This window comes from Moschus berezovskii, chromosome 10 (genome assembly GCF_049115385.1).
Source record: "Moschus berezovskii isolate FMDL1 chromosome 10, NW_MosBer_1.0, whole genome shotgun sequence".
Taxonomy (NCBI): Eukaryota; Metazoa; Chordata; class Mammalia; order Artiodactyla; family Moschidae; genus Moschus; species Moschus berezovskii.
In genome coordinates, this window is record NC_142469.1 from 62,980,042 (window position 1) to 63,268,399 (window position 288,358).

The window sequence follows — 288,358 nt, forward strand, 5'->3', positions numbered from 1 at the left end:
TTGATTCTGCTCCGCGAAAGCTGCGATTGCTAAAAGCCAAGCGCCTACAGCAGCACGCACCTCGGCTGCCATCCACGTCCTCCTCGGAGCATCCAGAGCCAGCCGAGAGCTCAGAACCTGGAGGGAATCCTGGATCCGCAACCTGACTCCGCTTGCCGCCGATTGGCCCGCGCCCCTAACCCAACCCCCAAGGTTGGGGCGGCCGTTTCTGTGGGACCCGCCCCTAAGCCCTGGGAATCGCCGCCTGGGAGGCCGGCTACGCCTGCCACTCAACCCGAGTGGCGGAGGCTCTCGACTCGGAGCCCCGCCCCCTCCCCCCTAATTGATATTATTGGAGTGTGGAGCAAGCGGCCGGTCTGCAGTCGGAGACTTGCAGGCAGCAAACACAGTGTGAACGAAAGGAGGGGGGAAAATTTTTAAAAAGCTAAACGTGGAGCAGCCAGTCGGAGATCGAGAAGGGGAATCAATGCGTGGAGCGCAATAAAAAATAAAAAGCCCATATACTTCGGAGCAAACAGCATTTAAAAAGCTACGGCTCAACTGAAACCTAAGATAAAACCTGCTCATGCACCATGGTTTTGCAAACTCGACACCCTTCATGGATTATTTTATGCTACATCTGGCTGCTCCACTTGGCACACACCGGAGAAGCGCAGGCTGCAAAGGAAGGTAAGGTGATTGGAAAGCAAAGTTTGTTCTGACTTATTTATTTAGCTGTCTACCTGCAAGAGCCGGCTGGTCCGCGGGGCTGCCGGCCGCGCCTCCGGCGCCCGGCGACCCTCCTCCGCCGGCTCCCCTCCCCCTCACCGCTCCGGCCGCTCCAGGCTGGCCGGTGGCTAGCGGGGCTCTCTGAGTAGTCTGCAGCCCCGCGCCCAGGGCTATTCGCCCGACGAGAGTGGGATTTCTGGCGCAGACTGTCCAGAGGGCGTGAGCATCAAAGGAAGGTGGGGGGGGGCGGGGGTTCGGGGGTGTGGGAACCGCGGATGAGCTCGTTCTCCCGGACCCGGGGCAGGTCAGATCTCTTCCTCTAGCCCTCTGCTCTTCCTCCTCTCGCCGTTCGTCTCACTGGGAGTAAGCTGTGGCCAGAGTTGGTCGGAGACCGGGAAGTGCAGCCTTTAGAACCCTGGCCAGCCCGCCGGCGAGCGGCTGGAGCCTTCCCTGAGGGGCCGTGACTTGTGTGAGCTCCGAACGCTCGGGTTACTAATGAAGTGCTCACTGCGTCGGAGGAGCAGGCGCGGGCCTGCGGTTGGCGCTCGGACGCCGGCGCGGAACAATAACGCCACGGAGGTGAAGCAGCGGACGGCGCGCTCCCCTCGCCCCGCCGGCCGGAGACATCTCCATTCAGCGCGCGCGGCGCAGGTCCCGGCGGGCGCGGGGACAGTGGCAGCCCAGAGGGCTCAGCCCGGCCAGGGGCGGGCGGTGGGAGTCGGGGGCAAGAGAAGGGGGACAAGGGGAGGGCTGGGACTGTGCAATTGATAAAAAGATGCCGCCTGGGCGACCATAAGTCCTCAAACATCTGCCCCCACAGTTCTGCAGTTAGGGAATACGAGTGATCGAACCTGGCCAAAGACATGGACCCCAGGGGCTAGTTCTGGTTCATGAAAACAAGATTCTTTGGGGCAGCTAGATACGTCTGTATATGGCTTTTCCCTCTCGTCTTCTCCTTTGAACCATTGACAGAAGGTAAAAATACCTTTCGGTGCCTGTAGTTGGAGCTGGGGAAAAATAAATCCTGTCAATGGAAACGTCTTCTGAGCAGTGTCACAATCTACCCACCCCCCTCCGTATCGTGCAGGCTGTACGTCTAAAGCTGATTTCCCGATATTGAAAAGCAGAATACTAATAATTGCGTGTCCCTGAAGTGTGGAGGTGGAGGAATCTGTTACCAGATACAGGTCTTGGGGTCGGGAGTTGATAGGCATCGGTACTTGCTTCATCTATGTCTGAAAACTTCCTGATCTAGTGCTGCTTTTTACGATTCTCTTCATGGGGCCTTCTTCGGTCACTCAAACCTCTCCCCCCACCCCCGCAACCAAACGCCAAGACCTACTCTTTGATCCAGCCTGACCTTCTGACCCCAGTTTCCACATCTGCAACCTGTGTTGATGCTGAACCCATTCAGAGCAAACCTTAACTTCCAGCTGTCGGTTTCGCTCTTGCAGATGAACACACATCTGCTAGAAACACACAGCCATACACACCAAAACCCACATTTCTACTCGCGTGACATCAGAGAATAGGGACATTGAATCCGGCAAACTTATATTGATTGCTTCGGAATCTCGGGACCCGAGGAAAAGTTTGCACCGCCGGGGCGAAACCCCGCGCCAAGAGCTAGCGCAGACCGGGGCTGGAGTTTGAGCTATAAATAACTGCATCACTAGGGGGAGAGGTTCCTGCAGTCAGAATGGCTTGCTCGCCCGCGTTTTTCTTCTGGGTGCGAAATACGTGGAGAGGATTCTGATTCTAGGAGGCCGAATTCTTTGCATGCAGAAGTGAGCTGTTTAAAAGGTGGGCGGGGGTGGCGAAGGCGCTCCGCTTCTAGGTGGCGACTCACCCGGCGTGTCGCGGCGGTCAAGGGCTGCCGTTCTGGGAGCGAGCGAGCCCCGAGGTGACGCCGGGGCTCCCAGGGGCCAGCGCCAGGAAGCGCCAAGAGCAGGTGCCTAGCTCTCTGGAGCGGATGGGAATGATTAGAGAAAGATGAGGGACCTCCTTTCTCCACTTTTCCAGCACATGTTCTCTCGGGGAGGTCGGTTCCCGCTACTGGGAGCGCGCATAAAAGTCAGTCTAACGCTTGGAGGCGAAGTGCAGCCGCTGTTTCCTCTCCATTAACGCCGCTGCCGCGGCCCCCTCTGAGGAGACGCTTCCCGATAGCCTCTCTCCTCCTCCCGGCTCCCTCTGGAGCTAGGGCGCCACCAGTTCCCCGGAGCGCCCAGGTCTGGCGGAGGCGTAATGGATGCTCCGCGCGGCTGGCGCGCCCGTATGGCAGCCCCCGCCCCGCCCCGCCGACGGCCCCGCCCCGGCTCTCGCGCTGCCCGCGCGGCCGGGTGCCGGCTCCACCGGCGCGCCCGGCATCTCGCTCCTCACCCGCACCCCCCGCATCCCCAACCCCAGCCCGCGCGGCGAGGGCTCGGAGTCCCGGAACCGCGGACCGCGTGCCGCGGTCCCCACTGACCGCCAGGCTACGCCTCCGCGGGCGGGAAGACCGGCTGGTGCTCCGAGCGGGAAGGCAAAAGCGCGCAGTTACCGGCTGGTCCAGAGAGCAGACAGCGGAAAGGAGACTGGCTGAATCTTTACGAGCTAGTTAAATGCTCAGGGGCCGGTTTCCCTTTTGTTTTTATTTGTTCATTTGTTTCACTCTGTTTGCCATCACCGCCCCACCTGGGTCCCTGGCTCTCACCCCAGGCTGTGCCGAGAGGTAACGGAAAAGCAGTAAATCATCACTGTGCTTATTTCACCTTCAAAAATGACCCAAGAAAGTCTCCTGGGTTTGAAAATCACTTGTCACTACGAAAGACGGAAATAATAATAAAATAAATAATCTCTAAAGAAAAGTACATGGAACCCACATTGTTTGTACATGTTGAGGACAAAAGCAAAATAAACTTGAAAAATCATTTCCTATAAATTAAGTAGTTCAAGCATTTATTGATGTTCCTAGTTCGAAGTACAACTTAGTATTTTTAAAGTGTGGCTTTTACAATTATTATTTGAAAGGGTGCGTGCTATCATGGTCTCCCTGAGAGACTTAAGTATAAAACATTTTGGGAAAAAAGTATTTGTGTATCTATTTTTAGTTACAGGGAATAACCTTGACTAGTGTGAAGGGGTTGAACACATTATCAACTGTTTCTCTCTTTTCTTAGAGTAAAAATTTTCATTACCTTTAACACCACAGTGTTTTACTCTATTAATAGTTATTGAAAAGTTTATTTAAGCGTGTATTTAAGTTCAAATTTTAACATTTTGTTGAGGTTGATGGCAAGCATATTTACATGCCTGAAAATATATTCACCATTATTTCTGGACAGATTGATTCATTTGTTAAAATGCTATGGAATCATGGAAATATTTTTGAAGAATACAAACTTATAACTCTGAAACTAGTTTGAGCAAAGAGAGAATCCTTTAGGAGATTAATTGTCCTAAAAAGCAGTAAAATATATCAAATTGGAAATATGGTATATGTTAATGTGTGACATTTGAATGTATTATCTTACATTATATTGTATTGTAAATGCATCAGGAGCATTTATTACATTTATATAAATATTAATTGCATTTACTTATGGTGGCGTAAAAGCAGAATACAACTGTTTTTAAAAGTCAAGTCTAAGTTTGAATATCCCATTTTGAGAATTAGCTAATGCTTTGAAATATTTATAAATTTAAAAAGTAGAAATATTAAAAACAGATGTTTGAATAACCCAGAAATGTATCTTGTAAGTGATAGGCAATTTATTTTTCTCATAATAACACTGCTTAATATGATTTTTAATTATATTCATTTTGGCTTAAGAGAAGACATTGTGTGTGGAAAGTTAAAAAAAATAAACTCCAATTCTCAAAAGGTACTAGGAAATACTTTTTGAAGAATAGTACAAGTCAGTGACTGAGGAGTAATATGGAATTATGCTTTATTATGTTAATGCTATTTTATTTGACAAAGTTTAGAGCACTCAGTGGTTTACAAAATTCTTTATAATATACAATTACTACAGAATCAGTATGCATCACATATCATTTTTTTACTTTTGCTTTCATGCTTTTGAGTTTTTAATTAATTTTAATATTTCAATTAAAAAAATGTAAGTTGGTTTTTCAATATCTTTCTTCCCTTAAGAAAGTGGAATATTTTTGTCAGGTGGGTCTATATTTCATCATTCTCTAATGTAAATAACTTTATATATTTTAAATCATAAAGTGATAATTGTTTTAAAAATTAGGTTGACTTTAATAACTTTTACAAACATATTTTCACTTTTCATCTAACATTTAGAAATGCAACTTTATTTTTCAGTACTACTGCTGGATTCTAAAGCACAACAAACAGAGTTGGAATGGATTTCCTCTCCACCCAATGGGGTAAGTGCTTCTCCTCCTAAAATACCAACCTTTATTTTTTAAAGTAAGAAATAAAACCTCTTTCCCTTCTCCAGTGGAGTTATTCAGATTCTTCACATTTATTTTCACATATTTTGTTCAATATTTTGTTCGGTTTATAATGAGACATTGAATTCTTGGAGTAGAGATGGTATACTTAGAAACTCTGAAAAATGGATTTAAAGAAAAAACCTCTTTAACCCTAATCTTTTGAGTTCTGTGAGTGGGACCATATGTCAGTTTCCAGGCTATAAATGTTAATTAATTACAGAGAATATGCCTTTCATTAACTCAAACCTCTTTAGTTACTTTATACTTCTTTAGTATAATCACCAGGTAGGTTGTGTGTAGTTCTTTAAAAACAGTAAGTAATCTGTTTTCCTCTTTTGAAAAACGTTTTAGCATTATTCAAAATATACTTGAAAGGATAACTAATATGCTCAACATTATAACATAAAATTTGCTATGAAATATGATTTGGATTCTCCAAAATTTGTACTATGTGCTACCTGTTCTTATTAATCAGAAGTGATGGCAGAGCAAGCACATATCAGAGTAAAAATCTGTTACAATAAATGAGTGAAAGCTGTCCAATAAAATTTTATGAAAATATATAAATAGATTCTAAAATAATTCTGTTAAGTTTCATGTATCCAGAAAGATACATTACTTACTTAAATTTAGTTCAATGTCAATGTCTTTGGGTATTATTTTAATTGTGAAAGAGGGTACGTATTTCATCCCTTACTAAGTAAAAAGGCTCCAAGAAAGGGAATTGTAACCCCCATTGTTACTTAAGTTAATCTTTGGTACAATGAAAAGTTTGGAGTCAAAGAGCATTAAGTATAGTGAGGATATAAAAAGTTTGCAAAGAATGAAAGTCTGAAAGAGATTTTTGAGTATAAGAACATCATGAAATGGACATGTCATAAGCTGGAAGTTAGTTTAAAAATGTAACATGTGAACAATGCAAATCCGTTTAAAGTAGATTAGGTTTTTAAAATGAATATTTGAGATGCTTAAGATCATATTACAGTTATCTGTATTGGTCAGAAAGAACTATGAAAAAATGACAAGTATTTTACAGATTAAAAAGTAGGCTGAGTTTGAAGTATGAATGTCATACTTAACCTTGAAAGTTGAATGGTTTCCGTGAGTAAAATAATACACATTGTAAAAAGAAATTCACAAAAAAATGGAGCACCTTTCTTGCCAATGATAGATGTGGCCCATTTTCCACCCTTCATCAGTTAAAACAGAGATAGAGGATGGTTTTATCTCGTAAGGAGAAGTAAACTGATATATGTTTCTAATATTTCATCCATGCAATCCATAAAATGATAAACCATGACTTTCTGTGTTATCTTGGACTGAAATGGACATTTTATCAGTGCAAAGTATCTTGAGTGAACTTGACCCTACATATCTTACGAATCAGCAGATAATATTAGACAATGATGATTGACAGTATATTCCATGTATAAAATGGGTTGGCTTCAGTTCAGTTCAGTCTCCGCGACCCCATGAATCACAGCATGCCAGGCCTCCCTGTCCATCACCAACTCCCGGAGTTCACTCAAATTCATGTCCACAGAGTCGGTGATTCCATCCAGCCATCTCATTCTCTGTCATCCTGGTTAAATATCTAACTGGAAATAAAATGTTATTAAGATATAAGTGTCTAGAAATAACTTTATAAGCATACTATAAAAGCACACTAGCCAAACTAAGACTTCTTTCCCAGTGTAGAAATCACTGCAGTTTCTTAGAAAGTAAGATAATAAACCTAAAGTTGCATTAAATGCATTAATTTTGTCTCAATCCATCTTAAAGTTTCCCTTCAGGAGTCAATTTTTAAGTAAGCATTAAAAGTTAACTGAGTTTCGTTGGTAGTAAAATTGATTTTTCATACATTGAACAAAATAATATAATTGTTCTTAGAGCTAGAAAAGAGTTCTTCAGATGTATTCCCTCCTAATAATTAGCCTTGGCTTCTTCTAACTAGGGAATTTTTAAAAAGAGCACATTTATCCTTGGAGCTTTTCACTTTTTGGTAGATGCTATTACTAGTTTCACTTCTTTTAATAATTTCAACCTAATTAAGAGGCTAAAATCTGCTCATCCAAATGGATGAATTTGGTTATATTTGGCTAAGAGCCATTCAAAAAGATTATAAGCAGCTAACTAAAATGGAAAACTATGCACTCCATTAACTAGTCACGAACTTAAGTTGTGTTGAGTAAAAACCTGAACATGATAATGGGCTGTTTGCTACATTTGAGGACTTTTGATGGTGTGTATAATAAAATTGTAGCAAATATATGTCATCACAAGAAATTTCTGAATTTCAGGGTATTGCAACTTTGTCTTGTTAGTTTTCTCAGAGCTACTTTTAAAAGTAGATATTAGTATTTTACAGAATATTTAAGGAAATTGATGTTTCTGATCAAGTTTTACAAATAAAACTCATTACCACATGCTTATTTTTTTCCCATTTGCTTTTGTTGAAGCAGTAGTTTAAATATTGCATGCTATGTGACTTTCGATTAGAAGACTAACAGAATTTTATATTTGGCATTTCCTATTAGGGAAATGAATACAAGTAGGTGACAATTTCACTATTAAGGTATCATAAATACAAAGTTGGAAATTTTGTAATAATGGTAAGAAAGGACATAAACAACAATTGCCTTAGGCTTTTAGGTGAAATGAATTTATTAACCAATGAGCAATATAAATAATATTTAGAAAGGTTTAATAATCTTTAAATTGTTATAAATTCGACTGAGCTTATTATTCTCCTTTTTTGTGAAAATAAATGAGTTTGCTGTAGTATATATTATATCACATATGAATGGGCATTTTTAAACATCTGATATTTTTCCTGTCAGAAAGCTTATTACCTAAATGTGATTCAATGTGCTGGTTTGCCATGGACATTTTATTGTCTGTTGAATCATACTTTTATAACTATTTATAGTTATGTGGCATTATGGACAATATTATATGCAACACTGCAATAAATAAATAGCTCTATAAAACGTTACTCCTTTATATCTCATTTTGTAAAGATTGTGAAAGATTCCCCATTATGAATATCAACATGTTGTGAAATGCTCTTGCATTTCAAAGTACTCTTAGCATTTTCTTCCCTGTGTTTTTAGGTACTCTCTTAATTTAAATATAACATCAACACTTAAAATGTCAACGGAGTGATCAGAAATTCTGCCATGTAGCTGTATGTATATGCATTAAATGATAATTTAAGTCATTTTGTTATGTGCTTTAGTCTATAAAAATCATAAGCTCAGTGGAGTCGTTGGCATAAGCAAACACGTGAAAAGCAACACTAATACACCAGCACACAGATACTAAGCAAAATGAAAGATTTATTGTATGCATAAACAATATAAGCAACCTAAATGATGCTCTGCCACCAGGATGAAGCTGAACAGAGAGTCATTCTAAAGGTTACATTGTTTGCCACCGTAAGAGTTCACCTCACTCTTTCAAAGATGCATTTGTGCCACACTAAAGAGTCCTCAGGCACTTGCAAAACCCTAATGTTATTATTTGATGAATGACTGATGACCTTTTCTAAATTTTACAGTGGGAAGAAATTAGTGGTTTGGACGAGAACTATACCCCAATCCGAACATACCAGGTTTGCCAGGTCATGGAGCCCAACCAAAACAACTGGCTGCGGACTAACTGGATTTCGAAAGGCAATGCACAAAGGATTTTTGTAGAATTGAAATTCACCCTGAGGGATTGTAACAGTCTTCCTGGAGTCCTGGGAACTTGCAAGGAAACCTTTAATTTGTACTATTATGAAACAGACTACGACACTGGCAGGAATATAAGAGAAAATCTCTATGTCAAAATAGACACCATTGCTGCAGATGAAAGTTTTACCCAAGGTGACCTTGGTGAAAGAAAGATGAAGCTTAACACTGAGGTGAGAGAGATTGGACCTTTGTCCAAAAAGGGATTCTATCTTGCCTTTCAGGATGTAGGGGCTTGCATAGCTTTGGTTTCGGTCAAAGTGTACTACAAGAAGTGCTGGTCCATTATTGAGAACTTAGCTATCTTTCCAGATACAGTGACTGGTTCAGAATTTTCCTCTTTAGTCGAGGTCCGAGGGACATGTGTCAGCAGTGCAGAGGAAGAAGCAGAAAACTCTCCCAGGATGCACTGCAGCGCAGAAGGAGAATGGTTAGTGCCCATTGGAAAATGTATCTGCAAAGCAGGCTTCCAGCAGAAAGGGGACACTTGTGAACGTAAGTAATGTGTGCTATTAAAATTTCTCTTTGCACTTTTTTCTGTTTCAGTGTCAAAGATTTCAAGTAATAATGATTATTTGAACAGGTGAGTCAGCTTGTATCAGCAGTCTGATTTGGTGGATTTTAAGCAAAGTCACTATTGAACTTCTTGATGATGCCACAGTGATTTCTGCACTAAGTGTGCAATAGGTATTACAGTAAATATTGATGATAATCGTATTTCTTACTAAGATTTAACTAACCCTGTGCTTGACATGGAAGACAACAGTTGTACTTTGGGCTATGAGATTTAAGAAAGAAGACTGGGCAGAGTGAGGTAACATTAATCAGGATTGAATGATGTGTGATTCCTCTTGTTTTGAAACGCATATTGTCTGGACTCATGGGTAGGAGGAAAAGGGCATTAAGGGGGCTGCTAACAAGAGTTCTTCTAACAGAGAAGATACATACAAATAGAGTTACAAACTTAGAATTATTTTTTATAAGTACTAAAACTTCTATGCAAAAATCATCAGATTTCACTTGCTAAATCTCTGAGGTTGCTTCTGCCAAAGCTGTATTTCTTTCCTGGACTAAACAATAAAAGGAGTGTTCCTCTGATAAGTCAAGTTTTAGGTAGACTGCATTTTTGTGGAAGTGGGCCAAAGTAGTTTTAGTTATCAGAATATATCAGCTGGACATTTTCTGTTTTGAAATAATAATAGCATATGAATTTGTGAACCTTTCCTTTTGTCTAATAAAACTGAATTTTCTCTTACATAGCTTTATGTAGTCATAATAATTGGCCAGTGTTTTTCTATTTAAAACTATGTCCAGTGATATTCAGAATTAATAGATATTTTTCTGTTTGTGAATATCCTGAAAATATAATCAGGTTATATTAATTATGTCTCTAATTTATAAATTAGAAAACATAATACATTACCCAAAATAACTTTTATATACTCTTTGTACCCCTAAGGCAGCTGTATAATTTTAATATTCGTACTTCCCAGGTAATTTAGAGGGAATTGTAGTGAAAAATAGTTATTGTAACTAAATGTTTTTTGCTAATTTACCACGTGCAGATACTCTTCCGTGTGCTTTACACAAAAGAGTTCATTTAATGAGATAGATAACATTATCACCTCTATTTTACAGAAAAAATAAAAATGAGACTGTCACGGTTAAAAGACTGCTTGCAATTACTTTAGTAAGTAATTGTCCTAGCTTAGATTCAAACTCAGAATGTTCTGATTCCAGAGCCTAGACTTTTAGCGACAGTATTGCTCTGGCTTCCATCAGAAAGGAAGAAGAATCATAGCAAGTATTACTGTTTCATTGCTGAACTTAAATGCCTTGGTTCTAGTAGTTTGATATGTAAATCAAATTACTTTCCTATAAAATTCTCATTTTCGTAGAATGTTTCAAGAAATTAGCAAATATTTAGATCTGTGCTGTCTAGGAAGCTAGCCGGTGGCCACATGTGAATATGAGGTTCTAAAAAATGATGATTCTAAGTTAAGATATACTGTAAGTATGACTTACACTCTGAATTTCAAAGATTTGGTACAAAAAAAAAGATGTGGCAAACATCAGTAATATTTCATGTTACTTTGATGTTGAAAAACTCATACATTAGAAATGTTGGGTTAAATACAATATAACTTTAAAAGTATTTCAATTGTTTCCTTTTACTCTTTTTTAATGTGGCTACTAAAAATGTAAAAATTGCATATGTGGCTTGTGTTATATTTCTACTCAATGCATTATTTAGATGGAATAACTGAGTAAATATATTTTTTCTGTCCTGATTGAAGTGTTAAATACTTCATGTGAATGGTCGCTAGCATATAAAATGCCTCTGACCCAGCACTCAATTATCATTCCTGCCATAGCTGACATTGTAAAGTGAGCTCTGAGCTAAACAGAGATGATGTATTCCCATCCCCTAGACCAGTTTAGCAGCCTCCTTGGCCATTCCGTGAAGGAGTCAAACCTGTCTACCCACTGTCATCTTTCCCTTTCCCTCTCTAGTAGTATTTCTTATTGAGTAGAACATCCTGCAGGTTCATATGTATGGAAATCAAAAACTGATGGAGATTTATCACTACTAATAGGCAGAATGCTATTCCACTGGGTAAGTATAGAAATATTCTTAGTGAATTCATCAATTCAATGAAATGGAATGTTCTTATTGACTTGAGATTAACAACAGGTACTTGAAAATGATGGAGGATTCAACAATAACTATTATAAGAACATTTTAATGACACACTGTTACACTTCAGCTGTGAAAGCAGCCGGTTTCAGTAGTATGCAGATTTTGATTGATGTGAAATTGGAATTTAAAATGTTTGCACAATTAAAAATGGAACACATAAAAATTCATATAAAAGCACACAATTAAATTTGTCTAGAAAGAAACTGGGAAATAACATTAAAGATCTTTTAAGGTTTAAAGAATTTTAAAGCAAATTATATTCTTTTTTGTTTTATTTTGTGTAATTTAACTCAAATGATATCTACATTTACTTGTTAAGAAAATCAACCAGGAACTGTTTGACTTCTGTACTTCTAAGTATAGAATTTTAGTATGAAAAGCAGTCTTTAAATGCAGTGAAGAGATGTATTTACCGTGAAGTCTCCGGTTTCTTCAAAATGATGAAAATCATCTCATTAAATGTGGTACTATTAAGATTATTTACATTCATTTATTTTGATTTCAAGAATTGGAACCACATTTGAGTACCAAATTGTCGCCTGCAAACTGTGCCAAGGTGCTTAAAAATAAAGTAAAATTAGTTCACTGTCATCTGCATTTATTCTGCATTGGAATAGGTGAAATTAGGTATTAGTAGTGAGAGTTCATTAAAGACATGTGATTCAAGGACTCAAGATGCCTACTTATGGCTCAACCGAAAGAGGATGTGTGCACTGTTTTAATTGTCTACCACGTAACTTTCTTAATTTTTAACCTTAGTGTTGTTGACAAAGGAATTAAATACCTTATACTTAACCATGGCACTATGTTCATTTGCAAAAACATTTCCCTCCTTGGCATAATTCCAACGCATTGCTGTGAGAGTACTTGCCTCTGGAATCAATCCAGGCCTGCCTTTTTAAGTATTTCTCCTGTTTCCTTTCAGTGATCCTGTTAAGAGTTTGAAAACAAATTTCAGCCCATATTGAGGAAAACTAAAGAGTTTGGGAGAGATGGTAGTGAGTCCCTAGCCAAATAACAGTAGTTAGTCACTTAAAGGCAAGTTTATCTGGGCATTTTCTAGAATGGCAGCCTATTGTGATGTGTGTTAAAAGTGTAGTTTGAAATATGGACAATTATGAAAACTGATCACAGTTTTCATCAGTTGATGTAAAAGCTTTTATTTCTTTGTGATTTTGGAAAACATAATTCAATTTTGAAAACCACGTTTCTCAAATCTACTAATATATGGAGAACTTCTAATATTTTTATGCAGTATTTTTATGAAAATATCTTTACACTCATTTAAAAATATAATTCTAGATAGCATGTTATCAAAAAGTCCTTTTGAAAATATTTAGCATATCAGTTCCATCACAACTTCTATGTAAACTAGCCAGTATATTTAGATGGAAGTATATTAATTTAAAAAATGAGAGCAGATTTTATTTTACATATACAAATATTTCTTGAAGACTAGTAAAATTGTATTCTGAAACATAGCTTGAAATTTTTAGAAGTTTTCTACAATTTTATTTCATTAAAAAGTATTCTCAAAGTGTGGAACTTGTTATTATAACTTGAATTTGTATAAGTAATTTGCAGCTCACACTGAAAAATCATGGTCATTTTTCTCATTTAATCCTTATCACACTGCTAAGAGGTAGAAAGTATTTTTTTTCTCTTTCAATTTAGGAAGAAACTGAAGTTTAGGGATATTAATAAATAACAAAATTGGCTGAGAATCCAGGATCCTGTTTATCAAGTCTTTTTTATCCCCTACTACATCACAACGCTTCCTAAAATTTATACCGAACTTCAACCAATGAATTTTAGTTACTGAAGAAGTAATGAAATTTTATTCTAGGTAGGGTGACCATAAACCTAGTCTTCTGAAATAATTGTTTTACTTTATACACTGTGTCTTTTTTCTTTTAAAAATGTTATGATTTGGATAATAAAATATATGGTCAACCTAACTGTAAAAAATCCAAGGATGTGATGCAGTTTACATGCACATACATTGGAACATAGAGATGTGAGCTACTTGCATTATTTATATTGCGTAATTTTAATTTCCTGAATTAAAATGAAGATTTAATAATTTTTTGATGATTTCATATAAAGGAGAATTCAAATAATCATAGGTTTTCTAGTTTTTATTATAAAGGATTTCTCTAAGAGTTGCTTCTTAATATTTTCTATATATCATTATTTTACTAACTTATAACTTATGGACATAGAACAAATGTTATATGTTACTTCAAGAATTAAAATTTCATTAATTAAAACACATTCAATTTAATGGCATTAATAATAGTTAAAATCTGGTTGTTGATTTTAAAAGCTGTGTTTTTCCATAGAAAAGTTGCACTTTGTACCATTACTTTGACATTTACATTTGACAGTAAGAAATATCTCTTTATGATTTATAATATTTATAGTATATAAAAAGAAATATAAGGTACACTACAGAGTTAATAGCTCAGATGCTGGAGTCATAGCTTTTAAATTCTGGCTCAACATCATACCAGGTGCAAAAACTAGGACAATCTTCTAAGCTTTAGTTTCCTTAAGTATAAAATGGTGCTAATAAAAATAGTACCTGTTTCCATAGAATTCTTGCCAGAAGTGAATGAAATAATGCGTGTAGAAACCCTAAGAATAGTATCTGGGACATAGCAAATAATCAGTGAATGCTTGCTGTTGTCTCATTATTAATAATGCAACAAGGAGTTGTCTAAGTAAAGACTTTATCCGTTCAGTCGCTCAGTCGTGTCCGACTCTTTGCGACCCGTGGACTGTAGCCTACCAGGCTTCTCCGTCCCTGGGATTCTTCAGGCAAGAATACTGGAGTGGGTTACCATTTCCTTCTCCAGGGGAATCTTCCCGACCCAGGGATCGAACCCGGGTCTCCCGCATTGGCGGCAGACCCTTTAAACCTCTGAGCCACCAGGAAAGCCCAAAGACTTTATGGCACTGGGTAAATGAACATAAGTTTCCAAAGACACAGATAGTTAAATATCCTTTAGGTCAGTAATCTCATTCCTGGTCATTTGCTGAGGAAGATATATCAATGGAAGGAAAGAACTTTTTATATAACCTTTTTTCCCACCAGCCTTGTTTATAATTTAAAATATTAAAAATAATCTAATTGTCCAAAGTTAAGTGCATCATCTTGATTGAACTTAAAGTATCAGCAGTGTGATGTAGGAATTTTAAGTCATTTATTAATAATTTTAAATGTAAAACAAAGAAAAATATGTTGTATATACTTATATTTATAATTATGAAAAATACACATATGGAAAAGAATAGATAAGAACATAAATAACACAGTGAATGTGTCAGACTGGTGAAATGGTGGGTGATCTTTTTTCTCTGTGTTTTTAAAGTATCTAAGATTAAAATTTTTTAGCAATGTAACCTGGTAGCTTATTCAAACACAACTTGAAATGTATCTCCAAAATATGGGTTTTTAAATTAAGTTAACATCTGTATAAAATCGCTCAGGCAATAGAACAGTGGTAAATGGCAGGTGTAGTTTAAATGATTTAAAAGAGGGGAGATTCACCAAAAGGCATTCAGTAAATACAGGTCATAGATTTTGTTGGTTTTTAAATTATAAAAAGATGGCAAGAGCTGTTTTAAGTGTTTGTTTTTATTAATTCATTTAGACTTATAGAGAGGCATTCCTAACTCAATCTGGTGGGTAGGTACTTTTGTTACCTAGTTTAAAGGATAAAAACATACTTAGAAGTATCTAAAATGTAAAAGTTATACATTCTGTACATTAACTAAGATTTACATAAATGATATGTATACACATTTTTATGTAAGAAAACCAGAGCACAGAGAGGGGTGGGTTAATTACCTAAAATCACACAGCACATAGATTGGCCAACTGCCATTTAATCAAGGTAATCTGACTCCAGAATCCCTGCCCATAACTAATACAGTGTGTCACATTTTTATAGATGAGCATTAATCTATCAGAAAAAAATTTTTTAAAGATAAGATTTCTTTCAGGATGTCTTAAAAGGTGATATAAATTTTCTTCAATTTATAATAATTTCAAAATACTTGTATCTCTGTCTTTCCCAAGCATTTTAAATATTTCATCTGCTTTGCCATTTTCTATTCCAGTTCTTCTTTTATGGAATGGTAAGAATGTGCTTTGTAAAATGTGACAAAGACATTGTTACAGTATTACTCAGAAAGCTTCAGGTTTCTAATAACCAATAAAAATTCCCCATTTTTTTATAGTGGCATTTTATTCTTTTCTAACTTTCAGTTGCATAATTTATCATCCTTGAGAGCCCTGTTCCATCTGCTTGATACTGGTCTCTTGTCCTACCTGAAGACATCTGTAGATGTTTTTATGATGCCCTATCACTTAACATTTGGTCCCCAGTAAACAGAAATGCAAACAAACCATCATAACCTCTCACAATTACCTGTTGTATCTTAATCTCACATATCCCCGGCTTCTTCAGCAACCTCTCTTCCAAATTCTGATGTTAGACACTGGCTGTACTTCCCTGGTTTTTACCTTGCCTTTTTTCTACCCCACAGTGCCACCTACCCTATATCAGACTGTTGAAATTATGCCTTTCCTTACAATTTCAAATTAAATGACACTTATACCTTGTTAGATGATCCTACTTTGTAGATTCCTACAAGTGCTTTGCCCTTTCCCTCTGGAGATCATCATATATGGTCTGATTTTTATCATTGTAATTTCCTTTTACAAATTTTACCTATATTTCACAGTAGCTGGCACAGTTCATTGCACCACCCAGATTTTCCAGTAAATATTTATCATATTTCTTAAAGACTGAGAAATTTGGTAAATATGCTACCTACTCCAAAGGCAAATATATTCTTATTTCATTTTGCTCATAGCATATAGCAAGTTGACATGCTGAGGATAAGCAAACAGGAACAGGAACCTGCTCCAGACATGAGGAATTTATTTCTATGAGGATAATGTAACTACTTATATGTATTCATTGTCATATTGCTATTTTCTATTTGTCCATTGTCTTTATGTTTTTAACTTCTCCATCTTCCTCTTTTAATGAAAGGAAAGCCATTTCTCCCTTTTTACTAACATACTATCTATATCTTAAGAAAAGAGACTGATAGATTTTCCAAAATAAGAAGATCTTGAAGTTTATCTTACATGGCAAAGTGGCGTTTATTTTAAGATTATATTGGTTTTCTTCCAAATTATATATTGTAAATATTATCTTGATTTGTAAAAGAAATGAAAAATAATGCAAAGAAACAAAACACAAGAAGTCAATTCCTAAACTAACATTGCACTCTATATATTGGAAGTTAACATACATTCAGTTTCATGTCCAAATGTATTTCTGCTATTTGAGTTATAACTATATTATAATTTTTGTGTTCGTCTTAAAATTATTAATTTTCAGAACCTTGTAGTACTTTTTTAAAAGGCTTTTTGAATAGGTAATTTGCAAGATCTGGAACAAGTGCCATCCATGTGTGCTCCAGTCCCAAAATATTACTTTTCCCAGGAGCAACTACTGTTAATCAGTTTCTTCTGTCCTTTGCAGAAATATTTGCTCATAATTTCTTTAAAAATATGGAGAAGGATCATTGTGATACTTAATAAGAATCATAGTACAATTTACTTATAGAGCACTGTAGACTTCATTTAAAATTATAGTTTTTTACTCATCTCTAGTCATCTTTGTATGTACCCACAGTTCACTGAAATGATAACTATTCAAAAAATAAAGGACAGAGAGAAAGAAGATCAGATGAAAGTGAGGAAAATTAATCAAAGAGGAAAGAAATATGAAATTAATATATGCAATTTAACTTCATATGATTTAGAAGCTCAGTATATGATATCAGATGATTTCTAATTATCCTATCTTTTTACACCCCTTTATATTTCTAGTGGAAGTTTAAATTGGCATCAGTTTCTAGAAGCTAATGTTAAATTTAAATCATCAATACCTTAAAATGTTGCAATTAGTTTGGTTTTTTTTATTGAACCTTGAGTTGTTTTCTATAATTAACACTAATCTACAATAGATTTTATTCATAATAATATTATGTATAATATAGTTATTTTGTGCAAATAATGCTATTATTTTAATGGGATAGATTTAGCCCAGCCATATATTTACTATTTTTCTTTATGAGCATAAAAATCTGATGCAGGATTCAGAGAGGAAAACTTCAGACAATCCTTTTGTCCAAATTTTCCTCAGAGTTAATTTATCTTATCATATGCAAAATATCACACAAATTCATTTTTATGAAAGCATGTCTTCACTAGGACAGTCACTTATGTGACTAATACTAATACTTGTTAATTCATATAGGAATAATATGTGGGAAGTAGAAGAGTACATTCACATGTAATATGAGGATTGGCAACAAATCCAGTAACAAAAACAATCCACCCTTAAATTTAGGTCAGATTAATGAGATAAAGTCGTTAGTTTTTGTTTTCTGCCTATATTGTCAGCCTCATTAAAAGTTTAGAATCTGTGTGTTTTTGTTTAGTTGCCAAGGTGTGTCCAGCTCTTTTGTGGGATTTCCGAGGCAAGAATACTGGAGTGGGTTGCCTTTTCCTTCTTCACAGATCTTCCTGAACCTGTGATCAAACTCACAGCTCCTGCATCGGCAGGCAGATTCCTTACCACTGAGCCAACAGGGAAGTCCAAGTCTGTGTGTACACATGATATATATTAATCTGGAATAATAGCATTTCACAGGAACCCAGAATAATATATTAATTGAAATAAGTTTACAATATTCTTCTTAACTTTTGTGGTCTTATTAAGAAGTAAGGAAGGTCTATTATTTAGTGTTCTTTGTTTAGTCTAGGGTCAATCAGTGACATAGAAAACAGGGGAAAATGCACTTTGGGGCATTATAGTTTGAAAATTTTTAATGGTTCCGTTTTATGTATTATATATTTTGAATTTTTTAATTTAGTTCATTCATTTAAATTATTTACTGTTGATAATTATCTCTTGCTTCCAATATATTAGAAAATGAAGAGGCTTTGAAAGGACCATAACTGTGGTTTATTTTTTGTTTCATGTGTCATCTAGTTAACATCTCATTTAACCTCTTAACTCTGCTGGTGTCAGCCTCAGACCTGCACTGAAGCTATTAACTCTGAAATAGCCTTTCAAAGAAAACCTAGATCCAAGGAAGGGTATTAACATTGCAGTGCTTTTATTAATAAAATACAATATTGATCACATAATTTACGTATCTTATCTTTGTTACTTATCAGAGTTGCTTAACAATTTGTCATGTTACTATTACCTGTTATACTTTTTAAGAAGATTGTTCTTTTAAAAGAGAAATTAAGGGTGGGCGTGTAAAGATGTGAATATCACTAGATATAATAAAAGTTTTTTTCTGAGAAAAATAAATTGATTATTAATAAATTCACTACATTAATCTTTGTTTTCCAATGATATATATAAGCATATATATGTTTATTTTAATAATAGTTTATTATTTTAGCTAAACAGTTCCCATATAGACAATGACACTTAATGGTATTAACTTACCTAAATGATATTAATTAATGACCTTAATTTAAACTAGTAGGTGATCTAAGTAAACTTGATTTCAAAAAATGTTTCTTTATATCTTCTGTTTTTAAAAGGTGAAATAAAGTATACTACATAGTGTTCTTATTTTAGTTGACATTTTGCTGTAAAGTAGTTTTATCCTTGAAGAGAGATGTGAGATATGTATCTTACCCACTCAAATGTATAAATTCTTTATCACACAAATGTTCTGTGGACATTCTTGTGCTCCTTGAGGGTATAATCTCCTCCAAGACAATTAGAATCACAAATTCTTGAAAGCTGAGTGTACCTTAAAGATTTATCAAAGATAAATTGAAGTTTTTTTTTTTTTTTGAGAGGATTGTAATAAATGGGACAACTAAAAACCTCACTTATAGTTTTAACAGTTTATTTATGACAGGTCTCAAGGTAAAATCAGAAGTTAACTGTTTCCAGTCTTCTTTCCAATTCAATATCACAAACACACAATACATATATACATATACACACATAGACAGAAACATTGCCCACCTCGTCCCCTACCATGAAGAAAACATGCAAGTGAACATATTAGAACAAAAAAAATAAGATTATTGTTCTCTTTGACCCATTTTTAGATTTCTGAATTGCCGTGCACTAATCTCTTAATTTATAAGTACTGAATAGTTAAGATTCTTTTCTTCGTGGAAATCTCAGATGACAAAGTAGCTGAATACTCATATAGTCTATTCTTGGATTACTGCATATTTTAAAAAGAAAAAACAAAGTAAAGAAAAGCTACCTCAGTAATGTCTTTAAATTTTGCTTCACAAAGCAATTTATAAACAAATTTTTGCTTCTTTATTTTCAAGTAGATTGTATTTCCTCTACTGTGAGTGAAAATAAATTTCACTTTTTTTTAAACTTACTTAATTCATAGTATTAAGTAAGTATTTTACCAGATTTACCAAATCTGGTAGTATTTTACAAGATCCTAAGAAGGAGGATTTTTGCAATTAATGTGTTTCATATATTGTGACTGTTGTGGGTAAATATGTTTTAAAATGAGAACAGCGAATACCTCTTACATTACCAGAAATCTAGAATTTGGGATGCAGCAGAAACTCTGCTGTATAACTTTGTGGTTTCTATCTAGATTTCCCTCTGAGAAATCTATAGACTTTAGCCGCTCAGTCTTTTCAAGGACAGGGGACAGTCAGGCTTCATGAAAATCTGTTTCTTAAACTGACCTCTAAAATTAACACATGCTAACCTTAGACATTCGGCTTGTGATATGAAGCTAGGAAAACATGTGGCTCCAGGTTTAGTATACAGAGACAGTATTTTAGTTTGCAAAGAAAACCTGACAGGAAAAATTTAAATTTGCTTTTTCGACCATGTTTCTTGCTGTGTCTAATGTTTATTCTGCACAAACATTATGTACTTGAGCACTGTGTGTTTCAAGGCAGAACGTAATGGTTTGTTCATTTTACCCCTTTGTAAATCTTTCCCATAAGAAGACTTGCTACTTACTTCAGATTCAGAGAGCTCTTCATTAATTTTCAAGATTATTCACCAGGTCATCATCACTGTATGTGTAGTCACTCTTCTTTCTAATATTCTTCAGTCATCATTCAAGGTGGCAAAGTGAATGTTCTTTCCCATTCCAGCTCCCTCTGATTTCCCTTTTATTTTCCCTGCATCTTTTCCTATAGTGGCATAGACTTTGAAAATAGCTTTTCATTTACCATTCAGAAAGTTCTATAGTCTTCTTGGGTTTAAAACTTTTTATAAAGTAGTGAAAGTACATCTTTCTTCCCTCTGTGTTTTTATTGATGAGATATAATATAACTTGAAACATTTTGTCATTTTACCTTTCTAACATGACAGTGATTCTATATATTATAATTCAGCATTATTCATATTAATAGTCAATAAATAAAAAAAATTAGACCTTAATCATAACTATTGCTCATTTTCATTGCAAAGTTTTGGTCTTATGATGGCATATCTTTCTGTTTTGAGCTATTATCCATCCTTTCACATTTCTGGTTGAATTCTTAAGTAGGTGTAACAGGAAATCTAGTTTTTATCTCTTCCATCATTGATAATGTTAATTCTTTGTAAACATATATAAAATTAAGCTTCTACTATTGATCAGAGAAAGAAGTTTTATAATGGAAAGGTAAAGTGGTAAATTAAAAATTAAAACCACAAATCACAGTGTGTGGCATAATTTGTCTTCTAACTTTTTTTTTTTGAACTAAGAAAATAAACCACACTTTGGATCAATGTTGAAGGTTATTGTCCCTTTTGTAGCGTTTAGACTGTATCTAACTCTAGAATTACCGCTGTCAGTACCACAAAGGAACAGTCAAGATTTGTGTATGAATGCCTAGTCAGTTAAAAGTTCTCAACCCTGATATTTTAAAAAAGTTTAACAGTGACTGTTATGGTATGCTTGAATCTAAGAAAGAGAGATGGAGACACTGACAAAGAAGTATGTAGTAATAATCTAGTTTTCCTGCCACGATGGCAGATTAAGAGTAAATAACAGAAGAGGTGCAGTGTTAGGATACTGCCACAACTTCTTCTGATCTTTAGTTTTTTAAGGATCTTCTGTCTTATATACTCTATTACAGAGACAACAAACTACGTGTTAGGTCTGTAAAAGACAGCATACACATTCAGGAGGCTGTGAATGCAGCTCACTTAAGCTCATATGATACAAGCTAAGACAAGGTTGATTTCTTGAAAAGCAAAACACTAATGTATACCAGAGACCACATTCAGTTCAGTTCAGTTGCTCAGTCATGTCCGACTCTTTGCGACCCCATGAATCACAGCACGCCAGGCCTCCCTGTCCATCACCAACTCCCGGAGTTCACGCAAACTCATGTCCATCGAGTCGGTGATGCCATCCAGCCATCTCATTCTCTGTTGTCCCCTTCTCCTCCTGCCCCCAATCCCTCCCATCATCAGACTCTTTTCCAGTGAGTCAACTCTTCGCATGAGGTCACATTCAGTTCAGTTCAGTTCAGTCGCTCAGTCGTGTCCGACTCTCCGCGACCCCGTGAATCACAGCACGCCAGGCCTCCCTGTCCATCACCAACTCCCGGAGTTCACTCAAACTCATGTCCACAGAGTCGGTGATGCCATCCAGCCATCTCATTCTCCGTCGTCCCCTTCTCCTCCCGCCCTCAACCTTTCCCAGCATCAGAGTCTTTTCCAGTGAGTCAACTCGTCGCATGAGGTGGCCAAAGTATTGCAGTTTCAGCTTTAGCATCAGTCCCTCCAATGAACATCCAGGACTGATCTCCTCTAGAATGGACTGGTTGGATCTCCTTGCAGTATAAGGGACTCTCAAGAGTCTTCTCCAACACCACAGTTCAAAAGCATCGATTCTTGTCACATTAAGCACATCTTTTATTGCAGCTACTTTTTAAAAACCATTTCCTAATACATGATTAAAAAAAAAAAACGCAAACAAATGCAAAAACCAAGTCTGCTTTTGCATATTGGCTAATCTACACTGAAAATAATATACATTTTATTCATGTAAACCTAAGGGGCATGGTTATTTATTATTCATTAATGTCAACAGATAACTGACTGTCACTTGGAGTCAGAGTGGAATCTGATAGAATGCTGACATTGATTGATAGACATGATCCTGAGAATCTGTATGGACAGACTTTTTAGATAAGTTCAACATAAAACCCGGATTGGATATGAGGCATCTTTTTTTTTTTTTTTATTTTTTTAAAGCGTATCCAGGACTCATTTGATTATCAAGATTAGTTCTAGATTTTTAGCACCACAAATATAAATAAGACTACTAACTGATTTGATTTTAAAAATAATTCAGGCTGCTGGTGCTTCTTCTGGCTCACGTTTTGGAGCAAGAATTTTAATTTTGTTCATGCCATCTTATAGAAAGAAAAACCAATAAAATGAATTTAAAAAATTGATAGCTGTTTTGTACATGCATACCTGAAATAATTGAAATTCTTTGGGGGAGATACTGTTTACTTAAGAGAGTAAAAATTAAGAGTCAGTGAGGTACCATATATAAAATAAAAGAGAACTGTGTTCTTAAATTTCTCCTTGAATGCCTAATCAGCACTGTACATTTTAAAATGAACTCCTCTCCCTAATAAGTACAATTCCTTTAGAGATAGTTGTTAATATATTTAGAACAAAATGTTTGGCTGCAAAGATTTTTAAGTGATGATTGTTTTTAATCATAATTTATTTTCTCAACTTGAGTGAAAGCACTAGCATTAAAAATAATACGCAGAATTAATGATTTTATTTCAAACTGCAGGAAAATCATCATATTGTATTTTGTCTGCAACTTAATAAAAGGATTAATAAGTTAAAATTGGGACATCCTTATCTTTATTTTTGTGAAATTTATTTTAATTTTTAGTTCCTTTTTTTAGTGCTGAGATTGATGTATTATATATATATATATTTACTAGCTAACTCTGCAATTCCAGATATGCAAATATATTAAACTATATTTTGCATGGAATAAATAATGTTGATAGTTATGTATAATAATATTTTGGAGTCTCTGAGTTATAAATACATACATAATCAAAATAGTTATTTTTTGTAAAATGTGTTGCATGCAAATCTCTTTGTAAGAACTTGTCATCATTTTATCATATGTGTTTTGAACATTTGAATTCGAATTTAGATAATTTCTTTCAAATTATTCAAATATCAATAACAAATCTCCAACATATTAAAATAGCTCACAGTCAGGATCTCAAAGAAACATGTAATTTATTACATAGTATAGCATCTTTGTTAGGCATTAAATATTTTTATGTATTTTTTAGTCAGAGAAGGCCATATTTCACAGTGTCAACCACTGGTAGAGGTCACAATAGACTTCTGAAAATTATGTAGAATATTTTCAGGTACATTTGTTCTAAAATATGATTGTCAAAACTGCTTATATAAAATGACTGGGAAGCCTTTTTTTTCCTACTGACTTAATAGTTCTTTGTAACATATATTACATACTTGTTAGTCATCAAAATGACAAAAGATTTTGATTTTCCATTTAGATATATACTAAGATTATCTAAGGGTTAATTTCTACAGACAAATGCCATATCAGTTTCATTAAAATTACTTTGGGAAATGGAGATAAATAGTTCAGCACTTTCTGTGCTGACATGATGTTTGCCTGTCCAATTGCATCCTTTCCAATAGACAGCAGAGATGGAATTACAAAAAAAGACATCTGTGCCAAGGTTTAGCTAGCCAAAAAGGGCAAGCTCTTGTGTTTAAAAGGTAGAGAATCCAATCGATGAAAATGTCTGGACCTGTTAGCACCAATAAAGCTGAAGGCCACTGGGAAGCTCAGAGAGGGTCTTTTGTTGTAGAGCTAGAAAGAGACCCAAACTATGACAGTTTAGGGGAGCAGGGTCAGCAAGGAAGATCATCCATCTTCTGCAGTGGCAGCTCTCTGTCAGATTCTAACCCTGTTCTGTACAGGAACTAAGCCTCTACTGTTGACACCAACCAATTCTCAGCCAAGTGTAAATGAAGCTAATATTCACTGACCTTATGCATAGCAAATGAAGCTCTGTGTGTCACTTAAGAAATAATGTTATCTGACACTTCAAAAAGTGAGTGATGGACAGTGTGTATATGTGTTTTTGTGTGTATGTATGTCTGTCTGTTTTTGTGGATCAACAGATATATATTACTTAAGCACTCTATATTTTTAATTGATTTTCACAATAGCCACAGATTTACCATATTGACACTGATTTACCTTTTGTTTTATTTTCACTTACATGTCATGAAATTTTACATGCAGGGATTCACTGTGTTGCAGAACAAAGTCTTATTTGACTTCCTTTAGATTCTGATACAGTACCTAGTCACAGAAAGAGAAGACTCAGTTTCTCTCATAAAAAAATTTTCAAAGAGATTGAGTTACTAGTTCACATTCTAAACATGATAAATTAGAATATATGTCTTTGTGATTATGAAAAATGTATTGGTCTCATTATAGAATAGGAAGAGAGAATGACTGTTTTGTTTATTATTTTAAAGCATTGTCTAAAACCTCTTTTGAGTTAGTAATGCCTGTTACAATCTAATAGTCTTTCTTAGTCTCTAAATCAAGATATTCATATACTATGCTTACTAAGGATTATATGTTAAACTGCATTTTGTCAACTTTTCATTCTCCAAGGTTTTTCATGGTACTTAAAAAAGATGCTCACAAAAGTGAGTATTAAAGTATACTGGCGGTCATAAATATCCATTACATCAACAATACTGTGTAGCCGGTGTCCTTTGTAAGTAAAACAGTACCACTAAAAAAAATTGAAAAAATAGCCATACTAAATATAAAGCAAAAATTCTAAAGAATGTGAGGAATGCAAAGATTTAAGGGAAAGATGAGTTAAAGCATGGGGTTGAATTTTCAGAGTTCCATGGAAGGTGATTTATCTGACATGGTGGATTTCATGAGACTCACCAGGACGGATCTGCATCTAATTGACATCAATCATTTTTTAACTGAAAATAAACAGTTGTAAAATATTTGGGATCTGTGTATAGATTTTTGTTCACCTCATCAGTCTTGTTTATTTGTACTTATTAAATGAGTGAACATGTTTCTTCCTACCAAACTTAAAAAGACAGCATCTGATCCATAAGATTTTTTTTTTCTTTTTTGACAAGTAACTAAAATCAGATGAGATCAAACACAAAGTTTTCTCCTGGCAGTGTTCCTGAATCTAATCACATAAAGACACTAAACATGTTTAGTCAATTCTTATTTCTTTTCCCTCACATTTCTGTGAATCTAAGCACCCTTCTAAGAAAAATGATGCTCAAAAACCAGAGAGAAATTATCCATGTTGATAGTAACTTCACTGAATAAGGACAACTCTTTGTCTGTCATCTGCTGTTTATCTTCTACAGGATTATTAGAATTGCATGTTTATGAATTATATGTGATAGGATCTGCACATACGGTTAGTAAATTAGGTCAGTGAATCAATTATTTTCAGAGCAGTTCTCTGACAAAGAATAGCTTCATAAGCTTTGCTGTTAGTGGTATTAGGGGCTGGGAGGGTGAGTTAGGGGTTAGAGTTAGGGTTAGAGAAAGGGAGTGAACTAAATTGAGCTGATTTGCATATATTTTGAATTGCATTTGTTTGTACAAAGGGTCTTTAAGATAAATACATGCACATTTACTCCAGAATTGACAGGAGCCTACTATTCTGGATATAAATTTGTTGATAGCAATCTATAGAAATTTGTGAAAAGTTCTCTGCAGTACAGATATAATTTTGTTTAGACTTTTTAGATTATTTTGTCATAGATTTTGTTCATCTCTTCAGAAATGTCATTTGAAGGGTTTTCATAATAGAAGGAAATAAGGGCAAACTTGTTAAAAGGAAGTATATTTTGCTTAATGGAATCACGAGTTAATGGATTTAGCCAGGTGTTTGAATCTACATTGAAAAGACCAATTGTACTTTATGATTTGCAGAAGTCAGATTAGATTAGTAACACTGAAATTTAGAAACCAAAGTGTCATTTTGTGCTACAAAGTAAGTCTCAGCTCTTTTGCCCTGAGAGTTTACAAAGTTCCACTCAGTTCCATCCTGCTAGCTCAGTAGAGGTTTTTTTACATGTGGGTCAGTGTATTATGGTATCACAAAGACGTCCGGTAACTTTCCAAAATGATTCCTTGTTGAATCATGTGAACTCGTGGTGGTATCATATCACAGGACTGCTAGGCTTCTTCTCACAGCCATTGTTTAAACTTGGAGACATTGAAAGTACCTAAACATTTTTCATATACAAATTTAACAGTCACTGATGGAGCTATATCATTCAGCATTATACTATGTAGCAAATTCACATATTACAATACTGATTTATATTTCAGATGTTTAGGATCCAAAGAATGCCTGAAATAATTGTGATTCCTGGTTTCTGGTCAGAAAGCTGTAATAACTGACTGTTGTGGTTTGAGAAAAGATGCCATAGAGGGTTATTAAAAATGCCTAAATAAATCATGCTACTTTAATATGAATTATAATTTGCTAGAGCAGATCTTAAGATGAGTTTCAAAGATCTTTGCATTCAATCAAACTGTAGAATCAAAGAAACCTTTTCCAGAGTTGCTTATAGCCATTGTTATATATTAGTATTAAATGAAATGAGATATTTTGTCCAACTAGAACTGGTTTCATGATTTTCTCTGAAGTAAGGATTGCCATAATTCATTTAATAAGTATTTTTACTTAAATTTTAAAGTAACTCCCAAGAAAATTTTTGTTTCTTTTCATTTTCAAAGAAAAATTGAAACATATTTGAAGTAAATTAGTTCTTAATTTTACATTTTATGCTTTAAGACTTTACCTGGGAAATATATTATTGTTTTAAAAATAATAAATGGTACTGTATTGTGTAAAAGACAGGCTTGACATGCTTATGTTTTTAAATACAAACGAAATTGGTCTAGATTCAAAACCCCCTCTCCTCCGAAGTTAGTCTTTTCCATGGTATTGATTTTATGTGTTAAGATATCTTAATCATTACTTTTTTATCTTCAAGGAACAATTTATGGAGTAATCAGGTAAATGGATAGTATTCAGTTTCAAATACTATTTATTTTTTCTATTCAAAAAGTGAGGGAAAAAATGGGACTGGTAATTTGTAGTATAATAGGTTGGAGACTCATCAGGTGAATAGTGACATCTCTAACTTAGAGCTATGGAAGTTGTTTTTTCCTTTGTGTCAATCTGGAGGGAAAAATAAACCGGCAGTTCCAATACCTGGTCTGACATTTCCCATCTTTTCTTGTGGAGGCAGCTGGGCAAAGGCACACACGGTGACTGAAAAGGTAACTATCCCTTTGAGGGCATGGTTGATTTTACTTCTGATTCTTACGGTGCTGTAAGGGTCAAGGATTTCTCGAGAAGCTTGACCTATGTTTGCTGTCAGGAAAAGTGGGTGATTTTCACTCTCTATACCTGCAAGTCTCTGAAGTTATGTGTAGATTGGAGTTTATTCTGCACTGCTTTGTCAGCATAGCTGTGGCTTTTTTTGACAGTTGTAAAAGAATCCTGAGATGGAAGGAACTGAGTGTAAAAATTGCTTTCTTTTGTAGAGCAGGAGACTCCTATATAATTTATAGAAATTTAGATTGTACTATATACCTTTAACAAAATTTTACAGTATGCCGTTTTATAGTTAAGAAAATTCTGTTTAATTCTGACTGATATGCTCCAAAGTACAAATATTATAATGAGTTGAAATCCAACTACAATTTAGTTCTTTGGTTTTTTTTGTTTTAGATTTTCTGTCTCCTGAACCATGAAGAGTTTAAATTTTATTCTGTTTTTAGGTAGCTGAAAGATGAATGAATAAGTGATAGGTTAAAAAAATAGATTGTTTTATTCTGTTGTCCTTATCTTTTAGCTAGTTAACTAAATAATCAATCATCTTCTTCTTCCTCCACTTCTCCCATCCTGCTTTCCCATTTCCTTCTGTTATTTATTTGTAATCGTTAATATACTATAAGTAGTTTATAATGACATAAATATATTCATAAATATACTGATAGATTTCCCAGATCAATAGGCCTTGCAGTAAATCCTCTAATGTACATCTTTTCCTTTGTGACTGAGAAATTATTACTTGAGTTTTTCCCTATTCCTGCTATTTCCCTATTCATGCTACTTCCTTTAGGCCCTCTTCTGACCTTTTCTACCAAGACATGAACGTTATCATAGAAGGTCAAGGTGCTATACTTTTATCTTAGCAACACAATATAATTATGCTGCACTATCTAAGTAGTCTAGAATGTTTTCTGATTTTGTTTTCCTCCATTATCAGTTTTCTGTTTCTGTTTATTTCTTGGACAATGATATCATATTGGTAGTTTATTGAGTGAAGATGACGCTGAAGATTTCATTCACATTTTTATACCTGTAATGACCTTTCTTGCTCTTAAAGTAGAGTTGCTTATTTCTGCATCTCTTTGAATGCATGAAGGGCTAGTGTGCAGCATAAAATTCCAGAGGGATTGATTTCATTAGAATATACTCACATGGTACTAATAACCTGCCTACCAGTGCAGGAGACATAGGAGACACAGGCTTGATCCCTGGGAGGGGAAGATCCCCTGGAGGAGTGCATGGCAAACCACTGGAGTATTCTTGTGTGGACAATCCCCATGGACAGAGGAGACTAGTGGGCTACAGTGCACAGGGTTGGAAAGAGTCAGACACAACTGAAGCAACTGATCATGCACACAACTTCAAGGCTGCAAGGACTAGTAGGCTATATTTAAATATGTATTGACAATTTAGATTATTGCTGCAATTCAATGCATTTTTATTGAGGGAAAATTATGAAACTGACAGGAATATAATAGAAAGGGGAGTTAAGGATTCTTCAGTGCTGCATGGAGAGGAGAAGATCAAACAAAACAAAAATATTGGCCTTAACAGGAATTCACTGGAAAAAGGACTGCTGGAGAAAAATGTTTGCAATATAAAACCAATTCAGTTGAGTTCAATAAATATTTCTTGGATGCTTTTCACTTATAGATAACTATGATAAGCTTATAGAGATAAACTTACATGAGTTTATAGACTGCCAAAAACACTCAATATTCACCAGATGATGGAGTAAAAGGACGTGTGCTCATCTTCTCCTGTGAGAACTCCATAATTGCAACTAACCTTTGAAAAACCATTAACAGGAAAATGTTGGATCCCACCAAAAAGATACCCCACATCCAAGGGCAAAGAAGAAACTCCAACAAGATGGTAGGAGGGGAAAATCACATTTAGAATCAAACCCCATACACATCAGAGATGCTCAGAGGACTCGGAGATGCACAAAATCTTATGTGTACCAGGACCCCACAAGAGACTGAGCGAGACCTGTCTTTGAGTGAGTGTCTCTTGTGGAGGTGCGGGTCACCTGTGGCCTGCCATGGGGGACAGAGGCTCTGGGTGCAGCAGACCTGGGAAGCATGGCATGTGAGCCCTACCATAGAGCCACTGAACAAACATCCCACAAGCTGGAGAACAATTATACAAAAGAAGTTCCTGCACTGTTATGAAAGTTCTAGGGACCACAACAGATTTCCCAACCCAGGGATTTGGCAAAGGGACTGAGCACCCCCCAGGGAATTTGACTTTGAAGGCCAGTGGGTTTTGATTACAGCACTTCCAAGGACTGGGGAAACAGACACTTGGAGGGCACAAGCAAAACTTTGTGCACACCAGGACCCAGAAGAACCACAAAAGACTGAGCCAGACTTGCCTGTGAGTGTCCAAGAGTCTCTAGCAGAGGCATGGGTGGACAGTGGCCAGCCATGGAGTCAGGGGCATTGAATACAACAGTGCTGGCATAAGTCCTTTTGAAGGAGATTGTAATTACCACCATTAACCCTACCATAGTTTGGCTTCAGGCAAAACTACAGGGAGGGAACACCACCCCACCCATCAACCGAAAATTGGAGTAAAGATGTACTGAGCAGGCCTCTGAGGAGGCCTTACAAGTAGCTGAGAAAAGAAGAGAAGCTAAAGGCAAAGGAGAAAAGGAAAGATATACCCATTTGAATGCAGAGTTCCAAAGAATAGCAACGAGAGATAAGAAAGCCTTCCTCAGTGATCAATGAAAACAGAGGAAAACAATAGAATGGGAAAGACTAGAGATCTCTTCTAGAAAATTAGAGATACCAAGGGAACATTTCAGGCCAAGATGGGCACAATAAAGGACAGAAATGGTATGGACCTAACAGAAGCAGAAGATATTGAGAAGAGGTGGCAAGAATACACAGAAGAACTGTACAAAAAACATCTTCACGACCCAAATAATCATGTTGGTGTGATCACTCACCTAGAGCCAGACGTCCTAGAGTGTGAAGACAAGTGGGTCTTAGGAAGCATCACTACACAGTGTAGGTGATGGAATTTCAGCTGAGTTATTTCAAATCCTGAAAGATGATGCTGTTAAAGTACTGCACTCAATATGCCAACAAATTTGGAAAATTCAGCAGTGGTCACAGGACTGGAAAAGGTCAGTTTTCATTCCAATCCCAAAGAAAGGCAATGTCAAACAATGCTCAAACTACTGCACAATTGCACTCATCTCACATGCTAGCAAAGTAATGCTCAAAATTCTCCAAGTCAGGTTTCAACAGTACATGAACCATGAACTTCCAGATGTTCAAGCTGGTTTTAGAAAAGGCAGAGGAACCAGAGATCAAATTGCCAACATCCGTTGGATCATGGAAAGAGCAAGAGAATATTAGAAAAACATCTACTTCTGCATTATTGATTATGCCAAAGCCTTTGACTGTGTGTATCACAACAAACTGTGGAAAATTCATGAAAAGATGGGAATACCAGACTTCATTATCTGCCTCCTGAGAAATCATAAGCAGGTCAAGAAACAATAGTTAGAACTGGACATGTACCAACAGACTGGTTCCAAATTGGCAAAGGAGTACGTCAAGGCTGTATATTTTCACCCTGTTTATTTAACTTATATGCAGAGTGCATCATGCAAAATGCTGGGCTGGATGAAGCACAAGCTGGAATTCAGATTGCCAGGAGAAATATCAATGACCTCAGATATGCAGATGACACCACCCTTATGGCAGAAAGTGAAGAAGAACTAAAGAGTCACTTGATGAAAGTAAAAGGGAGAGTAAGAAAGCTGGCTTACAACTCAACCTTCATAAAATGAAGATCTTGGCATCTGGGCCAATCACTTCATGGCAAATTGATGGGGAAATAATGGAAACAGTGAGAGACTATTATTCTGGGCTCCAAAATCCCTGCAGATGATAACTGCAGCCATGAAATTAAAAGATGCTTGCTCCTTGGAAGAAAAGTTATGACCAACATTAGACAACATATTAAAAAGCAGAGACATTACTTTGCTGAAAAAGATCCATCTAGTCAAAGCTATGGTTTTTCCAGTAGTCATGTATGGATGTGAGAGTTGGACTATAAAGAAAGCTGAGTGCAGAAGAATTCATGCTTTTGAACTGTGGTGTTGGAAAAACTCTTGAGAGTCCCTTGGATTTCAAGTATAGCCAACCAGTCAATCTTAAAGGAAATCAGTCCTGAACATTCTTTGGAAGGACTCATGCTGAAGCTGAAACTCCAATACTTTGAGCACCTGATGTGAAGAACTGACTCCTTGGAAAAGACCCTGATGCTGGGAAAGATTGATGGCAGGAGGAGAAGGGGACAACAGAGGTTGAGATGGTTGAATGGCATCACCGACTTGATAGACATGAGTTTGATCATGCTCTGGGAGTTGATGACAGACAGGGAAGCCTGGTGTGCTGCAGTCCATGGGATCATAAAGAGTAGGACAGGACTGAGCAACTGAACTGAATTGTACTGAGCATGGCCCCGCCCCCATAGCCAGTCCCTCCCATAAGGAAGCTTCCATAAGCCTCTAATCCTTATCCATCAGAGGGCAGACAGAATGGAAATCACAGAAATTACAGAAAACTAGCCAAACTGATCACTTTGGTATCATCTTTGTCTAACTCCATGAAGCTATGAGCCATGCTGTGTAGGGCCACCCAAGATGGATGGGTAATGATGGAAAGTTCTGAAAAAACGTGGTCCACTGGAGATGGGAATGGCAAATCACTTCAGTATTCTTGCCTTGAGAACTGCGTGGACAGGATTAAAAGGCAAAAAGATATGACACTGAAAGATGAACTCCCTAGGTCAGTAGGTGCTCAATATGCTACTGGAGAAGAGTGGAGAAATAGCTCCAGAAAGAATGAAGAAGCGGAGCCAAAAAAGAAAGCAGTCAGTTGTGTATGTGTCTGGTGATGAAAGTAAGGTACAATGGTGTAAAAAACAATATTGCATACGAACCTGGAATGTCAGGTCCATGAATCAAGGTAAATTTAAAATGGTTAAACAGGAGATGGCAAGAATGACCATCGACATTTTGGAATCAGTGAACTACAATGGACTGGAATGGGCAACTTTTGTTCAATGACTGTTATATATATGTATGTATACACACACACACACACACACATATACACACACACACACTACACTACTGTGGAGTCCTTTGGAAGAAATGGAGTAGCCCCCATTCATTTGGTCAACAAAAGATTCCAAAATGCAGTACTGAGTGCAATCTGCAAATGCCGTTTTGAGATCAGAGAAATCATAGAAAAATCTCTGTTTGTTTCCAAGGCAAGCCATTCAGTATCACGATACTAATGCTGAAGAAGCTGAATTTGTATTGTTCTACAATGACCTACAATACCTTGTAGAACTAACACCAGAAAAGATGTCTTTTTCATCATGGGGAATGGAATGCAGAAGTAGGAAGTCAAAAGGTATCTGGAATAGCAGGCAAGTTTGGCCTTGGAGTACAAAATGAAACAGGGCAAAAGCTAACAGGGTTTTGCCGAGAGAATGCACTGGTCATAGCAAACACTCTCTTCCAACAAGAGATGTCTCTACTCATGTACATCACCAAATGGTCAATACTTAAATCAGGTTGACTGTATTTGCAACTGAAGTTGGAGAAGCTCTGTACAGTCAGCAAAATCAAAACCAGGAGATAATTGTGGCTCAGATCATGACCTCCTTATTGCAAAATTCAGACTTAAGTTGAACAAGGTAGGGAAAACCACTATTCCATTCAATTATGACCTAAATCAAACCCCTTACGATTATACAATGGAAGTGACAAATATGTTCAAGGGATTAGATTTGATAGACAGAGTGCCTAAAGAACTATGGTTTGTAACATTGTGTAGGAGGCGGTGATCAAAACCATCTCCAAGAAAAAGAAATGCAAAAAGGCAAAATGAGTGTCTGAGGAGGCCTTACAAATAGCTGAGAAAAGAAGAAAAGCAAAAGGCAAAGGAGAAAAGGAAAGATATATTCATCTGAAAATGCAGAGTTCCAAAGAATAGTAAGGAGAGGTAAGAAAGCCTTCCAAAGTTATTTCAAGTTAAAAATTTTGGTAGGTATATAAAGTAGTCAATACGGTTTATTTTTCACTGTATCAAATCATGTCACATTTTCCTCTTATTTGTGATGCTGTTTGATGACTTGTTTCAGGTTATATATTTCAGATCCTTCTGTTGTAATAGACTGTCTTCTCTTTGAAATTAATCAGTCATCTATGCAGGGCTACTTGGAGACGATATAATTTTCTAATTCCTTGACAATATTTCACCCATGTTTTATCATTCATTGATAATGTCACACAGAATCACTTATTACATTGGTAGTTGTAAAATGTCAATTACATAACTTTTTATTTCTTTTATGTTCAGTAGTTTGTTTTATTCCATAAGAAAGAGTTTTACCTCCTTTGGCCCAAATTTTATTTTTTTGAATAATGCTATGAGCTCATAGAGTCTAATAAAATACTTCTTTAAAGAGAGTATCTACTTAAAGAAGAATGAGTTCTATTAAATGAAAAAAGAAATTTATTATTAATAGTATTTAATTTAATGACTGTTCATAATTTTTAGGATTTAAATTCTACCCATGTCTTCCAGTTTTTATTCTATTATTTTTTACATATTTTCCCTCAGAAGAGAAGTTTAATGCATCTTTATTGCTGTGCATCCTTTGTGACAGAATGAATAAATATTTTATTTTCAGAGACTTTTTGAGACATCTTTCAGATTGGCAGCATAACCCTATGAAAGTAATTAAATAATGCTTAAAAATATCCCTTCTATACTAAAGATACACAGAGATGCCTGTCCAGAAACCTACACCAATTATCTGTATAAATGGGCAAGTTACTTAATCTCTTTAAGACCTTGGTCTCTAACATTTAAAGAGGGAAATGCTATCTATTTCCAGAGGTTGTGTGTGTAGACCAAATGATCTAATAAACAGAAAACACTTGCACAAGGAAAGTGGACAATAAATCTGCATAAAAATGAGGTGATTCTTGTAAAGCATTTAGTACACTAACACATGATGAGCAGCCCATAGATGTTTAGCTGCAATTGCTATTATTCTAAGAATTGCTCTCTGTGTTTCTGTTTTGGTTAATGTGCCTGAGAATGATTGAGGAGTCTTATTGATTCTACCTCTGTAAAATCTCTCCAATCGACGCTCGTCCATCCTAATGCCACTATCTTAGTTTAAGTCTTTTCATGTCTAACTCAGAGAATATCAGTAACCTTTTGTTTGTATTTGCTCTTACTCCCCTTCTGTATTTTCTACTCACCCTCAAGAGCTTTTTAAAAATGCAGATTCAGTCATTTCAAAACTTTCTTCAAAATGTATGATTACTTCACATAGTTTCCAAGTTGTTTTAAACATCCTATTCAGAATCCATTTAACTTACCTGTGCATATCTGTTTACCCATTGCTTGCTTCCCTGGTGGCTCAGTGGGTAAAGCGTCTGCCTGCCATGTGGGAGACCTGGGTGCGATCCTCCGGTCGGAAAGTTCCCCTGGAGAAGGAAACCCACTCAAGTACTCTTGCCTGGAAAATTCCATGGATGGAGCAGCCTGGTAAGCTGCAATCCATGGGATTGCCAAGAATCACACACGACTGAGCAACTTCACTACTATACTGAATAATTTGAGGTATCCTAAATACTTCTTCTGATTTTCATATATTGTAATTTTCTACCTAGATGGCCATCTCTTTTTGAAAACTTTTCTAATCTTCTTCCACTCTCCTCTCTTCCTCCTTCTTCACAAGTGCATAGCCATACTGGTCAGGCAGGCATTCAATGTGCATCAGCTTGCTGCATGCACCTCATGGGATTATAGGTTACTACAAAGCAATGGCTTTTCCTTATGTTCTTCACAACTAGCACCCTACCTAAAGAATCAAACATATAATGATTGTTTAGTTAATTTGTTTTTGTATAGCAGGACATAAAGATTACATATCATACCCAATATTCAGTTGTGCCAACAAGTAATTTTGGTGATGATAATTATGATGATAAGAGAGATTCTCTTCCTAGACAAACAAAGAATTTTGACTCTTAAAAGGGAAATGGCAACCTTAAAGATCCAAGAATAGGAGATAAAAACTACTATGAAATATCCTTTAAGATGTCATGCATGCATGCAAAGTCTCTTCAGTTGTGTCCGACTCTTTTTGACCCCATGGACTGTAGCCCACCAGGTTCCTCTGTCCATCCGATTCTCCAGGCAAGAATACTGGAGTGGATTGCCATGCCCTCCTCCAGGGTAGTTTCCTGACCGAGGTATGTAACCCATGTCTCTTATGTCTCCTGTATTGGCAGGCAGGTTCTTTACCACTGAGCCAGCAGGGAAGCCCTTTAAGATGTCAAATAGAGGCTTCCCTGGTGGCTCAGAGGTTAAAGTGTCTGCCTCCAATGCGGGAGACCCGGGTTCGATCCCTGGGTCGGGAATATCCCCTGGAGAGGGAAATGGTAACCCACTCCAGTATTCTTGCCTGGAGAATCCCATGGACGGAGAAGCCTGGTAGGCTACAGTCCACGGGGTCGCAAAGAGTCGGACACGACTGAGTGACTGAACGGAACGGAACGGAGAGTCTCAAATCATATCATTGAATTATAAAGTTTATATGGGGAAGTGTTCACAGTATTAGGTTAAGAACGGAGGAACCTGGTGGGCTACAGTCTACAGGTTCACAAAGAGTTGGAGACAACTGAGCGACTTCACTTTCACTTTCAAGAGTAGTATGCAGAGTAGTATTTACAATATCATTTTTAGGAGAAACTGGAAAAGTATACATAAAGTTGCTAACATGGATCATCTGTGACCAGTGGGGATATAGGCTATATTTGGTTTTCTTTGAATTAGTCTATGTTCTCTTCCTTGATCATGTGTTCCTTTGCATGGATGTGTGCACAATATGTATGTATGTGTCTGTATATGCATCTACTGGGGGCTTCCCAGGTGGCTCAGTGGGTAAAGAATAATCCACCTGTAGTACAGAAGACACAGGAGATGTGGGTTCAGTCCCTGGGTCAGGAAGCTTCCCTGGAGGAGGGCATGACAACTCACTCCAGTATCCTTGCCTGGAGAATTCCATGGACAGAGGAGCCTGGTGGCCTACAGTCCATAGGGTCACAAAGAATTGGATACAACTGAAACCACCAAACATGCACACACACATTTATCAATCTATCTCACCTTTCTATGTGTAATTTTACAAAGAAAAAAAAGGAACATGGGAGCTGCAGATGACAAAATTAACTCATCCTTGCTTTAATTTTTACTCTTAGCATTTGCGGTCCAAATACTTCTCTTTTTTTTTTATTGCTGTTTGATATTATGGGGTACCATTCTGGTTAATAAGTGGATTTCTCTGGTAGCTCAGTTGGTAAAGAATCTCCCTGCAATGCAGGGGACCCCGGTTTGATTCCTGGGTCAGGAAGATTCCCCTGGAGAAGGGAAAGGCTACCCTCTCCAGGCCTAGAGAATTCCATGGACTGTATGGTCCATAGGGTTGCAAAGAGTTGAGCATGACTGAGTGACGTTCACTTTTTTCTTTATTTTCAAGAATATTTTAGTATTAAAGAATTCCCCAAATTTTAGTTGGGGAGCTAAGATCTCACAAGCCACATGGAAAGGAAAAAAAGTAAAGTAAAATAAAATAGATTATGTAAACCAATTTAGTAAATGAACCTAGTTGGGGAGCTAAGATCTCACAAGCCACATAGAAAGGAAAAAAGGTAAAATAAAATAGATTATGTAAACCAATTTAGTAAATGAACCACTGTTAAGTGTATATGGAAAATAAACTTTTGAGGATTTAAAAAGTTATGGTCTTTAACTTTTATGATTTCTTTCTGATTACTAGATGACGCAGAGAAGGAGATTATTTAAGCACACTTTATGTATCTCTTCCTTTCTCTCTCACACACACACAAACATATATGTATATATGTACACATATATTTTAGTCTTATCAATTACCAGCCTTTGAGCTGTAACTGTTACTAAGAAGGTATTATATATTTGCAGTCATTTGCATTGTTCTGTGGCATTGAATATCACTTATAGAATAAGCTGCAAATGGGTAGTATCAGTTCTAGTAGATTTTATTTATTAATTCCCCAAAAGTAAATGTGTCTTTTTGTGTGAGGAAGAAATTGGTATATAATTGCAATTTAATTACAAAAAATGAAACCAAATTAGTTATAAACTTAAGTGCTAAAAGGAAGTAAATACCCAGTAACAATCACCTTCAATAACATATTGAATCTTGCTATGTTCTGTATACTATACATATAGTTCTATTTGTACTGCAACTGATTTTTGATTGTCTGATATGGCATAGTCAAATCTCTGGGTTTCTTAGTTTGAATGAAACTACAGTTTTTAATTCTCATGCTATTCAGTATGTCTGTTTTAAAGTCTCCACATTAATTTTCATATTAGATTACAGACAATATTTTAGGGTGATAAATCTTCTGGGAATCATTTATGATAACAGTATAATTTGTAAGAGTGTTTTAAAGATGTATGTAAACTTGTGGTCTCTAGATCTGCATAGCCTTATATCATTTTGGCTAGATCAACCTTCTCTACTCAGACATTTAAGAATAAGATATCTTGTCGGAAGCCCAATGTTAGAAGCTTCTGAGACACCAGGAAACTTGTGATTAGTAGATGGAAAGTGGATGGAAAAAGCTGCCCACAACTTTTGTTTTCCTGCCACAAAAACTGTTGCCTAGCTCAAAACTTGCATCAGGAATACTTCTGCCCCTGCTGACAGCTTCCTCCCAAATTATCTCCCTACCACTGTTTGAAAAAATAAACCAGACAAACAAAGCAAAAAACTGTACTGAGAATCTATTCTGTACATTGTAGGTAAACTTTCTGTTTTCATCAAAATATATTCAAATAAATAGCAATAATAAAAGTCAGAAAATGGTAAATTGTATATAAATTCTAATTAAGGGTGGAAAGAAATTTCAACTAGAGGAAAAAATTAAGGCTTTTAGGAGATGGTATGTATATTGAAAGTGTTAGTCAGTTGTGTCCAACTCTTTGCTACCTCATGGACTGTAGCCTGCAGTCTTCTCAGCCCATGGAATTCTCTAGGGAAAATACTGGAATGGGTTGCCATTTCCTTCTCCAGGGGATCTTGCTGACCTAGGGATCGAACCAGGTCTCCTGCACTGCAGGCAGATTCTTTACCATCTCAGCCACAAGGGAACAGATGGATGTGAAATCATATAAAGACACTTCCAGGCCTGGTGAGAATGATGAACAAAGATGGTGTATGTATGAAGTTACAGGTCATATTTGTTGATCAGGTTACTGGGGTGAGTGTGAAAAGGAATATAGTGAGAGAGTTAGGAAAATAGAAGATAAGTTGTATTGGGTCTCGAGGGGCTTTCTATGTTGTAGTAAGGAAATTGTACTTTTGTAGTAATGAGGAAACCATCACAGATCTGTTCAGTTCAGTTCAGTTCAGTACAGTCGCTCAGTCGTGTCCGACTCTTTGCGATCTGTTAAGTAGGGTATATAATCAAAAGTTGTGCTGTAGTGATAACTTGAAGGGAGGATGAAGACTGGGTAAGAGATGAGAGAAACTGAAAGTAACACTTATTTGAGTGACTAGAAAAAAATCTCTGAAGGAACACCCTGTTACTGAAAATGGGAAAGGAGAGGTGTGTTGGGACACATGAAAGACAAAACTAATGCTCAGAAAAATAGCAAGCTGTTAAAGGTAACATATGACATTAGAGTTTTGAGCTTATCTTTTATTACTATCCTGTTTAAGTCCACTTAGCTTCAGTCTACCTTTATTTGTCAATATTTTCTAAACATAGTCCTTCATTTTTGGTTTCACTGTTTTCTGTCATGCTTGTTTCAGATTTCTGATACTCCTTTTCCTCCATTCCACAGAAAACATGCATATAGTGTATGCCATTCAAAAACTCAAATATAACTACCCCCAGCAGCCCTCTGTGATTTTCATGGTCTAAATAAATCTATTGTCTCCTGAAATCCCAGATATTTTATTTCTGTATTTTATGAAAAATATTTTATTGTCTAAGATAACACATTTCACTGGTATACAGCAAGAACTTTGGAGTCAAATTCTTATTCTACTACTTCACTAGTCTTGACTTTGTGCAAATTACTTAATCTCACATAATGTTTCCTAATCATAAATTATGGGTTCATGGTCGAATCCATGGAATCCAAGTGATATCTGATATTTTTATTAATAATATATTGTATGCTGTATATATATTACTGAATGACATCCCAGGAACAAAATAAGTGTTTAGTAAGTTTAGTTTGGAGAAGATCTATACAATCACAAAACAAAACCAGCAGCTGACTGTGGCTCAGACCATGAACTCCTTATTGCCAAATTCAGACTGAAATTGAAGAAAGTGGAGAAAACCACTAGACCATTCAGGTATGACCTAAATCAAATCCCTTATGACTATACAGTGGAAGTCAGAAACAGATTTAAGGGACTAGATCTGCTAGAGTGCCTGATAAACTATGGATGGAGGTTCATGACATTGTACAGGAGACAGGAATCAAGACCATCCCCAAGAAAAAGAAATGCAATAAAGCAAAATGGCTATCTGAGGAGACCTTACAAGTAGCTGTGAAAAGAAGGGAAGTGAAAAGCAAAGGAGAAAAGGAAAGATATACCCATTTGAATGCAGAGTTCCAAAGAATAGCAAGGAGAGATAAGAAAGCCTTCCTCAACGAACAATGCAAAGAAATAGAGGAAAACAATAGAATGGGAAAGACTAGAAATATCTTCAAGAAAATTAGAGATACCAAGGGAATATTTCATGCAAAGATGGGCTCAATAAAGGACAGAAATGGTATGGACCTAACAGAAGCAGAAGATATTAAGAAGAGGTGGCAAGAATAAATAGAAGAACTGTACAAAGAAGATCTTCACAACTCAGATAATCATGATGGTGTGATCATTCACCTAGAGCCAGAAATCCTGGAATATGAAGTCAAGTGGGCCTTAGGAAGCATCACTACCAATAAAGCTAATGGAGGTGATGGAATTCCAGTTGAACTATTTCAAATCCAGAAAGATGATGCTGTGAAAGTGTTGCACTCAATATGCCACCAAATTTGGAAAACTCAGCAGTGGCCACAAGACTGGAAAAGGTCAGTTTTCATTCCAATCCCAAAGAAAGGCAATGCCAAAGAATGCTCAAACTACCACACAATTGCACACATCTCACATACTAGTAAAGTAATGCTCAAAATTCTCCAAGCCAGGCTTCAGTAATACGTGAACCGTGAACTTCCAGATGTTCAAGCAGGTTTAGAAAAGGCAGAGGAACCAGAGATCAAATTGCCAACATCCACTGGATCATTGAAAAAGCAAGAGAGTTCTAGAAAAGCATCTATTTCTGCTTTATTCACTATGCCAAATCCTTTGACTGTGTGGATCACAATAAACTGGAAAATTCTGAAAGAGATGGGAATACCAGACCACCTGACCTGCCTCCTGAGAAATCTGTACGCAGGTCAGGAAGCAACAGTTAGAACTGGACATGGAACAACAGACTGGTTCCAAATAGGAAAAGGAGTACGTCAAGACTGTATATTGTCACCCTGCTTATTTAACTTCTATGCAGAGTACATCATGAGAAACACTGGGCTGGAGGAAGCACAAGCTGGAATCAAGATTGCCAGGAGAAATATCAATTACCTCAGATATGCAGATGACACCACCCTTATAGCAGAAATTGAAGAAGAACTAAAGAGCCTCTTGATGAAAGTGAAAGAGGAGAGTGAAAAAGTTGGCTTAAAGCTCAACATTCAGAAAACTCAGATCATGGCATCCTGTCCCATCACTTCATGGCAAATAGATGGGGAAAGAGTGTAAACAGTGGCTGACTTCATTTTTATGGGCTCCAAAATCATTGTGGATGCTGATTGCAGCCATGAAATTAAAAGACGCCTACTCCTTGGAAGGAAAGTTATGACCAACCTAGATAACATATTAAAAAACAGAGACATTACTTTGCCAACCAAGGGCCATCTAGTCAAGGCTATGGTTTTTCCAGTGGTCATGTATGGATGTGGGAGTTGGACTATAAAGAAAGCTGATCGCCAAAGAATTGATGCTTTTGAACTGTGGTGTTGGAGAGGACCCTTGAGAGTCCCTTGGACTGCAAGGCTATCCAACCAGTTCATCCTAAAGGAGATCAGTCCTGGGTGTTCATTGGAAGGACTGATGTTGAAGCTGAAACTCCAATACTTTGGGCACCTGATATGTAGAGCTGACTCATTTGAAAAGACCTTGATGATGGGAAAGATTGAAGGCAGTAGGAGAAGGGGACGACAGAGGATGAAATGGTTGGATGGCATCACCGACTCAATGGCCATGGGTTTGGGTGGACTCTGGGAGTTAGTGATGGACAGGAAGGCCTGGCGTGCTGTGGTTCATATGGTTGCAAACAGTCGGACACGACTGAGCTACTGAACTGAACTGAACTTTGGTTTAGCTATAGATGGTGTGTGAATTGATGGGAACTGCCTAAAAGGTTTAAGGCATTGGGGGATAAGTCTCTTCATCAAATGTTGGACCAATCAGATTGAGCACTCTTAATGTGAGGCTCTTAAAATCAGATAAAGACTTTGATTAAGTGCAATGGACAAAGAAGCAAAGGATAGTTTCCAATGCCCAGTTTTGCTAAAATCTCCTCCTTGGTTAAGACTTAGCTACTGAATAACAGCAACAACATCTTTGTTCAGGTCAGAAAACCTGGTAATACGGGCTTCTCCTTTAAAATGAATGTGGCTGTAGATGGTAGTTGCATACAGTGTTAAGGATACCCCATACACATAACTTGAATAAGCTAAGACCTTGTCAGAGATATTTGTGAAAATGGTAGTAGTTGTAGCAGAAGGTGGGAAGACAAGTTAGATTAAATCTAGCTGGCAGAGTTTCTTAGGACGAATCATATAGGGGTAAGTAGCGTCGCAGTCTATCATCTAGATAGTGGTGAGGGCAAAAACCAAATTCAAATGAGCCAATACATGAATGGTCAAGTGAGAAAATGGTGCTTGTCAGGAAGAAAAGAAAACCAAGACAAAGAAAATGGTGCTTGTCAGGAAGAAAAGAAAACCAGGAAAACAAAGACATCCTGTTAGCAGGATGGACAAAAGTTTATCTATTTAGTTATTTGGATGGTCCACATAAAAGGGGTTCTTATTCTCTGTTGGAGAGTTAATGATGGCAGACAAAAGCTTTAAGGAGTTGGTATTAAAGATTTTTTTATCCAAAGTTTCCTAAACTATTTTGATAGACTGTGCAAAGTTGACTTTAAGATAAATCCTTTTTATGTAGTAATAATTCTTAGTAATATTTGGAGCAGCATTTCCAAATGCAGTGGAAGATTATCTATAGTCCTTGAAGGAGAAGGGCAGAGAACGAAGAAAGGAAGGAGATTCAAAGCTGAGATCAAAGTGGGAAATTTCCAAGTTTGTGACTGGGAAATAAAAAACATTTGATTGATGATGATAACTTAAGCATGACTGTGCTTGTTGACAGATGGAGAGATTCTATAAGTTTATCTCTCCAAGAGATGGAGCAGAATTGGGAAGAGAGGATCACAGGGTATAAGAAAAGAAGGACAGAGGCGAGGGTGTGGTGCGATGTGGTATGGGTGGGGGAGGGATGCAGAACTCTGTCTTGGAATTCCAGAATGTAATTATCTTTTCTCCTGACTTATTAGCCCATTGGTTCTAATGACCTTTGATATAAAGTTTCTAAGCTTCTTAATTTGTGATTTAACTTGTGATTAATTTAATTGGTAATTAATTTGCTAATGTTTGTTAACCAGTTGTTAGAATTCCTAAATACATGTGTTAATTATCACAATACCAAAGGAAGCTGCTTTGTTTGTCCATTAAATCAAACTGAAAGGTCCTACCTTTTAAGGACATATTTTGCAATAAAAAGGATTTTCTAAAATAGAAATCTTTAGTTTGTTTCAGAGAAAGTAGAAAACCTTATGATCTTTTAAAGACATGTTACATCTGATCTCACTTGTGTTCGCCACCACTTCAGTTCTTGATTTGTGAAAATGAGATATGTATCACTTACCTATCTAATAACTTAATGTAATAATTTACTTTTATTGCTTATTTTCCTTTTCACTGAAAATTTATTACCTTAGAATTTTCTCAGTTTGTAATTGTATTCAAGGACAGTTGTGCATGAAGCACTGTAAGGAGATGAATTTGTAAATAAAAAATATGATCCTTTGAAATGAATATACTCATGAGTAAAACACTAAATCATCCAGAAAAAAAAATGGCTATGTTATTTTGCTGAAAAGGATTTCATTATATTTAACAGAATACCATGAAAAATATTCAGGAGGCAATGCTTAATGTTAACTGAAACACATGAAAAGCAAATGGAAACAAGGCAGTCACCTTCTGCAGAGCTTTTAATAGTTAACTGAAAAATTAAGGACCACCTGCTATGTTGAATTTTATAAGTATGAATGATGCAGCAGTATTTGCCAATACATTCATGAATAAGTGAAAAAAGAGGGGTTTTATATAGTAACACAAACCTTCAAATGGAGTTAATAAAAGACAGGGTTTTTCTTTACTGGGTGGAAAGTTATCTGCTATATAGAAAAAGGCCTACTGAATGAAACATTTGTCCTCAAATTCCTTTTAATCTGCTGTGAGGTTCTGCCTGTTACCTCACTTGGAATAATGTGCCAATTTTGTAAGGATAAAGAGAATTTTATCCTTTTTTCGTTCCTTTAGCTTCTTGATGCAGCATTTCCTTGAATTTCACAGTACCTGCCTGTTTTTAGCAGCTCTAATTTCAGACTATCACTTTCCTGGGCTAAAGTGTAAAAACTGATATTCTCATCCCCTTGATGGAGAATATTCAAGAAATGCAATCCCAGTGAGAATGCTGCTTACTAATGGATATTTCTTTCTCCAGGCATCTTAAAAAATTCTGTTTCTGTTTCAACTCTTTAATACCCCCAGTTCTCTGCAGAGCTGGATTAAAATGTCTGGTGTCCGTGGAAGAATGTTTTTGTGGTAGCAACTGCTTTTGTATTATATATTGTAAGTGGTTATTGTTCACAGCTCACACCTTAATGGTTTGAGTTAAAGGTTGGTTTTTTTTTTTTTTTTTTGCTCCTACCAAAATATTTGCTTTGTCCTGTGACAGTTTGGAACTGAAGTGCAAGGTATGCAAAGGTAAAATAGGGTTTGATTAGTTTGGCATTGAAGCTTGGCTTTTCAAAGTTAATTGGGTATTGTTCCTATAGATTGAAAAGATTTAAGTGGAAATAATTATAGATTTGTAAAATGTTATTGGAGATTGAAATCTGTTTGGTAACTATGGCAAGGTATTCAGGTTCTTAGCATGAAAAAAGATACTTTAGTGTGCAGGAATGTTAAACAGCAACAAAAGCTTTTACAGTTTTCAATTCAGTTTTAAGCAAGTTGTTACTGTGAAATATATTGATTCTAACTTCTAAAAATATTGGAATAATTTACAAACTTTCCAGATTTCAGAACCTTGATGTACGTCTAGGTTATTTAGTTATTTTATTTGTATGTGAAAGTGAATTTTACTGAGGAGCTCATCACTGTAATTTTAGGAACTCTTAGAAAATCCATTTTCCTTTGTTGTTATCTCATTCTAGTGATTAAGGTGACACTCATTCTGTTGTTAGTATTAATAGCTCCTTTTTCACTCTTGAAAAGGCCCTGGTTTGGAGGATAAATTATATAGTCACCTTCCATATAAAGTGTTTAGCTTCATCCTTTTCACACATTTTATGTTTTTCTAAAATAAAATTCTTAGTGCCTACTATATCCAAAATAAAATTTATATATGTGTACCTGGTAGTTATATCCACTAAGAAAAGTAATTATAATGCCCTAACATTAAGTTATTAAATTATGACTCAAGTCTTCATATTTCATGATATAAACTGACTAATTATAGGTTTTGGAGTCAAATTTAGAGCTGAAAATGTGGAGCATCTTATAGGATTACTTATGAAATGCAACTAAATGGAAGGAAAAATTGTTTTGGAGAAAGAAGCAGTTCAAGTGTAATTTTTTTGCTTCTCTGCAATCAATGTGTGTTTGGAGTGAACTTGCATGAGGGTAAATTTGATTTTTGTAATTCATTAAATATTTCTGCTCTGATCATGCTACCTAACCCATGTGAAACATAAGTTTACTCTCAGTTCAGTTCAGTTCAGTTCAGTCGCTCAATCGTGTCCAACTCTTTGCGACCCCATTAAATTACAGCACACCAGGCCTCCCTGTCCATCACCAACTCCCGGAGTTCACTCAAACTCATGTCCATCGAGGCGGTGATGCCATCCAGCCATCTCATTCTCTGTCGTCTCTGTCTCCTCCCGCCCCCAATCCCTCCCAGCATCAGAGTCTTTTCCAGTGAGTCAACTCGTCGCATGAGGTGGCCAGAGTATTGGAGTTTCAGCTTTAGCATCAGTCCCTCCAATGAACACCCAGGATTGATCTCCTCTAGAATGGACTGGTTGGATCTCCTTGCAATCCAAGGGACTCTCAAGAGTCTTATCCAGCACCACAGTTCAAAAGCATCAATTCCTTGGCGATCAGCTTTCTTTACAGTCCAACTCTCACATCCATACATGACCACGGGAAAAACCATAGCCTTGACTAGACGGACCTTGGTTGGCAAAGTCTCTGGATAATGATAATAGATCTCTTCTTCCCATATTATTCATATTAATATAAATGTTCATTTATTATTTTATTCATCTTGTTATAGCAATATAATAAGAGTTTTTGCTCTTATTTTCATTTATATGTATAATGGTTAATGAATATGCATATACACAAATTAAATGATTAGAAAATTTTACTTGACAGTAATCGTATGCCAGAATGAGTAGTATATACCAAGCAGCAGAGAACTTTGACAGAAATCTAGATCAGGAAAAACGCTCTACTAGAAACAGAACTGGATTCAGAAACTGATGGCTGCGTTTTAAGCCCACTTTTACTCTTTGGTAATATTATAAATTAGGATGTTACTATATTGCTTAATCTCTCTGAACTTTTACTTGCATCTCCTGTCCTGTGAAGGAGATTTGCTTGCCTACTTATATGATGGCGTGAGGACCCTCTTACTTATTCTAAATCAAACTGCATTTTAATTTCCAATATTTTAATATTAAATCTGCTGGCATGAGCTAGGTAATTGGAAAGTGTAAATGTAGAGACTGGGGAATATCTGGTGAAAAAAATCTCCTGATGCTAACTTCCAAGTATCTACTGAATGTCCAAGTCTCTATGAGCAAACTCACGTATCTTCTTCCTGGCCATCCTTTTCACCTGTATTACTGCAGCAGTCGTTTCTCTGTTCTCTTTTTCTGTACCCTCTAAATCCACTGTAGCCAGAGTGATCTTTCTAAGTGCAGGCCTTAGCAGAACACTCTTCTTAAAATCCTTCAGTGGCTTTATATTCCTCTTAGAATAAAATAATAATTATTATTAACTCCTGCCCCTGCTTCTTTTTTCCAGTTTCATCACCTGCTTCCACTTGTATTCTACATTTTAGCCCTTTGACATTCCGTCATTGCCTCAAACATACCATCATCCTTTTCCTTTCTGCTCTTTCTTTCTTTTGAAGAATTTCTTTCCACTCTCCTCTGAATATTTCTTCCTGATTCTGCAGGTTTCAGTTATAACAGAAGAGCTGTCATTTAGCTTTGTTCTTACAGCAATACTCTTTCTGAACACATCATACTTTATGATAATTTGTTTAATTATTGGTCTGCTGGACAAGAGCTCTGTGAGGGGAGGGATTTGTCTGGCTTTCTTCCCACAATGCCTGCTGCTCTTTACATTAAGTGTATATAGAAGAGTGAAAATACTTGTTGAATGAATGAATATGTGAATGGCTATTATAGGAAGATAGTGCAGTAAACAAGATGAACTGTGATAAACATTTGACACAGGGGTGCTGTGTTCAGGGTGTCAAAAGAATAATGGACAGGAATTAACTTGTAATGAGAAGTAGTGGAAAGTAGAAACTGCCAAGCTTCGTGCTGTTGATGGAATGACAAGTTCAGAGTTTGTTTTGTTCTGTTTTTCCCTTTTGAATTTTAGGTTTGGGTAGGCTTTATAAGTGAAGACACTACTGTGTAGCCGGAAATTTGAAATAGAGGGCACCCTGTGAGCAGAGCGATAGTGGTAATAACCATAGTTCTGTCAACGTCAATCCATATGGCACTTTTTTTTGTTTTCTAAATTTTTTTTACAGAAATTTCAAGTGAGGTTAATTTCTAAGCAAATCATCTAGAATTTTAGCTGGAGAACTTTGAAGAAATATTAAATTTATGAAAGATAAACCAGATAAACCTAACTTTCGTAATATAATTGTTTTCTTTTTGTATAAATATGAAAAAATCTAGTCATGGTCCTTTTTTACTTTGCCTAGTTAGGACTAAGCTTCATTAATAAGGAGATGCCTAGGACTTAGACTGAAACTGACAGATAGCTGTTTGTAGTAAAGCAAGGTTTCTCAACGGCAACAATATTTAAGTTTCATGCCAGATAATCTTTTGTTTTGGAAAGCTCTGTAGGAGGTTTAGGAGCATCTCTGATGTCTGTTTACTTTGTGCTGGTAACAGCACCACCCCTTTATAGTTATCTTAATAAAAACATACCTGGACACATTGCAAATGTTCCCCAGGATCATAATCACCCCCACTTGAGAAGTATTTCACTGGAGAATTAAAAATTGTTTCCCTATGCCATAGATAAGAAAACCTTATAATATATTATAGTCTTGTAATTCCCTGGTAAATTATTTCTAGATCCTTATTTGGTGATTATTAGCAAAATGCAAACCCACTCCAGTGTTCTTGCCTGGAGAATCCCAGGGACAGGGGAACCTGGTGGGCTTCCGTCTATGGGGTCACACAGAATCAGACATGACTGAAGCAACTTAGCAGCAGCAGCAGCAAAATGCAAAGGACCAATGTCACTACTCCCAGATATCGCTAGTATGTCGAGTGGTAAGGACTGTGGCTACTTATCTCAGAAAGCAAAGACACCAAAAGAGTAGAATAAGAATGGGAATATAAGAAAGGGAAGGAAATTAATTTACATTTTGAGGATCTTCCTCAAAGGTGGAAGGAGAGAATGTATGTCTGTCTGAGTCTTTGACTTGGGGCCCATAGGCAAGCATTCGGTTACAAGGGTGTATGTACACTTATGTAAATAAGCCTTTTTTTTTTTTTTTATTCAAAGGCATTGGTGTGGAAGACAGTGAATATTTATCTTATAATGGAAGGACATGATTTTTCCAAAAAACAGTCACATATGTTCCTATAGGTGGGCAAAACATCTCCAGCCTTCTGTTCTCATACATCATTGATCAGCTGTGTTTTCTCAAAGATATCATGTCAGTTGTTTGGCTGCAGACTACCGATATTGTGTCATTATGTGAAAATGAAACCACAGTTTGTCACTTGATTACTGCTTATGACAGTAAAGCATGCTTCTGCACTGTGTGCTCTTCTCGTTCTCTTTTCTCTTGTTATCTTCAGACTTGTTAATTAGGAGAAGGCTGCACCTCCTCTTTCTGTCCAACTTGCCCTGTATCCATAGATCATGAATCTCTTACAATGAAAGTTCTATTAGGCATACTGGCTAAGAAATAAAGCAACAGAAGTTCTAAAATACTATGCTTTTGTATTTTTTATGTTTGTTTTGTTTTGGAGTCATGAAGGAAGAAAATGGTAGCTTTCATTTTTCTTTGTTGTCTTTAGAAAAACATTGGCAGGCTTGGAAGATGTGGGTGGAAAGCTGTTTGATATTAAATTGTATATGGATGCTTGCATCCCTGTTAAAGGTAGCAAATAAAAAGCTTAACCTGACCTGAAAAAATATGTTGTATGATTATAGAAATCTATTCTTTTTTAATTACTACCCCCCTTTTTTCTCAATGGACATTTCATCTATAATATCTTCCTGTAAATGTTCTGTATCAGAACATTTCTTGACTTCAAATCTCAGTTTTTATCAGACTGTCTTATGTTGTTTTATTTTATTACATGGAAAATTATACAGATTGAAATGTGTGATTGGTATATTTCCTTTCATTGTCAAATATAGGGCAGAGTTCTTTCTCCACCTAAATAACATATTAAACCAAGTAAGTTTATCCAGACAAAAAGAGCAGAAGGGGAAATATGTTAATTTTCAGATGAAGATTTTTATAGAATAATGTTATTTTAAAGAATCTGCTATACATGATTTATTTAGTTGTTGAATCTATTAAAGAAATTGCTAATGTGAACCTTTTACACATTAAGCTACGGGATTCATAAAATGATGCATTTAAACAGGTTGTTTGCAAAAATGTTGGAGAATATTCCAAAAGTTTTTGTATGTTTTAGTGGAAGCAAAATTATCTTAATTTAAAAAAAGATAGTTGTCTTTACTATGTTAACATAATGATAATTAAATTAACTGACGTTTGCAGAGTACCGAGTATATGTTAAATACTGTCATAAGTTCTTTAACCAACACAGCAATCATATTAGGAAAAATTGTTTTATTATTTCTAGGCACTTTTTGATTCAGTCGTCTAGTGGTTGCTCTGGCATTTGAACCTAGGGTTTGAATTCAAGGTGTTTGGCTCCATAGCATGCATTTTTAAAGGCTATCTTCTACTGTTCTATAAACTTTTCCTTAGCCATCAGTACCTATTCACATATACAAATATTTTCTATTTTGGCAATAAAATTGCAAGCTATATAAATATACATATCCTGGGTGGTAATAAAAACTTGCTTGGTGTTTCATGACACTAGGAAGGAAAACTTCAAAAGACCAAAGTCCTGTGAAATATAAAGGAAATGAAGTTAAAACTGTTACATTTACTTGGAAGAATATGATAACCATCTTGTAAGATTGTGGTGACAATATAATGTACCTAGAATGAGTTAGATGTATAGATAGATGAGAAGAATAGATAGGTAAATGGATAGATAGGGATAGATATAAAGATGGAGATCTTGAATCTGTAAGTGTTTAATTATAGGAAAGGGAAAAGAGAAGAGGGACTTAGTTGCCTAAGTGTTAGTTGCTTGGTCGTGTCCGACTATTTGTGACCCTATGGCCTGTAGCCCACCAGGCTCCTCTGTCCATAGGATTTCCCAAGCAAGAATATTGAAGTGGGTTGCCATTTCCTTCTCTGGCAGTTCTTCCCAACCCAGAAATCGAACTCGGGTCTCCAACATTGCAGGCAGATTCTTTACTGTCTGAGCCACCAGGGAAGCCCAGTAACCAGAGGTCAAATATGGTATCACTAAGCAGGTGTGGTTTGAAAATTTAACAAATATATTTGTAATGAATGTCCTTTCAGAAGTTCAGCACCACATACCTTACTCCATGATATAAATATCTCTAAATTTCAGCATGATTTAAAAAAAAAAAAGTAATGTTCTATTTTAATACTTTTGTGAGACTTCATGTGCTTTCTTTCTATTAGGAATTCAATAGTCTACCATCTTATTATTTCTTCTGACATTTGATACAGTTTTCTTTACTTATAGTTATGCTGTTTCTCTTTAGAAGTTAATAGTGGGAGTACTAATAAAACACTGAGGTATACTGTAAAGGATTTTTTCCTTCATATTTTAGTCTAATATGTAAAATAAAATTTGGAGTAAATTTTTTTAACCTTTCACAAAACCACGTGCAACAGTATATTAGTCCATTAATAAATGGTGTGCTTATGCTAAACTCGTGATCCTTCAGAAAGGACTGCACCAAAAGAACAGGGAGAGTAACAAATATAGCTTAAAACTTTGTGGTTCTAGAGGAATGACTTTGGAGACATTGGTGAATCCTGAGAGCTAGACATAACTCTAGCTTGATACTGTCATTCAAGCTCACTAATTAAACTATCTCTATAAAATAATACTGTGGAATAATATGTGGTGATAAACAGCTGAGAAATCAGTGTTATACCAAATTCATGAGAAAATTGATGAGAAGAAATTCATTTTGGGAAAATCCTAGAACTTTACTGACACTGTGGGCTAGAATATCCTTCAACATCTGTAGCTTGAAAAGCTTCACCTTTTAGATTCTTAAAAGACTACTAAGTTAAACGACAAAATAATCTTTTTCAAAAATAGCAAAAGGATTATTTCTTACTGGGTTTGGACTTTCTCCTTTTGTAATTATTGACATTTGGCAAGGATCACCTTTGATCCAGTCATGTCATATTGTTTTTGTTTAGTCTCTAAATCATGTCTGACTCTTTTGTAACATGGGCTGTAGCCTGCCAGGCTCCTCTGTCCATGGGATTTCCTGGGTGAGAATACTGGAGTCCGTTGCCATTTTCTTCACCATGGGGTCTTCCAGGGATGGAACCCCTGTTCCTGCATTGGCAAGTGGATTCCTTATCACTGAGACACTAGGGAAGTCCCCTAATCGTGTCATAGGTTGTATGTTAATTACAGTGACAGGAAATAGAAGCAAATGAAAATTTGTAGGCATCATTTTCCCATTGGCATCCATCTACTCACAAAGGTGTTTAATTCATAACTTTGCTGCTGCTGCTTCTGTTGTTTAGTCACTTCAGTTGTGTCCAACTCTGTGTGACCCCATGGACTGTAGCCTGCCAGGCTCCTCTGTTCATGGGGATTCTGCAGACAAGAATACTGGAGTGGGTTGCCATACCCTTCTCTGGAGATATTCCCAACCTAGGGATCGAACCCATATCTCCCTCATTGCAGGCTGATTCTTAACCACCTGCAATTAAAGTCATACCTTTAATTATCCCTAAATTACATAGGACTGAGTCAGTCACACCTTAGCTTTTAGATATTTTAATTTAAACATACATACAACTACTATTCTTATCAGCCTTTTGTTAAACATTTACTCAAAAGATAAATCAACTTAAATATTGAAAAAATTATTCTAAAAATATTGTCTGACCTAGTCCACCTGGTTTCCATCTCTGACAGTATTATTTCACAGTCTGTCACCTGCTTTTATTTTGTATGTTCTTTACCATTTGACTTGGATATAATCTTTGAACTGATTTTTTTCCTTCCTTATCTGAATTCAGATTAGTATAGATTGATATTTCCACACCTATATGTAGGTTTTGAGATGAGTTGATTCTAATTAATTAAGAAGATTTAATGTATTATTAGCTCTCGGTATATAATATTATATACAGGCTTCCCAGGTGACACAATGGAAAAGAATCCATCTGCCAATGTAGGAAATGCAAGAGATGCAGGTTCGATTCCTGGGATGGGAAGTTCCCCTGGAGTAGGATGGCATCCCGCTCCAGTATTCTTGCCTGACAAGTCCCATGGACAGAGGAGCCTGGTGAGCTGCAATCCATGGAGTGGCAAAGACTTGGACACCCTGAGCACACACATGCATATAATATTATAGTGCCATTAGTACAGCAATAAAATCAATCATTTTATTCTTTTTTATTATTTTCTTTGTAAGAACTTTCCACAGATATTTCATTTAAAATATTATCCTTTTCTATGAGAAAACAGTATTTCACTTCTAAAGTTCTCAGTCATTTCAGATTGACATGTGTAGGCATTTATATGTTGTTTGATCCTTTGTAGTATTGACGTTACATTCCCTGAAATCACTTTAATGTTAAGGTACTTTATGTTTTTATTCAGTTTTTCTGTTAGGATTAAGTTTAGACTTGAAAAAAGTGAGATATTATATGTATGTATAAAGAGGCTTTAACCCTTAGTTTTATTATGCTGCTCTTCTCAAAGGTCATAAGCAAAAAAATTAAATTGAAATATATGAAATTAAATGGAATAACACAAATGTATAGAAGGTTAGGTGAATGTATATATGTGTTTGCACTCATAATAAAACAAAAAATGCAATATCCCATTGTATTTAAATTAGCTTTTTGTTTACAAGTAATTGTTTTTTTAAATTTAAAAGAGCCAGTTGGAAATAAATTGAAATCATTTTTCATAATGTAAGGCATCAGTGGTATTTCTGTGTTTTCCAATAGAAACGTTAATTACAAGAATTTATTTTAAAGATGGCCTGTCTAATTCAAAGTTACTTGCAGAAGTGAAAGCATTTGTGTACTCTTTAGAACATGGCAATTCTAGATTATCTAAAACTAGAATATTCTTGGTTTTGAGTTTGAATAGATCATATATTTAAAGAAAAGTGTTATTCTTTAAGAATATGAGGGGGACTATTATTCTTTAGAGTTTGATCTTGGAAAATTGCCCTACAATGAAAGTTTTGTCATGATTTATAATTTACTACTTAGCAGTTTCTCTTCCATGGACTTTCCCTCTCCCATATTCAAAGAAAATGCTTTTGATTATACTCTTATAAAATATGTTACATCTTGGACTTCCCTGGTGGTCCAGTGTGATAAGAATCCTCCTACCAGTGTAGGGGACTTGGGTTCAATCCCTGGTCCAGGAAGATTCCACGTGCCATGGGTAACTAAGCCAGTGTGCCACAACTCCTGAAACCTGAATATTTTAGGGCCTGTGAGCCACAACTACTGAACCTGCATGCTGCAACTACTAAAGCTGTACACCTAGAGCCTTTGCTCCACCCCAAGATAAGCCACCACAATGAGAAATCTATGCATTGCAATGAAGAGTAGCTCTTGCTCACCACAAGTAGAGAAAGCCTGCAAGCAGCAATGAAGACCCAGAGCCACCAAACAATAAAAAATAAGTAAATATGTTACACCTAATTCATACATTCACTTATATTACTATGTTAAGGATGCTCATAGAATCGTTTTAGAAATCATCTACTGCATTAATCTAAACATGTACAATTGTTTCCCCATACAGTATAATAGGGAAGTTAGGAGTGCAAGTCCATGAAATGTCTCCTTTAACTGATATAGTGAAGACTGTACCACATTCTTCTAAGAATGTATCATGTCGTTTCCAGTGGTCTGATTACTATGAAAAATTTACTAACTGGTGTCAGTGAACTGATGCTGGGAAAGGTTGGGGGCAGGAGGAGAAGGGGACAACAGAGAATGAGATGGCTGGATGGCATCACCGACTCTGTGGACATGAGTTTGAGTGAACTCTGGGAGTTGGTGATGGACAGGGAGGCCTGGCGTGCTGTGATTCATGGGGTCGTGGAGAGTCGGACACGACTGAGCGACTGAACTGAACTGAACTGAACTGAAGTGGGGTGACTATTACCAGATGCATACTGCTGTAGGATGAATAAAGATTCTTTCTTTCAATAAATGTAGGTTAACCTCCTGCTATGTACTAGGCAATGTGCTGTGGTTTTAGGATTCATAGATAATATAAGCCCTGTCCTTGAGATGCTCACAGTGGGCTGGAAGAGACACACAGAAATAAATAATTATGACTGTGTTAATACCACAGTTGTGACCAGTTTATACTGCCTCCTACGTAGCTTTAGGAGGTCAGGAAATACGGAGGAAGTAAAGCTTTTAATTGATTCATAAAGGATGAGTTACTTATTCTTCAAAAAGGAACTGAAGTAGTTAGAATGTCTTTTTACATATCTAACACAGCTTTTTCTAAAGACTTTATTAAGAAACATTAAGTAATGATCTAGTATTACCAACATTATCTTTTTGCAAAATACTGTGGATGCAAAGTAGATAGGACACGAGAGAACTACGTTAGATTATTTGCTTGTTGTGGATATAAAAATTAGCAACTAACTAGTTTTCTATTATTAAGACGTTGTACAGTTAGAGAATTCTTACTGTTTTGTTTCTCTCTAACCATTCTGTTTATCTGACAATTCTGTGTATCTCATATATATGTATAAGTACGTGTCTATTTGCTTTTTGTGTATGTGTATTGCTACCTCCTGTTTTGAGAAAAGGATTGAGCTCAACAACATTATTTGGTGTAAGGACTTATTCTGCCTATTATTTTATTTTATTTCTGAGAATTAAGGTTTGACTGAATCTCCTCATTGTCCTGATGCATCTTTTTAAAATGTCCTGCTTCAGGGTTAACTGATTTCTTTATGATCTTCAGAAAATTTTTCACTGACATAATAGAAATGATTATTTATTTCCCCACATGTTTAAATTGCTTTAAACTGCTTTAGGGTAATTTGTTTCACAAGACTTAGTATTGATCCACATTTTATAACTGACTAAATAAGAAAAAAAAAGAGTCTCCATGAAATAGCTAGAAAGATTGCCTTAACTGATTATTTTGTTTTAATCATTATTGAAATTATTGCAGAAAACTGATGGTTAAAAGCCCATATCTTAGGCAGCTTGAAATGGAAGGTCTGTTCTTTATTTTAAGAAATCAAGATGAAATTAATTATTTTCATTTTGTCTATGGATCTTGCAAACTTTTCTACATATTTGTAGTTTTAAATAGATTGTAGGAGAAATATCAATTATTGATGAATTTCTCACAAAATAATCTAATTTTAATTCTTTGAATTTAACTAAAAATGTTCATTTTTTTAAATATAATGAATCACAAATATTTGTATGTATATACATATTTCTTTGTCCACCTGAAGTTTTTTTAATGTGAAATAACCTGTCCTTACAGAGTGTTCTTATATTGCCAAATCACTATTAGCCTCATTGAAAAACAAGCCAATAACTGCCACAAAATAGCTCTGCAGTTTAAATATAATTGGTCAATAATATGTACTTACACACATTTCCTGCATGTCTACATACACTGAGTAGTTTTTTCCCTTCACATTAATGAAATGCTACAGCTCTGGCAGGAAAGGTGACTTTTGAGTCTGTGTTCAGCATAGAAATAGAAGATAATTAAGTACATTGTCAAAGATAAAAATTAAGGTACAATATTTATAATTTACATAGGTAATTTCCTATGAAAAATCAGAAATTTAATTAGCTTAAACACATAATTAACATAATTATTCATGCCATTTGATGCTAGTTCAAAAAGGAATATAGTATTGAGAGATCATCATATTTGTCTTTTAGCAGATATAAGTTTGGTCCATTACCTGGCACAATGCAAAGAGTAGGCAAACAAAATTATTTTGTCAGAGAATAAATGCATAATAGGTCTATATTTGCCTAACAGTTAATTCGTGTTTCTTAATTTGCATATACATCTGGTCATGGGGAAGTGGCTCAGTGTTTATCAGTGGTAGAAACCAGAGTGGGATCAAAACTTCACATGAAATAGAAACAGTCTGTCTTTGGGAAAAAAAACCCAAAATTTCACATGGAAATTGACATTGAGAAATAACTATAATAGTTTACTATTTATTGAGTGCTTATTCTCTACCAGGCATTGTGCTAAGTTCTTCACATGAATCATGCACTTTAATTCACAACAATCTTTGGAAGTAGTATTATTAGATTTATTTGTTTTAGATATGGAAAATCTAGGTTCATAGAACTTAAGCAAATTGAAAAAGGTCACACAGCTAGTACATGCTAGAAGGAAATCAGATTCATAATTTATATAAAGAACAAGTAGTATTGCTTTTTCAAGACTGTTGGAATGAGACATATGATGAAATTAACAATGCCTGTCTTTCAGAATATTAACTTTATCCTTTAAGCAATGTTATTTTTTAAAATATGTTTATGTTAAAACAGGGCTTCCCAGGTGACACTAGTGATAAAGCACCTGCCTGTCAATTCAGGAGACTTAAGAAACGCTGGTTTGATCCCTAGATCAGGAAGACCCCTTGGAGGAGGGCATGGCAACCCACTCCAGTATTCTTGCCTGGGGAATCCCATGGACAGAGGTGCCTGGCAGGTTATAGTCCGTAAGGTCTCAAGGAGTTGGACATGACTGAATGACTTATCCTGCATTCATGTGTTAAAACAAAAATATTGATCTTTCAAAAGAGAAATTATTGCTTATATACTTTTAATTATGTTTCGCATATAGAACTTACATTATCTGACTTTTCTTGCTATTTTCAAAACTGTGAGGAGTAATTTAGCATAAAGGAATAAATAATAAAAATGAATTATAAAAAGTATGATATCATAATAACTATAAGAGAAATATTTGAAAATAAGCTTTACAGTGGCATAAATGCTAGAGTAAATTGTATCCCCTGTCTGAATCTTCCTAATACCAATTGCTGTTTGAGAACTTATTGCAGCCTCTTGTTCTTAATGACATGCCCTCAAGGAAATCTTTTAGTAGAATACAGTAATAACTGTGTCATAAATAGGCTATATTTTTTTAGTTACTACAAATAACTAATATAATGTTTGGGTAGCTGGCCTCCCCTAATTTAAGTGTTTTCCACCCATGGGAATGCCATAATTACACTATTTTGCTTTAGATGTGAATTAAGGTTAGGATTATTTTAGTTCATTTCCAGTGGGGTTACTAAATCCTGAGACTTCACAATTAATTTGTGTTTTTTATCTGTAGGTGGATCTCTCAGTGGACCTTTGAGGACAATACTGAGTGAGATCCAGAAGGGTCTGATTTCATTTTGAATCTTTCTTTTTATGGGAGTTGACTATTAAGTAATTTACATAATTAAAAATTCCACTGCTGGATCCTTACCGGCAGGAACCAAAATGAATGTGCATGTCTCTGGGAACACACACAGGGTTTGGCAGCAATGGCACAGGGAGAGCTGGAGGTGAATGGCTGAGTGGAGAAATCCTTGACACAGTGCCTGCTGCTGCCTGTCTGGGATGCATGCAGAGGCATGACAGCCCTTCTAGAACCTGTCTTTCACTCTCTTGCTGAGGCACCCCTGAAAGACTAAGTGGGTGTGAGTTAGCATGTGCGGTTTTTGAGTGGTGATGGTGGTAGAAATATATGTGTTTTTACAGATAGCATTTCAATGAAAACACTTGCACTAGCGTTTAACAGCTAGATAACCAATTGGTGTGTTGTTAAAACAAACTTTTGAAAATTGGAAGAAAAAAAAAACTATTGTCTACAGCTGTTAATAATTAATAACGTGGAACGAGGACATCAAAGCTGAGAATGTGAAATGGCTTTGTCTAAATTGCATGCCAGTAAATGGTGGAGTGGATTTGAACACAGTTCTTTGAGTTAAAATCCATTTCTCTTTTGAGAATAGGAATAAGAAAAAATATTTTTAATATTCCAACTTGACTCTTTTTTCTCCTCTTTTTAAAATCATTTTGGTAATGAGGTCAGAATTAGGGTGAGATTCTGGTGTAGTAGAGAGTATTTCAATACAAGACTTCAGCAAAATTCCTAGCATATTTCAAACTGAAAATTTAATAAAGAAAAAAGCTATTTACATAGTGTTTAATTTTATTTCTCTTTACAGTCTAAACCTTAAAAATAAAATTTTTAAGTGGTTTTTATTTTATGTTTCCTTTTCGCTATATTGAATCAATAAAACATTAATTAGTCAAATAACACAAATAAATACCATATATATTTGTAATTCCCCCAAATTAGTTTTTCTTTTTAGTGTGAAAAAAATCACCAAATTATTTTCAGCACTTGAGCACCTAATATCAAACTTTATTTTTCTACATCATTTCTTTTCTAAATTCTTACAAGTTAGTTGTGAGGTGATATGGATGGTGATTCACAAACTGTAATATACTTGTTACATCATGTTGCTTTTATCCTGCCTGCCCACTGTTCATTCTCAATGTGAAAAATCATAGCATGTCAATGACAGGAGGTCTGGCTTTCAGACAGACTTTTGTAATTATTCCCACTGAGGCACTGTCAATGGGATTAAAATACAAATGCTGGATCTGTCCATCCCGGATGAGGTCAGCACTTTGAGCAGTGGGAGTACTATTTCTGCAAGCTGTGCACTCCTCTTTGCATGGAGAAGCATAGACATGAAAATGACACAAATATTTGAAAGCTCCTATGGAAACAGGCTGGCTTTTCCTAAATTAAATGTCCATCTGCAATAAATAAAATAACAGCATTCATTAGAATCCCTATGTACGTATGTAGACTCTACAATAATATTAAGGCCCAGAAAGTTTCAATTACAGAACAATCCACTTATAGTTCATAATTAATAAACTCTTTGCAGCTGTATAACTGTGGCCGGAAACATCTGCAAAGCCTCAGATTTTACACACAGACACACACATATAATTCCTTTAGAAAAAGTTTAATTGTGCTTAAAATCACAGGTCTGGAAACAGAGTAAGAACTGAGGAAGCTGAGTCTAGTTGTATTCAGTTAGCTCTTGGGAGAAGGAGATGGGAAGTAAAAAGGAAACCAGCACTTGTCTGGCTCAGTAAATGTGGGTGAAAAATAAAAGTGTTTAAAATCTATTCATATATTCACTAAAAACTAACTTTGTATATAATCCCCCTACATATGATTTCATATTGATAGGTATCTAAGTTATAAAATTATTCAGATAAAATTGCTAGTCTTCAGATAAAAGGTAAATTTTTATAAAACTCTAAAGTTAGCACATGGGTAAAATATATTGATTATATATTTTCCATTTTTTTGAATTTTTTGCTTAAATTTTTACACCCAAATATAGCTGTATAAAAATAGATGAATACAGAACATATGTGTTAGAAAAGCAAGCTAACATATTTTTGACAGATAAAATTTGGTATTTTTTCTGAATGTTGGCTTACTTAAATGTTCAGTTTAAAATTGCATTATCAATGGATTTCATTATGCAAAACAACTTTACTCGATAAAATGTACAAACCATAAACTTACCCGCTGCAGTTAACAGTTTAAAATATTTTGTTAGAATAGTTATGGGTGTGCTTAGTCACTCTGCGTGTCCACCTCTTTGCGACCCCATGGACTGCAGCCCTCCAGGCTCCTCTGTCCATGGGATTCTCCAGGCAAGAATACTGGAGTGGGTTGCCATGTCCTCCTCCAGGGGATATTCCCAACCCAGGGATTGAAACCAGGTCTCCCATATTGTAGGCAGATTCTTTACCTTCTGACCACCAGGGAAGTCCTAGTATAATTACAGAGTTGTGCAACCATCACTACAAATCAATTTTTGAACATTGAAAATGATAATTTTCATTATCCCGGAAAGAAACCCTGCATCCATTAACAGTCACTTTCTATTCCTCTCAATGTCCCAGCTTTTAGCAACCACTAATCTCCGTTCTGTCTCTATAGACTTGCCTATTCTGGGTATTTCATGTAGACAGAATTATATAGTATATGGTCTTTTGTGACTGGGATTCTCAAGTGGCTCAGCAGTAAAGAATCCACCTGACAATCCTGGAGATGCAGGAGATGCGGGTTCAATCCCTGGGTCAGGAAGATCCACTGGAGGAGGAAATGGCACCCACTCTAGTATTCTTGTCTGGAAAATTCCATGGACAGAGGAGCTTAGCAGGTTGCAGACCATGGAGTCACAAAGAGTCGAACAGGACTGAACACACACATTGCTGCTGTGACTGGATCTATGTGACTGAATTCTTTCACATGGCATAATGTTTTCAAAGTTCAGTCATACCAGAATATATCAAAATTTAACTTCTTTTGATTGATGAATAGTATTCCACTGTGTGTATTCATTTATTAGTTGATGAACATTTGGATTGTTTCCACATTTTGGGCTATGATGAATAATTCTGCTACAAACAGTTAATTATATTCAAGTTTTTGTGTCAGTAAATGTTTTCATTTCTCTTGGGTACATACCTAGGAGTGGAGTTGGGTAACATGATAACTATGTTTGAACTGTTGAGGACTTGCCAGCTTTCTTCAAAGTGGCTGTACCATTTTAGATTCCCAATAGCAGTATATAAGAGTTCTAATTCCTCCATATCCTTACTAGACTTCTTTTAGTTGTCTTATTGATTATAGTCTTCCTATTGGGTATAAGTGGTTTATCAGTATAGTTTTGATTTCCTTTTCCCTGATGACTAATAATCTTGAGCATCATTTTGTGTGTTTATTGGCCACTTATACATGTTCCATAGAGAAATATCTGTTCAGATTCTTTGCCTAATTTTTGATTGGCTTATTAATGAATGTCATTTTAATTATTTTAAAATTTCAACTTATTATACTCTTAACAATATTATTTCCCTCATCAATTTTATGGTGGGAATATCTTATTAACATACATTCTTTCCAGACTTTGATAGTCTAAGAAAAGACATAGAACCTCCAGGATGATGATTCTAAGCACCTGGAAAGTTTTTATAATATAGAAATATCTAAGCCTTAATAATGATTCTGTTATTTTTAATAATGCCAAGACTAGTTTCTCTTCAAAGCACACCTCGTGCTCAGTCATAGAAGACAGCCTACTAAGGCATAGACTTTCAGTGCCTTAAGGTTTAGGATGGGGTCAGCTATGTCTGAAATTAAAGGTGGAGTTTAAGATTTCCAAAAAATGTGCCCATTAAGGTCAAGGGAATCATTTTTGGCTGTAGAAATCAAAAGTATGTGGATTTTCTAGAATAACCATTTTGTGGGAGAATGTCCTTAGAAGTATAATCATTTAGGATATCCCCCAAACTTATGCTTGTAGGTCATGCACCAGGGCAAGTCTGAGTATCTGCACCCTTGATCAGAAAAAAAACAAGTATTCCACTTCACCTAATTCCACCTAAAGAGTGGAAATTTGTCTGTGGCTTTTACAATGGTCTTTAGGATGGTTCATTGAGAACAAACAGTTGTTTACACCAGTACCCTGATTGTTGCATAAACTACCTCGTGTAAGTGTATATTCAAAGGCTTGGCACCCCATTGCTTAAACAGTTGCAATCCATTGAAGACAACTATGTAGTGTGCTGTTGTTGCTGCTGCCGCTGCTAAGTCCCTTCAGTCGTGTCTGACTCTGTGCGACCCCATAGATGGCAGCACACCAGGCTCCGCCGCCCCTGGGATTCTTCAGGCAAGAACACTGGAGTGGGTTGCCATTTCCTTCTCCAAGGCATGAAAGTGAAGTTGCTCAATCGTGTCCTATTCTTAGCGACCCCACGAACTACAGCCTACCAGGCTCCTCTGTCCCTGGGATTTTCCAGGAGTACTGGAGTGGGGTGCCATTGCCTTCTCCGTGCTGTTGTTAGGAGAGTTTAATTAAGAATCAGAATACAAGTCTTTCTTATAAACTCTCTTATATCTTTGTGTTCAGAATTTTATTGCTCTTAAGTAATTTACTTACAAAGTTTGTTTTTTTAAGAATTTAAATCCCAAATATTATTTGAACCAATTGTGTTATATAAGATGATATTCTCATTTTAAAATAATTGAAGTTAAGTATAATATTACAGTTACTTCATTACTGTAGACAATAAAGCAGACCTTGAAATATAGTATATTCTGTAATATAATTTAGTATAGATATATAGTGCAGTAGGTAATCTTGTTACTGTCTAGTAAACAGAAGTTTCATGTACTTCTTAGATTTTCTTTGCTGGTTTTCCATTTAAACAACTGGCTAAGCAAAAACTTGCTTAGTGTATGAAATCTGACAAGATTATGGTTCTTAGCTCTAGGATTAATGAACTTATGTTATTTTATTCACTAAGGCCCATTCATTACTGGTTGGGAAAAAACAGTCAAAAGAATCAGTCCCAAGCAGGTCTTTGTGGTGACATGGAAAAATACTGTTACTAAAATAATTGGTGAAGTATTACTTTTAAAAAAGTAATTGAATATTGAAAACAAATTTTATACATATTTCTAGTCTTCATCAATACAGTGAAACATTACCTTAAAACAATATTCAGTTAAAAAAGCAAAATTATTGAAAGGCAGGAAATTAAAATGGTATGTTTCTTAACTGTAATTTTATGATAGTGCATACACTATATTAATTAGTCTACTTTGAGTTCAAATGCTGTTGAACAAATTGAGAATTGAAGCAAAAGAAGAAAAAACTGTAAAACCACTGTATCACAATTCCTAGAAAGTTATTCTTATATACTTCACCATTATGTATGAAGGGAATTTATTTTTGATCGAGGTTTCAGAAGGCATTTACCATGAAAAACTTTTTTACTTGTACCTTTTTGGAAAACAAGCTGCATTTATAAGAAAGGAGAAATTGCCTTTATTTCTATGTAGGCTTTTGGGAACAGTTGGAGAGCTCATTTAAGTCTTCCTTAAGTGGTTAAATCTCAGGTATATCACTTCACCCCAGTTTCTCTTCCTGAGTATTTTCCTCAAGCTATTTCATCTAGATATCTTATCTAAAATTTTACTTTTATGAGCATCTGTTACTTCTTTCCAAAACTTTTTACCACCCAATTGCTCAAACTACTATCCTAAGAGATACAGCTTATGTCTTCTTGTGTTCTTGGCTTTCCTCTTCATATTGTAGCTCCCAAGATTTTATACTTATTTTTAATAAATTTAAATTAATGGCTTCCTTAAAGGGTGAGTGAAAACCGTCTTGTTACAACTTATTATTTTCAATATTAACTGAACTGAAACAGAATAGTACTTAAAAAAAAATGTTAAGACTTTTATGACCACATTTTTTGGGATTGCTTCTCTCATTATCTATTTAATGATGGCCATGCATGTACGCCATCATTTTGCAGGCATCCTCAGTGCCAAAATTCATAGTGAAATTGAAGAGATCTATTTAATACACCTCTTCTGTAAGGTGTGCTAGCCTTAGATATTATTTCACCATTTTCTAAATTAATAGCTTTAAATAGTCAAAGGGTATACTAAAAGACAGTAGATACCCACTGAAAATTCATTTGGGGGATGCTAAAACTTCAAGACACATTGAATAGATGCCAGACTTTGGCTCATTCAGCAGTCAAAGCTGAAGCAATAGCATATGGTTAAGTATCAGCAGTCCTGTGTTTTAAATCCAGTTTTAACCTAGACAATGGAATTATTTGAGGAACTCATGTTAACTTTGCTTCAAATCTGTTTTCCCATCTGCTAAAATGGTAACAGAATTTAATGTAATTTGAAAGTTGAGTGATAAGGGTTTTAAATTTCTCTACATTAGGTACCATAGGTATTCTACAAATCATGGAAGTGGAACAAGAAATGTTCCTCCTTATTTGTGAGAAAAGTGGGAGTAGGCCTTTAGTTAGAAGCCTTTATTTGCAGCAGGAGGATGAGAATTGCAGGAGATTCCACTAGGTACTTTGCTGCCTACCGGTTCTGGAAGTGTTACCTTGTTGTTGCTCAGTTGCTAAGTCAAGTCTGACTCTTTGTGACCCTGTGGACTACAGTCTGCCAACCTTCCCTGTCCTTCACTGTCTCCTGGTGTTTGCTCAAATTCACATCCCTTGAGTTGGTGATGCTATCTAATGATCTTATTCTCTGCTACCCTCTTCTCTTTTTGCCTTCAATCTTTCCAAGCATCAGGGTCTTTTCCAATGAGTCAGCTCTTTGCGTTAGGTGGCCAAAGTATTGGAACTTCAGCTTCAGTCCTTTCAATGAATATTCAGGATTGATTTTGTTTAGGATTGACTGGTTTGATCTTGGGTTTCCCAGGTGGCTCAGACAGTAAAGAATATGCCTGTAAAGCAGGAGACCCGGGTTTGATCCCTGGGTTGGGAAGATCCTCTGGAGAAAAGAATGGTTACCCACTCCAGTATTCTTGCCTGGAGAATCCCATGGACAGAGGAGCCTAGTGCGCTATAGCCATGGGGTCGCAAAGGGTCAGACATGACTTAGTGACTGAACAACAACAACAAGGTAAGGCTTCCAGAATTGATAGGTTGCAAGCTACCTAGTAGAATCTTGTTTTATCTTAGCTGCATACTAAGTCACATTGGCTGTGTCCAACTCTGTGTGACACTATGGGCTCCTCTGTCCATGGGATTCTCCAGGCAAGAATACTGGAATGGGTTGCCATTTCCTTGACCAGGGGATCTTCCTGACCAGGGGCTCTCAAGTCTTCCGCATTGGCAGGCAGGTTCTTTACCACTAGCACGACCTGGGAATAGAAACAAAATAAAAAAAAAAGAAAAGAAAAAAGCTTACCCAGTAGATGTTAAACGTTGATCTTACCTAGTAGATATTAAATCGTGTTGCCCTTGTGTCCATTTCCTTGTTCCCTAAGCTCCTATCCCTGTAAAAACTAAATAAATACATATAATATTATCAAAGACTATGAGCATACACCTCTTCTCTCTGTCTTTATCGTTTTTTCTTTTTTAATTCTCTGGGACTTTGTGTTATCAAGCTGCAGGTTGTGAATAAAGCATCGCATTCTCTATATTATGGATGTTCTATCTGACCACTGAATTACAGATAATACATGGAGCAAGATACAGTGCATACTTATGGGAATTTCCAGCCTGAGAAATCCGTGCTAAATCCTTTATCCTACCAGTAAACCATTCTTTTATGTGGCAAGGTCATATCTTTAGAAACATTTTAAACTGTTTTTTGATATTATTTCATAATGGATCTCACTGTTCTGTGTCTTAGATTTGTAGTAATTGCTACAAGAATATGTGAAGATGCATTCTTCTACTGGCCTAATATGTTTGCCAGTGTTTCCCTCTTGTAGGAATTGAGGAGGCCAATTAAAGGCAGACTGGCCTCTGAGAGCAAAAGTGGATCATATATTTAGATAGAGATGATGGTAGTTCTGTTCACAAATCTTTAACTTATCTATTACAATATAATCTACCTTTAAGTTTTTAAGGTATCTAAAATATCTGTCTTGTTCATATAAAACAGCCTTTTTTTTCTTTAAGCTTAAAAGATAATTTGGATTTATTAATTGAACCAAATTATGTATTGACTATTCAGCATGTGAGCAAAAATATAGAATGACTTAATTTTTTTTTTTTCCTGGAGAATAAGATAGGATTTTCTTAATAAGATAGGATTGTTTTTCCCACCCATGAGTGAAAATATGATTATGCTGCTGAATAATGCCCAAGTTGAGAATATTAAATAAACTTGAATCTAATACATAAAAGTTATAATTGAATTTATGTTAAATATTCAGTAATTTTTCTTTATAGATATGATTTATTAATTTCTATTAAATTTGAAGGTCACTGAAACTTAAAGAGATATTCATTTAATAAATATGGAGGGCAAATTGAATCTCTTTAATATATTCAATGTATGGTACCATCAATTAATTTAAAAATGTTGAAATAATGAAAATTGAATTTGCTAAATTTTAATTGAAGATAAATATGTAAAATGCCTGGGGATAGTAAATGCTTCCAGGTTACTTGATTTTATAACATGTAGTCTAAGTGAGTAAGGGAAACTCACTGGAAGGTGGTAGATGTCTTGGGTGCCTGTATATTCATTGCTGAGAGCAATTGCTGTGTTACTGTGACTATCCTAACTTTTCCCAGTAGAGGAGAAAGAGTGATCACCTGTTTGTAGTTAATGGCTTTCTCTTTATTTCTGATAGAATAGGTTTCTCCTTGGAGAAGGCAATGGCAAGCCACTCTAGTACTCTTGCCTAGAAAATCCCATGGACAGAGGAGCCTGGTGAGCTACAGTCCATGGGGTCGCTACTAGTCAGACAAGACTGAGCGACTTCACTTTCACTTTTCACTTTCACACATTGGAGAAGGAAATGGCAACCCACTCCAGTGTTCTTGCCTGGAGAATCCCAGGGATGGCAGAGCCTGGTGGGCTGCCGTCTATGGGGTCGCACAGAGTCGGACACGACTGAAGCGACTTAGCAGCAGCAGGTTTCTCCTATCCATAGGATTTCATTATTTTTAGTAACAGGGAAATTTGCTGAGTGGAAAGCAGACTGCCTTAGAACTTAAATTGGTTGAAATTATATCTTGAAGTTTTCTGAAAATTGGTAGGGGGAATACATTTCTATCATTTTAAGATAAAAATTTTTGCATCACTGTTATTTCTAGTCAGGTCATAAAATGATTTTAATATTTTCACTAAGAACCATATTCACACATAAAGACTTAATTTACAGCTGTATTAGATTATGAAAACAGAACTTTGAAGTGTGTTAATGCAAATCAACAAGCAAGTTAATTATTACTGAAATCAAAGTTCCCCTGAATTAACCATGCTGAGATTTTGTCTAAATAAATTATGTTTGTGTTTAGTTTTGGGCTCTAGATTTTGGACTGATGCCAACTGCAGGTCCAAGTTTGCTGTATCATTTGGTTTTTATTATTTTGTTTTAAAATGTAGTATTGTAAAATAGGTTTACTGATATACACTAAATAGAATTATAGAATTATACCATAAAGGGCATAATCTTCCTTTTTTTTCTGTTTAATTAGAGACTTACAACTTATAGTTAGTGATAGTTGTCAGGAAACATAGCTACAGATATAAAAAGAATATGTTAGAAATTTCTTATTAGAATCCAGGTTTCTACTGAGTTTGATGACAGCACATTTGGGAATCAGATTTCCTATTTTATTGTTTGCTAAAAATTACTAAAATTCAAAAAGGGTCTGCCTGTTCTCATGTTTTTATTTTCACTTTCTTTTGCATTCTCAGCCTGTGGCCGTGGGTTCTACAAATCTTCCTCTCAAGATCTTCAGTGCTCTCGTTGTCCAACTCACAGTTTTTCTGATAAAGAAGGCTCCTCAAGGTGTGACTGTGAGGATGGGTACTACAGGGCTCCATCTGACCCACCATATGTGGCATGCACAAGTAAGTTCATAATTGTAGAATAAAGACTTTCAGATCCCTTCCATTTGTTTGTAGGATTGTGACATCACTGAGATAAGCCTGAAATTTCTAAGTACATTCTTAATTATTATTAAATACTTATAAATGTTCCATAAACCAATAATGCTAAACAATAATATAAAATAGATACACCTTACATCATCATTAGTGTAGTTTTCGTGTCTCCCAGATCTTTATGATTAAAATCCCAGATTTTACACATGTATCCAATAGGAATAACAAATAAAATGTAAAAGTTATTTCTGTCTTGCATGGCTTTAAATGTAATTAAAAAGTAATGGTTTCTGAATTAAAATTCCATCACTAAATAGAGCAAATCTCACATCTTGGTGCTTCAATGAATGAATGTTTGAGAGACTCAAATCCAAAGCCAATTCCAGACATTACTATAAATCATTCTTGAGCAAATTAAGAATGAATAGATGTATTCTCTCTTATATGGTTAAAAGGAAAACTATTTTTAAACAACTACACAACTGTTTTTTTAGGCGCATTAACTATTCTTTTTTAATTGCTTGGAAGAAAAAATAGCTAAAGACTGTGGCAAAACTACAAAGACAGTGGTTATCCTGTTTTCATTTTGATATATTAAATGGAAAATAAATAAAGCCTCTTGCCAAGTGAATTCAGGAAGGTTTTTATAAGGTTTCTCTAGGAAAGGTAATGAAATGTTTATGTGAAAGAAAGTATTTCAACTAGTTTTCTGTGTGGTAATTGAGCCACTAGCTTAATGTTCCACGTGGGTCCTTTCATTTGTTTGTTTGTTTGTTTGTGGCTATTTTTATTTATTCATTTTCTTATTTTTGGTTTCCTAAGGGCCTCCATCTGCACCACAGAACCTCATTTTCAATATCAACCAAACCACCGTGAGCTTGGAATGGAGTCCCCCTGCAGACAATGGGGGAAGAAATGATGTGACCTATAGAATACTGTGTAAGCGATGCAGCTGGGAGCAGGGTGAATGCGTTCCCTGTGGGAGTAACATTGGCTACATGCCCCAGCAGACTGGATTAGAGGATAACTATGTCACTGTCATGGATCTGCTGGCCCACGCTAATTATACTTTTGAAGTTGAAGCTGTAAATGGAGTTTCTGACTTAAGTCGATCCCAGAGGCTCTTTGCGGCTGTCAGTGTCACCACAGGTCAAGCAGGTATGTTTTCCTGTTTGTCTTCACTGAGTGAAAAGTGAGTGAGGTCTCTCGCTTGAATATTTCCTTAACTCAGCTGTACAGAACTTGATTACTCCAGCTTGTTGAGTATTCACACCTTTAGCTTTTCTTTGTTATTTCTTCTGTTGTCTGTTAAACCATTACTAGACTCATTAACATCTCCTCCAGAGATCTGGCAGGAGAAAGAAAAGGGGATAAATTGTAAACCAGTTAAAGTTGCTCTAAGAGGAGCAATTCTGTTAAGCTTAAGGGCAGGACGGGGAAAATGGACAAAATAAGATGTGGGATATTTCTTGCATTTTTTACCTTTTGGTGTGCTATGTGTTAAGGGCTCGTGATCAAAATTTACATAATTAGGAATAATGAAGGAGTTGGCTTCAATGTCTCAAGTAGTGACTACCACATAAAATGTGATATTTGTAATACATGGCAAATCTGCGTTAAAAATTGCATGAAGGAATTTACATTCCTCACTAGATTTGTAGATTAACTCCATTATATCATGTTAATGTCTATAATATTGAAAAAAGTATTTAGGAGATCTCCTGAGGATTTAAAAATAAATGAATTAAGAAATATAATAAATATGATGGTTGTGAACTGGTAGCTTAGCCTAAAAGCAGTTTGACTTGTCTTCTTACTGGCATTTAAGATGCCCTACTTGGTCATTCTTTGCTGTGGTTAAGTTGGTTTTGGAAAATATAAATTGGGAAGGTAGCTTCAGAAACTGGGGACTTTCTAAACCTTCAGAAAAATCTGATGACTGAGGGAAGTTCCTTTTGAAAATTCTTACTGCTGAAGGATGATGCTATGTAGTTGATGTGGCCAAATGCTATGTCATTGACATTAATAAAATTAGACCTGTACCAGAGTACTGAGTTGTGTAAGCATCATAATAAGGTTATAACAAGGTATTCTTAATCTTTGGCTAGCTGTCAACAGACATTATTATCACAAATTCCTGGACATAGACTGATCATATCTATGCCAATTTTATTAATTCATTTTTTATTGAATTTTATTAATTCATATCTATGCCAATTTTAATCAAGTGTTATCTATTTAAATAATATCTGTACAATGAAACCTATGCATAAGTCTTATGCTTACCATTTTGAACAGATTAGTGTGTTCCTATTTTAAAGGCTTCATTTTGATGTTTATTTAAAAGGCTATTGCAAATCACATTTCTTAATGTAAAAGCTGATGTCTGGAGATAAAACAGCATAGAAACTTTTAAATCTTCAAAAATTGGACAAAAGAAGTAACTGATTTAACTAATACTTGGACTGACTCATTTTATTTACCCTCACTTCATTTACCATTCTTTTAAAATGCTGTTGTCGCTAGATATTTTTACTTGTGTTGCTTTATATTGAAATTTGTCATCATAACATTACAGTAAGTGTTTCTGAAACATTTTGGATTCTTGTTTGTGTCCCTACAGCTATCTTTTGAATCATTAATAAAAACTGTTAGGTCTGCTGAGCTAGAAAAACTGCTCTTTTCCTGCTGATAACAAGTATAAGAAGGGATGTTTTTATTTATTTTTGAATTCAACCTAAAGATACTGAACGGATACTACAAGTTGAGTTTGTCAGATAGACCACTTTGGGGATCTGTTTTCTTGCTCTTTAAATGACTATTATTTAACTTTTCAAGTTAACACTTCACAGTCTAAATAGGTCATAGATTTTCCATAAATTCCTGAATCAACTATCTTACAGTAGTTAAGTAAAATGGCTTTATCCCTTCATTCTCTTCTGGTTAAGAGTAAACTAGGTTTGTTTGCTTTGGGGAGTAATTTAAATGTATAAAAATTAGATTTCTGTGGTTATACAGCTCTGTAAATATACTTAAAAATGTTGAATTGTGTACTGAAAATGCATAAATTTTACGGTATGAAAATTATATCTCAAAAAAGCTATTAACATTTTAAAAAGAAGAAATACAATGCAGTTTAAAAAAAAAACTAGGTTTGCACTTTTATGTTAAAATATTAATTCACAATTTCCTAGTCCCAGCTACATACATCTCAAATGCTAAAAACCCTTGAATATATACATTTAGCTTTTTCTGCTTTCTAAAAGAAGTACATTAATAAGGCAGCAAGCTGTGGTAATTTTTAAAGTTATAATATATTTTTAGCACAAAATATAAAATACGTTAGTGATTATTGTTCAGTTAAATTGATAACCACTCCCCCCACCCACATCATCAATATTTCCTTTTTCTAAGGGGAGAATGATTTGAAACTTTGCCCATGTTTATGATCATCCATGGAAACCTACAATGATCCTTAAATTCTCATTCTGCTTTAACCAAACTGCATTACCTCCCACCTAGTTTATGCTGCAGTCACTTCAATAATGAATTTAAGGGTCTCTGGTCAGTTATTACTCTCATCAGCAACCCACTGGGACAAAAAGAATCTGCATGTGTTTGAGCAAGATGAGAGAGTAAGAATGAAAAATCATCAGGCAGTGTTTGAAAGATTGTGTGTATACTTTGTAGTTTGTTTTTTTTTTTTCTATTAAATTTGAAGTCTGAGGCTCAGGACCCTCCATAACGGCATTTGTGGAAATGGAAGTACATTGAAGACCCCTTGTCCTTTCCTCAGGATAGTAGTAGGGTTATAGGTCTTTAAGGACCTGCATACTAGCCCCTGTTGCCACTTATGAGGTAAATACTTTTGGGTGGACCACAGAGGTTCTACGTGAGTAAAATGGAGATAAAATGGTGTGTATGTTCCTGTATTATCCTGTTAATGAGATATTGGAGAAAATTTTAAACTCTTTATTGTCTCAAAAGTGTTATTTCAGTGAGGAGCATAATGATTGCTGATTAATCCTCTTTTATGCAACACTTTGTGGACCTGACAAGGCAAAGTATTCTATAATTTTTATCTACTGTCATGCGTCTGAGGTGGGGGATATAATCGAGGCCCAGAACTGGCAACTGTGTGTTATAGCATGGCAGGAGGGAGAAATTAATTTTGTTCAGTCACAGGTTATCTTAAGACTGAGATTCTTATTTTAAAAAAATAATTAACTTTAAGATGAGACATGTATAGAGAAGCATAATATATGATATTTATATTTAGATAGTTTTTGTGTTTGCTTATCAGGAACATATGACTTACACAAGCTGGCTGAAATGTATTCTTTTTTGTAGTTGTTTTGTTCAGAAGGATATTGTTCTATTAAGGGTGAAGTCACACAGATCAAACTTGTAAACTGGAGATTGTGTGTGTGTGTGTGTGTGTGTGTAAGGGAGAAAGCATATGCATTTGATTTATGACATTATGATCCTCATTCTTCCTTACAGTGGAAGACTCTCTGGAACAGATATGGTCTTGATAATTGCATAAATGTTCTGAAGAGGTAACTATTTAATTGCTACTTTTCAGAACATTAACTCAGACAACTGTTCGGAGTAGTATTGTCAATATCAGTCAATTTATGTCTAGCACTGTGGGAGAACAGAAGAGCAAAGAATGGTCCTGTCCTTATGAGGAGCCATTACTGTAGCCAATGTATATTAAGTTATACAACTAATGAGAAGTTACCTGAATATAATGTGATACACGCTGTAGAACAAAAATTAGGAACAAAATATAGAACCTCAAAGAAGGAATGATTTTCTTCTGTGGAAAGAAAGGGAGTCTTCACGGAAAAGATGGCAATCAATCTAGAACTTTAGAATGAATATGGTTTTGCCAGAAGGAGGATGAGTAAGTCATATTCTGAGCTGTCAGGAGGACTTGTCCCATGAAAACAGAATAATCGCCACTACCTTCTTCTCACAGATCAACTTCATTAACACACCAAAATGGGCTGCAGAAAAGTTAGTAAAAACCGCTCACCCTAAAATTACTGTCTCTGTCTATAATACCTTGATTCACTGTGGGATCCCTTGGACAATCAGAAAATTTTTAGCTTTGTTAGAAAACATAAAATTATAATATGTGGTTTCCCACCAAGAGATGTAAGAGACTTAGCAATTATTCTTCAGGTCAACAATTATGTTATGTTTGTGTCTTCACCATCTAGCACAGTTCTTCCTGTATTACTCATCTTGTGCAGTTAATTCCAGTGAGGAAGCTAGTCACATGCAAGAAAAGTTAAGTGATTTTATAAGTGAAAAAATTCAGACATGAATGGAAAAGGCATAGGATTTGATACTTGATGACATAATTACTTCACGTTCGATAAGATATTTCACCTCTTTAACTTGAATTTTCTCCTAAATAGATGGGATCATGATACTTAACTCCTCATATTATTAGAAAATTAGCTTTTAGCTTAATACCTGTAGGATTTATTAGAATAAAATGAGTGTGTTATTATATTACAACAATTATAATAATTGCCAAGAACTAACTCATTGGAAAAGACCCTGATGTTGGGAAAGATTGAAGAAAGGAGGAGAAGGGAATGACAGAGGATGAGATGGTTGGATGGCATCACTAAGTCAATGGACATGAGTTTGAGCAAGCTCTGGGAGATGGCAATGAAAAGGAAGCCTGGCATGCTGCAGTCCATGGTGTCGCAAAGAGTCAGACATGACGGAGCAACTGAACTGAACTGAACTGAATGGTAAGAATTACTAGTGAGTGAACACCCTTATGACAGAAAGTGAAGAGGAACTAAAAAGCCTCTTGATGAAAGAAAAAGAGGAGAGTGAAAAAGTTGGCTTAAAGCCCAACATTCAGAAAACTAAGATCATGGCATCCAGTCCCATCACTTCATGGGAAATAGATGGGGAAACAGTGGAAACAGTGTCAGACTTTATTTTGGGGGGTTCCAAAATCACAGCAGATGGTGATTGCAGCCATGAAATTAAAAGATGCTTACTCCTTGGAAGGAAAGTTATGTCCAACCTAGATAGCATATTAAAAAGCAGAGACATTACCTTGCCAACCAAGGTCCTTCTAGTCAAGGCTATGGTTTTTCCAGTGGTCATGTATGGACGTGAGAGATGAACTGTGAAGAAAGCTGAGCACCGAAGAATCGATGCTTTTGAGCTGTGGTGTTGGAGAAGACTCTTGAGAGTCCCTTGGACTGCAAGGAGATCCAATCAGTCCATCCTAAAGGATATCAGTCCTGGGTGTTCATTGGAAGGACTGATGATAAAGCTAAAACTCCAATACTTTGGCCACCTCATGCAAAGAATTGACTCATTGGAAAAGACCCTGATGCTGGGAAGGATTGGGGGCAGGAGGAGAAGGGGACGACAGAGGATGAAATGGCTGAATGGCATCACTGACTTGATGGACATGAGTTTGGGTAAACTCCGGGAGTTGGTGATGGACAGGGAGGCCTGGCGTGCTGCAATTCATGGGGTCACAAAGAGTCAGACACGACTGAGAAACTGAACTGAACACAATATATTTTTTGATGCTTTTTAAATGTAAAAGGTACACATAAAGAGTGTCAAGTTGAATGTCTTAATGTTACTTAATGTCTTTGGACTCATGGAGAGGTCTGAGACAGAAGACCTCGAAGAGCTCATCTTGTGTCCGTAATTAAATGGACAATCAGAGTACAAACTATACATTGCACAGTACAAGGTTGACTGCTGATTATTGATAGCTGAGTAATATGTGTATAGATACTATCATTTTTAATGAGATCTATGACTTACAATGCTTAATTAAGGATGAAAACTATAACCTCTTAAAAGAGGATTGATTTCCCAAAAGAAGAAGAGAAAGAGCTGAGCAGAAGAGAAGTTGAGCCATGATACAGTCTCTTTCGAATCATCTACCAACTCCATGGGAATTCACCTGTAAGGGATCTTCAGTTTGTCCCAATTTGAAAAGAGAGTAGAAGGCTTTTACACCTCTTTGTCACACAGGCATTGACTGTAGGCTCCTCTAGGAAGGTGTCATTTTTGAGACGAGGAAATTCTAAAAGGGGATAGGGAACAGAGGTCTGTTTTTGAGCAGCTGCCTCAGCAGCTAGCAAATTCTTTCTTCATTCCTTCACTAAAGGAATGGGGGCCATCTCTCATAACATGCGTTACATAGAACTAAATCATGTCAAAGAATACAAGGGGCAAAGTTTAGAATGTGTTTAGAGAATAAGTGGTATAAACTGGATGAATAGAGGTTTCTGGGAAGAACTAATGGGAAAGTTTATTTTTAAGAAAGAAGACCTTTCTAATTGGAGGAGGGGATAGTGGGAACAGGATGTTTTGAATAGGCAAGTTACATAACTAACCCTGGTTTACATTTTAATTTTTTGTGTATCTTCATAGAACATTTGATGTATTCCATATAAGCAGTTTTTATTTTTTTTTAATTCCCTGCTTAGCCTTGATTCCTCTGGAAAGCAGATATGTAGAAAACATTTTCAGAAAGTATGAGAAAGTATCAGCAAAACTGACACGTCAAGGTAGAGACCAGTAATTTCTCTACAAAGCTATCTCAGAGAATCTCTATCAAAAAAACAACTATTTTCTGTTTCTCGTCTTCAGTTCTGTTGTATATGAATGAATGAATGGTTTTTATGGCACTTATATAGATACTGTATCATTAAAATTTGGAGTAAATTTGTAAAGTTAGTAAGACAGGTATTAATACCAATTACAGGTAAAAAGTTGAATCTTAGACTTAGTAATGTCACATGGCAATTATAAAGTGGTGACCCAGAGTAATCAGGTATACTTGTAATCAAGTATACTGCTTACCTCAGAATTATTATATTATGTAATCTTGTCATGGGCTGCTACTTTAAAGAATTTAGCTCTACAATCCTTTACATGGGAATTTGGAGATTGATTCAATGGTTTAGTGATAGATTATTCCTCAATGAAAGGGGGACCTCCTATGAAGTTTTGTTTCCTGACAATATTAATAACACATATAGTGTCTGAGAAAGAAGCGTTGGTAACTGTATTATTTGCCTCCTATCTATGACTTTATGGGCTTCCCATCTGGCTTCAGTGGTAGAGAGTCCACCTGCTAAGAAATAGAGGTGGATTGATCCCTAGATCTCCCCTGGGGAGATCCCTCAGAGAAGGAGGTGACAACCCACTCCAGTATTCTTGCCTGGGAAATTCCATGGACGGAGGAGCCTGGTGGACTGAAGTCCATGGAGTCGCAGAGTCAGACAGGAATTAGTGATTGAACAGCAACAGCTATGATTTTATTACCCTCCTTTAAGAAACTTCAGAGACATCTCTTCATATCTTGACTAATTTCCCTTGTGTTTTCAAATGCCCAGATCTTATTTCTCTGTTAAAATTAAGCCTTGCTTCAGTATTCCCTTTACTTAGATTTTTGAACTTTACGTAATGTTCCAAATGAAATATAACCATAGAGTTATATTATGTAACATTATAGGTGAGTAAAATTCTACAAAAAAAAGAGAACCAAAAATCATTCTCTGTATTTGTCAGAAATATCTTCACTCCCATTCATTAATGTGACTCAACTGTGATGATTTTTCTCATATTGATAAATTAATTCAGATCATCTCTTTTCAATGATATTAAAGAGTATACCATCAAGTTATGTATCCTTTAAGTAAAAGCAACTAATTCCATCTAAGTTTATGTATGTTGATATTTCTTAGAAATCTATAAGCTTAATTTATATTTTAAGGGAATATAATGTTAAAATATATTTTCTTGTGTGAGAGATTTACTGAATATTATTAAATGCTGCAATTGCCATATAAATGCAAAAAAAAAGTGACAACAAAAATTTTTTTAGAAATAGTGTTAATGTTGTTAAAATATACATTACTTATGCAGTGCAGCAGCAGAATATACATGCTTATAAAATATACATGCTTATGCAGTCTGCAGCAGAAGAATCAACTGAGTGAGATTCCTTTAACAGTAACCCATTCAACATGTGCATTTCTGTTTCTAGTTATTTTCTAAACCTGATGTATCTGAATGGCATAGCAGGATTCAGTCATGCTAATTTTTACTGGAGGGCATGACATTTCAGAAATTTATATGCTTTGCTTAACAAGTAGGAGATTTGACTATGTTAGAGAAATTTAATGCTTTGAGTATTGTTGTGACACCTTTGATTTAAAAGTATACATGTAGATCCATTTACAGTTTTTCATCAATATATATCAGTAATTAAGACATCTATATTGAAGATTTTTTGGACACTATTTTAGCAAAATATTCATTATAAGAAATACGGCCATGTGGTATTAATACTGACAACTAACACTATTGACTATTTAGTGTGTGCTAATCACTTTAAGGAGAAAGCAATGGCAAGCCACTCCAGTACTCTTGCCTAGAAAATCGCATGGACAGAGGAGCCTGGTGGGCTGCTGTCCATGGGGTCGCTACTAGTCGGACACGACTGAACGACTTCACTTTCACTTTTCACTTTCACACATTGGAGAAGGAAATGGCAACCCACTCCAGTGTTCTTGCCTGGAGAATCCCAGGGACGGCGGAGCCTGGCGGGCTGCCGTCTATGGGGTCGCACAGAGTCGGACACGACTGAAGCGACTTAGCAGCAGCAGCAGCAGCAGCAATCACTTTAAACGTAAAGACCCATATGCCTATACAGCATCTTCACATCCCAAATTCACAACAAAAATTTGGGAAACAGTTATGTGTTTTTGTGATAGGATCTTATAGTAAGTATCTCATGCATCTTATAATATCTGTGAAATATTTGTCTTTCCTGTTAGAAATCATAGTGTAAAGAAACAGTGCCATCTTTGGTATTATTCTCTTGCCTCTACTATATATAGGGCCCAAAGTACATGCTTCGTAAACTTGTTGATTTAAATCCATAAATTAGTTATCTATTGTCATGTAAAGAGACTTTTTAAGATTATCAAGATTAATATATAAAGGGTTAGTTTAATTTAAATTTAACATGCTGCTGCTGTGCTGCTGTGTCACTTCAGTCGTGTCCGACTCTGTGTGACCCCATAGACGGAAGCCCATCAGGTTCCCCGTCCCTGGGATTCTCCAGGCAAGAACACTGGAGTGGGTTGCCATTTCCTTCTCCAATGTGTGAAAGTGAAAAGTGAAAGTGAAGTCGCTCAGTCGTGTCCAACCCCTAGCGACCCCACGGACTGCAGCCTACCAGGCTCCTCCATCCATGGGATTCTCCAGGCAAGAGTACTGGAGTGGCTTGCCATTGCCTTCTCCTTTAACTATGTTAAAAATTTAACATAGTTTTATTTAAATTATGCAGTGACTATATAAGATAATGATTTGAAGTATAAAAATTGTGATTTGGTCTTGAAGCTATAAATATATTTAAAATCTTAAAATGAGTTTTCATCCATACGTTAGTATTTAGCAGAGATTTAGAACAAAAGCTTAAAGGAAACTTATTATGAGATATTAAGATACAAGTAACATTTAACTTTGAAATCTTTTATACTTACTTCTCCATGGGCTTCCCACAGAGCTCTAGTGGTAAAGAACCTGCCTGCCAATGCAGGAGACATAAGAGATGTGAGTTCGATCCCTGGGTCAGGACGATCCACTGGAGGAGGGCATGGCAACCCACTACAATAGTCTTGCCTGGAGAATCCCATGGACACAAGAGCCTGGAAGGCTACAGTCCATAGGTTTGCAAAGAGTCAGAATGACTGAAGTGATTTAACACACATACATACGTCTCCATATTTTGAAAACTTACTGAAAATAGAATTGATTATTTCTTTTTACATGATATCGAATTTAGTAAAAGCATGAACAGAGACCAACATTTGAGATTTTTCATCAGCTTAAGACTACTACTTTAAGCACGTTACCAACTTTTTATAGCTTATTTTTAATATTTTTTCATTTGTGTAGTTTTGTAACTGTTTAAGACTATAGCACATAGCTGTTCTATGATATTTCTTAATTAAAATATGTGTAAGGAAATGTCTATAAGCACCTGTGTTCTCATCCCATATCTTCATCTTATTCCCATCTTCCAGTATTTTTCAGTATCTTTGTAAATTGTCAAATCCGCCTCTTTCTGATTTTATAAATATTTGTAATGAACTGTTTACACTTATATTGTTAGGACTGTAAGTTGAGCTACATACTACTGAATGAAAGAACTCTGTTAACATTTGAAAGAAACCCAGTATGTTTTAAGAGTCATCTTTTTATTTCAATACATCTTAATCTTTTCTTAAGTTCTTTAATCTCAAAATTGCTGTTTTGTGATAATAATGTTTATGTATCTGAAGAAAGAAATTTATTTGTGCAATAAGTCAGATATAATACTGCTGTGGACTGAGTTGTGTCTTTGTCCAAATTTGTATGTTGAAGCATTATCCTCAACATGGCCACAGTATATTTGAAGATAGGGACTGAAAGGAGGTAATTAAGGTTAAAGGAGGTCAAAAGTTTGGGGCCCTAATCCCTTAAGTTTAGTGTCCTTACCGTAAGCAGCACAAGAGAACTGGCTCTCTCTACATACACTCACAATGAGGAAAGGTCAATGAGTACATCACCACAACATCTGGCTTGATCTACAAGCCAGAAAGAGAAGCCTCATCCAAACCTGAACCCTACTGGACTTCCAACTTCCAGAACTTTGGGAAAATTAATTTGTTTTTTTAAGACAGTAAATTGATGGTAGACTAAGTAGACTAATACAAATACCCGTTCCTGAGATAATATAGTTCCAACCTATCATTTGAAGAAAATTATTGGACTGCAAGGAGATCCAACCCATCCATCCTAAAGGAGATCAGTCCTGAGTGTTCATTGGAAGGACTGATGTTGAAGCTGAAACTCCAGTACTTTGGCCACGTGATGTGAAAAATTGAAAAGACCCTGATGCTGGGAAAGATTGAAGGCAGAAGAAGAAGGGGATGACAGAGGATGAGATGGTTGGATGGCATCACTGACTCAATGGACATGAGTTTGGGTAAACTCTGGGAGTTGGTGATAGACAGGGAGGCCTGGTGTGCTGCAGTCCATGGGGTTGCAAAGAGTTGGACACAACTGAGTGACTGAACTGAACTGAATTTATTTTCCCTGTGAATGAGAACAGCTAAGGTATGAACACAATTTTGTGGCTAGGTAAAGGAGTGGGAGTTGTAGGCATTTTATGCATTTTTGTGATTTCTCCTCATCAAAAAGTACTAAATTAATTTAAGCGATGTATTAAAGTAAGTACTGGAAAACCAATAGTAATATTTTCTTTTAACATTCAAGATAATTTTTTTAAACAGAACAAATTCATTATCTCATAAATTATAGAAAGTGCTACATTGATGGTAGCAGAACATTCAATATGAAATAACTTATGAATTTTGTCCCTGATTTTCAAGCTTGAGCAAGTTTGTCATATTCTTGGCAATTTTAAACTAGCAATTTCTACATGATTAAGAAGTGAGTGCTATTTCAGGATTCTCTAGTGGGAAAAAAATTATAACTCTATGTTTTGGATATTTAAATTTGTAACTTGTTAAATTTGAGCTTCCTCTAAACAGACTTTGCAAAAAATATGACTGCCCGTTAGGATCATTATCCTGGAATACTCCATAATGATGGAATTATGTAAAGTAATTCTTATTGTATGCATTGTCCTTAATAGAAAATCCTTCATTTTGCTACTGTCAGTTTGTAAAGTAGTGATTATAGAAAATTGAAAATATATCCACTAGAATATTACTTATAAAGAAACAGCTCTTTTTCTTTAAAAGTCAAGAAATTTGTTCAAGTGAGATTTAAAAAATCTATTTTAACTGAAATGTGACTAACCAAACCACCTACTCTTTACTTTTAGGGAGAAAAAGATGATAAAACAAGTTAACAGCAGGGACTAATGTAAAATGTGCAAATTTTTTTCAGGTTACAATCCTGAGTCAATATATATTGAATTCTGTCTATTTTTCTGGAGGTATTACACAATCATAAATAATAAACAGAGAAATGTATGTAATATAATAAGATTGTTCTGCTAAGAATATAAACTAACATATTGGTAAAAGATTTTCAATATAAATTGAACCAAGAAGTGATTTTTGGTTGATCCTTAGTTGACCAAAACCAGTTAGCTAATTTACTTGGTATTGTTCCACAGTACAAAAAGGCTTTGATCTGTGAGTTGTTTGCTTAGTTATTATAGGGAAAATTATCATAACCATTATCCCAAAGGAATAGCATAATGAAGACAGACACAGTTTCAGAAAAACTTCATTTAAGAGCAGGAAATCAATAGGCTGCATTTCAGAGAATGAAAAGCCAATGGATGATAATTTCATACATTATTCATATATAGACAAGTACATATAATGTGAATTGGTAATGGTGATGATGATGACGATGTTGATGAACATCTGATGAAACTAATATAATGTTATATGTCAGTTATACCTCAATTAAAAAAACAAAAACTTTTACCTATAAACTTGAAGTGCATATTTAGGTTTTCTCCCCAGTTTCATTTCCTACACTGCTACACCCAACCACACACATCATTTTAAGCCCTGGATGAGCTGGGGGTCATGAGACAGGTAGGAGGTAGTTTTTATTTTTTATTTAATTATTCGTTTAAAAAAATTACTGGAGTATACTTGCTTTACACTACTGTGTCAGTTTTTGCTGTACAGCAAAGTGAATCAGCCATATGTATACATATATCCACTTGTTTTTGAATTTCCTTCCCATGTAATCACCACAGAGCACAGAGTAGATAGAGTCCCCTCTGCTATAGAGTTGGTTCTCATTAGCTATCTATTTTAGTAGCATAGATGCGTCAATCCCAATCTCCCAATACATCCCATCCCCACCTTTTTCCATTTGTTATCAATATGTTTGTTCTCTATTTCTGTGTCTGTTTCTGCTTTGCAAATAGCATTTGGTTGTTCTGTTTTCAGTATCGGTGTTAAGAGAGTAAATGTTGATTATTTTATTCTTTGCTTCATTGGTGATGAATTGAAGCAAATTTGATTCAGACAGGCTACCTGGTGGAATGATGCAGAACCATCCATAAAAACATCTGTACTAATCAAGCAATGCGGTAAATTAGAGTTATATGGAAAAGACATTGATCCAAGAGTATCATTAACCAACTGATCTAAGTTATAAGGTAAAGGAGAGAACTCTATCGAGATCTTGCTTTTCGGATCTGTCAATTACTACTATGAAAGCCTGGTTGCTACTTGTTTCAATTCAAACTGTTTTATGACTTTGGTTTCCTTTATGCTGTTGTAAAGGGCCTCCCAGGTGGCACTAGTGGTAATGAACCTGCCTGCCAATGCAGGAGAAGTAAGAGACCCAGGATCAATCCCTGGGTCAGGAAGATCCTCTGGAGGAGGACATGGCAACCTACTCCCATATTCTTGCCTGGAGATTCCCATGGGCAGAGGAGCCTGGCGGGCTACAGTCCACAGGGTCTCAAAGAGTCAGATATGACTGAAAGAACTTAGCACATGCTATTGTAAGCAAGAAATAATTAAGAGGTAAAAACCCTGAAAAAATCATCCAAATTTCTTGCACTCCATTTACAAAGGAGTCAGTCACAAAGGGAGAGGTAATTGCTGCAACTTAACAAAAATTAATCAGGGAGAAGGTGGGATGGATGATATACCTTCTGTGACAAAGTGCTGTGTAGAGATGTGCATGCAGTCCTGTGGTTGTTTGCCTTTTATTGATGCAAGGACCAGAGAAGATCTGTGAAAAACAATTAGTGTAGCTTTAACACAGGCAGTTCTTAATTATCCATAGCATGTTGACATCAGATAATTAGTGTCCTGAATTTTAATAATATTTGATCATTAACTTCAGCGTATAGAAAGATGCAGAACATTGTCTGAGTATAGCATTCATATGGCGAGCATGTGTGATGACAAATGCAAAGATGCTGATTAAGTCATATCCCTATTGCATAGTTTATTCAAACACTGCTAATACTCTTAAACACAACACCCTTCAGTTCAGTTCAGTTCAGTCGCTGAGTCGTGTCCGACTCTTTGCGACCCCATGAATCACAGCACGCCAGGCCTCCCTGTCCATCACCAACTCCCGGAGTTCACTCAAACTCATGTCCACAGAGTCGGTGATGCCATCCAGCATCTCATTCTCTGTCGTCCCCTTCTCCTCCTGCCCCCAATCCCTCCCAGCATCAGAGTGTTTCCCAGTGAGTCAACTCTTCGCAGGAGGTAGCCAAAGTATTGGAGTTTTAGCTTTAGCATCAGTCCTTCCAATGAACACCCAGGACTGATCTCCTTTAGAATGGACTGGTTGGATCTCCTTGCAGTCCAAGGAACTCTCAAGAGTCTTCTCCAACACCCTTAGCTCCTGTTATATCAGGCTATGTCATATGTGATCTACTGTATTTATAGACATATATATGAACAGTTATAACTATATATATGTTTTAATTTAATACATTTTGTGAGCACATATACATTCCTAAGCAAATGGATGTTCAAATGTTGGTGGAAAATGTTATAGATTTGGGAATTGTAAACCTATAGTTGACGAGTTAATGAATGGCCTTTGCGGGGGGGAAGTGGGGGTAGAGCTAGAATTTAGAAGTTTGAGAGAGAACTGGTACAATATCAAAAACACATGATGAAAATCAAAAAGGAATACCTAGGCCAGTTGAATAGGAGGCTGTCACAGTAACCAAAGAAGGAAAATTTCCTGAGTCAGTTGATCGTAGAATTAAATGTCACAGGAGGTCAACAGAATGGAGGCGAGAATAAAGTCCAAGGATTTAACAATTTCAAGCCGTGAGGCACAATTCTGATAGACAACTTGGGGTAGAGAATGTCATAATCATATTTGTCGTGGTTCAGAACAAAGCCTCACACTGTGACATATGTCGTGTAAGTGCTCAGTGTTGGCTGAACTGAAATGTAATAGATTACTTTTTATGCTGATTTCATACAACATTTATCAGACTGGTAAAGACTCTAAAATAGATTATGAGTCTGAATTTTGTTTGAGAAAAGGACTGCCTTTGTTCTCTTCTAATACATTATAATAACCTTGTTTTCTCCTTGCTTTGTCACTTCATCCTATTTTCACACATCCCTGACATCACTAAGAACCCAAATTTAGCCTCACATAAATTTTGTCGCTGAGAACCTGATACTCTCAAAAACAGAGGTCATAAAAGAAAAGATGTTAATTCTGTTAAGATAAACTATTCATTTATGGATCTCTTCTGATATATTTGTTGGGCTTCCCTAACAGCTCAGATGGTTAAAAAAAAAAAAAAAATCAGCCTACAATGCAGGAGACCCTGGTTCAATACCTGGGTCAGAAAGATCCTCTGGAGAAGGGAATGGCAACCCACTGCAGTATTCTTGCTTTAAAAATTCCATGGACAGACTATGGGGTTGAAAAGAGTCAGACTGACTAAGCAACTAACAATTTTACTTTCTCATATATTTATTAAGATTCTTAATTGAGAATAATTCTTAATTATAAATCTAATGAATTTTTTATTTGGGAGCTTCCTTGGTGACTCAGATGATAAAGAATCTGCCTGCAATGCAGAAGACCCAGGTTCAGTCCCTGGGTGTAGAATATGCCCTGGAGAAGGGAATGACTACCTATACCAGCATTGGTGCCTTGAGAATTCCATGGACAGAGGAGGCTGGCGGGCTTCAGTCCATGGGGTCACAAAGAATCGGACACAACTGAGCAACTAACAATTTCACTTTTATGTTTCCTTTGCATAAAATAAAGTATATATAGCTGTATATGTATAGCTATATTTTATGTTTTGCTCTTCGTTTTTGTAGTTCTTTTTCTCCCTAGTTTCTTCACTTTCCTCAGAGATTTAAAATCATGCGCCATATCATGTGCTCATCTATAGTTTAGTTCAGTCGCCCAGTCGTGTCCAACTCTTTGAGACCCTTTGGAATACAGCATGTCAGTCTTCCCTGTCCGTCACCAACTCCCAGTGCTTGCTCAAACTCATGTTCATTGAGTTGGTGATGCCACCCAGCCATCTCATCTTCTGTTGTCCTCTTCTCCTAATGCCTTCAATCTTTTCTAGCATCAGGGTCTTTTTCAATGAGTCAGTTCTTCGCATCAGGTGGCCGAAGTTTTGGAGCTTCAGCTTCAACATCAGTCCTTCCAATGAATATTCAGGACTGATTTCCTTTAGGATTGACTGGTTTGATCTCCTTGCAGTCCAAGGGACTCTCAAGAGTCTTCTCCAACACCACAGTTCAAAAGCATCAATTCTTCAATGCTGAGGTTTCTTTATAGTCCAACCCTCACATCCATACTAGATGTGACTAGACGGACTTTTATTGGCAAAGTAATATCTATGCTTTTTAAGATGCAGTCTAAGTTGGTCATGGGCTTCCCTGGTGGCTCAGAGGTTAAAGCGTCTGCCTCCAATGCGGAAGACCCGGGTTTGATCCCTGGGTCGGGAAGATCCCCTGGAGAAGGAAATGGTAACCCACTCCAGTATTCTTGCCTGGAGAATCCCATGGACGGAGAAGCCTGGTAGGCTACAATCCATGGGGTCGCAAAGAGTCGGACACGACTGAGCGACTGAACGGAACGGAAGTTGGTCATAACTTTTTTCCAAGGAGCAAGCATCTTTTAATTTCATGGCTGCAGTTACCATCTGCAGTGATTTTGGAACCTACAATAATAAAATCTCTCACTATTTCCATTGTTTCCCCATCTATTTGTTGTGAAGTGATGGGACTAGATGTCATGATCTTAGTTTTCTGAATGTTGAGTTTTAAGCCAACTTTTTCACTCTTCTCTTTCACTTTGATTAAGAAGCTCTTTAGTTCTTACTATCTGCTATAAAGGTGGTGTCATCTGCATATCTGAGGTTATTGATATTTCTCCTGGCAATCTTGATTCCAGCTTATGCTTCATCCAGCCAGGCATTTCACATGATGTACTCTGGATATAAGTTAAATAAGCAGAATGACAATATACAGCCTTGATATAACTCCTTTCTCGATTTGGAACCAGTCTGTTTTTCCAGGTCTGGTTCTAACTATTGCTTCTTGACCTGCATACAGATTTCTCTGATACAGGAGGCAGGTTAGGTGGTCTGGTAGTCTCATCTCTTTAAGAATTTTCCACAGTGTGTTGTTATCCACACAGTCAAAGGCTTTGGCATAGTCAATAAAGCAGTAGATGTTTTTCTATAACTCTCTTGCTTTTTGATAATCCAACGGATGTTGGCAATTTGATCTCTGGTTCCTCTGCCTTTTCTAAATCCAGCTTGAACATCTGAAAGTCACGGGTTACATACTGCTGAAGCCTGGCTTGGAGAATTTTGAGCATTACTTTGCTAGTGTGTGAGATGAGTGCAATTGTGCAATAGTTTGAACATTGTTGGGCATTGCCTTTCTTTGGGATTGGAATAAAAACTGACCTTTTCCAGTCCTGTGGCCATGGCTGAGTTTTCCAAAGTTATTGACATATTGAGTGCAGCACTTTCACAGCATCATCTTTTAAGATTTGAAATAGTTCAACTGTAATTCTATCACCTCCACTATCTTTGTTAGTAGTGATGCTTCTTATGGTGCACTTTACTTCACATTCCAGGATGTTTGGCTCTAGTTGAGTGACCACATCATCGTAATTATCTGTGTCATAAAGTTCTTTTCTGTATAGTTCTTCAGTGTATTCTTGCCACCTCTTCTTAATATCTTCTGCTTCTGTTAGGTCCATACCATTTCTGTCCTTTATCTAGCCCATCTTTGCATGAAATGTTCCCTTGGTATCTCTAATTTTCTTGAAGAGATCTCTAGTCTTTCCCATTCTATTGTTTACCTCTATTTCTTTGCACTGATCACTGAGGAAGGCTTTCTTATCTCTGCTATTCTTTAGAACTCTGCATTCAGATGAGTATATCTTTCCTTTTCTCCTTTGTTTTCAGCTGCTCTTCTTAGGTATTTGTAAGACCTCATCAGATAACCATTTTGCCTTTTTGCATTTCTTTTTCTTGGAGCTGGTCTTGATCACTGCCTCCTGTACAGTATCACAAACTTCTATCCCTAGTTCTTCAGGCACTCTATCAGATCTAATGCCTTGAATATTTGTCACTTCCACTGTATAATCGTAAGGGATTTGATTTAGGTCATACCTGAATAGTCTAGTGGTTTTCCCTACTTTCTTCAATTTAAGTCTGAATTTGGCAATAAGGAGTTCATGATCTGAGCCACAATCAGCTCCCAGTCTTGTTTTTGCTAACAGTATAGAGCTTCTCTATCTTTGACTGCAAAGAATATAATCAATGTGATTTCAGTATTGACCATCTGGTAATGTCCATGTGTCTAGTCCTCTCTTGTGTTGTTGGAAGCAGGTGTTTGCCATGACCAGTGAATTCTCTTAGCAAAACTCTGTTAGCCTTTGCCTGACTTCATTTTGTATTCCATGGCCAAATTTGCCTATTATTCCAGGTACCTCTTGACTTCCTTCTTTTGCATTCCAGTTCCCTATAATGAAAAGCACATCTTTTTTTGTTATTAGTTCTAGAATGTCTTGTAGGTCTTCATAGAACCATTCAACTTCAGTTTCTTCAGCATTACTGGTTGGGGCATAGACTTGGATTACTGTGATACTGAATGGTTTGCCTTCCAAACCATATTGAATGGTTTGGAAATGAACAGAGATCCTTCTGTCATTTTTGAAATTGCACCCAAGTACTGCATTTTGGACTCTTTGTTGACTATGAAGTCTATTCCATTTCTTCTAAAGGATTGTTGCCCACAGTACTAGATATAATAGTTATCTAAATTAAATTCTCCCATTCCCATCCATTTTAGTTCACTGATTCTTAAAATGTTGATGTTCACTCTTGCCATCTCCTTTTTGACCTCTTCCAATTTACCTTGATTCATGGACCTAACATACTAGCTTCTATGCAATACTTTTTTTTACAGCATTGGACTTGACTTCCATCACCTGTCACATACACAACTGGGTGTTGTTTTTACTTTGGCTGTGTATATTCATTCTTTCTAGTGTTAATTCTCCACTCTTCTCCAGTAGCATGTTGGGCACCTACTGACCTGAGGAGTTCATCTTTCAGTGTCCTATCTTTTTGCCTTTTCGTATTGTTCATGGGGCTCTCAAGGCAAGAATACTGAAGTGGTTTGCTGTTCCTTTTTCCAGTGTACCATGTTTTGTGAGAACTCTCCACCATGACCTGTTCATCTTGGGTGGCCCTGTAGGGCATGGTTCATAGTTTCATTGAGTTAGAGAAGGCTGTGGTCCATGTGATCAATTTGATTAGTTTTCTGTGATTTGGTTTTCATTGTTTCTTCCCTCTGAGGGATAAAGATAAGAGGCTTATGGAAGCTTCCTGATGGGAGAGACTGACAGGGTGAAACTGGGTCTTGTTCTGATAGGCGGGGCTGTGCTCAGTAAATCTTTAATCCAATTTTCTGTTGATGAGTGGGGCTGTGTTCTCTCCCTGTTGTTTGACCTGAGACCAAACTATGGTGGAGGTAATGAAGAAAATGTGGACTGCCTTCACTGCTGCCCTCAGTGCCCCTACCCTGCCTACCCAGGCCTCCGCCAGAGTCCTGGACTCTCACAGGCAAGTCTGGCTTAGTCTCTTGTGGGATCACTGCTCCTTTCTCCTGGGTCCTGGTGTTCACAAGGTTTTTTTTTGTGCCTTCCGAGTCTGTTTCTCCAGTCCTGTGTAAGTTCTGGTGGCTCTACAGTGGGATTAATGGAGACTTCCTCCAAGAAGGCTTATGCCACACTCAAGTCTACTGCAGTGACCTACCACAGGGGTGGGGCTCTGGGTTCTGCAGACTCGGGTGTGGCTCATCTATGAAAATATAAGAAACCCACCTAAAAAGCTTGGAAACTTTATTTTTCTATTTTTATGTGTGATAATACGAATCTCTCACCTTTTATTTTGAGTCACATTTCCTTTATCTTTAAAAATCACATAGGCAACAAACAGAAATCCATGATGCTGTTTCACCAAACTTTCAGTGTTATAATTTGTAAGTCACTTCTTGTGCACCTGCTGCATTAAATACTGGTGTTATGTTTGAAAAGATACCAACTGACCTCTTTTACACTGCCTTCTGACTACTTTGATGTTTCATTATTTTCTTCAATCCAGGGATGAAATGGATGAATGGATCTTAATTATAGTGTCCTGGTGACTCTTTTTTCAGATCATTCTTCTGGACAAGCATTAGCTAATCTGACAAATCATGAACAGTTTACTTTATAGTGTGGTTGGGATTAAGTTACTAACTGGAACCTGCAGGGAACATAAAAGAACAGTGTCTCCTGATAAAATGCATTGGATGTTTGCCATGCCTGTTTTCAGTTTTAATCAGTAACCTTTAGGAATGGAGAACTGTAAACATATAATGCTCCAACAGATGTATTTTTGTACATTCACCTATAGCACTTCAAACAAAAACAGGCCCCATGTATAAGATTTACATATCTAAAATCCTATTGTGTCTTTGTCTATGAATTTCTTCCTTCCAATTTTTCACCATGTAGAAAGAGCTACTATGTAATATTCGTTTTTATTTAAAGCAACTTTAGATGTAGTACTTTCTTAGAATTAGGTTAGAGTATTTATGAGGAGTCTTTTAATTTCCTGAAGGTAATAGTACAAAATAGGGGTTTTTTAATTATTATTTTAACTTTTTTTTTAATTTGAAGGATATTTTTATGGAATGGAATGGATTTTTGAGGAGAGTTTGAATTCAAATTAAACTTTTTTCAAGTTAAAATAAAATAGAAAGTGAAAATTTGGGGGAAGCTACACAATTATTTCAGGATTTATAATAGTAAATCAATATTTACATTGTTATTTAAAGATCTTCATACACCAGAAGTCTTTCAACATTTATGCTGTTCTTTTCTATGTTTGTTGTTGTAGACAAGGAAACTATCATGCAGTTTCTTTATTACAGGTCAATAAATGCAAAATGTGTTCATTAGTTAAACAAATGAGTAACATGTAAAACCATATTTTTCAGTAACTATCATTTAATTGACATTTTGCTTCATCTATCTTCTTTTAGGTATGTAATAAACATACCTAAAGAACTCAAAGTAGAAATTAGATTTAATAATCCCTCTAGGTAACTGAAATTACCCTGATTGTTGTTATAGAAGTCTTTTTTTTTTAATTGTTCTTAGACTAAATAAATGTATTGACAGTAAAGCATTAACAACACATCCAGAAAGACTTTATTTAATAATGATGATGCAAAATACATCTTATGCCATTTGATTTATCTAATTTATAACCCTGTTTGATTACCCCAGCATGCCTTTCATCTGTAGGAATTGCACCCTGGGGACTAGTCAGCTTATTAATTCATCGCTTGTTCTTTTATGGTTGCATCCCCATTATAGTAGGAACATAGAATGATACTCTCTTCTGAAAGATGCCAGCCAACCAGCTCCAATCTAGCTGACCTTTTGTTTGTAACTATAATCCTAATGGTTTTTCTATTGGCTTCTGTTTCTAATAGGTTGCACTACAATCTCCCTTTTTGTCTTATGGTATCATGATGAGGATAGGCCAGCAAGAATGAATTCCACACCTGCGATTACAGTTTTATAAAGAGGAAAGACCTGCTTCAAGTTAACCTGTAGGCTTTTTTAAAATGCCTTTTGATTTATCTGTCACCTGATCCATCAGCAATGAATAATTTTCATGGAAGGTGCACTTTAATTACATTCCCATTTGACTTGCATTATCAAGCCCTATCTAGGTAATTAATCTCACCAAGTATCCAATTTCGGCCTTTATTGCTGGCAGGCAGGCCTCTTGAATTATGTGTGCTTGAATGGGTCTTGGGTCTTTTTAACCAGGCAGACCCTGAAAGAGATCTGGAGCCTTCCAAATCCTGGAACCGTGTCTCAGAAAGGCTTTTTTCTTTCCCTTAGATATTGTGATTAAATTATATTTGACATCAAAAGTACACTTCCATATTTAATGAGGCCTATAGATTACTATAATCATGAAAGCCTTCACTTTTAGGTATAGCCAATCTGCATATCATTTTGTATGTGGTGTAGCTGTGCTAAACTGTTAACTATAGCTAACATCTGTATCAATCTGCTGATATAAATTTGCCACAGTTACCACATATCTTAAGCGTTCTTTTAGTTCGGAATTTAAGGTTTATATGAATTTAGGTGAATATTTAGTTAAAAGACGGTTAAATCAAAATTAGAATCACAGTTATCCTGCTTTATATTTAGTCATATACTTTTCAACAATTTTCTTTATTTTGAATTAACAAATAACTCATCTTTTATGTTTTCCCTATCTTTTGATTTTGATGATCTTCATTCCTTAATTACTTATATCAATTAATGCCAGAGTTCAATGATCTTACCAAGTTAGTTATATACATACGTGTAATAATTCTGAAATATATTATTTGCCTTTCTGTTATAGTCTTGTTTTAAATCTAGTGCAAAAATTTTCAATGTGCTTTATGATTTTCTAATTTGGAAATTATATTTATAGGGAGTACAGCTTTTTGCTTCTCTCCTCTGAAGACATTACAAAAAAAAACACTGGGAGCTTCTTGAAAGTCAAATTAAAATATAGTGTAAATAGATCAACTGCCTATTTGAAAGTGATGTAAACATCTGATAATTTTTTAAGCATTAGATTTCCTGATTAGTAGAAGAGAAGGCTGTTCTATCTTTTGTAGACTAAATAGGTTATAATATTTACACGGTAAGATATTTTGGAAACTATGGACTGATGATAGTGGGGAAAAAGGATGAGTACCTCTCCAGCTTCTACCATCACCTCTATATGGTTAATTGTATACACCTCTGCCACTTACCCTGACCCCTCTCATGAATTCATACCATATATCTCAAGGCTATAGTTATGGCTGAATTTTTAAGTATTTTGCCATCAAGCCAAACTGTACAGAAAAAAAGCCTATTTTTTAATATATAACTATTCTTAATACATAACTTTAATCTGACCCATTGTATCTGAGACAGATAGTTGAACATATTTTAGTGGAATGCATATTATGTATGGATTCCTAAAGCATTTAACATCACTTTATAAGAATCGCATAGTATTTTTTTATCCAAGTATTCGTTGTCCTTGTCATTTAGAAATGTATTCTGTTTTTTTCATAGTAGTTTAATTGAAAGAGTATATAGAAACATTTTATCATTTACCATATAGTAACATTTTACCAAAGCATTTTACCAATCTATTTAATCTATTTCAGTTATATATGTTCATAATTATGCTTATAAGATACAAGAGAGCTTAACTCAGAATTTAAATTGGCAGGGATATTTGCTACTGAATGGTTCACTATTGTGAATTCCTCAGTAAAATGTGTGTGTGTGTGCACATCTATATATATACACACACATGCACACCCATATATGTACATAATATGTAATATGAATATGTATGAACTCATATTAGACATTTTAAAATAAATTATTTCCTTTATGAATATACTATTAACATATATGCCCCTGATAATTAGGTATATAGTATCCCTTAGTAGTTATATTTTCTTCTTAAATAGCTAACCAAAGAGCTCATGGCTTTTTAACGTCTCTCCTTACATTTATTTTCTTTTTGGCATTTTTGATTCAAGATGGTTTGTGTGTGCGCGTGTGCTTAGATGCTCAGTTGTGTCCGACTTTTTGTGACCCCATGGACTCTAGCCCACTAGGTTTTGTTCATGGAGTTTCTCCAGACAGGAATATTGGAGTGGGTTGCCATGCCATCCCCTAGGGGATCTTCCCAACCCAAGGATCAAACCCAGGTCTACTGCATTGCAGGTGGATTCTTTACTGTTGTATTTTTCAGTAATTATTATTGTTCCCTGTAGCAGCATTTTGAACTGGAATATAACAAACATAATTAATGCTCACAGATAAAGGAAGTGAGATTTAAATGAGAAAGACTGCTTATATAGCATCATATAGTAAATCAACAGAATCTATCTTAGAATTTAGGAATAATTTGTTAACTGAAGCATTCTATCAGAGTTATTTTGCTTTTCTTCTGTATAGTCTTAGATGTTAATCTTTTTCAGTATATTGATTTGCCAAAAATATTTATTGATTAGGCTGATTACAGAGTCAATAAATATATCAAAGCAAAATCAGTTTCTGTATAATAAACAGTACATGTAGAGACAGACTTAAAAGACATCAGATTAGTTTGACTTATAATGATAGATTTAGAATCTGAATGTTTGACTCCATGCTATACAAGTTGCTTTTTGACTTTGTGCAATTAATGCAATCTTTATCTTATTAATTAACAAGTATTATGTGAAGCATTATGTGAAAAAGTTTTATAAAATTAAAACTCTGCAGTTGTCATTTGGTGCTGTTGATATACTAGAATAGAATACTGTGCTGTAAATTTAACTGTAGCAAAGCACATTCTTAGAAAATATTAGCAAAATAATGCTGATTATAATACAAATTAATGTTGACTTTATTCTTCCAATATATAGTCCTCTCACTAGCCAGACCTACAAAAGAAAAGATATTTTAAAAACCTGTTTCTGGGCAAAATCATCATAGTTCAGAAAATTCAAGGAATTAATAAGAGGTGTATTAGATATAATCGATTTCATAAAATGAGCTTTGAATTTATAATATATAGTCTCACAAACAATTAAAAACTTATTTTTATTGCCAGTTTTCATATTTTACTTTTAGAAAATGATGTTCGGTATCAATGTTAAAAGTCTTCCCTAAGGATCTGCCTGCAATGCAGGAGCCTCTGGACATTCAAGTTCGATCCCTGAGTCAGGAAGATCCCCTGGAAGAGAGGATGGCAACCCACTCCAGCATTCTTGCCTGGAGAATACCATGGAGAGAGGAGCTTGGAGGGCTGTGGTCCTTAGGGTCACAGTCCGACATGACTAAAGTGACCTAGCAGCAGCAGCTTCAGTGTTAAAATTGAATATGTTTTTGAAATTTAATTAAACATAAAATTTAATTTTCTAGATATATAGAGATATTATAACTGTATAATTTTCTCTACTACTTCATCAGAATACAGGGATCTTCCACTTTTAGGCTCAATTTATATTGTATTTTGAGGGTAAGATAATGTAAAGCTAGAAGGGAATGACTTTATAGAAACAAATTGAAAGTATTCTAAAAAATAATCTTCAGTTATATTTTTAAAAGATATTAGTATCTATCTTCATAAAATGATATAATTAAAATGACTTATTTTTGTTTTGATTATTTAATATTCAGATACGGCTGAAAGCTTTGAAGAAATTTTAAATACCTGGGAACATCTGTATTTGAAGTTTAAGCTTATTTATGGCAAACGGGGAATAGGAGAAATATGACAGAGAAAACGCTGAATTTCAGTGCTTCAGATATGGTATAGAATTTCTAAGTACCTGAAAATGGTTCTCTTATTTGCTATATTTGATTGATTTCTATATTTCCAGTGGTTCCTTCTCTATTGGCTAAACCATGAGCCCCTGAATACACATTCTTGTGCACACTCCTCGATTAGATTACTTCAGACTACCTAGGGGAATGCAAGAATTAGGAAGCTAAAAGATGTAAAATACAAGAGAAAAAAAGAAAGAGGAAGGAGGACATGACTTTGCACATGCATTCTAACTCGGGAATTACATGACAGCAGTTCCAGGCTGACCTTTACCCCAGAACGTCCTTGTCTACCTTTTATATTTCTACCTCCAGGGGCTGTTGATGGGTATTTCTAGCAACATGACAATATTCTTGGGCTTCCTGGCCTGGAGTTTTATGCTGTTTGACATGGCATCTCTTTTTTTCTTTTCTTTTCCATACACCCTGTCCTGTTGCCTTTTTCTCTCTCCTTCCTGTCTTTCCTGCTGCTGTTTGATTTGGTGGTGAGCAGTAGCTGGATACAGAAGAAAGAAAAAGTTACAATATGAAACCACAATCCCAATGTCACAAGAGTTGTATAAATGGCGAACAAAGAACAGGTTGTTCCCTGAGAATACATTTCTTTGCCTCCAGGATGCTGCTGTTTTTTTTTCCATCCTGTGATATTTACTTCTCTTTCTTATGTACATCTGACTTGAGAGCTGCAGGTCTGAGATCAGTAGTGAGGAAAACAACAGACTTGTCTGTGATACTGTCCTGTTTGATATGGAAAAATATTGGGATATTTTCTTTCCCTGCTAGCTATCTGTGACAGAAAATTTTCAGTTATCGACTGACTACATTTATACAAATATGCATGAGTGGTTTTTAAAAGTAGGTGTTTGAGACCTTTCAAAGCAAGATTTTCTTTCCTTCCAGTACTTCAAAATTCTCTTAAATAAAGAGCATCACTATGTCCAGACTGACTTTATATTATAAAGTAACTTTTTCTAAGGATGGAATTGGTCAGAGGACTACCCACAGAAAAGTAGGCCTCATTTCTAATCTGTATTCTAAAGAATAAAAATAGTCTTTTGTTACAGCCTTATTCAATCAATGAGTTGAATAATACACTCACTATAAGATCTTGTGATTCTGACCTTTTGGAAATGGTGTGCAGTCACTGGAACCTTACTTTTGATCACGAGTAATCTTTGACATTATTAAGCAATCTTATCCTTGAGGATCTTTCTTAAGTGTAATGGGTCAGTCTCCCAGGGGAGAAAAGGGAGATTTTACATTGTAGATTTGAAAGCAAAGCAGTAGTATACTCTTGTGTTGTGTAATGTACTTTTCTGTGAAGATTCTCACTGTAGCTAATGTGCCTTTAGTCAAATACAGCAAAACCACATCATCAGTCAGTTTTAATTACTCCTTTAAAGTTAGTTCACTCATACCTTTTTCATAACCACTCCTAGCCCTGTGGATGCCTAACAAAGGAACAAGTTAGCTGATAGAAGCTTCTCTGTTTTTTTCCCTTCCTTTTCTATAATGTTTTTTAAGGGGGATTTAATTTATATAACTCTAAGAACTGAACTGAACTGAAACACCCTTCAGATTTATGGTAAAATTTTTAAATTGGAAGAACAATGCCCTGCAAAGCAAGAGCTTTGGCTGTTTGATGGGTAGTTGCTATTGGAGCTGGTGACGAGGAAAACTATTTTCCCTGTTCTTACAAGGTGTAAAAGGTTTTGTATAACTGTCCATTTGACTCACCACTAGGCTTTCAAAGTGGTAGGGACACTGTATCGAATAGTTTGTAATGTGCAGCATATGAGTAGAATCTGAAACTTTCATATTTGTTTGCACTTGCATGGTTAACTGAAGCTAAACTCATGGAGGAGAGTGCAAGGAATATTCTCTGAGCTGTCTTAAGAATCAAGAGCAGTGTTGTAAATGAAGTTATGCGGTGACTGTAGTTTTCTCTCATGTTAAGAGGCTTATAGTAGTTGAAAGGCTTGAGTGTTTTGGTACTCAGTACACTACATAAACTTTTTAAGTTTTTTCCTTTTTATGTTACTACTTTAAGACAATGTTAAAAATAGATAAATCACAATTAGACTTTATTCAGTTTATATTGGGTAGCAAAGATAATACATGTGCCTCTTTTCTAGGTTATAGAGAAAAAGTTGCATCATTCATCTTTCATGACCTGGATAAATATGTTCAGATCTCCATACTACCAAATCTGTAGACTATGAAGAGATGACTAAGAGGATTTTCCCAAGAGTGCTTTGAATCTTAATAATCTCTTTTAAATTATTAGATAGCTAAATAGTTTCTTTCTAAGTTTTCACCAAATGCAGAGGAAAATTATGTAATTTATAGTGACTCATATTTCAGTTGGAGAAGGCAATGGCAACCCACTCTAGTACTCTTGCCTGGAAAATCCCATGGACAGAGAAGCCTGGTGGGCTGCAGTCCATGGGGTCGTTAGGAGTCAGACACGACTGAGCGGCTTCACTTTCACTTTTCCCTTTCATGAATTGGAGGAGGAAATGGCAATCCACTCCAGTGTTCTTGCCTGGAGAACCCCAGGGACGGGGAAGCCTCGTGGGCTGCCGTCCATGGGGTCGCAGAGTCAGACATGACTGAAGCGACTTAGCAGCAGCAGCATGTTTCAGTAAGAAATTATTGTAATACGAATTGAGAAACTATAACTAGTTTCCAGCTCTACTAAAAAACAAAAACTGTGGATGACTATCATAAGATCACTAAATTATGGGTGAACTTATGGGTCCAACAATTTTGTTTTTCCTTTTCCCCCCTTTTTCTTAGTACTCTGTATCTTTTCTGATGGGCTCCATCACAAAACACAGGTGCTTTTTAAGGTATAATTATTTCATTGCTTTTGTTTAAGTAATTCCTTATGTTCCTAATGACACCCAGAACCTATCCTTTGAAATTAGAATGTAAATACCAATGAAATTGTAAAATCTTAAATAGAATTCATGTCCCAGGTTTGGTGAGACCAGAAAGCTTATATTACAATACTAGACAGATAATATATCACACATGTAAATGATTATGCTTTACATTGGATGAAAAGCCTCATTTCATTCTAATACTAAAAACAGACGTAGACAGAATTTTTATAATATTGCTTGAGTACCCCCCCCTTATATTTTGAGACATAGAAAAAGTAAGACTGGAGTTACATGAAAGGTATTTAGGGATTCAGTCCTGCCTGCTAGCATTTTATTGACTCCCTAGTTTTCTGAGGCGGAGAAGGCAATGGCAAGCCACTCCAGTACTCTTGCCTAGAAAATCCCATGGATAGAGGAGCCTGGTAGGCTGCAGTCCGTGGGGTCGCTAAGGGTCGGACACGACTGAGCGACTTCACTTTCACACATTGGAGAAGGAAATGGCAGCCCACTCCAGTGTTCTTGCCTGGAGAATCCCAGGGATGGGGGAGCCTGGTGGGCTTCCGTCTATGGGGTCACACAGAGTCGGACACGACTGAAGTGACTTAGCAGCAGCAGCAGTTTTCTGAGGAATGTGTTATTATTCAGAATGCCGGGGAAAATTAAGCAAATTGCCCCAGGGAATAAGGCCCCAGATGATGTGTCTGAATGAGATGACCACTGAGGTCAGATTGTGGCCCATCCTCTTACCTCCTAGGTTATATTATTCCTTCCTTTTCTTGAGTTTTGAGGTTGTGTTGCTTTATTTCTAGAGAAAAAAGTCCATCCTAATAAACATGATGCATCGACATACTGGAAATTTTCTAAATAGAGTCTACACATCACAGTCTGTATACTACTTTTAGATTAAGTGTAAAGGTATATAACATGCAAATACATTCATGGAATCCAGGGACTGAAATAGATTTGCATTACACTTTTATACACTTTTAACCTTAATATTTGTGAATTTGATTCAGAATATCCTAGTTATAATGCATGGAAAACCCACAAGGATACAGATTTCTACCCAGAGTAATAGCCATGGTAATCTTTAGCGTACTTCTTTGGACATTTTTTCCAACATTAGATGTTAAATTTGCTCTCTAGTAATTGGAAAGTGTTTCAAATTGTGTGTGTTAGTGCTCAGTTGTGTCCGACTCTGTGATCCCATGGACTGTAGCCCGCCAGGCTCTTCTCTCCATGGGATTCTCCAGGCAAGAATACTGGAGTGCATTGCCATTGCCTTCTCCAAGGGATCTTCCTGACCCAGGCATCGAACACAGGTCTCCTGCTTTTAAATTGTAACTGTTATGTATGCAGGTCAAAGACTTATCTCTAGAAATATAAAATTTATGTAAGTAGAAATATAAAATTAGTTTGTTATTTTGATAATCTTAAACTAGGATGTATTATGTTTAGATTAAAACTTTACATAGTTTGATTGCTTTAAAACTTTGCCAGATCACATTGTTGATCACATCTATTTCTTTGAAAATTTGAAATTCAAAAATAATGTAAATAATATTTTTTTTACTTAAGTGTAATGAAAATTTAAGGCATTTTTCTGGAACATCTCTTTTGCCTTTAGGAAGTGAATGAATAGAATGTGCACATAAACAATACTAATGTATTTCTGAACTTGCTTACTTTTTGCCATGAACAAGAACATTACACTGTAGCACAAAAATTTAACTTCATCAGAGTTATAGTATAATTGAGTTCCTGTGTAAACACTGCATGTAATAAAAATATAAACTGCTTAGCTTATATTATAAAGAAAGAAATGGAATTTGCAGTATTTATAAAAGTTCATATTAGAGGAAACAATGCCAAAGCTCCCCTGTAAACAGCCATTCATTCATTCTCTTTATAGTCAGAGCCAGTTAGCAGAAATGGAACTTGCCAATGAGGGTAAGAGGAGTCATAATATCTATGTAAGTATATATTTTATGAACATTATCACTTATTATTAATTTTCCAAGGAGACTTTTATTCATTAATTTTTAGTTTTTGCTTTGTTTTCACTCCTCAGCTCCCACCACATCCACTGAACTTCACTGTAAAGATTTCGTGAATCTAGTTCTATGAGAATATTCTTAAAATCTCTTATTCAGCACATTTTCTATAGTCATGCATCTAAAAGTGTAAGGCATGTAGTAAATGAAAAATACATACTTCTTGAGAAAGCAGATTTATTTTCTTCCAGTTTTATTGAGATATAATTGGCATGCAGAACTGTCTGAGTTTAGGGTGTACAGCAGCTTAATTATTTGAGTTATATACATCATAAAATGATTGCCACAGTAAGTTTAGTGATTATTCACTATAGATGCAAAGTAAAAAGAAAACAATTCTTTAGATACATAATAAAGATACAAAATAAAAAGAAAACAATTTTCCCTATAAAGAGAACTCTTAAGATTTACTCTCTTCACTTTTATATATAACATATCGCTGTGTTAACTATACTTATCATGTTTTATATGCTTAATCTTGCAGTGCTTATTTATCTTGTAACCAAAAGTTTGCATCATTGAACCACCTCCTCACCATACAAAGATACCATGTTATTTCTTACTATGTTCTCCACACTGTGCATTTCATTTCTGTGACTCATTCATTTTGTAACTGGAAGTTTGTACCTCTTAATTTCCCTCATTTTCCCTGATAAAATATTGGGTTGGGCAAAAACTCATTGATTTTTCCTGAAGATGTTATGGTAAAATCTGAATGAACTTTTTGGCCAACCTGATAGATTTTTCTGTTTTATTTGTGTATTAAATAGATATCACTAATTAGATTTTAATACATTATTTCTATTTAATTGAACTGTGTGAATAAATATAACTTAGAGTTGTCTACATTTCCCTTAAAACAGAGAGTTGATTTAATGAAATCCTCTTCATTCAATAGCCGCTTGTGGATACTTTGGGACTAACAAAAGACATAGTGGTTTATAGTAGCAGCTGAAAAGTAGAAAATCCATACCTGTGCAGAAATAATTAATCTACAAACTGAACAAATGTATAAAGAAGTTGCTGATACTTGTCACAGATACACAAATTATATTGAGAAATTTATTGGGTGAAAAAGCACAGTTGACTCAATTGTTTGTATATTTCAAATGAAAAAATAATTTTTTCCCAGTTATACGGATTATTTATTTAATTCTTCATGATCATTTCTTTGAAAAATGTTTATATGCATACATAAACAAATCAAACATATGCATTCCAGAAGGAAATTCTTTTTCAAAGTAAGTTCTAAAAGAAAGAAGAGACTTACTACGTCTATGATTTGAAGAAGTTCCAGGGCATGCAGTTTATATTCACTTTTGGCTAAAGATGTAATCTTTATATTTCAGGAAGGAACATATTAAAGAGTTGCAGAATTCAGAATGTGTTTATAGGTGGAGAAAACTAAGTAAGACATTTGGATTTATTGGGTTGGCCAGATGAAATTTTTGGCCAACCCAATAGCTAGAAGGATATCCATAGAAATCTTAGATAACATGGTTTTATTATAGTGATGTGACTGTGCTGCGTGAGAAATAAAACTTAGAGGAAAAATTACTAGGCCATCTCTGTTTACTTCTCCTAAAGTACAGTGAAATTCCTTATATGTAGTATTCTGATTTATTTATTCTTTGCCAAAAGTTATACCTAAGATGTTATAGTTTTTCTGCATACCCATGTTGCTAGTTTACTTTTCAACATTGCAGACTTTTCTTCAAATAGCCATGCTTTATTGAAATGTTTGATCTTTATGCCCACTCTTAAATGTGAATATGTTCAGACAAATCTTCTAATGTAAAACCATTTAAGAAATGCTTAACATTGTGGTTAAGTGTTTGTGTTCATAAAGAAAAGTCCTAAGATCACTTCTAGGATGAGAAGTCAATAAATGTTTGACACTTAAATACCCGAGCTAATGAAGAAGAAAGAGAATAATATATTTTTTTGCCCGTGAAGAAAATACTGTTGATTGCCTTGGATAAACAGTTTATCCATGATTACCGGCTTATTCATTATTTGGAAAAGAATTTAATAACTGTGTTTAGCATTGTATATAAGGATTATTCAAGCTTCCCTTAGTGATCACATCCCCTTATCCCACTGATTGTGACATTCTTCTCCAACCCCTCCAAAATGTAGCCTTTCTTTTGGCCAGTGTAAAATAAGAGAGTTTATATTACTGATGAATTGATTCAACAATATAATTGCTTATATCCTTACAAGGTAAGATCTTTGTTTTTTATTTCACTTCAACTGTGGAGTGTAGTGGGAAAAAATAAGATGGAGCCCTCAAGGAAGAGAGACATGATTTTACTTTCCAGTTCTGCCATGTTACTATTGTGTGGAGTAGATAATGCATAGAGCAAGATTATTTTACACATAACATTATCAAAAGTTCTTGAGAAAATTACTAAAAAATATTTGAGAAAATCCAAGAAGTTCTAAGTTTATTTAACCTCACTCATGCCTTCTGGAGTATGGAATGTACATGTTGGGAAATGTCCACTTATTTTCAAAAGTCTACAAAGAACAAGTATGTTGCAAAAGTACTTGAAAAATCAAATATCTCAGGATTCATAATTAATAGTTCAGCACTCACATTCTTTATTATGTGTGGAGTAAAATTCTTGCAAGAGCCCTTGGACCATATGGTGTTGCTGTGTTCAGTTCAGTTCAGTTCAGTTGCTCAGTCATGTCTGACTCTGGGACCCCATGGACTGCAGCATGCCAGGCTTCGCTGCCCATCACGAACTCCCTGAGCTTGCTCAAACTCATGTCCATTGAGTCAGTGTTAAAAGTTAGTGTCTAAAAATGACAATTTAATTCCATAGTTATGTTAATATTGCTTATGGTCTGGCTTGGATGTTAATTGACAAAACCTTTCAAACTTTTCTGTCCAAAATTAAAACTACTGATAATTGGCTATTAAAAACTACAGTTATTTCTGCTTAAAAGATAAATAGTAATTGTTTAGTGACCAATATCTCCTTCAGAACTTGAGGGACAAGCTCTGTAGTTATTTATCTTAGGCATAATTAGGCATATTTAAGTCACCGACTTGATGGACATGAGTTTGAGTGAACTCCGGGAGTTGGTGATGGACAGGGAGGCCTGGCGTGCTGTGATTCATGGGGTCACAAAGAGTCGGACACGACTGAGCGACTGAACTGAACAGAAGTTATATCATTACAATATAGATTTGAAGAAAGATATTTCTTCAGTCTGACACTAAAATATGAAATTTCTGATGGAAGACAAATGTTGAAAGTTCATGGTAATAAAAATAAACTACCTAACTTCATTAATCTTATTTTCATGAGGAGTTACTTACCTGCATGTAGTAAAATGATGAACACCACAGTTCAAAAGCATCAATTCTTCGGTGCTCAGCTTTCTTCACAGTCCAACAGTCACATCCATACATGACCACTGGAAAAACCATAGCCTTGACTAAACAGACATATGTTGGCAAAGTAATGTCTCTGCTTTTTAATATGCTATCTAGGTTGGTCATAACTTTCCTTCCAAGGAGTAAGCATGTTTTAATTTCATGGCTGCAATCAGCATCTGCAGTGATTTTGGAGCCCCAAAAAATAAAGTCTGACACTGTTTCCACTGTTTCCCCATCTATTTCCCATGAAGTGATAGTGATCCTATAATCCACTTCATTTGCTCTGACTCAGGAACCAATGTCCTAGGAGAAATCTTGTCATCCAAAGATAATAAAGTCAGGTAAGAACAGCTTATCTCTATTTTGAGTTAGAAAAAGTCAGTAGTGTGATGTATGGTGCACTTCTAGGGAGATGAGGATTCTGTCACACCAGAACTCTTCTCAGTTGGCTGATTGTTGAAAATTCACTGGTGACATACTTTCACTTAAAACATTAATTCATGGAATTCCCTGGTGGTCCAGTGGTTACGACCCAGTACTTTCGCTGCCATGGCTGGGTTTAATCCAGGGTTGAAGAACTAAGATCCCGCAACCATATGGTGTGACCAGAGAAAACCCTTTCATTTATTCTTTTACTATGCAAAAATCCATATTCACCATATCACAAGTTCAGAATATCATAAATTTCATCTGATGTGAAAAACCGACTCTGTGGAAAAGACCCTGATGCTGGAAAAGATTGAAGGCAAAAGGAGAAGGGGACAACAGAGGATGGCATGGTTAAATGGTATCACTGACTCAAAGGACATGAATCTGAGCAAACTCTGGGAGACAGTGAAGGAGAGAGGAGCCTTGCATGCTGAAGTCAGTGGGGCCGCAAAGAGTCACACGTGACTTAGCAGATGAACAACATAAATTTAACACATATTTCTAGGTACTAGGAGAAAGGAATAGACCAAAAAAAAATCTGCTGTTAGAAACTTCTAGTAAGAGTGAGATGAAGAGTGAAATGGAAATCAATTAAATGTGTGCCATATTTAAAAATTAAATGATCCTGTCCAATTAGTGTCGGTGGCTCAGTGGTAAAGAACCACCTGCCAATGGAGGAGACATGGGTTCAATCACTGGGTCAGGAAGATCTCCAGGAGAAGGAAATGGCAACCCACTCCAGTATTCTTGTCTGAAAAATCCCCTTGGACAAAGGAGCCTGGTGGGTTACAGTCCATGGAGTCACAAAGATTCGGACATGACTTAGTGACTGAGCATGCACAGCCAATTAGTGTAGAAAAGGCATGAACAGAATTTCAGAGGGGTTATCTGAAAAAGCTTCTTAAAAGATGATATTTGAGTAAAAGTCTGAGTAAATTATAGAAGCAAAATCAAAAGAAAGAAGGATGTTTCAGTCAGAACCATCTGTGTGAGGCCCTGAGGGAAGAGTGGGCTGGGCATGTTCAACTGGGGAGGAGAGTAATAGAAGGTGTGGATGAATAGAAGAGAGTAGAGTAGATGCTGGAACTTTAATGGGATTGAAGGATATTGTATTGGTCCTTAGAGATCATTTAAACCACTGGCTTTAGATGGAGATGAAATACCATTGGAGAGTTCCAATATTAGAGTGATGTCAGCCTACTTGCATTTTAGCAGTGTAATGTTACAAATGGATAAGAAGGGCTCAAGGGGGGAAGCAGGAGTTTCTGGAGGCTATTGCAGTAATCTAGAAAGGAGATGGCATTGGCTTGTGTTTGACTATTAGCAATGGAATGGTAAGGAGTGGTGGTCTGAGTCTGGATACATTTTGAATATAGAATCCACAGATGAACTGTTAGAATGTGGGCTATGAGAAAAAGAGAAAGACTAAGGGTGGTTTCTTTGCTTCCCTGGTGGTTCAAGATGATAAAGAATCTTTGTGCAGTGCAGGAGATCTGGGGTCAATCCCTAGGTTGGGAAGATCCCCTGGAGAAGGGCATGGCAACCCACTCCAGTATTCGTGCCTGGAGAATTCCCATGGACAGAGGAACCTGATGAGCTCAAGTCCGTGGGGTCGCAGAGTAGGACATGACTAAGCTTAGGACTAAGCACACAAAAGGGTGATTCTGAGCATTTTTACCTAAGCAACTGGAAAGATGAAATTCACATGCAGGAGATTATGAGAGGGACAGGTATGAAGGAGAAAATTAGGAACTCAGTTTTGAATACGCTAAGCTTCAAGTGCCTATGCTTGTATATTACAAATCTGGAGTTCACATCTGAGGTCTGTGTTAGTGATGTAAATCTGGAATTATCAGCAAAATGTGAAATTTAAAGTAATGAAACTAAATAGGATAATAAATGGAATGAATATAGATAAAATCACAAAGAGGGTTCAGATCTAAGTGCCAGGGCAATGGGTGATGAAGAACAGTCAGAAATGACAGAGAATGAGTGGCCAGTGAGGTTAGGAGGAAAATTCAGAGTTTAATGCTCTGAAAGCAAAGAAAGTGTTTCAAGGAGAAGGCAGTGATCTGTGTCAAATGTTAATAGCCCTGCAAGGTGAGCAGTAAGAACTGAACTTTGGATATAATCAACTCAGCATGAGTCTAGTGGCCATCAGAACATCTCATATGTCTTCGATTGCACTAATCTATCGTCTAAGGGTGGCTGACATTCTGCTTTACTCTACACTAGTCACCTCCAACCGAGTGTATTGTGTCCAGATATGATGCAGCTCACAAGCCTGTAATATGAATATGAGTCAAAAGAATGGATTTGACTAATTTGGAGAAAACAGAGGACGATACCATGGTAATCTTCAAAAACTATGAATCTTTGTATCTAAGAAAATATTTTTCTTATATTTAGTTTATAATTTGTCTTGTTGTTTCATCCTATTCATTCATTTATTCATTAAATATTAAGTGCCTATGGTGTGTCAAACACTGCTGAACACTAGAGATCAAGTAGTGAGCAGTGAAGAGAAGATCCCTATGTTTCTGAAGTAGATTGTCTGAAGAATTTTAGTCCAAAATTGTGATGTACCTTGATGAGGTTCCAGCTCTGTGGGTATTCTGTGTTAGCAGGAAACTCACTAAAACTGAAAAGGGAAGAGGCAGTATAATCTCACACTAAAAATTCAAGGAACAAATGATTTCTCGGTTTTAAAAATTGCTTTTTTTACTTGCTTCTGCTTATAATGTCCAGTGAGTTACAGGAAATCATCACATATGGTGGTTTTAGAGCACATGCTAGTCAGTCTTTCGTCTAAGGAAGTTCTAGCTGTGCTATTCATTAAACTTTTAATACTCATGTTAAATTCATTTAAAATCACTTCTTGTACCTGTTTGAATTACACTGAATGTTTTGGTAATGTTGTGTTGTGATTTGGGTTGTGTTTTTACTCATTTGTGGAACAAATATTTATTGAGAATTTACTGTATGTCAAGTAATTTTGCTGAGTGCTGGGGATTCTGTGGTAAAATGGGTGTAGTGTCCCATGGAACCTAGATTATTGAGGGAGATAGGTACTAATCTCTTTCCTTTACTGCTTCCACATTCATCTTAACATTATTCTTGAGTGTTATGAGATTTTCATTAAAGTGCTCAGTTGCTCAGTCATGTCTGACTCTTTGCGACCCCATGGACTATAGCCTGCCAGGCTCTTCTTTCCGTGGAATTTTCCAGAAAAGTATACTAGAGTGGGTTGCCATTTCCTTCTCTAGGGGATCTTCCTGACCCAGGAATAGAACACGCATCTCCTGTGTCTCCTGCATTGGCAGGCAGATTCTTTTTTCCACTCCACCACCTGGGAAGCCCATGATTTTCATTAATGAGTCCGAGTCTATAAATAGAATTAGCTGCTGTTTGGTTAATGTTTGGTGAATACACCAGGCAGTTTATAAGTCTAAAATTATTGTTCTTGAATCTTTGATGGATCTCACTGATGGTTAAGACAGGATGTTATTTGATTTTTTTTTTCCAGTGAGCGTAGGCATCACTTTACATCTGAGCCAGCAAAGAAAACAGATAATTATTTAATCTCATGTGTTTGATGATAACCATTTTTCTTGGCAAATGCTTGGATTAAGCAAGTTTTCTACATTGGTATTTCTATGATTCAAAGTCCTTTTTTCAGCCTATTAAATATATTCAGTGTCTGCAAAGTGTGTCTGAGTAAATACAAACTATTAAAAGTACACCAGTATGTGCAAAACAATCTTTCTACTGCAAGCAAAGTTGGTTCAGTGTATGCCTGTTTTCAGTATTAAAGTGGTCATTCATTTGGTTGGAATATTTTTAAAAATTCCTTTTGCTTATTTTATCTTTTTTTTTTCTTTTTCTGCTGAGTGTCCTAGGTACGTGTATGTAGCAGGAGCAGGTGTAGAGGGTAGAAAGCAGCAGAATATAGTAGGATGTTGTAGACTTTTCTACCAGTTTAACCAAAGCTTGAAATTATGGAAAATTTTAGACAACCCATCTGAGCAGATGCTTCCTGTGAGTCAGTTACACATCACTGGTTTGGCCTATGTTTTTGTGCAGCTGAATGGGCCTGGCAATTGTTTTGAAGAAGGGGCATGCTATCTCTTTTAGAAGGATAAAGTAAAAAGTTTCTTACTTAAAGAGTTTTGATGATTAAGAGGAAGTAGAAGAAATGAGATAATATTGAAATTTCTGTGAAATAAAAACCAAGCAGGTCTAATCCTTTTAAATTCCATTGGTCCTCTGCTTTGAATTTAGGATTAAATGTTAACTGTATTTTATACAGATATTTCCCTGTGTTCATATATGACTCTTGGCAATATTAATTCTTTTTGCCCCTGGTAGACTGTTAAAAGAAATTTTAGTCTATACGATAGGTATTTATTTGCATTCTGATTTGGACTGTTTTTGTTTTTCCTTCTTGCACTTTCTTTTCACTTGGGAAAGTGCAGTGATGGAGGCTGAACAGAGTTTTTCTGATAATATTCTCTTCTGAAGAAAATCTCCCTCTCTGCGTACTCTTCTTTTCATCTCATTCTCCTTCTGTCTATGCCCATTTTTTTTAGCCTACATAACCTCAGTCCTAGAAAAGTTGTGTTGATGGGAAAGAATGATTTTTTTCATGATTATTATTAATAAGTAGAGAATAGGAAAATGAGTTTGGTAATTTAAGATGTGCAGCAAAATGATTTTACTTACATAATTTGAGAAATGATTATAAATATTGTTAACATGAATCTATTCTTTTCCTGATGATGTTTCTCAAAGTCAAAGAATGGATCCTTCTTATTTACCCCAACATACTTGCAGATATATTTTTAAAGCATGGCTGTCAATTTTATCTAGAAGTAATGTACACAGTTCTGAGAATATACAATTTCCTATTTCCAAACTTTTCATTTTATTCACTAATATATTAAGTGTATGAATTCTGTGATCCCAGTTTTTCATTATTGATGATCCTGCTATATTTTGCATTTCAGGCCTTTCATTTCCTCTTGGGTTTCCCCAAATCTAATAGTGGTTTATAGGTTTCCCTTTACCAAACTAAAATACCTAATAGCCACTGAAGTTTATGGAATATTATTTAGCACCATCTTAATTTCATTTTCAGGTAGAAACTTTAAAAAATTCCTTGAGATTTCACTGACTACCCTACATAACTGAGGTCCAGTGAAAAAGATTCTGATAAATGTTATAAGGAATGAATCATAAGAATGTTTCTTGTTAATAATTTTCATATGTAGGTAAATAAAGTTACCCCAGGGCAAACCTAATGCAGATTTGAAAACAACAACAACATCAAAAAAATTATTCTATACATTAACATTAATGTTGTAGCTTTTTTCTAAGTAAACAGATAAAAAAAATATCAATATTTCTATGAAAAAATCTCAAAAATATTCCTTGTATTCAAAAAGTCTGTCTCCCCCTTCAAGGATGCTTTTGGATAACTTTTGGCAACATAAAGCAGACCACTGATAATACTTGGAGGTAGTTTTGTATTTGTGATTAAATGCATGTGAAATATATAAATGGAAGGACTCCTGGAGTTAAGATTTTAATATTTCAGTTGTAGATAACTCTCTTTGAAAACATAGCTTTTTATACAGATTTGGTGTGAAAATGTTTAGTTGAGCAGATGGAGATCCAGCTGGTAGAGTATATGTTTGTCAGGGTATCTGGCATTTAGCTACATCCAAAAATGATATCAAACCAAAAGATGCTAAAGAGCAGCACTGTATGAAAGCCAGTAAGATCAGTTAGGGGTAGCATTCCCTCAGTTTTGATTTTCTAACCTTGTAGAGATATATTGTAATCCAGATGGAATTTTCCATTTCAAAAATAAAGTCTGAGAAGATGTAAATAAAATTGTCAAACAGCTGCCTTTCCAAAATCATGATTACAGTAGGCCAGGAAACACATGCTACTTTGTGTGTTGAAATTTGTTATCTGATGAATAGTATATATCTATAAGCATACAAAATCATACACATTTCCCAGAACTTTATATTCTGTATACTTAAAGTCATTATTTTGGCTTCATGAGCTAAACTGTAAGAAGTGGCAGAGGATAATGAGTAAAAAAGTAAAAGGAAGATATAAAGCATTTGGAGACAAATGACAGGAGCCCTAAATATATTTGAAAACATTTTACCCTATGGGATAGCAATATTTAAGCCCACACTGCAATGGGTGAAAAGGCCAGCTTAGTAAGGAATGATAATATGTTTACTCCTAAGTTTTGTAACAGGTACATTTGGTTGCTTAATATAGCCTACTTATTCATTTCTCTCTCAAAGAGATGAATTTTTAGAAATAAATTATTTTGTCAATATGTACATGTGTTTAAGAAGTTCTGTATTGCACATTTGAAATCATTTGAATCGAGAGAAATGAACAAATGTCATAATTGTAGTTAATAAAAAATTTTACATACTGTTTTTTGTTTGGTCTGTATTAGTAAAATAGATATTCAAATTAAAAATTTAAATTTTTAATTTAAAATTCACTGAAAATGACAAATTTTGGTTGTTGTTTTATATGAGACTTACATAGCATCAGTTAATATATTTATTCATAGAACTGTTAATACACACATAAGCATGTGCACACACAAGTAGGGGGTGGGATGTCCCCTAAATACTTAAAACTGCATACCACAGTGAGTACAAATATCTGCAGGTGACTTTTGGAAGGTTTACTGTAAAAATTTAAATTAATTACTGACTCCAAAGAAAATTTTAGATCCTAATTCGATTTAATGAACTCATAAAATTGGTTTCCATGTTTTATAAGTATAAAATCAGAATAAGATAGTCACTAATATGCATCCCTGATTTTGCCATTGACATAATAAGAATTCACTTCTCTGCTTTAAAATATTCTCTTACCAAACACCTTTAGCATGATTTAGTTAGCTCAGATTTAGAAATTGTTTAAGGAAGCTTGTGTATCTACATAATGCTAGTGTATTTTTCAGAAAGCACACCTCTGTGAGATAAAAAATCTTTTGGCCTCTTCAGGGAGCTTCATATTTTATAAAACAAGACCCAAAAAGTGCAGTTACTTTGAGTAGATTATAAAAGATATTTGCTTTTTATTTCTATGAAATTCTTTATCCCAACATTTCTTCCTAAATTTTAAAAAATGTTAATGAATACTATATTTCACCTCTTTCAGATATTCATCTCACACTTGTTTAAATAATTTTTATAGTATGAATTATATATATATATATATATATATATATGTAACATATTAAGGGCTTCATCCATGGCTCAGAGGTAAAAAATCTTCCTAAAGTGCATGAGACACAAGAGATGCAGTTTTGATCCCTGAATCAGGAAGATTCCCTGGAGGAGGAAATGGCAATCCACTCCAGTATTTTTGCCAGGAAAATCCCACAGAGGAGCCTACTGGGCTACAGTCCATGGGGTCACAAAGAGTCTTATATAACTGAGCAACTGAGCACATATAATATATAACTTACGGTGCAAATTATGTACATATATATGTGTGTATGTATGTATGTATTATATATAAATAAAATATGTGAGTGTGTACATCAGTGTTGTGTGAAATCCTGATTGCTTAATTTACCTTATACTGAGTTTTGTTAGGTTCTTTGCATCATTATTTCAATGAGTTCTCATAGTACCTTATAAAGTAAATTCTGCCATTTTACAGATGAGAAAATACAGGTGTAGAAAGTTTGAGTAACTCAAAGTTGTATAGAGGCAGGAATCTAACCCCAAACCATGTTCTTTATCACTATGCCTTATGCTCTGTGTTAATTTTCCAGTCCTTTTAAAAGTCCAAATTAAGTCTTAAAGGGCATAGTTTAGATATCTGAGTAACTGACCAATTCCTTTAAACAAATTCCCAAACTGTTAACCTATTAAAGTTGATCAATTAATGTTACAGTCCCCATGGAGTTGCGTGGACCACGGGGGTCTGCAGAGGGAATGTCTGTCTCTAGGGAGTAGTGCTTCCCACTTCTCTCTGATGACCCACACATTTCCAGGGAGGCCACATCTTAATTCTAGAAACCTAGATTCTTTCAAGTGAAATCTTAATATTTTACAATTTGTGTATAATAATTTCATTTTAAAATAATATGCTCACTGATTTAAAAAAATAAGAAGGAAGGGAGAGTGCATTAATCTCTCAACTGTAAAATGCTCAACTATAAGAAGGAGCTGCTGCTGCTGCTAAGTCACTTCAGTCGTGTCCGACTCTGTGTGACCCCATAGACGGAAGCCCACCAGGCTCCCCCATCCCTGGGATTCTCCAGGCAAGAACACTGGAATGGGTTGCCATTTCCTTCTCCAATAAGAAAGAGAGGCAGGTTTAATTCTAATGGTAAACAGAATCTGAGACAAAAATGTGTATGCAGGGAGTTTGAGTGCAACAGTAGCAGGACTGAACACAGGTATTCAAAGAGCAACCATTGATGCAACTACAGCAGTAGTATTGGCCAATCCCACAGAGCACTTTGGCACTGGATAGGCACTGTAGAGTTGTCCTGGTTAGGGAAAGGAGCCAGGCCTTTATGCCTTCTGTCCTCTCTTCTGCGGTTAAGCAGTCATTGGATATGCTCCCACTTAGGGCTGTAAGCTTGGGTCATGAGACTCTGTTTATTGTTCAGCCCCCAGGTTGTATCAGACTTTTTGTGTGCCCATGGACCACACCATGCCAGGCTTCCCTGTCCTTCACTATGATTCAGAGCTTGCTCAAACATAAGTCCATTGAGTCAGTGATGTAATCCAACTCTCTCATCCTCTCTTGCCCTCTTATCCTCCTTCCTTCAATCTTTCTCAGCATCAATCTTTTGCGATGAGTCAGCTCTCTGCATCAGGTGGCCAAAGTATTGCAGCTTCAGCTTCAGTATCAGTCTTCCAATAAATGCTCAGGGTTGATTTCCTTTAGGATTGACTGGTTTGACCTGTTTGCTGGCCAAAGGACTCTCAAGTCTTCTCCAGCACCACAATTTGAAAGCATCAGTTCCGCACTCAGCCTTCTTTATGGTCCAACTCTCACATCCATACATGACTACTGGAAAAACCATAGCTTTGACTATGTGTACCTTTGTCAACAAAGTGCTGTCTCTGCTTTTTAATACAGTATGTTTGTCATAGCGTTTGTTTCAAGGAACAAGCGTCTTTTAATTTTGTGGCTGCAGTCACTCTTGGCAGTGATCATGGAATCCAAGAAAATAAAACATGTCACTGTTTCTACTATTTTTTCATCTATTTGCCATGAAGTGATAGGACCAGATACCAAGATTTTACTTTTATTAATGTTGAGTTTCGCGTCTCAATAACCTCAGATATGCAGATGACACCATCCTTATGGCAGAAAGTGAAGAGTAACTAAAAAGCCTCTTGATGTAAGTGAAAGAGGAGAGTGAAAAGGTTGGCTTGAAGCTCAACATTCAGAAAACAAAGATCATGGCATCTGGTCCCATCACTTCATGGGAAATAGATGGGGTAACAGTGGAAACAGTGTCAGACTTTGTTTTTGGGGGCTCCAAAATCACTGTGGATGCTGATTGCAGCCATGAAATTAAAAGACGCTTACTCCTTGGAAGGAAAGTTATGACCAACCTAGATAGTATATTAAAAAGCAGACATTACTTTGCCAACAAAGATCCGTCTAGTCAAGGCTATGGTTTTTCCAGTGGTCATGTATGGATGTGAGAGTTGGACTGTGAAGAAAGCTGATTGCCGAAGAATTGATGCTTTTGAACTGTGGTGCTGGAGAAGACTCTTGAGAGTCCCTTGGACTGCAAGGAGATCCAACCAGTCCATTCTAAAGGAGATCAATCCTGGGTGTTCATTGGAAGGACTGATGCTAAAGCTGAAACTCCAATACTTTGGCCACTTCATGCGACGAGTTGACTCACTGGAAAAGACTCTGATGCTGGGAGTGATTGGGGGCAGGAGGAGAAGGGGACGACAGAGAATGAGATGGCTGGATGGCATCACCGACTCAATGGACATGAGTTTGAGTGAACTCCGGGAGTTGGTAATGAACAAGGAGGCCTGGCGTGCTGTGATTCATGGGGTCACAAAAAGTCGGAAACGACTGAGCGACTGAACTGAACTGAATGTTGAGTTTCAAGCCAGCTTTTTAACTCTCCTTTTTCATCTTCATCAAGAGGCTCTTTCATTACTCTTGGCTTTCTACCATTAGTGTGGTATCATCTACATAGCAGAAGTTGTTGATATTTCTACAGGAAATCTTGATTCCAGGTTGTGATTCATCCAGTCTGGCATTTCACATGTGTACTCTGCATGTAAGTTAAATAAGCAGGGTGACAATATACAGTGTTGATGTACTCCTTTCCCATTTTGGACCAGTTGATTATTCCATATTGGGTTCTGTTTTTTCTTGACCTACATACAGGTTTCTCAGGAGACAGGTAAGGTGGACTGGTATTCCCATCTCTAAGAATTTTCTACAGTTTTTTGTGATCCATACAAAGACTTTAGTGTAATCAATAAAGCAGAAGTAGATGGTTTCCTGGAATTCCCTTGCTTTTTCTGTGATCCAATGAATGTTTGTATTTGATCCCTGGTTCCTCTGTCTTTTCTATATCCATCTGTCCTTCTGGAAGTTCTAGATTCATGTACTGCAGAAGCCTAGCTTGAAGGATTTTGAGTATAATCTTATTAGCATGCAAAATGAGCGCAACTGTATGGTAGTTTGTAACATTCTTTAATGTTGCCCTTCTTTGAGACTGGAATGAAAACTGATCTGGTTTTTCAGTCCACTGCTGACCACTGCTGTGTTTATTGAGTGAAGCATTTTAACAGCATCATCTTTTAGGATTTGAAATAGCTTAACTGGAATTCCATCACCTCTGCTAGCTTTATTCATAGTAATGCTTCCTAAGGCCCACTTGACTTCACCCTCTAGGATGTCTGGCTCTAGCTGAGTGACCACAGCATTGTGGTCACTAAGAGCTTTTTTGTATAGTTCTCTTGTATATTCTTGTCACCTATTCTTAATCTCTTCTATTTCTGTTAGGTCCTTGCCATTTCTGTCCTTTATTGTGCCCATCTTTGCATGAAATGCTCCCTTGGTATCTCCAATTTTCTTGACGAGATCGCTAGTCTTTCCCATTCTGTTGTTTTCCTGTTACTTTGCATTGTTCTCTTAAGAAGGCTTTCTTTTCTCTTCTTGCTATTCTCCAGAACTCTGCATTCATTTGGGTATATCTTTCCCTTTTTCACTTGCCTTTCACTTACCTTCTTTTCACAGCTATTTGTAAGACCTCCTCAGACAACCACTTGGCCTTCCTGAATTTCTTTTTCTTTGGTTGATTTTGATCACCATCTCCTGTACAGTATTACCAACCTCTGTCCATAGTTCTTGAGGAACTCTATCGGATCTAATCCCTTGAATCTATTCATCCCCTCTGCTGTATAAACATCAGGGATTTGATTTAGGTCATATCCAAATGGCCTACTGTTTTTCCATATTTTCTTCAATTAAAGCCTGAATTTTGCTGTAAGGGGATCATGATCTGAGCCATACTGAGCTCCTGTTCTTGTTTTTGCTGATTGTGTAGAGCTTCTTCATCTTCAACTGCAAAGAATATAAATAGTCTAATTTCAGTATTGACCATCTGGTGATATCCATGTGTAGAGTCTTCTCTTGTGTTGTTGGAAGAGGGTATGTGCTAGGACCAGTGCATTCTGTTGGCAAAACTCTTGTTAGGCTTTGCTCTGCTTCATTTTGTACTCCAAGGCCAAACTTGCCTGTTATTCTAGGTAGTTCTTGACGTCCTATTTTTGCATTCCAATCCCCTATGATGATAAGGATATCTTTTTTGGTGTTAGTTCTGGAAGGTTTGGGGCTTTCCTGGTGGTGCAGATGGTAAAGAATCTGTCTGCAATGTGGAAGACCCACGTTTGATCTCTGGGTCAGGAAGATCCCCTGGAGAAGAGGATGGCAACTCACTCCAGTATTCTTGCCTGGAGAATCCCTTGGGCTGAGGAACCTGGTGGGCTACAGTCCATGAGGTTGCAAAGAGTTGGAGGCAACTGAGTAACTAACACTTTCACCTTCACTAGACGGTTTTGTAAGTCTTCATAAAGCCATTCAACTTCAGCTTCTTCGGCATTAGTGGTTGGGGCATAGACTTGGATTACTGTGATACTGAATGATTTGCCTTGGAAATAAACTGAAATCATCCTGTCATTTTTGACATTTCACCCAAGTACTACATTTCGGACTCTTTTGTTGACTAAGAGGGCTACTCTATTTCTTGTAATGGATATTTGCCCACAATAGTAGATATAATGGTCATCTTAATTTAATTTGGCCATTTCCTCCATTTTAATTTACTGATTACTAAAATGCTGTGTTTACTCTTGCCATCTCTTGCTTGACTACATCCAATTTACCTTGATTCATGGACCTAATATTCCAGGTTCCTATGCAACATTTTTCTTTTTTCAGCATCATACTTTACTTTCAGCACCCAACTCATCCACATCTGGGCCTCGTTTCTGCTTTGGCCCAGCCTCTTCATTCTTTCTGGAGCTATTTCTCTGCTCTTCCCCCATAGCATATTGGACACATACTGACCTAGGGGCTAATCTTCAGGTGTTATAACTTTTTGTCTTTCCATACTGTTCATAGGATCCTCAAGGCAAGAGTACTGGGAGTGGTTTGCCATTCCCTTCTTCATGGTTTGCCATACCATGTTTTGTCAGAACTCTCCAACATGACCCATCCATCTTTGGTGACCCTACATGGCATGGATGCTACTTTCATTGAGTTACACAAGGCTGTGAATCATGAGATCATTTTGGTAAGCTTCCTGTGATTGTGGTTTTCATTCTGAAGCCTGTGAGATTGTAGTACTTGCTTCTTCTGTCTGCCCTCTGATGGATGAGAATAAGTGGCTTGTGCAGGGTTCTTGATGGAAGGGACTAGCTGTGGGGAAAAGTAGGTGGGGAAAATTAGTCTTGCTCTGGAGGCAGAGCCATGCTCAGGAACTCTTTACTCCTATTGTATGGTGATAGGTGGGGCTGTGTTCCCTCCATTAGTTGTTTTGCCTGAGGTAACCCAGTTCTGACATGCCCAGGCTCTCTGGTAGGGCTAATGGTGACCTCCAAGGGTCTTATTGTTAACACACAGCTCCTAGGACTGCTGCTACCAATGCCCCTATCCCCACAGCAGGCCACTTGTCGATTCACACCTCTGTAGGAGACCTGCGAACACTCACAGGCAGATCTAACTCAGTCTCATGTGAGGTCATTGCTCCTTTCCCCTGTGTCCTGGTGCAGACAAGCTTTTGTTTGTGCCCTCCATGAATCTCTGTTTTCCCCAGTCTATAATCAAATCCTGCTGGCCTTCAAAATCAGATTCCCTGGGGATTCCCAGTCCCTTTGCCAGATCCCCAGGTTGGGAAGTCTGATGTGGGGCCTAGTACCTTCACAACAGTGTGAGAACTTCTTTGGTAGTATTGTTCCCCAGTTGGTGGTTCACCCACCCAGTGGGTATGCGATTTGATTTTAAAGTGATTACACCCCTCCTACCATCACATTATGGCTTCTCCTTTGTCCTTGGCTGTGAGGTATCTTATTTTGGTGGGTTTCAACGTCTTCCTGTTGATGATTGTTTAGCAACTAGTTGTAATTTTGATGTTCTCTCAAAAGAAGATGAATGCATGCCCTTCTACTCTGCCATCTTGATGCTGATGACACTCTTAGATTAGAAAAGCTTTCACAGGGCCACTCAACCGTAAGCTGTCAGGTTAGCTTAACACACTTAGTACCAAAGGAGAGGAGCTGTGGGCCTGGGTGGTACACCACAGCAGGTATGGCAGCCTGCTAACCACAGTCTAGCCCTGGCCACTTTAACCATCTAAGTAATCTAATAACTGTTTTCAAAGTATTTCCTTATAATATAGACCCTTCACCAGAAATGCCTACTTTCCACCTCTACAAATTCAAATTCTGTCATCCTTAAAGACCTTCTCAAGCCTCCCTTTTTCTATGACTCTTTATGGACCATACCCTCAGTCACTCTCATATATTTGTATGTGTGTATATATGTATGTAATCAAACAACAGTATATTGATGTTGCCCATTCTTTGATTCATAAAATTTTGTTCCCAAACTTCATGTCGGGTACTTATTATAAGTGCAGACACTGGTACCTAAACTTCTGAAGTCCTGATTCTTTAGGTAACTGGGTTGGAGTCCAGTCATGTACCTGTTTAATGTAAGTGGCTGGTTCTTTATAATTTAAATACATATGCCAGATGTTTCTATAGCAGGTTGAGATATACTGATTTAAAGAGAGACATATAAATGCAAATTTGATGTCTTCTTTATTTGTCAGTTGTGTCTTTGTAAGCCTTCTTCATAGGACTTAGGACAAGTAAGCAAAGCAACTGTTATTTTATTTATAAATTATTAGATGAGAATAAAATACATACAAATATACAAATTCTTTTGTAAACATGAGACATTTTATAAGTGAAATTATGTTTCAACTAATCAAAATTATTCTGGAAAACTTCTGACTTGGTAAGCTCCCACAATCCTCTATTTCAGCATTTTAATGCTGCCTTAGGACTTGGCTAATTGTGTTGGGCCATCTTGTCTCTAAAGCATTAAGTACTAGTAAAGCTGTGTAAGCTTTAAATATAATTTTCTAAATTATATTTTCTGACTAATGCTTATGAAATTTCATTTATTATAAAAATGCAACACATCTTTATTATAAAATATATTTTTTTTCCTCAGTTGTAATTGTACATCTGACCTGTGTCTACTATCATCTTCCTAAAACCACAGAAGGGAAAAGTAAGCATTATACTTCCACCAAACCTGTTTTTGCTAGCTACATTTTTAAATATATTTACTAAATATGAAAGGGAGTTGTTTTTCTCCCTCGTGAAGTAAAATTGCTCTACAAATCATTTTGTGCTAATGATTGTGTTCTTTTAAAATGGCCAAGCATATTCAGTCTCTAATCACTTTGCCTATCACTGCAATATAATGCTAATTTTAAAGAATTCTCTTTTGGAATGAAATAAGTAATTTACTGAATCTTTATTTGAATTTTACTTATGTATCAAAATACTTCACTAAGCTTTTGTTGAATCTTCAGAATATTCCAACATGCTGAAGCTTCTTAGTATTAAAATACAACATTTATTAAAGCACTTAGGATAAAATAAAACCAAGCTTGATAGTATAATATTGGATAAAAATTCTTCAGTTTCACAGGGTTAATTAATCAATGAAATGGATCAGTGATTTCTCTTCCTTCAATAAGTAACCTATTAATACTAGCACACAATGTGTGCTACAGATTTTACCAGTAGGTCACGTCTTTAATTATCTAACATACTTACTTATTGTAACATTTTACCCAGTTTTGCAAACAGTCAATCATCTAAATATCTAGTAAAAATATATTAGTAAATGAGATCCTCATCCTAGAAAATTTATTTTTCAGCTTACCACATGAATTAAAAAAAAAAAGGTAAAATGAACTATTTCATTGCATTAAGAATTCTATTTTCTATGTGAGTTAATAATTATCAGTTATTGGTTACTAAATAAGCTGATTATGTATGATATTACAAAAGTATGATAATCTTGATTATTTGATTATTAATATATGAAGTCTCAGGAAATCCTGTTGACTCTATCCTCAATGTATTTATAGGTTTAGAAAATATGTGTGTAGAATCTGATCACGTTCTTCACTTCCATGGCTATTCAGCTATTGCAGACCACCAGCATTTCTTACCTGGTTGACAACAAAACTTACAAACATGTCTCTTCTAACAGTTTTCAGCACAGCAACTAGATTCTTTTTAAAGCATATATGATTTTATTCCTCTGCCCAGAAAACTGTCATAACACTCTATCTCACTCAGAGCAAAAGTCCACCAGGCCTTCTGTGCTCTGCTTCCTCCCCACCTCCTTAACCTCTCTGGTCTCATCTTCTGCAATTGCCCCCTCACTCACTTATTCCAGCCATGTCAGCTTCGTTGCTGGTTCTAAAGCACACCAGAAATGCTCCCAACTTTGGACCTTTGTTCGTGGTATTCTCATTACCTTCAGTTCAGTTCAGTCTCTCAGTCATGTCCGACTCTTTGCGACCCCATGAATCACATCACGCTAGGCCTCCCTGTCCATCACCAACTCCCAGAGTTCACCCAAAGTCATGTCCATCGAGTCGGTGATGCTCTCCAGCCATCTCATTCTCTGTCGTCCCCGTCTCCTCCCGCCCCAATCCCTCCCAGCATCAGAGTCTTTTCCAGTGAGTCAACTCATCGCATGAGGTGGCCAAAGTATTGGAGTTTCAGCTTTAGCATCAGTCCTTCCAATGAACACCCAGGATTGATCTCCTTTAGAATGGACTGGTTGGATCTCCTTGCAGTCCAAGGGACTCTCAAGAGTATTCTCCAGCACCACAGTTCAAAAGCATCAATTCTTCGGTGATCAGCTTTCTTCACAGTCCAAGTCTCACATCCATACATGACCACTGGAAAAACCATAGCCTTGACTAGATGGACCTTTGTTGGCAACGTAATGTCTCTGCTTTTTAATATACTATCTAGGTTGGTCATAACTTTCCTTCCAAGGAGTAAGCATCTTTTAATTTCATGGCTGCAATCAGCATCCGCAGTGAGTTTGGAGTCCAAAAAAATAAAGTCTGACACTGTTTCCACTGTTTCCCCATCTATTTCCCATGAAGTGATGGGACCAGATGCCATAATCTTTGTTTTCTGAATGTTGAGCTTCAAGCCAACCTTTTCACTCTCCTCTTTCACTTTCATCAAGAGGCTTTTTAGTTCCTCTTCACTTTCTGCCATAAGGGTGTTGTCATCTGCATATCTGAGGTTATTGATATTTCTCCCAGCAATCTTGATTCCAGCTTGTGCTTCTTCCAGCCCAGCGTTCCTCATGATGTACTCTGCATAGAAGTTAAATAAGCAGGGTGACAATATACAACCTTGATGTACTCCTTTTCCTATTTTTACCTTAGAATTATCTTAACCTGCTTATTGGATTGGCTAACTAATTCATCTCCCACAAATCTGTGTTCAGACCCTACCTTCTCAATGAGGTCTATTCTGACAACCTATGGAATGTGACAACTTTTAAATTCTTAGCACCTAACATCCTGACCCTGCTTTTCTGTGTCTTTATGTCAGAACACTTTCACTTTCTATTTTATATTATTTTTTAGTTGTTGATTTATTGTTTATCTTTCTTCTGGAGAGTGTAAGCTTCAGTGTGGTAGAGATCTTATTCCTGTAACACAAAGAAATGTGTGAACATGGTAAACTCTTAGTAAATATTTGTTAAATTGAATTGAATTGTGACTGTAGTAAGAAGGTGAACTGTTAAACACACATTATGTGTTAAATGTGTTACAGATTATTTATGTGTTAAGAATTGGAGTATAAATGGCAGCAAAGATTGAGAGGTTGATACACCAGAAAAATTAGCTGTACTGATCAGAAAAGACCACCAGTTTTTCTGTCAGCCACAATAATAATTTCCTGATTCTAGAAATGAATCACCAGTGCAGGTTCGACGCATGATACAGGATGCTCGGGGCTGGTGTGCGGGGATGACCCAGAGGGAGGATAAGGGGAGGAGGGAGGTGGGAGGGGGGTTCAGGAGGGGGAACACATGTACACCCAGGGCAGATTCATGTCAATGTATGGCAAAACCAACCAATATAATAAAGTAATTAGCCTCCAATAAAAAAAAATAATAAAAATAATTCCAGGAAATTTTACAAGAATTATTTTTTCAAATAAAAATACTGAGAGACAAGGAAGACCTCATGAAGCTTTAATAGCTAATCTTATTAGAATATCATCACCAAAAAGATAATAACATAGACAGCAAAGCAAGGAAATAAAACAAAATCCTGTATAGTTTTATCTCCACTATTTCTTAAAAACAATTGTGTTTAAAAACCGTATTAGCAGAACATAAAATTTCATGATTAAGGACATCTTTTAGATTAAATGAACTTGTCATAATTTAAGTTGCATTAATTTTTAGCATTATTTGTCTTTTTCTCATTTGTAGTGTAAACTACCTAAGGAATAGCACTGGTCCACAAACCTCCAATAAGATACTATGCATCAGTGAACTTATTGCCTTCAAAATGCCTGATTCCAAATAGTTTCTTTCTACATTTATCTTTCACTTTCTCACCAAGCAGATGGCAGCATAGTGGCAAGCTATGGAGACATAGAGGCCAATTTGTTCTGCCATGCGCTGAAAAGTGTGCTAACAATTTGTGTAGGCAAAACAAAAGCAAGAGAAAGAAGCTAATACTTTCGACAGCCATATTATATACCAAGCACTATGTTAGTGTTTTAATATATGTATGTATGTATATATATATATGTAAAATTTCATTTAAGAAATCCATGAATTAACAAGAGAGAGATATTAGCACATAGGAGTCTGATATATTTATGAATACAACATTTTTCTTCTGAGAAGGATAATGCCATAATTGCCTTAACTCTTCATGAAGTGTACTATTTTGATCAAAAGGAAACAGTAGAGAATTCCAGATACAGAAAAGATTATGAAGAAGGTATAGAGGTAAGAACAAGAGCTGTGGTTATTGGATAGCTGAAGTGAAGTACGGTGAAGAGTTCCAGTTTATATTGTAACCTCATTAGATAAACTATTTCATTACTTTCTGTAGCTAGTAACTCTCCAAGGGGTTCTTAAGCCAGCTGTGATGGCAGCAGGAGCCAGTTTCACATATTGAGGTGCTAGACAGGGTCAAGATTTCTGCTTTCATAACACCTGAAGGAGTTAGGGGGTGACTTCGGTTGATATGAAAGAAGGACATCACTTACTTGTTTTATTCTTGCAAAGTTAGTTCTGCCCAAGCAACTGATATTTATACTTGACAGTCTGTATAGCTCTGATAGAGTACAAATGCTTCCAATATTAAGCCTTCATAGGCCAAGACCTTATTAAACAAAGTTCATAGTTGGATTAATTGCTTTGCTAGGGTTAAAATGGAATAGCCTGAAAAATGTCTGGGAATCAACTATGGTTCATAATTTGTACATAAAAAGTATCAAACTTGCACAAAGCTGGGTCTTAAATAAATGATACTCTCAAGTTAGTAACCTTCTTTATTGCAGGTTATTCTAGGCTACTGCTTTTTATACCATGCATTCCTAGGACATGCCTCCAAGTATCATGCATGGAAAATGTCAATTTATTTCCACATTCAGTTCAGTCATGTCCGACTCTTTACGACCCCATGGACTGCAGCATGCCAGGCTTCCCTGTCCATCACCAACTCCTGTAGTCTACTGAAGCTCATGTCCATCATGTCAGTGATGCCATCCAACCATCTTATCCTCTGTCATTCCCTTCTCCTCCCACCTTCAATCTTTTCCAGCATCATGGTCTTTTCCAGTGAGTCAGTTCTTTGTATCAGGTGGCCAAATATTGAAGTTTCAGCTTCAGCATCAGTCCTTCCAATGAATATTCAGGACTGATTTCCTTTAGGAAGAACTGGTTGGATCTGCGTGCAATCCAAGGGACCCTCAAGAGTCTTCTCCAACACCAGTTCAAAAGCATCAATTCTTTGGCGCTCAGTTTCTTAATAGTCCAAGTCTCACATTCATACATGACTACTGGAAAAACCATAGCTTTGACTAGATGGACATTTGTTGCTAAAGTAATGTTTCTGCTTTGTAATAAGCTGTCTAAATAGGTCATAGCTTTTCTTACAAGGAGCAAGTGTCTTTGAATTTCTTGGCTGCAGTCACCATCTGCAGTGACTTTGGAGCCCCGAAAAATAAAGTCTGTCACTGTTTCCATTGTTTCCCCATCTATTTGCCATGAAGTGATGGGACCAGATACCATGATCTTCGTTTCCTGAATATTGAGTTTTGAGCCAACCTTTTCACTCTCCTCTTTCACTTTCATCAAGATGCTTTTTAGTTCTTCTTCGCTTTCTGCCAAAAGAGTGGTGTCATCTGCATATCTGAGGTTATTGATATATCTCCTGGCAATCTTGATTCCAGCTTGTGCTTCATCCAGTCCAGCATTTCTCATGATGTACTCTGCATGTAAGTTAAATAAGCCTTGCATGTAAATTATATACTTATATATACTCTGCATATAAGTTATACAGCCTTGATGTACTCCTTTCCCAATTTGGAACCAATTTGTTGTTCCATGTCCAGTTCTAACTGTTGCTTCTTGACCCACATACAGATTTCTCAGGAGGCAGGTCAGGTGGTCTGGTATTTCCATCTCTTTAAGAATTTTCCACAATTTCTTGTGATGTACACTGTCAAAGACTTTGGCATAGGCAATAAAGCAAAAGTAGATGTTTTTCTGGAATTCTCTTGCTCTTTCAATAATCCAGTGGACGTTGGCAATTTGATCTCTGGTTCCTCTGCCTTTTCTAAATCCAGCTTAAACATCTGGAAGATCATGGATCACGTACTGTTGAAGCCTGGCTTGGAGAATTTTGAGCATTACTTTTCTAGTGTGTGATGTGAGTGCAATTGTGTGATAGGTTAAACATTGTTTGACATTGCCTTTTTTTGGGATTGAAATGAAAACTGACCTTTTCCAGTCCTGTGGCCACTGCTGAGTTTTCCAAATTTGCTGGCATATCGAGTGCAGCAGTTTCACAGCATCATCTTTCAAGATTTAAAATAGCTCAGCTGGAATCCCATCACCTCCACTGGCTTTGTTTGTAGTAATGCTTCTTAAGGCCCACTTCACTTCACATTCCAGGATGTCTGGCTCTAGGTCAGTGATCACACCATCGTGATTATCTGGGTCATGAAGATCTTTTTGTACAATTCTTCTGTGTATTCTTGCCACCTCTTAATATCATCTGCTTCTGTTAGTTTCATACCATTTCTGTCCTTTATTGTACTCATCTTTGCATGAATATTTCCCTTGGTATCTCTAATTTTCTTGAAGAGATCTCTAGTCTTTCCCATTCTGTTGTTTTCCTCTATTTCTTTTCCAAGGAAGGCTTTCTTGTCTCTCCTTGCTATTCTTTGGAAATCTGCATTCAGATGAGTATATCTTTTCTTTTCTCCTTTGCCTTTAGCTTCTCTTCTTTTCTTGGCTATTTGTAAGACCTCGTCAGACAACCATTTTGCCTTTTTTGCATTTCTTTTTCTTGGGAATGTTCTTGATCACTGCCTCCTGTACAATGTCATGAACCTCTATCCATAGTTCTTCAGGCACTTTATCTACCAGATTTAATCCCTTGAATCTATTTCTCACTTCCACTGTATAATTATAAGGGTTTTGATTTAGGACATACCTGAATGGTCTAGTGGTTTTCCTGACATTCTTCAGTTTATGTCTGAATTTGGCAATAAGGAGTTCATGATCTAAGCCACAATCAGCTCCCAGTCCTGTTTTTGCTGACAGTATAGAGTTTCTCCATCTTTGGCTGCAAAGAATATAATCAATCTGATTTCAGTATTGGCCATCTGGTGATGTCCATGTGTAGAGTCTTCTCTTGTGTTGTTGGAAGAGGGATTTGCTATGACCAGTGCATTCTCTTGGCTAAACTCTCTTAGCCTTTGACCTGCTTTGTTTTGTACTCCATAGCCAAATTTGCCTGTTACTGTAGGTACCTCTTGACTCCCTACTTTTGCATTCCATCCCTTATAATGAAGAGGATATCACTTTTGGGTGTTAGTTCTAGAAAGTCTTACAGGTCTTCATAGAACCGTTCAGCTTCCTTATCTTTACTGGTTGGGACATAGACTTGGATTACTGTGATACTGAATGATTTTCCTTGGAAACGAACAGAGATCCTTCTGTCATTTTTGAGATTGCATCCAAGTACTGCATTTCAGACTCTTTTGTTGACTATGATGGCTACTCCATTACTTCTAAGGGATTCCTGCCCACAGTAGTAGACATAATCATCATTTGAGTTAAATTCACCCATTCCAGTCCATTTTAGTTCACTGATGCATAAAATGTGGATGTTCACTCTTACCATCACCTGTGTGACCACTTCCAATTTACCTTGATTCATGGACCTAACATTCCAGGTTCCTATGCAATATTGTTCTTTTCAGCATTGGACTTTACTTCTATCACATGTCACATCCACTACTGGGTGTTATTTTTGCTTTGACTCTATCTCTTCATTCTTTCTGGAGTTATTTCCCCACTCTCCTCCAGTAGTATATTGGGCAACTACCGACCTGGCGAGTTCATCTTTCAGCGTCATACCTTTTTGCCTTTTCATACTGTTCATGGGGTTCTGAAGGCAAGAATACTGAAGTGGTTTGCCTTTCTCTTCTCCAGTGGACCTCATTTTGTCAGAACTCTCTGCCATGACCCGTCCATCTTGGGTGACCCTACATGGCATGGCTCATAGTTTCATTGAGATAGACAAGGCTGTGGTCCATGTGATCAGTTTGGTTAGTTTTCTGTGATTGTGGTTTTCATTCTGTCTGCCCTCAGATGGATAAGGATAAGAGCTTATGGAAGCTTCCTGATGGGAGAGACTGACTGAGGGGGAAACTGGGTCTTGTTTTGATGGGTGGGACCATGTTCAGTAAATCTTTAATCCAATTTTCTCTTGATGGTCTTTGCTGTGTTCTTTCCCTCTTGCTTGACCTGAGGCCAAACTATGTTGGAAGTAATGAAGATAATGGCAACCTCCTTCAATATGTCCAGTGCAAGCACTATTGCACTCCATGCCCCTGACCCTGGAGCAGGCCACTCTGACCCACACCTTCGCCAGAGACATTTCCACATTATATTTAAAATATAATTCCAATAGTAAATCTTCTTTAAATCTGTATAATAAAGTCCAAAGCCAGAAGGTTATGGGTTTTCTGTAAGATTGTTTTATAGCTACACAGGGGAACACACAACTTACACAGTAGAGAATAAAGCCCCCAAGGACATCTGCCTTTACACCTGCTTTCCTTGTAGCATAAAGAAAGGAGAGAAGAGAGGAAATTCAAAGTGTCCAGTATGTTTGGCAAAGATTAACTTGGGAGAAATGACCCTTAGTAAACACAGCAAGTAGTCTAAAGCACAGTATGAAATTACTACATTCCATCTTGGGCTTCCAAAGTTGTAAAGAATCTGCTTGCCAATACCGGAGAAACAGGAGATGCAGGTTCAATCCCTGGATCAGGAAGATCCCCTGGATAGGGAATGGCAACCCTCTGTAGTATTCTTAACTGGAAGATCCCATGGATAGAAGAGCCTGGCATGCTGCAGTCAATGGAGTCTCAAAGAGTCGGACATAGCTGAACCCGCATGCATGCACATACATTCCATCTTAAGGTTGTAGTTTAGTATTCTCTTGTCAAGGCTAAGTATCACTTTCTTTCTGATTTCTACATGATTTCAATATTTGTTCTTATCACTACATTGCTTACGAATTTAGAAGCCATACCTAAGAAATACATCCAGAGAATCTTGAAATCACCACTATTGGTTTATATATTGTAGAAACTCAATAATCAACAAGAAATTTCTGAAAACATATGATTCTTCTACTTTAGAAGTGAAGTGAAAAAATATATGCCTTAGGTTTACTTAGTCATTTTTACCAATTGACATAGAAAATAATTATTAACTCAATTAGTAGATTATGTGTTGTTGTTTTTCAGTCTGAGTCGTGTTTGACTCTTTGTGACCCCATGGACTGCAGCACGCCAGGCTTCCCTGTCCTTCACCATCTCCCGGAGCTTGCTCAAACTCATGTCCGTTGAGTTGGTGATGCCATCTAACCATCTCATCCTCTGTCATCCTCTTCTCCTCCTGCTTTCAATCTTTCCTGGCATCAGGGTCTTTTCTAATGAGTAATTTCTTCACATCAGGTGGCCAAAGAATTGGAGCTTCAGCTTCAACATCAGTCCCTCCAGTGAACACCCAGGACTGGTCTCCTTTAGGATGGACTGGTTGGATCTCCTTGCAGTCCAAGGGACTCTCAAGAGTCTTCTCCAACACCACAGTTCAAAAGCATCAATTTTTGATGCTCAGCTTTCTTTATGGTACAACTCTCACATCCATACATGACTACTGGAAAAACCATAGCTTTGACTATACAGACCTTTGCCGGCAAAATAATGTCTCTGCTTTTTTATATGCTGTAGAGTTTGTCATAGCTATTACAAATGTGTAAATTATTGATATCATATAAAAATGGGACTTGGGACCTGATAAGTAGTCATTTAAAAGAGAAGATACTGTTTAAAATATGTAGATGTTTGCAATGAAATTGTTTCACATATAACCTAAAAATTCTGTAAATGTAATACATACTCAAATGCAAACTATAGCTTTCAAGGTCTCTAAAGATATCTGTAGCTCCACAGAGAAAAGCCCTAAATATTTCAAGATGATTCTCTAAGAGTAACTTCTAATGTTATGAGCTACTTGACACATTCAGGTAATTAAAAACTTATAAGGATTTAGTGTCACATTATTTAGGAAGCTAGAAAGGGTTTGTTGTATTATTGTTCTTAAATACAGATAATGTGCTGCATATTCATTATTAAGTAGAAAAGATTTTTAGAAATCAATTTCTGATGAGGCAAAAGCTTAGAGCTGTGTAGTAAAAAGTTGAGCAAAGAAAGACCAGCAGATACTCAAACTGTTGCCGTTTAAAAAGTTGGCATCTGTATTCTTTTGAATAATGCTCACCAACATGATTTTTATGGTTGTGTTTCTAGTGCTTGGTATGGTTGTAGGACATGTCTGTAAGCTAGACTTGTTACTCTGTTGGTTGAATGAAGATATCTAAATGCTCAGTAGATGCATGTTATCATTAATAATTGTGAAGTAAGTTAGGACATATGAGAGAGCTGGGCAGGTCTCCGGAAATGCCTTTGGCCCTTTGCACTCAGATGTCTTTTTATGCTACATTGTTAAATGTTCCCCAGCTCTAAAATTCCTCTTCTCCAAAACTGAATCAACATAGCAGTTATTAGGATGATTACTGTGTCAATTAAATAATTGATAATTAATAGAAAATCCCATGGATGGAGGAGCCTGGTAGGCTGCAGTCTGTGGGGTTGCTAAGGGTTGGACACGACTGAGCGACTTCACTTTCACTTTTCACTTTCACACATTGGAGAAGGAAATGGCAACCCACTCCAGTGTTCTTGCCTGGAGAATCCCAGGGACGGGGGGAGCCTGGTGGGCTTCGTCTATGGGGTCACACAGAGTCGGACACGACTGAAGTGACTTAGCAGCAGCAGCAATATTAAACAACATAATAGGAGTAGTAGTAATGGGTGTATTATATAGGATTTTTTTTCCCGTATTAAGACTTCTTAAAAATAAAGCAACTTACTCATATAACAGAAAGTTCTCAACATTTATTTTTGATGTAATTTATTTTTATACACTGTATTTTAAAAAATGTGTATTCTATAATAACCTAAATGGGACAAGAATTTGAAGAATAGATAGACATATATCTATAACTGAATCACTTTGCTGTACACCTGTAACTAACACGACATTGTTAATCAACTGTGTTCCAATATAAGAAAAAATTTTAAATTATTCTACTTTAGATATTTCCCTCAATGAAAAGAAATATTTCCTATGAAATATTTGTTTAGCCTCAATGTGTTTGTGTAGCCTCCATGTGAACCCAAAAAGATTGTGTAAATATGTCTATTTTTATTACTAATTTTCAAAACATTCTAAATAGGCTCTACTGTGCATGTTGAGACAGCTGTTGTCAAATGGAACTTATGTTTTATAGAAATAAGACAATGGAATAAGTAAATGCAGGCAGGGATAAGGTAGTTGATGGAATAGAAAATAATGGAGAAAAAAGTATAGACTACAGTACAGAAGCAGAAGAACTGAGAAGAGAGGTAAAAGGACCAGGAATATAATATATAACACAGGAAAGATAGAAAACAAGAAAAGAAAGGCCATCCTTAAAGTTCTCATTTTTTCTCATGTATTTGCTACCATCTGTGTCTGCCTGCCAATTGATACTAAGAATGGTGCTGTTGCCTCAAATTTCCCATTTTCCCAGACTGAAACCATCTTCTTTAGTCTGGTTCTCTTCCTTGACCATTACTTTATTACAGGGCAAGGAAATCTCTACTTGAATTTTTTTTTAATAATTTTTATTGGAGTAGACGTGGATTCAATGCCTGATCCGGAAAGATGCCCTGGAGAAGGAAAGGCAACCCACTCCAGTATTCTTGCCTGGGAAATTTCATGGACAGAGGAACTGACAGGCTACAGTCCATGGGGTCACAAAGAGTCAGACATGACTTTGTAACTGAACAACAACATCAACAATATAGTTGCTTTACAGTGTTGTGTTAGTTTTTACTGTACAGCGAAGTGACTCAGCTATATGTACACATATACATGGGCTTCCCTGGTAGCTCAGATGGCAAAGAATCTGCCTGCAATGTAGGAGACCCAGGTTCGATCCCTGGGTTGGGAAGATCCCCTGGATAAGGGAATGGCAACCCATTCCAGTATTCTTGCCTGGAGAATTCCATGGGTGGAGGAGCCTGGCGGGCTGTGGTCCATGGGGTCACAAAAAGTTGGACACAACTAAAGCAACTGAGCACAGCACAGCACACCCCATACGTATATATGGTCTTCTCAGGTGGTGCTAGCTGTAAAGAACCCACCTGCCAATGCAGAAGACATAAATACGAGTTTGGTCCCTGGTCAAGAAGATACCCTGGAGGAGGAAATGGCAACCCACTCTAGTATTCTTGCCTAGAGAATCCCATGGACAGAGGAGCCTGGAGGGCTACAGTCCATGGGGTCGCAAACAGTCAGACATCACTGAAGTGATTTGGTATGCATGTAGCATGTATGTGTGTGTGTGTGTATATATATATATATATGCAGCTTGTATATACACATAGGTACATACATCCCTCTTTTGGATTTCCTTCCCATTGAGGCCACCACAGAGCACTGAGTAGAGTTCTCTGAACTATACAGTGGGTTCTCATTAGTTATCTATTTTATACACAGTATCAGTAATGTATGTGTGCCAATCCCAATCTCCCAATTCTTCCCACCTCTCTTGATGTCCATATGTTTGTTCTCTATTTCTGTGTCTCAATTTCTGCTTTGCAAATAAGATCATCTGTACTATTTCTCCAGATTCCACCTATATACATTAATATACAGTATTTGTTTTTCTTGTTCTGACTTATTTCACTCTGTATGACAAGTCTCTAGGTCTGTCCATGTCTGATTGTCATTATACTGCTGTACAACATCTCTTTAAGGAATACTTAACTCTGATGATTATTATCTTTTTTTTTTAAATTTTGTTTCTTAAAAATGGGAATCATATAAAAAATATCTTGTATTTGATTTTGCAATTAAAAAATTAAAGAATACCTTTTATTCTGTTTATGTATGTAAATTAAATTTTATTTTTATATATTTGACTATATCAAATAAGAATCTTTTACTATATGAGACTCTTTTATAATAACATTAATTGTTTCTGGCTATAAAAGCTACACGTGTTTATTATGGAGAATAGGAGGTTCAGATATGTACAGCATTCAGACAGGAAAGGAAATGATCACCAACTGTTAAAATTTTCCCAAATTTTCATTAATAGTGTTAATTTGATTCTATATTCTACTTTTTCTTCAATACCATATAGTATCATTTTCTTTTGAAATGAAGTATTTCTTAAAAATATTATTTTCAGTGGCTTTGTAATATTAATATATGGAGAATATTCATTAGATTGTTTTTAAATCTTCACCACTATTGATAATCCTTTCCTATTTTTCTAAAGTTATACCTTTTATCATCTATTTAGGTTACATTTACAGAAATAAGATTAGTCAAATATGTTGTACTTGTTGTTAAATTTTTTACAAAAGGGTTATTTCAGTGTACACTCTAACAATATGGGATAGAACTTGCTGTCATCTACTGAGGGGCTTTCCCTTGCTGATTTTCATTCAATTTTCCGTGTCTTCCACAATGAAACTGAAAAGTTACTTGGGGGTTGGAGGGTATAATTTTCTCCATTGAAGCCATAACCAAAATTTATATTAACTTGATTCATGTCATAGGCCAAGTAATTTATTCCAAAACTCAGCACCATGAAAATGCAAATTAACTATAATCATTCATCTCATTGAAAACTATTCAAAAACATACCCCTTTTTAGTCTTTTTAAATGTACTTGTTAGCTGCCTGATAAAGCAATAAAGCTGTCAAGGACTGTCAACCAAGTATAAAGTAACTAAAATGGTTAAAATTCACCTCTTAAAAACTTGCTTCCCATACTTCTGACCTCACTTTCTTTGCCTTTTAAAAAGTAAGAACTGGGGGATGTTATTTTCTGATGTAAGTTAGGCTTAAACAAAACGTGTATCTACATTGTTAATTTAACTGTGCAACTACTCATATTGATCAACATCAGAAGTTATGTTAATGCTAATTTTACTTCCTAGTCTCTACATAAACATTTATTTTGTTCTTTACTTATATCTGCTCAAGAATAAACTATCTTATAAAATATTTTAATTGTATAGTGATGGGCATCTGGTCCCATCACTTCATGGCAAATAGATGTGGAAACAGTGGCTGACTTTATTTTTCTGGGCTCCAAAATCACTGCAGATGGTGATTGCAGCCATGAAATTAAAAGACACTTACTCCTTGGAAGGAAAGTTAAGACCAACCTGACAGCATATTAAAAAGCAGAGACATTACTTTGTCCACAAAGGTCTGTCTAGTCAAGGCTTTGGTTTTTCCAGTGGTCAGGTATGGATGTGAGAGTTGGACTGTGAAGAAAGCTGAGTGCTGAAGAATTGATGCTTTTGAACTGTGGTGCTGGAGAAGACTCTTGAGAGTCCCTTGGACTGCAAGGAGATCCAAGCAGTCCATCCTAAAGGAGATAATCCTGGGTGTTCATTGGAAGGACTGATGCTAAAGCTGAAACTCCAATACTTTGTCTACCTGATGCAAAGAGCTGACTCATTAGAAAAGACCCTGATGCTGGGAAAGATTGAAAGCAGAAGGAGAAGGGGACGAAAGAGGATGAGATGGTTGGATGGCATCACTGACTCAATGGACATGGGTTTGGGTGGACTCCGGGAGTTGGTGATGGACAGGGAGGCCTGGTGTGCTACGGTTCATGGGGTTACAAAGAGTTGGACACAACAGAGTGACTGAACTGAACTGATAATGATACTTGGGTAGGTTTGTATTCATTTTCTCATATACTTTTGTTTGATTAAATAAATTATATGACTATAATTATGAAATTTGAAAAATGGATTTTATTTGAATGGCATATATAATATCTTTGATTAGCCTTATTGGGCACCAGGAATTTTTGGCATTGTTTCACTATAAGTGATAATTTCTTTACAAGTCATTATTTTATAAATCACTATTACCTTTCAGTTAAAGTTTTATGTGGTGAATGCTGGAAAAACGTTTTACCTAGAAACATTTTACAGTTTTGATGACTACTATGATTTCTTATTATTAGCATTTTATAAGGTAAAGTATTTGATATACAATACTTTTTAAAGTGGGCTTCCCTGGTGTCTCAGCTGCTAAAAAGAATCCACCTGCAATGCAGGAGGCCTGGGTTTGATCCCTAGGTGGGAAAGATCCTCTTGAGAAAGGAACGGCTACCCACTCCAGTGTTCTGGCCTGGAGAATTCCATGGATGTATGGTTCATGCAATCACAGAGTCAGACATGACTGAGTGACTTTCACTTCATTTCACTTTTTAAAATAGCCATCATTTCAAACAGAATTTAATAAATTAAGGTTATTCCATTTTGTACCCTTCAAGGAAAGGAGATCTCTGAAATTAAGAAATAGTTTAATTATTTATAAAAATTGCCATATTAATTGGGTTTTAAAAATCCACATGTAAATATCAGCTAACTGTAAATTTTATTATCTGAACTAATAGTGCATTGATTCTACTAATTATAGCAGCAAAAAAAGAAAGAAAAAATAAAGTATTTTGCCTCTTATGTATTGAAATCTGTTTTGTGGTAGCAAGAGCAGGTGTTGAAGGGCTTGTGGGCTCAGCTCATTGAGCCCCAGAGAAAAGATTCCAGTATCCTGAGCAAGTGGATGATTAGAGCCTGAGACAGAGTTATCATGTAGCATATCATTCATTAGTGATTAAACCTCAAAAGATTAAAAATGGCCAGCATTTCATGAGATTCAAAGAATATGCTTTCTCTTTGGATAGCGTCAGGTTTCTGTGACTCTGATACTGTTAGCTTATTCTGCTCCAACACATCTCTCCCTCCCTACACCCTTTACCAAGAACACTGCCAGTGGGAGAATTCAGGATAATGTTCTTCCCCTATTCTGAGAGTGCTGACATCCAAACAAAAATGCCCACATCTGTATCCATCATAAAGAAATATTGATATTTGAGAACTAAGTAGAAATTGTTTACTACTTTCCCTACTTTCAGGTTACCATAGAAGGTACTTTTGCTATTAGTAAATCTTCCTGGTTTCATCCAGACTTGGATGAGAGCTTTCCCTAGAATGAAAAGGACAAGATGGAATTACACAGTCCTCAGGGGACAAGCAACACAGTTATAAAGACTGGTCTGCATTAAAATGTAGCATAAGTGCACACATATTTTACCATAATTGTTCTTATTTTTCCACTGTCTGCTAACTGCTTGATCTGAATGCTGTGAAATTCTGTTTGTACTAATCAGACTAAGGGGAGTACAAACAAGCTTGATTCAAATATTGTATACTTTACAGCATGAAATTTAAAAATAATTTTTTAACTTTCATTAAAAAGATTCAGCTCCTTAAAACTTTCTATTTTAGGAAGAAAAAAAAATGGTGAGGTTAAGTACCATTCCTTCCATAATACCTATTTGGTATGGTATTGTGGGTGTAATTTAGTCCAGACAGAGCTGAAAGAAAGAAAGTGAAGTCATTCAGTCATGTCTGATTCTTTTTGCAACCCTGTGGACTATAGCCTACCAGGCTTCTCCATCCAAAGGATTTTCCAGGCAAGAATACTGGAGTGGGTTGTCATTTCCTTCTCCAGGGGATCTTCCTGACCCAGGGATCAAACCTGGGTCTCTGGCATTGTAGGCAAATGCTTTACCGTCTGAGCCAGCAGGGAAGCAGAGCTGAAAGTGACAGCAAAAGAAGAGTTACTTAAATTTGTTATCAGAGTCAGAACAATTCACTTCATTAGCTGAATAGATTTAAACTTTATTATTTTCACTTTTTCTACTATATGGAGTAGAGATTGTTTTAAATGTGAATTTGTGCTTGTTTATCATCATGACTATATAGTGAAAGTGAGAAATAGATTTAAGGGACTAGATCTCATAAACAGGGTGCCTGATGAACTATGGATGGAGATCCATGACACTGTACAGGAGACAGGGATCAAGACCACCCCACGAAAAAAGAATTGCACAAAAGCAAAATGGCTGTCTGAGGGGGCCTTACAATAGCTGTGAAAAGAAGAGAAGCAAAAAGCAAAGGAGAAAAGGAAAGATAATCCCATTTGAATGCAGAGTTCCAAAGAATAGCAAGGAGACATAAGAAAGCCTTCCTCAGCGATCAATGTAAAGAAAAAGAGGAAAACAATAGAAACGGAAAGACTAGAAATGTCTTCAAGAAAATTAGAGATACCAAGGGAACATTTCATGCAAAGTTAGGCTCAATAAAGGACAGAAATGGTATGAACCTAAAAGAAGCAGAAGATATTAAGACGTGGCAAGAATAAACAAAAGAACTATACAAAAAAGATCTTCATGACCGAGGTAATCACGATGGTGTGATCATTCACACTCACCTAGAGCCAGACATCCTGGAATGTGAAGTCAAGTGGGCCTTAGGAAGCATCACTACGAACAAAGCTAGTGGAGGTGATGGAATTCCAGTTGAGCTATTTCAAATCCTAAAAGATGATGCTGTGAAAGTACTGCACTCAATATGCCAGCAAATTTGGAAAACTCAGCAGTGGCCACAGGACTGGAAAAGGTCAGTCTTCATTCCAATCCCAAAGAAAGGCAATGCCAAAGAATGCTCAAATTACTGCACAATTGCACTCATCTCACACGCTAGCAAAGTGATGCTCAAAATTCTCCAAGCCAGGCTCCAGCAGTATGTGAACCATGGACTTCCAGATGTACAAGCTGGTTTTAGAAAAGGCATAGGAACCACAGATCAAATTGCCAACATCTGCTGGATCATGGAGAAAGCAAGAGAGTTCCAGAAAAAACATCTATTTCTACTTTATTCACTATGCCAAAGCCTTTGACTGTGTGGATCACAATAACCTGTGGAACATTCTGAAAGAGATGGGAACACCAGGCCACCTGACCTGCCTCTTGAGAAGCCTGTGTGCATGTCAGGAAGCAACAGTTAGAACTGGACATGGAACAACAGACTGGTTCCAAATAGGAGAAGGAGTACGTCAAGGTTGTATATTGTCACCCTGCATATTTAACTTATATTCAGAGTACATCATGAGAAACACTGGACTGGAGGAAGCACAAGCTGGAATCAAGATTGCCGGGAGAAATATCAATAATCTAAGATATGCAGATGACACCACCCTTATGGCAAAAAGTGAAGAGGAACTAAAGAGCCTCTTGATGAAAGTGAAAGAGGAGAGTGAAAAAGTTGGCTTAAAGCTCAACATTCAGTAAACTAAGATCATGGCATCCGGTCCCATCACTTCATGGGAAATAGATGGGGAAACAGTGGGAACAGTGGCCAACTTTATCTTTTTGGGCTCCAAAATCACTGCAGATGGTGATTGCAGCCATGAAATTAAAAGACGCTTACTCCTTGGAAGGAAAGTTCTGACCAACCTAGGCAGCATATTAAAAAACAGAGACATTACTTTGTCCACAAAGATCCGTCTAGTCAAGGCTATGGTTTTTCCAGTGATCATGTATGGATGTGAAGTGAAGTGAAGTCACTCAGTCGTGTCAGACTCTTTGCAACCCCGTGGACTGTAGCCTACCAGGCTCCTTCGTCCGTGGGATTCTCCAGGCAAGAATATTGGAGTGGCTTGCCGTTTCCTTCTCAGGGAGATCTTCCCAACCCAGGGATCGAATCCCGGTCTCCCACATTGCAGGCAGATGCTTTACCCTCTGAGAGTTGGACTATACAGAAAGCTGAGTGCTGAAGAATTGATGTTTTTGAACTGTCGTTTTGGAGAAGACTCTTGAGAGTCCCTTGGACTGCAAGGAGATCCAACCAGTCCATCCTAAAGGAGATCAGTCCTGGGTGTTCATTGGAAGAACTGATGCTGAAACTGAAACTTCAGTACTTTGGCCATGTGATGCGAAGAGCTGACTCATTGGAAAAGACCCTGATGCTGGGAAAGATTGAAGGCAGGAAGAGAAGGGGACGACAGAGGATGAGATGGTTGAATGGCATCACTGACTCAATGGACATGGGTTTAGGTAGACTCTGGGAGTTGGTGATAGACAGGGAGGCCTGGTGTGCTGCGGTTCATGGGGTCCCAAAAAGTCGGACACGACTGAGTGACTGAACTGATCGTCATGGTGAATTTTTTTTCTATACTACATATTGTCACAGTGGTTGGTTTTCTAACATGGAAAATACAGAGAATTATCACATTTGGTTGGTACAATGGTAGTGTTATCAAGTATTTTCTTTGTAAGGAGATGTAATTTAGATAGGCTTGATAATTTATAGTCCGATTTAATTTTTCTAGCAGTTCCATTAAAGTCCTGTGTTCAAATATATTATTATTTATCTTTATGCTTAAAAAGAAGCATATACTATATTATTCTGTTAAGGTTAAATGGAGATATGAACAGTTCTAAGCATGTTGATCCACTATGATATTTTCTGTTAAAATAGGTCTCAAGAGAGGGGATATATGTATACATGTAGCTGATTGACATTTTGTACAGCAGAAGTTAACACAGCATTGTAAAACAATTATATTCCAATTAAAATAATAATAATAATTGCTACAAAAAAAGGTAAATGTTTTGCTTTATTTTTATACAGAGACTTTTCATTCCTTCAAAAAGGAATTGATTTCTATCACCTGATGAAGTAAAACCTAGGATTCACTGTTGCTCATGGAATTCAGTTCAACTCTTATCCTAACTGGAAATAAACCGAGGGCTGATGCTCTCATGCTTTCAGTTCAGTTCAGTTCAGTTCAGTTCAGTCGCTCAGTCGTGTCCAACTCTCCGCGACCCCATGAATCACTGCACGCCAGGCCTCCCTGTCCATCACCAACTCCCGGAGTTCACTCAAATTAATGTCCATCGAGTCAGTGATGCCATCCATCCATCTCATTCTCTGTCGTCCCCATATCCTCCCACCCCCAATCCTTCCGAGCATCAGACTCTTTTCCAGTGAGTCAACTCGACGCATGAGGTGGCCAAAGTATTGGAGTTTCAGCTTTAGCATCAGTCCTTCCAATGAACACCCAGGATTGATCTCCTTTAGAATGGACTGGTTGGATCTCCTTGCAGTCCAAGGGACTCTTAAGAGTCTTCTCCAGCACCACAGTTCAAAAGCATCAATTCTTCGGTGATCAGCTTTCTTCACAGTCCAACTCTCACATCCATACATGACCACTGGAAAAACCATAGCCTTGACTAGACGGACCTTTGTTGGCAAAGTAATGTCTCTGCTTTTTAATATGCTATCTAGGTTGGTCGTAACTTTGCTTCCAAGAAGTAAGCGTCTTTTAATTTCCTGGCTGCAATCAGCATCTGCAGTGATTTTGGAGCCCCAAAAAATAAAGTCTGACACTGTTTCCACTGTTTCCCCATCTATTTCCCATGAAGTGATGGGACCAGATGCCATGATCTTTGTTTTCTGAATGTTGAGCTTCAAGCCAACCTTTTCACTCTCCTCTCTCACTTTCATCAAGAGGCTTTTGAGTTCCTCTTCACTTTCTGCCATAAAGGTGGTGTAATCTGCATATCTGAGGTGATTGATATTTCTCCCAGCAATCTTGATTCCAGCTTGTGCTTCTTCCAGCCCAGCGTTCCTCATGATGTACTCTGCATATAAGTTAAATAAGCAGGGTGACAATATACAGCCTTGATATACTCCTTTTCCTATTTGGAACCAGTCTGTTGTTCCATGTCCAGTTCTAACTGTTGCTTCCTGACCTGCATACAGGTTTCTCAAGAGGCAGGTCAGGTGGTCTGGTATGCCCATCTCTTTCAGAATGTTCCACAGTTTATTGTGATCCACACAGTCAAATGCTTTGGCATAGTCAATGAAGCAGAAATAGATGTTTTTCTGGAACTCTCTTGCTTTCTCCATGATCCAGCGGATGTTGGCAATTTGATCTCTGGTTCCCCTGCCTTTTCTAAAACCTGCTTGAACATCTGGAAGTTCACGGTTCACATACTGCTGAAGCCTGGCTTGGAGAATTTTGAGCATGACTTTACTAGCATGTGAGATGAGTGCAATTGTGCGGTAGTTTGAGCATTCTTTGGCATTCCCTTTCTTTGGGATTGGAATGAAAACTGACCTTTTCCAGTCCTGTGGCCACTGCTGAGTTTTCCAATTTGCTGGCATATTGAGAGCAGCACTTTCACAGCATCATCTTTCAGGATTTGAAATAGCTCAACTGGAACTCCATCACCTCCACTAGCTGTGTTCGTAATGATGCTTTCTAAGGCCCACTTGACTTCACATTCCAAGATGTCTGGCTTCAGGTGAGTGATCACGCCATCATGATTATCTTCATCGTGAATCTCTTTTTTGTACCGTTCTGTGTATTCTTGCCACCCCTTCTTAATATCTTCTGCTTCTGTTAGGTCCATACCATTTCTGTCCTTTATCGAGCCCATCTTTGCATGAAATGTTCCCTTGCTATCTCTAATTTCCTTGAAAAGATCTCTTGTTTTTCCTATTCTGTTGTTTTCCTCTATTTCTTTGCATTGATCACTGAGGAAGGCTTTCTTATCTCTCCTTGCTATTCTTTGGAACTCTGCATTCAGATGCTTATATCTTTGCTTTTCTCATGCTTTAGAAAATACAGTTAGACTTATAGGGTGTCTGTGTTATTTACATATTTCATGAATATGTGAACTGATTTGAGCTGTAAATGGAATTTACCTTAGGAATCAGGGAAAGAAAAGGCAACTTATTTAACACTGAGGGTTATTAAATGTTAGAATTAATTTCACAGAAAAAGACTACAGTTCAGTATAACATAGGTTCGCTTTAGGTCTCTGTTTTACTCTAATGACTCTGCTTTTATAATTTTTAAGATCATAGTCATGTGCCATGCACACTTTTAGGGTTTTGGATATTTCATCAGGAATTCCTATTTACTTTAATTAAATTCATTTTAGTAGTTGAGAAATATATTCCTAAAACTTTTGGGTACTTTGTAGGAACCCGATACTTGGCAGACTCTCTGAAGGCATTTTTTATATTTTCATTCCCATAGAAGCAAATATTTACAGTTTCATTATCCCATTAAATGAGATGAAATATAAAGTTTTCAGTCTCTGGCATGTCAGCAAAATAAAGAGTCTTCCAACTGGAATTCCTGGAAGAATTTATGAGAGTAGAGAAGAATTGTAGGCTGCCTCCACAATTCCCTAGTCAAATCATGTTTTTAAAAGTTCTATTAAAGTTAGAAGTTTGAACTTATTTAGTTGAAATAAGTATGATTCTAGCATAAATAGTGATTACTACATAGGTTTTCTTTTGGATATCTGTTAATGTGTATAATGGAGACTGTTTTAAATACCATTACATCTGTGTGAACATTCAGGGTGTATGGGAGCAGTATATTTTTTTAAATCTTTCTGCAAGTTTGCAAAGACACTATTTGAGATATTGACAACAGGGAGGAAGAGATTTATTTAGTTTACAGTATTTATTCCTGTAAGAAACAGAATAAATGAATGACTTTGACTTTTATCTGCCTTGGCAGTTTACAGTCTGTATTTTTCACCAGTAACTTAAATATGTCTAATAAGTCTAAATTAGCATTAAAATTTATGAAGAATTAAAAGGAAAGCCACTTTCAGAATCAGTAGTTATTGGTCACTTAATTGCTTGGTGTTATGTATTGTGCTCTTTTATTTTTATTTATTTATTTATTTTGCCATAGAAGTATTTCTCTCTTACATGGACATTTTAGTTTGGAATCATCCATGTGGCTTTTGATGGTTATAGAGAAATTGAAGGAGGAAATATTCCTTACAAAAAGTGATTTCTAACCATCACAGGGCATCATGGAATTATTTTTAGGAGATTTCAATCCACTAAATTCTATACAGCATGAACTGTTTCAACCTCTTGTATGATTCCTTGAACATTTATTTACTTGCATAATTTCTCTTTCACTACCATCATATTTATATTTCTTTTTCCCTGCTTAATCAAATCTTCTCCCATACTTAAGGTCCAGTATGCTTTACTTCCATAAACTCTTTCAGTTGTTCACTGATGCCATATATATATTCTTTATATCAGGAAATAATAGAAATAGTGTAGAAATAGAAACTATAGAAATAGTTGTGAAAAAATGCAAAAATTGAAACCCTCATTGGAGCTGCAGTTTATGTTTTAAATATGTTTTAAAATAAAATTTTAAGATTTATTTTAAACTTCTAGAGACATTGTGGGGAGATAACTATGAAAATTAATAAACTATATGGTGATTTAGATGGCAATAAATTGGAAGAGGGAGTAGGAACGGGTGGTAAGGCAGAGGCTGATTGACATGTTTAAACAGTTCGGTTCAATTCAGTTCAGTCGCTCAATCGTGTCCAACTCTTTGCGACCTCATGAATCACAGCACGCCAGGCCTCCCTGTCCATCACCAACTCCCGGAGTTCACTCAAACTCATGTCCATCGAGTCGGTGATACCATCCAGCCATCTCATTCTCTGTCGTCCTCATCTCCTCCCACCCCCAATCCCTCCCAGCGTCAGACTCTTTTCCAGTGAGTCAACTCATCACATGAGGTGGCCAAAGTATTGGAGTTTCAGTTTTAGCATCAGTCCTTCCAATGAACACCCAGCGTTGATCTCCTTTAGAATAGACTGGTTGGATCTCCTAAATCATTCAGCTCAGTTCAGTCACTCAGTCATGTCTGACTCTCTGCGACCCCATGAATCACAGCACGCCAGGCTTCCCTGTCCATCACCAACTCCCGGAGTTCACTCAAACTCATGTCCATCGAGTCGGTGATGCCATCCAGCCATCTCATTCTCTGTCGTCCCCGTATCCTCCCGCCCCCAACCTTTCCTAGCATCAGACTCTTTTCCAGTGAGTCAACTTGTCGCATGAGGTGGCCAAAGTATTGCAGTTTCAGCTTTAGCATCAGTCCTTCCAGTGAACACCCAGGATTGATCTCCTTTAGAATGGACTGGTTGGATCTCCTTGCAGTCCAAGGGACTCTTAAGAGTCTTCTCCAGCACCACAGTTCAAAAGCATCAATTCTTCGGCGATCAGCTTTCTTCACAGTCCAACTCTCACATCCATACATGACCACGGGAAAAACCATAGCCTTGACTAGACGGACCTTTGTTGGCAAAGTAATGTCTCTGCTTTTTAATATGCTATCTAGGTTGGTCGTAACTTTCCTTCCAAGGAGTAAGCGTCTTTTAATTTCCTGGCTGCAGTCAGCACCTGCAGTGATTTTGGAGCCCCAAAAAATAGTCTGACACTGTTTCCACTGTTTCCCCATCTATTTCCCATGAAGTGATGGGACCAGATGCCATGATCTTTGTTTTCTGAATGTTGAGTTTCAAGCCAAACTTTTCACTCTCCTCTCTCACTTTCATCAAGAGGCCTTTGAGTTCCTCTTCACTTTCTGCCATAAGGGTGGTGTCATCTGCATATCTGAGGTTATTGATATTTCTCCCGGCAATCTTGATTCCAGCTTGTGCTTCTTCCAGCCCAGCGTTCCTCATGATGTACTCTGCATATAAGTTAAATAAGCAGGGTGACAATATACAACCTTGACGTACTCCTTTTCCTATTTGGAACCAGTCTGTTGTTCCATGTCCAGTTCTAACTGTTGCTTCCTGACCTGCATACAGGTTTCTCAAGAGGCAGGTAACATTAATAATATGAAGGAGGAAAGGGAGCAAACCACGGGCGGGAAGAATGTTCCAGGACAGATGGAACATCATATGTGAGGCCATGGAGCTAGAGAATGCCTGGTGAATTCTGGTCACAAGTCTGTAACTAAAAAGCAAGGGAGAAAGTAGTAGGCAGTGAAGTTACCTAGTTACTCTGAACACTTGAGCTGTTTTTACTTATGAAGCTGAAAAACCACTGGAGAATTTCAATAGAGGAGTGACAAAAGCTGAATTAGGGTTTCATTTTTTATGTATGTTTTTATTGGGGTGCAGTTGCTTTGTAATGCTGTATTAGTTTCTGCTGTACAGTGAAGTGAATCAGCTATGTATATGTATATACATATATATCCTCTTTTTTGAATTTCCTTCTCCTTTAGGTTACTATAGAGCATTGAGTAGAGTTTCCTGTGCTATACAGCAGTTTCTCATTAGTTATCTAATTTATACATGTGTATGTGCTCAGTTGCTAAGTCATGTCAAACTCTTTGCAACCCTGGAACTGTAGCCCGCCAGGCTCCTCTGTCCATGGGATTCTCCAGGCAAAAAGACTGGCATGAGTTGCCATGCTCTTCTCCAGGGGATTTTCCCAAACTAGGGTTCAAACCTGAATCTCCTGTATTGCAGGTGGATTCTTTTGCCCACTGAGATACCTGGGAAGCCCCAGATGGTAAGTGGCAGTCAGTAAGTGATTTGGCATTGATCTGATTTGGCAAGCTGGAGCAGAACAGATAAAATAAGCATTACAACATGCAGTGGAAGCCCTGGAAATCTTTTCTACACAGATTTGTCAGTTTACCTTATAAATACAAGCAGTCCAATAGAAACTGTTTTTCTGTGTTCAATCTAGAACACAAAGTAAATTACAGACCCTCAGGGTACCTCTATACTGCCCTTCAAAACATGTAATTTGAGAAAATATTCACAATTTAGGACTTATATATAACAACCCCTCCATCTTAGAATGCCCATTAAGTCTTTACACCTTTTTCTTAGTGGATCCTGTGATTTAATCAAAAATTTTTCCAGTGTTCTTTTCCTTTGAGTGCAGTGAAGGCTGTCTTTAGCAACAGATGCAGAACCATCTTTCTCCTATTCATTTCTCAGACATTTATGTCTTGCAGCATGTGAGAAGCATATTAAGTGGCAGTTAGGTAGTAGTAGAAAGGTTTCCACAGATAACGCCTGACAATTCAATCAAAGAAAATCAGGAGGAACAATTCATGGAAAGAAAGTAACAGAGAAGATAGGTGGAGTTCCTGTGGACATTCACAGAATAAAGAGTGGTCCTTTGCCTTGCTTTTTCATAGTTCAGAAATGCAGCTTCATCTCCCATTTTTACAGAATCAGAAATCAGATATCTACTGATAAAATTAAAAATCTCCAGTAAAAGCTTATTTAATTTCCAGATGCAAAGTAGATACTCTGCTGATTCATATAATTATGTATATGCATTTGCCTCCATTTACTTCCATTTTGTTTCTTAAAAAGGAATATATGGTCAGGTTTTGCTACTCAAGGTGATCTGTATGCTGGATCTAAAATTGCAGCCATCAGCAATATTTCTCATCTTTCTACCCTGCCTTATTTTTTCTTCTTAGCACTTCTCACTGTTATCATATATATATACTCGTATATATTTTACTTACTCATGTTGTTTCCTATATATCTGCTTCCCACCTGCATTAGGATATAAGCTCCTTGGAAATAGAAATGTATATAGTTTTATGATCTATTTTATTCATTGCTTAATAAACAGAACTTAAAAGAGTACCTAAAATACATTAGACACTAAAATATTTGCTGAGTGAATGAAATCATTGCAATTACAAATTATATATATAATTTGATATTTATGTATACATATATTTTTGTAATTGTTTCCAGTTGTGTTCTGATTTTATATATACCACTCTTTGACACAGAGAAGTTTACCTTTTTATAAGTCTCTTTTGCTTAATGGTTTATTTCACTATTATTATGCTTTGAAAAACCTTATCTATAACAAATGTACAAAAATACTTTTTCACTATTCTATTAAATGGCTTTGATTTTATATTAATATTAAAATTTTAAACTATCAAGAATATATTTCATATGCAATGTAAAGGTGTTTTTTTTAACTTTCTCCTCCCTTTAATCTTTTCACTTGCTTTGATATTATTTACTGTAAAATTCATTCTTCTCACAGTGTTTTAAAATTTTATACCAAGGTCATGTAGACCCTAGGGCCTGTTCTGGACTTCCTAATCTTATTTAATTCTTTATTGTTTATTTTGTTGGCTAATATGACATTATTTTACTTAATACATATTTAGATTTTATATTATGTAATTCATGCCACTTAATTATAACTATCTTAATTTTATTCATTATAGAGTATTTATTGATACTCGTCCACATAAATTTTAGTTTTTAAAGCCTCTTAGAGTTTTCACTTGGAGAATGTGATAGCACCCCACTCCAGTACTCTTGCCTGGAAAATCCCATGGATGGAGGAGCCTGGTAGGCTGCAGTCCATGGGGTCGCAAAGAGTCAGACACAACTGAGTGACTTCACTTTCACTTTTCACTTTCATGCATTGGAGCAGGGAATGGCAACCCACTCCAGTGTTCTTGCCTGGAGAATCCCAGGGATGGGGGAGCCTGGTGGGCTTCTGTCTATGGGGTCACACAGAGTCAGACACGACTGAAGCGACTTAGCAGCAGCAGCAGAGCTTTCACTGCATTGTCATTTTATTGAATTTGTGAATTAATTTGAATAAAATGAAGATCTACTTAACACTGGTCTTCCCATTTCAAGAACATATTCTATTCTTTTATTTGATTACATATATATCTGTGTAGCTGAGTAAAGGATTATTCTTTTCTTCATATAAGTTCTGTTGACTTCTTAGGATTATTCCTAGGTGATTATTCTTAATGAATTTTTATTCCTGAAGGAAAATGAAATTGCTGTTGACTTTCAGAGTTGTAAGACTAAGTCTACAGTAAGAATGACAATGTTTCAATTCATAAAGTTTACAAATATGTGCTGCATTTTGAAGGTTATGAAACACTACACTATGAATAATTGATCATGCACTCAGTCAATTCCCTTAACTGAGCATTTCTAGAAAGTGCTTCACACCATACCCAGTGATCCACCTCTTTAAATTCTGTAGCAAAAATGTACCTAAAAGTGGGAATGAATTTTGTTTCTGTTCTTTGTGGTTCTAAGATATAGATGAGAGAAATATTGTCTTGTGACTGCCCAGTTATTAACTATTTGACTTACTGGAAAACCCACTGATCATAACTGAATTCTAATCTACTGATCTGCTAAATTACCATTTACTCTTAACAAGTCACTTCACTTGTTGGAGTTTCAGTGTCCTCAGCTATAAAATTCAAGAACTGAACTGGAAAAGATACTGTAATTTGATTCTGTTCCCATTGACGCCCTACTACTGTTTTGCTTGCTGGCTCTGCTTCAGTGAATAAAGCAAAGTCCCTGTCCCCATGGAAATCAGATTCTTGTGAACCTAGAACAGTTCTAATTCTAATGCTCTCTGTGTCTATAGTGCAAACTGGGGTGAATTCTGGGGGTGAACTAAGCCTTAACTTATAATCAAGAAAGATATAGCCACTGGAATTCAAGTACAGTTGACCCTCTGTATCTGCAGGTTCCACATCCAGAAATTCAGCTGGCAAAACTTGAATTTGCAACATTCAGGCACCTATTGTATAGCATTTACATTTTATTACAGATATATATATATAGCAAATATATTACATTTACATTGTATTAGGTTTTTATAAGTAATGTAAAAATGCCAACCAAGGTCCGTCTAGTCAAGGCTATGGTTTTTCCCGTGGTCATGTATGGATGTGAGACTTGGACTGTGAAGAAAGCTGATTGCCGAAGAATTGATGCTTTTTAACTGTGGTGCTAGAGAAGACTCTTGAGAGTCCCTTGGACTGCAAGGAGATCCAACCAGTCCATTCTAAAGGAGATCAATCCTGGGTGTTCATTGGAAGGACTGATGCTAAAGCTGAAACTCCAATACTTTGGCCACCTCATGCGAAGAGTTGACTCACTGGAAAAGACTGATGCTGGGAAGGTTTGGGGGCGGGAGGATACGGGGACGACAGAGAATGAGATGGCTGGATGGCATCACCAGCTCGATGGACATGAGTTTGAGTGAACTCTGGGAGTTGGTGATGGACAGGGAGGCCTAGCGTGCTGTGATTCATGGGGTCGCAAAGAGTCAGACACGACTGAGCGACTGAACTGACTGACTGACTGAAAAATGATTAAAAGTATATGATATGTGTAAGTTATATGAAATACTATCTCATTTTATATAAGAAACTTGATCATTACAGATTTTGGTATCCTTGGGGATCCTGGAATCAATCGCTCATGGCTACCAAGAAACGACTGTACAGTGAATTCTCTATTGACTATCACCAAACCCAAGAAGCTCAGGAAATACAATCCTGTAACACATGAGCTTTATAACCTGCATATCTTTATTTGAATTCAGTTCAACCAGCTTCTGCATGTGTCTATGGACCAGCTTCCTCATCTTTTCCTTTCCAAATGTCAAAATGCTCATTTTTACAATCTACAACAATAGCCATCTCAGTGGTTTATTTTGTGGAGAGAATGAAATAATATATAGAAACATTTTAATATAAAGCCTTAAAAAAAACTCTGCTCAACAAATCTTAATTTTTGTCCCTATTCAACATACTCTGAAATTGGAACTTTTCTTCACCTGTGAATTATATTAGGTTGAGGTCAATGTAAAGATCACAGTAGGTCAAAAGCAGGATGCATAAGTCACAGAAGCAACTTTTCTGTTTAACAACATGCTGATCTACCAAACACTTCCTGGAAGGAGAATTTCTGAAATGACACAGATCTAAAAGCTAAAGCTAATTTTGTTCCCATCCAAACTAAAGATAATTCCAACTCTAATAAATGAGAAATTGGATATGAAATATCATAATGGAAATAAGGGTCAACCAGGGCATTTTTGGCAGAGACATATGCTGAAGTAGAAAATTTAGTGGCTTAAAAGGCATTTAGCTCAAGCCTTCATATTATGTTTTGGTGTAGATTTGGAGATATAGTATATAGGGGCCTCAATTACCGAGTTTCTGTTTTTAGTAAATAGTTGCCCTGTAGGTCACTAAGTGCTATTGCTGACAAGGTTGTATACGAGAAAGCTTTTATTTTAATAACCAGTGGCAGCTTTGCACTGAGAAAGAAACTTCCATTTCTCAAAACCCTTGTTTAGTTCAGGATAGCTATACAGATTGCAGTCACCTCAGGAATAGTAGACCTAAACCAAGTATTAACACAAGAACAAATGCAACATCAAATAAAAGGAGATTTTTGAGTAGAAACAGAGCACCAAGGCTTGTTCTTATAAAATACGGTTTGTGGTCTTTATGGCCACATTGAATAAAATGCATTTCTTAAGATCCATATTCAATAACCTGCAAATAATTAGGCTCAGTTTTCTCAGAAAAAAAAAATTAGTTAGACGTAGTTCATGTAGAATCTATATTGTAGTTGTCAGCTCTTAGTGTTGTAGGTTTAATGACCTTGGGAAAATTACTTAAATTTTAAAAATCTACTTACTATCTGTAAAATGGTGAAAAAGCTTTCTGTAAGGACTTTTCATCATTAAATTAGGTAATTATATAGTACACCTGTTTCAGTGAAGAGCATACAGTAGTTGGGAAATGAATAATGGACAGTAAGAAAGCAGAATTTTATTTTTATTTGCAGCAATATGGGTGGACCTGGAGATTATCATACTAAGTGAAATAAGTCAGACAGAGAAAGAAAATTGCCATGTGAGAGTGCATATACGTGAAATCTAAAAAAAATTATACAAAATATTTACAAAATAGAAACAGATTTACAGATTTAGAGAACATTTATGGTTACCAAGGGGGAAGGGGGAAGAAGAGGGGTAGATTAGGAGTATGGGATTGACATGTACACACTGCTTTATTTAAAATAGACAATCAACAAGGACTTTCTGTATAGCACAGGGAACTCTGCTCAGTACTCTGAAATAGCCTAAATAAGAAAAAAATTTGAAAAAGAACAAATATAGATATATATAACTGAAGCACTTTGCTGTACACATGAAACTAACACAACATTGTTAATCAACTATACTGCAGTATAAAATAAAAATTAAAAACATGATATCATTATTGTGTGACTAAATCCAACAAAAGCATAATTTAAAAAATGCAATGGACAGTTGTAAAAACAAACACAAAAATCTGTATGTGACCTTGTGTAATGAAAGGTTTTATAGAGAAAACTACAAAATATTTTCAAATGACATGGAAAAGACCTCACTCAAAGTATAGAAAAGGCCAACAATATTTATCGTTTGGAAGTCTTCATGACATAAATATATCAAGATTTGTTAAATGAACTATTATATTCAATATGATTATAATAAAATTTCCAACAGAGTGTGTGCATGTTTGTGTGTGTAAAACTTAATCTGTTAATCAAATCTATGAACTAAAGGGGAAATGAGTAGGAATAGAATAAAAAAATTTTGAAGAAAAGATATGGAGAGATATTATAAAGCTGTGGAATTTAAAAATATGCAATCAGCAAAAGAATAAGTAGCCTAATAAAATAGAACAAATATTTCAGACATATACAAAAATATGTAACAGTAGTTATATGATTAAGTAAATAGTGCTATCAAAACATTTATTGTACTATAAATAGTAAATATTTCCTTAGAATATAGACAATTGTGAAGAGAAGACCATAACAAACAATTTTGAAGAAAATATAGATGGCTGTCTTTATGACCCTTGATTAGCAAAGGAATTTCCAGTAAGCTCAGTCCATAAACAAGAGGCTGATAAAATTACTAAAAAAGTGAAAATACAAGCCACACAGTGGAAGGAAATGTTATATATATATATCTGAAAAAGGGATAGTGTCCCATGTTTATTTTTAAAAAAGAAAAATTGCAAAATAATAAAGCAATCTAATCAAAAATATGAAACTGAAGAATCAGAAATGGTTCATAAGTCAACTAAATTAGAGAAATGCAAAAGTGAACAGCAATATAACATTTGATACATAAGTAGAATAAGATATTAGTTAAAATATAACAGAATATTGTGTTGTATAATACATATAAATTGGAAAATTTGATAAATTCCTAGTAGAAATAGAAATTTATAAAACTGCTTAAAGTAACATAGTAATAATTATCAAAATGAAAATTATCTTATTTTTGAAATTTTATTACACACAGAAGTTCAAAATGGTTCCCTGTATTATTGTCAGTAATTAATTACAAACAAAAATGGACATTAACTTAATGTCTAGTAGGAAATAATGACTGTCGAATAGCATTTTTTCTACTTTTAGAATTTGTGGGATTTAAAATAAAATGTAATCAACTTTTGTCCAAAGTTTGCTTCATCTCTCTTTCTCTTCTCTGTCTCTCAATTTCTGAAAGGAATTACACTTATTTGGAAACTTTTTTCCCACAAAAAAAAGTAATTATAAAACTTTTAAATCTTAAACTTAGAAAAGACCATCAAATTAGCCAAAGGAGTTTTAAATTTTTTGGGTAAAATTCAATAAAATATGTGTAAACAAAAGATATGTTTGTATTCTAGTTTCTATAGACCTCCAAAGCTTTCACTTGTTTTCAGTGTCACCTATTAGTATACACCTTGCAAAGCTAGATTTAAACTAAGCATGTACAAATAATTGTTAGAGGTATATAAGTTTTTCAGAGCTGGGAAACTGTAATTAATATAATCTTAGATGGTGACCCAAGATGATACATTATATTTATATATTCTTTGAAACAAAGCAACATTTACAACATCAAAATTTTATTTTTAAAAGTTTGTATATGTTGGAAAACAGTCCTCTTAATAATAAAAGTCAATCTAGTCTAGTTACTTATGAAAAAATATACACTTCTACAACACACATTCTTATTCTTCTTCAATTTTAGTTTATTGATAGATTTATATAAATTAATTTCTGATACATCAGAGTGGAGCTTATTTTCTTACCTATAACTGTCATTTGATTTAAAGTTAGCCTACATTAGTGCATTGTTTCTAATGCATTGCCCATTTAAGAAGGTAAGGAAAATCCTTTTAATTACATGGGGAAAATTTTAGTATATTCTATTTAGAGTCCAAAGTTAAAACCCAGACTATATTGTCATCTCCACATTCAAAATCATAGTGTATTAAGACTTTTTCCACAGCTAGCATCCTTGAGGTTGACATCTTCTTGTGACTGAGTAGATAGCAGCAAGAAATTCAATTACAGCAAGCCGGCTCTGTCATTGCACCTGTCTGCTTGCGCAGGAAATGATTTGTAAATTGGGCTTTATCTTTCCCGTCCCATAAATCTCCTGTCCATAATTGACACTTGTCACCATAGATGAATAGTGTGAGAAAGAAAACAGAAAGTAAATGAGTAGCCCACCTGGGAAAACGATGTCTTGTTGCCTTTGGGAGTCATTTACAAACAGCAGTACCTACGGGCCAGAGTTTTTATCCACAAGCAGGTGGCAGATATTTTGCAACTGAAAAATACAAATCCTGAGCTGAATCACAGTGCAGAGAAGAACAAAGGAACGATAATTAATATATAACATTTTTCCAGAGCATATAAACTTGTCTTCCCAAGAAAATAGAAGCATTTCTTGACTATTTGTGATGCTCACGTATTGTTGCTACACATTTGTAAATATCAGGTTGGTGTCTGACCTGTCAAATGCATTCATGAAGCAAGCATTTTGGCTGTCTTGGGAGTTGATATTGTCACTTGTTACACAACTCAACATCAGTTCAAAGTTGTTTGATACCAGTGTCGACAGATTGGTTTAAAAAAGACATAGGAATAACAATGTTTTCTTTCAAATGTAAAAGAAAGAAACAGGGGATTTCATAAAGATGATCTTGGGAGCAAGCACTAACTGTAAATATATGACAGGTAAACCTTTGTATCTAATTTTCCTAAATGGCTTATTTAATTTTACATTTCTTTCTAAATCTTATCTCATATTGTGAAATACTCATATTTTAAAACAAAAGAAGTATTTTATAATTTATTAATAATCTCTTGGTATTAAAATATGTAAATATTCTAAAAAAATTTCTCAAATTATCACCAAAATTTTATTAAAAAAATAACCACAAGTTCAAATAAATAACAGAGCAAATATTTTACCAACTAAATTATAAAAGCAAAAATCATTAGTTATGCATCATGTATGGTTTTGATAGTCTTTTCTACATATTACCTGACATTTAAATAATTCTTTAGTATATAAAATTTCATCAATAGTTTTCAAAATCTACAACTTGTTTTTAAGAACAAATAATTTATCATTTCTTTTGAGTTTTGCAAGATCCAGAATTATTTCTTTCACTTTATATTTTACAAATATAATCTAAATTTAAAGGATAACAACTTCATCATTCTCTTTGCTCGCACAGATCAGCACAAATATAAAGTTTATTTCTTCTAAAATAAAAACAAAAGATTAGAAGTGGAGAAATTGCAGAGCATAGATTTAACTTGAATACCTCTCCATTATAGGCTCCTATCACCTGTGGTTCAAAGGGTTGTTTGCTATCTAACGTTTAAAGAAATTGTCAGCATTCTGTTATTTTTGTACTGCAAAATGAAAGTTTGACTGAGGAAGTTGCTTCTCCGTAGTTTATTGTTAGTATAAAATAAATGATTTATATATGCCTACTTTAGCATTCTGGTCTTGTAAACACAGTGGGGAATTACTTGGATATTGATCTAAAGCAATAGGTATTTATAGCGTAATACTGTGGTACTCCATAACTCTTTATCACAGTCAACTTTGTCATTTGGCAACTTAACCAAGGAAAAAAGAAAAACCTTTCAACATAAGTAAGGCATTTTACCTGCCTTTTCTTAAGTCAGCAGTTTTCCAATAACAAGTATATCTCCTATTTTTATCTGTTGAGTGTATCTGTCTGGACATAGATATTTAAAATACTAAGGTAATATCAACAATATTAGCCAGCATGGAAAATAGAGATGTGGGTACTGTTGCCAGTTTATTTTTAAAACTTCTTTAAGCAGATGCATTGCTTGTCCAAATGTCAAAAAAACCTTTCAATTTGTTCTACAAACATGTATGAAGTTCCCGCTTTGTGTTTGTTCCTGTGCAGAGTCATGGGATGTAATGAACAAATACAGTCACTACCCCAGTGAAGCTCATATTCTGTAAGGTTCAGTTCAATTCAGTTCAGTTCAGTCGCTCAGACTCTCTGCGACCCCATGAACCATAGCACGCCAGGCCTCCCTGTCCATCACCAACTCCCGGAGTTCACCCAAACTCATGTCCACAGAGTCGGTGATGCCATCCAGCCATCTCATTCTCGGTCGTCCCCTTCTCCTCCCGCCCCCAACATTTCCCAGCATCAGAGTCTTTTCCAGTGAGTCAACTCGTCGCATGAGGTGGCCAAAGTATTGCAGTTTCAGCTTTAGCATCAGTCCTTCCAATGAACACCCAGGATCGATCTCCCTTAGATTTAGAAGGCATATAAACAGATAATTCCCCTCCAAGAAACTGTTAGTTGCTCAGTGGTGTCTGACTCTTTATGACCTCATGGAATGTAGCCTGCCAGGTTCCTCTGTCTATGGAATTCTCCAGGCAAGAATACTGGAGTGGGTAGCCATTCCCTTCTCCAGGGGATCTTCCTGATCCAGGGATCCAAGCTGGGTTTCCTGCAATTGCACGCAGGTGTTTTTATCTTCTGAACCACCATACAAAATACAGAGAAGTTGAGCTTTCAGTTGTCTTAAGTTGTGGACTGGAGCCTACCAGCAGGCTAAAATAAGGGTTTCCATACAGAACAAATTAAACAGTCATAACTATGGACTCATGAAATAGCATGAACTGTTAAATAAGGCAGAGATTTCCCTGTTAAACTAATTTAAAGACATTTTGCAATCCTGACAAATATATATGAGAATGAAATGACAGGTAGGTGATGCTGGAGAAGTAAACAGAGGTCAACAAGGACAGACCTTGTATGCTGTGCTCATTTTAAGACAGCTCTCACTTTTTCCATACTCAGTTTGCTCAGCACTTCTTATCTTTTCTCATTTAATGCTTTTAGTGCCTCCTTAAAATGACATTATTCCTTTGGACAGATGAGAAAACTGAGGTACAGTGAAATAAAATCAAAGGTTATAGCAGGTGTTATAAAGAAATGTTAAGGCCATCCTTTCAAATAATTTAAAAGAATAGCCAATCAGTATATTAACAATTTTCTCTTATCAGAAAAAATTGCATTATAATTAATACCTGAAACTTAACATGTAATATTTAGTAAATATCATTCTTACATTAGAATTTGCGTGGATTGTTTCACATTATATAGAGCATTTATCAAGTCACGTTTTCTATTAACACAGATAACAAAAAGAAACAAAATTGGATATAAAAATTGAATCTCTGCACTTGAGACCTGAATATAGTATATCCCTGTGGATCCAAAGTAAAATACTCAAGGTTTCAAATATATTGTATCTGGAATATTTACATTACAAGATGCCAGTTTGCATTAGAAGAAAATAATGTCAATGAACTGAATAGAAATATTTCTACTCATGCCATTTTGTAAAGTCAATTTGGCATGTTTATTTTTCCTTTAATTTCTTTCTTTCTTAATATTAACATTTATTGAATGATTGCTAGTTGCTAAGCATTGTGTATGTGCTTCACATTTATTATCTATTAAAATCTCTGCTGTACTCTTACCATTTCAGTTTTGCAGATGAAAAAGTATGTGCTTTGGAGCAGTTTAGCAGCTTGACCAAAATAAGAGAGCTTGGATCAAATATTTTATGCATAACTTCAAAGCTTTTGAAAGTTGAGTAGGGGGTACATCTTTATTAATATATTTTCCATTTATCCTAATTACCCATTTATAAAAACAAAACAATGACCAATCATATGTTTGGTGAGGGTGGGAGTTAATTTAAAGCATGGGAAATCAAATTCAGACTGATTTGACAATATTTTTCCTTCTAACTCTGGGGCATAATGAATTTACATGCCATTTGTGTGTGTGTGTGTTTCTGTATGTTTTAAGTATGTATATGTATGGCCTCAGTCTCCAGGTGTCCTTTTGCACCTTACCGAAGGAATAGTGTACAGTTTTTCCAATGGATTAATGGTCAACTGCTAACAAATGGCTTATTGTTCCTTAAACACATAATTTGGTAATCTGATACCAGAAAATTATTCCTTGTCTTTTATTTAGTGGTGAATTAATCTATTCTGCAAATTCTTTATTTGGCTATGTTGTTAGATGCTTAGTGGTAATTCTTTTTTGTCTTTAACTTTAAAAAAAAAAATACTAGCACTCTGTTTGATTCAAATGTTCTTATTTTAAAATACCGTAGAAGGAACTTTCCATTCAAAATGAATTCTTAATAAGTGCAAACTGTACAGAATCCACCTTTCATTTTTCATTGATATGTAACACAAAATATGTTACACATTGCTTTTGTTTTTCATCCAAGCCAATTTACAGCAGAAATAAAGGATGTCTTCAGAAATATGAAGGAATTTTCCAGAGAAGTGTACCACTGGTCAATTTTATTACTGGACAAAAGAGAAATGTTCTCATTTTAAAGAGCAATTAAGCATTTGTTGGTCAGTGAATTGCAAATATTAAGTGAACATCAGCAGGTTAATGCTTGCCACAAAGACAATGAGAAGGCATTTCAATATTATATTAAATGCGTGCAGTTGTATTTTTTGTTTTCTTTTGTTTTCTGATGAGGAAAAATCAGATTTGTATTAACCAGGAAGTAGAATTACCGTAAATGAATTATTCATACGATTTTCCTAGTCATAATGTACCAGGTCACTGGGCATTCTGAAGAGCCTTGCTCTGGCACTGAGTGATTTAAGGCTGTTATATGAATGTGTAATGGAAGGTGCTCAGAGCTCTGCATTACTTCACTTCTCAGGAAACAGAAGTTGACGTTGAGCCTTGGTGCTAGTTTGTGGGTTTGTTGTTGTTGTTGTTGTTCAGTGGTGTCCCACTCTTTGCGACCCCATGGACTGCAGCATGCCAGGCTTCCCTGTTCTTCCCCAGGTAATCTGGGTAATCTATATGTGTGTGGGTAATCTGTGGATTTATGGCAAAATTTATCTAAAACTGAGTAACTAACCTAAAACTAAGAGAGAGAGGGGAGAGAGAGAAAAGAATAAATGATTTTTTTTTCTGTTTCAGGGGAAAATTTTAGGTCAGAGTTTTATAAGCAAAATGAACTGTGAGGATGTTAGTCTCTCAAAATTAGACCTAACAAATTGACTCTCAGAGTTGAAGAGACATCTAATACTATTTCTCTCGTACTGGCATTTATTTGACTAGAAACTGAAGAGTTATCAATTGCATACCTTTATTAAATATGGAGTTTATTTTTAAGAGAATATGCACCAATAAAATTTCTGAGATTGCCATAAAGCAATGAGAAATATCTTTAATGTATGAGTCATTTATTTCACAATACTATTCTGTAGTTAGTACATCTGCAAATAAGTAGCAATAAAATTATCAACATATTGGTCATAAAGTGCTTTTAATTACAGATATGGAAAGTTTGTATATGAATATAGTTATATATATCTGTATATGTATCATATGTTCATTTATAGGATACATGACTTTATTAGTTAGATACTGTAGATGAAAAACTATAGTATTTTCTTACATGAAAAATTACTTAGAATATTGATATATTTTATATATTATATAAATATGCATCAACTTGAATAAAAATAATTTGTTCTTTTGTAATTTGAGAACATTTTGCTTTTTTATCCCAAATGGTTTAAGGCCAGGATAACAGGTATTAACTAAAATCCTTCATGATAATGAACATTGAAATAAAAATTTGGGGAATTGAAGCTAATATTTTCATGGCTTTGTTTTATTAACAAGTATGTATAACCAAAATTTTGTATATCCTATGACTTTATATATATATCTTCCTAATCCTGTGCAGACACACAAAATAAGACATAATGAGGGAACTTGATTGCGTTGGAAATATTTTAATAAAATAACACTCATAATACCATAAGCAAAATTATGCTTATTTGAATAAATAGTTTGTATTGGTATTAAAATTTATCTTACTGATATATTGAAAAATACCAAAAATTAATCACAAACTTTTAAGTTGCTCTAGTATAGGATGGTTTCACCAATTTATTTCTCTCTTTTTTTAATCAATTGGCATTTTGTGATGTCTCTCGCTTAGAGAATTGCAATAGACATGGCAAGTAGTAGTCAAAAAAAAAATATGATCTTAAGTACATATTTAACTTTGCAAAGTTCTGCAAGATATTTTCACACTTTAATTTGAGAGAATAATTAACCTAGAACAAAGAAAAAAAGAGATTTGCATCCTAGAGGAGATTTTTAGATAATTAAGAACTATAATTTGTTCATTAAAGCAAACTTAACATGTACCTAAAGGCTGGCAACTATGATAAACAGTGGGGACATTTTGTTGTCAAAGCCAAGCATGTTCCCCCAGCCTTATGGAACATACAATCTAATGGGGAAAACAGATATTCATCAAATAATTATACAAACATATGTCAGTTTCCAGCTCTGAAGTGCTGTAAAGGGAAATTTTTAATTCCGTGCATGCAAAGTTGCTTCAGTCCTGTCGGACTCTGTATGACCCTGTGGGCTCCTCTGTCCATGGGATTCTCCAGGCAAGAATACTGGAGTAGGTTGCCATTTCCTCCTCCAGGGGATCTACCCAACCAAGGGCTCAAACCAGGTTCTTTACCACTAGTGCCACCTGGGAATGAGCATACAAAATAGGTTGGGTTGTATTCAGTCAGAGAAGTTGGAAAAGATACTCTAAGAGGAGCAGTCAGAATGAGGTTTTATCTGCATGTGAATGGGAATTTGTCACAGCTGAAGAACAAAAGTATAGGATGCACAGAATGTGGGGATGTTTATACATGATGAGGCTGGAAAGTTGGAGGTCAAACAGTAAGTTATGTTAGTTTTGATCCCTATTCTAAAGTCATGGAAAGCCCATTTTTAACAGCTTTCATTAGACATAATTTGCAAACTATAAAATTCACCCCTTTCAAGTGTATCATTCAATGGTTTTTGGTAAATGTAAAGAGTTATGTAATCATCATTACAATAAAATATTAAAGTATTGTCATTACCTTAGTAAGACATCTCCTGCTCATTTTTGGTCTATCCCATTCCTACCCCTAGACCTAGCCAACTATTAATCTAATTTTTGTCTCTATAGGGTTGTCTTTCTAAACACTTTATATAAATAGAATTATACAATGTGGGTCTTATGCATCTAAGTCTTTCAGTTAGCATAATTTTTTGAGGATCATTCATGTTGTACCATATAGAAAGTCCATTCATTTTTATGGAATGAATATATACTGTTCCCTAGTATATATTTCCCTCATATAGTATTTCATTTTATTAGTCAACAGTTGATGGATCTTTAGGTTGTTTCCACTTTTTGGGCTGCATGAATAAAATTGCTATAAACATTCTCATTTAAGCCTTCATATGGATCTATGTTTTCATTTCTCCAGGGTAGACTACTAAGAGTTTAATTACTATGTTATATGGGTAGCTTTGTATCTAACTATTTAAAAATTTCCCAAACTGCTTTTTGAAAATGGATGTTACATTTTACATTTCCCACCAACAATGTATGAGAGTTCTGGTTTTTCCACATCCTTGCTAAGACTTGTTATTACCTGTCTTATCGGTTGTAGCCATTCTAGTTGGTTTCAAGCAGTATTTTAATATGGTTTCAATTTGCACCTGGTCTCATCATTTCATGGGAAACAGATGGGGAAACAGTGGAAACAGTGTCAGACTTTTATTATTTTGGGCTCCAAAATCACTGCAGATGGTGATTTCAGCCATGAAATTAAAAGACGCTTACTCCTTGGAAGGAAAGTTATGACCAACCAAGACATTACTTTGCCAACAAAGGTCCGTCTAGTCAAGGCTGTGGTTTTTCCAGTGGTCATGTATGGATGTGAGAGTTGGACCGTGAAGAAAGCTGAGCGCCGAAGAATTGATGCTTTTGAACTGTGGTGTTAAAGAAGACTCTTGAGAGTCCCTTGGACTGCGAGGAGATCCAATCAGTCTATTCTAAAGGAGATCATTCCTGGGTGTTCATTGGAAGGACTGATGCTAAAGCTGAAGCTCCAATACTTTGGCCACCTCATGCAAAGAGTTGACTCACTGGAAAAAACTCTGATGCTGGGAAAGATTGGGGACAGGAGGAGAAGGGGACGACAGAGGATGAGATGGCTGGATGGCATCAGCGACACAATGGACTTGAGTTTGAGTGAACTCTGGGAGTTGGTGATGGACAGGGAGGCCTGGCGTGCTGCGATTCATGGGGTTGCAAAGAGTCAGACACAACTGAGCGACTGAACTGAACTGAACTGAATGACTAATGAACATAAGCATCTTTTTTACAACCTTCCAGAAATTTGACTATTGCTTGAGGGGAAAGGGCTTGCAAAGGAAACAAAGGAATTAACCACACAGATAGAGAAAACTAGAATAATGTGTCTTGGGAGCCAAGGATAAAATGAGACAAAGTTAACAATATTAATGTTGTTGAGAACGCAAGGAAGATGAGGATTGAAAAAAGCACTTCCATATGGTTAGACTGAGGGCTTTGGTGGCTTATTCAAACAGCTGGTTGGAATGAAGTAGACTAAATCCAGACTGAAGAAGGTTGGAGCGTGAATGAGTTTTAAAGAAAGGGAGAAAAAGAATCTAGACAACTTTTTGGCACATTCAGCTATAAAGGGAAGAAGAGCAATTCTCTGGAAAATGGACAGGGGTATAGGTTTGAGAAATAATTTCATTTTCACAGGGGAAACCTGTAAAATCTATTAGGCCAAATCCAATAAAGAGGAAGCGATTGCTTACATAAAAGAGAAAGGGTAACTGGTATGTGATAAATGTATCCATGTACTTAGCATGTACTAAGTGGCTAAAATATGCATGGTGGTATGTTCCTTGCTAGTACTAGCAATCAATTTGAGACTCTGTTTCACATAGGAATTTCTCATGTCAAATGGTTCAATGAAATAATATCATTTAAAGGTGTTCTTACAAAATGTTCTCTGTTAGTTAACATGCTATTCATGATGTCTAATAAGGTTTCTCTCAAAAGAAAAAAGGTTTAAATCACCTGATACTACCTTTTCAGACCTGACTGTTGCACTCTTCAGGTTTTCTACAACTGTCTGGTCCTATAAGAAAAAGCCTTACCTCAAGTAACTCCCTAATACAGCCAGACAAGGGAAAAAAATTGTTATCTCACTTTACTCTTGTGTGCAGGAATGCTAAGTTGCTTCAGTTGTGTACGACTCTTTGCAAACCTGTGGAATACTGCCCACCAAACTATTCTGTCCATGGCATTCTCTGGGTAAGAATATTGGAGTGAATTGCCATTTCCTTCCAACCAGTCCATTCTAAAGGAGATCAATCCTGGGTGTTCATTGGAAGGACTGATGCTGGAGCTGAAACTGCAATACTGTGGCCACCTCATGCGACGGGTTGACTCACTGGAAAAGACTCTGATGCTGGGAAAGGTTGGGGGCAGGAGGAGAAGGGGACGACAGAGAATGAGATGGCTGGATGGCATCACCGACTCGATGGACATGAGTTTGAGTGAACTCCGGGAGTTGGTCATGGACAGGGAGGCCTGGCGTGCTGTGATTCATGGGGTCGCGGAGAGTCGGACACGACTGAGAGACTGAACTGAACTGAACTGAACTGAACTCTAGGGGATCTTTCCGACCCAGGAACTGAAACCAGGTCTCTTAGTTTCTCCAGCATTGACAGGCGGGTTCTTTACCTCTAGTGCTACCTGGAAAGCCCACCTTACCTTTTAACTTGGCTAATAAAGATTTAGTGATATCATAAATATCTCTCCAAGTCCCAGTTTACATAACCTTCTTTTTTTATGCATCATCTAATGCCTTCAATTAGGAATCTGAATCACTTTCCTTGATCTGTTCTGTTCTATATTCAGAAGAGAAATTAATTGAGGAGGCTGGAAGGATAGGAATCAAGTTAAATGATTGATTTCCCTTTCTCGTGCTGTTGGGAAGACAAGGCTGGCAAACACCTCCAGTTTCCTTCATATTACCAAGTCCTTCTTATTTACTATCCTTTTTTTAGAACAGCAGTATACCTTGCTTAAATTATAGAAATCCATGTCCAGCCTAGGAAAGAAGATGAATGAGACATAAACAAAGACTGCTAGAGCTTGCTGAAAAAGTTGCTTTTCCTTCTTTAGACCTTGAGCATTCCACACTGCCTTTTCATCTCATGCCTGCAACATGGATGTTATTGCTGTAGTAGCAGCAACCTTAACACATTGCAACATTAAGGGAAAGGCCAGGAGAATCTCTATCCATCCTTGAGCCACTGAACCCAATATAGCAAAGGCCTACCTGTGAGGTATATTCATTCTTGAATGAGAAAAATAAAGAAAAAAAAAACACTGTTTGGGTTTTCTTACTTGCAATGAAACAAGCTCTAACTTAGAAGTGAGCAAACTTTCTGAAAAGGACCAGATAATAAAAATTTCATGCTTTATAGGCCATATTTTCTGTTATAATTCCACGTCTCTTGTATTTTAGCACAAATAGCACCCATAAACCATATGTAAGCAGGTGGATGCAGCTGTGTTCTAGTGAAATTTTACTTGTAAAAACAGGTAACTAGCCAGATTCGGCCCAGGGCCATAGAGTCCTGCTCTAACTGATAAGAGGGTGAAGCTGGGGACATTATTGTCCTGTGCTTGAGTTCTAGTTAGTCATTGAGAAGGAATAGTGGCAGGAGACAATTTAGGAATAAAGTCAAATTTCCATATATGAAAGATGAGGGCAGGGGCAGAAGCTAAGAAAATATTGATCAATTTCTGTTTCTGGCTAAGAGGCATCAGTATTTTGGGAGGATTCTTGAAGATTTTGATTCCTATATTGAAGTGTGTATATTCAATGGTAATCAGAATACAGATGGGCATTTGATAAAAATGGGCAAACCTATTTTCTGTTTTGCATATTCACTAGGTTAAAGCAGAATTGTTTTTAACTTGTTTTCTATACAAATGTACAATATTTTAGCAACATTCTGGGTCAAAGGTGTTTGTTGGCTATCCTGGCAATTTAAATGCTATTTATGATACTGATTTCTATGGAAAATGAAGTCTAAATTATAAACAACTAAACTACAAATTAACCTTTGAAACCAAACTTATTCCTAAATTGGTAAATCTCTCTATATATAGTTATTCATTACAAACCAGATTTTCCCAGTGCATAAAAGTGACCCTTTGAGTATTAATTGGCTGCTTTAAGAAACTGCATTAATTTTGTTTTGGTACTAAAATGTTATTTACTGAATTAATGCCACATGGCACCATTGGCATTATACAGGTTTAGGATATTCAATGCAGCTTTCATTTATGCCTAACTTCCTAGGCAACAGCAACAACTTTAAAATACAAGCCAGAATGCTAGTCAAAATGTATTTAGCAGACTCTATTAAACTAAGTGCTTAGTTTGTAGTAGGTTCTTGAAATAAAGTAATAAATCTTGACTGGTGTTGAGAATTTATTATTAAGCAATATGAATCTCTTAAGTTTATGCACTTTAGAGATGAAATATATTCAGAGTACCTGGAGCATTTGGGATTATAACATTTTTTAATTGCATATTTTAGGTGAGATAATTTTAGTGAGTTTCGAGACACTTTAAGTTTACTTCTTTTTCTGCCCCTCCACCTCCTCCTCTCTTCTCTTCCTCTTCCTCCTTTTACTTTCTTCTTCTTCCTTTCTTATTTTCCTTCTTGAATAATCAAACTTTGAATGGAGAGTTAAAATCAAATTAGTTGTAAGGAGCACTGGAGTGACGATTTCTGGAAAAATTATTAAAAAAAAGTGACAGACAAAGCCACTAATGAGGAGCAATAGCTGCAAAAATAATATTGTTAGATAATATTTAAGAAAATATATTGATTTGGATACATTGAGTTTTAGGCCTGGAAAGACACAGGCAGAAAAAATAAACTGTATAGTGGAAAAGTATGAAACTGATGGCAACCAGAATATAATGACATTAGCTGTTCTCTTTTAACTATTATCAAGAACTTGGGATAGAGTGAAAGAATGGTGTTTAATAGAAAACTGTCATACTTTTGCTGTATTCTATTTTGTATTATATCACTTTAACACATGCATACCTCTTTGTAAACAGATTTGTCCTCAATTAGAAATATGAATTTCAAGTATAAATGATTTTTTAAATATTTTAAATGTATTTATTAAAAGTAATTCATAGATACACATTGTTTATCTATACTTTGATATATTTATACACTGGGGAATCTCAGTGGTAAAGAATTTGCCTGCTAATGCCAGAGACATGGTTCTGATCCCTAGGTTGGGAAGGTTTCCTGGAGTAGGAAATGGCAACCCACTCCAGTATTCTTGCCCAGAGAATCCCATGGACAGAGGAGCTTGGCAGTCTACAGTCCATGGTGTTGCAAGAAGAGTCAGACACAACACATCAACTAAACAACAACAATATTCATACATAAACACTCATATATGTGAAACAAACATTTTATAAAACTGTATCACTATATGTAGAGAACTCAGTTTTTTTGGTTTTATTTTTTGAAATTTTGGTTATAATAAGTTATACTCACTTTGTGATGAGAAATGGTGGTGTACTGGAAAAGGATTTGGGGATTAAAAATTCAGTGTGGTCACATTGTAAGCACACAGTTGTCATTCAGTAATGTAAATTTTATTCTAATGGAAAAATATTTATTCTGCATGTATATTATTAATGCACTGCTTTAAGGCAAATCTCACATCTCCTCTTTATTTAATATTCTTTCTATTGACAATGTTCCTCTTAAACAACCTACATGTTATTTAAATAAATGTTATAATGCCTGTGAAAAGTAAACTGAATCTTCAGATTTCCAGAATGTTATTATAATGTACAGAACAATATTTTAAATATTATGTACCTATTTAGGAAGAAGAACAAATGAGCTTTCTTAGCTACATAATTATATATGTAAATATTAGTGTATATTATTACATAACTTAAGAATCATTTATATAGTTTCATTTTAAATATATAATTTTCGTCATATTGTAAGGAAATAAAGTTACAGCATATCAAATAAAAATAATTTAGAAGTCTATTTTTAATATAAGCTAAAAGAAAGTATATTCATGTTATAAAGAATGTAAATAGATGGATAAAAAAATTATAATTAAAGATAACCATAACACAGAGATTTGTAATATATTAATGTTTCAAAAATTGCTGACTGTCATTATTATATTTCTGTCATTAAAATACAATGTTATTCTCTATTTATAATAAAACATGTTCCAAGATCAAAGAAAATGTACACAACTGAAATTCAAGGTTATTCCGTTGACCTGTAAAGGAGGTTTTGGCCATTAACAAATGTGTATACATATATTCCCATATATTTTATTCTGTTTAAGCATTTATTTTCATTATTGAAGAGGTCTCTTTTAGGCTATAGCTATCCCATTCAGTTCAGTTCAGTTCAGTCGCTCAGTCGTGTCCGACTCTCCGCGACCCCATGAATCACAGCACGCCAGGCCTCCCTGTCCATCACCAACCCCCGGAGTACACTCAAACTCATGTCCACAGAGTCGGTGATGCCATCCAGCCATCTCATTCTCCGTCGTCCCCTTCTCCTCCCGCCCCCAACCTTTCCCAGCATCAGAGTCTTTTCCAGTGAGTAAACTCGTCTCATGAGGTGGCCAAAGTATTGCAGTTTCAGCTTTAGCATACTTCCTTATTAATCATTTTTATAACTAGTTCATCATTAAAGTAAGAGTAGTCACATAGTTGACCTTATAAATAAGGTAGCTTTTAACTCTAGATTCATGGAAAATTAGAGATGGAGTCATATTACTTGATAGACCACAAGCAAAAGTATATAGATTTTTTAAAAGTGATCAAATTAATAGTTTCCCCACCATCCAAAATAGAAGAGATTGCTTCATTTGTATTTTTCTCTCAATTCAATATATATTATTTTGAAAAAAACATGTGTTTGTCCTCTTTCCATTTTGGTAGTTGTTTGATTTTTCTTAGTAATACATTCCTTCTAAACGACTTAACCTCAGTGTCTTTCTGTTTAGCTGGCATGTATAAAATAGAAAATATAAATTATAGAAATTGGTCATTTCTAAATTACTGAAATTGAATAAAACCTGTCAATATTGAAAAAACCTCACATTTGCCAGCATTTATTATACACCCTAAAATTCCACTTTGAATTGACAGTTTATTTTCCTGCCAAAGCTTCAGAGCAATTGTTCTCAAACTTAGCTGTTCATCAGCTTCATCTGAGGACCATTTGAAATAATTATGCCTGAATCTGACCCTAAGATCAGTGTATTCTGGAATGGGTCCCAGGCGTCAGTAAGTCTAACTAACACAAACAAAATAAATGTAGAATAATAATAGATATACCTATTTGTATATATTTCTTATCATGTCGCAGGAATGGTTTTAAACATTTAACATGTAGTCATGTACTGATTTCCAGGACAGTTCTATTTATAAAGTATGTACTCTGATTATAGCTGTTTTAAAGCTGAGAAAACTGATGCTCAAGAAGTTTGGTTCATTGTTCATGATTGCATAATTTGCAAATAAGTGCTGGAAACCAGGTGCACACCCGGTAGACTAACTCATGATCCCGTGCTCTTCAATCCTTCACTCTACTGCTTCACCACATTTCCTGACTTCAAGGAGCATCAGAATAACTGAGGAGATAAATAGCTATAAAAAAATAAAATAAATAGCTATAAATTAATTGTTACATTGTGTAGTATTATCCACAAGGGAAATAGGGTTTTAGAAAAAAAGATCTCTATTAGCTGAAGCAGATTAAGAATGATTCAATGAATTGTAACTTATTTGTGGAGGCCACCAGAGAAAAAAATCATGGGTCCACTCTTGAACCTGGCTCTGTTACTATTTGCAATAGAAAGTTATCTCATGCAGATTATAGACACAATATCAACATTCTTGATAATTAATTTATGTAGTTATACCAGTCAAATGGGCTTTCCAGGTGGCACTAATGGTAAAGAATCCACCTGCCAATGCAGGAGACGCAAGAGACCCATGTTCAATCCCTGGTCAGGAAGATTCCCTGAAGTAGGAAATGCAAATGGCTCCAGTATTCTTGCCTGGAAAATTCTCTGGACAGAGGAACCTGGTGGGCTACAGTTCATGGGGCTGCAAAGAGTCGGATGCAACTGAATACACAGACTTACACCAATCAAACACTGAATTACAGATTTTTTTTGCAACAATGAAAGTTTTTATGTGTTTACTCCTTACTGCCTCCCAATAATTTGCTAGCACTTGGTTCATATTTCATCTATGCTTTAAGTTGTGCATTCAAATTTTGCATATTCATGTTCTAAATTGTTTCTTACACTAAAATCTCCTTGAAGGTGGGTCTTATCATCCTTGTAGTCTGTACAATAGTTCCTGCCATGCTTAGACACTCAGTCATGTCCTACTTTTTGTGACACTATGGACTATAGCCCACCAGGCTCCTCTGTCCATGGAGATTCTCCAGGCAAGAATACTGGAATGGATTGCCATGCCCTCTTTCAGGGGATCTTCCCAACCCAGGGATAGAACCTATGTCTTCTGCATTTCAAGTGGATTCTTTACTGTCCAAGCCACCAGGGTAGTAAAGCCCATATAATACTTTGGTTATACTATAGTCAGTAGTGAAAAATTTTATGTTAAATTTTAAAATTAATGAATCAGAAATCAATAAAAAATATTATAGTGATCTTACCTTCTGGGCATTTTAGTGTAACAGTGAAGTGTATTTCAGACTAATGCTAATATACTTTTAAAAGTCATTGCTACTAAAAATGCTAGTATGTGACAAGTAGCTTGCACCAGAAAGAACATGATCACAGAGCCTGTAAAGAAAAATAAATGCTTCTCTTTTTTTTTGAAATGCTTCTTTTTCAAGAAAGTTCTGTTAAGAAAAAAATGTTATCTGAGCAAGAACAAAAAATTGCTTGCTTACTTAGGTGTACCTCTCACATAACTTCATCATCTCATAGGCCAAAGATTTGCTTCTGCAATTGGAGTAGCCAGTCTGCACTATGAGTGGCACTGTCTAAAACATTTTAAGTAACAGTAACTTTTTAGCCCCAATTTTATTTGATAAAGCAATGATTCTGAGTGAGTTTTAATAATGGCATGTTTACCTATTCCCAAATAACCTCACCTTCCTCTTTTCACCTGCAGGCACTAAACCACTCTGAAATGTTTTTTCCTCCTTAGATGATTGATATTAAATACCAATTTGCCAGCAGTTTTATTGATGTATAATTTATAAGAGAAAGAGATGGGAGGGGAGCATGGTTATAAGTGTCTGGTCAAATATATCAATAGTACATCCACAGACTGGAATACAACACAGCTGGTTAAAGAGCAATGCATATCTGTATGTGTTAAATGATACAAAATATAAAATATAGCACAAATAAAAACTATCAAGGTCTTAAACTATTAAAATGATATCGTCCCTGTCTTCTAAAATGCATCCCCTAAGGGTCTTTTCATCATTATGGCCCCTCCTGGATTCTCAACCAACGTTAAGTGTGAGGCTTAACAGCATTTCTGCTTCTAGTACCTGCTCTACAGAAGTGCCAGCACCTAGAATTGTTGCAGTGTAGCTGAAAAAAGGCGTGGGATTCGAATTTTAAAATGTGACTGATTCCAAAATCTTCCCCTTTCTGAGTGGATGCTACTGAATTTCCATAACCCTCAGCTTTTCCATCAATAAAATAGAACAATGGTACCTACCTTCACAGTTATATTAGAGAAGAAAGGAGGTGATATATGGTATAGTAAAGAATCCACCTGCCATGTGGGTTCATACCCAGGGTTGGGAAGGTCCCCTGGAGGAGGGTATGGCAACCCACTCCAGCATTCTTGCCTGGAGAATTCCATGGACAGAGGAGCCTAGCAGGCCATGGTCCATAGGGTCGCAAAGAGTTGGACACAACTGAACCGCTAAGTACAGCAGAGTATAGCACAACAAACTGTAAATTTACATAGGAATGCCACCATGCCCTGCATAGACTAAACGCCAAATATTTATTGAACTGAACTAGCAAAAAAACTGTAGATTGAAAAGATGGGTGACATGTATGACTCAATATCAAGACCTCCTTAGACTTGCTGAATTGTCGTATTAGAATGAAAGTGAAAGTCGCTCAGTTGTGGCCAACTGTTTGTGACCCCATGGACTATACAGTCTGTGGAATTCTCCAGGCCAAAATACTGGAGTGGGTAGCCTTTTCCTTCTCCGGGGAATCTTCCCAACCCATGGATCAAACCCAAGTCGCCAGCATTACAAGCAGATTCTTAACCAGCTGAACCATATTAGGTTACAATTTAGTTATTCTTTTCTGGGTAGGACTGGTGTGAATATTACACTTGGTTCTGGACAGCTGCCTAATTTGTACCTACCTATTTTTACAGTAGTTTATTTTATTTGCGTTAATAGTTACAATTACATTATAATTCTATGAAAATACAAATGCACCTAACATTACAAATTGAGCAGGAGTCCAGTTTCATGTTTAGGACTAATGGCCATAGTAGCTTTCTTGAATACCCTCAGGTCTTTGCCCTTTAAAGCATTTTAATAGAGAATTACTATTTTAATTAGCAACTAGGCTTACTAATTACTACAGTAGTTAATTAAGCATCCAAATAATTGGTTACTAATCAGCTGATGACAGAAAAAGATTTATTTCCAGAAAGATGTATTAGTAGATCATTTTTACAAAGATGGTGACTGGCTTAAAGAACAAGGCTCTTTTTAGTTGATCCAGTAGCTGAGGAATGACTTTTGTTTTTCCTATGAAGTGTTTTATTACCCTATTGGGATGATACTAACTTTATTCACTTGACTTTGGAAGTTTTCCTTCCTCAGCAATTTTCTGGAAGATTTTGAGTAGGATAGGTGTTAGCTCTTCTCTAAATTTTTGGTTGAATTCAGCTGTGAAGCCATCTGGACCTGGGCTTTTGTTTGCTGGAAGATTTCTGATTACAGCTTCTATTTCTGTGCTTGTGATGGGTCTGTTAAGACCTTCTATTTCTTCCTGGTTCAATTTTGGAAAGTTGTACTTTTCTAAGAATTTGTCCATTTCTTCCAAGTTGTCCATTTTATTGCCGTATAATTGCTGATAGTATTCTTTAGTGATCCTTTGTATTTCTGTGTTGTTGGTTGTGATCTCTCCATTTTCATTTCTAATTTTATTGATTTGGTTCTTCTCCCTTTGTTTCTTGATGAGTCTGGCTAGTGGTTTCTCAATTTTATTTACCCTCTCAAAGAACCAGCTTTTGGCTTTGTTGATTGTTTCTTTTGCATTTATTTCTCCCTAATTTTTAAGGTTTCTTTCCTTCTACTAACCCTGGGGTTCTTCATTTCTTCCTTTTCTAGTTTCTTTAGGTGTAGAGTTAGGTTATTTAGTTGACTTTTTTCTTGTTTCTTGAGGTGTGCTTGTATTGCTATAAACCTTCCCCTTAGCACTGCTTTTACAGTGTCCCAGAGGTTTTGGGTTGTTGTGTTTTCATTTTCATTCATTTCTATGCATATTTTGATTACTCTTTTGATTTCTTCTATGATTGTTTGTTATTCAGCAGTGTGTTGTTCAGCCTCCATATGTTGGCATTTTTAATAGTTTTCCTCCTGTAATTGAGATCTAGTCTTACTGCATTGTGGTCAGAAAAGATGCTTGGAATGATTTCAATCTTTTTGAATTTACCAAGGCTAGATTTATGGCCCAGGATGTGATCTATCCTGGAAAAGGTTCCATGTGCATTTGAGAAAAAGGTGAAATTCATTGTTTTTGGGTGAGATGTCCTATAGAGATCTATTAGGTCTAACTGGTCTATTATATCATTTGAAGTTTGTGTTTCCTTGTTAATTTTCTGTTTAGTTGATCTATCCATAGGTGTGAGTGGAATATTAAAGTCTCCCACTATTATTGCATTGTTGTTGATTTCCCCTTTCATACTTGTTAGTAATCGTCTTACATATTGCAGTGTTCCTATGTTGGGTGCATAATATTTATAATTGTTATACCTCCTTCTTGGATTGATCCTTTGATCATTATGTAGTTTCCTTCTTTGTCTCTTTTCACAGCCTTTGCTTTAAAGTCTGTTTTATCTGATATGAGTATTGCTACTCCTGCTTTCTTTTGGTCTCTATTTGCATGGAATATCTTTTTCCAGCCCTTCACTTTCAGTCTGTATGTGTCCCTCGTTTTGAGGTGGGTCTCCTGTAGACAACATATATGGGGGTCTTGTTTTTGTATCCATTCAGCCAGCCTTTGTCTTTTGGTTGGGGCATTCAACCCATTTACGTTTAAGGTGATTATTGATAAGTATGATCCCGTTGCCATTTTCTTTATTGTTTTGGGTTCGAGTTTATACACCCTTTCTGTGTTTCCTGTCTAGAGAAGATCCTTTAGTATTTGTTGGAGAGCTGGTTTGGTGATGCTGAATTCTCTCAGCTTTTGCTTGTCTGTAAAGCTTTTGATTTCTCCTTCATATTTGAATGAAATCCTTGCTGGGTATAGTAATCTGGGCTGTAGGTTAGTTTCTTTCATCACTTTAAGTATGTCTTGCCATTCCCTCCTGGCCTGAAGAGTTTCTGTTGAAAGATCAGCTGTTATCCTTATGTGAATCCCCTTGTGTGTTATTTGTTGCTTTTCCCTTGCTGCTTTTAATATTTGTCCTTTGTGTTTGATCTTTGTTAATTTGATTAATATGTGTCTTGGAGTATTTCGCCTTGGGTTTATCCTGTTAGGGACTCTCTGTGTTTCTTGGACTTGGGTGATTATTTCCTTCCCTAGGCTTAAAAAAGAGAGAAGTTTCCAAACATCAGGAAACACTCTCACTGGCGAGTCTGTGGCGAGTTTGAACCTCAGAGGGCCACATAACTGGGAGGAAAAAGAAAGAAATAATTAAAACCCACAAATTACCCGCCAAACAGTAACTCCCAGGGGAAAAGCAGCGTAGGCACCCGCATCTGCCATTAGCAAGTGGGGGCTGGGCAGGGAGGAGCCGGCTGAACTGCTTAGAGAAAGGACTGGGCCTGAATGCCGCGAGAGCAATCTGAGAGAACTAACTGGGGCTAGCAAAGCAGACTTATGAGATAGCTACCCTGCGAAAAGGCGAAAAGCCCTGACCTACGACTCTGCCAGCCCCGTTCACAGAACAAAGGACTGAGCAGAGATAGCCAGCTGTGGGCAGCCCATCCCCTGCCGAGACAGGCAGAGGAGGGCAGCCAGAGCCTGAAGAGGGCAACCGCGGCCCCAGAGAGGCCCCTGATACCAAGTGGCAGGCAGGCTTCATTGCTAACCAAGACTTCATGGGTTTCTGACTGGTCAACATCCGCCTGAGAAGGTGCGCCAGTTGTACACCGAGAAAACCGAGTGGGAGGGACTAGGGAGGCGATAAGTCGCAGCGACTGCACTCCCCAAACACTTGGTCAGCTGAGCTGCTCGGACTGGGGAAGGCACAAAATGCAGGCCCAACCAAGTCTGCGCCTTTGTGGAATACCTGAGTACCTGAACCTGAGCTGCTCAGACCTGGGAAGTGCATACAACCCAGTGCCGGCCTCAAACTGTTACCGGCAGAGCAACCTAGAGCCTGTGCAGTGTAGACTGGGACAGCACATGCACCACGAGCGGGGGCAAACCCAGTGTGGCTGAGACACTGTGAGCACTCCCCACAGAAACCAAAGACATTTGTCTGCAGCGTTCCTCCCTTCCCAGAACAGGACTGAACAGTTCAGTTCAGTTCAGTTCAGTCGCTCAGTCGTGTCCGACTCTCCGCGACCCCATGAATCACAGCACGCCAGGCCTCCCTGTCCATCACCAACTCCCGGAGTACACTCAAACTCATGTCCACAGAGTCGGTGATGCCATCCAGCCATCTCATTCTCCGTCGTCCCCTTCTCCTCCCGCCCCCAACCTTTCCCAGCATCAGAGTCTTTTCCAGTGAGTCAACTCGTCGCATGAGGTGGCCAAAGTATTGGAGTTTCAGCTTTAGCATCAGTCCCTCCAATGAACATCCAGGATTGATCTCCTTTAGAATGGACTGGTTGGATCTCCTTGCAGTATAAGGGACTCTCAAGAGTCTTCTCCAACACCACAGTTCAAAAGCATCGATTCTTCGGGGATCAGCTTTCTTCACAGTCCAACTCTCACATCCATACATGACCACGGGAAAAACCATTGCCTTGACTAGACGGACCTTGGTTGGCAAAGTAATGTCTCTGCTTTTTAATATACTATCAAGGTTGGTCATAACTTTCCTTCCAAGGGGCAAGCGTCTTTTAATTTCATGGCTGCAATCAGCATCTGCAGTGATTTTGGAGCCCAAAAAAACAAAGTCTGACACTGTTTCCACTGTTTTTCCATCTATTTCCCATGAAGTGATGGGACCAGATGCCATGATCTTTGTTTTCTGAATGTTGAGCTTCAAGCCAACCTTTTCACTCTCCTCTTTCACTTTCATCAAGAGGCCTTTGAGTTCCTCTTCACTTTCTGCCATAAGGGTGGTGTCATCTGCATATCTGAGGTTATTGATATTTCTCCCAGCAATCTTGATTCCAGCTTGTGCTTCTTCCAGCCCAGCGTTCCTCATGATGTACTCTGCATATAAGTTAAATAAGCAAGGTGACAATATACAACCTTGACGTACACCTTTTCCTATTTGGAACCAGTCGGTTGTTCCATGTCCAGTTCTGACTGTTGCTTCCTGACCTGCATACAGGTTTCTCAAGAGGCAGGTCAGGTGGTCTGGGATTCCCATCTCTTTCAGAATGTTCCACAGTTTATTGTGATCCACACAGTCAAAGGCTTTGGCATAGTCAATGAAGCAGAAATAGATGTTTTTCTGAAACTCTCTTGCTTTCTCCATGATCCAGCGGATGTTGGCAATTTGATCTCTGGTGCCTCTGCCTTTTCTAAAACCTGCTTGAACATCTGGGAGTTCACGGTTTACATACTGCTGAAGCCTGGCTTGGAGAATTTTGAGCATGACTTTACTAGCGTGTGAGATGAGTGCAATTGTGCGGTAGTTTGAACATTCTTTGGCATTGCCTTTCTTTGGGATTGGAATGAAGACTGACCTCTTCCAGTCCTGTGGCCACTGCTGAGTTTTCCAAATCTGCTGGCATATTGAGTGCAGCACTTTCATAGCATCATCTTTCAAGACTCGAAATAGCTCCACTGGAATTCCATCACCTCCACTAGCTTTGTTCGTAGTGATGCTTTCTAAGGCCCACTTGACTTCACATTCCAAGATGTCTGGCTCTAGGTCGGTGATCACATTATCGTGACTATCTTGGTTGTGAAGATCTTTTTTGTACAGTTCTTCTGTGTATTCCTGCCACCTCTTCTTAATATCTTCTGCTTCTGTTAGGTCCATACCATTTCTGTCCTTTATCGCGCCCATCTTTGCATGAAATGTTCCCTTGGAATCTCTAATTTTCTTGAAGAGGTCTCTTGTTTTTCCTATTCTGTTGTTTTCCTCTATTTCTTTGCATTAATCACTGAGGAAGGCTTTCTTATCTCTCCTTGCTATTCTTTGGAACTCTGCATTCAGATGCTTATATCTTTTATCCTTTGCTTTTTGCCTCTCTTCTTTTTACAGCTATTTGTAAGGCCTCCTCAGACAGCCATTTTGCTCTTTTGCATTTCTTTTCCATGGGGATGGTCTAGGTCCCTGTCTCCTGTACAATGTCACGAACCTCCGTCCAGAGTTCATCAGGCACTCTATCCATCAGATCTAGTCCCTTAAATCTATTTCTCACTTCCACTGTATAATCATAAGGGATTTGATTGAGGTCATATCTGAATGGTCTAGTGGTTTTCCCTACTTTCTTCAATTTAAGTCTGAACTTCGCAATAAGGAGTTCATGATCTGAGCCACAGTCAGCTCCTGGTCTTGTTTTCACTAACTGTATACAGCTTCTCCATCTTTGGTTGCAAAGAATATAATCAATCTGATTTCGGTGTTGACCATCTGGTGATGTCCATGTGTAGAGTCTTCTCTTGTGTTGTTGGAAGAGGGTGTTTGCTATGACCAGTGCATTCTCTTCGCAAAACTCTATTAGCCTTTGCCCTGCTTCATTCCGTGCTCCAAGGCCAAATTTGCCAGTTACTCCAGGTGTTTCTTGACTTCCTACTTTTGCATTCCAGTCCCCTATAATGAAAAGGACATCTTTTTTGGGCGTTAGTTCTAAAAGGTCTTGTAGGTCTTCATAGAACCGATTAACTTCGGCTTCTTCAGCATTACTGGTTGGGGCATAGGCCTGGATTACTGTAATATTGAATGGTTTGCCTTGGAAACGAACAGAAATCATCCTGTCATTTTTAAGATTGCATCCAAGTACTGCATTTCGGACTCTTTTGTTGACCATGATGGCTACTCCATTTCTTCTAAGGGATTCCTGCCCACAGTAGTAGATATAATGGTCATCCGAGTTAAATTCACCCATTCCAGTCCATTTTAATTCACTGATTCCTAGAATGTCGACGTTCACTCTTGCCATCTCCTGTTTGACCACTTCCAATTTGCCTTGATTCATGGACCTAACATTCCAGGTTCCTATGCAATATTGCTCTTTACAGCACTGGACCTTGTTTTTATCATTGGTCACATCCACAACTGGGTATTGGTTTTGCTTTTGCTCCATCCCTTTATTCCTTCTATAGTTATTTCTCCACTGAGCTCCAGTAGCATACTGGGCACCTACTGACCTGGGGAATTCCTCATTCAGTATCCTATCATTTTGCCCTTTGTTACTGTTCATGGTGTTCTCAAGGCAAGTATACTGAAGTGGTTTGCCATTCCCTTCTCCAGGGGACCACATTCGGCTGTGGTCCATGTGATCAGATCAGCTAGTTTCCTGTGATTATGATTTCAGTTTGTCTGCCCTCTGGTGCCCCCTAGCAATACCTACCGTCTTATTTGGGTTTCTCTTACCTTGGTCGTGGAAAATCTCTTCACAGCCACTCCAGCAAAGTGCAGCCGCTGTACCTTACCTTGGACGAGGGGTATCTCCTCAAGGCTGCCCCTCCTGACCTTGAACGCGGAGTAGCTCCTCTCGGCCCTCCTGCGCCCGCGCAGCCACCGCCTGTTGGACGTGGGGTAGCTCCTCTCGGCCGCCGGCCCTGGCCTCAGGCGTGGGGTAGCTCCTCACGGCCGCACCTCTTTGCGTGGTTCGTTGTGCCGGGGCCGGCGTCTCTCGCATCGCGTCTGCGCCGCCGGGGCCGGCGTCTCTCGCGTCGCGTCTGCGCCGCCGGGGCCGGCGTCTCTCGCGTCGCGTCTGCGCCGCCGGGGACTGAACAAGTGAGCCTTAAAAAGTGTACACCACTGCCCCCTAGTGTCAGGGCAGAAATTAGACACTGAAGAGACCAGCAAACAGAAGCTAAAACAGAGGGAACCACCTTGGAAATGACAGATAGAGAAGTCTAGAGGCTACTCCAAGAATAAGACCTTAAACCAGAGGCAAGAGGCTTAAGCCTGAATCCTGAGAACACCAGAGAACTCCTGACTCCAGGGAACATTAATCGATAGGAGCTCATCAAACGCCTCCACACCAACACTGAAACCAAGCACCACCCAAAGGTCAGCAAGTTCCAGAGCAAGACATACCACGCAAATTCTCCATCAACACAGGAAAATAGCCCTGAGCTTCAATATACAGGCTGCCCAAAGTCACTCCAAACCCACTGACATCTCATAACTCATTACTGGACACTTCATTGCACTCCAGAGAGAAGAAATCTAGCTCCAACCACCAGAACACTGACACAAGCTTCCCTAACCAGGGAACCTTGACAAGTCACCCATCCAACTCCACACACAGCGAGGAAACTACATAATAAAGAGAACTCCACAAACTGCCAGAAGACAGAAAGGCCACCCCAAGCAAAGCAATATAAGCAAGATGAAGAGGCAGAGAAATACCCAGCAAGTAAAGGAACAGGATAAATGCCCACCAACACAAACAAAAGAGGAAGATATAGGGAATCTACCTGATAAAGAATTTCGAATTTTGGTGGTGAAAATGATTCAAAATCTTGAAAGCAAAATGGAGTTACAGATAAATAACCTGGAGAAAAGGATTGAGAAGATGCAAGAAAGGTTTAATAAGGATTTAGAGGAAATAAAAAAGAGTCAATTCACAATGAATAATGCAATAGATGAGATCAGAAACACTCTGGAGGGAACAAACAGTAGAATAATTGAGGCAGAAGACAGGATAAGCGAGCTAGAAGATAGAATTGTAGAAATAAATGAAACAGAGAGGAAAAAAGAAAAACGAATTAAAAGAAATGAGGACAGTATTAGAGACCTCTGGGACAATGTTAAACGCCCCAACATTCGAATCATAGGAATCCCAGAAGAAGAAGACAAAAAGAAAGACCATGAGAGAATACTTGAGGAAATAATAGTTGAAAACTTCCCTAAAATGGGAAAAAATAAATTACTTAAGTCCAAAATCAAATTTATGAGCTTCCTTGAAATTCTAATCACAAAACGAAAGTTTCTTCCAATTTCTTTTCTATAAGATACATTTTGAGTCCTAATCAAGATAAGTTCAGTTCAGTTCAGTTCAGTCGCTCAGTCGTGTCCAACTCTCCGCGACGCCATGAACCACAGCACGCCAGGCCTCCCTGTCCATCACCAACTCCCAGAGTTCACTCAAACTCATGTCCACAGAGTTGGTGATGCCATCCAGCCATCTCATTCTCGGTCGTCTCCTTCTCCTCCCTCCCCCAACCTTTCCCAGCATCAGAGTCTTTTCCAGTGAGTCAACTCATCGCATGAGGTGGCCAAAGTATTGGAGTTTCAGCTTTAGCATCAATCCTTCCAATGAACACCCAGGATCGATCTCTCTTAGAATGGACTGTATTTTGATACATCACACTAGTAAACTACCCTATCACTAAACTTTTTTCATCAACTTTGTTAAAATCCAGTAAGTCTATTTTTCCTTTACTGTGTATATTAATTTTCAACTGTTACCATACATAGTTACCACAGAAACTTAACAACACTCATTTCTTATCGCCAAGTTCTGTGGGTCAGAGCTCTGCACACAGTGGGACTGTGGGGCTCAGCTGGAGCCTCAACTGCCAGCCTAACGGACGAAAATCAAGTTATCAAATGGGTTGAGGACTCACCTGAAGACTCTGGGGAAGATACACCTCCAGTCTCATTGATGTCAGAATTCCAAGTCTTTGTGCTTCTGTAAAGGTTTCTATTTCTCTGCCTCTAACACCTGTGGCATGACTTTGATCCTTAAAGATTGCCCTCATATCTTGTATTTCACATGTATCCCCTCCAGCGATGGCAGATTGATTCCTTCTCATTCTTCACATCTTTTTGGCTTCACCTTTTGCAACATCTATCTAACCCTGGGTGGAAAAAATCTCTCTGTTCATAAGGGATAGTGTGATTAGTTTGGACCCACTGGAAAAGTCCAAGAAAATATCTTTATTGTATGGTTCATAACCTTAATTATATCTGTAGTGTCCCTTTTGCCCAGTAATGTTGCAAATTTACACAGTCCAGAGATTATAGAGTATGGACTTTGGAGTGCCATTGGCTGACTACTTTATGTTTTAAAATTCTCTTTCTTCTCACTTTGTGCTAGGAAATGTTTCCATAAGTATAGGTAAGCCTAATATTTTTGTGGGGGTGGGAAGGAAATGGAGCCCTTATAAGTACACAGATGGTGATGGTTTAGTCACTAAGTTGGGTCTGACTTTTTGCAAATCCATGGACTATAACCCTCTAGGATCCTCTGTCCATGGGATTTTCCAGGTAAGAATACTGGAGTGGGTTTCCATTTTCTTCTCTAGGGGATCTTCCCAACCCAAGTCTCCTGCTCAGCGGGCAGATTCTTCACCACTGGGCCACCTGGGAAACCCTATAAGTACATTCCATCTTGTAATTTAAATATATATTTTAGTACTCGTATTTTGATTGAAAATTGAGATCAAAGATCATGCATGAGTGCTTGCATCTCAAAATCTCTAAAATATTGATTGGTTCAGGTCTGTACATAAACCCACCATTCTTACTGATTATTTTCAATTCAAAGACTCATACTAACGATCCCATTGCCCACAAATTTACCTTTTGGCTTGTTATTCAACTATTGCTTTTCTTTGGCATCAACTTTATCGACTTTGCTTTGATGCTGTTGAGATCTGCCACTTTAAAATACAGAAACCATTTCTGTATTTTCCAAGATCATCATTCACTGTCATTTTATAGACTCCAAATATGTCCCCAATAAGTCTTGAAAATAATTAAAGGCAAAATGTTCCATCTGTTCCTTCAGTTGAAATGAATTTTTATATTTGAATATTTCTAGAAACTTAGGTGAGAAATTAATCTGTTAAATCATTTTTTAGAAATCTTACTACAAACTCATGTTTAAAATCTTGCCTGTTTTCCTACATTTTCCAATGAAGGAAATTTATTATTGCTATTTAATATTTATTAGCTTCACATTAATTCCAATTACAAAAGATTTGATTTCACTTTATTTTGAAAATTATAATGTAAATGTCATAATGCCAGTTTGGTTCTTAAGTATGGATATAATTTGGTTAGTTGTATGCGTGTTCTTTTCAAAATGAACTCCAGATTGTAGTTAATTGACTATTGTGGCGTAAGAGCATATTCTTAGTGAAACTGTCACAGTGTGATTAATTTATCAGATAAAATATATTAACCATAGAAATCAATGTGTTTTAAGATTTCTTTCTTCAATTTTACTTCTGTGTATAACTTTATCTGAGAAGAATGACTGTTAGAATATGATTAGCTTAGGGATAATTTTGTTTATAAACTGTTTATAAACTATAAATTGTATAGTCTCTATGCCTGAGATTTTGAAACACAAGGAAAAATATTATCAATTTTTATGTACCATAGTGTTGTATTTGAAGGACATAAGATAAGGAAGATAGGGAAATATTTTTCCTATCATGCAGTTTATCTCTTCTCAAGGGGTATGTGCTAGTACTTCTGTCTCTGACTCTTAAATGTGTGACTTGATACAGTATCAGCAAGGGATAAATTTTTTAAAATAAGAAATACACAAGGAATCAGGAGTATAGTCAATGACAGATATGACTCCTCATACAAAAGTGCCATAAGCTTCAAAATACTATATATTTCAAGTGCACCCCTCAATCCTCAATTATCATCATTTTATTGGTAAATTATTTTTCAGGGTGAAATAATGAGTATAATGTTAATGTATAACTTGGAGAAATCAAGTCTCATTCTGTGCTTATATCTTGCTACAACATGTCAGAAACTAAGTTAGGTACATTTATACCTCAAGTCTCCACTGTATCTTGCAGGATTCAGTGTCTAGTCTCCCTCATCTTACTGTTTAGGAATAGAAACGAAGCAAAATGTTTTATAGTTTGACTTCCACTTCCAAATCACGTGAACCTACGTGTGTTCCTAAAAGAGACCTAGAAACTAGCCGTAACTAATTTCCATCTAACCTGTTTCCAAATGGCACACATCATGCCATACACCCTGATGGAAGGCCCAGCAGCCTTATTGAGTAATTTATGTATTGACTATTGTATTCTCACCTGTGCTGCATTCTGTTTGTTAACTGATAGAAAATAAAATACAGGTTGTATGGGGCTTCCCAGGTGAAAAGAACCAAAAGATGGCGATGGGACTCCTGGGTCAAGAAGATCCCCTGGAGGAGGGCATGGCAACCCACTCTAGTATTCTTGCCTGGACCATCCCATGGACAGAGGAGCCTGGTGGGCTATAGTCCACAGGATCACAAAGATTCGGACATGACTCTTTGAAGCAATTTAGCACGCAGCACGCACAGGTTTTATGAGTGGTTTTAAGTCAGTTAGGCTATTAGAGATTACTGGCTAAATATCAATAAGACCTTATCTCACCACTAGTTGGGGTTTGTGTTTCCCAAGGCTGTGGTTTGGGGATGCAACTTCTTGAACCACATAGTTGCTGAGATGCTAAAAATGTTTTGGGTGGAGAGATAAATCACTTTAGAAACAAATATTTCTTCATTGCATATATTTAGGTTTTAAAAGTCATGGAAAAGAATAAGATTTCTTATTAGAAACTGGCTTTATTGGAAACATATCAGAAACACAGTTAGTCTGTAAACACAGTATGTTGAGTACTTCAGCTGCATGCCCCTAAAGGGAAAGTTGTTCCACTTAATCTGCCCTAGTTATGCTTTTGTTAGTAATCTGAGAGGAAATGGGAGTCATGCATCTTCCAGGATCTTCCCTCAAAATTGCCAAGCCAGAAAGCAGTGACAAATGTTTTTTCTCGACATTGATATAAGAAAATATTAAGAAGTAGAAGAAACAAAATAAGGCCAAAGGGATAAACATCAAAAGCTTGCTTAAACAGTTTTAGCCCCATTTAATTGCTTTTCTGTAAGCAGGATTATTAACAATTTTGGACATCTGAAAATTAAATTAACAGCCTGAAAATATTTTACAGAATGAGATAGAGCATGATACATGAAACATAATGACCCCACTGAAATTCAGCCAAGCCAGTGTGACTACTCATTTAGACAGAGAAGACAACTAGTTAATCATCACTGAGCAAATTAGACAGAGAAAATTAGTTTCCTACATTCCACAGTCTTAGCTACCAAAAAGAGTATATGCCACTAATTAGGATGAAAGAATTCTAAGCGTATTATTATCTGTATAGAAAGAGAAAGCAAAATTGGTAGCTTGAATTACTTCTATTAAAGCTTGAAGCCTAGGTTACATAGGTATAAGTTACATGTGCAAGCATTCGTGTGTGTGTGTATATGTGTTCACACATACATATTGATATTTAAGTAACAGAAGCCTTAGCATTTTCTTGCATATTGACCTAATGAACTATAAATTTTTTTTCAAGGTTAATTAGAATTCTTGGGAACACACTCACACACACTCAGACACATACATGTCAAACATAAAACCATTTCTTTTAAAGTGTGAGTCCTTTCATTAAAGATGAAAGTAGCCATTCCATATACTTTACCTGGCACAGTGTTAAATTATTTTTTCTTTTAAAAAGTGCATTGTCATTGTATATGAAATAAATATTTGGACTTAGTTTATCACTGGAGATTAATCTGAAATCATATTTTGTAGCGTTAATTAGCATTTATTTGCTTAATTGTCGTTCTCAACCCCATCGTTTCCATTTTTCACTAACTTGAACAATGCTATCTTCTGCTGTTTGCACTTTAATTTAAATTTCTATTAAGGTTTATGAACAGTAATAAGGTCCTGTTTGAATATTCATTAGCTTTTGAATTGTGAGCTATGAAAAGGTGCTTTCTTTTACCTTAATGAAACTGGCACAGCATGGGACTGATCAGTTGTGACATTTGATTTGAGGCATCCAGTGAATTTTCTCATTGTTTATTGACACATCTTGTCCAAACAGCTCCCTCGCAAGTGAGCGGAGTAATGAAGGAGAGAGTGCTGCAGCGGAGTGTGGAGCTTTCCTGGCAGGAACCCGAACATCCCAATGGAGTCATCACCGAATATGAAATCAAGTATTACGAGAAAGTAAGTGCTAAGAACTGCTGGAACGTACAACCATGTATGATGCTCGCTGTGTCTCATGTCATCCTACTGCACTGTCGACTAAAGCTGGTCATTATACCCACTGTTTGGAGCTACTTCAAAATGGATAGTTGATGCTAGCCAATTTTAATAACCCTCTCCCTGAATCTCTGGCTCATTATTATAATGATGGTTTCTGTGAATTAAGTTTTTGTGTTACACCAGTGAAAATATTCCACTAGTAGTGTGTTTAGGTATTCAAGTTTTGATATCCTAATTATTAGATGTAGGATGTTTAGTACCACAGAAACTACAGAGCCCAATGTGTTTCTGAAAATGTTTCTTTGAGGTTATCTATTTGAGCCCTTCATGCCTTATTTTATGTATGTGGTTTCATTGATAATGATGGTGGCCTCAAATAATTAAGTAATTTGAAAAAAATAAGACTATTTTCTGTAATAAATATGTAGTTAGGTGATTATATTTCACTCTATTAAGTTCCTCCTGAAGTTATACTAATCATGCTAATTATGTCTGTCATTTCTTTACACCCCTCTCTCCATGCAAAAGTAGTGTGGCTAAAACTCAAGTGCTGCTCCTTCAATCCCCTGTAATAGCTAAATTTTAGTAAATAGTAATGTAACTCCATGTTTGAGTTTATTTACTTCTGACCCATCTAAAGACAGAAAAGAACAGACACCCCTGTTCACAGATATTCTAGTCTCCGTCTCACAGAAAACCTGATTCAAGGTTTGAAACATGGAACTATTATTATTACTAGTAGTAATAGTAATAATGCATTATTATTGACTTAATTAGTTAAGTGCTCTAATATACATAACTGTTTTAACCATTTAGATAGAATTTCATAATAGAAACATAAAGCTGTGTAAATATTTGGGGACTGAATTGACTTGATTGAATCATTTAAATGCATACAGTGCTAACCCTTGGCAATGGAATCTTGTTTTCACTTTAATGGAAAAACAGCGTTTTTAAGTTTGTTATATTTTTACTTATTATTTACTTTATGAGTACATAACTTCCATGGCCAAAGTTATATTTTAAATACTTCATTTTTGTACCAGAGGATACATTTCTTATCCCATCAAATATATTTCTAAGGGGATCCTTGATTTTAGTTTTGGTTTTGTTATGTCTGTTTTCCAGTGAGCTCCAACAGTTACAGTTTCTTCTGAAATTTCATCAGATTTCTAAAGCAATGAAATGTGTTTTAAAAATATGTTAGGTGGTAAGTGAGAGTAAAGTTTCTTACAGTGCAACACAATATTTGACAAATCTGGAATAAATTTGATCAAATAGTTACTTTTCTCTTTTGCATGACAGAAACAGAAATCTGTTTACTGACTTTGCAAATTACAAAATAATATTACAAGTAATATTATTGCTTTATAATATATGTAAGCCTGTGATATATATATATAATTATGTCATCTAAAATCAGTTTTTCCTCATTCTTATATTTTAGATAAATATATATTTATAACATTTTTATATATTCATATATTTTATATATTTATATATAAAATTTTTTATAAATGATTATAATGCAGACAGTATAAATCAGCTTTACTAAAGCCAGTTTAAGTATACATTTATTTACAGTTTTGCAAATGTTATAACTCAAAAACCAGTTTGACATTTTTAAATTTCACTGAATAGTTTTATTACCAGACACAGTTTAGTGCAGGTTTTATTACTGAGCAAGTAAGAGCCTATCTAGAATTGTATATTTTGATGAGTAGTTTTTATGACTTTTTTATAAAGAGCACATTAGAATCATATCAACTGTTTTAAATTTTTATTCATTTAAATATTGTTTTATGGAGTTTTTATATTCTTTGAATTTGTATATTATTTCATTCTTAAACTTATCATATATAACATGATAAACACATTTTTATTTTTATTTATTTTTTTTGATAAACACATTTTTAAAGTCTGCAAGTCTCAGTTTTCATATCTGAAAAATGGAGAAACTAAGATATTTAAAATACGGCTGAATCATGAAGTATCTAATATTTTGTCTTATATTTAAAACAATGTCTTACATTGATAACTTCAAATATTCCATTAAATGCTATTTCACAAAAGTGGTTTTACCCTGTGAGAAGTGTAGGGTTTAATGAAAACAATTGATGTGTCACTATGCTGGTGGTGGTTAGCTAAATTTCTTGATTTAATACCTTTGTTAATTTTTAACATATGGCTTTTTGCTTGCTGAATAGCATTCAGGAATGATATTAAGAGAACTATATTATGATGTGAAGGTTTCTACTGAACCATAGATTTTACAAGTGGAGTTATATTTTGGTCCAAAGGATATTTGATTATATTTATGACTAAATAGTTCTTGCCACTATGCCCTCTACCAACAAAGCAAAGACTCAAAACATCATAAATGTTTTAACAAAATTATTTCTCTTTGAAATTTGTAGAACAAAGGCATGTGCACACATTTACATTTTATATTATCTGAGAAACGGCTCAGTGTTCCAATATTCCACAGGGTACAATGTAGCCTTTATAAAAACAATGCAGCAAATTGAAATAAATTGCAAGAATTGGCTGTCAAATTGTCTGGTTGTAATCACAATTAAATGTTCCCTGTATATATTGTTTCCAGGATCAAAGGGAACGGACCTACTCGACCTTAAAAACCAAGTCCACTTCAGCCTCCATTAATAACTTGAAGCCAGGAACAGTGTATGTTTTCCAGATTCGAGCTTTTACTGCTGCTGGTTATGGAAATTACAGTCCCAGACTTGATGTTGCTACACTAGAGGAAGCTACAGGTAAAATGTTTGAAGGTAATTACCACCTTTGGTTTGGATTCTTATCTCTATAATGCTGGTGTAATTTTTATTTCAATATTGAGTGTCATGATTTAGTTCAAGGTGATCTTTACATTTAAAGGTGAATGTTTGTGCTGTGCTGCGCTTAACCTCTCTGTCGTGTCAGGCTTTTTGCGACCACATGGATTTTAGCCCACCAGGGTCATCTGTCCATGGGGAGTCTCCAGGCAGGAATACTGGAGTGGGTTGCCATGCCCTCCTCCAGGGGATCTTTCCAACCAAGGGACTGAACCCAGGTCTCCTGCATTGCAGGCAGATTCTTTACCAGTTGAGCTAATCAAGGAGGTCCTGAATGTATATGAACATATAAATATACATCTATATACTTGTAAAGGTTATTCAGAATAATAATTTAAAACTTGCTATTTTGTGATGTTATAAACTTTAATTTCTTTAATATGTACTGGGTTTTTTGAAAAGATTAAGTCAGAAGCAGAAGCAAGGCTTGCTCAAATGTATATTGACACAAGCTGTCTTCACAGACCCTCAAATGATCTTATTCTAGTTGTCAGTCAAAGCTGTCGCTTTATAGACACCCCTAAATGAAGCCAGAATGTATACCAAGATGGGGCAGAGAAATATAATTTATAAAAATCAGGGTTAATTGAAGCTACTTGAATTTTAGCAATGATTTCGAAATTTTCCATTCAGGAGGAAGACTTTGTATTTATTTTATCATCTCTTTTTTCAGTTTTATGAAATATTTCAAGCATAGCAAATATGTATTTAAAGAATATATGAAATATTAAGAAGAATAATTAAATATCTCTGTATATTCCACTCAAGCCTAAAAATAGAATGCCACCAAAATCTCAAGTACCCTTTACCATTTGGTGTTTTATAATGCAACATAGGATCATAACAAAAAATACATGCAACTAGAGCGTATCACAAATAAATGGATGTATCTTAGGCTGCACGTCCCAGTTTACTGTCAGAGGACAAGTTTAGAACAGCTTGAGTACTACTGCTAGTTATTCTTCAGCTACGTTGAAACCTCAGGGTATGTTTCTGTATTTTGAAAGTCTTTTATTTCTCTCAATATTATTCACATACAAGGTTCACCTAGCTGTTACCTCCTTCTCTCCTTGCCAATCTAATTTTTCACGGAATTCTACACAAAAATTAGCTTAAAATATTATATGATTTCCTTTTTTCAATTTTTAATAGGAAGCTTTTTTAGTAAATTTGAAATCAATGCAATTTTGATTAAAGAGTTATTTTGATTTTGGGAGAATGTTTTTCTAGATATTCTAAAAGTTAGAATAAATTGGTATTCTTTTACATTAGTTCATGCTTAGTAAGTTTGCTAACAGTAGTCTTTTTTCAAAATATTTTGTTATATTTTTTAATTGAGCAGTAACTCTAGCAACCTCAAATAATAAAACATATGTTGAAATATATTTTAAATATAAATCAGTTATATAGAATTATAAACACAAAAGTCATCCATTGAAAAAGATTTCATATAACTTGGTGTGATAAACTTAATATCAGTATTCTTTATTATCTCTTTAAAATGGAATATGTAACATTAAAAATGAGAATATCTAAGATCAATGGCCTCCAAAACATTACAGTCTTTTTACTCTATCAACATGTAAACATTTTAGCGGTCTTCTGTTAAATGTGTTCTAGTAGTTTTCCACTTAGACTCATCTTCTGATATTTTACTTTGTAGTTTCTAATATAATAAAACAATTTAAATGATTTTTTCATATGCTAATGATTAGTTCAAACTTAAACATCAGTCAGTCATACTTACCCAAACACTCTTTATCAGTTAAAGTTTGAGTTTAAAAACTTTAAAAAATGAGTTTGTGTATTTTCCTGATTTTGTAAATTAAGAATATTGGGCCAAACTATAATTTATTACCTACTGAGATTCATAGATCTTATTTTGTTATTTAAAAATGAAATAACTATCACTCACAGAGATTGACATGAAGTAGTAGAACCCAAACGGGCACATGAAACTAATGCTAAAAATGAATTTTGCATTAGAAAGGACTTGGTGATTTTTATTATCAGAATATTCTCTCCACTGGAGGGTAAAGTTTGATGAAAGAACAATCCATATCTCCCATTTTTTTACTTTAGTCTTACAAGTGCCTAATACAGTGCTTGACACATAGAACATACTCATTAAGTAAGCAAGAAATGAATACCTCACATTAATCAAAAAAACAAATCATCAGTATCAGTAGAAGTTAGTAGAAATATCCTTGGTTTCACATTTCAGCTCTGCCATATCTGGCTGTGGGACTTTGGGTGAGCTATTTCTCTGTGCCCAATTTGCTAAGAGAGTGACACCCAACTCTCAGCGATTATGAGGATTGAATAAGTTAATGTACACAAAGTGCCAAGTACAGTGCCGAGCACACAGACAGCTTTGAATGTCAGCTTTCATTATTTAGTGCAACCATTCTCAAGTGTTCTGGTCTTGGGAAGCCTTATAAGCTATTAAAAAATATTGACGATCCCCAAATAGATTTTGATTATTTGGGTTATATTGATTGATATTCACCATTTTAGAAATTAAAACTGAGAAATTTTTAAAACACAGGTATTCACAACACACATTTCATTAGCCAGCAGAATGATGACATTATCACTTGTCATCTACGTTCTGGAAAACTCAGCTGTGCACTTTTGAGCATGTGAGATAAGTGAAAGAGGCAAATAGCATTTTATTATGTGAAAATTGTTGACCTTGAAGATTCCTTGGAAAGCTTCTGAGGTTTCCCAGACATGCTTTAAGAACTACTGATTTAGCACACAGGTTACTGTGCTAGGGATTAGGGATGCACAGAAACACATAGCACATTTGATGTGCTCAGTTAGTGAGAGAGACTTGTTCACAAGTTCTGGCCATACAGTTAAGCACTGGTAGAATGCACGGCCCACTGCTATCATAGTGTCAGAAAACAGTGACTCTTGTGCTAGGAAGAAGATCCACCCAAAAGAAGTTACTTGAGCACTGTTTGGAAAGGAACTTTAAGCATATTATTCCATTTTATGTATATCCTAAAGTCCCCTTCTACACAGAACCACTGTGGTGTAGTGATTATGACATACAAATTATTTTTAAATATATTATCCATGAAATAGATGAAAATATGAATCATAAATAGTGACTATCATAAGATTAAAGTGTGATCCTAACTATATATAAAAACATATAAGTAAATGTTCAGAACTTCTAATTCACCAATCACCTGACTTTAGTTTTCTCATTGGAGTTGTGTTTCTGAAGGTAAGGGCAGAATGGAGTCTAAGACAAGCAAAGAATTAGACCCACGGGACAAACTGAATGGAAATAATTTCAACACACACGTGTTTAATTTTTTCCTTCCTCATGAACAAAACTACTCCATTCTTTTTCCTCTCTAAATATATATTAAAAGAAAGATAAAAACAAAAAACAACCAAACCAACAAAATTCCTTGAAGTCATCTTTTCTCTGTTGAATCATAATAGGCTCTAATTCAGAAATTAAAGCTTTAAAGTTGTTTTCTTTTCCATCTTTTTCCTTTTCCATTGTTTCATTCTCTCGGGGAGCAAATCAACAGGTCCTGACTTAGGGAGTGTGTATAATATCTCTTTTCAGAAACTTACTTATTACACTGGAGCTATTTTTACTGTCTTTTCAACATAAAAGCTATCTATAGTTAGCATAAGTATACAAAATTAATAAGAGACGAGTTGTCAAAAGGAGGGAGACATAGATAGAGAAAGACCAATAAAAAAACAACAACAACTTTATGTTGCTTATTGTGGCAAGACACATTCTGCGTACATATAATTTACTGCTCTGGAGACCAAGTCCCTTGCCACCACTAAGAAGGAGTAGTATTTTCCATCCTACCTTAAAGTTTACAGATGTTGATTGTTTCAGAAATAAACAAACTGTATTAGTTTTCATTATATTAGATATTAATCTGTAACTGAATCATCTATTGGGATATACATTTTCACTGTTTTGCATCCATTTGATTATTTTATTAGGTTTATACTAGTATTGAAAATAGAATATTCTGGGGAAAATATGACAATTGTGAATTGCCAGAGAGGTAAAACTTCACTAATTTGGAAAAATACAAGTGAGAAGGCCATGTGACTTGATGAAGAATAAGAATCAGAGGCTGCGTTAAAGGACATGTAAACACATACTGCTCCCAGAGAGATTCTCAGAGAGATTCAGCTGGGCTTGCCTTAACGAGCATAGAAGAATCACTTAGCATTGTACAGGAAGTGTCTACAATTAGATAATGCTAAAATGTTTTTTACAGTACTTGCAGAAAGTTGGCTCTTCCATAAACAGCTTAGTTCCTCTGTAATCTTAAAGTCTCAAATGTGTGCATTGTATACTTTGTCAAATTAATATAAGTAATTCTGTTTATTTTCCTGAATTAAGGTGAATTGTAAATTCATATTGATTTGCTATGATTACATCATGATTTTTATTCTATATTGATAATGTGAGAGATAAATCATTTAAGGTACTTTGAAAAATGCTGAGCATGTTATTTGGGTTCTTTTTATTTTTTCACACACCAGGAAAACAGACGCAGAGGAATCAAGTACCTTACGGAGGGGGACAATGGGGATTTACTAGCAATTGTAAATGAAAAATCTTTATCTCTTGGATTATAACTAAGTTTCCAACAACTAAGCAGGGGCTCGCCATTCAATAAGGCATTTTGCAGGAATCTTTTCTAGCTGAAGAATATAAAATAGATGAAAGTATTGTGCTTACCACTTACTTAAAATGTAAAAAATAAACATTTATTTAAATTTGTTACAATAGAATACATTTAAGTTAAAGGAGAATTTAATAGCATAGATATCTTGCTTATAAGATTTTGCCTAATCTGTCAAGTTCTCGAATAGTATTGAGTATTTTATTGAGCCTTTTTCTTTTTTTTTTTTCTGTTTACAGCTACAGCAGTCTCAAGTGAACAGAATCCTGTTATTATAATTGCTGTGGTTGCAGTGGCCGGGACTATCATTTTGGTGTTCATGGTCTTTGGCTTCATCATTGGAAGAAGGTAGAACACAAATTTGTTCTAATCTCTAACATAAAATGTATTGATTTTTCAGAATTATATCAGCCTATTACTTATTGTTTAGTTTAGAATATTAACTAGTAAATGCAGTTATTCTTTGTCTCATATGAAACACTAGAGTTCAATAAATTTTCATTCTCCCAAGGTCAGAAGAGGAATGAGTAGTGTCATTTCTATTGGGTGACTTTTTATTAGTTATTTTCAGAGTTCGATTTTTATAATAAATATAGGAGACACCTGGGGAAAGATTTACTCTTTTAGTTAATGGTTTGTGGAAGCCATTTAAAATCTGTTGTTGCTGTTTTTCAGGAAAAAATATAAGCAAATATTCACTCGTTGGTAAATTTAAATCTGTGAAATACGTCCCTTCCACAATGTCTCACACTTTATATTCTTTGTATTTTTCAAATCATGTGAATTGCTATATTATTATTGAGTTCGGAACTATGGACAGAAAGTTTATGCATTTTGTTTATAGCTCTAACTAGCAAGTTCTTAAGTAATTAAGATATATCATACTGAATTTTAGGTACACAAAGCTAGATTATTGATTGAGATCATCAAAAATTTTATTTTTTTCCAGGCACTGTGGTTATAGCAAAGCTGACCAAGAAGGGGATGAAGAGCTTTACTTTCATTGTAAGTGTTTGGCTTTTCTTTATTTATTTACCCCAGTTAATACAGAAATCTGGTTGTCAGTATTGGAATGAATAAATTCCTGATGCATCAGGCTTGAAAATATACCATGAGCTCAAAATATTGCTTTAAAGCACTTGAACAAATATGTAGAATGAAAATATAATGTGAATTCTTTAAAAGTATATTCAGAAATATACTCTCATAAGAAATTTTAATATAACTGAAAGTATGTTCAGCAGCTTTTATGTCACAATTGTTCCTTTTGCAATCTTTGCCCAAGTGTTTCATATCATCCTAATAATGATTCATTAAATGTTGCATGCGCCCATGTTCTAGCTCAGGAATTCATTTCAAGTTAGAAGGATAGGTCCTTTTTTCTACCCAATGAGTGATGCTATAATGAAAAACTAGCCTAAGGAGCCTTTCTCTGTCCATCTACTGTAAACTGGCCATCACAGGTAGATATTTTGAGACACAAATAGTGTAATAATAGGATTCAGTACTCTGATGTTTTCCTGTGGATTTGAGCTACCTGATTCTTGAAGTTCATTTTAGAAATTATATCAGAACATAGCTCAGGGAACCAAAAAAAATAGATGCTCAACTGCATTAATCTTATTGTTGTTGCACATGGATGGCAAGTGAAACCCTGAGAGCTTTAATAGTAAACGTTGACTTTTTGCAGCCAAAGTAAAATCCAATGAATGATGCTCTTATCCAAATCCAGTATTCCTATTTTTAATCCTTGAAAACATCGAAAATAATTTTATGTATAATTTTTCTTAGTAACCATACTCTTTACTAAAATTTCTCATGGGTAGATAAATTTCCTATAAATGGCATAAGAATGACATCTATTTTTGTGTTACTCATCAAATTCTTGTGTCAATATCTAAGAAGATACTGTCATGTCCCGATTCTTAAGTCACAGGAAGATGTAGCATCAATCAAGGAAGTGTGTGGTTGAAAAAAACACAATGTGAACACCATTATTATCATTCCTAAGTTTCTTCAGCATGTTATTAATTGTAGAACCAACAGTTCCCTTGACTTTAGTTTTCAAAAGAGAAGTGTCTTTACATAATACATATTCAAATCAATGATGAAGCTGTAGAATTCGAACCAGTGAAGGCAGGGAGGGTATTAGGACTCTAGAAATTATAGTAAAAGTTATGACCAGAGGGGGCTTTATCATGATGATTAAGTTTCAGGGCCCCTCTATTTCGCAGACTCCTTTCAAGGCCCTGGAAGAGTCCTAACAAGTTAGTGTGTAGAATCTTTTTTCTTAAAGAGAATATCCAGAAGGTTTATGCCTCACTAAACTTAAATCTGCCCATGATTATGGCTGAACACACGTGATTCTATGACCCCTCTCCTGGGATTATTGACATACTCCTAACTTTGGTGCTTCCTCTTGCTAACTGGCAGTGATTTTGTGACAAGTTCCAGTGATGAGAGTATCATAGGCTGTTTATAGCTAGAGGATATGCAGAAAAAGTGGAAGTTATATTTTTTTCTCTTTCATGACATGAGAGAATACTTTTAACACTTCCCCAGACAGGAAGGAGAGGATCAAAACTTGAATGCCTTAATTTTTGTGTCAAGTTTGTATACAGATGACAGTAAGCATATATAGAAGAGAGACATAAGGCTATAGTTCCTGGAATCCCAGATTCTACCCATATATGAATAATTTGATGGAAGAATCATTTAATAATACCTTAATCAGTCTGTCACTTTGACATCCCCAAATGATCAAATATTGCCTCTTAGTTAATTTGCTTTTAGCTTTCAAGTTAATGCTGAAGGTAAATTAAAGCATGGCTTACCTAAAACATGTTGTATAGCTTTCTGCTTAACTGTCATCATTCAGTTTTAATATTTTGATGTCATTCCCTTTTTTCACACTTGACATACAGTTTGTAATTAGAAAAAATAAAGCTGCGTGTTTTACCTGCTAACATAGAAAAGATAAACTGGAACTTGTGTATATAAACAGTTTTCATCTCTGGAGCAAAATATCAGTGGTGGTTTTAAGATATTTAACATTCATGAAAGATGTAAATGAGATATTAAAACACAAAAAGCTCACACTCTTAAATCAAGATAAGCAACAAACCAAAATATTCAGAAACTGTGTCAAAATTGTCCTTATTTTAAAATGTCCATTTTTAAACGAATAATGAAAGAATACACTTAAGATATCCTACCTTGGTAAATCCTTGATATTTTTGAATCACCCTTTTTACAAGGATATCTTTTCTTGTCATTTGATGAGAACCAGGCATTTTATTTTATTTTATGACTGTATTTACAGTACATAAAGTACAACACTGTGGTCACCAGCTATTTACAAGTTGGTGTCCTTTTATTCCTTTAGTATACAAACAATTTTCTTAGGTGCTAAGACACCAGATTGAATTTTTACAGAAACATGAAAGCAACCATTTAACTAGCTTTTAGAGCACTGAATTTAATAGAATGTCCAGTCATTTGTATCAGGTGCCCTCCACTCTGCATGGCCCCAAGTGCTACATTTAAAGATATAAACACAATGGAGGAGTTTAGTGAACCAATTCCAATTTACATTTTGTTTCCTCCTACCATTTCTTCTAACAATGTCTTCGAATCCAAGCTGGGCAGTATTTCATGTTTTTATGCCAAAATTGCTCTGGCCTGTCAAAATGTTTTGTGACAACTTGAATAAAGAACCATCAGAGACCCGTTTGAGATGCAGAAGGTTACCTCCAATCTAGCTCCCGTATCACAAAATCAAAACAAAAAAAAAAAATGAAAGAATAAAAAGGAGAAGATGGCTCATTCTCCATCTGCCTGCCAATCTAGGAGGTTAACCTATTGTTTTCTTCCCTTCTCTCTTTTTCTCTTCCCCCCCTCTTCCCTGTACTCCTTTTTCTCTCTTTTCTCTTTCTATCCCCTCTCTCTTTTCTTCTTGTGTTTTTTTTCTCATGTTCAGCTTTAGTAACAAATGAGCATCTGTCAGTTTTATAAACTGCAACAGTAATTGTTTAAGACAATCAATTTTGGATAAACAATCAACTACAACAGAATAAATCAAGATTTTTAAATCCCATTTTTCCTTTATACATTCTGCTTCTTTTTGTTTGTTATGTGTTTATTTTAAAAATATAATTTCAAGTTGATGTGATGACATAAGCACAGTTAGGCTGCAGTGTAATACATAAAGAAATATATTGTTCTCCAAATAGTAAGATTTAATGAAAAGATTGTTCAGTGGCTTTGTTAAAAAACAATAAAGTGTTTTTTGAGGATATAGTGTAATTACTTTCATTGCATTAATATAACCAAATATATGCCTATTTATCTTATCTTTGTCTTTAACCAAATGATTAGATTTGGAATACATTATTGTAATTAATTTAAAGTTGACATAGCATTATCTGTTACCTGCATGCTTCTGGGTGCGTTTTAAGACAATTTTAACTTTTAAGATGATTCTATGTTGTTTGAATCTTGACTACCTTTTCTGAGGTGTATTGGCTACCTCCTCATAGCAGTTAAGAACTTCCAGAGCCTTATAACTGAAAGTTCATATAAACCATTCCTCTTTCAAATTGCTGTCATACATGGTTAGCAGATCCCAGGAATATTGTAAATTTTCTAACTTAATTCTGCACTTTGTACATTTGGCTTCTATTGCCCTTCAAGGTGAAGAAGAAACTGTGTCTTTAGTAGATTTCTCTCTGGTTTTGTGATAGCAGTCCCTCACAGCTTGTATTAATTTTATGTATATGTCAACGGTGGTTGGTCTTTAAAAAAATAAATCAAAAGAATAAGTAAGATGTCTAAATGTTTTTAATATTACTGTCAGTGTAGTAGGCTACCTGTAAATGAAATGTCTTCTTTTCCCAGTGTATTAATTTGATTGACTGGCTGATAGATTTACAAATGTGTTTCCAAGTCCATTACAAACCTCAGTATGGCTTGAACTATGCCATGATAGCAATGAATTTAATTAAACCTCCAGTCTGATAAGAGTCATGTCAGAGAATTTTGGTGCTGTCTTTTGTTGATTTACTGGAAAAGCAATTCAGTTAGTCACCTATGAGCTGGATCCTATGTTACCTATAGAAGCTTGCAGATAATACCTATACGCCTGCAGACTGAAGTAGTCTGTTAAAACTGCTGTGAATCAGGTGATGTGGAAGCAAGTTCACTGTTCCAAGGAGCACTCTGCATAATGAAATTCCTGGGCTGACTGCACAATAAGTGCTTTGCTTCATCACAGTCATGCTTTCTTACATCATTACAGTTAAATTTCCAGGCACCAAAACCTACATTGACCCTGAAACCTATGAGGACCCAAATAGAGCTGTCCATCAATTCGCCAAGGAGCTAGATGCCTCCTGTATTAAAATTGAGCGTGTGATTGGCGCAGGTAAGGCTGTTGTAGCTTCCTTGTTCAGCTGTTCCATTTAGCCAAGATCGAAAGTCATACATCATAATGACAGGCAAATAATTATACCTCAAGTATAGAACCTTTGCATTTACCTGAAATGTTGGAAGCAATGAGCCTGTACTTGTTTATGAAATCTTAAGAAAAAAAAGTGAAAAAGAAGCATGTAGTACAGAGAATTGTGTATCTTTTGTCTCCTGTTGGATTTTTAAGATATTGTTCTATTGTAAGCTATTTCATAATAGTTCTGGCCCATCTAAGATATGAATTTATATTTAAAATAATTAGAATGTTGTGAATATTGCTGGAATATACATCCTCCGACTTGATTTATCATCTTCCTGCTAAGCATTCATTTTTATTATTTTTTGTTATATTTGTAGCTGTTATACTGTTTAATTTCATGTAGAAAATTAATATGTATTAATTATTTAAAAGGAAAATTATTTTCTGTGTGTACAATGTATCTTCACAGTAATTATACATTTTTGGATGAAGTCCCTTACATCTAGCAAACCTGGGTACATATGAATTCCAGATTTTTAATCTTTCAGAAGTATTGGTATTTCAAGTCATGGAAACAATAGCAATATGTAGAATTTGCTAAGGTGCCCTTACACTCCAGTAAACTGTACATTTTGCAGTGTATTTCAAACCTAAATGTTGTTTCTGAAAGAGTTTTTGTTAAACCAGGTAAAAAATAGTAGTTTGTATAGCAGTTTAAAAAAGTTTAAAACTGCTTTTAAGGAATTTAATGCAGTTACTCTGAGAGAGGAGATATTTCTGTAATTAAGATACACCTGCCTGTTCTGTTACTTTAGGAGAATTTGGAGAAGTCTGCAGTGGTCGTTTGAAACTCCCAGGGAAAAGAGATGTTGCAGTAGCCATAAAAACCCTGAAAGTTGGTTACACGGAAAAGCAAAGGAGAGACTTTTTATGTGAAGCCAGCATCATGGGGCAATTTGACCACCCAAATGTTGTCCATTTGGAAGGGGTTGTTACAAGAGGTACATATTGACAGTATATTTCATTTACCAAATGGACTGTCAGAAATCAATGTTATTTCACAGATACTAAAAAATCAAATTGTAAATACACTGCATATTTTTGATGAAACTTTGGATGTGTAACTGACTAAAATAATTTTCTTTTGTGCTACCATCTCCGGCAAAATGTGGATAAATGAATGCAGGTTGAGAATTAAAAGAATAAATTTGATAGACGGAGTGACAGATGCTTTCTTTTATCTTCAAAAGTCATAAATGTAGTACAGTTTAGTCGTTCCATTTTCTGTAAAGTGTCAGTTTCTCTGAGTTTTGTTCACAAAACAGGAGTCAGAAGAACACCTTGACTTTTATTGTTTAATTTTATCATTCATGACTATGTTCCAAACAGTTAATGACTCTGCATTTAGCAGCAGCACTAGAAATGTTAGAAATACTCACCACTCACCCAGTCAGCCTTTCAAAAAAGCACTAGATATTTTATCTGGGGTAAGAAACAGAATAAATCTGAAGTTTACATTACATTGGAAGCAACACTTTTTTTTTTTTTAATTTTAGGGAAGCCAGTCATGATTGTAATAGAATTCATGGAAAATGGAGCCCTAGATGCATTTCTCAGGGTAGGTAACAAAATTATTCTCCCATTCTAAATATACTATACCTGTTACCAATATAATTTTCTGAACTTTTCTTTGCAATGTAAAATGTGAACAGTAGAAACTTGAACAGGTCACAAAATTGTCTTTGAAAAGCAGTTTTAAAAAGTCTTAAGACTAAATTGAGAAAGATTTTTAGAGCATTTAAGCAATATAATGTCATTTAAAAATAGTTTCCATTGATATATTACCACAAATACTGAGGATACTGGAAGCCCTGTAATTGGAATACTTGTTGTAGAGTAGCATTTTACTTTTTAAGATTTACAATTATAAATGAAATACAGAGGTAATACAGAGAAAAAGTGAGATAACCATTCAATGTTGGTAGGACTCTGCTCTATGGAACCATTTCTACTATAGTGTTATATGAACAGCAAGCTTAAAATAAAGAATTATTAACATTTTAAAGTATGTTATCTTAATAAATAATATTTTCTGAATGTAAAAACATACATATTTTTATGTTCAGAATTTTAATCTAAGAACGTGAAGAGGTGTTAACCTTTTTTCAAAGGGTGAAGAGAAAATAGAGGAAGAGATCATACATGATCTAGAATGGAACATTCAATCCAGATTAATAAGTATTTAGAGGATTTTACCTGCTGTGTCTTGTTAATATGCATAGCTGTCAACTTTCTAGAAGAAAGCATCACTTAGCAAATTCGTCTATTCAAACCGCTGTTGGCTTGCTTCGTATTTGGAATTCAATTGGAGAAATCTGTGGGTTAAAAATAAGTTAGAAATATATGGTGGCCAGTTGGTTGCAAAGAGTTCTCAATCCCATTTATTAGCACATGTACCTCAGGTAATCTTTGTTGCAAGCACAACAATGAAAAGTAGAAGATGAAAACAGACGGTACAATCCCTTTTGTGCTCTTAATTTCTCTCCATTTTTACTCAAAAATTTTTTCACCCTTCCTTTTTTACCATTTGGAGAAAAAAATCTAATATATGTGTCTTCATCCTTTTGTATATTTTTAGACTATTTATGTAAATTTTTAGCATGTGTGTAAAATGCTTAACTGTCAGGGATATTCTATTCCCTAACTTTCTGACGATCTGTGCTTTTATTTTGGGGCTTCCCTGACAGCCCAGTTGGTAGAGAATCTGTCTGCAATGCAGGAGACCCTGGTTCAATCCCTGGGTTTCACTGGAGAAGAGATAGACTACCCACTCCAGTATTCTTGGGCTTCCCTTGTGGCTCAGCTGATAAAGAATCTGCCTGCAATGTGGGAGACCTGGATTCGATCCTTGGGTTGGGAAGATCCTCTGGAGAAGGGAAAGGCTACCCACTCCAGTATCCTGGCCTGGAGAATTCCTTAGACTGGATAGTCTGTGGCGTCACAAAGAGTTGGACAGGACTGAGCGACTTTCACTTTTCCTAACTTTGACTTAAAAATTAGCATATACTTTTGGATTTGCATGCTCTGAAGCTATTATTAATTAATACCAGTTACATATCAATATAAATAAATGATTACTAGAACTCTATTTTATATTATTTGACTATCAAGTTAAATCAGCACCTGTTGTTTTTCACAAATGTCTATATTATGTAGAAAATTTAGTAGTAATTCCTCTTATATGATAGAAAATCACTTACGTGCAGACATTTTTCACGGTAATTTTTTTCTCTTTTCAAAGTATGGTTAACTGGACTTTCATTTTTGTCTTCCTGTAGAAACACGATGGGCAATTTACAGTCATTCAGTTAGTAGGAATGCTGAGAGGAATTGCTGCTGGAATGAGATATTTGGCTGATATGGGATATGTTCACAGGGACCTTGCAGCTCGCAATATTCTTGTCAACAGCAATCTTGTTTGTAAAGTGTCAGATTTTGGCCTGTCCCGGGTTATAGAAGACGATCCCGAAGCTGTCTATACAACGACTGTAAGAAAAAGTCTATTACTGCACCTCTTCATATTCCTGCCAATTTTCTTACCAAGAAAGCAGGGCTTAATAATACAAAACGAAATAGGAGAAAAGAGGCAAATTGATCTGTACATTTGTTTGTTGTGACTTTTTTTTCCTTTCAGAAGAATCATCATCGCTTTTATAGTCTACATATAGACTAAGAGGAGAAGTAATGATAAGAATGTCAACAGCTTATTTCATAGTGGGATGCTTACATATAAAATATACAGTATTTGGTTCCTAGTGGTCATAGTTGTAGCAGAAAAATATAATCCCACTTTTTAATCAAGATTTTAAGAAAATATTAACTATGCTAATTCTTGTAAGTTTGCAAGATTAGAAAAAAGGAAAATATATGGGGATTTACTTGTATACTATTATTCCAATATTTATTTCCATTTTAGTAGTTATTTTACCTGATTTGTCATTGTCTTTTTGACTAGACTCTGGTCGTACAACCACATAAGTTCATAATTGATTTGCCTTAGAATTGAAGGCTTAACCATGACATTTAAAAAGTAAGTTAGTAACTTTAACTACACTTGGAGAAATTCAAGATGAATAGACCTGATAGTGCTGAATTGTCAACCAAATACACAGGCATTTAGTTTAGCCTTATGGTTCTACTATAAATGATTTATATGTCATTATACATACCTAAAATGTCAATTTCTTTTAATACAGGGTGGAAAAATTCCAGTAAGGTGGACAGCACCTGAAGCCATCCAATACCGGAAATTCACATCAGCCAGTGATGTATGGAGCTATGGAATAGTCATGTGGGAAGTTATGTCTTATGGAGAGAGACCTTATTGGGACATGTCAAATCAAGATGTAGGTGTTATACTACTTAAACAAAAAGGATTTGATACATTAATATTCATTTTAATGGTACCATGTAGGTAATGGCTCATAAGAAGAAACTTTTACAGATCTAAAAAACATAGTTGCTGAGCTTTCACGATTATTACCACAAATTACCACAATAATTACTGTAAATTAGTGGTTCAACTAATTTTCTTTTGTCTTCATTTTGAAGAATTGCTTTTTCTTTTTCACTTAAATCCTCTGGATATAATAAAAGCCAGAAAAAGATATTTCTTTAATAAAAATAATGATGCTGAGCTTGCACAGCTGTAGTGGGAGAGTCACCTGAGTAAAAGATTCATTTATGGAGGGAAGAGAAGGAAGGCTGTGTGTTATTTTGTCTTTGAAGCTTATCTTTCTTTTGCTTTTAATTTCCTGATGAAATCTGTTTAAATTATGTTGTTGGTTGATTTAGTTAAGTTTTAATTTCATGAGATAACCTAAATTTAACAACCAATACAACCAATATGTGTTTCATAGAAATATTTTAGAATATAATCACAATGGGAATATCTTGGGAAATTTCTTTTAAAAATACAACTTATTAAATGTGTATCCTGTTACCAAGGCAACAAGTACATTGTTAACCTTTGAGAAAAGAAATTGATGATAGTTCTCAGGTATGTACATCTCACTCCAAGAGACCATTTATAAAACAATATAACATAAGGGCTTCCCTGCTGTCTTAGATGGTAAAGAATCTGCCTGCAATGCAGGTAGACCTGGGTTCAATCCCTGAGTCAGGAAGATCCCCTGATGAAGAGAATGGCAACCCACTCCAGTATTCTTGCCTTGAGAATCCCAGGGACAGAGGAGCCTGGCGGGCTACAGTCCATGGGGTCACAAAGAGTCGGACCCAACTGAGTGACTAACACAACAACAATATCATAAGTGCAACTAAATATTTATTTCTATGAGTTGAATTTTATAAAATTAACCTTTTTGTAAGGCAGAAACTTACAAATACTGTCAGATTCATATGCCTTTATTGAAAATGTGAGTGAAATTTAGATAAAAGTAGAGTAAGTGAAAAGTTATGACCAACCTTGATAGTATATTAAAAAGCAGAGACATTACTTTGCCAACAAAGGTCCGTCTAGTCAAGGCTATGGTTTTTCCCGTGGTCATGTATGGATATGAGAGTTGGACTGTGAAGAAAGCTAATCGCCGAAGAATTGATGCTTTTGAACTGGTTCTGGAGAAGACTCTTGAGAGTCCTGTGTACTGCAAGGAGATCCAACCAGTCCATTCTAAAGGAGATCAATCCTGGGTGTTCATTGGAAGGACTGATGCTAAAGTTGAAACTGCAATACTTTGGCCACCTCATGCGATGAGTTGACTCACTGGAAAAGACTCTGATGCTAGGAAAGGTTGGGGGCGGGAGGAGAAGGGGACAACCGAGAATGAGATGGCTTGATGGCATCACCGACTCTGTGGACATGAGTTTGAGTGAACTCTGGGAGTTGGGGATGGACAGGGAGGCCTGGCGTGCTGTGATTCATGGGGTCGTGGAGAGTCGGACACGACTGAGTGACTGAACTAACTGAGTAAGTGTAAAATCTAGGAAGGTACCCAGCATTGAACTAGAAATATGGAGAAGACCTTGGTTCAGAGCTGAGGAGAGAATTCACCAAGGGAACACTTTGGAAAGTACAGAAACAAAGGCTTAGTGAAGTGTATGTGGACCAACTAAGTAGAGTCACTCTCCTATAACAGTGATCTGAAATGAAGATTGTATGTATGTGCTAAGTCACTTCAGTTCAGTTCAGTTCAGTTCAGTCGCTCAGTCGTGTCCGACTCTCCGCGACCCCATGAATCACAGCACGCCAGGCCTCCCTGTCCATCACCAACTCCCGGAGTACACTCAAACTCATGTCCACAGAGTCGGTGATGCCATCCAGCCATCTCATTCTCCGTCGTCCCCTTCTCCTCCCGCCCCCAACCTTTCCCAGCATCAGAGTCTTTTCCAGTGAGTCAACTCGTCGCATGAGGTGGCCAACACTTCAGTCATGTCCAAATCTGTGACCCTGTGAACTCTGTCCATGGGATTCTCCAGGCAAGAATACTGGAGTGGGTTGCCATGCCCTCTTTCCGGGGATCTTCCCAAAGCAGAGATTGAACCTGCATCTCTTAAGTGTCTTGAATTTTCAGGCAGGTTCTTTACCTCGAGCTCCACCTGGGAAGCCCCTGAAATGAAGATTAGGTTGGGGCAAATTGACAAAAAAGTGTTTTAAGGAGTTTGGAAATGATAAACATGCATGCTCTTGAATAGAATAAAAAGAAAAAAAAGTGGTGCTTGAAGAAAGTCTATATTACCATTGAGAAGAAGCATGTGACAAGCAAACCAGTTTGAAGTACTGAATTCTTGAGATATTATAAACATGCGTAACAATAGAAGCTGACTAAGGTTAAAACTGAGTTATTTTTCAAATAGATCATAATCATTGTTATATAAAATTAGTATCCTTTTTTTTTTTTTTTAGAATTTTCCCTATCAAGTTCCTATGTTTCTTAAAACTAGTAAGTTATTTTTAGACAACTAAAATCAGATTGTTTGTTGGAAAGGTGATTTTCAGTACTTTTTTAAACAAATTTCTGCGTTGACTAAAAAATTCACAGCCAAAAGAAGGAGAGGTTTGAAAAAATAATTTACTATTTTGAGTTGAATAATGACATAAAACTTTTTTATTGGGGGTTTCTTTTTTTTTTGGTTTTGGTTTTTTGAAGATAAAAGTCTGAATGATGAGTCCGTTTGGCAGAGGCATAGTTGTTAATATTTGACAGGTCTCAGTGTCAAAGATTTCATGGACTGTCAGAATGTGGGCAAACAAATCCTTGGGGCAGAGAAAGAGAAATATTTACATTCCCTAGACACTCGGTAGAGTTTCATTTCTTTTGACACCTTCCTTCTGTACTAGATTCAAACATAAAGGAATGACAGAAATATAAGATAACTTTAAATTTAAAGTTCACTTAACTTCTAAAAACAAATAATAGAAATGGTTAAGAAAAAAATAAATATCTTCTATTTTAGTTTTTAGAATTCACATTGTTTGTTTTTCTTGAAAATTAAATATCATGAATATATATTTTGTCTATCAAGTGTTAGTATTTTTACTGATCAAATGAAATTTTAAGAATACAGTGTTTAATTCTGTCCTGGAACATTAAGCACCATCTTTCTTCTTTTTTTTCAATTGCAGAGGTCTGAATTATTAAATTATTAAATTTAAACACAAGAGATTACCTACACAGTTCAGGTTTTATAGTGACATTAATACTAACATTCTTCTTAAAGGATAATATTATTTTATACTTATGTTAAACTGCTATTTGAGCAATTATATATTTCATTTTCAATATACAAACGGTGGAACAAACTGGAATTTTAAATTATGAATTCTACTGTAGTAAAAATAATTCTCTAGAGAAAGCTTTTTTACTTGGAGTCTCCAGGTAGGAGACTGTGGAGAGACTTAAATGATCTACCAACTCCCCGATGTCTCTGGAAATTCTCTGTTTATATGACTTTATTTTATTTTTCTGAAAATTATGCTTTTATCAATTCTTCAGAGATATTAATATTTTAAAGATTAGATTGATTGCAAGAATTAAATCACTTTATGTGATTTAAATTTAGTTGCTAGAAATTTGTCATGGATTTTATAAAACCCTCAAATTTTCAAATATCTTGATAAATCAAGACCTAAGTTGATAATTAAGTTTGTCAGGAACTCCACAAAACTCTGGGCTGAAAACTAAATAAAGTGAGATTTCTGTGGATACTCTGAAGAAATCTAAAAGGGGCACTCCTTATTAGTAGGGGGTTTCCCAGGTGACACTAGTGGTAAAGAATCCACCTGCCAATGCAGGAGATGCAAGAGATATGGGTTCGATCCCTGGGTCGGGAAGATCCCCCTCCCCCCCCAGAGGAGCCTGGCAGGCTACAGTCCATGGGGTCACTGAGAGTCTGACATAAATAAAGTGACTGAGCACACAGTCCCTTAGTATCCATAGGACATTGGATCCAGAACCCTGGCAGACACTAAAATCTGCGAATACTCAAGTCGCTTATATAAAATGACATTGTTTTTGCACTCAACTTGTGAACACCCTCCTGTATACTTTAAATTACCTCCAGATTACTTACGATGCCTAATACAATATAAATATTATGTAAATAGGTATAAAGACAATGTAAATGATGTACAAATAGTAACTGGCATGTGGCAGATTCAAGTTTTGCTTTCTGGAATGTTCTGATTTTCCTTTTTCTTTTTGAGTATTTTTACCCATGGATGCAGAATCTGAAGATGCAGAGTCTCAGAATATGGAGGGCAACTGTATTGTAAAATCAGTGAGGTAGACAGTTGCCAGGGGGCTTTGGCCACAATCTACACAGGGGAATGAACAAGACCATCTAGGGAAAAAATGATATGCTTATGTATGAAGATACCTAACCCAAATAGATTTATCACAGGATTACTGCTCGTTGTTTTTTCATGTGCCCATAACGTCCATGAGTTTTAACTGCAATAGAAACAGAATCTAGGCATTTGCAATTAAAGTCAAGAGAATAGGCTCTCCCACACATCCCTAGCTTTCATTCTTCTAAAAACCTGTAGGTGGTTAGCCCTTTTCATTAATGACTTTTCTAAGAACATCCATATGTGTATAAATGCAGTCAAATATAAAAAGTAATACACAAATTGGAAATACTTACCCTTGGTATTCACAGAAGCTTTTAATTGAATTTATGTCTTAATTCACATGGGCTTCCCTGATAGCTCAGCTGGTAAAGAATCCGCCTGCAATGCAGGAGACCCCAGTTCGAGTCCTGTGTCAGGAAGATCCTCTGGAGAAGGGATGGGCTACCCACTCCAGTTCTTGTGTTTCCCTGGTAGCTTAGCTGGTAAAGAATCTGCCTGAAATGTGGGAGATCTCGGTCCAATCCCTGGGTTGGGAAGATCCCCTGGAGAAGGGAATGGCTACCCACTCCGGTGTTCTGGCCTGGAGAATTTCATGGACTGTATAGTCCATGGTGTCGCAAAGAGCTGGACATGATTGCATGACTTTCACTTCACTTTTATGTCTTAGTTCAAATGTAATTTTCATAGTCAAATTTTGAAATTTTAAAATTCTTATTCTATGGATTATATTTTTATTTTTCTGTTTATCGTATTCCACAAAATTGTTTCTTCTTATTTCAAGGTAGGCCAATACACCATTAGTTTTACTGGTAGGAGTCATAAGGATAAATAAAAGATTAAGCTTTCATAAAGATAGGAGACATAAAGGTAATTCCTTAAAATGGTCCATGAAAAGACATGTAAAAGCTTTGAAAACATAATATGCTTCTAACTAAATTTATTCTCAACTAAATTGTGAGCCCTCAACTTTTCATTTTAAAAGTTATGACTGATTTATTACTTTGATTTGTTTTATATTATGATAGAAAAAAAGTGTAGATTTTTTGGTAAAACTTTGTCGTAATTCTGTATGTGGGGTCCAAATATTTCATTGCATAAAATATGAGTCATGTTTTTATGAGGTTAATGAGATGAAAATTGACACAACAAGAGAACAGAAGCCAATCATGTTATATCGTATTTTGAGTTATTACATGCCCATTATCATGGGGTCTGTCCATGCTCCTTTTTCCCTTAATTACAATGGTTATATTTTAGTAATAATACTGAAATACATCTCGGCAAGCAAATGAGTTTGTTTTCCTAGTATTTCTTTACATCTGGAATAAAGAAGTATCCCCTGATGGATAAGTAAGTGTTCCTTTACAATGTCATTTATCCTGGTCACTTCATATTTTTCCAGGAATGATCTAGAATTAGAAATTGCTGTCAATGTGTTTCTTTTGTTCTTTGACTCTTATTAGAATACTAAGACAAGATCTAGACAGGCAAATCCAAGGGGGTTCTAGTAATTTTACAAAAAAGTTGCTTCAAATGAATTCCATGGATAATTACAAAATACTTTAAAAAGTGTAGGATCAGGGATCTTAGTGTGTGTTTTTTGCTGTTCCCGAGAATATGTAACTGTTTGCAACAGTGCACTTTTTGTTTTCCCAGTTGGAAATATAAGCAGCTCTTAACAGCATCAGCTCTTGTCAGACAGCCTATGTTAAATTCTGTCGCTTCTACTAACAGCTCTATGATGTTTTCCGTGCTTAACTTCTCAGTGCCTCTAATTCTTTGTCTCTGGAATCAGTATAGTAATACTTTCCTAATAAGGTTTCTGTAAAGATTGAATGAGATAATTAAAACAGCGCTAATCATATATTAAGTATTCAATAAATATTTACTATGATTCTTGTATCCTTAAAAGATAAGTTGTTTTTCTGGCAGGCTAACCAAATAAAACCTGCAGAGCCTCAAAACTTCAGTCCTACCTGAATCATCATCCCATGAGGTGGGTTTATCTTCAACAGGCTTACCTTGAATTATGACAAAACTGCCTTCCCACTGGTTCAGCAGTAAAGAATCTGCCTTCCAATGCAGGAGATGCAGGTTCGATCTCTGAGTTAGGAAAATCCCCTGGAGAAGGAAATGGCAATGACAACCCAATCCAGTATTCTTGCCTGGGAAATCCCATGGACAGAAAAGCTTGGCAGGCTACAGTCCGTGGGGTCTCAAAAGAGTCAGATACAACTTACTGACTGGACAGCAACAACATGTTGTATAGAGGCCAAGGTTCCCAGCACACATCTCTGGTGCCTCTGTAGGTAGGAGCATAATTGTTAATGGGAACTTTAGGGTCCCTAAATCTATTGCCAGTTGAGAGCATCTCTTATTTTAAATGTTCTATTTTGCTGCTGCTCCTTTAAAAATGTGTAAACCACTGTGTTTCTGAGAGCTAGAAGTTTCATTTTGTATTGATAAATGTTCTGTTATAATAATAGGCATTGTCAAATTTCTGTAATGCAGTAGGATAACTACAGAAGCTCATTAACTCTTTCATTCCTGTGAGAGTTATTTAATAGGACTCTACATTATTCATTGGCACAAAGATTTTAAAACTATATTGTGCTCAAAGCCAAAGAATTCTAATTGGAGAGCTATTGAAGAGTATTATGTTAAGAGAATCATGGTAAGGTTTAGATGTACTTTTAAAAGATTATTTAGAGGGAAGTAAGAAATGAAAGATTTTTCTACTTGCTTTGTTCTTTTCAGGACTTCTGAGAATAAATCTACAAATGGGAAATAGGAGGTGGTAGAAAATGATAAACACTGCCCCAATCTTATGAGTCTGGGGATAAAGTCCTGTGAATTCAGAAAAATACTGTATATATTCAAATACAAGCAACCTCAAATATGAGGAAAACCACTCTTCCCAGTAAAAAAAAATGCTCCCCTCCCCAGTTGTTTGTTATTGGTCATTTTAAATATATAAAGTTTGCTAGTTATTTACTTATTCACAACTTGAGCCACTGTTTAAATAACTTAATCCAGCTTTCCAAAGCACATTATTTTTACTTTTATCTAACTTGTTTAACATAGAGCAGTTTTGAATCCTAGAACAGTGATGTCCCTGGAGTATTATACAAAGCCACATGAAATTCTTTACATTTAAAAGTGTTTTTTTTTTTAATTGAATTCCTCCTACAGTTAAATATTTGTGATCTTTGCAGAGTTCCCATGTGTGTATGCTTTCTAGTGTGCTTTCTAAAAGGATATTTTACAGGAATTTTTGCAATGATATCCGGCATTTGTAGTTATAGAGTCATAAACAGGAAAAAATTTTAAATTCAGTCATAAGACTTTCATTAGCATTCAGTATCAATACTGATTAAAGTGACTAAAGGCCAAGGTGTTTTCTCCATAGCTTTTATTCAAAATAAAGCACTAAAGGAAAAATCCCATAATGTGATATTTTGTAAAGACCATCACATAACTATGGGAAAATGGCTCCATTGCTACAAATATACATATATATATGTATATTTTTTCTGTGTATTCTATTCTAATCTATTACATTTGTGGTATTTTCTATAATACTTTCTCCTATCCCTCCAATACCAATTTAATGAAACAAATATAAGGTAACATTTTAAAAATTGCTGTTTGCAAAATTAATAATAATCTTTAGGGTAAATCATATTTAAAACAAAAATACATAATCAGAATTAATTTACACTAACCCACTAACCTAATTTTCAGAATAAAGCCATTTCCAATTACTGCACTGTACGAGATCCATATTGTTGTTGTTTAGTTGCCAAGTAGTGTCCGACACTTTGAGACTCCGTGGACAGTAGGCCACCAGGCTTCTCTGTCCATGGGATTCTTCTCCAGGCAAGAGAAATGGAGTGGGTTGCCGTTTCCTTCTCGAGGGGATCTTCCCGACCCAGGGATTGAACCCGTGTCTCCTGCAGGCAAATTCTTTACCATTGAGCCACCAAGGAACCCCCAGAAGGTTGCAGAGAGATCCATATACATATATGAAAAAATGCTTCTATCATTTGAATATATTGTATTTAGGAAGTAATATCATCAGAAAGTGGTCACTAATTGGGTATACATATAAGAAAGTCTAGATTGTTCTCACTTCAGCTTTTCTGGACCTACCACCTAGTGATCAGGGGAGAATTTGGGCTGAAGATTTTATATTTATGAAAACTTTCAAAAAGTACTGTAATTAAGTTTATCTCTTTAACTTTTAAACTGTATCAATTTGCATGTATAAATTTCCCTTAAAGAAAAGTGAACACTGTGGTTCTTATACTAAGGATTTTCTCGAAAAATTGTTGATGCTAGCTACTTTGCTTATTCCATCTTACAACCTCTTATATTTAAATGTGCTATTTTTGAATGTCAGCAAGCATCTGAAGGATGTATTTCCCTTCAAACAATAAGTTCATCAACATTTCTTAAAGCCGGCTTTTGTCTGCCTACTTTAGTCCTATTTTCTTAAAAAACTCAGGGTTACCTCTTTTATTTTTTCAGAGTCATTTTTTCCCCTACATTTCTACTACTCTTATGTTAGCATGGAAAGATTAGATAATCCCCCTTGAATAATATTTTGATTTTTTACAAGTCCTTATTTTGTTTTTATTTTTCTTGTTGCCTTCCTATTATTTTCCCTGTGCTGCTCAGATTTGTGACAATTTCTGATTTAAAATCTATTTGCTTTCCACGTAAACAAAAAAACCAAGTCTAAATAAATAATCTTTGGACTGATTGCCATGCACAATGTTTATGAAGGCTTATTTTGTACTACCATTCAAAGCTTCTTAAGTTGTTATTAGGTATAAATAGACAGTAATGTGCTGATGAAGTTGAACAGCCAGGCTATCTGAGTGGGCAAACTCTGATTTGTAACCTTTCCCCATTTCCTGGTATAACCCTTTCTCTACTCTGTGCCCCAAGGGTGGTTTCAATCTGCCTGTTTGAGTTGAGAAGTGATCTAATAGCCTTATGAACAATACAAATCAGTTCTAGAACAAAACTGTATCTTGTAACACTATACCCTCCATAAGCATATGAGCTTCATATTATTTAAAATAATAGTGTGCTTGGAGCATTTTCAGTCATAGTACATTCACATATTTGGATGTCTTGTTGAAATAATATCATTTGAACTCTGCAGAAAGTGAAACTTTCAGGGCAGGACTACTTCTGGGTAACTCAGAACTTCTTTTTACAACTTGAGGAATTCATAAATGTACGGAAAAATGTGTACATGCACAGCAATATACAGTAAAATCATTCCATAACATCTTCCCTTTTGAAAACCTCTGGGATGACATTAAAATATTTTCCATCTGTTGCACCCTGGGTGAACTTAATTGCTGCTCCCTGTTGCTGAATTAACTAGTAAAATGTCATCATACCCTGAGCTTCATGCACCCCTTAACATGCTTAATATTCATGGATGTTTTGGAAAAAAAAAAGTAAGTCTTTCGCATAGCAGTGTGCTTTACTATTATCTGGATAAATCACTTTGCCTCCTGGGCAGTTCATTTTATTCTAGTTGAACCTCAGTCAGTAATATTTTAATATCATTTTGGCTATTAGGTTATAAAGGCAATAGAAGAAGGTTATCGTCTGCCAGCACCCATGGACTGCCCAGCCGGTCTTCACCAGCTGATGCTGGATTGTTGGCAGAAAGAACGTGCTGAAAGGCCAAAGTTTGAACAGATAGTTGGAATTCTAGACAAAATGATTCGAAACCCAAATAGTCTGAAGACACCCCTGGGAACATGTAGTAGGTAAGAAATAGCTAAGGAAATGAAATCTGGGCGAAATTCAAATATTCACATGAACCATTTATCTCCACAGCTCCCACACCAACAGCATATTGACATTTGTGTTAAATTATTCAGGTTCATATTAAATTTATTATTTTAATAAAAGTTATTTTTTTTTTCTTTTCAGATGATTAACTTAGTTAAATCAGTTTGAAAGAGACATTAATTTTTATTGCATTTTGAAAAATTTAGAATCAATATCACTGGTCATCATTTTAGAAAAATTTCTCAACTGGATGTTTGTGATTTAGTGGCATTTTACATTTTCAAACCATTGCTCTTACGTGTATTTTTATTGCTGTTGCGTTAGTTTATTATTATTATTATATCCATATTATCTGTTGGATTGTTTGGTTTCAAGTTTAATAGTAAAATGATTCCATGAAGTTAAATTTTATAAAGCTAATTCAATTCATGATTTAAGAGGTATGCTCATTAAAAAGAGCCTAACCACCCCATTTATGTTTTACATTTGGCTTGCTCCATGGTAAGGTAGATGAGTAGTTATTCAGCTCCAGTTGTCAGGTAAACCTGTTGCACTGTATCTGTAGTGTAGTCAAGCCCTTATGAAGGAGTATGAACTCACAAGGTGCTTACAAGAGTCCCATTAGTACAGTGGGTGCATTTTGTTCTCAAAAGCACCCTCTGAGAAAGTCTGTGTTTTCTTTGCACCCAGTTAGTTTCAGAGAAGCAGATTAATAAATATTTGCTGGTTACAAATATTGTTGGCTGTACTTTGAAAAATACTTGGAAGATACTATCTGCTAGTCATCATATCTAAATAAAATATAAATTTTGGAGTTAGTTTTTTTTCTTAATTTATTTCATTGATGTATAGTTCATTTACAGCGTTGTGTTCATTTCTGCCTTATAGCAAAGTGACTCAGTTATACAAGTATATACATTCTTTTTCATATTTGTTTCCATTATGATTTATCACAGGCTATTGAATATAGTTCCCTGTGCTATACAGTAGGACTTTGTTGCTTATCCATTTGGAGTTTGTAGTTATTGGCCAACCTTTACACGTTAGATTTTTATTAGCATATCTGTTTATTTGTTACTATAACATCAATTAAAATATGTAATTTTATTTCAAATATCCTTATTTTTCTGGGGACCAAGACATGCTTTCTTTAGTAGTTCATAGAAAAATTTGCTTTTCTGTTTTATTCTCACCCAGGCCAATAAGCCCTCTTTTGGATCAAAACACTCCTGATTTCACTACCTTCTGTTCAGTTGGAGAATGGCTACAAGCTATTAAGATGGAAAGATATAAAGATAACTTCACAGCAGCCGGCTACAACTCCCTTGAATCAGTGGCCAGGATGACTATTGAGTAAGCTTCAACTTCTAAAATTTTACTTGAGAATGTATCAGGTCAATTCAAGCATTATACATTAGGTCATCTTCCATCTATTAAAGACATATGAATCCCAAAAGCAGGAAAAAAATTATCTAAGTGCCTACCATGTCCCTGGCATTTTGATAATCAGACTTCTGAACATGTTATCTTTTTCAACCTTCATGGTGATAATTTTATTGTCAGTAGTTTTACACACAACAAGGCTAAGGCTCAGAGAATTTAAATATTTGCCCTAAACTGGCTCAATAGTAAGTGGTGTCTAACTTGTCTCCATAGTCAGTATTTTGCACATCACCCAATGAGATTTCCTCTTTTATTATTTAGATTCCTAGTCACTGGGGAAATTTTCTCCATTGCAAAAGAGAATTTTTTTTCACCATGTTTGTATCAAACATTAAAAAATCTCGAAGTTTCATTAAGTACATTATGAAATTCAGTATGATCACTTTCTGAGAAGTTCAAGGGAGCTTAATTCAATTAACCGTAATAAGAATTTAACTTAAGCTTTGAAAGTTATGTGATTGATTGACTCATTTGTTTAACTTGAATAATGATCTGATTAAAGAAAATTTGAAATTGCTATGAAGTGGAAGTAAAAAAGAACCAAATTTTTCTTTCCAGCCCCATCACTGATTATGTAGAAATACATTTAGTATCTCTGGACCTCAGCTACCGTGGCTGCAGCATAACTCTTGTGGGCAATGCAGTTCCTCTCAGTCAGTGTGTTTGAAAATGGGAAACAGTTATGAAGGTTCTATTAGCAGGATGCTATTTATATACTGTGTGAGAAGTGTTTCACATTTTTTCACATGAGAAGAAAGCCGGCAATAAATGCTGGAGAGGGTGTGGAGAAAAGGGAACCCTTTTACACTGTTGGTGGGAATGCAAGCTAGTACTGCCACTATGGAGAACAGTGTGGAGATTCCTCAAAAAACTGGAAATAGAACTGCCATATGACCCAACAATCCCACTTCTGGGCATACACACTGAGGAAACCAGAATTGAAAGAGACACATGTACCCCAATGTTCATCGCAGCACTGTTTATAATAGCCAGGCCACGGAAGCAACCTAGATGTCCATCAGCAGACGAATGGATCAGAAAGCTGTGGTACATATACACAACGGAGTATTAAAAATGAATACATTTGAATCAGTTCTAATGAGGTGGATGAAGCAAGCCTATTATACAGAGTGAAGTAAGCCAGAAAGAAAAACACCAATACAGTATACTAACACATATATATGGAATTTAGAAAGATGGTAACGATAATCCTGTATGCAAGACAGCAAAAGAGACACAGATGTATAGAACAGACTCTGTGGGAGAGGGTGAGGGTGGGATGAGTTGGGAGAATGGCATTGAAACATGTATATTATCATATGTGAAATGAATCACCAGTCCAGGTTCAATGCATGATACTGGATGCTCAGGGCTGGTGCACTGGGATGACCCAGAGGGATGGGATGGGAAGGGAGGTGGGAGGGGGATTCAAGATGGGGAACACATATACACCTGGGGCGGATTCATGTCAATGTATGGCAAAACCTTAGCCTTCAATTAAAATTAAAAAAAAAAGAATATCAATTCACTAAAAAAAAAGAGAGAAAAGAAAATAAAGTACAAGATAGACTAATGGATTTTAGCATGAAAAAAAAAAAAGAAGAAAGCCAGCAATCAGGTAGTCTTTCCTGGCATGTTAGGAAATGGCACATACATGAATTTTGGCATGTGCCTGCTCTCTTAGTTGGTTTTCTGCTAAGCACCATGTGGGTAGAGCTGATGTATTTACACCTGTCTCTTTAAAGCAGTCTACTCACCTGAAAAATGTGCTTCTCAAAGTCTTTTTAGACCATGTATAGGAAATACCACAGTACTCTACTGTTGCTATATTTTAACTACTTGTAGATACCTAAGTTCAGTCATTTGGCCTAGTAGGAGAGGTCTGTAGCACAGTCCATACACAGAAACAGCTGGCTTATGTCAAATTTAAACTATCAAACACAGGTATTGTACACTTTAAGGAATATTTTTTTCCCAAAATGTAGTCAAATGATTGAACTAAAGAATACAAGCAATAATATGCTCAGAATTACAACATGCTAAATAAACTCAGATAATACTTTGCTTGATCATTGGTGATTCTTGATCTGCTAGAACCAAAAAATGTTTCCATTCATACTGTATCCTATTTTAACAATTAAACGTTTTAAACTTCACATAGGCTTAAGAATACTACATTTCAAATAATATTTCCTAGAAATGGTATGGACCTAACAGAAGCAGAAGATATTAAGAAGAGGTGGCAAGAATACACAGAAGAACTGTACAAAAGATCTTCACGAGCAAGATAGTCATGATAACGTGACCACTGACCTAGAGCCAGACATCTTGGAATGTGAAGTCAACTGGGCCTTAGAAAGCATCACTACAAACAAAGCTAGTGGAGGTGATGGAATTCCAGTTGAGCTATTTCAAATCCTGAAAGATGATGCTGTGAAAGTGCTGCACTCAATATGCCAGCAAATTTGGAAAACTCAGCAGTGGCCACAGGACTGGAAAAGATCAGTCTTCATTCCAATCCCAAAGAAAGGCAATGCTAAAGAATGCTCAAACTACCGCACAATTGCACTCATCTCACACGCTAGTAAAGTCATGCTCAAAATTCTCCAAACCAGGCTTCAGCAATATGTGAACCGTGAACTCCCAGATGTTCAAGCAGGTTTTAGAAAAGGCAGAGGCACCAGAGATCAAATTGCCAACATCTGCTGGATCATGGAGAAAGCAAGAGAGTTCCAGAAAAACATCTATTTCTGCTTCATTGACTATGCCAAAGCCTTGACTGTGTGGATCACAATAAACTGTGGAACATTCTGAAAGAGATGGGCATACCAGACCCCCTGACCTGCCTCTTGAGAAACCTGTATGCAGGTCAGGAAGCAACAGTCAGAACTGGACATGGAACAACAGGCTGGTTCCAAATAGGAAAAGGAGTACGTCAAGGCTGTATATTGTCACCCTGCTTATTTAACTTCTATGCAGAGTACATCATGAGGAACGCTGGGCTGGAAGAAGCACAAGCTGGAATCAAGATTGCTGGGAGAAATATCAATCACCTCAGATATGCAGATGACACCACCCTTATGGCAGAAAGTGAAGAGGAACTCAAAAGCCTCTTGATGAAAGTGAAAGAGGAGAGTGAAAAGGTTGGCTTGAAGCTCAATATTCAGAAAACAAAGATCATGGCATCTGGTCCCATCACTTCATGGGAAATAGATGGAGAAACAGTGGAAACAGTGTCAGACTTTATTTTTTTATCTCTAAAATCACTGCAGATGCCGATTGCAGCCGGGAAATCAAAAGACGCTTACTCCTTGGAAGGAAAGTTATGACTAACCTAGATAGGATATTAAAAAGCAGAGACATTACTTTGCCAACCAAGGTCTATCTAGTCAAGGCTATGGTTTTTCCCGTGGTCATGTATGTATATGAGAGTTGGACTGTGAAGAAAGCTGATCGCCGAAGAATTGATGCTTTTGAACTGTGGTGTTGGAGAAGACTCTTGAGAGTCCCTTGTACTGCAGGGAGATCCAACCAGTCCATTCTAGAGGAGATCAATCCCGGGTGTTCATTGGAGGGACTGATGCTAAAGCTGAAACTGCAATACTTTGGCCACCTCATGCGACGAGTTGACTCACTGGAAAATACTCTGATGCTGGGGAAGGTTGGGGGCGGGAGGAGAAGGGGACGACAGAGGATGAGATGGCTGGATGGCATCACCGACTCGATGGACATGAGTTTGAGTGTACTCCGGGAGTTGGTGATGGACAGGGAGGCCTGGTGTGCTGTGATTCATGGGGTCGAAGAGAGTCGGACACACCTGAGCGACTGAACTGAACTGAACCTTACCTTATGGCTCAGCAGTAAAGAATCTGCCTGAAATTCAGGAAATGCAGGAGATGTGGGTTCCTTGGGTCAGGAAGATACCCTGGAGTAGGAAATGACAACCCACTCCAGTATTCTTGCCTGGAAAATCCCATGGACAGAGGAGCCTGACAGGCTACAGTCCATGGGGTCACAAAGAGTCAGACACGACTGAGCACAAACATATATATGACTTGACTTTAAGTTAATAATACCTTTAGGACTTTGATACTCTCTTTTCTTTTGAAAGCTGCCAAAATATGTTGTAATGTGAAAACCACAAGTTACAGAATAAGTTATACTATATGGCCCTATCTGTATACAACATTAATTGTGCATACATATATGCTTATGTACAACAAGAAAAAAATGTTGAGATACACACACACACACATACACACAAAGATACCATCCCAAGAGGCTCTGGGAAATGGAATATAGGATACTAGAAAAGAAACTTTTGCTTTATATTATTCTATAAAGACTTAAAATAAGGACAGGGAATTTAGGAAAAAATTTTTGTCCACAGCTGTACCTTGAATTTGTTGTGGGAACTCAGTTTCCCTATATTGAAAGTGAAGGGTTGAACTTTATGGTCCCTAAGTTTCTTTCAGTCCAAGAATTGTAAAATTTTACTTTTCTGTCATCAATTTGATTTTACTGATGTTGGGATTACCTTGTATTTGAGACATCCACAGTCAGAACCTTAGGGAATATATATTTAATTAGAATGACACTGGTTTTTTTTGTTTATTTTTAATTTTGTTCTCTTTTATTCCAAAGAGTACTACAGACTTGTAGTAAAAAAAAAAAAAAAAAACAGAATTAGGACTGTATAGAAGATAATTTCTTATATAAAAGGTCAAATCAGTTTAAAAATGACTTATCATTGACACATTGAGAGCCTGAGCAGTAGATTTTTACAAAGGAGAATGTGGATGCAGGTTGCCAATCCAACCCAGTGAAGGAATAGAATCCTAATATCCAAGGACTCTAAGATAAGATCCTGTTCCCCTAAAATAAACAGATTAATTAAAAAGTTAATGACAGTTGAGTAGGAAATAATATGTTTGTACGATAACTAACAATAAAATGCATTTGTCTTTTTCAGGGATGTGATGAGTTTAGGGATCACACTGGTGGGCCATCAAAAGAAAATCATGAGCAGCATTCAGACTATGAGGGCGCAAATGCTCCATTTACATGGAACTGGCATCCAAGTGTGATAAGCGTTTCTCCCTTATGAGGGAGATTATGGACCACAAGAGAACAGTACTGGCCTTCAGTATATGCATAGATTGCTGCTAGCAGACAGTTGATGTCCTGGGTCCTTCCTGCAGTGAACTGAAGATTTAAGAAGCACCTATAGACTTGAACTCCTAAGTGCCACCAGAATATATAAAAAGGGAATTTAGGATCCACCACCAGTGGCCAGGAAAACAGCAGTGACAATAAACAAAGTACTACCTGAAAAACATCCAAACACCTTGAGCTCTCTAACCTCCTTTTTATCTGATAGACTTTTTAAAATGTACATAAAGAATTTAAGAAAGAATATATTTGTCAAATAAAATCATGATCTTATTGTTAAAATCAATGAAATATTTTCCTTAAATATGTGGTTTCAGACTATTCCTTTTTAAAATCATTTGTGTTTATTCTTCATAAGGACTTTCTTTTAGAAAATTGTTTATAGCTTGGACCTTTTTAGTGTTAATCTATGACACATTACTACACTGGGTACCTTTGAAAGAATCTCAAATTTAAAAAGAAATAGCATGATTGAAGATATATCTGTCAGAACATTGGTATCCCTTTTATGTCATTTAATTTTGTTTAATCAGTGCTGTTTTGATATTGTTTGCTAATTGGCAGGTAGTTGAGAAAATGCAAGTTGCCAAGCTCTCTGATATTTTTTAAAAGAAATTTTTTTGTAAAGATCTGACAACACTATCTTTTCAATGAAAATAGCAATAATGATCCATAAATACTATAAGGCACTTTTGACAGATTGTTTATAGAGTGATTTTACTAGACAGAATTTAATAAACACTCAAATTGTAGGTTTATGATTATATAAAAAAAGATAAGTCACTTCATCTAAAGAATGTTGGTGAAGGCAAATCTCTGAAAGCAAGAACTATCCAGTGTTATCTAAAATTTAATCTGAGCACATCACGATTTTTTCAATATCAAAACATTTAGGAAATTTAGGAGAAATAGTTGGCATATATTTTATATCCTATTCTGTTTAATGCAGTCCAAACACTAAAGGGAAGAATTAAGTTTTATGTTAGAAATCTGAAGCATGATAAAAGGGGCAGTTCACAATTTTCACCTTTCAAAAACAAATTTTCTACACAGAATATCACCATTGCAGTTAAAAAAAAAAGTATTTTTATTTGTGAACACTGATGCAAGAAGTTTGTTTAATGAAAGAACTCTTTTTACCACATCAGGAAGAGGTGAAGGATCTGGCTTTTTTTAAAGCTTTATTTATTAAACCATGTTATTTGATTACTGTGTTAGAATTTCATAAGCAATAATTAAATGTGTCTTTATAGCTATTTCAGGAATGTATACCTATTGTGAGTAATGCTTTCAAAAGTTACGAAAATCATGAACTACCCCAGAATTGAACTGTTGTATTTCCAAAGAGAATTGGGCTGTTTATAATAATTATTTTAATAGAGAAAGATCCCAGGGATCGGTCATAATTGGTCTTGTTTGATAATGTGGGCACCCACAAACAAACAAATAACAGAAACTAAACCTGTAAATGTTCCTTTGTAAAACTTGTAAATTTTATTTATACTGTCTTGTTTTGTACACACATTTCTCTGTAGTGGGCTCTGAATACATTGAAAATGCACTATATTTTTCTATTTTACTTGCAGAGCATCACAAAAGAACAGGTATTTTCAGTGCTACATAATGTGTTTTCCCACATTTAGGACCAAAGATGGCTATAGAAAAACTCAAACTGATTGCTTCCCAAGCCCCTCCCCACCCCCTTTTTTTCCTTTTAAATCACTGTACAGTGTTATTTGATATTTTAATTTATTTTTTGATTGACTAGAAAAAATCATTTTAATTTCACTAAAATGTTTTTTGTCCCTAAGGAAAAATAATCTGTAAAATAATTTTAATTAGCGTAATACAGTCACCTAGACACTTCCATTTGTAATCTTTGTAATAGACTGTAAATATATTTTTGGAACTATAACACAATGTGCTTGAGGGTTATTTTTCAGTGTCTGCAGTGTATACAAGTGTTTATACTAAGTACAGCACTTTACAATTCTAATCAGTAGCATTGGCCTTTGTGAGAATGAGTGAAAGAGTTTGAGTGAGTGTTCTTAATTCCATTTGGATTCTAGACTCACTAATAATGAAGTTCTTTTCTTGTTCATAGCTTAAGGTGCTTATTTTTTCTATTAACTTAACAAAAAGCCATTCTAGAAATAGAAGACATAGTAGGGTACATGCAAATGGTGTCTTTCCTGCTTTTTTCTAGCACTAGATTTATAGTTGAGTAGTCTTTCTTGAGTAGAAGGGCAGAATAAAAGTTTTTTTGATTTTTTTTTCAAAAATAACTTTTTCCTTCAGCAATATACCTCATCTGCCTTAAATTTTTTACAGCTCTTTACAGGGAAAGGGAGAAGGGATGGGAAAGACACACAGCACAATAGGAAGGGTATGATGCATCACTCTCTCGTTGGTAGGTTTCTTTTTGCAGTCAACATTTTGATTTTTAAATACATGTATGTGAAACAGATATTCAGAGAAAAGTAATTAACCTTGTAATACTGATTGTAATACTGTCTTCCAGAAAGAGATGAAACGGTATAATGATAAGAATGTACAACTTGCACCTTGAAATCTTCTTCTTCTTTTTTTTTTTTTGATAAATTAGTGCTCAGGGGAGGAAGGGTAGAGAAAGCAAATGTCGGCAAGAGAACTCAAACATTATAAAAATGCAAAAGGAAACGGCCTCCTTGCTTTAACAGAGCCACCTTTTTTAGAATGCTGTCTTCACATGTGACTTGTGTTTTGCATTCAGGACTGAAATAAAAGTAACTTTTATTACATCTGGATCTAACATTTTCTCAGCAGTTGATCTGGGCCTTGTTTTCTAGGACTGGTGGTTTATGCTTGTCAGAGCACTCTGAGTTGAATCATATTGTATACTTATGTAATCTACATTAGCTAGTACTATTTAGGACGCTATTTTAATTGCTCCTCCTATCCGTGTTTTAAAGACAATTAAAATGGTGTAATTCACCTCTCTTTTTTTATTTAGGTAATGCTGATATTCTCCCTTTTGTTTCCTGAGTAGCCTGGAACTGTGCTACTCACTGATGTGCATGTTCAAATAAATTACTGATGTGTATTTTTTTGCTCTATGTAGAGAAATCATGGGGAACTCGGGGCGAGATGTGCTTTTTGTTGGTTGAATTTGTCCCTCCTTGCCTAAGAATTACTACAGGGGTCATCCTTTTATAAGGACAAACTGCTTTTGAACAGTGTCTTCAATGTATCAAGCACAAATAACTCTTTCTTCAACACGAATCATAAGTCTCTTTTTACCAGCTTACAATAATAAACGAGTCTATTAGACAATGTAAAGAAAATCCTGTCTCCAATCATTGGTGGATTCCTTTATGTCCCTTATGCATTCTTTATTTTTTTTACACATGAAAGGAGATGTTTAGAGTAAAGGTTTTATTGAAATATTTCAGGGGGCTAATCAGAATACAAGGAAATTAATATCCTTTGCATCTCCTCCTTCTGCACACAGACTTAATTCCACTCTAATTATTACAGAATAACAAGTTAAGACTATGTCTTCAAAGAGCTATACTATCAAATATTTTAATTAAAGCTCTTTTGTTCCTTATTGAATTTACAATGGCATGGTGCTAACAAGAATATTTGCATGGGAAAGGTAATGTTTTGTCATGGGACCCTGACAAATATACATTTAGTATCATGCAGCAACTTGGAGAGTCTCTGCGTTTAAGGTGCTGCAGGAGACAAACACAGAGTCCAGAGAAAATGGGAAAAGTAATCAATCTGGTTGTCTGATTGTTTATCAATGACACTGACAGTGATCAGACCAGCTTGCACCTGAAATGAAGAAAACTAAATCGTCCCTTTTCTCCAACATTACCATTGTAAGGTCTACAAACATTGAATAAATATCCAAACATATTTCAAAAAATGAGACTAGACAGATACCAGGTGATGTGCTATCACTAGTTATCACGCTCCTGATGGTGAGGCTCAGGGTAGGCTACCCTGAAATTGAAAGATAATTGTGAAGTCTTGGCTATCCCAACTCTTCAACAATCAAGGATGCACTTGCTTAGCTCACACAGTGATAATAACATAGCCTGAAATGTTGACTGGAAGTCAAATGATCTCTTAAAGTCCTGGATCCATAAGTGGTACAAAAATACACTATTCCACCAATACTCTTCTTTTCCTCCAAAAGAATAAATCCATTATGACGAATATACAAGTTCTGTTGCTAAATAAAAATCAGATTGTAATACTTTCAATAATCAGTAACAATTTTTTTCTTAAAGCATTTTTATCTCCTACTGTTACCCTTTGTTTCCTGCTATTGTTAGCTGCAATGAAAACTCAATACCAATTTCGAGAGGAATTTCTGAGAGAAATCAAAGAGGTGATCAAATTCTTAAATTCAAATCAAAACATTATAGCTACTGATATTAATAAATGATAAAAGACAGTGCATGGTGACTGCAGACATACAAGCTGCTCTGAAGGGAACAGCATGTTCTTGGCTTTATGGCCGTGGCCTTCAGTAGCCCCCACCCAACTGCTCTATTATCTAATTCATCACAGCACAGCTTGAAGACTATGAACAGGAGACTAAAATATTTCAGTAGGATGCTTCTGTAAGTCTCATTAGAGTGAAGTGCTGTAAGGGTTTTTTTTTTTTTTTTCAAGTTCAGTGATTGAATGTAATTAAATGTATAATTAAATAATAAAAGACCTCTTCTGATTGACCTTGAGGTTAAAATAAATGTAATTAATCGATCTAATTTAATTGGGCCTATTTTACAAAGTTTGGTAAGTAGCAATAAAGTAGCTCTAGTCTAGTATTCCATGGGTCTGTGACAGCACTAGAAATCCCTTAGGTATGGAACAGTAGTAGGGATTCTCAAATTTCAGGCATTTGATGATTTGGGGAGAGTAACAAGTGAGGGGTCTATTCCAAACTTCCACGAATAACAAAAGTTCCATAAGACGTACACTGTAACATATATTTCATTATTTTAGATATCCCAGGCTTGTACTACTGAAGATTATCTTTATTTTCCCTTTGAAGTTCATGGACTTTAATTACGGATATTTGTAGATTTTATATATAACTAAAGAAACACAGTATGTTTTTAATGAATGATTGATCGTAGATCTTAATTAAAGATGCTCAGAGGAAAAAACAAAGGAAGCATTTGTTTTTAAGTAATGCTGATTCTAGTTTAACAGAAGACAAACATTCACTGTTCAAGTCTCACCATTTCACTATGGAACCAAAACTAAATAAAATGAATGACTGGAAAACAAACTCGAGAAAAACAAATAGAGATAAATAAGCTTATGTAGGACTAGCATTCATACAGATCATAGTTTCTACATTTTGCAATTCACAGAAAGGAGGCAAACAACTCACATACTTTTTTAAAGTGACATGAATTTGCAGACACTTATTACACAGATGGTAAGACCTATAGCAAATCACAAGAGAAAATTCTAAAGTTAATCTGGTGTCCCTCTGTCAGTTAGCTAGAAATAAGCACTGTTAAGAGAAAACCAGATGAAATATGAGGCTAAAATGTCATCTTTCCATACGAAAGAGACCCACATCTTTCTTCAGCTCTGATATTTGCATACAATGTTTTAGGGATCTACTGGGCAGGGTATCTGCTGGTCATGTGTTACTGTAATTTCATGTTTCCACTTAAATTGTCACCACTTGCACGCTGAGCTCCAGGTGTATTCACTGGAACCCAACTTACAGAAACCACAGGAATCTGACTCTACAAACAAACCTACTTAGCTTGACCTGAGAAATAGGCTCCTGCGGCTATTTCAATGGCTGCACTCTTCATAAAGGAGCAAATACCTGTGAGCTTAGGTGTGATGCAGGGCCAGCAGAGAGGAGCAATTAAACCTCTTCTGATCTAATTGAAAAACAAAACCAGCAAACACCAAAGAATATCATCCTTCAGATTTGAAAAGGAGCAAGTAAGATATATATAAATTCAGGGATGGAAACTTCCCTGGGAGTCCTGTATGGTTAAGTCTTCACCTTCCAATGCAGGGGGAGCAAATCTGATCACCGATCAGGGAGCTAAAATTCCACATGCCTCATGGCCCAAAACCCGAAACATAAAAGCAAATATGCTTTTATAACAAACTCAATAAAGACTTTAAAGATGGTTCACTTTAAAAAAGAAAAAGAAAAAAGGCAGGGATGAACTGCAGGAAACCTGGAGAATCAGCTCAGAGAAGCTGAGTCTAATGGAAGAGGCAATAAAGACCTATTAGCAATTCTGACCAGAAAAAAAGGATGTGGTGGGAATGGAGTTTATAGAACCAAGGTCTGGCCATGATGCTTGAAGGATGAATTAATTATGCTCTATTTCTGAGTCAGAGCAATAGAATTGACTTCTTTGCTTCCATAGCTTTGCGCTACTTTTCTCACATTCTTTCTCCACTTTCCTACATAGGGGAATTCCCTCATTTCAACACACAACTCAGAAGCTGTTTTCTTCCAAGCCTTCACTGAACACCCAAGAACCAGAATTCTATCTTCTGTGTTTTGCTTCTGCTGGTGGTGCAGCGACTCCCCGACTGTGTTCTGTCAGATTTTGTATGTGTGTGTCTTTCTCACTAGAACAAGCATTCTTGGAGGGCAGAAGCCAAATGGAAATCTTTGCTTTGTGTCCTTTGGGACTCAGCTGTTTCTGGCACTTGGTAGACACTCTATAAATATTTTAGAATCCTTGAAGTGCAAATTAATTCAAATTGTTTTTTTTTTCTCAAAAGGTAGTGTGGATCAGGTGCTTTGAAGGATAAATGGGGTACAGTGAAGGTGGTAGTAAGACGGCTGTTGAGGGAGAAAACTAATTGCTCAGCACGGATGGATGCTTCTGTGATAGGCTAGGGCAGCAGGAAAGCCCAGGAGACAGAGCAACAGGGCACAGACATGGGGACCCAGGTGAAAAGGGGAGGCAGGGATGAGATAATTAGCAAACAAGACCAAACAGCAGCACCTTCCTGATGCTGAAAAGAGTAGGAGGTATCACTGGTTGTAAATAACCGAGAAAGATTAAAGAAGAATTTGAAATCAAGTAGAAGAAATTGGACTTGATGTGAGAAACGAGGAAGGGCTATTTACCAATACCTGGTTAGACGAGGCAAAGACATGATGAGAATGTTTTTTAAGGAACAGTAATCTGCAGAAAGATAGGAGCTGTGATTGTGACATTTTAAGATTAGACCTGCTGCTGCTAAGTCACTTCAGTCGTGTCCAACTCTGTGTGACCCCATAGACGGCAGCCCACCAGGCTCCCCCATCCCTGGGATTCTCCAGGCAAGAACACTGGAGTGGGTTGCCATTGCCTTCTCTGAAGATTAGACCTAGACAAGGGGAAAAGAATATTTTTTTTCTTCTGGAATGAAAAAGTCTACCACTCCAGCTCTCAACCTCGACTATATCAGTAATTCTATAGTTAAATAAAAATAGAATAAAGTGGGATTTTGTGGGCCAACAATGTGAGTCTGCTTACCATTTACAGCTGGAAGAGGCAGCGTAGTGTAGTGGGTGATGGCAGAGGGTTTGAATACAGGCCACTTGGGGCTAATTCTATCACTCTGTTTGTAATGCAAAGGACGCAATTTAATTTCTATGTTTCCTCTTCTGTGTTACCTGTGAAATGGTACTAAACATTAATATGCCCCCCTTCTAGAGTTGGTGCATTCATTAACTGATGCTTGGAAAGCACTTACAACAGGAATAAGTGCCCAGTACAGTTTAGCTCTTATTATTTCCCTGGGAAGTATTTTTGTCTACATTTCTATCTATTTAACACACATACAAACACACCATTGTGAATTCTGAAATAATTCACTTACAAATAAATTTTAGAGTTTAATTTTATATTTTCCTCCCAAATTTTATCCTTATCTTTTTTCTCAGTTCTCAAAAAAGGTGACTACTGATCATATCTCTCAACTCAGTACTCAGAGAGTCAAACTTCACTCATCTGGCCATAAACAATTATTCACTACCTCCAACTGATTTTAGCTCTCTGTTATCGCTGGAATCTAGCATCATTTTCACAGACACTGCCCTAAATTACGTTTTCATCATCTCTCACCTACACTAATGTTACATCCTCCAGTGTGTTTCTCTTTCTCTAATCCTTTTTAATTACGACCTTCAGAGTCATTTCTCTAACACGTATCTGATCATGTTTTCCTCCAGTTTAAAAGACTTTAATGGCCCCTTCTTGATCAGAGAAGTGAACTCAACTATATAACATAGCATCAACAGTTGGGATCCTGCCTTTTTGATCTTCACCATTATCCCTCCTGCTGGATTTCATAAACCACTTGTGATTTTGACATACAAAGTTCTTTCACACTCCCTGTCATTATGAGTTTTCTGAGAGAAGCAACTGAATGTATTTTATTCCTGTTAGTATCTACTGAGCCCATCACAGATTTAAAAACTGGTGGTAGATTCAATGCCTGTATCTTTAAAACAAATCCTGGGCAAAAATTGAAATTTGAGGAAAAATACACAAACCCCCTCAATTCATAATTGATATCACAATGTAATTTTATCACTTTTTATTCACCTTCTTTAATGACCAGAACACATATCTAGAGAGTACAGAATACACATCTAGAATCTACAAAACAGATTATGTTGTTAATAAGCAATGCATTCTAAATTATAATAGAAAGTTATATATCTATGTGTTTATGTGAAAATTTACATTTTCTGTTGTTTAAATATGTGCTTTAAATTTTATCCTTCATTGCTGCTTTTTAGAGAAGTGGTGAGGAGCAGTCCACATGACTTTATTTTGCCATCTGATCAAGGAGTCAGAAAACCTTCCCTCATTTTCCATTACCAAATGATGTTATTTAATATTTTACACTGTTTCTTTATCTGTCAGTGATATTGCCTCACAGATAGGAAGCAGAATTTTCGTGTAATTCACATTTCTATTCCAAAGCCTGGCACAGTTCCTAGCAACTTGCAGATTCCTAACAGCTGTGTGTTGAGTGGTTGAGAGTCATGTGATTCTCAAGCTCTTCATTGCCTCAAAAGAATCTAGTGTATTAGCAGTAGGTCTTAACCTAAGGCATGAAGACCACTCTACCAAACTGAATCATTCTCCTTCAATTGAAGTGTCTCATTTCAGTGTCACAGATGTTTCCAGATGCGGGGTTATGACATGCCTCATGCAATCTTCATCTTCATTGACCTGAGAGATATATGTAACCCCATCTGAAGACTCCAGTCCACAGTATCACAATCATCTACACACCTTGTCCACCATGTACTCCAAAACACATCAGCAACTGATGCGCACAACTTAATTTCTGATTGGAGAAAACATCATATTTATATTCCACTAACTGCTCACAAAGTTCTTTGACTGAAACACAGACATGGAATTGTAACTTCATTCCAAAACAGCATTCTGATTGTTTAAAATATTGCCACTCTCATACATCCCTTCTTCTCCTCATCTTTTTCTAAATAATCGAGCTAAAGATTTTACATATTTTCCTAGCCTTATAGCTACTCCTCTCCTTTAGCAAGAGGTCTATATGACCTTGGGGCTTCCCTGGTGGCTCAGAGGTTAAAGCGTTTGCCTCTAATGCGGGAGACCTGGGTTCGATACCTGGGTCGGGAAGATCCCCTGGAGAAGGAAATGGCAACCCACTCCAGTATTCTTACCTGGAGAATCCCATGGACGGAGAAGACTGGTAGGCTACAGTCCACGGGGTCGCATAGAGTCGGACACGACTGAGCGACGGGACGGACGGACGGACTATATGACCTTAGCACAAAGTGATATCATACTTAGTATTTAGCCTGTTTTCTTGACTTTAACATTCTTTTTAAATTAATTTTTATTGAAGTATAGTTGCTTTACAATGTTGTGTTTGACGTTAACATTCTTAAAATACATACCTTCACGCTTTACCATTTGTTTATGCGGGTTCTGGAATTCTCTGTTCATTTCAGTTCAGTCACTCAGTCATGTCCAACTCTTTGCAACCCCATGGACTGCAGCACACCAGGCTTCCCTATGCATCGCCAACTCCTGGAGCTTACTCAAACTCATGTCAACTGTCGGTGATGTCATCCAACAATCTCGTCCTCTGTCATCCCCTTCTCCTCCTGCCTTCAATTTTTCCCAGCATCAGGGTCTTTTCAAATGAGTCAGTTCTTCACATCAGGTGGCTAAAGTATTGGAGTTTCAGCTTCAGCACGAGTCCTTCCAATGAACATTCAGGACTGATTTCCTTTAGGATGGACTGGTTGGATCTCCTTGCTATTCATGGGACTCTCAAGTCTTCTCCAACATCACAGTTCAAAAGCATCAATTCTTCAGCACTCAGCTCTCTCTATAGTCCAACTCTCACATCCATACATGACTACTGGAAAAACCATAGTTTTGACTAGATAGACCTTTTTGGCAAAATAACGTTGCTGTTTTTTAATATGCTGCCTAGGTTGGTCATAACTTTCCTTCCAAGGAGTAAGCATCTTTTAATTTCATGGCTGCAGTCACCATTTGCAGTGATTTTGGAGCCCAAGAAAATAAAGTCTCTTGCTGTTTCCATTGTTTCTCCATCTATTTGCCATGAAGTGATGGGACCAGATGCCATGATCTTAGTTTTCTGAATATTGAGTTTTAAGCCAACTTTTTCACTCTTCTCTTTCAATTTCATCAAGAGACTCTTTAGTAGCTCTTCACTTTCTGCCATAAGGGTGATGTCATCTGCATATCTAAGGTTATTGTTATTTCTCCTGGCAATCTTGATTCCAGCTTGTGCTTCATCCAGCCCGGCATTTCTCAAGATGTACTCCACATATAAGTTAAATAATCAGGGTGACAATATACAGCCTTGACGTACCCCTTTCCCAATTTGGAACCAGCCTGTTATTCCATATCCAGTTCTAACTGTTGCTTCTTGACCTGAATACAGATTTCTCAGGAGGCAGGTCAGGTGGTCTGGTATTCCCATTTCTTTCAGAATTTTCCACAGTTTATTGTGATCCACACAGTCAAAGGCTTTGGCAGAGTCAATAAAGCATAATAGATGTTTTTCTGGAACTCTCTTGCTTTTTCGATGATCCAGAGGATGTTGGCAATTTGATGTCTGGTTCCTCTGCCTTTTCTAAAACCAGCTTGAACATCTGGAAGTTCATGCTTCATGTACTGTTGAAGTCTGGCTTATAGAATTTTGAGCATGACTTTACTAGCATGTGAGATGAGTGCAATTGTGTGGTAATTTTAACATTATTTATCATTTCCTTCGGAGAAGGCAATGGCAAGCCACTCCAGTGCTCTTGCCTGGAAGGTCCCATGGATGGAGGAGCCTGGTGGGCTGCAGTCTGTGGGGTCGCTGGGGGTCGGACACGACTGAGCGACTTCACTTTCACTTTTCACTTTCACACATTGGAGAAGGAAATGGCAACCCACTCCAGTGTTCTTGCCTGGAGAATCCCAGGGAAGGGGGAGCCTGGTGGGCTTCCATCTATGGGGTCACACAGAGTCGGACACGACTAAAGTGACTTAGCAGCAGCATCATTTCCTTTCTTTGGGATTGGAATAAAAACTGACATATTCTGGTCCTGTGGCCACTGCTGAGTTTTCCAGATTTGCTGGCATATTGAGTGCAGCACTTTCACAGCATCATCTTTCAGGATTTGAAATAGCTCAACTGGAATTTCATCACCTCCACTAGCTTTATTCATAGTGATGCTTCCTAAGGCGCACTTGAATTTGCATTCCAGGATATCTGGCTCAAGGTGAGTGATCACACCATTGTGATTATCTGGTCATGAAGATCTGTTTTGTATAGTTTTTCTGTGTATTCTTGCCACCTGTTCTTAATATCCTCTACTTCTGTTAGGTCCATACCATTTCTGTCCTAGAAGTCTCACTCTGCCTCTATTCTCTGCTTCCAGAGCAGCAGAGCAGCAGCAGAGCAGCAGCAGACCTTGCTCCCTGCCTGGGTATTATGTTTGGGAAGAGGGCTGAAGAGGGTTCCTATCTATTGCTGAAATGGAGCAAGACCTTGTAGTCCTTGCCCACCTCAAGTCCTCCACCTGCCTTTTGTCTGTGCAAAAACTTTGGTGAAAAAACAAGTTTAATCAGAGAAGTGACAAAACAGAGAAACAAAGGATAACAGTCAAAGGAAACCAAATAATAATAGTTTAGTCATTAAGCATAGTCAAATACTTTCATTTTCTTCCTAAGGGCTATAAATAATATCTGAGCCATAACCTGTGAGCTGTCTTATATATTCTGAAATCTGCAATAGGTAGAAGAAGTTATCTACATGATGACCAGGCAATAGCTGTGACACAAGCTGTCATAATTCCAAGAACTGGCTTGAAGTAAATGGTAACAACCAACTCTGGAACTGAAGATTAACTGTACTTAAAACAATCAAGATGACACTGGTCAGACCCCCCACATAACCAATTTCAAGATAACTGTTAGAGATGACTATGTGTTTCTGCATGTAGCCTCCTCACTTCATGCATAAAAGCCCTTGCCCACTGGTTGTGGTGCGGGGTGGGGTATAGTCAGTCTTTGGGCAGCAGTCTGCCTCCCCACCTTGTGCCGTTGTAGGCATCCAGAGTAAAGCAAACTTTCCTTTCCACCAACCTCATCGCTTTAATGGCATTTGAGTGCCAAGTAGCTAGACCCCACTTTCAGTTACCCTGCCCTCACACATTCAGTGTGTTAACAATAGGAGCCAAAATCTGTTTTAAAAGACATGCATTTTTCCATCATTCAGTAGAAAACATATCATCATTTTTTTACTTTCTTTCCTTACATGAATATTCAATTTTCCATTATAGCAGTACAAATGTTCTCTATGCGTGAGCTATGGCCATGGAGTTATTGTAAGGAATTTTCCTTTCCATATATTTTCTGGCACTGCATTTGGGCTGGCTTACGTATGGTAGGTGCATAATCTATAATTTTGACTGAATGAATAACTGTGCCTGCAATTGAAGCTAAAAAATAAGTATTTCATAGATAACTGAAATACAGTCTTTCATATACAAGGGACTCAGGTTTGACTACAGAGTTTTAACAACCATCATGGATATCTCCATATGTATTTACTATCAAAGAAAAATCTTTACACTTAAAAAGGATACAAATAACTAAGGTAGAGGGAAGAGTTAGAAGCTCTCAGTATTAGAAGTTCTCAGTTATAGAAGTGTTAGTCCTGGCTCCACCATTACTAATTCCTTGACACTGGGAGAACAAGTTAACTCTGTGAAACTCAGTTTTCTGATTCATCAGATTGGGAATATCTGTTTTGCTTTTTATACACAGTAACTTTAAGAAGAGCACATGAAATTAAACAGACAAATGAACTTTAAAAAATATAGAACAAATGTTAAATAACATTATGTAAACTATTTTTCTTTGAAATGAAATTGCAGATTTCATTCATCTTCTTGCCAAATGCTTTTCCATAGCTTCAGTTTAACTTCATAAAATTCAAATATAGGCATGTAGGGAAGGATTTGATGCTTTCTTATTTTCAATGATTATGGGATACGGGCTTCTCATCTGAGCCAGTATTTTCTAACTTCCTTATCATTTTTTTTTTTTTTTTTTAATGTGGACCCGTTTAAAAGTCTCTGTTGAATTTGTTACAACCTTGTTTCTGTGTTATGCTTTGGTTTTTTGGCCACAAGTCATGTGGGATCTTAGCTTCCCAAATAGGGATTGAACCTGCACCCTCTGCATTGGAAGCCAAAGTCTTAACCACCAGACTGCCAGGGAAGTCCCTTCCTTGTAGTTTTTCAAGCTTCATGGCCCGTAGTCCAAGAATTTGCCTGTTTGGCTTACTTTCACTTCAGTGGCCTGCAGGCAGGCACAATGTCAAATTCAGGTTTTTCTTTGTAACTTCTAAAGCTTCCTTCAATCTTGCATCATGTAACCTGCAAGGCCTCTTAATCCCATAAACTCTGAATCACATCTCCTACCCTCTAAACTACATACCATTTTTCTGCTCTTTCAGCCCCACCTGGAGTTTCATGGGTGAATTCTCTGTGTTGGCCCCTAGGTTACAAGTGGTGGGTGTTACTCAGCACAGGAGTAAGCTGCCTGAGTTAAAGACCTGCAGCTTCTGCATGAATAAATGCTGCTTGCTCTTCCTGTAGTGCTCCAGGGTATAGTAAATTTTGATTTCTTTATTTTAATCTTGTTTGTACGCATGTCTAATTACACTTGTTGGTTTAGCTCTGTGTAGAGAGTGTTGGGTAATGTTATTATCCAGGGTTTACTCATCTTGGAATGTCAGCCAGAGGCCTAGAGTTGAAATAACATTACTAAGGTTGGGTCAGCATTGCTGTTAGGGTCTGTGTAATTTTAGAGATTTATATGTTGGATGTAAATATTCACAATGGACTCAAGGAAGACAGGAATTTTCTCACCAGGTTTCAGGTGATTTGAAAAACAGATAAGAAGATGACTGGCATTTTAGAGACTGTTTTTTTGTTCTCAGGATTTAAACAAATTTTATTGCAGTATAATTGATTTAACATGTTAATTTCTGCTGTGCAACAATTTTTTGGATTTTTAAATGAGTCACTCCCTTTAAAATCAAATAGATTGCATTAGTTTTTTCTGATTTTAATATATTTCAGACAGGTAGAAATATGTATGCATATGTATAAATAGCAATGCTTTAAAGCTAACCACTTCAAAACTATTATGACTGAATAAATTAATATATAACTGCTATTGAGACTAAAGAAATACATTTCAAAGAGTTACTGAAATAAACTCTGACTTTCTCCACCTTTGACAATAAAATTACAGCTGCTATCATGTGTAAATTCATATAATTTTTTAATAATATATGACACATTGTGTCTTGATTTGCATTTTACTCTTTCCCAAATCACCTGTAATTCAGTTCCCCAAACTCACACCTTTTGTTATCAAGTTTCAGCATCTTTTGTCAATTTAACTTTTCAAAATCTGATGGCAAATGGTAAGAGTACTCCCCATTTCCATTTCAGAAGAGATGTGTAAAGTTGTTACCTTCCTGCTATTCCAATGTATGATAGCTGCTGCTACTGCTAAGTCACTTCAGTCGTGTCCGACTCTGTGTGACCCCATAGATGGAAGCCCACCAGGCTCCCCCTTCCCTGGGATTCTCCAGACAAGAACACTGGAGTGGGTTGCCATTTCCTTCTCCAATGTGTGAAAGTGAAAAGTGAAAGTTAAGTCGCTCAGTCGTGTCTGACCCTTAGCGACCCCATGGACTGCAGCCTACCAAGTTCCTCCATCCATGGGATTTTCTAGGCAAGAGTACTGGAGTGGCTTGCCATTGCCTTCTCCGGTATGACAGCTAAGCCTCTTTTATCCTTAGGAAAACTACAAGTTTGAGCAAGGTAGGCATCTACAAATACTTGAACTCAGCTGGAGGAAAAGGTGAGTAATGTTTGTTCCTTCCTTAAAATCCTAGTTCTATCAATTACTAGTGGTATGACCTTGGTTAGCATTTTGCCTCATTTTCTGTTTTGTTGAATGGAAATGATAAATAGTACCTGGTTCATCAGGTTGTACTTAGAATTAAATAAATTAAGCATTGTGTTGGCCAAAAGTTCTTTTGGGTTTTTTTCCATAACATCTTATGTTTTGGTCAACCCAATATGTAAAGATCTTAGGAGAGCACCTGGCTATTATTATTTCAGTCATTAAGTTCTGTGATGAAAGACCCCTCAATGTTTGTAAGTTAAATGGCAGGAGTCCATTGGAGGATGGTCTGCCTCATTTTAAACTTATAAAAAGATTTTCTGAACAATAAAGAGCACCTGTAGCAGAGCAGATGGAAGATAGAGTAAGAAAAAATAAAAAGATTTGTTGAAAGCAACTTAAGAAAGAAAGAAAGTGAAGTCGCTCAGTCGTGTCCAACTGTTTGGGACCCCATGGACTGTAGCCTACCAGACTCCGCCCTCCATGGGATTTTCCAGGCAAGAATCCTGGAGTGGGTTGCCATTTCCTTCTCCAGGGGATCTTCCCAACCCAGGGATTGAACCTGGGTCTCCTGCTTTATAGGCAGACGCTTTACCATCTGAGCCACCAGGGAAATACTAAGCATTTTGCTAGATCTCTGAAACCCACGACTATAGAAGAGAAAATGTAAAGAACTCAAAATAGCTTTAGAGCAGTTTTGAAAGAAAGATCTATACCTGAATACACAGATTTCCAGAGTAAAGCAAGGACTCCAGAAAGAATGGGAGAAAACCAGCTTATGATCTGCCTTAGGGCACAAATATGGACTGTGGATTTCTTAAATCCCTTCCTAATCAGTTGCAAATGAGACAGTTCCACACATGTCGGAACAAGACACATTTTTGCTTGCAATGCTGACTTGGCTGCTCACTAATTGTGACTTTGAGGAAACCTCTCAAACCTTTTAAATATGTTTCATCACTAGTCAAATGAAACTAAATACTTGGTTCATATCTGTGAGTCTAATCTGTTTTGTTATATGCATTTGTTTGCTCTATTTTTTAGATTCCACGTATAAGATATCATACAGTATTTGTCTTTGACTTATTTCACGTAGAGAGCCTAATACTCTCTAGGTTTAAGAGTTACCAGTGGGGAGAGGGGAGGGGAGATAAGGGTGGGAGAGAAGGGATTAAGAGACACAAACTACTATGTATAAAATACATAAGCATCAAGGAAATACTGTATAGCACCAGGAAATACAGTCCTTACTTTGAAACAACTTTAGTGGAGTATAATCTATAAAAATATTGAATACTGCGTTGTACACATGAAACTAATATAATATTGTAAATCAGCTATACTTCAAGAAAAAATAAAATACTTGCATAAGAGTACTGCCTTGAGAAAAAAAAAAAAGCACACTGTCTGATAATATAGGACAACGTTTTCTTCCCTTTGCTTGACCGTGCCAAGGGCTCACTAGGACACAGTGAGGTAGAGAGTATGCCTTTTCCTTGGTGTACCAGGTGTCTGTCCCCAAGGGTAAAATGCTGTAGCCCAGGAAATTGTGGTAGTGACTGTCTTCACAGTGAAGAAACTCCAGCTAATCTCTTTTTCCCAAGGAAATTGAAGGATCAAATGTTTTCAATTTGTCTCCACCCAAATTAGCCTTCCTAGTTAAGGAGTGGGCAAGGTGTGATACAGGCAAAATCTCTTATAATTACCATGCTTGATTTTTGTTTTGGCTAGCAGAAATCTTTATGGCGAGAAGGGGAAACAAAACATCCAGTCCCCACCAAAGGCTCCCAAACCCAAGGTATAATCAGGCTACCAAAATTTTAATGATGTAGCAGAAGTATTTTAATTATTCAGAATTAACACTTAGTGTAGTGCTTCCCTGGTGGTTCAGTGGTAAAGAATCCACGTGACAATTCAGGAGGCACAGGTACGATCCCTGGTGTGGGAAGATCCCCTGGAGGAAGAAATGGAAGCCCACTCCAGTATTCTTGCCTGGGAAATCCAAGAGACAGAGGAGCCTGGGGGGCTACAGTCCATGGACAAAGGAGTTGGACACTGCTGCTGCTGCTGCTAAGTCACTTCAGTCGTGTCCGACTCTGTGTGACCCCATAGACGGAAGCCCACCAGGCTCCCCCGTCCCTGGGATTCTCCAGGCAAGAACACTGGAGTGGGTTGCCATTTCCTTCTCCAATGTGTGAAAGTGAAAAGTGAAAGTGAAGTCGCTCAGTCATATCTGACTCATAGCGACCCCATGGACTGCAGCCTACCAGGCTCCTCCATCCATGGAATTTTCTAGGCAAGAGTACTGGAGTGGCTTGCCATTGCCTTAGCAACTAAACACAAACAAACAGTGTATTTTAATACTCAGTTGACACTACAAACCACAAATGTATGGAATCTATGCAGAAAAAGAGGGAAAAAAAAGTCAAGGTGAAAGATTAAAAAGCTAATTGGTTGTTGAAACGGAGGTACACACTATACACACACACACACACACACACTCACACACAAGAAATCCTCATTGAATGGAGCATTTGTGGGTACACATGAGAGCCCAGTGCTTACAATCATAAACTGATCCACAGAGAGTGTGGATAAAATAGTTTAACTATCTCTCAAAACTTGGCAGTATTTAATACCAAAAAAATGTAAGGCAAAGAAAGAGAAATAACTAATTATTATTTTCATAACTTAACTTCCTTTTTTACCCAAATTCCCTTTCCATTCACTTCCACAACCTGATGAAAGTTATTTTATTTTTAAGAAAGTGTTCTGGCAGCCTACCTTTCTAAAACTGCATAGGTTTACAAAACCCATTTCTTTCCTATTTTCTAAATAGCTGCAGGCAGAATCATGAAAATTATAGAAAAACACAATCTTCTACTTTATCTTGATATGCATTCTATATTGTGTCACCGGTGGGAAAAATAATATCTTGCCTTCATGCACAGTTCAGCATATAAAAGGCAATCTATTTGAATAACTATGCAAAGAGCTACAGCTAAGCAATAAAATACAAGTCAAGAAAGTATCTATACACCATCCTTTTATGAATGTTTTAAAATGGGATCACGTATACTTCTAGTCTGATCACAAGAGTCATTAAAGTTACTATCCTAGCCAAGTTCATGTTGTACTGGGCAAAAAGCTTAAAGTTTGTTTTTCAACTTCCAATAGTTGGCCTTCTTAGCTTTTACTAAGTAATATACAAAGTGTTATCATGACTTCTATATTGCAGAATTCCAAAAGGGAGTTCCTATTTATTTGGAAGCATGAACGCTTAGTTGGTAAAGAATCCACCTGCAATGAAGGAGACCCCAGTTAGATTCCTAGGTTGGAAAGACCCACTGGAGAAGGGATAGGCTACCCACTCTAGTATTTTGTGGCTTCCTTTGTGGCTCAGCTGGTAAAGAATCCACCTGCAATGCAGGAGACCTGCTTTTAACTCTTGGGTTGGGAAGATCCTCTGGAGAAGGAAAAGGCTACCCACTCCAGTATTCTGGCCTGGAGAATTCTGTGGACTGTATAGTCCATGGGGTAACAAAGTGTTGGACATGACTGAATGACTTTCATTTCACTTTACTTATTTACCCAACTTTCGTTATGGTGTGTTATCTAATTCCTTTCTTTAATTTGGAGGGTAGTCATTGAGGTTTGCTTGAAATGATTTATTTAAATAATTTATTTTTATAAAACTGTCAGTGTCTTAAATATTTTTCAGGGAATGTTTGTTCTATTTTAGCTGTAGGGATCTTAAAAATGAAAAAGAAAGAAAAGCTAGTCTTGTAGTTTTAATTTAAAAAAAAATTCACACAAAACAATTAAATCACATAGTATTAGATAACCCAAGGGACTCCCCAAGTGGCTCAGTGGTAGAGAATCCACCTGCCACTGACTCGATGGACATGAGTTTGAGCAAGCTCCAGGAATTGGTGATGGACAGAAAAGCCTGGCATGCTGCAGTCCATGGTGTCACAAAGAGTCGGACATGACTGAACGACTGAACTGAACTATCAATGCAGGAGACACAAGAGATGTGGGTTTGATCCTTGGGTTGGGAAGATTCCCTGGAGAAGGAAATGCCAACCCACTCCAGTATTCTTGCCTGGAGAATTCCATGGACAGAAGAGCCTGGTGGGCTATAGTCCATGGGGTTGCAAGACTGAGCAGTTGAGCACACACACACAATAAATGATAACCTAAGATCATCTTGAGAGAAGTACAATTTCCGTTTTACCTTACATAATTTTCATGGCACTCTCAGGAAACATTTGAAAATTTCTTATCAGTCTTTAGAAATAAATAGAAACGTGATTGATCCAAACTTCTCTGATGAGTGGTGGGAGGGAGGCTCAAAAGGAAGGGGATATATGTATCCACATAGCTGATTCATGTTGTTGTACAGCAGAAAGTTGAAAAATCACAACACTGTAAAATAATTGTACTCTAAAAACAAAACAAAAACAGAAACTTTTTTATTAAGTAGCACTTTCTCACACAATCTCATCAGATTGGGTATCATTTGTCAAAAACCTTGAGGGACAGTGGAATGTAAAACAAGAAAAAATTTTGCTTCAGAGAAATCTGAATGGAATAGCTTTTTGTGCATATTTGGAAATAGTGTTTCCATTGCTTAACAAGGTATGTTAAAATTATTTTGCATAACTATCAGTGTAAGGACTACTTTTCCCAGGCACAATCTAAACTCCCTCTTTTAATGATCTTTCTGGTCCCGTCACTGCTGGCACCCCACCCACTTTGTAGAAATCCTGCTTGTGTTGCTCACAAAGTTTGAAATCTTGCCAGACATACTGGTATCTTTTAAAAATCCCCACTGTACTTAAGTATTACTTCATAGAAAAGCCAAAATTCATGGACATGAGCCAACCCCAGATGGTTTTGCCTAAATATTTGCTTTAGTGTAAAAATCTTTAGTTAGCAAATTGATGTTATATATAAGAAAAGAGGGCAGAGTCCAGGGCAGAGGTCTGTAAGCTCACACTTAAATCAGTAGTCAGTTTAAACTTGGACACACAGAAGAATATGCTGAAAGTCTTTTAGAAATACTGATGCCTTGCTCCTACCTGTAACATTTTGATACAATTAGTATGGGGTGCAAGCTGTAGATCACAATCTTTCTTTTCTTAAGTCCAGGTAATTTAATTGTGCAGCAATTCTGGGGGTCACTGACTTGCCCTGTAGCTTTTACACACTTTGCTGCTGCTGCTGCTGCTAAGTCACTTCAGTCGTGTCCGATTCTGTGTGACCCCATAGACGGAAGCCCACCAGGCTCCCCCGTCCCTGGGATTCTCCAGGCAAGAACGCTGGAGTGGGTTGCCATTTCCTTCTCTAATGTGTGAAAGTGAAAAGTGAAAGTGAAGTCGCTCAGTCATGTCCGACCCTTAGCAACCCCATGGACTGCAGCCCACCAGGCTCCTCCATCCATGGGATTTTCTAGGCAAGAGTACTGGAGTGGCTTGCCATTGCCTTCTCCATACACACTTTGAGATGGGCCCAAATAATACTCTTCTAGCTCTTTGCTCACTTAATTTTTTTTTATAAATGATGATTGCTCACAAGTCTCCTTCCCACCTCCATCCCTCATAACCTCAGGAAAAATGAAATGGTTGCCTCTATCTCATGATTTTTCATAAAGCTTTAAGACATGTCTACAATAGGGAAATGTACAGGAAAGGATATTCATCTTGATTATGTTAATCCTCCTTAGCCAAGAAATGGGAAGTTGAGATCATCCCTCTGGATCAACAGAGATATGTTTATCATTGCCTTAAAATTTTTGGAGGTAATTTGAATACATCCTTTGGGTTCGTAAAAGATTCATGAAATGCAGTATATTTCCCTGTGGGTCACTCTATACCATGTAGAATACTAAACGCTGTGACTTTGCTTTTTATTTTTCCAAATGCTATTATTTCAGAGTTCTCAGTGATTCAGTATGAGTACACCAATTTAACTCTATAATAGTCATCATGGTTTTGCCTCTTCATGTAAAATATTTTCAGCTATATCTCTTCAGCAAGGCTTTAAAATAAATGGTAATTTGCAAAGAGGTAATAATAGTGTTTAGCAATATCTTCACAAGAAAAATTTAGAAAATGCTTATAAAGTTTGATTGACTCTTATTGGACACCTGTGCATTAAGTAAATATGTTCAGGGCCCTTTTGCATGGGCTAAAAGTGAAAAGGTTGGCTTGAAGCTCAACATTCAGAAAACAAAGATCATGGCATCTGGTCCCATCACTTCATGGGAAATAGATGGAAAAACAGTGGAAACAGTGTCAGACTTTATTTTTTGGGGGCTCCAAAATCACTGCAGATGCTGATTGCAGCCATGAAATTAAAAGACGCTTGCTCCTTGGAAAGAAAGTTGTGACCAACCTTGATAGTATATTAAAAAGCAGAGACATTACTTTGCCAACCAAGGTCCATCTAGTCAAGGCAATGGTTTTTCCCGTGGTCATGTATGGATGTGAGAGTTGGACTGTGAAGAAAGCTGATCGCCGAAGAATCGATGCTTTTGAACTGTGGTGTTGGAGAAGACTCTTGAGAGTCCCTTATACTGCAAGGAGATCCAACCAGTCCATTCTAAAGGAGATCAATCCTGGATGTTCATTGGAGGGACTGATGCTAAAGCTGAAACTGCAATACTTTGGCCACCTCATGCGGCGAGTTGACTCACTGGAAAGGACTCTGATGCTGGGAAAGGTTGGGGGCGGGAGGAGAAGGGGACGACGGAGAATGAGATGGCTGGATGGCATCACCGACTCTGTGGACATGCGTTTGAGTGTACTCCGGGAGTTGGTGATGGACAGGGAGGCCTGGCGTGCTGTAGTTCATGGGGTCGCGGAGAGTCGGACACGACTGAGCGACTGAAGTGAACTGAACTGAACTGAAAACGAGGCAAGAGGTATTTCCAGAGATATCATAGCACTGACGTTGGTTGTGACTACTAATATTTTCAGTATTAGAAGTCTTCTTTAGATATACATAATCAATGTTGCAAATTTAATTTATTGTCTACATCAGGAACTCTAGAGCTTGTTATTCTTCTTTATTCTTAAACATTTTTCTAAATATATTTAAATACTTAGTAATACAAATAATAATAGTTAATGTATTGTTAGTAATAATAACAGGTAACTGTTTGCCAGAAATATGCTAAACATGGTATGGAATTATTTTAATTAAGTCTTCTGAAGCTCAGTAAGGTGAGAATTTTGTTATCCTTACTTCCTAGATGTGGAAATGGGGTTGCTGAGGCTAAATGGATTTCCCTCAGTTACACAGAGCATAAACTGTGAAAGCTAGGATTCACACTTAGGTTGATTATCTCCAGAATCCATGCTCATTATAATGTAACAAAATTAACATCAGAGTTTAGCCAAGTGAGTGACATTTAAACATCCTGAAGAAAAGTTTAAAAGCCAGTCGGTAGTTATTGGCCAATGTAATGTGCTATCCAGATATTTAGAAACATGAATGCATATTGATTTTATTTTATTTTTAACCAAAAACTTGGTGCCATTTACATGCATCTTTATTTTTACATAAATGGATTTACAATTAGCAAAATCCAAAATGTTTTCAGAATAAGTATATCAATGTTTGAATATGAAAGACTATATGAATTACCACCATCTGGATATTAATTAATGAGGCTTTCTTTTCTTAAACATTTTGAATGAGTTAAACATAAGGAGAATACTCATTGCCTATTTTGAGTATAAACCTTATATCCATCCTTTATCATCTAACTTACAATCACACTGGTACCAAGGGTCAGGCTCTTTATAACATCAAACTCAAATAGCTTAGCACATAACTGTTTTCTTTCAAGGACATCCCATAAATACCCCCAAACAACATTTAGGTTTTCCTAGTCGCTACATTCACAAGGTGATAAGTGTTCTGATGTGCTTAGGCAATACCTAAAATTGAACAATTCCCTTGTAAATAACTGTCATTCCATAATTGCAGATAGGAACTGGCATACTTTTTAGATGGAATGTCTCATAAACTGTCTATAAATTTTAAGAAGATGAGTTACCATTTAAAAGTGAATATATGGAAACTTGGATACAGTTTGAAAAACATATTGGAAATATGAATAAATATAAACAGAATTATAAGAATAAAAACTGTCCCCAAATCAGAGAAAATGAGGGGATAGTCAAGGGTGCTGAAAATACAAAAACCTGCACACACACACACATACACCTACATATATGTGCATTCATATATGTTAGGAACACTCATGTAGGATTATGTATCTTTTGATGAGAATAAAAAGCCTGTGAATCTAATAGCTAAACTTGAATGGATATTTACTGCTGATATCTGTACATAATAGCTATCGATATGGATGATATTGCTAGACTCAGTATGTGGTGTCTTTTTATTCATTATGGTAATTCTGTGAAGCAGATATTACTATCATCCTCAGTCCACAAATGGGAAAGACAACTTGCAGAGCAACTGAGAAACAGCCAGTGTCTTATAACCTTCGTGGCTATGTTTGACTCTGAAACACCTGACACTTTCCTAACATAGTGTGTGTGTGTGTGTGTGTGTGTGTGTGTGTGTGTGTGAGTCAGTCAGTCACATCTGACTCTTTGTGGCACCATGGACTATAGTCTGCCAGGCTCCTCTATCCATGGGATTATCCAGTCAAGAATACTGGCATGGGTTGCCATTTCCTTCTCCAGGAAAATGCCACATTAACTGAAATTAATTGCTTTTCTTTTTTCTTTTGCTTTCCTGGTTCTAAATGGCCTCTTGCATGAAGAGGAGAGAAATCCAGGTATATAGCTATAGAATCTTGCCATAAATATTTTCCAGAATCATAGAATATGGTTATCTCACGTTGTCTGTTATATGGTTGAAAAGACTGTTAAGTTAAAACAATTATTTTATTCTAAATGACCCTTATTTCAGGCTTATTTAGTCATGGGTTTATTTTTTCAATTTCCAATGATAAGTAAAAGTTAGTAAAAGTTAGCTTACAGTTCTCAAATTAGAAGTATAACTTTAAAATTCTGAAAGAAGATTCAGTAAAATTCAATGACCACCATGAAATATTTTGAAAAGTGAAAAAATTAAGAAAAATTATTTTATTTCTTAGTATATGTTCTAAAAACCATCTAGACCTAGTCTTTCAGGTGCTCAGAGGCATGATGCTTTATTGCATTTGAGAAAGAGTATAAATGGCATAAAATATGAGAAAAATTACAAGCAACTTAAAATTTTAGAGAGTAATAAAAGACTATATTAATACATATAATTATGAGTTCATTAATTCATTTGCATGCTCAGCTGTGTCTTGATTCTTTGCAACCCTATGGACCATAGCTCCCCAGGCTCCTCTATCCACAGGATTTACCAAGCAAGAATACTGGAGTAGGTTGCCATTTCCTCCTTCAGGGGATCTTCCCCACCAAGGGGTAGAACCCGAGTCTCCTGTGTCACCTGCATTACAGGCAGATTCATTAGCAGGCAGTTCCCAAATAATACTGATGATGCTGGTCTAGAGACCATATTTTGGGAACCAATGAATTGGATGACCTGTAAGTTCTCTATTATGTCTAACATTCTGACTTTTCTATGGGAAGATTTCAAAATATTTCCCCCAAATTTCCTTCAACAATATTTTAATCTTGATCTTTTCACATTTCTATACGTAAATAATAAAATAGACACATCTTTATACTGGACACCCATTTGCTTCATAGCATTTTCTAACCTTATTTTTAAAGGAGAATGAAATCTACACTGTATCTAATCTATTCTCTTTTGTCTATTGTTCTTATTATTGACATTTTAACAGATATGAAGAAAGAGAAGTTAACATCCTCAAAAGCTTGCTAGTGAAAACTCTCAGGTTTAACTCAAGTTCTTTTCTCCTGGGTCACTAAATTATGCTTTAGTTCAATCTTGTTTTAGAGATGTGCTTGATATTATATCTTCTACTGAGGAAGGATTTTGAAATTATTTTGGTATCTCTCTATGCTCTAAATGTGAATAGATTCAAATCTGAATCAACACAACAATCTCAAGGTGCAATTTTTCTGGGTAATAGTGTGAACACAATGATACCAACCGTCAGAATAATTATCTTCACAGCCCAGCTTAGTAGTTTGAATGTGTATCTGATGTGTCAGCTTTGATATGAGTTCTGGGTATACATATCAGTTCCATAATGCTTTTTTTTCCCTTTCAAAAAGACAAGTTCAACAAGAGCTCTTTAGCAGTCATGAGGCTGGGACAAGGTTATATAGTTGCCTGATATCTCAGCCGCTCTCTTGTCACCCGGCTTGTACTGCAATACTTAGCAAATAATTGTCAGCAAGGAGCTAGAAGAGGAATCCAAGGGCAGACCTACATTCCAGGAGTGTTCCTCTCTCATGGCAGCTGCAGAGTTCAGGATGCTCTGGTCAGTTTGCTTACAGCAGATCCAAATTACCTTTTGCACATGTATAGGTCAACATGAAAATATTACATTGCATTTTGCCCTTTCTACAATCAATCCACACAAATTGTTGATGTCTGAATTTAGACAATCTTATTTCTACATGAGGAACTCAGGTATAATTTAAGATACTGTCTTATCAGGGGAAGAGTCTTTTTATCGCCTAATATTCTGAGGCAGCTGTGAGATTTTGCTTGTGCAGCCCCATATCCTGGCTGGCTCTGCCAGCAGGGCTGAGTGGGAGGGGTACCACCCTCCCAGGAAGTTAGAAAGTAAGAAAGCCTTGTGCCCTCAACCAGTCTTTATGTTGCCCTTGTACTTGATTTGACATTGCTGTACCCTACTCGGGCCCCTGAGTGCTGACTTGGACATTTATTCTTAAAGTTTGGTGTCCATGGGTTTCCGTCTGGCCTTTGCCATAATTGTCTGCTGCTGGTAATTTGGTAGAATTCCTGGTTATAAATAACATTCTAATAAATAATGAAAAATGAGAAGTAAAAACTGATTGCTGGTGATTTCAGACACACTGTGATAATTTGGGAGGGGGGGAATAAACAGGTTCTGACCTCAGGATGGTAGCACAAATTGCGAAGAGTCAAGGGTAATGACAGTTCCACTCATGTTGCTCAGTGTCAGGATATACTCCTATTAGATTATCATCATATGAGTAAAAACACAGTAATTGCCTGGCATGGAGCAAATGTTTAATAAGTGAGGCCAATTACCATGCTTATCCAATTAAGTATATAAATTTATTTGTAATGAAAGTCCTCTATAATCAGGCTAAATATCACCTCTGGGCACAGTCCATGCTTCAGCCAAACATGTTTCCTGCAAAGGGCCCCTGGACTAGAATGCTCCCATTCCCTTTGTGGTTGTCATATGCATCCTGAACATTCTGGTCTTGCAAAAGTGCTTCTTCCTTCTTAACTGGATAGCCTCTACCTCCTGTCAACAGCCCCCAGGACATTTCGTTCTTCTCTTACAGGCATTTAAATAGGGTTTTTCAAAGTGACTAGTTCAATTCTCAGCTCTACCACAAACTAGCTCTGTGATCGAGAAATTCATTTAGCACTTCTGAGTCAAAGTTTTCTTTTTCTTTTTTTAATTTATTTATTTTAATTGGAGGCTAATTACTTTACATTTTTGTATTGGTTTTGCCATACATTGACATGAATCTGCCCCAGGTATACATGTGTTCCCCATCTTGAACCCCACCTCCCACCTCCCTCCCCATCCATCCCTCTGGGTCATCCCAGTGCACCAGCCCCCAAGCATCCTGTATCATGCATTGAACCTGGACTGGTGATTTGTTTCACATATGATGATATACATGTTTCAATGCCATTCTCCCAAATCATCCCACCCTCGCCTTCTCCCACAGAGTCCAAAAGACTGTTCTATACATCTGTGTCTCTTATCTGAAAAAATGGGGTAATAATACCTGCCACACAAGGAATTAAAATTAAGGTTTATAAATTATCTGCATAGAGCACAATAAACAGATGTTTTTTATTATTAAGAATAATGGATATGAATAATGAATGACTCAATGGACATGAATTTGAGCAAACTCCAGCAGATAGTGAAAGACAGAGAAGCCTGGCATGCTGCAGTCCATGGGGTCGCAAAGAATCAGACATGACTTAGTGACCGAACAACAAGTTATTAAGAAAAACACAGTAGGGCTTGATTATAAAGATTATCATAGAGAGTGGCAGTACTGAATAAAATAGAGACTTGACTAAGTGGATCTTCTAATTTAAAACCCTTTGCAGATTCCCCTTCATGTTCGAACTGTACTAGTTAGAGAATTATTATCTCTGATTATCAGCATATCAAAGGTAAATCTAGTCATAAGTGAATGCATATGGGTATAGACACATGATTTTATGGGGTTTTTTGTACTAAGGAAAATTCATATCTGAAAATATTTCCCTTCTATACTTTCATGAATATTCTAGCAGTTAGTTTAAGACTGATGGACATTCAGTCTGCAGCTTCCTATAAGGTTTATGACTCCAAGCACTTTGGGGATATAACACTGAACTAACAAGCACACAGTACCTGTGACCCACTGTTAGAGCCTTTCCCTGAGCAGTTTTTCATAGAGAGATGGCCGAGGGAAAAAGCATGATGACAGAGTATACATAGGCTTGGGACAAAGAAGGCAAGAATTCAATATTCGCACACTTCAAGTTTTGTCCAAAAATGTTCCGATATCCCTCCTGAGGATAATATCCTACCTTGTTGAGTATTTGTTAATTGCTTCATCCTCCTGTCATTCTATTTCCAAGAGGAAGGCCCTATTTACTTAAACTTTTTCATCTTATCTTATATTTGAACTTTAGGTACACAGGTTTGCATTAATAATCCTTGACTTTTGATGCACTAGTTTCATTGATCTGAGCATGGTCCACCTATATACATATACTTACTTAATACTGTAATAAGAACCCATGAACCCAACATCTCAAAGGCCTAATTATGAATCTGTTATTATCTTGGTCTTTATAAAAATTTAAATAAATATATGTATTATACCATGACCACCTGAGCACCAAAGAATTGATGCTTTTGAATTGTAGTGCAGGAGAAGACTCTTGAGAGTCCTGTGGACTGCAAGGGGATCAAACCAGTCAATCTTAAAGGAAATCAATCTTGAATATTTGAATACTCATTGGAAGGACTGATGCTAAAGCTAAAGCTCCAATACTTTGGGCACCTGATGTGAAGAGCTAACTCATTGGAGAAGACTCTGATGTTCAGAAAGAGCGTGGGGAGGAGGTGAAAGGAATGACAGAGGATGAGATGGTTGGATGACATCATCGACTCAATGGACATGAGCTTGAGCAAACTCTGTTAGATGGTGAAGGACAGGGAAGCTTGGCACACTATAAGTCTATAAAGTAACAAAGAGTTGGACACAACTTAGAGACTGAACAACCACCTGATAAAATAGGTGACAGTAGACAAATGACTTATATCTTCCTACTGCCCACAGTTCTCCTTGGGGGAACTGACCCCTGTCTAATTCCTGTGATCCCAGAGGTCTGCCAATCCAAAGAACCCACACAACTAGCTTTAGTTCTCAATGAGCTCAAGCCATGCATTGATTTTTTTTCCCTTGTTGTCACTTGTCTGCCTTTTGACCTTATCTACACCCTAACCACCTACAAGTACTTAGGAGAGAGATGGTGGTAGTATGGAGCTCACAGTGGTGGAGCTGGTAAGGAGAATCAGATTATGGATATATTTGAAAGACAGAGGCAACACTATTTACACTGAATAGAAGTAAGGTGTGAGATAAGGAGACAGAGCAGTAAAGAATGGCTTGAAGGATGGAGCAGTTGAAAAATAGGAATGCCCTACTAACAGGCAGGGATACTAATATTGGAAGAGGAGTCTGTTTGGAGCTGGGTAGAAATAAGTTAATTTTTGAAGATGTTAACTCTGGGGGGCTATTAGATATCCTTAGATACCCAAGTGGAGGTGGCAAGTAGTTTGATCAATGGGTCTGTGGTTTAGAGCACACAGAGGCTGGGATTTAAGTTTGGAGGTGCAGCATGTAGATGACAGGCTAAGCCATGAAACCAGACGAGATCAGCAGTAATGAATGGAGATACAGAAGTGGACCAGAGACCAACCTGGGGCAATTCTGAGTCCAGAGAAATAAAGAACCATCCAAGGAGATCAAAGAGTATTAAGAAGGTGGTGTTTCCTAGGAGATGGGGCAAAGGGGGCTCCATGCAGGAAGGAGTTAACAGCTCTGTCCAAGTCACTGATGAGTCACGTAGTATGAGAACTGGGAATTGACCAGGAGTGGACTTGATAAGGGCTGTTTGACAGAATCAGTGTAAGTAATAATGATCAGATATGCAGATGACACTACCCTTATGGCAGAAAGTGAAGAGGAACTCAAAAGCCTCTTGATGAAAGTGAAAGAGGAGAGTGAAAAGGTTGGCTTGAAGCTCAACATTCAGAAAACAAAGATCATGGCATCTGGTCCCATCACTTCATGGGAAATAGATGGGGTAACAGTGGAAACAGTGTCAGACTTTGTTTTTTTGGGCTCCAAAATCACTGCAGATGCTGATTGCAGCCATGAAATTAAAAGACGCTTGCTCCTTGGAAGGAAAGTTATGACCAACCTTGATAGTATATTAAAAAGCAGAGACATTACTTTGCCAACCAAGGTCCGTCTAGTCAAGGCAATGGTTTTTCCCGTGGTCATGTATGGATGTGAGAGTTGGACTGTGAAGAAAGCTGTTCACCGAAGAATCGATGCTTTTGAACTGTGGTGTTGGAGAAGACTCTTGAGAGTCCCTTGTACTGCAAGGAGATCCAACCAGTCTATTCGGAAGGAGATCAATCCTGGGTGTTCATTGGAAGGACTGATGCTAAAGCTGAAACTGCAATACTTTGGCCACCTCATGCGACGAGTTGACTCACTGGAAAAGACTCTGATGCTGGGAAAGGTTGGGGGCGGGAGGAGAAGGGGACGACAGAGAATGAGATGGCTGGATGGCATCACCGACTCGATGGACATGAGTTTGAGTGTACTCCGGGAGTTGGTGATGGACAGGGAGGCCTGGCGTGCTGTGGTTCATGGGGTCGCGGAGAGTCGGACACGACTGAGCGACTGAACTGAACTGAACTGAACTGAATAATGATCAATATCGTACTAGTTTCATAGTTGCTGTTCAGTTGCTAAGTCGTGACCAACTCTTTATGATTCCATAAACTACAGCATGCCAATCTTCCCTGTCCTTCACTATCTCTTGGAGTTTGCTTAAACTCATGTCCATTATGTCAATGATGCCATCCAACCAGCTCATCCTCTGTCACCTCCTTTTATTCCGGCCCTCAGTCCTTCCCAGCATCAGGATCTTTTCCAATGAATTAGCTCTTCACATAAGGTGGTCAAAGTATTGGAGTTTCAGCTTCAGCATCAGTCCTTCCAATGAATATTTAGGGTTGATTTCCACTTAGATCTTTGAGATTTGGGGTGCATGGTGAAATGTTCATTGGTATAGATTCAGGGGAGAATGAAAGAAGAGAAATTGTTGATAGTATTGATGTTCAGTTTCCCCCATGAAAGGTCCAGCTTAATCTTTTTGGAAAGATTTATTTGCTTTTAGACACTTTACTAAATGTAAAATTTACATGACAATTAATTTAATAAATTCCTTTCTAGCTTCTAATGAAATATCTGTGCCTTTTTGTCCACTGTTATGACTGAGACGTATGGTATGCAATAAAATTATTAATAATGTTATCCTTTCAAATGAGAATCTATTCCTTGATTCACACCATTAAATAACCTAATCTGTGAGTCAAAATGTCAACCAATACCTTGGACTGGGTCCTAAGGATATTGGTGGGTAAAGAACATTCCTTTCCTGGTTTATTTTTTCTTCAGTATTAGTGCTAGCTTGACTCATTTCTATATCTGTTGTAAGATTGCTTTTTGCCCAGGAATTTGAAAATAATTTAGCTGGAGCATTTCTAACCAGATGTATGTATATGCTTCTTATTAAATTCTGGCTAGAATCCGTCAGTTCTGGAGCTGTATTGTTTTACAGATTTTGTGACTGGTTTGTCACAGAAAGTAGAATAAAATCCAATCTTTTTCTTTGTTTCTGGGTATCAGTTTCATTTGGCAATGCCAATATTTCCATAGCATCTACAAGATGATTGATGTTGAGTTGTGGCTGAGTCTGAGGGATTGTGATAACACACATTCATGGGCCTGAACCCAGTGTATCACCAGACAGACCAAGAAAGGTCAGCTCTTCTCAGCAATGTGTCCCTAGCAATCTACTTGGTTTGAACTTCCAAACAAACAGATGGGTTTCAGTAATAAACACAAAACAGACCTACAGCTTGAGGATGAATATTTACTTTGTTACCTAAACTGTTGTGGTTAAGCATTAAAGTTTTCCACTTAAAATAATTAGTAAGGACAGACAAAATTATAATTATATAGGTTGTAAGAATTTCAACACAGGTACTTTAAAATATAGGCATTTGGTGATCTCAAACTATGTGATATCTCTGTTATTTCTAGGGAGTTTAAGATGTAAGCATAGATAATTTATATATATGTAACATTCATGAGCAAGTGAATAAGTGTTAGTCACTTATTCATGTCTGACTCTTTGAGATCCCATGGACTGTAACCCACTAGGCTCCTCTGTCCATGGGGATTCTCCTGGCAAGAATACTGGAGTGAGTTGCCATGTCTTCCTCCAGGGGATCTTCCCAACCCAGAGATTGAACCCAGGTCTCCCCCATTGCACACGGATTCTTCACCATATGAGCCACCAGGGAAGTCCAAGTATAACATAATTATTTTAAAAAGAAAATCACTATTATGAGAAATATAAGGTCAGAATGTAGAATTTTACCTAAATCTGTATAATCTTCTCTATTAGTTTGCTAGAACTTCTATAACAAATACCATACTGGGTGGATTAAACTACAGAAATTATTTCCCTACAGTCTTGGAAGCCAGCAGTCTTAAGATGAAGCTGTTGGCAGAATTGGTTTCTTCTATGGCTTCCCTCCTTCACTTATAGATAATCACCTTTTCCGTGCATCTTCATGTGGTCCTGCTTCTGCATGTCAATATTCTCTTCTTATAAGGACATCAGTCACATTAGTCACCTTATCTTAATTACCTCTTTAAACATCATATAACCGAACAGTGATATTCTGAGGTGCTGGAGGTAAAGAATTCAACATATCAGTGAAAGGAAAATTCAATATAGGTCTTAACATTTTCTATCATATTAGACAGTTTAAAACTCACGTCTAGAGCAATGGTTATTAAATACATTTGAGTGCATAATCTATCAGAAAAAATGTTTTCAACACATACCTATATACAGGCAAAAATTTCATAATTATATACATGTATATATTATGAATTTTATACATATTAATAATACTTTTATTGACTGATAAATTGAGACATCTGAAACATAATAGTGGACAATTTAAAAAATTATGTGAATTATTAAAATATTGCAATTTTTAAAATATTTTCTCTTTTTCATGGTTCATACTATCATTATCTAAGTTTTCAGAGTAATATGCATGTAGGGGGAAATCTGTCATGTCAATAATGAATATAATTTTATATTTCAGATAATTTTGTTTCTTTTATTCCGGTGAAGCAAATAAATTATTGTTTTCATGTCACAGTGTGGATGGAGTACCGCTCTAGGGGAAAGTCACTGCTTTAGTAACGAGATTTGAACAAAATTTCTGGCTTCATGAAGCTTACTTTTAGCAGGAATAGAGATTAAACAATAAACAAATATATATACAGTTGACCCTTGAACAATGTGTGGGTTTAGGAGCACTGACACTCAGCAGAATCAAAATTCTGAGTATAACTTGTAGTCAGTGGGCCCCCTTGTATATGTGGTTCTTCAGTATGCTTGGTTCCGTATCTGTGGATTCAAACAACCCCAGATTATGTGGTACTGTAGTATTTCCTATTGAAATAAATCTGCATATAAGTGAACTCATGAAGTTAAAATGTATGTTGCTCAAGGGTCAACTGTGGGTTTTAATTTTTTATTTACTTTTAAGAAGCACTTGCTGGAATCAAGATTGCTGGGAGAAATATCAATAACCTCAGATATGCAGATGACACCACCCTTATGGCAGAAAGTGAAGAGGAACTAAAAAGCCTCTTGATGAAAGTGAAAGAGGAGAGTGGAAAGGTTGGCTTGAAGCTCAACATTCAGAAAACAAAGATCATGGCATCTGGTCCCATCACTTCATGGGAAATAGATGGGGTAACAGTGGAAACAGTGTCAGACTTTATTTTTTGGGCTCCAAAATCACTGCGGATGCTGATTGCAGCCATGAAATTAAAAGACGCTTGCTCCTTGGAAGGAAAGTTATGACCAACCTTGATAGCATATTAAAAAGCAGAGACATTACTTTGCCAACCAAGGTCCGTCTAGTCAAGGCTATGGTTTTTCCAGTGGTCATGTATGGATGTGAGAGTTGGACTGTGAAGAAAGCTGATCGCCAAAGAATTGATGCTTTTGAACTGTGGTGCTGGAGAAGACTCTTGAGAGTCCCTTGGACTGCAAGGAGATCCAACCAGTCTATTCTAAAGGAGAACAATCCTGGGTGTTCATTGGAAGGACTGATGCTAAAGCTGAAACTCCGATATTTTGGCCACCTCATGCGACGAGCTGACTCACTGGAAAAGAGTCTGATGCTGGGAAGGATTGGGGGCGGGAGGAGAAGGGGACAACAGAGAATGAGATGGCTGCATGGTATCACCGACTCGATGGACATGAGTTTGAATGAACTCCTGGAGTTGGTGATGGACAGGGAGGCCTGGCGTGCTGTGATTCATAGGGTCGCAAAGAGTCAGACACGACTGAGCGACTGAACTGAAAAATTTTTTAAATGTATTTGTTTTTAATTGGAAGATAATTGCTTTACAATATTGTGTTGGTCTCTGCAATACATAAACATGAATCAACTGTAGGTATACATATGTCCCCTCCCTCTTGAACTTCCCTCACATCTGCCACCCCTTTCCACCCCTCTAGGTCATCAGAGAGCGCTGGGTTGAGCTCCCTGTATTCATATGGTCATATGATTCATTTAATCTGGTCCATATGGTAGTGTATATGTTTCCACGATACTCTCTCCATTCAGCCCACCTTCTCCTTCCTCCACTGTGTCCACAACTCTGCCTCTATGTCTGCATCTTCATTGCTGCCTGCAAATAAATTCATCAGTACCATCTTTCTAGATTGTATATGATGATGCAACAAGTGCAGAAATAAAGACTCAGCAAGATAGAGGAAAAGAGCTGTTTACTTGGAATGTGCATGGAGGACCTCTGTAAGGTTACATCAGAGCAGAGAATAAAGCGAAGGACAAAGCCTGGGGAAGGTTCAAGCAGTGCTTGAGGATGGCAGTTGGTTTGCTATGTGATCTATCTCCTCCCTCATGAAACTCTAAGTGTCACAGATGTAGGACATTTGGGCCGTTAGTCTCAAGGCACATACCTTGGTACCTTAGCAGTGCCTGATACAGAGTTAAAAAAAAAAGCAATACATAATTTATTAAATAACTCTATGTTCTTTAGCTTTTGAAAAGCAGTTTAGTGTGATGATAAGTTAGGGAAGAATTGTAAAGTTGTGATGGACAAAGATTCTATGTGAACAATAATATGAAAACAATTCTGATGTAAGCAATGAGAAATCTGCAGAAAATAAGTGGAACATTGATGATTAAAGATACAAGGAAACAAAAAGTAGACAACTAAATAAGCAAAAAAAGAAAAAAAAGAATAGACACCCAGTTCATTCAGTTTCTGTGGGAGTGGTTTAGTCCCTAAGTTGTGTCCAACTCTTGTGACACTATGGACTGTAGCCTACCCCAGTCTGCATTGACCATGGGATTTCCCAGGCAAGAATACTGGAGACAGGCAGTCTCCTGCATTACAGGTGGATTATTTACAGCTGAGCCCACCAGGGAAGCAAAACCCAATTTCCAGATCCAGGAGATTCCTTCTGTGTCATTTGAGTTCCAGGAAGCAGAGGCCGAGCTGAAGTTAGGAGTTCACAAGCGTTATTGGGAGGTAAGGCTTGAGAAATGTAGAAGAATAATGAAGCAAGACAGCAAAGAAATCCTTCAGACCTCAGTGCAGCAGTGCCAGGCCGACTCCTGGGGCAGGGGAGGAGTAGGTATGGAGATGGAAGGTTGGGAGAAAGAGGATTGAGCAGGGGGCACCTCTGAGCAAGTTGTACATCTGGAAGTGTCTCTACCACCCTAGAGGGCACACCAGAGCAGAGATTGCCCTTGGAGAGGGATTGCATTGGGCAGAAATAGCCAGGCCCTATCCTCTGGCAGTGCTCTGTTATTGCTGGGCCCCTGGGGGAGAAGAGAAGCAGACCTTACTGGAGGAATGTCTGAAGGCTGTTAGCTCCTTGCAGCCTCAATGCAAGCTCTTCCTTAAGAGGAGACCAGAGAGGTGCCCCATGTTCACCACTCTGACAGAGGCAGCAGCTGCCCTGATGGCACACTGGGTGGCCTTCTAGAGGACTCACAGGAGAGGTTTCATACCCTGCATTTTTGTTCTCTTGTGCTGTCATTATTAGTTTTAACAGCAGTTAGACTTATCTGTCAGATATCTTTTTAAGCTCCGTATTTTGTGTGTATTGATTTTTTTTAATTCAAAAATTTAGGCAGTTATCCAGTGTTAAGCTGCAAATATTACAAATGGCTAAAACAAGGGGACTAGTTGTGGTGTCTCATCCCACCTTACCCTTTTCTCAAATTCCTCATATAATCTCCATCAAATATGCTTCTCCTGTTACAGAACCAGACTTGGGTCCCTTTGCCCACATGCAGTGAAACAAATCTACTGACACCAGGTTATGGTGCCGGTGTGGTGTTTATTCCAGAGTCCAGGCTATTGTTGTTCAGTCACTAAGTCATGTCCAACTCTTTGAGACACCATGGTACTAGCTCACCAGGCTTCTTTGTCCATGGGATTTTCCAGACAAAATAACTGGAGTGGGTTGCCATTTTCTTCTCCAGGGGATCTTGCAGATCCAAGATCAAACCTGCATTGGCAGGGGGATTCTTTACTGCTGAGCCACCAGGGAAGCCCTAAAGAGTCCAGGTAACTCATGCTTAAAGGACCCAAATTCCATGAAGGTTTTCAGGGAAAGGTTTTTAAAACCAGGGTGAAGGGGAGTGATGTGGTGTGTGTGATCAGCTTGTGAATGTTCTGATTCGTTGGAGGTGAAGTAATCAGGAGTCAACATCATCAACCTTCTGGTTCCACCTGGCCTGGGGTCTACATGTTTGTGGGCAGCATACAGTTAACTTCTTCCACACTGTGGGGATTACAGGATCTGCAAAACCACTCAAAGGATATGTCTCAGAATATCATCTTTAGCCCTTGAGGAACTAAAAGTTTAATGGCTAAATTATTATTATTTTGTCTTGCTTGACTGTTTCCTTTTCTGTATTTTCTCACTTCTCTGATTAAATTTACTCTTTGGAAACTGGAGAAGGCCTAAGAGGCTAAAATTTTTCTACAGACAAGAGGCAGGTGGAGGATGTGGGGTTGAAGGGTTGGTTCGGGAAGGGCCCATAAGGTCCTGCTAGGTTACACTCCCACACTAGAGGAGTGAGGGGGTTGGTTCAAGACTGTATGGATATTGGCAGAGCCTATTTCCTTTGTCCTTTTCTTATTTATTAAGATGCACACACATGCAATGGGAAATTCTATTTCCTCTCAGTGCCCATTTGGAGCGGAGAAGGCAATGGCAAGCCACTCCAGTACTCTTGCCTGGAAAATCCCATGGATGGAGGAGCCTGGTGGGCTGCAGTCCATGGGGTCGCTAGGGGTCGGACACGACTGAGTGACTTCACTTTCACTTTTCACTTTCACACATTGGAGAAGGAAATGGCAACCCACTCCAGTGTTCTTGCCTGGAGAATCCCAGGGACGGGGGAGCCTGGTGGGCTTACATCTATGGGGTCACACAGAGTCGGACACGACTGAAGTGACTTAGCAGCAGCAGCAGCAGCAGCCCTTTTGGAGAGTGGGAGCCATCTATGACAGGTAATGAGGAGATGCAGAGGACGTGGAAGAGAATGAATAGGCCTTGGGAAGGCAGGATTCTGTGAAGGGTTTTGCTCCCTGCACCCGTTGGCTGCTGATACCAGAGGGAATGAGCACAGATCAGAAGCTACTTTTATCCCTGGCTCAGGTGACTGTTCATATGACAGTTTAACTAGCAGTTTTTGAGGGCTCAGTGCATGTCAGAAACCTCTTATATATTATTTTGGCTCCAAATATAGTAGGACTGAAAAGTGAAAGTGTTAGTCACTCAGTCGTGTCTTATTCTTTGTGACTCCATGGACTGTAGCCAGCCAGGCTCCTCTGTCCATGGAATCCTCCAGGCAAGAATACTGGAGTGGGTAGCCTTTCCCTTTTCCAGGGGATCTTCCCAACTCAGGGATCAAGCCTGGATCTCCTACACTGCAGACAGAGAGAGCCCCATAGTAAGATTATTTCCTCCATTTTGTAGATGATAAAATTGAGATAGAAAAAAGCGATTAAATATCTCATGCAAATTCACACAGCTACCATGTGACAGAGCTGAGATACAAATGAAGCAGAGATTCCAAATTTCAAGTTCTACCCACTAATTATTTCTCAGAATGAGAACTTACACAGCTTTCTCAACTATTATGTTAAAAAAAAAACAAGAGTATTACTTTTCATCTATAGATTGCATATGAGGAAAGATGCAAGTATTTTCCTTTGTTTGGAGATTTTTTTTCTACCTCATTACTTTATATCTTGCTTGTGATGGGCAGGTCCTCTCTCTAGGCCCTATTTATATTTCAAAATCTCTTGATTGCTGTGATATTGAGAACAGGTTTCTCATTAGTATTCAGGTGACAATAAGAGGAAGCTACCAAACAATGCACATGATGGAAGAAGGCTGTCATTATAAACTGAACTTATGAGAAATGCCAGTCAATACTGGTTGCTTGTAGGCTGTTCTTTCCTTCCTTCCTTCCTTTTTTTTTTTTTAAAGGAATCATTTAGAAGCAGCCTCTGCCTGCATAGTAACCTGCCGTGAGAAATGGGAGTGTCTGGTTGGGTTGAAACCAGAGTAGAGAGCTTAGAAGAGATTTAGGGAGCATGTCAGGTCCACAGAGCTAGGCTCTGAATCAGGTAGGGGCACAGTTGACTTTCATGGAGGGCAACAAGCCCTGGTCTCTTTATTCTTGACAAAATTACTCAGCAGGCCATGTTCATGTTCCTGTTCCATGTTCAGAAATCCCTGGAGAAAGTTCTGCTTCGACACCCTGAAAAGAGCAGCTGTTTCTAACGGCTCAGTCTTCACTGAGGGGACAGGGAGCTGGACCCAGAGCAGCGCTAGCTCCCCACCAGGTCGTGGGGATCTGCTCATGCTGAGATGTGTGATTTCTCAATGCCAAGCAGCAAGAGCTCTCAGGGAACAGGGATCTTAGGCTGGCCTCCATTGGCTCCTTGGTGCTTCTACAGTGGATGAGGATTCTTCTGCCATCCATTTGGAAACTACTGGGTGGCCATCTTGAGATGAAACAAAGGCAGGTGGAATGGCCCCCTGAATTGGGGGCAATTGTCACAGCCACAGAACAACTCTCTCTGCCCACCCTTCAGTATCTGTGCAAGCCTGTGTGGCTGGTGATTGGCATGCAACTCAATACCTTTGCTCTAGAATGTAAATTGTGTGAAAAGAATGACTGGGTCAGTACCTATGTCTCTATCCAGAGTACCCTGGTGTTGACTTCATCATGTTATTATCCAGTCTGTAAGTTGTGTCTGACTCTTTTGTGACCCCATGGACTAAAGCCCGCCAGGCTCCTCTGTCCATGGATTTCCCAGGCAGAAATACTGGAATGGGTTGCCATTTTCTCCTCCAGGGGATCTTCCCAACCCAAGGATCAACCCATGTCTCCTGCTTGGCAGGTATATTCTTTGCCACTGAACCATTTGGGAAGCTGAGTTCACCATAGGCAGTTGATATATAATTATTTTTATGAATAGATAGGCTGAAGGAAGAGCTTTTTATCTGTGCTGGATGGTGAACTGGGATTACCCACGTGACAGGTTACCTCCAGAACTGCCTGGAAACCCTTGCAGATGTACATAAGGGTCTCCTCTGCTAGCCTGGCATTCACCACTCACCTGGCTCTTTCCCTCACCCACATATCACTGGCTCTCTGTTACCATTTGTGTCTCCTCTGGCTCTTGCTGATCCTTTAGTCTTTGCCTTCCTGCTCTCTCTAAACTCTCAGTCCCACGTTTCTTAATAATCTGACCTCTGCTTCCACAATCTGCACTTTCAAGGATCCCCCAGGCCTTTTCATGACATTTTGTGATTTGAAGCTGAGTGACCAAAGCCAGTTTTGCCTTGAACAACCACCTTCCTGTCACTTCTCCTTTCCTAACCTTCATTTGTATCTTTTGGGTGGAATGATGTCATGAATGCTGGGAATTTTCTTTGGAAGAAATGATTCTTGCTAATGTGCCATCCTTCTCTGGGAACAGAGACTATCAGGTAAGCACACATAAAGAACACTTGCCCAAGGTAGAAATAAAATGCAGTGTGACTTTCCATTCTCTGTATTTTGAAGATATGCTCTCAGTCAGCTGCTGTCTGAACAGCTATTTTGAACGCATCACTGGGTCAGGTTCTGGGAGGAATACAAAGAAGCAGGTTCCTCATCCTTCAGTGGCCTGAAGGAAGAGCTGTGTAGTTGGGCATACATGGCAAATGCCAGGAAAGATAACAGGATGTGGGGTGGATGTCAGCACTGCCAATGTAGCAGGAGTTTTAGGAGCAAGAGCACTGCTAAGAATCCCAAAGACCACAAATAAGTGGTTTACCTCGGGCTGCTTTGGTTTCAGGCCTAAAGAACTGCAGTCATCCTGAAGAGTTTTCATAGGCTGGAAACATCCAGTGGGGCAAATCCTAAAACCTATTGGATTTCAAAAAGAGAAATGGAAAGTGTTTCTTTTAAAAGGTGTGCATTAAAATATTTGCCTTTCCAACACCTTATCCTGAAAATATTTTCCCCATGTGTTTTCTATACATATCTCACTTTAAAATAAAAATCGAGGAAAATGACCTTAAAATATATTATTTTTATTTCTAGGAATATTGAATATGCAAACATTTGCACTACTCAGACCATTAGTCATGTGAATAATTCAATTTTTCTTTATTTCTTTTTGCAACCTGTGTAAGTGTTGTTTTCCATACTGCAAAGGATTTGGCTCCTTAGTCAACTGAAGTCCCAACTGGGTTGAATATCCATGATGGTTCCCTCACATCTCCCAGATTTAGGCTGGCTGTGAGCTGAGAGATCCTCCAGGGTCTTGACAGGAACACATACACATGGACTTTTGATGTAGCTTTGGGGATCCCAATAGCACAACTCTTAAATTCTTGGGGGGATTATAACCATTACATATAATTTATGATGGTTATCTATGGTATGCATTATATGTGATTATATTATTACACATATTATATAGTATATTGTAACAACCATTTTCCTTGACTGCCAACTTTTTATGTCAAGAATTTGGGAAGAACTTGGGTGGGAGGTTTGTCTCTGATCCACATGATGCCATGTGGGGCTGATTCCAAGAAGCTCAAGCAGCACTAAAAGGCTTCTTCTATTCTAGCCTCAGAAGCTCCAGAATGTCAATTATTCTCTATTAGTCAATTAAGCCACTGGGACTAGGCCATCATATTTGAAGAGCAGGGAATTAGACTCCACCTCTTTATATGAACAGCAGCCTATGTTCATGCAGGGAATCTACCTACCAGTCTGTCCCCTGGTCATTGCGATTCACATCTCTCCCTCTCCCACTCCCACATGTAAAACACACTCCTGCCACCTCAAAGCCCAAGGTTCTCTTTCCAACATGACAGTTGCTCAAAGTCCAGGAGCTCGCCATCTAAATTAGGTCCAAATGTGGCAGAGGTTTCCCAAGTGTAGTTACTCTCAACTTGAGACAGTGAACTGGAGAACAGTTTTCTCCCTTCCTCACACCCAACATACAATGCTGATGCAAGAGTAGGATAAAGTAATACATGGTCCAGAGCCCTAAGTGGAGGGGTGTGAGATGAGATGTATGTAGCATCATTGTCCTAAAGCATTTCTGAGAATTAACCAGGCACATGTTGGCTTTTTCTTGGCACAGGTTCTGATTCCACTGCATGAGAAACATTCTCTGTGGATCTAGATAGAATCTGCTCTCTGGACTTCTGCTTTCTGTTTTCAGTTGTGTGGTTTTCTCAGCATACTTCCAGCCCTGGAAGACTGAGGACCCAGAGGTCTTTCTTTCTTTTTTTAAATTGAACTGTCTTTTTCAATCCAAACTAACAAGTAAAACTCTCTGACAAACCATGAGTTGCTTAAAAACAACATCGGGGTTCACTTTATTAGACAAATTCAGATCTGTCCACCTATTAGATTCAAGTTCCTCAATTCCAAGAGTCAGGGTGCTGTTGGAAAATGCCCTTAGAATCCATAAAAATCCTTCTGTCTAGCTGAGGATATACAAGCCATATCTTCAAGATTCTTAATGGCCCCATTGTTTATTTCTAGAGAATCTTTGAGAAGACCCTTAAATCTTTCTGAATTCTCAACAAAGGGTCTTAGTGTTATATCTTTTTTTTTTTTCTTTTGTGGTCCAAGCATTTTACTTTTTATTTTTATTTTTTTATTGAAGTATAGTTGATTTTCAGTGTTGTGTTACTTTCAGGTATACAGCAAAGTGATTCAGTTATACCTACACATATCTTTTTTTTTCTGATTCTTTTCCTATCTAGGTTATTATAAAATATGGGTATAGTTCCCTGTGCTATACAATACGTTTATGTTGGTTATTTATTTTATATATAGTAGTGTGTATATGTTAATCTCAGACTCCTAATTTATCCCTTCTCTTACCCCTACCCCGTAGGTAACCATTGTATCCTAAACTTTATCATTACGCTGAGGCCATTTCTCATTTTGATAATCTTTTCCCTGGCTAAAAAGACTATCTTGAAGCCTCTATAATTCCATTTTAAACTCATTTCTCTATCATGAATCCAAAAAAAGTTGGTGCTTGCATCATTCTGCCCGGAAAATCTCCTTAGCAAAGCATGGCTGCTGCTGCTGCTGCTAAGTCACTACAGTCGTGTCCGACTCTGTGTGACCCCATAGACGGCAGCCCACCAGGCTCCCCCGTCCCTGGGATTCTCCAGGCAAGAACACTGAAGTGGGTTGCCATTTCCTTCTCCAATGTGTGAAAGTGAAAAGTGAAAGTGAAGTCACTCAGTCGTGTCCGACTAGTAGCGACCCCACGGACTGCAGCCCACCAGGCTACTCTGTCCATGGGATTTTCTAGGCAACAGTACTGGAGTGGGGTGACATTGCCTTCTCCAAGCAAAGCATGGCAGGTAGGTATAATTCTATTTTCCACGTTGTCAGAGGTGACAGTGTTGCCACATATTCACCCATAATATTGGAATATTATTATGACAGAGGGTATTTCTAACAGAGGGTGTCTTTCCTCCAGCTCTGATAACAATGTTTTCATTCTTTACTAATAGTCTTCTCAAGGCTCTTTTATCTTCTGCCTGTTTTATAGACTCGATGAAAATGCTATTTGTTTCAGAACCTCATTTCAAGACGTAATTTGTTTCCATTATTTATTGCTGGCAAAAACATTACTTCAGAGTTTACTGACTTAGAACAGCCATTTTACTTTGCTCACAACTTTGTACATAGGACCTTTGGAAGAACTTAGTTGGAGGTTGGTTTTCGGCATTCTAAAGGAGATCAGTCCTGGATGTTCATTGGAGGGACTGATGCTAAAGCTGAAACTCCAATACTTTGGCCACCTCATGCGACGAGTTGACTCACTGGAAAAGACTCTGATTCTGGGAAAGGTTGGGGGCGGGAGGAGAAGGGGACGACGGAGAATGAGATGGCTGGATGGCATCACCGACTCTGTGGACATGAGTTTGAGTGTACTCTGGGAGTTGGTGATGGACAGGGAGGCCTGGCGTGCTGTGATTCATGGGGTCACAGAGAGTCGGACACGACTGAGCGACTGAACTGAACTGAACTGAATGTTATCTCAGGTAGCTGGGCTAAAAGATGTGCATCCAAGATAAGTTTTTCCCACATGCATCTCGTATCTCAGCGCTTCTTATTCTTTCTCCCTCTCCATGTGGTTTCTCACCCTTAAGGGTCTTAACCAACTGACTTGGGCTTTTTAAAAAAAAAATCATTTTACATTGGAGCATAATCGTGGGCTTCCATGATGGGCTTAGACAGTAAAGTATCTACCTGCAATTCAGGAGGCTTCGGTTCGATCCCTAGGTCAGGAAGATCCCCCTGGAGAAGAGAATGACCACTCCAGTATTCTTGCCTGAAGAATTCCATGGATAGAGGAGCCTGGCAGGCTACAGTTCATGAGATCACAAAGAGGCAGACATGACTGAGTGATTAAACACATAGTTGATTAATAACGTGGCACTAGTTTCAGGTGTACAGCAAAGTGGTTCAGTTATACATATACATGTGTCTATTCTTTTCCTGTTTAGGTTATTACATAATATTGAGCAGAATTCTCTGTGGTATATAATAAGTCTTTGTTACTTGTCTATTTTAAATATAGCAGAGTGTACACGTCAGTCCCAAACTTCAATCTATCCCTCTCCCCAACTCTCCCCACAATAACCATAAATTTGTTCTTTGAGTCTGTTTCTGTTTTGTAAATAAGTTCATTTGTATCACATTTTTTTAAAATTCCACATATAAGTGATATGGTTTGATATTTGTCTTTGCCTGGCTTTCTTCACTTAGTTTGATAATCTCCAGGACCATCTATGTTGTTGAAAATGGCATTATTTCATTCTCTTATATGGCTGAGTATTATTACACTATATATCTTCTTTATCCTTTCATCTGTTGATAGACATTTAGGTTGCTTCTATGCCTTAGCTATTGTAAACAGTGTTGCAATGAATATTGGAGTGCACATATCCTTTTGAACCATGTTTTTCTATACATATACGCCTAGGACTGGGATTGCTGGATCATATCATAGCTCTATTTTTAGTTTTCCATAGTGGCTGTACCAATTTACATTCCCATCAACAGTGTAGGAGGGTTCCCTTTTTTCCACATCATTTCTAGCATTTATTGTTTGTAGATTTTTTTGAGGATGGCTTTCTGACTAGTGTTGAGGTGATAACTCATTTTAGTTTTGATTTGCGTTTCTCATAATCAGTGATATTGAGCATCTTTCCATGTGCCTCTTGGCCATCTTTATGTCCTCTTTGGAGAAATGTCTGTTTAGGTCTTCTGCCCATGATTGGGTTATTTGGTTTTTTGATACTGAGTTACAGGAGCTGTTTGTAAATTTTAGAGACTAATTCCTTGTCAGTCTCATCATTTGAAAATATTTTCTCCCACTCTTGAGTTGTCTGACTAGGGAGTTTTACAGCATGGTGCTCTTTGGTACTACCACTTATTACATGGTGCATGGCTTCTAAGAGAAAGAAAGCAGAAGATCTTCTGATGAGGTCAAAGCCTGGAATTGGCACGTCATTATTTCTGCAATTATTTGTGTTTGTAAAAGAAGTAACAGGGCCCATGGTGTTCTATGAAGTGGAGAAATAGTCTCTACTTTTTGGTGTGCAATGTCAAAGTGTTATTGCAGAAGAGCATGTGGGTTGGGAAAGAGACTGTGGGCATGTTTGAAAGTACAGTCTGCCACTTTCTATGCTGTTACTACCAAAACTGCACTCCATTGCACTTTGTGGCCATATTCTTCCACTTTTAACCCTGCTCAATGCTGTACTGAAAAATTTATGTTATCTTACCCCTATTTGCATGAAAACTGTTGCATGAAAACTTTCATGTCACACAAACATTTTATTGTACTTAAAATTGCATTTTTTAGTAATACAATTTGGTGTTAAAAGTAGGTTCTGTGCTCTATCAAATACTTGCTTATCTGCAATTCCTCCCAAATGTGATGAAACATCAAGAAACACAAGGAATATCAGTTTAACTGAGACGAGATGAGGTCTTTTCTTGACCTTAGATATATGCAGTGTTACTGTAATATGTAAAACAGTATTTACAAACTTCTGTATGAAAAGGGAAATGTACAAATTCTTTGATAAAACTTGGCCATCTGCATTTATTTCTGAAGAAATTTTAACAATCAGAAGATTGCCAAGGAATCTGTGAAATGCACAATATTTAGCATATATCTGCATATTTTATTGTAACTTCATATCCTGGTTTTTAATTTTTCTCAACTTTTGATCTGAAGAATAATTTATTTAAACAATGATACAAATTTTCCATAGAAACAAAGTACAGTTTTGGACTTGAGGAGGATGTTACTATGAAGTGGACACAAACTAACTTTCCTCTGTTTCAACTATAATATTTTGATAACATTTTATAGCATTCAAAGAATGAAAGAAAATGTGCTTAAACTTTTGTCTTTTTTCCATTGATCAAGATTCATTTATACTTGCTCCAGTATCTAGATAATATACATCTGTTGTTGCTACTTAGTTGGTAAATTGTGTCTGACTCTTTTGCAACTCCATGAACTGGTTCCTCTGTCCATAGGATTTCCCAGGTAAGAATACTGGAGTTAATTGCCATTTCCTTCTCCAGGGGATAGTCCTGACCCAGGGATCGAACCCATTTCTCCTGCATTGGCAGTCAGATTCTTTACCACTGAGCCACCAGGAAAGCCCAAATAATACATATAATTTTCCTTATTTTATATTTGCTAGTCCCAAAACCTAATATTCTTCTGGGGCACTTTCTTCTGAAAACTGCATTTCTGTAGGTGTCATCTAAAGAAAATTAGAATGTGTAAGGTATGTTGATTGGAATTTGCTTCTTTATCATAGCCTCCATTAGTAAGAATAATTTGTACACAAAAATGCTAGGCTGATGTGCACCATCTAAAAAGCAAACTTAACTTTGCCTGGTTCAGTACAAGACCAGGCTATTATAATTTTAGGAAGTAAAATTTCATAGAGAATTTAGTAGCTTTCGGAGGAGCAATGGATCAGATAGCTCTGTTGTATAGTGTAAGTAGAGACCATCTGGGATCTGGAAAGCATAATACCAGACACGTGCCTGTGTGCTCAGTCACTCAGTCATGTCTGACTCTGAGACCCTGTGGATTGTTGCCTGCCAGGCTCCTCTGTCCATACAACTTTTCAGGCAAGAATGCTGAAGTGGGTTACCGTTTCCTTCTCTAGGGTATCTTCTCGACCCAGGGATCAAACCCGCATCTCCGGTGTCTCCTACACTGGCAGGTGGATTCTTCACCACTGAGCCACCTGGGAAGCCCATAATGCCAGACATTCTACCCTTTATCTTACTGAGTCAAGAGTATTTTTTAAAGGCCTTTTTTTAAAGGCCTTCTGCCTCTTCTCTTCTTCTGTCTTGCAAGGTTTTAAATTTTTTTTTTTAAATAGTTGAATTAATGCATAATTTACATACAATGCAAATTTACATAATTTGTACTTATTTAAGAAAACTAAGATCAGATGCTGATTGCAGCCATGAAATTAAAAGACGCTTATTCCTTGGAAGGAAAGTTATGACCAGCCTGACAGCATATTAAAAAGCAGAGACATTAATTTGCCAACAAAGGTCTGTCTAGTCAAGGCTATGGTTTTTCCAGTGGTCATGTATGGATGTGAGAGTTGGACTGTGAAGAAAGCTGATCGCTGAAGAATTGATGCTTTTGAACGGTGGTGTTGGAGAAGACTTTTGAGAGTCCCTTGGACTGCAAGGAGATCCAACCAGTCCATTCCAAAGGAGATCAGTCCTGGGTGTTCAATGGAAGGACTGATGCTAAAGCTGAAACTCCAATACTTTGGCCACCTCATGCGACGAGTTGACTCACTGGAAAAGACTCTGATGCTGGGAGGGATTGGGAGCAGGAGGAGAAGGGGACAACAAAGAATGAAATGGCTAGATGGCATCACCGACTCGATGGAGGTGAGTTTGAGTGAACTCCAGGAGTTGGTGATGGACAGGGAGGCCTGGTGTGCTGTGATTCATGGAGTCACAAATAGTCGGACATGACTGAGCGACTGAACCGAACTGAACTGATGAAGGTATAAAATGTGAAAAGTTTGGTAGATGTATACATTCATGAAGCCATTATCACAATAAAAATAATAAATATTGCATTACTCTAAACTTTCCCCCTTGTACCTTTGTAACCCCTCCAAAACCCGCCTCTCCTTCCATCTCAGGCAAATACTCATCTGATGTTACTATGATTAGTTTGCATTTTCTAGAATTGCATCAAAAAGGAAACATAAAGGTGGCCAAGGTGGTATTAGAATAAGAATACCCTGAATGCCCCTCACCCCAGGGTCAAAACTACATTATAACTATTTACAGAGCAACTATAGATGAGAACAATGTGAAGACTAGCAGAAAAGATCTTCTGCAACTAAAGATACAAAGAAGGAACCACATGACCTTCCTTGGTTGCTCAGTGGTAAAGAACTCACCCACCAATGCCAGAGACTTGAGTTAGATCCCCAATCCAAGAAGATCCCACATGCCACGGAGTAACTCAGCCTGTTGGCCACAGCTATTGAGCCTGTGCTCTAGAGCCCAGAAACTGCAACTATTGAGCCCACATGCCACAACTACTTAAGCTCTGTGCCCCGGAGCCTACTGTCTGCCACAAAAGAAACCACTGCAGTAAGAAGCCTGATCAATGAAATGAAGAGTAGTCCCAACTCACAGCAACTAGAGAAAAGTCCATGCAGCAACAAAGACCCAGCAGAGCCAAAAATAAACAAATAAAAAAAATATATTAAAAAAAAGAAGAAACCACAATGAAATGGGTAGAATGTTGGAGATGCGATATAGTCAAAACCTACACCCTTAGGTAAGTGACCCCCAAACAGGAGAATAATTACAATTGCTGATGTCCTCTGCAAAGAGTAAAAGGTCTGAGCTCCACACTGGGCTTCCCAGGCCAGGAATCCTGCATCAGGATGATGAAAGCCTAGAATGTTTGTTGCTGAAGTCCAGTGGTGCTTATTCTAAGGAGAGCCAGAGACCTGTGAGAAATAGAGACTTCTGTTGTGTAAGAGCTCACACAAAACCTCACACTTTCTAAGACCCAAGGCGAAAGCAGTAATTTGAACAAAGCCTGAGTAAGACCCACTTGGAATGTTTCCCTGGGAAGCAGGAGGCAACTGGGACTAACTCTGAGGACCCAGACTTTGGGAGCAGCCACTCCAGGGAACTCATCCTGCCATGAAGACAGTGGTGCTGGCAAGTACCATTTTGGAATCCTCCCTGTAGGTTATAGTGCCTGGACTCAGTTCTGCTCACCAGCTAGTCTTCACTGGTCCTGGGACATCCCAGGTCAAGTGGCCACCTGGGCTGGCACACAGTTCCATCCACCTGCAGGTAGGATGCCACAGGACCCCCCAAACCCTAATCACCCTGGGACCAAGCCCTACCCACAAGAGGGCCCAGGACCTGGCCGCACCATCCAGGGGACCAATACTAGCTCCAAGACCTTCAGGGTATAGCAGTCATCAGACACAACCATCAAGTGTACTAATATTTGCATTACAGAATCACAGAAGAGAGAAAGGGGCAGAGGACAAATTTGAACACATAATAGCTGAAAACTTTCCTAACTTGGGAAAGGAAATAGACATTCAAATCCAGGAAGCACAGAGAGCTCAAGAAAGAATCAACCCTAAGAGACCCACACCAAGATACATTGTAATTAATATGGCAAAAAAGAGCAAATATTAAAAGCAGCAAAGGAAAATCTACAAGTTGCATATAAGACAACTCCCATAATATTGTCTGCTGACTTCTCAGCAGAAAATCTGTAGGCCAGAAAGGATTGGCATGATCATTTTAAAGTGATGAAAAGGAAAAACCAACTAGGTAGAGAATACTCTACCTGGCAAGGATCTCATTCAGATTAGAAGGAGAGATCAAATGTTTTATAGACAAGCAAAAACTCAGAGTTCAGCACCACCAAACTAGCTTTACAAGAAATGTTTGAGTGAATTCTAAAGAAAATTCTACAGCTAAAACTATGAGAACTACCAAAGGAAAAATATCCTAAGTAAAGGCAAATATGCATTAAAGATGATGCATGCTAAGTCATTTCAGTTGTGTCCAACTCTTTGCAACACTATGCACTGTGGCCCTCGAGGCTCTTCTGTCCCTGGGATTCTGCAGGCAAAAATACTGGAGTGGGTTGTCATGCCCTCCTCCAGGGGATCTTCCTGACCCAGGGATCAAACTGAAGTCTCATGTGTCTTCTGCATTGGCAGATGGGTAGTGATCAACCATTTATAAATCTAATAGGAAGATTAAAAGACAAAATCAAGTTTGCCTGAGCACTGGGTCCTGTGCTCTTTAGGCTTTTTATGTGTTTCTTTCTCTGCTATTGAGTAGTTTTCTTACTCAGGTAGTATATTAACATCATGTTATGTAACCAAGGATGCCCTGTTTAGATCTCCAGAATTCTCCCTTGTGAGGCATTCTCTCATTTACCAACTCTGTCTGACATGCTGGTCTCCAAACTCTCAGCTTGATCTCTCCATCTCAGGAAGTCTGCCAGGCTCTGCCTGCATTCCCCTTTCTTGGACAGTAGCCTGCAACTTTCTAAACCAGAATACTGGGAAAACTATAGGCTAGAAGGAAGTGGCTTGATCATTATTTCCATGTCTTATAGATCACTGTTCTTTATGGCCTGATGTCCAGTGTCTTGAAATCCATTGTTTCATACATTTTTCCACTGGGGGGTTTGCTTCAGTAGAAACGTAAATCTGTTCCCTGCTGTTCCATATGGACCTGAGTGGAAGTGTTCACGTTTCCTTTTACAAGTTAGAATACAATGCCCACCTCTATCCAGTGCAGGCAGATTGTCGTTTATCTGTTTTCGACTAAGAAAACACATAAATATAAACCTTAGTATTACCCAATGTTTAAAAGAGAGTTTTAAAACATTTTGATCATCTTAAGAGAAATCTGGGAGGAACCAAACATGGAACTCCATTTATTACTGACTTACCTCCTTGAAGTCCCCCTTCGGCTGAACACCAACACCCAGCACAAATTCTGACCTGGAACCATCTGCAGACTCATGCTGAGCAGGATCTTCTCTTTCTTTCCCCACCTACGATGTTTGATGTGCCTGCCTTTCTAATGGAAATAAATAAAGACTTTCCAGTCTTCTTTCAAAATTGTCTCTGCTTCCTCATTGATACAGATTAAAAAGACCTGCCTTCAAAAAAGGTAAAAACAGAAATCTCCTGATAAAGTGCTGTGTGTATCTGTGTGTATGTTCATAAGTTTGTGAGAAAAAATTTATGAATATATCTTCTCTAATTTTTATGTATCCTATACCTTAAATATAGAAGAGTAGCAAACTTAATTAACCACTTGTAATTAGACACATAAAAAGTTTGCTGATTCTAGTTTCTTGATTGGGAAGATCTCTCCCAGATTTAAACGTTTTTTTTCTCACTGGATGCCTTCCAATCCTTCCATGTGGTTCTGAAGGTATTTTTCAAGGACTGGAAATCTGGAGTGACAGGAAGTATTTCTGTGGGGCATGACAGGAAGGCAGGAGTCCTGAAAGACCATTGCATATTTCCCCCTAAGATCACCTTACCTGGGAGAGGTGCACCTGTGTTCATGGCTGGAGGAACTCTCTAGTTTAAAGGTAAAGTCAAGAGTCAGCAGGGGAAGTGTAACCTTGCACTTGGCTGACAGTCTGTGAAATAAATGGCCCTGGCCTGGTCTCTGACACTGAACTCAGCAGGGATAAAAACCTACTTAAAATGAACAGTCACAGGCAGCTAAGGTGTCGAGAAACCTTTCCTGGGAGGAACACCTGAGAAGGCAAACAGGGTTGTCATCCTGAAAGCTCTCACATGATTTTATTTCTGTCTTAATATCTGTGTCAAGACTTTTCTACAAAAGAGAATCATCAAACTTGAAAGAGTAAAACAGGCAGTGTTAAGAGTAAATTGAAATTCAGAACAGGAAAGAAAAATATTATGCATGATGGTAAGACAGCACTTAAATATTTTAAATTCATGTCTTTAGGCAGAAACAAATTAAATTCCAGTTTAGTTGTAACAAATCACTCATTGATTCCAGAAATATTTATTGAGTGCCTACCAAGTGCCAGCACTGTTCTCTGCATATGTTCATGGAGCTGGAAGAAAAAAGAGACAAAGATCCTTTCCTCTAAGTGCTCTTATTTGTAATTGTGATTGCAAAAACCTTATCTTAACTCTTTGAAATGTCATAGGGAACAAGAAACTGCCGGTTGACAGGTTTGCCAAATTCTTTCTTAATATTCAAAGAAATGGCAGAAGCAGATTTCAGAAACTCTGTGCCAATGACAACCTTGGATAAAATTAGAAAATAAATTTGAGTCCTTAACACAAGAAAAAGGAATTACCATACACCCAGCTATATGAAGTCATGTGAACAGCCTTGCTTCACTGCGTCATTGAGTTTTTAGACAGGTAAATCAGGAGAATTTTATGTGAAAATTATATCTTGATTTCCGTAAGACATTTTTTAGCTGTTTCATACCACTTTGAGAGTTGGTTAGAAGGGTTTGGACTGGCTGGAATCTAGATTTAAAGGATTGATATCAAACTGCAAGGTGATTTATAATTTCAGATGATATAAATATACTTTCCTATAATGTAACAGGGACTCTTGACCTAAAAAAAAGGAATATTAGAATATTTGTGAACTGTAGGTATAGGTACGAAGTGAAATAAAAACATTTACTTCAAAAGTTAATATGAGGATTAAGGGTGGACGTGTTTGTTACAAAATAGAAACTCCATAAATATCACTCTGATCTCTCGCTCCCTGGCTCAAAACATAATGTTTACTGTTCATCCTGTTGCTGAAGATATGTTTAGATATCACCATCACTAAAGCAAAATATATGCATACTATGGTTCTAACTTTGCTAATATTTGCTGTTCTATTAGCTTAAAAATGAAGTAGAACCACTCTCCATATTTTATACTACATAATGTTATTTATTTACATTTTGAACGTTGCTATATACTTATTTTTGAAACACAAACAGCTTAGTCACATTTAGCAATTAATATTTACGCTTTTTGATGAGAGAAAATACAAAAACAACTCACTCTTTTACATACATACATTTTCTCATAAAATGAAAATTGAAAGCATATCTAACCATGTTCTCATGACATCTATGTCTTTGGTTTCTCTTTCTGTGAATCTTAACTGCAGAATGATGGCCCCATAAAGATAAATGTACAAGAATGCTTTTATAGCCCTGTTTGAAATTGGAAAAATAAAATAAAATTGTGCTTTTAGGGGAGTGGTTATATAAGTTACAGTACATCTATACAATGGAATTACATGTAACAGTAAACAATAAGGAGATGAGCCTATAAATATTGACTTGGTGAGATCTCAAGACAGCTTAGAAAATAAATAAAGCCTTGGTACTGTATACTTCCAATAATATAAGTAAAAGGACAATGGGCATATGAAAGTAAGTGTGTGTGTGTGTGTGTGTGTGTGTGTGTGTGAGTGAGTGCATAGGAATAGGGGCTAGAAGATGCTACTTACTCTATTTAAATTTAATTTTACCTTTTACATTTTTCACTGAAGTATAGTTGATTTACACTGTTGTGTTATTTCCTTGTGTATAGCAACGTGATTTTGTTATATATATTCATTTCTGTTTATTACAGAACATTGAATATAGTTTCCTGTGCTGTACAGTAGGAACCTATTCTTTATTTTATATATAGCAATTTATATCTACTAATCCGAAACTCCTGATTTATCCTCACCTCCCTTCCCCCTTTGGTAACCATGAGTGTGTCTTCTGTGTCTGTGAGTCTGTTTCTGTTTCATAAATAAATTCATTCAGTACTTACTCTTTTGATAGTATGATCTCTGATGAGAGAATAGGGAATCAGTACTAGTGAAATGAATGGGGACACTTATATTTTATTATTATTATTTCTATATTGATCAAGACTTTTAAACAAAAATGCACAAATGTGTATCTAGTATAAAAATAACAAATAATGAAAAATAATAATGATATTATTTGTGGAAGTTTAAAGTAAAAATTGACAAACACAGGGCTTCCCTGATGGTTCAGATGGTAAAGCGTCTGCCTACAATGCAGGAGACCCAGGTTCGATCCCTGGGTTGGGAAGATCCTCTGGAGAAGGAAATGTCAACCCACTGCAGTATTCTTGCCTGGAAAATCCCATGGATGGAGGAGTGTGGTAGGCTACAGTACATGAGTTTGCAGAGAGTCGGACATGACTGAGCGACTTCAGTTTCAATTTCAGAGTCATTGGTCAAGAGATGGATTCTTCTTTAAGCCAAGTCTCAGAGAGCATGATAATAACCAGAAGAAAAAATGCAGATTCAAATCGAAACTGCAATTTGTTTGTTTAAAGAGAATAATGAAACAATATTCTCATGATTAAAATTTTCTTTAAAAGTCTAATTTGCCTGTACAAAGAAGCAGTTTTGCCATTTGCAATTAGTCTTCTTTAAACACTAAAGAGCAAATATAATTACTGAATTTCCTTTTTTGCAGCCATTCACATGAAAAGATCTAAACCAACAATATAAAAGAGGAAGATTCATTAACTAGGTTTTATATTATATTATCATTGTAATTAATTTGTCTAGATTGACCCCTTCAGAATAAGAGCTCGTCTTCTACTTTTGATATTCACAAGAGGGATTCAGGCTCTAACGTTGATTGTGATCATGATAGTCTCCTCTTCCACCTCCGGTCCCTCTTCCTCTTTTCCCCATTATCTTCCTCCTTCTTTTCCTCCCCTCCACTTCCTCCTGCGTCTCCTTTTTTCCCTTCCACATTTTCAAATGGTACTTTTTGTTCATTTAGTTACCAAATCAGAATGCATAGAATGGATTTGCCTGTTAACTGTACTAAAGAACAGGCATCAGTGAAAAACATCTCTAAACATTCATTCAAAGAAATCTTTGGAGAGAGCATCCTCAAGCTCAGTGTCCCCAGGAATACCGCAATCACATAGTCCAACCTTTACATTTCCCATTTTTGACCCGTGCAATTTCAAAGACTTCATGGTGTAAAATAAGAGGTCTGCTGCCAATCAGTCATTGCACTTGCATTTAGATACATTCCAGAGAACTAATTGGTCTTTCTTTAGGGCAATACTTTGATGTTGCTGGTGTCAAAAACTTCACCCCCTCCTGCTAGAGACCAGTATCCTTCTTAACAGGTCATAACTTCTCTGTCTATCTTGGCAAGTTATATCTGCTTTTAAAGAGGCTGTCAGTTTGGTCATAGGTCACTTAAAGCACTTATTTTGTAAATTGCGGGTGTTTGATTCTCTCAGAGGTGTCAGAGCACTTTGTTCTTATTTCTTTCTAAATTTTGCCATGAAGAAAAAGAGCTGTCATAAATCACCTTCTTTGACTTTCAGTGGGTAAGGACTGTGTCCTTCAAATTCAAGAAACAGTTACTACTACATGAATTTCTTTGTTCTGCCTATTAGAAAGAAATAGACAAATATCTGTAAAATCATATGTAACCATCTGTATAATAAGCTCATTCCTAGTACAGTAATTATGTAGTGATACAGGCTAGCCTGGGGCTTCCCAGATGGCACCAGTGGTAAAGAACCCACCTGCCAATTCAGGATACATAAGAGAAGTAAGTTCAGTCCTTGGATTGGGAAGATCCCCTAGAGAAAGCCATGGCAACCCACTCCAGTATTCTTGCCTGGAGAATCCTATGGACAGAGGAGCCTGATGGGCCACAGTCCATAGAGTTGCTAAGAACTGGACACAACTGAAGTGACTTAGCACACACGCACACCATGCCAGCCTACACGGAGAAGGCCACCTTGTCCCATTCAATAGGGGTAGAAACAAGACCTCTCCATTTTTAACATCTCATCAATAAAGACTCCAACAAGGTTCTTTGTTTTCAATACACTTTTTTATGAACCCAGATGTAGAAGGGAGAGACATTCTAGATTTTAAATTGACATGTATTTATCTTTGTTTAGGTTCCATTTTGTTGTTTATTTTTTTCTCCTTCAGTAATTTATTTATTTATTTATTTTTTCCGGGTGTACATATGTTCCCCATCATGAACCCCCCTCTCACCTCCCTCCCCATCCCATCCCTCTGGTTCATCCCAGAACACCAGCCCCGAGCATCTTGTATCATGCATTGAACTTGGACTGGCGATTCATTTCACATATGATAATATACATGTTTCAATGCCATTCTCCCAAATCATCCCACCCTTGTCCTCTCCCAGAGTCCAAAAGACTGTTCTATACATCTGTGTCTCTTTAGCTGTCTTGTGTACAAATAGGAAAAGGAGTACATCAAGGTTGTATATTGTCACCCTGCTTATTTAACTTATATGCAGAGTACATCATGAGGAACACTGGGCTGGAAGAAGCACAAGCTGGAATCAAGATGCCGGGAGAAATATCAATAACCTTAGATATGCAGATGACACCACCCTTATGGCAGAAAGTAAAGAGGAACTCAAAAGCCTCTTGATGAAAGTGAAAGAAGAGAGTGAAAAAGTTGGCTTGAAGCTCAACGTTCAGAAAATGAAGATCATGGCATCTGGTCCCATCACTTCATGGGAAATAGATGGAAAAACAGTGGAAACAGTGTCAGACTTTATTTTTGGGGGCTCCAAAATCACTGCAGATGCTGATTGCAGCCATGAAATTAAAAGACGCTTACTCCTTGGAAGGAAAGTTATGACCAACCTAGATAGCATATTAAAAAGCAGAGACATTACTTTGCCAACCAAGGTCCATCTAGTCAACGTTATGGTTTTTCCCGTGGTCATGTATGGATGTGAGAGTTGGACTGTGAAGAAAGCTGATCACTGAAGAATTGATGGTTTTGAACTGTGGTGTTGGAGAAGACTCTTGAGAGTCCCTTGTACTGCAAGGAGTTCCAACCAGTCCATTCTAAAGGAGATCAGTCCTGGGTATTCATTGGAAGGACTGATGCTAAAGCTGAAACTGCAATACTTTGGCCACCTCATGCGATGAGTTGACTCACTGGAAAAGACTCTGATGCTGGGAAATGTTGGGGGCAGGAGGAGAAGGGGACGACAGAGAATGAGATGGCTGGATGGCATCACCGACTCTGTGGACATGAGTTTGAGTGAACTCTGGGAGTTGGTGATGGACAGGGAGGCCTGGCGTGCTGTGATTCATGGGGTCGCAGACAGTTGGACACGACTGAGCGACTGAACTGAACTGAACTGATACAGGGTTCTTTATATCATCTTTCTAAATTCCATATATGTATGTGTTAATATACTGTATTGGTGTTTTCTTTCTGGCTTACTTCACTCTGTATAATAGGCTCCAGTTTCATCTACCTCATTAGAACTGATTCAAATGCATTCTTTTTAATGGCTGAGTAATACTCCATTGTGTATATGTACCACAGCTTTCTTATCCATTCGTCTTCAGATGGACATCTAGGTTGCTTCCTTGCCCTGGCTATTATAAACACTGCTGCGATGAACATTGGAGTACATGTGTTTCTTTCAATTCTGGTTTCCTCGGTGTGTATGCCCAGAAGTGTGATTGCTGGTTCGTATGGAAGTTCTATTTCCAGTCTTTTAAGGAATCTCCACACTGTTCTCCATAGTGGTTGTACTAGTTTGCATTCCCACCAACAGTGTAAGAGGCTTCCCTTTTCTCCACACCCTCTCCAGCATTTATTGTTTGTAGATGTTTGGATAGCAGCCATTCTGACTGGCGTGAAATGGTACCTCGTTGTGGTTTTGATTTCATTTCTCTGATTATGAGTGATGTTGAGCATCTTTTCATGTGTTTGTTAGCCATCTTTATGTATTCTTTGGAGAAATGTCTGTTTAGTTCTTTGGCCCATTTTTTGATTGGGTTGTTTATTTTTCTGGAATTGAGCTACAGGTGTTGCTTGTATATTTTTGAGATTAATCTTTTGTCAGTTGCTTCATTTCCTATTATTTTCTCCCATTCTGAAGGCTGTCTTTTCACCTTGCTATAGTTTCCTTTGCTGTGCAGACGCTTTTAATTTTAATTAGGTCCCATTTGCTTATTTTTGCTTTTATTTCCAATTCTAGGAGGTTGGTCAAGGAGGATCCTGCTGTGATTTATGTTGGAGAGTGTTTTGCCTATGTTCTCCTCTAGGAGTTGTATAGTTTCTGGTCTTACATTTAGATCTTTAATCCATTTTGAGTTTATTTTTGTGTATGGTGTTAGGGAGTGTTCTAGTTTCATTCTTTTACATGTGGTTGACCAGTTTTCCCAGCACCACTTGTTAAAGAGATTGTCTTTTCTCCATTTTATATTCTTGCCTCCCTTGTCAAAGATAAGGTGTCAATAGGTGCATGGATTTAATCTCTGGGCTTTCTATTTTGTTCCATTGATCCATATTTCTGTCTTTATGCCAGTACCATACTGTCTTGATGACTATGGCTTTGTAGTAGAGCCTGAAGTCTGGCAGGTTAATTCCCCCAGTTCCATTCTTCTTTCTCAAGATTGCTTTAGCTATTCGAGGTTTTTTGTATTTCCATACAAATTGTGAAATTATTTGTGCTAGCTCTGTGAAAAACACTGTTGGTAGCTTGATAGGGATGGCATTAAACTTATAAATTACTTTGGGTAATATATTCATTTTCATAATATTTATTCTTCCAATCCATGAACACGGTATATTTCTCCATCTATTAGTGTCCTCTCTGATTTCTATCACCAGTGTTTTATAATTTTCTATATATAGTTCTTTTGTTTCTTTAGGTAGATATATTCCTAAGTATTTTATTCTTTTTGTTGCAACGGTGAATGGAATTGTTTCCTTAATTTCCCTATTTTCTCATTATTAGTGTATAGGAATGCAAGGGATTTCTGTGTGTTGATTTTATATCCTGAAACTTTACTGGATTCATTGATTAGCTCTAGTAATTTTTTGGTAGAGCCTTAAGGTTTTCTGTGTAGAGGATTATGTCATCTGCAAACAGTGAGGGTTTTACTTCTTCTTTTCCAATTTGGATTCCTTTTATGTCTTTTTCTGCTCTGATAGCTGTGGCCAAAACTTCCAAAACTATGTTGAATAGTAGTGTTGAGAGTGGGCACCCTTGTCTTTTTCCTGACTTTAGGGGAAATGCTTTCAGTTTTTCACCATTGAGGATAATGTTTGCTGTGGGTTTTTTCATATATAGCTTTTATTATGTTGAGGAATGTTCCTTCTATTCCCACCTTCTGGAGGGTTCTGATCATAACTGGATGTTGAATTTTGTCAAAGGCTTTCTCTGAATCTATTGAGATAATCATATGGTTTTTATTTTTCAATTTGTTAATGTGGTGTATTACATTGATTGATTTGTGGATATTGAAGAATCCTTGCATCCCTGGGATAAAGCCCACTTGGTCATGATGTATGATCTTTTTAATGTGTTGTTGTATTCTGATTGCTAGAATTTTGTTAAGGATTTTTACATCTATGTTCATCAGTGATATTGGCCTGTAGTTCTTTTTTTCTGTGGCATCTTTGTCAGGTTTCGGTATTAGGGTGATGGTGGCCTCATAGAATGAGTTTGGAAGTTTCCCTTCCTCAGCAATTTTCTGGAAGAGTTTGAGTAGAATAGGTGTTAGCTCTTCTCTAAATTTTTGGTAGAATTCAGCTGTGAAGCCGTCTGGACTTGGGCTTTTGTTTGCTGGAAGATTTCTGATTACAGTTTCAATTTCTGTGCTTGTGATGGGTCTGTTAAGATTTTCTATTTCTTCTTGGTTCAATTTTGGAAAGTTGTACTTTTCTAAGAATTTGTCCATTTCTTCCAAGTTGTCCATTTTATTGGCATATAATTGCTAATAGTAGTCTCTTATGATCCTTTGTATTTCTGTGTTGTCTGTTGTGATCTCTCCCTTTTAATTTCTAATTTTATTGATTTGGTTTTTCCCCTTTGTTTCTTGATAAGTCTGGCTAGTGGTTTGTCAATTTTATTTACCCTCTCAAAGAACCAGCTTTTGGCTTTGTTGATTTTTGTTATGGTCTCTTTTGTTTCTTTTGCATTTATTTCTGCCCTAATTTTAAAGATTTCCTTCCTTCTACTAACCCTGGGGTTCTTCATTTCTTCCTTTTCTAGTTGTTTTAGGTGTAGAGTTAGGTTATTTAGTTGGCTTTTTTCTTGTTTCTTGAGGTATGGCTGTATTGCTATGAATCTTCCCCTTAGCACTGCTTTTACAGTGTCCCAGAGGTTTTGGGTTGTTGTGTTTTCATTTTCATTCATTTCTATGCATATTTTGATTTCTCTTTTGATTTCTTCTATGATTTGTTCGTTATTCAGCAGCGTGTTGTTCAGCCTCCATATGTTGGCATTTTTAATAGTTTTTCTCCTGTAGTTGAGATCTAATCTTACTGCATTGTAGTCAGAAAAGATGCTTGAAATGATTTCAATTTTTTTGAATTTACCAAGGCTAGATTTATGGCCCAGAATGTGATCTATCCTGGAGAAGGTTCTGTGTGTGCTTAAGAAGGTGAAATTCATTGTTTTTGGGTGAAATGTCCTATAGAGATCTATTAGGTCTAACTGGTCTATTGTATCATTTAAAGTTTGTGTTTCCTTGTTAATTTTCTGTATAGTTGATCTATCCATAGATGTGAGTGGGGTATTAAAGTCTCCCACTATTATTGTGTTATTGTTAATTTCCCCTTTCATACTTGTTAGCATTTGTCTTACATATTGTGGTGCTCCTATGTTGGGTGCATAAATATTTATAATTGTTATATCTTCTTCTTGGATTGATCCTTTGATCATTATGTAGTTTCCTTCTTTGTCTCTTTTCACAGCCTTTGTCTTAAAGTCTATTTTATCTGATATGAGTATTGCTACTCCTGCTTTCTTTTGGTCTCTGTTTGCGTGGAATCTTTTTCCAGCTCTTCACTTTATGTGCATGTCTGAAAATCATTCTTATGTTAATTTAGCTCAAAATCTATGCCATGGCTCATCATAGATCTTTATGTCTTGAATTTGTCTTGCTTCCAGCCCCTGACACAAATTCAGTGAAAAAAAGTGCTACATGACTGAGGTTAAATTTTCAGCCAACTCATTTGAAATCAGAATTTAGTGTAGTTAGAGAAGATAAAGTGATGCTTTATGCTCTCAACAAATATTTAGTATCTCTTTTGTTTTAAGCACTTTTCCTGACTTTTGAGAAAGCAGATAAAAGCACTTTTTGCATGGTTCCTAAGAACTAGCTGTCAAAGCAAAGGAATTCAAGTCCTAGGTGGTGGGTGTGCTCCTTCATGTGCCTTTTATATGTTGGCCAAAGGCCAGGATAAGATTAGGCTGTTGCAGAACATTAGCCCATAAACAAGAATCATCAGCTTCACAAAGAAGGTCAATATCATGAAAAAGACATTAAAAATTCCATGGAATGCCCTATGAAGCAGAGTTAATATGCTAAGCACCTCATTAAACAGACTTAATAGGCTAAATACTGAATAAAAAGGAGAAATATCTTAGGTAAGAAAGATATATAAAATATAAAAATATGTAGAATTATATGTCAAAATTAAAAATATGGGTAATTTTTGGAGAAATAATACAATATTCAAATTGGTGCAAGAAAAAAATTTTAAATATGAATAGATTGAAAATAAAGAAATTTGAATGTAATAAAAAGGCATACCCCTCAAATAGTTATAGGCATAGAGAATATTACAGGTAAACACTGATAAAATGTCAATAAGTAGATTTTGTGTCTTTCTCAACATTTTTCTGTAAGTTAAATCCATATATTAAGTTGGGCAAAATGTCCAGTCCTTTTAATTATGTACATGATAATCTTGCTGATTGCTGAAGAATTGATGCTTTTGAACTGTGGTGTTGCAGAAGACTCTTGAGAGTCCCTTGGACTGCAAGGAGATTCAACCAGTCCATTCTAAAGGAGATCAGTCCTGGGTGTTCATAGGAAGGACTGATGCTAAAGCTGAAACTCCAATACTTTGGCCACCTCATGCAAAGAGTTGACTCACTGGAAAAGACTCTGATGCTGGGAGGGATTGGGGGCAGGAGGAGAAGGGGATGACAGAGAATGAGATGGCTAGATGGCATCACTGACTCGATGGACATGAGTTTGAGTGAACTCTGGGAGTTGGTGATGGACAGGGAGGCCTGGCATGCTATGATTCATGGGGTCACAAAGAATCGGACACGACTGAGTGACTGAACTGAACTGAACCTTGATACTAAACTAAGAAAGCAAAATTATAAACAAATTTCAAAATAGACTGGTACAAAAGTAATTATGGTTTTGGACCCTGATTTTAAATCATTTTAACTGGGCTCAAATACTTCTTTATTAATCAAAACAAGAACCATTACACAATCAACACAAATCTGCCAATGAGAAATAAGTTTATTTATTCATGTAGCATAAAAATCCATAGCTTCACAGGTGGTGCTAGTGGTAAAGAACCTGTCTGCTAATGCAGGATACATAAGAGATACAGGTTTGATCCCTAGGTCAGGAATATTCCTTGGAGAAGGGCACAGCAACCCACTCCAGTATTCTTGCCTGGAGAATCCCATGGACAGAGGAGCCTGATGGACTACAGTCCATAGGGCTGCACAGAGTCGGACATAACTGAAGCGACTTAGCACACACAAAAGTCCATATTTCAGGATTCAGTGAACTCTTAGGAAGATTTTCTGTGTCCTGTTGGTTGTGGAAACATTTTACCTGCAAAAAGTTGTTGAGATGGCAAGAAACCAGGTGAATATGGAAGATGAGGCAAAACTTGGTGGCCCAATTCATTCAACTTTTGAAGTATTTTCTGTGTGACATTTGGTGCTAGTGATAAAGAACCTGCCTGTCAATGTAGGAGACTTAAGAGATGCAGGTTTGATCCTTGGGTCTGGAAGATCCCCTGGAGGAGGATATGGCAACCCATTCCGTATCCTTGCCTGGAGAATCCCATGAACAGAGGAGCTTTACGGGCTACAGTCCATGAGGGCAAAGAGTTGGACACAACTGAAGCAACTTAGCACAGCACAGAACATTGTGTGACCTTTGATCAGGTTTTATCATGGAGAAATGAGACCTTTCCATGGACCAATACTGGGGTTGCAGAAGTTGCAGTTTTCAGTGTATCTCATTGATTTGCTGAGCATGCTTCTCAGATATAGTGGTTTCCTCAGGACTCAGAAAGCTGTAGTGGATCAGAGCAGCTGCAGACAACCAAACAGTGACCATGACCATTTTTTAGGGTGCAAGTTTGGCCTTGGGAAGTGCTTTGGAGCTTCTTTTCAGTCCAGCCACTGAGCTGGTCTTTGCTGGTTTTGTATAAAATCCAATTTTCATCACACATTATAATCCGATCAAAAAACTGTTCATTGTTGTGTAGAATAAGAGAAGATGACACTTCAAAACAATTATTATTATTTGTTTTTTGATTTGTCATAAGCTCATGAGGCTTCCCTGGTAGCTTAGCTGGTAAATAATCTGCCTGCAATGGAGGAGACCCCAGTTGATTTCTGGGTCAGGAAGATCCATTTAACAAGGGATAGGCTATGCAGTCCAGTATTCTAGGGCTTCCCTGGTGACTCAGCTGGTAAAGACCCACCTGCAATGTGGGAGACCAGGGTTCAACCCTTGGGTTGGGAAGATCCCCTGGAGAAGGGAACGGCTACTCACTCCAGTATTCTGGCCTGGAGAATTCCGTGGATTGTATAGTCTATGGGGTTGCAAAGAGCTGGACATGACTGAGTGACTTTCACTTTAATGAGGCACCTACTTATTGAACTTTTTCACCTTTCCAATTTGCTTCAAATGCCAAATTACTGCAAAACAGTCAACACTGAATTCTTGCACAGCTTCTCATGTAGTTGTAAGAGGATCAGCTTCAATGATTCACTCAGTTGGTCATTGTCAATTTCCAATGGCCAGTCCATGTGCTCCTCATTTTCAAGGCTCTAGTCTCCTTTGCAAAACTTCTTAAATCACCACTGTACTGTACTTTCATTAGCAGTTCCTGGGCAAAATTCATTGCTGTGAGTTGTCTCTGCTGCTTTATGACCCATTTTGAACTCAAATAAGAAAATTGCTCAAATTTGCTTTTTGTCTAATATCATTTCCCTAGTCTAAAATACATAAAAAAATAAACAGCAAATAATAATTCATTAGCAAAAACATAAAGCAAGAAATGTGCATTTTAATGATGTACAACAAAACCACATTTAAGAATATATTCCAATATCAAATGGTGAAGTTCAACAATGCAAAACCGAAATTACTTTTGCAACAATTTAATAGATACAAAGCTAAAGCTGAAACTTCAATACTTTGGCCATCTCATGCGATGAGTTGACACACTGAAAAAGACTCTGATCCTGGGAAGGATTGGGGGTGGGAGGAGAAGGGGACGACAGAGAATGAGATGGCTGGATGGCATCACCGACCCAATGGACATGAGTTTGAGTGAACTCCGGGAGTTGGTGATGGACAGGGAGGCCTGGCGTGCTGTGATTCATGGGGTCGCAAAGAGTCAGACGACTGAGCGACTGAACTGAACTGAACTGAATAGATACAAAAACTCTAATTTAACACTAGCTGATATACATTATAATTAAGTATATTTTTTCTTGGAAATGCAAGGGTAATTAACTAGCAGAGTAATTCCCAGTATTTTTCAACACATTAATGGGAAAAGAAAATCATATACTTTTTCATACATGCAAAAGTCATTTGAAACTTTTCTGCACATATTGTACCTATAGAAATTAGGCTTATAGAAAGCAAGAACAGGCCAGAAATTCCTTAACTTGGTAAAAGTTGTATTTCCAAAATCCAAAAAACTGGACAAGGAATTTTAGAAGTATTATCTAAGGTTTGGAAGAATAAATGGATCCTTGCTATTGCCCTTATTTTACAATATATTGTGGAAGGTCTCAACAAAAGGTAGTATGATAACCCATATAGAATAGAAAAGATTATGTTGTTATTATTTCTAGAAAATTTGGTGGTTTTATCTAGAAACCAAAGGTGATTAACAGAAAAGCTATTAAAACCAATAAAATACTTCAACACCAATATTTGAATTAAAAAAGTGACCCAAAGTCAGCAATATCCTCCTACATCAGCAATAATCAGATAATATAATAGAAAAGGTACAATAAACATGTGACATTTAATCTAACAAAATTCTATTAAAACACATTATATAAGGCCTGGATAAATGGAGAATAACATTATGCTCATAAACTGGCCAATTTAGCATCAAAAGAAGTGAATTTTTTTGGAAGTAGGGAAGGCTTTTTAAAACAAACCACAGTAGTACAAGTAATGAAAAATCTGCATTTATTCTACCATACTAAGCAAAATGCCCCATTTAAAAGAAAAATCTAAAGATAAGTGACAATTAGAAATTATCTGTAATACAGATAACACAAAGAGTCAATATTAATACAATATAAAACTTAAATAAGTAAAAGAAAGCAATCTGTTAGAAATATGGTCAAATGGTATAAATAGCCAGTTGCAGAAGACATTAGAATGCCAATAAGCATATGAAACTATGGTCAACCTCACTAATATTTAGAGATACTAATTTTAAGAATATATTTTCACCTATCAGATCACCAAAAGCTATAAATTCTGATATTATTAATGTGTTGGCAAAGCTATAAGGTAGTGATTCTCAAACACTGCTGTACATTGAAATCACCTGGGGTCTTTGAAGCATCCTAGTGCCTGGTTCCCACCCCAACATTCTGATTTATGCGAAATAGACTTTCACATGCATGCCTATGATTTCACCTTGTAGAGAAATATCATGTGTGATGTGCTATAAAATTTATAATGTTCAAAGGAATATTAAGAGGAAGATTAGATTGCCTGTTGCAAATCTATTAGGGAAACAATTATTAATAATTGGGGTAAGCAGAGACACATTGGGAAAAACTTTGAGAAATAGTATCCAAAGAAAGAAGGACCTGTTTCATGATATAGAAAGCCACATGTTAGTGGAAACATTAAAGCACGTGGTGGACAAGCACTTGGTACAGTTTGTAGAGAAAAATTCAGGTTATTAGATTGATAGATGGAATAGATGACCTTACAATGACCCGTGAAAATGTGATACTAGGACAGCTGCTAGCAGTTCAAACTGAACCTTCCTTTTCACCTTTTTTTTTTTTTCTTTTTACCTCTAAGAATTCCTGACTCAAGGCTTTCTCCTGAAAAAAATAAAAAAATAAAAAAAACCCATCATAACCCAGAATCTGGCTGTGCGTTCATTGCTTGCTTCTACATGGTTTTATTGATCTATCCAACTATGGACTTGGAGAATAGGAATATACTATTCAGGGTGCATTTAACCAAATACTTTCCATCTTGGGACTGAGTGGAGATTTTCCTTCACATTGTAGACTATACCACACTTCTGCTTTAGAGCTCAGGCATTTAGTGGTCCCTCTGTCATTTAGTTATTTCAGAAGCTTTGGGACATTGTGGCACATCCTCCTATGGGCCTGAGGTTTGGCAATATGCTGTTTAAAAAGCCCCACGTTTATGATGCTTCAATTATTTACCAAGAACAAAGATGACTAAATTTTCTGATCCTATATGCTGAAACTTTTACTTGGGGTCTGGCAAGAACAGAGGTTTCAAGGCAAGTAAGCATATGCCATCATTCAAACAACCCATCGTATTATATACACACACACACACACACACATATATATATATTTCAATGATTATATAAATAATGATTTTCCTACTAAGAACATGGAAAATTCCTTATAATACTTAGTGAAAAAAAAGATTACATTTGGTCCACATGTGTGCATGTATATTAACATATGTATAATGCTCTGTACATATCCCTTTCCTGATGATAATTAACACCAGGTGGTTATAAATATAATTATGGGCAGCAGAAAGAAAATAAGGTATCTGTGACTACCAAAAGAAAAACACTCAAGCTTTTGAAATGGGTTATGAATCAGCAGGCAGTGAAGCTGAGTCGATTTACTTTTGACTATCATCTTTAAAAAAAAAAAAATTAGGGGGACTTCCCTGGCTAAGACTCCCAGTGGCTAAGACTCTTCCCAGTGCCTAAGACTCCATGCTCCCAGTGCAGGGGGCTCAGGTTCATTTCCTGGTCAGGGAAATAGATCCCACTTGCTGCAACTAAGGGTTTGCATGCTGCAACTCAGAGTCCGTTGCCTCAATTAAGGCCCAGCACAGTCAAATAATAAATAAGTAAACAAAGAAATATAATTAAAAAAATTTTTCTTGGTCACATCACGTGGCACGTGGGATCTTATTTCCCAATCAGGGGTTGAACTAGTGCTCCTATATTGGAAGGGCAGAGTCTTAACTACTGGACCACAAGGAAAGTCTCTTGACTATCTTGATTCCCTCATCTATTCGATCATTCAGTAGCTCAGTCGTGTCCGACTCTTTGCGAGCCTATGGACTGTAGCCAGGATTCTCCATCCATGGGATTTTCCAGGCAAGAATACTGGAGTGGGTTGCCATTTCCTTCTCCAGAATATCTAGTCAAACCGGTCAACACTACAGGAAGTCAATCCTGAATATTCATTGGAAGGACGGATGCTGAAGCTGAAGCTCCAATATTTTGGCCACCTGATGTGAAGAGCTGACTCATTAGAAAAGACCCTGATTCTGGGAAAGATTGAAGGCAGGAGGAGGAGGGTGTGACAGAGGATGATGGTTGAGTGGCGTCACTGACTCAATGGACATGAGTCTAAGCAAGCTCTGGGAGATGGTGAAGGACAGGCAAGTCTGACGTGCTGCACTTCATGGGGTTGCAAAGAGTGGGACATGACTGAGCAAGTGAAAAAGAGCAATATCTAGTTTACCTAAACTTCCCACTTTCCTCATTTTTAAAGACAGTAACCTCAAGTTCTTGGCTAGGTGAAAAAGAGAGACAGGCAGAGGAGGAGGAAGACTAATCGGAGAGAGCTTTCAACGTGAATTATACTGCAGTGGGCATTTGCAAAAACTTCACAACAATTTTTTATTGGAACCTTACAACTCCTCCATCAGGTGTTACTATTATCTTCCTTTTACAAGAGGAAGGTGAAACTCAGAAAATTAAATGATTTGCCCAGTATCACATAGGGTATAACAAAGTGTGGTTTGAACCCAAAAGATCTGACTTTGCCATGACTCTATTAGTCTATAGGAATTTGTTAAACATCAGTAGGAGAGAAGTTTGAAAAAGCTCAACAATACCTATAAAAAGAGATGGAACCGAGTATTTATCAAATAAATTCAGTTTTATGTGAAAATACTTTATAAAGGAGTTTTTATTGAATTTTATAAAATAACAGTGACATAAACCTGAACTCAAATGCTGAAAGATATCACAGATATATAATACCTTAATTCAAAATTTGTAATTAATTATACCTAAGCCAGATAAAATTTACCTGTGCATATTTTGAAGAAAGGAGCATTATATGTAAAATAACCATAAGTGATATCTTTAACAAAGTTAAAGAAACTCTTTGTGTGTGTTTCAACATACTCATTTGCCACCAAATGGCACTGCTAAATTCAATACATTTTATTAAATTTAGGCCTGACATGATCTTCTTTTGGAAACCTATAACAACTAGTTCAAATTATGCTAAGTACTTTAAAGTAATAAAATATAATTCATTGGAAAATATTTAATAACTCAGACATTTTTCAAAATCAAATGAAACTTCCATTCAGTAATTTTAAATTAATGAGGTTTTATTACACCTATTTGAATGAATGTCTATAATTTCTATTACTTTTGAAGAGATACTGGGGTTTGTTAAGATGTCTCAATTGTAGGATGCAATAAATGTTCATTTTCCTTTTAATAAGCATTTCATTTTATTAGTCAAAGATAATGTTACAGTATTTCTTCATTTTCAGTTTTCTATTCAAATTGGTTTTAAGTCCACTCATCTGAGACCAAAGCTACCTAGTATTCTTAAACTCCAAATGATACAGAAGTTTCTAAATTTGGAACATGTTGTTCTTCCTCCCATTTGGGGGATTCTGTTTTATAGATATGCAATAACTTGCCACAGCACTTGAACAAAATTACTAATGCCATATCCAACGATGTTCTTATTATGTTATACCCCTGACACCAAAAGCAATTGTATGGGCTTAGGCACAGCATAGGTGCTTGTTCTCAGGCTGATCAAACAAGCTTAATTATGACCTCCAGATAAAGGCACTGCCATTAAGCCATTGAATTATCACAGATAAGGCTGAGTCTCCGTTACTGTCTGATGATAAATTGCAGCTCACAATGGGCAGAGAAGTCAGAGCTCACACAGTTAATCCTTTGAGGGTTTGGATGGGCCCGTTCTCCTACTGTTTTGAATCTATTTATATTGCACTCAGAACCCCCAAATGGCCTCTGCTTATCTCCAGCTTTAGATAATTTATGCTTTTTGGTGTGTCACCTCACTGCTGAAGCTGTTATCAGGAATGAGGAGGTTTAGGAAATCGGATCCAGTGAAATACTAATCCTCCTGCCAATTACTACACAAAAACAAGTTTTCTGCACTGATTTGCTTTTGTTTATTTGATACTGCAAATGTGGATTTTATGATTACAGTTTAGGACAATTGTTTAGCTCCCAAACAAAATAAGCATTTAATTTGACTAGCTTCCTCTTTTCACAAGAGTGGTTGGGCAATTTGCACTGATTCAAATGGCCAGATGGTTTCCCCTCTGTTTGTCACTGACTAAATAGATGTGTAAATATTTTTATTTTCATGGAGGGTTGGTCTTGAGAAGAGCATTTGTTGAAACCCCTCTCAATGGTGGACTTCTGGTCCAAGATGCACCCACCCTCATTTAGATTCTTCCATGTGAAGTGTCTTCTATGGGAAACTATTTCACATAGAAATATGATGCCTGTCTTGGAACTGCATTAAGTTGAAAAATTTTTTCATCCCTTACTGCTGTCCAAGTTTTATGAAAGCTTATCTCTGAGAATTTTATGAGGTTGTTTGACTAGTAGTTAAATGTATTACTTTCAGTGATATGAAACATTCCTAAATGAGTAACTACCAAGCTCATAAAATTCTCATGTGCTTATTAGCATAGTATAATGAAAATTTGAAATGCAAGTTTAGACCATACTTTTAAACAGGCAAATTAAATTCATACTGAACATAGCTATGTTTGTCTCTTCACTCCTTTCTAAACAAGATCTCTAAGGTTTTAAGGTTTGGGGAGGATGTAGTCACCTGGTTGTCAAGATTGATCACCAATTATTCAACTCTTCTTGTGTTCACTATTGATGCCAGTTATTGAGATAGTAATCTTTGGAGTGATAAGGGAAGCTACAAAATTAATTCAACCTTGAGATTCCATTACACTTAATGTCACCTAATAGAACATTTGATATTTTTAATCCTACTTAAAGACTTTCTCCCTGAGCAATTGCTGATGGCAGAAATGAAGGAAAAGAAAAATATCTGAATTTATAACTTCTACAATTATTTTTTTTCTGGGTATATTTCTGGGTATAGTATATATGTAGGTGGCTTCTCAAATGGCGCCTTGATTCTTCTATAGAAATGTGAGGTGGGTGTCTGTATTTCAAATTGAAAATGAAATGCTCATTTTCTCTCATATATGAAAGCTTCTTCTCTTAAAAGACTTGTTTCTGCAAGGTGTCCTAAACTTTAGCTGAGAAACTTTCTTACCTTTTTCTTCTAAAGTACCAGAATTTAAAACAACAATAAAAGAAAAGAAAGGAAACCTGGACTAGTAGATCCATGCCATTCCAGAAACTTAATAGTTTTGATTTCAACAAATCAAATTTAGGTAAGATTTAATTTATTAGCATGTACTTTAAAGATTAAGTTATCAGCCAAATAATAAACTTCATTGTTTTTTTATATTTATCAGCTGTCACATTCCATTTGAAGTAGTCATTTTTGGGAGTTTTTATTTTGTTTATTTCTCTCCCATTTAACCATATTTTCGGTATCAAGTTCAAATTCTTCAAGGACCAACAGACTGCACTGTGAACTTTTATACACGGTTTACTGGAATCTATGGTCATATAGCTTATTGCTCTTTGTGGAAACACATAATAATTAAATGGAGCTGTCACAGTGTTTACTTCTCTATACCTGGAATGAAGTTCAAGGACAAAAGCAAAACCCCTCTCCACTTTATGGCACAAGTAAATGATGCTGTGAGTGGGAAGTTGAGATTACTATGATTTTAGAAATAACAGCATCTGTTGCCTCATTTGGCTGTGACTCAAAAAAATAGAAATTAAGTAGCATTAAGGAATGTGTGTGGGCTTCCCAGGTGGCGCTAGTGGTAAAGAACCCATCTGCCAATGCAGGAAACATCAGACTTGGGTTTGATCCCTGGGTTGGAAAATCCCCTGGAGAAGGAAATGGGAACCCACTCCAATAATCTTGCTGGGAAATCCCATGGACAGAGGAGCCTGGCAGGCTATGGTTCATGTGATCATAAAAGAGACACAACTTAATAACATTTAAAGCAGTGATAATAGGCTATCTATATATTTGGGGATAGATTGAGATGGAAGGATCAGAACTGAAGATCAGTGGACAGTTGCTCAAAGGTGGTGTCTGCAGGACATTCTGCAGTCTTGGGCTCAAGGATGATACATGTCTACAAGAGGAGCTTAAAGGAGATGGTAATAGAATACATTTTGATTTTTCTGATAGATCAAGTGATTAGACAGCAGAGAGGTGGAAAACCACTGCAGAACTGTTTAGGACATATGACTCCCTTCATAGCCTGTACAATTTAAACCCACAGCCACAAGTACCTGAGACAAAACATAGAATTCTTACTCAGACACTTCCTTAGTATTTCCCCATAGACACTTTTGGCAATTCAAAATAGAGCTGTTGTGTGTTATGCAAAAATACATAACTAAGAATAGAGACCTTGAAAAGTATATTTAAACCAAGAGGAATGGGAGCACAAATTTTGGTATCAGCCACAGAGAGTGAGGGTTTTTATCATAAATGTTTGTACCCAGGTCTATAGAGTTGCAATAATCATAAAGTCAAACAAAACCAAATGACAGCATGTTGTGGTCTGAGTTAAACAAACAGGTATGGAAAACATGGAAATCATCAGATATCTATGTCCGCTTGCATTTTGTTCTGTTTTATGCACGTATGTTCATGTGGGACATTGATTCTGTCTTATGAAAGCCTGCTGAGAAAAAATATATATATTTTGGCTTTAGGATTTTATGAGTTTTTTTTTCAGAGGCAAGAAGTCCAAACCTTTTACAAATCCTGCCAGCCTCTCTAAATCTGTGAAAAATATTAGCATACTCTGGAGCAA

At 36.8% G+C, this 288,358-nt stretch overlaps 1 protein-coding gene and 1 non-coding gene across 4 annotated transcripts; one reads left to right on the forward strand and one right to left on the reverse strand.

Moving 5' to 3' along the window:
- Window positions 1-375: 375 nt before the first annotated feature.
- Window positions 376-219,629, forward strand: EPHA7 (EPH receptor A7). Of its 3 annotated transcripts, none has more exons than XM_055433213.2 (17): window positions 376-669; window positions 5,021-5,085; window positions 8,714-9,383; window positions 68,541-68,696; window positions 69,552-69,887; window positions 181,867-181,991; window positions 184,636-184,819; window positions 189,807-189,915; window positions 190,517-190,572; window positions 194,864-194,989; window positions 195,829-196,014; window positions 196,570-196,631; window positions 198,352-198,561; window positions 199,270-199,419; window positions 209,484-209,677; window positions 210,900-211,055; window positions 216,118-219,629. In XM_055433213.2, the coding sequence occupies exons 1-17, from the start codon at window positions 573-575 to the stop codon at window positions 216,230-216,232; spliced, it is 2,997 nt and encodes a 998-aa protein (XP_055289188.2). In that variant the 5' UTR covers window positions 376-572; the 3' UTR covers window positions 216,233-219,629. The 3 variants fall into 3 exon arrangements, with proteins under 3 accessions (XP_055289188.2, XP_055289190.2, XP_088696834.1); XM_055433215.2 differs by having other exon boundaries at window positions 184,636-184,804; XM_088840708.1 differs by lacking the exons at window positions 194,864-194,989; window positions 195,829-196,014; window positions 196,570-196,631; ... (3 more) ...; window positions 210,900-211,055; window positions 216,118-219,629 and adding an exon at window positions 193,547-193,843.
- A 12,729-nt stretch (window positions 219,630-232,358) lies between these two features.
- On the reverse strand, window positions 232,359-232,430 carry TRNAY-AUA (transfer RNA tyrosine (anticodon AUA)). The gene has a single exon. It is a non-coding gene; the product is annotated as a tRNA-Tyr (tRNA).
- Between the last annotated feature and the right edge of the window lie 55,928 nt (window positions 232,431-288,358).

Bases quoted from the DNA above. Each gene is read 5' to 3' on its own strand.
- EPHA7 (XM_055433213.2), top strand. From the start codon at position 573: ATGGTTTTGCAAACTCGACACCCTTCATGGATTATTTTATGCTACATC. The intron at 196,015-196,569 runs GTACATATTGAC...TTTTAATTTTAG, and splicing joins GGAAGGGGTTGTTACAAGAG to GGAAGCCAGTCATGATTGTA. The intron at 196,632-198,351 runs GTAGGTAACAAA...GTCTTCCTGTAG, and splicing joins CCCTAGATGCATTTCTCAGG to AAACACGATGGGCAATTTAC.